At 50.3% G+C, this 280,702-nt stretch overlaps 11 protein-coding genes and 1 long non-coding RNA gene across 20 annotated transcripts; 3 read left to right on the top strand and 9 right to left on the bottom strand.

The window, feature by feature from the left end:
• Positions 1-9,619: 9,619 nt before the first annotated feature.
• On the bottom strand, positions 9,620-19,350 carry LOC102452530 (keratin, type I cytoskeletal 19). The gene is made up of 8 exons (XM_006114291.5): positions 18,645-19,350; positions 17,633-17,715; positions 15,796-15,952; positions 12,899-13,060; positions 11,751-11,876; positions 11,430-11,650; positions 10,910-10,935; positions 9,620-10,053 (listed from the first exon to the last, which is right to left on the bottom strand). The coding sequence occupies exons 1-8, from the start codon at positions 19,245-19,247 to the stop codon at positions 9,950-9,952; spliced, it is 1,482 nt and encodes a 493-aa protein (XP_006114353.2). The 5' UTR covers positions 19,248-19,350; the 3' UTR covers positions 9,620-9,949.
• Positions 19,351-26,186: 6,836 nt separating this feature from the next.
• On the top strand, positions 26,187-183,961 carry LOC112544311 (uncharacterized). Of its 2 annotated transcripts, none has more exons than XR_003087646.3 (5): positions 26,187-26,535; positions 160,525-160,650; positions 165,158-166,551; positions 177,149-177,270; positions 182,849-183,961. It is a non-coding gene; the product is annotated as an uncharacterized LOC112544311 (long non-coding RNA). The 2 variants fall into 2 exon arrangements; XR_016348061.1 differs by lacking the exon at positions 26,187-26,535 and adding an exon at positions 37,469-37,655.
• LOC102453115 (keratin, type I cytoskeletal 19) lies at positions 27,690-37,317 on the bottom strand. Of its 2 annotated transcripts, XM_014569102.4 has the most exons (8): positions 36,781-37,316; positions 32,780-32,862; positions 31,707-31,863; positions 31,298-31,459; positions 31,043-31,168; positions 30,673-30,893; positions 28,512-28,540; positions 27,690-28,001 (listed from the first exon to the last, which is right to left on the bottom strand). In XM_014569102.4, coding segments are annotated over exons 1-7 (1,188 nt in total). In that variant the 5' UTR covers positions 37,219-37,316; the 3' UTR covers positions 27,690-28,001; positions 28,512-28,539. The 2 variants fall into 2 exon arrangements, with proteins under 2 accessions (XP_014424588.1, XP_089630182.1); XM_089774056.1 differs by lacking the exons at positions 27,690-28,001; positions 28,512-28,540 and having other exon boundaries at positions 30,672-30,893; positions 36,781-37,317.
• On the bottom strand, positions 67,379-77,556 carry LOC102453370 (keratin, type I cytoskeletal 19). The gene is made up of 8 exons (XM_006114295.5): positions 76,830-77,556; positions 73,429-73,511; positions 72,579-72,735; positions 71,699-71,860; positions 70,582-70,707; positions 70,172-70,401; positions 69,124-69,359; positions 67,379-67,741 (listed from the first exon to the last, which is right to left on the bottom strand). The coding sequence occupies exons 1-8, from the start codon at positions 77,493-77,495 to the stop codon at positions 67,716-67,718; spliced, it is 1,686 nt and encodes a 561-aa protein (XP_006114357.3). The 5' UTR covers positions 77,496-77,556; the 3' UTR covers positions 67,379-67,715.
• Positions 107,161-113,593, bottom strand: LOC102453628 (keratin, type I cytoskeletal 19-like). The gene is made up of 8 exons (XM_006114296.5): positions 112,935-113,593; positions 112,025-112,107; positions 111,066-111,222; positions 109,397-109,558; positions 108,800-108,925; positions 108,342-108,568; positions 107,697-107,839; positions 107,161-107,545 (listed from the first exon to the last, which is right to left on the bottom strand). The coding sequence occupies exons 1-8, from the start codon at positions 113,505-113,507 to the stop codon at positions 107,520-107,522; spliced, it is 1,497 nt and encodes a 498-aa protein (XP_006114358.3). The 5' UTR covers positions 113,508-113,593; the 3' UTR covers positions 107,161-107,519.
• Positions 132,892-140,157, bottom strand: LOC102456176 (keratin, type I cytoskeletal 19-like). Its single transcript, XM_006114306.5, has 8 exons — positions 139,537-140,157; positions 138,545-138,627; positions 137,765-137,921; positions 136,136-136,297; positions 135,550-135,675; positions 135,092-135,318; positions 134,491-134,633; positions 132,892-133,241 (listed from the first exon to the last, which is right to left on the bottom strand). Exons 1-8 carry the CDS (start codon positions 140,155-140,157, stop codon positions 133,216-133,218), a joined length of 1,545 nt encoding a protein of 514 aa, XP_006114368.4. The 3' UTR covers positions 132,892-133,215.
• Positions 150,663-161,525, bottom strand: LOC102454269 (keratin, type I cytoskeletal 14-like). Its single transcript, XM_006114299.5, has 8 exons — positions 160,513-161,525; positions 154,474-154,556; positions 154,009-154,165; positions 153,404-153,565; positions 153,171-153,296; positions 152,851-153,071; positions 151,719-151,768; positions 150,663-150,987 (listed from the first exon to the last, which is right to left on the bottom strand). Exons 1-8 carry the CDS (start codon positions 161,017-161,019, stop codon positions 150,905-150,907), a joined length of 1,389 nt encoding a protein of 462 aa, XP_006114361.3. The 5' UTR covers positions 161,020-161,525; the 3' UTR covers positions 150,663-150,904.
• LOC102453866 (keratin, type I cytoskeletal 14-like) lies at positions 166,759-173,813 on the bottom strand. The gene is made up of 8 exons (XM_006114298.5): positions 173,083-173,813; positions 171,095-171,177; positions 170,056-170,212; positions 169,091-169,252; positions 168,873-168,998; positions 168,548-168,768; positions 167,873-167,904; positions 166,759-167,115 (listed from the first exon to the last, which is right to left on the bottom strand). The coding sequence occupies exons 1-8, from the start codon at positions 173,623-173,625 to the stop codon at positions 167,018-167,020; spliced, it is 1,422 nt and encodes a 473-aa protein (XP_006114360.2). The 5' UTR covers positions 173,626-173,813; the 3' UTR covers positions 166,759-167,017.
• A 30,328-nt stretch (positions 183,962-214,289) lies between the features above and the next one.
• Positions 214,290-221,800, bottom strand: LOC102456433 (keratin, type I cytoskeletal 19-like). 2 transcript variants are annotated; one of them, XM_075911414.2, is made up of 9 exons: positions 220,761-221,800; positions 220,052-220,180; positions 218,917-218,999; positions 217,854-218,010; positions 216,748-216,909; positions 216,376-216,501; positions 215,631-215,851; positions 215,056-215,093; positions 214,290-214,528 (listed from the first exon to the last, which is right to left on the bottom strand). In XM_075911414.2, the coding sequence occupies exons 1-9, from the start codon at positions 221,019-221,021 to the stop codon at positions 214,419-214,421; spliced, it is 1,287 nt and encodes a 428-aa protein (XP_075767529.2). In that variant the 5' UTR covers positions 221,022-221,800; the 3' UTR covers positions 214,290-214,418. The 2 variants fall into 2 exon arrangements, with proteins under 2 accessions (XP_075767529.2, XP_075767528.2); XM_075911413.2 differs by having other exon boundaries at positions 215,023-215,093; positions 220,761-221,794.
• Positions 221,801-233,681: 11,881 nt separating this feature from the next.
• EIF1 (eukaryotic translation initiation factor 1) lies at positions 233,682-235,481 on the top strand. The gene is made up of 4 exons (XM_075911281.2): positions 233,682-233,873; positions 234,301-234,464; positions 234,782-234,883; positions 235,254-235,481. The coding sequence occupies exons 1-4, from the start codon at positions 233,843-233,845 to the stop codon at positions 235,296-235,298; spliced, it is 342 nt and encodes a 113-aa protein (XP_075767396.1). The 5' UTR covers positions 233,682-233,842; the 3' UTR covers positions 235,299-235,481.
• A 10,114-nt stretch (positions 235,482-245,595) lies between these two features.
• Positions 245,596-249,050, top strand: GAST (gastrin). The gene is made up of 3 exons (XM_089773996.1): positions 245,596-245,955; positions 247,958-248,167; positions 248,558-249,050. Exons 2-3 carry the CDS (start codon positions 247,960-247,962, stop codon positions 248,680-248,682), a joined length of 333 nt encoding a protein of 110 aa, XP_089630122.1. The 5' UTR covers positions 245,596-245,955; positions 247,958-247,959; the 3' UTR covers positions 248,683-249,050.
• Positions 249,051-250,526: 1,476 nt separating this feature from the next.
• Positions 250,527-279,998, bottom strand: HAP1 (huntingtin associated protein 1). 6 transcript variants are annotated; one of them, XM_075911272.2, is made up of 20 exons: positions 279,848-279,991; positions 276,192-276,416; positions 275,730-275,863; positions 270,724-270,994; positions 269,192-269,386; positions 260,567-260,643; positions 260,153-260,269; positions 259,714-259,814; positions 259,162-259,270; positions 258,302-258,380; positions 257,972-258,102; positions 257,761-257,835; positions 257,442-257,579; positions 257,159-257,226; positions 255,922-256,128; positions 255,218-255,528; positions 253,947-254,165; positions 253,414-253,516; positions 253,251-253,305; positions 251,892-252,031 (listed from the first exon to the last, which is right to left on the bottom strand). In XM_075911272.2, the coding sequence occupies exons 4-19, from the start codon at positions 270,755-270,757 to the stop codon at positions 253,266-253,268; spliced, it is 2,004 nt and encodes a 667-aa protein (XP_075767387.2). In that variant the 5' UTR covers positions 270,758-270,994; positions 275,730-275,863; positions 276,192-276,416; positions 279,848-279,991; the 3' UTR covers positions 251,892-252,031; positions 253,251-253,265. The 6 variants fall into 6 exon arrangements, with proteins under 6 accessions (XP_075767383.2, XP_075767385.2, XP_075767386.2 ...); XM_075911268.2 differs by lacking the exon at positions 253,251-253,305 and having other exon boundaries at positions 250,527-252,031; positions 279,848-279,992; XM_075911270.2 differs by lacking the exons at positions 253,251-253,305; positions 276,192-276,416 and having other exon boundaries at positions 250,527-252,031; positions 279,848-279,990.
• Positions 279,999-280,702: the final 704 nt, after the last annotated feature.

Genomic DNA, 280,702 nt, shown 5'->3' on the forward strand with positions numbered 1-280,702 from the left:
TAGGATCTCTTCCAGCTCTATGATTCTATGATCCTTACAAAAGAGACAAATACAGAAACATTATATAATACATTCTAATCCAAATGTTTTTAATTGTGCAGGATTTAAATTTCCCTTTGTATAGGTTTCTCAGAACTAGCATAGAGTTTCAAATTTTCATTTTAAAATTCTTTCTAGGTCATATTCCCAGAGTATATTTTCCTTTTTTGAGCATATACATCTTTGCATATGTACATGCTGTCTTGGGAACATAATAGTTTAAATTGCTGGATGCAACTTATTCACTTTTATAAAGATCTTAACCATCCTCAGAAATACTTATCTAGTAACTACAAAAGTGAGTTTAACCCACAAAAACATATGCCCAAAGCTGTTAGTTTTTAAGGGCTTGTCTACACTAGAAAATTATTTCGAAATAACTAAATTTGACTTGATAACACCTGATTTTACAAAATCAACATAGCATATCCCCACTACAGGAAGCCTTGAAATTAGTCCAAGGTGGGCTCCATTAATGTGATTGCGCTACCTCGACTTAAAGCCCCAACAAGCACTGAGGAGTAATTACTTTAAATTACTCTGTGGAGTAGTTATTTCGAAATAGCAGCATTGGAGCATCCACACTAATGCTATTTCAAAATAACTATTTTGAAATCAGCGTTATTCCCCGAGGAAGGCAGGAGTACAGATTTTGAAATAAGTGGCCTGTTATTTCGAAATAACGGGCTTTGTAGTGTGGACGCTCCGCTTATAAACTCAACCTAAGGGGGGTTATTTTGAAATAAAGCCCTAGTGTAGACCAGGGCTAAGGACTTCTAATTGTTTTTACAAAAGGTTCAGAGAGGTAGCTGAGTTAATCTGTAACAGGAAAAACTTAAAACACAACAAATAATCTGGTAGCACTTTAAAGACTAACAAAACCTGTAGATGGTATCGTGTCACTTCTTCAGATGACTAGAGTACTGGATGTCCAACACTTTTTTTTTTTTACAAAAGTATTGTTAGCTTTCTGAAATAAACAGTTCAGACAGCAGATGGCACTAACAGCTAAGGTTTGTTCTCTGCTGCACAAAATCAGTGATTGGTAAAAGTGAGGTGTGTTTAGAATTGCTGGCCAGAAAATTAAGGCTATTTAGCTGAATCTAATCAAATGGGGATATGGCAAGGGAAAACATGATTTCTGGTATCTAGTATAACTTGTTACTCTTAACACCCATATCAAGTCTATGCAAATTTAAAGTCGAGATGTGACTTTGGTTACTTACAGTTTTGTGGGTTAAGCTGAGGGTCCATGGGTAAGACTTCAGAAACCCTATAGAGTTCTGGCCATTTTGTACTAGTGTTCCACATGGATCCAGGTTTCCCCACACTGACTTTCTCTTTCTTGAATTTAAATAATTACTCTTTATTGAATGGAAAGAAAGAAAGAAAGAAAGAAAGAAAGAAAGAAAGAAAGAAAGAAAGAAAGAAAGAAAGAAAGAAAGAAAGAAAGAAAGAAAGAAAGAAAAGTTTGTGTCTTTGAAGAGACAGGGAATATTGTAGAAGAACACTGAAAGCAGAAATATAAAGAAATAGTTAGAAGCTGAACATTTTCAAAAGAACAGATTCAGATAATCAGTTGTAAATCAAGATAACGGAAATCTGAATCTCTCGATTTCAGTAGAATTACACTGATTTACTGCGAGGCCTGGTGTACACTACGGCTACGGCTAGACTAGAATGATTTTCCGCAAATGCTTTTAACAGAAAAGACTTTCACCCCTTCTGATAACTGTGCCAAAATCACACAGGACATAGTGGGAAAAGGATATGACAGGGACACCCAGCAGTGCTGCATGAAAATAAAAGAGCTGAGGTAGCCATACCAGGAAAAAAAAGAGGCAAATGGACAGTTTGGGTCAGCACTTGCAAACATGTCGCTTCTATGAGGCGCCGCATGGAATTCTAGGGTGGGATTCGACTAGTGTTCCACAGGAGTCAATGGTTACCCTCCTAAGAGACTCTTCAGGCAACGTTGGGCAACAGCAGGGAGCTAGGGTTGCCAGGTGTCTGGTATTCAACCGGACAGTCTGGTTTTTGGGCCCTCTGTCCGGTAAAAAAATTTCAGAAAATACCAGACATGTGCAATGTCTTGTATTTTCTGGTTTTCTGGCTGGGTACCCGATGGAAGTCTGGAGAGGGCGGGGGAAGTGGCTGGGAAGCAAGGTGCGATCAGCACTGGGAGCCTCTGGTTGCATCTGACATAGGAGTGATGCCTTGGGGAGCAGGAGAAGCCTGGTCCATGCTCCTGAGCGCTGTTCAAGCGCGTTGTGGAGCCGTAGCCGGACTCGTTCGTGCTTCGCCGGGACCATGTGCGGGATGGGCAGCGCCCTAGGATCTACATGTGCCCAGGTCAGTCCTGCTCCCTGCCGGCCGATTCTTTCACCCCTGCTCCCCTCCCCCCCCCCCCCAGCCAGCCCCACTCCCCCCAACCCCTCCCGACCAGCCCTGCTTCCTGCTTCCTGCTGGCCGCCCTCTGATCTCCCTCAGCCAGCCCCGCTGCCCCCAACTCCCCCCGCCAGCCCTGCTTCCTGTCCCCTCCCCTCCTCCCAGCCAGCCTCGCCCCCCTCCCAGCTGATCCCTCGCCGTCCCCTCCCCCCCACGATCAAGTGTGTCCAGTATTTTTTCTGAAGCTACCTGGTAACGCTACAGGGAGGACATTGTTGCTGAGGAAGAGAAGGAGAAGGAGAATGTTCAGAAGGCGAGAGGAGCATCCGATCTCACCAACAGCCAGGTCCACTTTGTAACTTCGGAGCCAATCCCTTCCTCCCAAGACAGATCACTGTCGGATCCTGGTGGCAGGGAGGACACTTCTGAGGAGCTCACATTTTTAATTAAGGGTTAAGGCAGTTGGGTGTGACCTGTGGTGGCCACTCTGCCTGCACAACGAGGGCATCCCAGAACAGTTTAACATGTTTGGAGATGGAGCGGGAAACCTCCCTGCACATCTCTATAAAGCTGTCAGACATACTCTTTCATCCTTCTCATAAGATTTCTGGGGAGGCCTGCTTTATTCCGTCCTCCATGATAGGACACCTTCCCATGCCAAGTCAGCAGTAAGCGATCTGGCATCATTGAACACCAAGCATTTGCAGCTTAAGGTCCAGCCTTTGTCGACCTCTCCCTTATGCCTCGTGAAACGAGGTTTACACGAGCGGTCGACAAAGGCTTCCCTTGTTGACCGATCCGCGTCTTGACTCGCTCGCTGTGCCGACAATCAGCTGAGCCGGCACAACGCGGCAGCCATGTTTATTTTAATGAAACCGGGGATATTTAAATCCCAGCTTCTTTGACTATGTCGGATAGCCTAGTTTACATGCTTCTGTCGGCAGAGGCATGTAGTCTAGACATACCCTTAGGCTGTGTCCAGACTCAGGTTTTTTTTTAAAAACAGTAGCCTTTTTTCGAAAAAACTTCACCTGCGTCTAGACTGCAGCCACGTTCTTTCGAAATTAAATCGAAAGAACGTGGCTTTTCTTTCGACGGCGGTAAACCTCATTTCATAAGGAAGAACGCATTTTTTCGAAAGTGCTCTTTCGAAAAAAGGCGTTCTTGAATGCCAACAGGGCTTTTTAGAAAGAGAGCATCCAGACTCACTCGCTGCTTTCTTTCGAAAAAGCGGCTTGCTTTTTCGAAAGTACTGCTTGCAGTCTAGACGCTCTTTTTCGAAAGAGGCTTGCAGTCTAGACATAGCCTTAGAGACTAACAAAAATGTAGATTGCATGGTAAGCTTTTGTGGGCATAGACCACGTCTTCAACAGGAGAGAAGGTGACCACCTGAACCCCTGCCACCACAACTATCTTCCACCTCCAACACAACCCCTCTCAGTTGTGGCCCTCCTTTGCAAACTCAGAAACTTGACTCTTCATGGCAGCTGCAAATTGCAGAAGCTGTGTCACACATGCTTGCAAGGCAGAAGCAAAAGAGCAAGAGCCCCATCCTGTTCCTTGTGCTTGCCACCAAATAGAATTCAGCTGCTCCCTTGAAATCTGAGTGTCATATCTGCTGGCTACTAAGTCTTTAAAAACATAACTTTGGCCTTGCACATAACACATGCCTATTGTGTGGGACAAGATGTTCTTTCACAGTAACAGATTAGCTTCTGTGCTCTGTGAAGTATCTTCTCTAAAGTCTGCCCTTCCCATTTTCTGCATTCTTCCATGTATCTTTTCTAAAGTCACTTTTTTCATTACACTGGGTGCAACAATGAGTCTGTTGCCCACTCCCCCCAGCTCTAGCAGTTTGGCTAGCACAGATACAAAGGCAAAAGAGCTATAATCGGGATGACATATTCAATGTCAAACCACCCGCATCGACAGGGCACAATTAAATGTGTGGAGAAAAACAATGTTTCAGAAGATGCAAACATAACATGAGGAGAGCGTGCAGGGAACACGAAGCCAAGACCCAGGAGGAGGTCTTGAGATTCATGGGGCAGCAAACAGAGCTGCTGATGCCTCTGATAGAGGCACAGGAGAAGCATATGGAGAACAGAGACAGCGCCCCATGCTGAATCACCTGCCCTCCTCACCATCTTCCATAGTCTCCCCTCTCAAGCACCCTAGAATTTGGGGGTTGGAGGGTCAAGGGCAGCCTTCCACTCAACTCCCAGGGATGTTTCCCGGAATAGAAGTCTGTCATCCCCACAGCTGTGACTACTGAACATGGGGATTGTAACATACCACTTGCCCTTGCTCCCCCACAACCTCTTAGACCTCATGCCACAAATTCCTTTACTGTCTCTGCTCCCTGTGTTACCTAAATAAAAATACATGATTTTTAAACAGCAGTATCTTTATTGCTTGTGTTACGGGAGTGGGGGAAGGGTTACAGGTCAGCACACTTAATGCAAGGGGCAGGGGCAAATTACCATTTTGCGGGGCCCAGGGCAGCACAATTTCGTGGTGCCCCCCTTTGCCATGGTGCATGCACGGTGGCACCACGGCGCATACGCGGGGCTTCTTGAAGCGCGGGCCAGGGGCGGCTGCCCCGCTCGTCCTGCCCTATATCCGCCCCTGGCACAGGGGACCTTGTTAAGATCAAAATACACTGTCATATCACTGTCTGGTCATTCACAAAACTGGTTTTCAAAGCCTCTCTGATTTGCAGTGCCTCTTGATGTGCCCCCTTTTTGCCCTGCTGTCTTACTGCTCATAATCGGTGGCAAGGCACTCCCCATCTCAGCATAAAATTTCCCCCCTTACTTTTACAGATATTATGGCGCACAGAGCAGGCCGCCACAACAAGGGGAATGTTGCTTTTGCTGAGGTCTAACATAGTTAGTGAACTATTAACCTTCCCTTTAAATGCCTGAAAGCACATTCTACCACCATTCTACCCTAGTTCAGCCTGTAGTTGAACTGCTCCTTATTGCCGTCCAAGCTGCCCGTGTACAGCTTCATGAGCCACGGGAGCAAGGGAAAAGCTGGGTCACCAAGGATCACTATTGGCATTTCAACACTTCCAATTTTCTGGTCTGAGAAGAAAGTTCCAACATGCAGCTTTCTGAAGAGACCAGAGTACCTAAAGATGCGTGTGTCATGCGCCTTTCCTGACCATTCCACATTGATGTTGGTGAAACGGCCCTTGTGATCCATCAGTGCCTGCAGCACCATCAAGAAGTACCCCTTTGTGGTTTATGTACTCTTTGGCAAGGTGGTCAGGTGCAAGATAGGGATGTGCATTCCATCTAGTGCCCCAACACAGTTAGGGAACCCCATTGCAGTAAAGTCATCCACTATGGCCTGCACGTTTCCCAGCATCACTCTTCTTCATAGCAGAAGGGTATTGATTGCCTTGGCTATTTGAATCACAGCAGCCCCCACTATACATTTACCCACTTCAAATTGATTGCCTTCTAATTGATAGCTGTCTGGTGTTGCAAGCATCCACAGGGCTATTGCCACTTGCTTCTCAACTGTCAGAGTGGATCTCGTTCTGGTATTACTGCGCTGCAGGATGGGAGAAAGCAATTCACAAAGTTCGATGAAAGCGGCCTTACGCATGCAAAAGATTTGCAGCCACTGCTCCATGTCCTGTAGCTACATAACTATGTGGTCCCTCCAATCTGTGCTTGTCTCATGGCATCAGAAATGGCATTCCACCATATCAACAGAACTGCCACCAGCATCTGCCAGTTACTCCACTCAAGTATTTCATACGTGCCCTCCTCACATTCTTGCTCCTGCAACTCCTGGCCAGACTTTGGATATACCACAGCATAATGCTCAAAGTGTTTGCGATGCTTTCCACAGCACTTTGCAGCTGAGTGAAGTCCATGCTTGTCCTACTATAGTGTCTGCATGGATAATCAGGGAAAAAAGGATGCAAAAATATTTTTTTATGTTGCTTTCAAGTGGGGGGAGGGAGTAGGTAAATGCACCATGGGAGGCTGACTAACATGTACTCAGAACCATCTGCTGCACTGTTTTTGTCTCATCGGGCACTGGGAGCCTAACCCAGAATGGAAGGGGTAGCAGGAACGGTGGGTTAGCTATGCACAATGCATTGGTGTCAAAGTCTATGGTAGCCATCCAACTGGAGATGCACTATGTCAGTGGTTCCCAACCTTTTCAAGTATATGGATCCTTTTTCAATCTATTAAAATTTCATGGAGCCCCCTCCCAAGAAAAGAAAAGAAAAGAAAAGAAAAGAAAAGAAAAGAAAAGAAAAGAAAGTGGGCCCAATTCTTACTTTTCAGCTTTCCACAGACCCACTGCAGTACTGTCACAGACCACCAGGGGCCCGCAGCACACAAGTTGGGAACTACTGCACTATGGCAAACTCTTGCACACAGTGGAACATGCACCTTTGACTTTAAAGAGTTGGGTGCTAAAAAATCAACCCTAATAAATTCGACCTAATCAAGTAGTGTGGACATGGCCTCTGTCTCAAGTCCCCAGTCTTTACTGTTTTTAAGCACATGGATGGGGCTATAGATATAATTTCTTAGTCATTTTAGTCACTACGTTGATTCTTTATTTTGATGTCCTGACATGTCTGGTGCTGTCTGCTCTATAACCTAGTGTGGCATGGTGGTGCCTTGCTGGTAGCTGGGCTTGGGCAGTGAGTGACTTCCATTGGTGGCTATTTGTAGCACGGCCCAACAGGACAGCGGATGAGTCACTAGGCAAAGGTCTCACAACCTGTCCGACAGGTCGCCTCCCAGAGAGAGAGACAAAGGGAGGAAGGCGGAGACCAACCCCTGTCTGGGGGGCAGGGCTGGAAGAGAGTCAGTTTCTGTCTGGTATCATGGAGGAAGTAGCCTAAGCAAGGGGCTGGGATTTAGGGGCCCAGTCTCCCCCATCTCAAGCGGGGCTGAGGCATCCTAGGCCTGCCCTGTAACCAGATTACATCTGTGCTGTGCTGTATCCTGGAGAAGCAATAAACTCCCTCCATTCTACTGGCTGGTGGAGTATGTCCGTACCATTATGGGGTGCAGGAGTCGGGGGAACCCCAATGCGCTGTCACATCAGAGAAGAGCAACAAGAATGATAAAAGGTCTAGAGAACATGAGCTATGAGGGAAGACTGAAAGAATTAGGCTTGTTTGGAATGGAGACGACTGAGAGGGGACATGATAGCGGTTTTCAAGTATCTAAAAAGGTGTGACAAGGAGGAGGGAGAAAAACTGTTCTCCTTGGCCTCTGAGGATAGGAGAAGAAGCAATGGGCTTAAACTGCAGCAAGGGAGGTTTAGGTTGGACATTAGGGGGAAAATCCTAATGTTTAGGGAGGTTAAACACTGGAATAAATTGCCTAGGGAGGTTATGGAATGTCCATCTCTGGAGATATTTAAGAGCAGGTTAGATACACATCTATCAGGAATGGTCCGAGTTTCCTGGGTTGTTCTTGTTTCCCTTTTTTATAGATGGGCACTATATTTGCCCTTTTCCAGTCTTTTGGAATCTCTGCCAACTTCCATGATTTTGCAAAGATGATAGCTAAAGTCTCAGATATCTCCTTTATCAGCTCCTCGAGTATTCTAGGAAGCATTTCATCTGGCCTTGGTGACTTGCAGACATCTAACTTTTCTATTTCTAACTTGTTCTTTTTTTTTATTTTAACTTTTAAACCTACCCCATTTCCACTAGCATTCACTATGTTAGACACCCTGTCACCAACCATCTTCTCGACAAAAAGCAAAACAAAGAAGTCATAGACACTTCCTACTGTCTTTGGAGGAGGGAACCACTTCAGATGATTACCTCACATTATACTCGTGCATTGACCACATCAACTGCTTTCCTGCACAATGTACCCCTTATTGATATCTGTAGAGCAGCAATGTGGTATTCATATCATTCCTTCACATAACATTATGCTCTGCAACAAGGACCCATACCTACCACCCCTTAGCCAATGTGGTCCTTGCCTCTTCTCAAAACTGACTCCAAAAGCAGCAGATACTGATACTTAATCACCTGAGTGGAGCATCCACAGGGACACCACTCGAAGGAGAAGGAGAAGTTGCTCACCTTGTGCAGTAACAACAGTTCTTCAAGATATGTGTCCCCATGGGTGCTCCACTATCTTCCCTTCCTCCCTGCTACTTGACTGCGCATGTGCAACATGGGAAGGCACCGCTAGGCAAAAATCTCTGCTTGCCAGCATGAGGACTCACTGAGACCTGAGTGGAACACCCACAGGGACACACATCTTGAAGAACCATCATTACTGCACAAGGTGAGTAACTTCTTCTTTTGCTTCCATATCATATTATAAATTCATATCTAGTTTGCTCTCCTCTGTCACTCATCTCTTTCAGCATTACTGCTTTCTGGGTTTCTCCCTCATCTTCATTATCTATATGTTAGATTACTTTCCCCAGATGTAGCCTAATTTTTTTTATTTCAGCCAGGCTGTGTCTAGACTGCATCCCTTTTCCGAAAAAGGGAAGCAAATTAGACACATTGCAATTGCAAATGAAGAGGGGATTTACATCCCCCCCCCCCGCTCATTTGCATAAACATGGCTGCCGCTTTTTTCCGGCTCGGAGCTTTGCCGGAAAAAAGCGCCAGTCTAGACGGAGATCTTTCGGAAAATAAAGCCTTTTCCGAGAGATCCCTTATTTCTTTTTTTAAGAGGAATAAGGGATCTTTTGGAAAAGGCTTTATTTTCCAAAAGATCCCCGTCTAGACTGGCGCTTTTTTCCGGCAAAGCTCCGAGCCGGAAAAAAGCGGCAGCCATGTTTATGCAAATGAGCAGGGGGGATATAAATCCCCTCTTCATTTGCAATAGCGATGTGTCTAATTTGCATCCCTTTTACGGAAAAGGGATGCAGTCTAGACACAGCCCCAATGTATTAGTAGGAATAGTGTTGGGAATTTAATAGTGCATAAAGTTATTCATATCCCAGGGTATGTCTAAACTACATCCCTTTTTCGATAAAGGGATGTAAATTAGACATACCCCCAGTTACTCCAAAAGCTGTTTAGAATGAGAGACAATTGCAGGAAGATGTATGATGATGATAATAATTTGATTTGAGTTGTATTGGACACATGACATGTCTGTCACATCTAACACATAAAACCATGTTGCTGATTATGAAAAAATGTTAAACAAAAACTCGACCTGTATTTATTTCAAGCCAGAAGAAAAATTTATTATCCAGACTGATACAATATACTAGAGCTGCTGGTATGCAGTAAAAGAAGCCCTTCACCCTAGACTTTAAGAATACACAGTGTAAAAGACAGAGGAAATTGTCAGAAAGACACCAAGCTGTTGTGTTCTATTGGATTACACTGCTGTGACTACATAATTAACATTTCCATTAGCATTTTCTACTATGCATACTGAGTAGATTCATCGATACTATGTTGGCTGGTGTTTCATGATTCTCCTCTCAGATGCGTGCTGTCTTCAGAACTGGTACAATACAGGTGGTCTCAGGTGGGTGAGGGGATTCAGTATTTTCTTTCCTGGGTAGAAACTACTTTTCCATCTACTGAATCTTCCACACTGATGCGAACTCTACTGGAGCTGCTGCTGCTGCTGGTGGTAAGGGATGCTGTGATGGAGAAAGAGGGAGACAGTAATTACAACTGGGAAGATAAATATCCATTGATAGAAGACTGAAGAATCCGGGTTTTCTCTGGCTGGAAGCTTCCTTCAGTTATCATACACATAGCCCTGCATCTTCTCGCTACATTGTAGTGACACAGTAAAACTTATGTAATTTACATATGAAAATTACATATAAAAACTTGCTTTTGGTTAAAGTTGCCAGATGGTTTAACCAAAAATACTGAACAGCCCCCGTCCCTTCCCCCCCCCCCACTCCCCGCATAAAAAAGAAAACCACCGGGGGGGAAATAAATTCTGTTGAGGAAAAAGAGGGGAGACCAAAGTTGTTGAGTTAAAAAAAAAAAGTGTGGCCCTTTAAGAAACACTTTTGAGGCTTTTCGTCTCCCTGCTTCGGACAGCTCCCCCATGGAACCAGGTAAGCACCTGGTATTTTCGCCTCCTGGCTGGGAAAAAATCAGAAAATACCAGACATTTTAGGTGTCTGGTATTTTCTGAGTTTTTTACTGGACAGGAGGCAAAACTACCAGACTGTCCAGGTCAATACCAGACACCTGGCAACCCTACTGTTGGTATGACTCAGCAGAAGCTGATCAAGGGATCCCCAGGTCTCCATAATTATTTAGATTTGAGAGCTATATGTACCAGTGATCAAGTGCCTACCAGCTTGCTAGACCAGGCATAAAATAAGATTGTGCCTGAAAAGGTTGTGGGGGCTATGGAGAACAAAAATGGAGATACTGTCTGTAATCTCTGTAGTTAATAGGGACGGGCTTATTCAATTCTATTTCACCATACTAAATGTACTATGGTTCTATTTTTCATTTCAAAATCCTCCTTACCATCCTTGCTGCTCCATCCCGACATCCTGGGGAAGAGAAGAGATAAGAAATTAAACTAATGTGCTCCAGTACAATTGTGGACTGTACAGCAGATTCAGCAATTCTACTGATGTACTCTGACCACCAAATAACTACTTAATTGGACCATGCAAATATTGTGTGCAAAAGATCAATCAATGGCAAACTGCAGATGCAAAATAGAGGCCCTTTTGCAAATGTGGTCCTTGTATGACTATTCAGTTGTTACAGTGTCAGAATTCAAGTTTTCATTATCCACTCATTTGCCTTTGAAGATGGACTTGCATTCTGGTAGCCTTTGGGTTTTTCTGGACCCTTGCAGCCCACGATTGGCCTAGTATCCAGGCAATATACTTTAGAAAACTGCAGTAATTCTGGTTGTAATGAGGCTCAAATTCACCTACTTTCAGGGGAGGTTCTTTACTTTACTGTTATAACGTATGCCATGTTAATAAGATTATGTAACAGCTTTAGGGGTGTTATTTTGAACATGGTTACATACTGGGAATCTTGGCCTTCCAACAGCCTGCGGTAAGTGGCAATCTCCTGTTCTAATCTGGTTTTGATGTCCAGGAGCATCCTGTATTCTTGGTTCTGCCGCTCCATGTCGCATCTAAGCTCAGCCAATTGCTCCTCAATGCTGGTAATCATGCCCTGGAGTTGTGCTAGCTGTGCGCAGTATCTTCCTTCTGTTTCTGCCAAGTTGGCTTCCAACCCAGCTTTCTAATATGAAGCAAAATTAAAGTTGATTATTACACAGATTCTTCCCATAGTAGAATGAAGGGGGAGTGTGATTTATAGTATGCATGGAACAGCCACATACCATGCTGAGCTGGGATTGGAGCTCTATCTCTAGGCCTTGCAAGGTGCGTCTCAGTTCTGTGATCTCGCTCTTGCCGGTCTGTAGCTGTTCAGTATTGGTAGCTACTTCACGGTTCAGCTCTTCAGTCTGGAAGAAAAACAAACAAAAAATCATGCACATTGGCTTACCAGTGTTTTACGTCCAAAAAGAAAGGACCATCCTCATTGCTGTCGTGGTGCTGCTTGCTTTGGAGTGTTTCTCAAATGTAGCCACCAGTGGCTTTTCTTGCAGCCATAGGCTCCTGGAAGGTGATGGAGGTGGGGAGGAGAAAAGCATCCTCTCCTCTCCCTTCCTGTTGCTCTTGGATACGCTGCCTTGCTGTTATCTATTGGGGCTCTAAGCAGGGTTTGGCTGCTGCCCCCCTCATCCTCTGGAGACAGCTGGGGCAGTGAGCAGGGGTTGAGCCCTGACTCCTTCCTCCAGAGACAGCAAGGGCACAACACTGGAGGAACAGACTGCAGCTTGAATTCCCCACCTTCCCTGAGTTGGTGGGGTGGCAGGCTTTGGCTGCAGGGCTTTTAGCTCCCGCCTGAGGCTCCTATCACACGACTTCAGGCTTCTTCCCTGTCCCCTAACCCAGGGGATTTTGATTCTGGCTGCAGGGCTTCAGGATCTGGCTGTCTTCCCTGGTTCCTTCAACTTCATTCCCCTCTGGCTACCCTAACCCCCTATCCAGGGCTTAATTAGTCTCCGGGCTAGCCAGAGCTGAGTAAGTCTTCTGTGACAAGTGATACTTTTATGTTTGTTAATCCCAGTTTTTACAACAGACTTACTAGCTGGCAATAAATACATTGCAATGATTCAGACACATATATGAGCATATTTATTTGTTTTTCCTAAAGCTAATTGAGTATTTTAGGAAAAAGTGTGAGTGGCCAACAGCAAGATTTGGTGGCCACACTCTGAGGCTGCCCAAATATTTGTCCTGAGAACCCTCACTGGTCCAATGGTGAAAAGAGGATAAATATTTAAAATCTTGGTAGGTGTCTTAGGATACTTAGCTTCTTACCAAATGTAGAAACTGATTGGCAAAAGCAGGAGTGTTGTGCAGAAATTGGCATGGTGAGCTCATAGTGCACCAGTTTATTTGTTCATTGGAGTAGCCATACCTGTTTATAGAACCAGGCCTCAGCATCTCGACGGTTCTTGTCAGCCAGTGTTTCATATTGCTCTCTCATCTCAGCCAGGATACTGGAGAGATCAATGCCAGGAGCAGCATCCATCTCTACGCTGACTTTTCCACCCACTTGATTGCTGTATTCTTTCATTTCCTGTAGAGAAAGAAGGATGCAAAAGAGGTTAAGCTTTTTGCCCTTGTACACTTTCTGCATTCAGCAATCCATGTAGCTTAATTGGGAAATGTGTGTTTTGAGTTATGGTTATTATATACCACAGTGCCTGTTGCCCCTTAATTCCCTACTTCATTTTAAGTGGGATCCTACAGCATGTCTAAATCCTTTACACTTAACAATCCCCAGACCTGAAGATAAGCACTGAGAGGCTCGAAAACGTGTGCTTTTCACCAAAAGAATTCGGTCCAATAAATGAAAGTACCTGCTACGGTGATACAATTTGCAAAATCCTCTGTTATATTAGATTTTCTTTTCTTTCCTTAAATATATTTTTACTTTATTATGTATAATTTGTTGCATGTATTATAACTTTAATATCTTAACACATGAGAGATTTATCAGTTACTTTTCATAAAGAAGTTTATTCACACACTGAATTTGTATCCGCATATGTGGTTGGAGTTGAAATTTTTAAATGAAATATCTTGATTACTTTGGATTGATGTTTATTCTGTGTGGGTACGTCTACACTACAGCGCTAATTCGAACTAACTTAGTTTGAATTAGTTAATTCGAACTAAGCTAATTCGAACTAACGTGTCTAGAACTAAAAACTAGTTCGAATTAGCGTTTTGCTAATTCGAACTAGCAAGTCCACATTGAGTGGACTCTGAACAGGGCTTAAGGATGGCCGGAAGCAGTGCCGGCAGGGCATCAGAGGAGGACTTAGAGCGTGGAGATGCTGTCTCAGGCTAGCCGAGGGCTGCGCTTAAAGGGTCCCGACCCCCACCCTGGACAGACAGTTCTAAGGGGTGCCCCGCTTGCAAAGCAGTCCTGGCTTGGAGTGCCCGGAGTACCCACACTGGGCACATCACACCACTCGGCCATCAGCCCGGCTGCACTTGCCGCAGGCTGCCATCTGAGGAGAGGGGGCAATTGGGGGGCTGCAGGAGAGCTTCCACCCCCAGAAGCCCGCAAAGCCAGCCCAGTCCTCCCCATCGGGGGCTCGTACCCCATTCCTCCCTCACCTCCTTCCACGTACCCTTCCCTAGCCCCCCTTCTTATTGATGTACAAAATAAAGATAACGTTTCTTCCAACATTGACTCTGTCTTTATTGAACAAAACTGGGGGAGACTGGGAAAAGGAGGTGGGAGAGGGGAAGAGAAAGGCTGGGAGAGGGGAGGGCAACTAACATGATCAGGGGTTGGGAACAGGTCCCAGATGAAGAGAGGCTACAGAGACTGGGACTGTTCAGCTTAGAAAAGAGGAGACGGAGGGGGGACAGGATAGAGGTCTCTAAAAGCAGGGGTTGGGTGGAGAGGGTGCATTCAGAAAAGTTCTTCATGAGTTCCCATAAAGAAGGACTAGAGGACACCAAAGGAAAGGAATGGGTAGCAGGCTTCAAACTAGTAAGAGAAAGTTGTTGTTCTTCCCAAAGCAAAGAGTTAACCTGTGGAACTCCTTGCTGCAGGAGGCTGTGAAGGCTACAACTAAAACAGAGTTTAAAGGGAAGTGAGATCAAGTCATGGAGGTTGGGTCCATGGAGTAGTCTTAGCCAGGGGGTAGGAGTGGTGTCCCTGCCCAAAGTTTGTGGAAGGCTGGAGAGGGATGGCACGAGACAAATGGCTTGGTCACTGTCTTCGGTCCATCCCCTCCAGGGTCCCTAGGGTTGGCAGATGTCGGCAGACAGGCTACTGGGCTAGATGGACCTTTGGTCTGACCCAGGACGGCCATTGTAAGCTCAGGGCTCATGGTCGGTGGTCTCAGTGGACCCCCTTGATTTTCATGCACACCTGCTCCTCGGTGGCCAGGCTGGCAGCTCTCCTGCCCTAGACAGCCACTTTCCTGTGCCTAGTGCGGAGATCGTGGACGAGGTCCACAATGTCCGCACTAGTCCAGGAAGGTGCCCGCCTCTTGCGGTCCAGGGCAAGCTCCCGGAAGCCGCCAGCCTGGTCCCAGGAAGAGGGGGTGGGCTGGGGGACATCGGGTGGGTGGCTCTGTGCCGTGCCAGGTGCAGGGTCTGCTGGCTGGGTGCTGGCAGGCTTGCACCTGGCACGGGCACCGTAGCCAGCCTGTGCCCCTTTAAGGGATCCGGGGCCGGGAGAGGGGCATAGAGTTTCCCTGGTGTTGGCCAGAGTGGCCACCAGGGAAACCTGAGGAGGGCTAGCCTCCCACTAGTTGGAATTAAGGGGCTACACACCCCTTAATTCGAACTAGTAAGTTCGAACTAGGCTTAATCCTCGTAAAATGAGGTTTTCCTAGTTCGAACTAAGCGCTCCGCTAGTTCGATTCAAATTCGAACTAGCGGAGCGCTAGTGTAGCGGCTATGAATGTTAGTTCGAACTAACGTCCGTTAGTTCGAACTAACATTGTAGTGTAGACATACCCTGTACTTGATCTTTTTAAATAAAATGTCTTGAAAAATCATATTTTTGTTCTAAATGAATGAGAACCTCTCCATGTAACAAATGTTATTGACTTTGGAATAATTTAAAAATTTCTGATCTCATGCTGATGCTTTTCAAAGCAGATACACAACTCACATCTTTAACAGAGTTTGGAATTGGAAGGATGTTAGCCTGAGGAACCTTTTTTTTTTAATTTTTAAATAAATCATCTGGTTGTGAAGCTCTCGTTCTTTGGGGTATTTTTTAATCCAAAACTTAAATTCTAAATGTGATGGCTGTCCTCATTCTCTGTCTAGAGCACTCACCTCCTCGTGGTTCTTCTTGAGGTAAGCCAGCTCTTCTTTCAGGCTTTCAATCTGCATCTCCAGGTCGGCTCTGGCCAGGGTCAGCTCGTCCAGGACCCTACGCAGGCCATTGATGTCAGCCTCCACACTCTGGCGAAGGAACAACTCGTTCTCATATCTGTAGTGTTAAAAAAAAGAAACAGATATTTGAAAATGCATGACTTTGAATCCCATCTCATTATAACAACAAGGAATCTTGGGTGTATTGTGTCAGAGGAATAGGACAACAGAACTGAAAAGTCAGAAAAGGGACCCAAAAATAGAAGCTAGAATGTTTGTTCCAGTTTTAAAATATGATATTTGAAAATGTGTGTTAGTTGTCTGGGTCCTTTGTGGACATTTGATCACATTGTGTCATCAAATAAGTTGGTATTTTTGGCAGTCCCAAGATACTAGCACTTAGTTGCAATCAGTGCTTTTTTTGTTTAAAAAAAAAAGTGCTGGTACTCCAGGGGAAAAGTTGTTGAGCTCTGACTGGAAGTGCCAGTACTGCATCTAGAAGTGCCAGTACTGCGTACCAGGCAGTACCATCACAAAAAAACCACTGGTTGCAACAGTGATTAATACTATAAAACAGAGTGACAGACAAATCAGGATTGACATGCAATGCCAAAACTGAATGTGGGAACTAACAAAATTACCGACTACTGGGTGTTATCAGCCTGGTGTTCATAAACAGCAAGAAAATCACTACATTTAAAAAGGTTAACTTGAAATTAACAAATGTATTTGGACTTGAACTAGATTTCTGAAGCATAGATATGACTTTTATGGGTTTATCGAGAATGGATTATTAACATCTATGAAAAAAAGGTAACAGACAATCCATATTTAGAGATCTCTCAGTTATGAAGAATGGCATATGTTGTTATCTTTGCTCAGTGCACCAGAGGAGAAAATATCATTCTGGAGCTACTTTGTTGTAAGAGAAAGTAGCTGCACCAATGTTCTTAGCATCTTGACAGCAATACCCTGGAAACAAGCTGATTTCAACAGTGTCCTTGAATTTCAGTAGAACAATCACTCTTTGGCTTTCCTATATAGCTTTCCTGTTCCAATGTCTACATCCTACGAGAAAGAGTGAGTACTGGAAAAAGATTATCCCTCCATTTCATCATGCCACTTCTAAGGGTACATCTACACTTCAAGGCTATTTTGGGATACCTGAGGCATCCCAAAATAGCTACTCCTCATCCAAGGAACCACCCGTTATTTCAAAATATGTTTCGAAATAACGGACACGCTATTTCGCCATTCTTGTAAACCTCTTTGTACGAGGATTAAGAGATGACTTGAAATAGGGCTTCATTTCAAAATTTGGCGCTGTGTAGACATGCCAAATTTCAAATTAGCCTATTTGGAAAGAAAATCAAAATAAGATACGCAATTTGCATAGCGCAAATTGCATACCTTATTTCAAGTTTGGGGTGCAGTGCAGATGCACCCTAAGTGAAAGCTGTTTCATACCTTTTCTCATTTTAAAATCTTGAGTGGTATTTTTTCAATGAGAATGAACTCTTCAAAATGTTAATAACAATATAGAAAGTAAAGGCATGAGGTATAAAAAAACAGGAAAACATCTAGATTAGCTTGGTGGCATTGCTGATAAAGTTTCTTCTCCCATTTCTTCCTTTATCACATCAATTAATTTGCCTAGATTTTCCCTTATAAATGATAAGGGAGAAAATTCTATCCCTAAACTTGTGAGCAGTGGATGAGAATCAATCTATCTGCAAACATATGAAATGTTCAATTTCAGAAATATTTATTTGAGAGAGGGAGAGCAAAATTAACTTACTTCAGTCTGAAATCATCTGCAGCCAGCCTAGCATTGTCAATCTCCAAAATGACTCTGGAATTGTCAATAGTAGCTGCAAGGATCTGGCAATTGGGAGACATAAAAAATATTTCTGTGAACAATGGTGAAAAATCATTGTACTGAGTACACAGTAATTAGTTACTGACATGTAAAGAAGGGAGAAGGAACGGATATGGGGTTTAATCAAAGTATGATTTAGGGATTCCAAAACACATTTTATTATATCACCCTTTTCCCTACTTACAGCTTATATATGGGAAAAAACAAAAGAAACTAAACATTATATATGGATCTGAGAGCTGAGTACAGAATAGATTTTGAGCTTCATCCAGAGCAAGAGAGGGTCCATCAGAATGGAATTAGATAGCTTGATTTTTCTCTCGCCTTGCTATTCATGTCTCTGTTCATACAGTTAATGGAAACAAAGTCCAATCCTTTCATTCTCTGTGCTAATATTCTCAAAGTAAAAGATGAAATAAGAATTAAAACTGATGCTGCCTTATTATCCTTGTACCCTAACTTTTTATAAGAGTGTTTTTCTTGTTTTAAATTTATTCTGTGGTACTTTTGTACAAATGTTATAAACTTATAAATTAATGACAGTGGGAAGTTAAACAGTATGTTCACAGCTAGGATAAATGGAAAACCAACTTATACTATAAAATATTCCACTTTACTTTTTCTCTGAAGTCCATGGTTTGTACTTGATCAATTTTTTAATATTTGATTTTTTTGTTTTACATCTTCTGGATACACTTTAATATATTGTGTCACATTTTGTCACCTTTTTAAAGCTTTCAATACAATAAACAGCAATAAACAGCTTCCCTTCTTTTCTGCAGGAGCGGTTTTGTCTGCAATGCATTTGCCTTTTTTGGCAAGAAACTATGACTTTGTAATTATTACTAATTGTTTTTAAAAATTGGAATGTGCAACTCAGCAAATAATCACAAATTCTTAAAATAATCCCTTCTAAATATGAATGACATACCTTGTCTCGGAGTTCCTCAATTATCTTGTAATAAGGACTGTAGTCACGATCTGGACTAGTGGGACCTTGCTTCTGATACCAGTCTCGGATTTTGATCTCTAGATCGGTATTTGCTTGCTCCAGAGCTCGCACCTTGTCCAGATAGGAAGCCAGACGATCGTTCAGGTTCTGCATAGTTATCTTTTCGTTTCCGGATAGCAAGCCTCCATCACCACCACCGCCACCCAGGACACCACAGAAGTCAAAACCACCACCAAAGCCACCACCAGCACCTCCTCCAAAGCCGCCACCAGCACCTCCTCCAAAGCCACCACTACCATCTCCTCCATAGCCGGAATAAAAGCTACTGCCCCCACCCATGCCAGAACCATATCCAGCCCCATAGCTACTTCCCAAACCACCACCATATGCACTTCCTAACCCGGAGGAGACAAACTTGCTGGAAGAGATAGAAACACCCCTGCCACCAGATCCTCCGTGCATACTTGGGGTTCTATAGGATCCTCCCATTCGGACTGAAGAAACACGAGAGGAGCCACCACCCCCACTCCCGAAACCACCACCATAGCTAGAAGAGCCGCTCTGCATAAAGGAAGTAGCCATGGCAGCAGCACTGAAGGATCTGGAGTCAGCTACTCAGCTTGGCCTAGAGTAAGAGAGCAAGTCTCTGCGTGGCAATGATGCTCCATTTATACCAACCACAGTGGGTGTTATCTGACAAATCCATTCTCCAACCCTCCCCAAAAAGACTCTCCACCCTTAAGGGTGATGCCAAGTTATAATTTTGCTTATTAGTACAATTGGCTGTGTATTCTGAGGACCTGGACATTTTTTCTTCAGTTAAACAAAAGGTGTGATTCAGGATGAGTGTTTGTTTTCCCTGAGGCTACAGTTCTGATACTTGGATTATGCTTTACATTTTTCTACTTCAAGAAAAGAAAAACCAACCACACCCAATTTATGCATTAACTGAAAACGGTGGTAGAAAAAGTCTGACACAAAAATGAAGTTTGCTGTATATACACTTTCAGATTAATTTAAATTGTATCCTAAATTGTATCTTAAGCAGCTTATTCATTGCTGCTGCTTGTTCCTTTTTTAAAATTGTGGTTTGTTTGCATCGAGACTTTGGAATCATCTACTCTTTTATTTCTATTCTTCACTCAGAATCATCCTTCAGGGTTTAAAACCTCAATGTCTGAAACTTAAAATACATTTTCTTGCTTGTATGAGACAGTATTCCTGGTTATTAAAATAACTGGATAATTATTATGAGTTTGCAGTCCCGAAAACAACAGGAGATCAGGGATGATACGAGAGGATTGTAAAGGTAATTAAAAAGCCTCTGCAAAGAAGAGATAGCAGCACTTCCCACTAATAACTATTGGGAAGATTAAATTTACTGGATATAACATTTAATAGAAAAGTTTTAAAAAGATAGACACTAATATTTATACTTGGAAATTGAGCCAATTTCTGAAAATGAAGGTGCAATCAATATCACTTGATATGTTAAAAATCACAGCCTGAGGAGTGCCTCCAAGATCTGCTCTTAAAATATTAGTCCTGCATTAAAACAGGGGAGTGTGAACTATGTGTCTTTTTAACTCCTAACAATTCTCTAATGAAATTCAAGAACACAGATCTGATAGTGTAAATTGCAACATGAGCTGGATGCTGTTAAGAAACATCTTTTCATCCTTTGTGGACAGGATGCGATCAGACTTGTGAGATTTCTGATGCAAATTATATTTGTTCTATCCTGCTAGAGTGGTATGTGTGAGAGAGAAAGAGGATGGAAACAAAGTTTAACAAATTGTTCTTAAAACCTCTGTTCCCCCTGACCCTACAGCTCATTTGTGATGTCTGAATGGCTATTTCAAGGGAAGTGGGTTTTACCCATGAAAGCACTTGATTTTATATATATATTTTTGGTCTCTAAGGTGCCACAGGACTACTCATTGTTTTTAAAGTTTCCAAGGAATCTGTTCTTTAGATGAAAGCAGTGTTTTTTTACTAGTAGATGGGGTTAGTATGCACAGTAGCAGCAGTAGTAGTAGTAGCTACAAATCAGTGTTGTAGTGTTAGAGAACTGGCAATGCTGCAGGTCAGGTCAGACTGGCACTGGAAATGGTGTATAGGAAGCCAAGTCCTGGAAAAGGAGGTTGTATTCTCTTCATAAGTACCAAATGTATATTAAAACCACAAATTTAAAGAAGATAAACACAGGTTAAATAGTTGGTGGCAATCAAAAAAGAATTCTGGGTAGTGCAACGCTACGTAGCTGAAATTAGCTATAGATAAATAAATTGGAAACAGGGTGGGAGAATGCATGGGGTTTCAAATCAGTTTCAAGGGTTTTTGTGACATTGCATAGCTGGCACTTGAATATAGCACTGGGGATACACCCCATCTTTCTCTATATTGAGGTGGCATTGGGAACAAAGTACTTGATCAGCAGCCCCTCTTAACAATCTGCGTGTAATACTGTCCTCTCACAATCTGTTTTCTCATCTTTCCTACTCTAGAGAAAAAGCCAATCTTTCCAAATTTTGATAGCGTGTTTCAAACTGAGCTTGGAATTCAGCCATGGATCAGTCTTGCCAGGGACTTGATTTAACAGATCTAAGTAGCTTGCCAAATCTATATATCACCACGTCTTTAGTATCTTGAAGAGCAAGTTTCAACAAACTCTTAACGGTAAAGAATGTTCCATAAAACCCCTGTAATGTAAGCATTCTGAAACTTACATGCTACCAGACTCCGTTTAACTCCTACTGGTCCTCTAATAAGCAAGATCAAGTTCTGTTTCACTAAAATTCTGTGTTTTGGCAGAAGCCCTTGTGGAAAATGTCATAATTTTGAAGGAATATTGGTTTTTCATCATTTTTTTGCACATACTGTTCATAACTCTCTTGAATGTTTGAGGGTGAAATATGCTGTGCTGATTTCATTTTACTCTGGGCACAGAATTGTTATTGGACAATATCTCAGGAATGCTATGTAGCAGATGCAACCATGTGTATTCCCTTTTAAATAATTCTTATTTTAGGAAACATAAAAGCAATCTGGCAGCTGGACAGCTTATCTTATTCTCTTATAATAGAACTCAGAAAAACACCATGACAGAGGGTCTGATGTTTTTATTCTTCTTTCTGGAGTATCAAGCCTGAATTCATATATCTCATGTGATCAATATCCTGCTGTTGCAGAAGGGTACAGAAGTAGTGGATCTCAGCCCTTTCCATCTTCTTATTATTGATTTTGTCTTTTTTAAAACGACAAGCCCATCTTTGTTCCAATAGTTTATAATACCTTTTTCTCTATATTGTTTGGAACATTTTCTTTCCAAAGGTGCCAAACAGCTATGAATTTTGGAGAAGTTAATTTTAGGATCAATTCAGTGTGAACCAATTGTTATTTCTCACAGACATTTTCATAATACGGTGCATTTCAGTGAGCTCTAGTGTTGTTTCTTCTTATGAAAGAAAAACAATCAAATTGTCAACGCGTGCAGACAATCTGTGTGCATCTATATAGTTCACCACACACATTTTGTTGGTTACAGTACGTAAACCTCATAATGTGATTACTGGCTCTTGTTTGGATTACTACTCTAACTAGCCAATATATCATTTTACAGGTCAAATAGACCATGTGAAATTAGCTTTTGTCAAATAATTAGCTAAGATGTTGCTTTTAGGGGGTATTTGCTTTAGTAAAACTTGAGCGAGCAAAGTTCATTTTTTAATTTGAATAAATATTCACTGACTTTTTTCCAATATTAACTCAGCTCTAGAAGTAGGTGTGAATCCTGATATAAACAAATTTGGGTTTTATTTTTGGAGAGACTATTTCTGTATGTAACTTGTATTGTATGAACCATCTAAAAAAGCTTTTTCATTTCCCCAAACGTTGAATTCTCTCAGCTTCACCACCCTCCTTATGAAAAAGTTTCTTAAGTTTCTTTGAGGTCTGTGGAGCTATGCCCTTTTGGGTGTGTCTAGACTACATGGCTCCGTCGATGGAGCCATGTAAAGTAGTTTACTTGACATAGTCAATGAAGCGGGGATTTAAATAATCCCCGCTTCATTAACATAAAATGGCTGCCACGCTGTGCCGACAATCAGCTGATCCAGCACCGCTCTGCAGTCTAGACACAGCACAGTTGACAAGAGAAGCCTTTGAAACGAGGCTTACAGGAGCGGTTGACAAAGGCTTCCCTTGTTGACTGCGCCGCGTCTAGACTGCCGTGCTGTGCCGTATCAGCTGATTGTCGGCAAAGCGTGGTGGCCATTTTTATTTTAATGAAGTGGGGATTATTTAAATCCCTGCTTCTTTGTCTATGTCAAGTAAACTACTTTACATGGCTCCGTTGACTAAGCCATGTAGTCTAGACACACCCTTTGAGATTGGATTCACTGTCTTGTTCATCCAACACTTTTCTACAACTGGGTGTGAAGTGAAAATTACTCTGTTGACTCTACTGAGGGAGTTAAAGTAGAACTTCTCACCCCCCAGAGATGGTAGAAGCTGTAGTGAGCTTGCCAGTTGTGGCCTTTGCACACTTCACACTAACCTTTCCCTAAGTTTTTATGCTTCCTATCTTGACCTTTCCACTCAGTTTAGTCCTTATTGAAACCCTGTAAATGAAGAAGTCCAAAAAAAAAAAAATTAAGTGTCATGCCTTGGCAGAGCTTAGTTGGCAGACACCCTACAGCATGTCTGCACTCTCCAAACTCTGTTATTGTCATAGTTTTGATGGGCTGTCTAAAAAATAATACACAATAGCCTGTTAGCTTATGCAGACAAAGAGTTCCGTTCAGAAAGAGGCTTATTTGTCACCTTGACCTACCTGGCATTTGTGTGTGGTCCAACCATAACAAATTAATCACATACCATTGAAGAAGGGGAAGTGGCTATTTCTGAATATACAGAGAGAACCAGACCTCAGATATCTCAGTGATTTTATGTTCAAATCTTCCAGGGTGGTAGGAGTATGTGCCAACATTTTCAAACGTTGGCATTTAAAACTAGGCACTAAAATCTATATTTTGGTACCTAAATACAGGTGGTTTACTTTTCAGGACTGCTGAGCGCATGCAGATAGGGTTTCAATAGAATATGAGAATGTCCAGCTGCTCTAAAAATCAGGGCATCCCTTGATATGTTTAAATGTTCATTTAGGTACCTAACTTTATATACAGGCAAATATTACTTGCAAGCCATGTATGGCTCATTTAGGAGCCAAATATGACTCACAGCTTGAGCTCAGCCCCCCTCCCTCACTCCTTCCTCCTCCTGCAAGGGGGAGCCTGTGCTGGCAATCTAGCCTCATGCCCCTTGCAAGATTGGAGCCAGCACCAGCTTCCTGTGGGGAGTGGAGGAGGCTGGAGAAAGCCCCGAGGCTCGTTGTGCGATTGGGAAACAAGCTGGAGCCACAAACGACTCCATGCCCGCTCCCCTTCCCTCTCCCCTGGCTGGAGGAACAAAGCAGGGACAGACGTGCTGCCTGAAGACTTTCCTGCTGTTCTATTGGTCATAATCCAGCCAATGGAGCAGCGGGAAGACATGGCTGAGACAGGAAGCCTGAGAGCAGCATGGAGCGCAAAAACTGAGCTCTGCCCACATGGTTTCATTCTGAGTCCTTATTATCTGTGCTGGTGGCAGAGCGTTTTAAATAGAGAGCTCTCAACTCCTGAATTCAATTCCCACTTCGCTCTAACAAGGCACAAGTTTATCCAGTTTGAGGCTACATCTAATTCTGTTTGCTCAAGCTTTTGTCTCGAGTAAAATGGGATGTATTTTTATTTAGAGCTATATATAGAATCATAGAATCATAGAATATTAGGACTGGAAAGACCTCGAGAGGTCCCCTGCCCTCATGGCAGGACCAGTCTAGTACTGTCTTGACCATCCCTGACAGACCTTTATCTAACCTACTCTTAAATATCTACACAGATGGAGATTCCACAACCTCCCTGGGCAATTTATTCCAGTGTTTAACCACCCTAACAGTTAGGAACTTTTTCCTAATGTCCAACCTAAACCTCCCTTGCTGCAGTTTAAGCCCATTGCCTCTTGGCCAAGATGAACAAGTTTTCTCTCTCCTCCTTATGACACCCTTTTAGATACCTGAAAACTGCTATCACGTCCTCCCTCAATCTTCTCTTTTCTAAACTAAACAAACCCAATTCTTTCAGCCTTCCTTCATAGGTCATGTTCTCGAGACTTTTCATCATTCTTGTTGTTCTTCTCTGGACCCTCTCCAATTTCTCCATATCTTTCTTGAAATGTGGTGCCCAAAACTGGACACAATACTCCAACTGAGGCCTAACCAGCACAGAGTAGAGTGGAAGAATGACTTCTTGTGTCTTGCTTACAATACACCTGTTAATGCATCCCAGAATCATGTTTGCTTTTTTTGCAACAGCATCACACAGTTGACTCATATTTAGCTTGTGGTCCACTATAATCCCTAGATCCCTTTCTGCCATACTCCTTCCTAGACAGTCGCTTTCCATTATGTAAGGTTGAGTTATCAGGTTTTGATTGACACTGAGCATCTGATGATAATGTTTTTAATTACAGAAATGATTGTTGTTCTTGTTATTTATCTAACATTTACATTTCAGTAAAACCCAGGGATCTTATTTAGGATAGAGGTCTCATTATAACAGGTGCTGTACGATCACATAAGTGACTGTGTCTGCCTTTTCCACATGACTGAAAACAGGATAATTGGCACTTTTAAAATAAAAAAAATAGGCAAACAGGAAACTTAGAAAAAGCATTCTTCACATTCTTTCCAAAACTGTCGGATACTTTTGCTCTGTTCTGTAAGCCAGCTGACACATATCTGAAATTAATTATGTTATCTCTGTGTATAACATTTTAAGCAGTCTGTTAAGTTTGTAAACTGCTCTGGAAACCTTGTAGATGGAAGCCGTATATAATGTACATCACTATTACTTCCTAAGCCTAGTAGATTTATATCTTTATTTTACTTCCATTGCGATGAAAAATGCAACAGCCTCTTGGAGAGGCGACATGAAGAATGCCAAATTCTTTTCACAACCAAGTGAGACTCTTTATAGAGATTTGAGGCCAGGTCTCACTCTCCAGCTGTGGGAAAACTAGTTTGCTAACATTTTGTTTGTCTAATTGTAACTGTGTGCTTTTCCTAGCTGGCCTCAATCTGCTGTGGTATGGCTGGAAACAGTTTTCAGAGAAATGTACATAAGACTGTGTTTAATTCCTAGTGAGTTACCCCCTCGTCCTTCTCTGCTAAACTCTGCTTGAACTGTGACTCAAGCCCTGGGCAAGAGAGAAGGCTACTCTCCACTGTGAGCATGTGTGCAAAAAGAGAGTGGGAAGGGTGGGTGAGGAGTAGAGCCCTGAATTACTTGCTGGCCAATATATCTGTGCAGGTGCTCAGAGCAGAACACATTTTAAAAAATGGAGAAGTAATTTATTCCTTCCCCAGAAAACGTGGAGGCAGGGGAAGAATTGTTCTACTCTGCAACACAATTTACACCCTGGCTTGTTCCTGTGGGATACAGCTACGCATTGCCCCTTACTCAGCGTAGATTGTAAGGCAATCCTCAGTGACCAAACACATGATACTTGGAGACGGGGATGTTATGTTACAAGTTAGCTATTACTCTGAATATTTTACATGTTGGGCTGTCTTTTAACACAGCCCATAGGAGGTATGGGGGTGGTGCCTGTGGATGGGGTCAGCATTCAGAGCCACCTGACCATTTCCCCTCCCTCTTCCACCCCAGGAACTGCTGCTCGACATATTGGCTGCTTTTGGGAATGGTGCAAGACCAATGCAGGGGTGAGCCTGCCTTAGCGCCACTGTGCCACCATCTGGGAGACGCCTGAGGTAAGTGGTGCCCAGCTGGAGCCCACATCCTGAACCTCTGCCCCAGACCTGAGCCCCTCTTGCACCCTGAGCCCCCTCCCACAATCTGCACTCTGAACCCGCTCCTGTACTCAGCCCCCAGTTGCACCCAGGCTCAAACCAGAACCACTCTCATACTCCGAATCCCTTAGACCAGGGCTGGCCAACCCACAGCTCGTGAGCTGCATGCGGCCCTTCCCCCCTTCAAGTGCGGCTCGTGAAGCCTCCCCCATGGCTCACGAAGCCGCCCCTAAAAATGGCCCCTGTTTCCCTGTGCTCACCATCCAGTGCAGTAAAGCAAAATGGCTCCAGCAAGATGGCACTGGCCGACGGGAGACTGATGTGGCCAAAAAGCCACCCGGAGTTGTGTTTAAAGGCGCAGAGTCCTTTTTTTTTTTCTCCCCTGGGGCTTTTTTTTTTGCTCAACTCCTTCCCCTTCCTCCCCCCCGCCCCCCCCTCCCCCGGCTCTTTGTGCTATATCCCCAATTATTGTGGCTCTTTGCCTTTAATGGGTTGGCCACCCCTGCCTTAGACCAAGGCCACAGCCTGCCCTCCTCTGAATCCCAACTCTCTGCCACAGTCTGCTGAAAGTGGGTGAGAGGAGAGTGAGAGGAGGGAGAGGGGATGGAGTGAATAGTTCAGGGCCTTGGAGAAGTGGTGGGGCAGAGGCAGGGCCTCAGAGAAGGAGGTGGGGTCAGGGTATTTTGGTTTTAGGTAGATCCTGGATTGCACTTAAATTCAAAAAGTGACCTTGTGTTTGAAAAGGTTGGAGGCTGCTGTCGTAAATATTCAGATACTGAAGGTTCACTGCAATTGGATATGGATTTGTCACTCCGTGGGGTATGGTTTATCTTTTAGTTTGAGGATAAATGTATTAGAATATATAGTTGCATGGAAAAAAATCTTACGCAACTTTCCGTCTTGAGGGATCTTATATGTTTCTGTTGGTTCTCACTCCATTTTGGCATGCTTTATTCTCTCCCCTTTCCCCCCCCCCCCCCCCACAGGAACACTTGTTCCCGCTCACCATGTTTTTATCAAGAGTACTTTGTAGTTCATTCACAGTCCTCTTCATTTGGCTACTGCCGTTGCTATTCATAGTATCCATTCGGTATATCTCAATAACCAGACAGAAGTGAAGTTTGCATAAATCAGATGGTTTTATTAGACAGTAGAAACAGCAAAAATAATAGTAAAGGAGAACTGGAAATATATGAATAACTAGCCCAGGTCACAAATTAATGGCTCTATTCTACCTTGAACATTGTGTGGTCTAGAATTTCTTAGAAGTGAATATCTCAAAGCACTACTGTCTGTTTGTGATGGTATCCCTCTGTACCAATTCCTGCTTGTCTAGTGTTTTTATTCTTGTAGAGTAAGATAGTCTGTGTGTCTTCTGTAGTTATTTCCATCCACCACCATGCCTCCTTTGCTGCTGCTTTGAGAGCCTGCCGCAAATAAGGAGGTAAAGAACAATGATTAACCTAGCATGTTAAACGTGAAAAAACAGCTTCAGCAGGCAGAGAAAGAAATTTAGCTGTTTTCAGCTCTCTGTCCTCCCCCTTGCCACCTCCCCCAACTTTTCTCTGTAATAACATTGAATTTGAAGCATGTGCCACTTCTACAGTATTTTGCAAGATATTCTTAAAAGTGTGCACAATAGCTCTGAACTGGTCAGTCTTGAATTTCTTCATAGTCCTCTCACCCATAGGAATAACGATGGGTGCTTGACTTTTTATATAGTCAGTTAGTATCTTGCTGCAGCTATATAAAGATCCCGAGCAAATAGCTGTAATCTGTTAAAAAAAATTCAAAATGAACTGAAAGGCATTCATTGTTTGATTTCTATCAATGACAGGGACCAACACAATTGCACAGATAGCTCATCAATAGATTCTTTTTATAAAGTAAAAATTCTCCACCTTTTAAAACTTCCCATAAGGAGAAAGAATCCTTACCAGTAGTTCCATAAAGGGTCCCAAACATCCTGTGGCACAAAAAGAAAATAATTATAGCAAAGAATGATCACAAATACCATGTGTTGGATGTGAGGACGATAGAATGAAAATTCTCTCTATCAGGCACCCTTTGCAACCTCAGGAAAGGGGAATTTATCTTCTTGCTAGCTCCCCTACAGACTTTTCTGCTCCTTGGTTTAAGAAAGGGAAAACTACAGAAAATATGTCCGAAAAGGGAATTAAGGAATAAATTAAATATGAGAAATTTAAGAGTCTGTGAAAGCCTACATGATTTTTCATGTTTCAGACTATGAAAAATGTTTTCCCTTGGTGCCACATGAACTGAGAGATGGTTATGCCACCAAGTCTGGGCGATGTTATGTTGCTATTTGAAATTAGCTAGGTAAACAGGTCTACATTCACATCCTCCTTAAGATTTATTTCTACTGTGATGCCTGTGAGAAAGAACCAGCTGTAGCTATTTGTAGATAATCTGTTTTGTTTTGTAAACAATACGAACAACAGTGTATTATTAAGAAACTGTATAACTGGCAGCCATTTACCACTTGGATTACTTTACTTATGGCATACTGTTTTTTCTCTACTCTTGCCTCTTTGGTTGTTCAGATTTGAAACTCATTAGGACAGAGACTTTGCCTGCTTTTATTTTTAGAAGCATCTAGCATTGTGTTGGTATTCATAGAACCATAGAGCTGGAAGAGACCTTAGAAGGTCAAGTCCAGCCCCCTGCCCTAGGCAGGACCAATCCCAACTAAATCAACTCGGCCAGGGCTTTGTCAAGCCAAGACTTAAAAATATCTAGGGATGGAGACTCCACTACTTCCCAAGGTAACCCATTCCAGTGCTTCACCACTCTCCTAGTGAAATAGTTTTTCCTAATATCCAACCTGGACCTCTCCCGCCACAACTTGAGACCATTGCACCTTGTTCTGCCATCTGTCACTACTGAGAACAGCCTCTCTCCAGCCTCTTTGGAACCCCCCTTCAGGAAGTTGAAGGCTGCAATCAGATCTCCCCTCGCTCTTCTCTTCTGCAGACTAAACAGACCCAACTCCCTCGGTCTCTCCTTGCAGGTCATTTGCTCCAGCCCCCTAATCATTTTGGTTGCCCTCCGCTGGACCCTCTCCAATGCATCCACATCCTTTCTATAGTGGGGGGCCCAGAACGGGACACAATACTAGTAATACACAGTATTACTGGAAACAAATTATAAATTGACTAGTAATAATTAATATATATGAGGCAAAATAGTAATTCCTATCTGCACACCACTGGTGATCACTGCCATTTGAAGATTTGTCATGTATACTGCAAACATTCACTGGACGTTTTAGAGTCTCCCAAGTGTATTTTAAATTGAACACACTGTGGGGGCAGAGCTGCCACAGACATATAATAACATAAGAATGGCCATACTGAGTCAGACCAAAGGTCCATCTAGCCCAGTAGCCTGTCTGCCGACAGTGGCCAACACCAGGTGCCCGGGATGGACTGAAGACAATGATCAAGCAATTTGTCTCCTGCCATCCCTCTCCAGCCTCTGACAAACAGAAGTCAGGAACACCATTTCTATCCCCTGGCTAATAGCCTTTTATGGACCTAACTTCCATGGGTATGTCTACGCTACCCTCCTATTTCGAAATAGGAGGGTAATGTAGGCATACCGCAATTGCAAATGAAGCCCGGGATTTGAATTTCCCAGGCTTCATTTGCATAAGCCGGGTGCCGCCATTTTTAAATCCTGGCTGGTTCAAACCCCGTGCCGCGTGGCAACACGCAGCACGAACTAGGTAGTTTGAACTAGGCTTCCTAGTTCGAACTACCGTTAATCCTCGCGGCACGGGGTTCGAACCAGCTGGGATTTTAAAATGGTGGCACCCGGCTTATGCAAATGAAGCCCGGGAAATTCAAATCCCGGGCTTCATTTGCAATTGCGGTATGCCTACATTACCCCGCTAATTCGAACTAGTGGGGTAGTGTAGACATACCCCATGAAACTATCTTGCTTCTCTTTAAACTCTGTTATAGTTCTAGCCTTCACAGCCTCCTCTGGCAAGGAGTTCCACAGGTCATATATGTCAGTGTAACAACTCTGTAACCTTAAACTCAAATATCTTGTGTAGTGGGTAGAGTTACATACTAGGAGCCTTGGCCTTCCAGCAGTTGGCGGTAAGTGGCAATCTCCTGTTCCAGATGGGTCTTGATGTCCATGAGCATCCTGTATTCACTATTCTGCCGCTCCATGTCAGCTCGAAGGTCAGTGAGCTGTGCCTCAATGTTGCCAATACGCTGCTGTATCTGTGCTAGCTGGGCACCATAGCGGTTCTCTGTGTCTGCCAAGGTGCCTTCCAAGCCAGCTTTCTGAAAATAGCGAAGTTGGAAGAAAAATAATTCAAAGGCTCTCGCCAAATACAGGATTGTTCTTTAGAAGGGAAACACCCTGGATTAGGAGTCACTTGTCCCAGCATGCATCTATCAAGTCCAAAATTTGGGGAGAAATTGTCACATACCATGCTAAGCTGGGATTGAAGCTCTATCTCCAGGCCCTGCAGGGTGCGTCTCAGATCTGTGATTTCAGTCTTGCTGGTCTGCAGCTGTTCAGTGTTGACAGCCACTTCTCGGTTCAGTTCTTCAGTCTAAAGCAGGGGAAACATTTGAAAAATGGAATGGGATTTTCTGAAAAAATCACAAAAGGCTTCAGGAGCCCGTTTCTACCAGACATTTGAAATTCTTTTCTTCTGCCTTGTACCGTTTTATGGTTTTACCTTGTTGTTGAACCAAGTTTCAGCATCCTTCCTGTTCTTCTCGGCCATGACTTCATACTGGTCTCTCATGTCAGTCAGGATCTTGGACAGATCAATACCTGGTGCAGCATCAACCTCAACACTGACTTGGCCTCCTGTTTGCCCACCCAGGGCATTCATTTCCTATAGTAGCATTGCAGAAAAAGACACAAGCGTTAGTTAAAGACACTACAAATCTCTCTGGAATTCACCAGCTCTCCTCAACGGCTGACCTCTGCTTGACCATTCTTAAATATATGGAGCAGGAAGTCTTTATTTACTGAATCTACGAGGCTTTTTATATTCTACTAGAAAGTCCAACATAACACCGAGAAATCCCAGATTCCCTTCCACATATCTGTTATCGTTTAAACTGTGATTTTTTTTTTACCTCCTCATGATTCTTCTTTAGGAAAGACAGCTCCTCCTTCAAGTTTTCGATCTGCATCTCCAGGTCAGCTCTGGCCAGGGTCAGTTCATCCAGAACTCTACGGAGGCCATTGATGTCAGCCTCAACACTCATGCGCAGGGCCATCTCTGTCTCAAACCTTCAAAAAAGCAAAAAAACCACCCCCCAAATCACACCAAGAGTTATTAAAATCTGAAAACAAGAGGTGAATAATATTCATTACTATTGGCACTGGATTTTGCCTTTAATTTTCTTCATCATATAAAAAGCCCTATATTTGTAATTAGCAGATTTACCCAAAGTTACTTGGGTCTGTAATTTGGGAATTCCATCAAGTGTATTTTGTTTCTTCCACCCGAGAAATTCTTGTCATTCACTATGGGTGTGTCTAGACTACATGGCTCCGTCGACAGAGCCATGTAAAAGAGTTTACTTGACATAGTCAATGAAGAGGGGATTTTAATAATCACCGCTTCATTAAAATAAAAATGGCCACTGTGCTGTGCTGACAATCAGCTGATCCGGCACAGCACGGCAGTCTAGATGCGGCGCGGTCGACAAAGGAAAGCCTTTGTTGACCACTCCAGATCCCGTACCTCCTCCATTAATGTCACAGAAGAGTTCAGCCCTTGACCACTTACCAAATTCTTGGAGTGGCCCCCATCAAAAATTATTGCCCACCCCAGCGCTACACTCAATAAATTCACCTTGTAGGATGCTGTGTTACAATTTTTCTAATCCTTACACAGCTCCTTTTAATGGCTCTGCAGAGTCAGTCTCAGTATCCTCATTAATATTGTACCATTGTTAACATTGTTTAATTGTGGCATGATTTTTATAGACTGATGTCTGCTAACATATAGGAGGAAATCCACCCAACTCATGAAGGTTAGTTGATGAAGCTGTGAAACACACTCTACACATACTGTATATTGGCTATGTCCACTTTCAAACCATATTTTTATTGTCTAGTCTTAATGTATTTGCTTTTCCAAATGATGATGATATGACTATCTGCCTGTCATTCAGGATCTCCTTGCCTTAAATTGACTCACTTGGTTTTGAAGTCATCAGCAGCCAGTCTGGCATTATCAATCTGCAGGATAACCTTAGAGTTGTCAACTGTGGCAGCAAGAATCTGAACAAAAACAAGTGGCACAGATTTAACAGTCTGGGGTAGAAGACAACAAATTCTGAACAAATTCTAGTGAAATTATGGGTGTACTACAGTGTAGCTACACCTACACTGCAGGTTTCTTGCGCAAGAACTGTTTTGCGGAAGAGTTCTTGCACAAAAGGTCTTCCACAAGAGCACGTCCTCACTGCCATGTGCTTTTGTGCAAGCGATGTGCTTTTGCGCAAGAGCGTCCAATGCTGCACTAGCCCTGGCTGTGTTCCCCTAGCCTCTGGGGAGGGCCAGGACAAGGCCACACCAGCCCCAGCTCTCTCCCGCTGTCCTCCGGGGAGGGCCAGGATGAAAGTGCCAGCCCTGCCTCTGTACCCCCAGCCACCGAAGAAGGCCAAGGCCATGACGTGGCAGCCCCAGCTGTCTTCCCGGTCGCTGGGGTGAGACCACGACACAGCAGCCCTGGTTCCCCCCACCCTGAGTACCAGGGAGGAGGGAGGTGGCATGGCACCCATCCTCCCTCCCCCCAGAACACCAGGGAGATGAGGAGGAAGGAGGCCATGTGGATGAAGGTGGAGGCAGGTGGTGGGATAAGGGTGGAGGAAGGTGATGATCATCCCACAGGAAACATTTTTTATAGAAAGAGAGAGAGGAAAGGAGGCAGAGGTGCTGAGCAGAGAAAGTCTGCTGAGTCTACCATAACAGAAATTATGCTCAAGAGGCTTTTATCTTTGTTAGTTCTGATCAGAGATTTGGCAGCTCATATTATTTGTATATAAATAAAAACAAATTATGCCTTTGGATATAACTCTGTAATGGGATACAGTATAATAATATATGGTAATTCTATATCACATTTGTATAGAATTTGAATATTTTATCTATAATAATGAAGGGAGATTGCCTATCCTCTAGAGCTGTAAGGGACTTTGAAAGGTTATTGAGTCCAGTCCCCTGCCTTTATAGCAGGACCAAGTATCATCCCTGATAGATTTTTTTGCCCCGAATGGCCTCCTTTCCTTAAGAATTGAGCTCACAACACTGGATTTAGCAAGCCAATGCACAAACCACTGAGCTATCCCTCCTAGCCCAATCATATACCTGGGCTGTGTCTACACTGGACCCCTTTTCCGGAAAAGGGATGCAGATGAGACAAGTCGGAATTGCAAATGCAGTGGGGATTTAAATTTTCCCTGCTTCATTTGTATAAACATGGCTGCCGCTTTTTTCTGGCTCGGGGCTTTGCCGGAAAAAAGCGCCAGTCTAGACGGGGATCTTTCAGAAAATAAAGCCTTTTCCGAACGGTCCTTTACTCCTGATTTTAAGTAGGAATAAGGGATGTTTCGGAAAAGGCTTTATTTTCTGAAAGATCCCTGTCTAGACTGGTGCTTTTTTCTGGCAAAGCCCCGAGCCGGAAAAAAGCAGCAGCCATGTTTATACAAATGAAGCGGGGGATATTTAAATCCCGACTGCATTTGCATTTCCAGAAAAGGGGTCCAGTGTAGACACAGCCCTGGAGTTTCCATACTTCAGAATTCGGAGTGAGTCCTGTACTACACTATGGACAACCACACAATGAGATTGATTTACTTATTTTTTTTCCTATACCTCATCTGACAAATTTACTATAAAAAACACCTTATAAGGGGTTGGGAAGGAATTTCCCTCAGGTCAGACTGGCCTTGTTAGGGCCCCAGTAGCAGCTGGGAAGCCACCAACAAATTCCCCATGGCTAAAACTGTGGCATGAGGCCCATGTTAGCTGGTGGCCCCATTGGGGGCTGAGATGGGCTGGGGCATCCAACCAGGAGGAAGGGTGCAGGAGCTGGTGGTGACCTTTGGGAATCTCACCTTTCTCTGAAATATGCGGATGCGGGTCACTTGCAAGAATTATCTGGATATATCTCACTTTCTCATTTCCCTGCCATTGCAGGACATTAAGCATTGGTCCCTCCAGTTCTCCGCTTGTAAAACATAATAATCTAGTCTCCTGTTGGCTGTAATACTTAGCTCTAATTTTTATTTTTGTTTACTGTGTGCATTTTGGGTAGTGTTGTGGCACATGATTTACAGAATGTCCGAGTAGGTGATCTGGTAGTCTCATGTGGCCTGGGAAAGCAGGAGCTGCCTACTTTCATGAGCTGGAAATAAACAGCAAGAGCACAAGAGATTTCAGATTAGATAATTTAATCCCAGTGCTTCTTTTTAGGAGATTGGAATCAGTGCAGTGTGCGGTGAGATAAGCCCAGGGGAAAGGAAACTGCATGGATTGGGTCATGAACTCTATGCTAAAATTGGAAAAATAAACTTTAGGTTTTCCCCATGAGATAAAGTGTTTACACAGATCAATCAGCCATCATGTATATCTTCTAGGGCGTGAACTACTCTGAATCAGTTACTGTTCACTAAAGAGTTTGCTAAGGCATAATAAATCCTATAGTTATATGATTTGTAGGCACTTAATTTAGTTAATGTCTCCTGTTTCTTTTTTAAGTACATTTTTAAATACTTCTTCAAAGTTCAAGCTCAGGAGGCAAAATAAAAAGGGCCAGAAAAATCTGTGTTGTGTTAAAATTCTGAAGTGCTCCAGTTCACATGTGCAAACCCCTCTATTTGGTCCGTTCTTATTTTAACTGTAAAGAGATGAGTTCTCTTCTCCGATAACTGTTAAAGCAGTGCGCGCACTGGCTGTCCAGAAGCTTAAACAAAAGCGTATGATTGGTAGGTGACTGCAGAGATAAACAGTTATCCACGGTAGTTTTACAAAATTTAAACTAGTGGTCACCAACCAGTAGGTCGGGAGCTATTGTTCGATCTTGGAGCCTCTGACAGGTGATCCTGACTGGTTTGACCAACAGGCTATTAAGTGCCGGCACTTCACCTGCCCCTTCCTGCACTGCTGCACATCTCCTGCCCTTTGCCTTGGAGCTGACCCGCCACCCCCACCCCCACCCCAGGCCTCCTGCTTTATTTGCAGGGCACGGGAGGGAGGGAAAGGGTGCTGATGTCAAGGTACCTTCTCTCCCATTTGGTATCCTATCTCCACAGAGCAGAGAGGGGGCACAACAGGACTTGGGATGGAGTTTGCTGGCTGCATTTTGGGAGAGGTGCAGGGCTAGGACAGGGTGAGCCTGCCTTACCTGAGGTCAGCAGTGCCCAGCTGGAGCCCACATCCCAAACTCCTACCCCAGTCATGAACCCCCTCCTTCACCCTAACCCCTGCCCCAGCCCTGAGCACCCCTGCAGCCAGACATCCTCCCAGAGCCTGCATCTAGAACCCCCTTCTACTTCCCAACTGCTTGCCACAAACCCCTCTCACACACCAAATCCCTTAATCCTCTCACACACCAAATCCCTTAATCCAAGACCAGAGCCTGCACCCCAACCCTCTGCCCCAGCCTGATGAAAGTGAGAGGATGGGGGAAGGAGGGAGGACAGAGTGAGCAGGGGCGGGGCCTCGGAGAAGGGGCACAAAGGAGGCAGGGTAAGGGTATTTGGGTTTGAGGTAGATCTTGAATTGCACTTCAATTCAGAAAGTGATCTTGTGCTTAAAAAGGTTGGAGACCCCTGATTTAAACAGAAGTGTAACACAGCCATTTAGCTAACAATTTTAATAGGAGATACATTTCATACTGAACATTGCCATTGTCCATCTTTTTTGAATCACTTCCTACCCACATCACTTTTCTACTCTTCCATAATCCACCATTCCTTTTGGCTAAATATCTACTGGGGCTTTTCTTTTCATTTCTTATTACATTTCAGAAATGCAATGGAGGCCAAATATGTCTTTCATAGTTACACTATAAAACAGTTATTATCTGCAAATAATTTTCTTTCAGCTGTTAAAAGCAGTCACACTATATGTGTGTTGTTTTAACAAATATTTTGGACTACCCTTAGATGCTTCTTAACAAACTTTAACACCAACCTTGTCTCGAAGATCTTCAATAGTTTTGTAATATAAGCTGTAGTCATGGGCTGGCCCTGGTCCTTGTTTCTGGTACCAGTCTCGGATTTTAATTTCTAGGTCAGAATTTGCCTCCTCCAGAGCACGTACTTTGTCGAGGTAGGATGCCAGACGGTCATTCAGGTTCTGCATAGTTGTCTTTTCGTTTCCAGAAAGGAGGCCATCGCCACCACCAAAGCCACCACTAAAGCTACTGTATGACCCCCCATCATATCCAGCACCCAAGCCACCTCCGAACCCAGAAGAGACAAATCGAGCAGTAGAGACAGAGATATCCCTGCCACCAGATCCCCCATGGACACTCGGAGTCCCGAAGAAACCAACAGCTCGTCTGGCTGAGGGACCACTAAAATTACCTAAGCCCGAAGAGGTTATTTGCTTCAAGCTGTAAGTGGACATGCTGAGTAAATATCAAGAATCCTACTCTAAGCACAATTCACACAGTTTGTACTCTGGAGGTAGGAGTGAAAGACTCTCACTCCGACCCTGCGTCTTTTATGCTTGTGACAATGGGAGTTGTCCATAGAACATGATATGTAAGCACTGTGGAATTCATCAGCCCTAAGCTTTTTGCCAGCATTGAAATTCTTCTTATTGGTCAGTTGACATGAAGTGGGCTGTGTCTCTTATCCAAATACTTTCACACATACCAGATTTCTTTTTTTCCCTCCCCTCTCTTCCTCTTCAGACAAAAGGTGTGTGTCTTTCTGCTCAAAGAGACTTTTGTGACTCTACAGTGATAGTTTACTTCTACGGAAACAAAAGACCTTTAAGCACACACTCTTCAGCAAGGTACAATGCCTCCTTTGTGGCACCTTTGTGAAGACTCCCACAAGGTAACTGAAGGTGTACAATGAACAGTAATGCACTTAGTGGCTGTTAGGCTGCTCATAGAACCTTGTATAAAGGGAGCCCAGATGACAAACTGCACTGCAAGGAGTGAGCTTTGGAAAAATAGATTCCCACACTTACCCGCCTTTTTTGTTACTTCTCCTGTAAATTCCGTCTTTGGATAAAAAAAACGTTTGAAGCACAAGCTCTTTGCTCTCAGTTCCTTCTGGGAGGACAACTGGACAAAGGGTTTGATTGTGGAAATGGCTGACATGAAAATATCTGTTTCTTTTCTAAATATGGCAAGTCTCTTTCAGTGGCCACGGTTTGATTTATTTTCCTAGCCTTAATTCATAGAATTACAGGACTGGAAGGAGCCTCAAGAGGTTAGTAGTCTGTTCCCAGCACTCATGGCACAATTAAATATTACCCTAGCCTAGATCATCCCTGACAGCAGTTTGTCTAACCTGCTCTTTAAAATGAGGGGAGAGGGAGAGCTCAGTGGTTTATGCATTAGTCTGCTAAAGCAAGAGTTGTGCGTTCTAATCCTCAAGGGGCCCTTTAGGGACCTGGGGAAACCTGTCAGGGATGGTACTTGGTCTTCCTGTGAGGGCAGGGGGCTGGACTCAATGACCTCTCAAGGTTCCTTCCAGCTCTATGAGCAAAGTATATCTCCAATGATGGAGATTCCACATCCTTCCTTGGCAATTTATTCTAGGGCTTCGCCACCCTGACAGGGAGCTCTTCCTATTATTTTTCAGATAATCCATGGGTTCCCAAACTGGGGGGCATGTCCCCCCTGAGGGGACATGATGAAATTCCGGGGGGGGTGGGCATGAGGCAAACCAGCTCTCCCTCCCACAAAAAAAATGTTGCTGCTATTTTTGTTTTTCAGCCTGTCAGTTCTCTCTTTTTTTTTTGCTTAACCAGTTTTGCTGCTATGGGGGGGGGGGGGGGGGGCATGATGGTTTCTCAAAAATCAAAAAGGGGGCGTGATGTCAAAACGTTTGGGAACCACTGCTTTAAACCTTCACTGTCTGAGCATTTCTTGTGTGAGCCAATCAATTGATCATAAACTCATGTGTCACTTTGCAAAGGGCAAAACTGGCAGGAGAACAGCAGCAGGTGGAGCAGTATCCTTTGACATTAATGAAATCGGTATTTCTAAAATGTGCGAAAATCCTTTATTATCCAAGAGTTGGACAGAAAAGTCTTGCTGTTGGTGCTTCTAGTATATCTACAGGCCTCCCTATCAGCTGGGATTTTGCTTCTTTTTCTTCTGTTGCTTCCCCTCGGCCCCATCCAGAAAATGTTACTTAGAGAATGACAGGAGCAAGTGCACTAGCGTTTTGCATTGCTGTGGATCAAGGCCTCAACCGTGATCAGTCCCTACTGGGAACTACCTGGATCAGGGCCACAACCCTCTTCCCAGCCTTTCCTGCCCCAGCACTCAGCTCCTGCCCCTCCCTCCCAGCACTTTCTGCCTGCCTTGGATTGAGTGGCATGCAGGAGGCACTTGGGAGGAAGGGGAAAAGTGTGGGCAGGAAGAGGTGAAGGAGGTCTGAGAAGAGACAGGCAGGTGTGGAAGGGTGGAATTGTTCGGGTGAGGGTGGGGCCTGCAGTGGAGCAGGTGTTGAACACCCCAAGGCAACTTAGAAAGATGTCCCCTGTGCACTTTGGGTACAATCCGTACAATACAAAAATAAGAACACGAGAGAGAAACCAAACAAAATACCCACTCCAACTCAGTGCCTGTGGATGATTCTCACAGACATAGTGAAACGCAGCAGGTGTTTAAAAGTGTGCAGCAAAATTATACACTGCTTGTCCAGTTTAATAGTACCGGCAGTTCTGCACACTATTTCTTCGCCAAGTTTCATTGGGACTCAGATTCGAGAGGACAGAAATTTGAATGAACAGATCTATAGATTGTAGCTAAAGCTACAGTCTAATTCAACAAAGGCTTGTATGCTAGCTGGGCTTGTTTTCTTCCTTCTTGCTTGTTTTTATAAGTCTTTTTCAAACATGTCACAAGATCAATCACTGGCATTGTTGTTTTGAAGGCTTGTGATTTACGCTTATATTTAAAAAAAACGAAAAAACAAGGAGTCCTGTGGCACCTTAGAGACTAACAGATTTATTAGAGTATAAGCTTTCATAGGTAAATTTCACTTCATCAGATGAAATAAGGTAGAAGTTACAGAAGCAGGAGTATATATAAGGAAAAAGTTACTTGTGTTACCAAAGCTTATCAAGTCAGGGAGAAGTGGGTCATTCACAGCATTTGGTGTGGAGATGTGAATATCCAGATGGGGAAATTGCTTTTGTAATACCTTAACCAGTTTTACTATTTCTATTTAGTAACGGATCTAAGCCATTGTTAGGACTCCTTTTGTTCATAATATACATTAAAAACTTCGTATTGGTCCTGGGTCTATCAAACATGGATATTTCCTTAATGTCTTTAGCTTCACTCATCAATTTTCTATACTTCATACCTTCTAGTTTATATTGATTGCTATTTTCCCTTTTTCCATTTGCTATACAGTGGAAGCTTTGTTATCCAGCACTCTGTTAACCAGAAAACTTCGTTAACCGGCATTGCTCCCAGTCACAATACTGTCACATCTTCAGGCGCACAGGCATGGCTTGGTTTACCATGACTGGCTTAACAATTTTTTACGTAAGAAGTACTAATCATCTTTAACTCAAAATAGAAATGTGAGATCATCTGCCTCCCACTACAAAACTACCAATATTAAACACTTGAGTTTTACTATTATTGTCCATTGGTTTTTCCTAGGTTGATGGGACCCTCAGATAACCAGAATTTTTAGATAACCAGAATGCCCTAATCCCCGAGAGTGCCGGATAACACAGATTTTACTGTATATTGCTTTTTCATTTCTAATTGCTGCTTTCATTTTGCCAGTAAGCCAATAGTGATTTAATGATGATACATAAAGAGCAAATACCTGTACATTAGATGGCATAATTACATAGAGTTGATAGTGATATGGTCACTGAGCAGTATTTCCCAAAAGTGGGTCCCAGCCCAGCTGTGGGAAACCTGTAGATGTGTTACCATATCTAGGGCTTGATTAACCTTGGCCTGGGCAAATATACACTTCTTCCAGCATGGAGGAGAAACATGGTGGGATAGGGTAAGTTGTGGTGCAAATCCATCTGGCACTTCCCTCCCAGCAGCAGCTCCAGTTCTGCATGGCTGGGCCTGGTTTTCTGCTCCGTGTGTGCCTACCTGGCTCATGTTACAGCACCAAACTTGAGTGAGTCTGTGATCCTGTGCATCATGTCACCATGCTCGGACTGAGGAGCCGTGACCAGCCCCATGGGATAGAACAGTGTTTCCCAACCAGGGTTTTGCGGAACCCTGGGGTTCCACAGACCATCGTCAGGGGTTCCGTGAGAAACCGTGGAATAAATAAATACACTTTTTTTTCTTACAATGTAAGCTGACATATATATATAATGGCTCTTGACAAATACATTTTCTTGACAATAATTTAGTAGTAATTGAATTGAGCTCCCTGCTGTCAACTTTTTCTAGCCAAGCAAACGTTTTCATAGGAAGGGGTTCCTCGGGATATGAAAAATTATTTTAGGGGTTCCTCCATGAGAAAAAGGTTGGGAATCACTGGGATAGAAGGTACCTCAGAACCTCAACTCTCATGGCCTCCTCTCCACACTGGGCCAGGATTATAGTTGTGGTACCGGAGTAGAAAGTACATATATGTAATGGTGGGTTGTAACCAAAGACAATTAGCAGTTGATGTGCTGCCTTAGTTAAAGTTGTGAATCACACCTCTAGAAGCAGCACGGTTGGATTCCTTTCTCTCAATATGGGCTACTGTGTTGAAATAGCTCTCAAAAGATTGTGGTATAAATATAGAGCCTTTAGGAAGAAACACTGGTGACAGTTTTGCCTACAAAAGATCTGAGTCCTCCTCAGCCTAGGACAGGAAAAACCTGCCCAACAGGATCCAAGTGTGTCTGAATGAACAGCGAGGGAAATCCATTTGTGGCTACAGCAGTTTTATTGTGCTATATGGTGTTATGAGTGCTAAGGTGTACAGTATGTCTACACTGCAGATTGTTTTTGGCAAAACGGCCATTTTTCCGAAAAAACTTCACTTACGTCCACACTGCAATCACGTTCTTTTGGAAAAAAAAAATTAAAAGAACAGAGGGGTTTTTCCAACATTGGTAAACCTCTTTCTACAAGGAAGAAGCCTTTTTCCGAAAGAGCTCTTTTGGAAAAAGGAGTGTGAGGACGGGGAAGAGGGAGTTCTTTCGAAAGAAGAGGAAAGACGAAAAAGCACAGGTGCCCTGGTCGCCGCTCAGCCTATAGCAATCACAGCTTAAATGTGAGAAAGCGTCCATTCAGCGTGGTCCATGGGTGCTATGTTTTGAAAAAGCAGATTGCTTTTTTGATGCACGTGGGCATTGTGGACACTCTCTTTCAGAAGTTTTTTTGGAAGATCTCTTCCAGAAAAGATTCTTCTGAAAGAAGCCTGCAGTCTAGACTAGCGTGGTTCCCAAGCTTTTCGGCATCACGCCCCCTTTTTGATTTTCGAGAAATCCTCATGCCTCCCCCTCCCAAAAAAATAGCAGCAAAACTTGGCATGGGATTGATGAGGGTGTGTGTGCCTGGGTCATCTTACGCCCTCTCCCCCCCCCCAGAATTTCTTCATGCTCCCCCAGGGGGACACGCCCCCCAGTTTGGGAACCTATGGTTTAGACATAGCCTTAGAGAATAAAGTGGCATCAAAGAAAAGTTAGGTCTGTCATTGCCAAATAATAATGCTTCATAAGGCAGTTGCATCAGCTCTCTGCCGTTTCCACCTACATGTTCCTTGGAAAAACAGGGTCGCCATGTCACTCTGCATTCCCTATCATGCCAGACACTGCATCCTTAGGAGAAATCGGGCTGGTGACAAATAACACCTTCCATAATTTTAGGATTTAAATTATAAAATCTTTGAAATATGATGAGAATATCAAGGTGCTGTAACCAGAGAAACCATAGGATCTTGTAATTTCTGTCTCCTGTCTCTGTAGTCCATTAAGGCTAGATTATCTTACTTGTTAAATCCACTTTTGATTAATTACATACAAATATAAAAATGAAATGGTCATACTGGGTCAGACCAAGGGTCCATCTAGCCCAGTATCTTGTTTCTGATAGCAGCCAATGCCAGGTGCTTCACAGGGAATGAACGGATTAGGTAATCATCTAATAATTCCCAGCTTCTAGCAAACAGCGGCTAGGAACACGTCAGAGCAAGGTTTTGCATCACTGTCGATGTGGTGCAAAGTGAACCATATGCAATGTTTGGAACCAGGCTCACCTTTGCCATCTTTAGATTTTAAATGATTGGGAGTGGGCATTGTCTTTTACCTGATTGTACAGCAAAATACATATTTGTGGTGCAGTATAAAAATTATCATATCAACAACATCATCAAGGTCACATGCTCTGGCAGCCCTCCTGAATTCTTGATTCTCTGAAAGCTCATCAGATACAGACATTAATTGCCCAGATAAAACAACAGACAAATATTAATGGTGTACTGTGCTAAGGTTAGATATGGCTCAGGTTATACGCACTAACTATCGCATTATGGCTACATTACAGCTTATGCCACTGCAGCAAAATACCAACATTTTCCAGTAGAGATTGCATCCAATTCTAGGGCCCCCATTACAGAAAGGATGTGGACGCATTGGAGAAAGTCCAGTGGAGGGCAACAAAAATAATTAGGGAGCTGGAGCACATGACTTACGAGGAAAGGTTGAGGAATTTGGGCTGGTTTAGTCTACTAAAGAGAAGAGTGAGGAGGGATTTGACAGCAGCCTTTCACTAACTGAAGGGGAGTTCCAAAAAGGATGGAGAGAGGCTGTGGAAATGGCAGAATGAGGAGCAATGGTCTCAAATTGCAGTGGGGGAAGTCTAGGTTGGATATGAGGAAAAATTATTTCCCCAGGAGTGGGGTAAGACACTGGGATGGGTTCCCTAGGGAGGGGGCGGAATCTCCATCCCTAGAGGTTTTTAAGACCTGGCTTGACAAAGCGCTAGCTGAGAAACTGCCAGACTCAGTGACCTGCTGAGGTCTCTTCCAGCCTTAGGATTCTATGCACCTTTACTGTGATCATGCTTAACTCCTGGGTGCCTCAGGGAGAGTAGATTCTAGTTAGGCTATGAGATTTTATGTGTACGTGTCTCTTTTACTATGATGGCTGCATGAATTCACTCTTTCCAGCACTCCCTAAACCTGGCAGTGCTCACAGATGCAGCTGAGTTGCTTCAGTTGATATAATGGAAAAATGCTTCCTGTGCCTGAGCTTTTGCTACTTCCCCTCACAAAAATGAAAGAGGTCAGAAAGTAGGTGTGTAAAATGTTAACTCATTAATCAGTAAGCATTAGGCTTGCCAGTTACCTGACCATAGCCATTAACCTCTGGCTGGACCCCGGGCCTAGCCATGCTGGCTGGACTCTGGCTCTGGCCATGCCACACTGGTTGTGGCCTGGCCAGATCCAACCCACACCATGCTAGCTGGACCCTGGCCTCACCAGAGGAACCCCAGTCCTGGCCATGCTGCACTGGAGGGACCCAGAACCAGGAGGGCCAATAGACTTGTGAGGGGGGGGGAGATGGAGAGGGTGGTTCTGTGTTCCCAGAAAGGGCAAACCTTCAGCTCTGCCCAGAGCACCCTGTACAAACCCCTTCTGCAGGACTCCCTCAGAGCCACCCAGAGTGTGCCATGTGGAACTCCAGCAGGAAAAGCAAAGGGCCACTGGCAGCTGGTTACTTCTGGCAGCAGGCAGTGCCCCGCTCCTCCTCCCAACCCATCCACCATGGTTCTGGAGACCCATTATACTCCTCTGGATTCCAGAGATAAGGAATCATCACCTTAGGAGGAGGAGAAGCCTTGTAGCCCCAAGGCGAGGAGGTCTGCAGCCACCACTCCCAGGAGGAAATGCAGGGCATTAGTGGTTGGAGACTCTTTTCTCAAGGGGATGGAGGCACCCATCTGTCACCCTGACATATCGTCCCGGGAAGTAAGCTGCCTGCTAGGGGCCCGTATCCAAGTTGTTATAGAGGGACTGTTGAAGATCCCGTGGCCCTCTGACTACTACCCCATGCTACACGTCCACGTAGGCACTAATGATACTGCAAGGTGTGATCTTGAGCAGATGAAAAGTGACTCCCAGGCTCTGAGAGCACAGGTGAGGGAGTATGGGTCATAGGTGGTGTTCTGGTTAATCCTTCAGTGGCTGAGGCAGAATGGAGGTGAATGCCTGTCTGAGAAGATGGTGTTGCCAGGAGTGTTTTGGCTTCCTTGGCCATGGGATGCTGTTCCAGGAAGAAATACTGCTAGGCGGGGATGGGTTCCACCTATTGAGGAAGGGGAAGAGAGTATTTGGATACAGACTGGCTAATCCCATGAGGAGGGCTTTCAACTAAGTTCAGTGGAGGGAGGTGCCCAAAGCCCACAGGTAAGTGAAAAATATGGAGATCATGGAGGGGCATATGGGCTGTAAGAGCAGGCATAAAGGAGAGATAAGGCAGAACCGGGGGAGCAAAATCAAATCAGTATCTTAGCTTTCTGTATAGGAATGCAAGAAGAGCATTTCCAGCAGCTCTAGAGAAGTTATTGTTCCCCTTTATTTGGCATTGGTGAGGCCACATCTGGAGTATTGCCTCCAGTTCTGGGGGTCCCCCTACTATAGAAAGGATGTGGATGCATTGGAGAGGATCCAGCGGAGGGCAACCAAAATGATGAGGGGGCTGACGCACATGATCTACAAGGAGAGGCTGAGGGATTTGGGCTTATTTAGTCTGCAGAAAAGAATAGTGAGGGGGGATTTGAGAGCAGCCTTCAACTTCCTGAAGGGAGGTTCCAAAGAGGCAGGAGAGAGGCTGTTTTCAGTAGTGATGGATGGCAGAACAAGGAGCAACAGTCTCAAGTTATTGTGGAGAAGGTCTAGGTTGGATATTAGGAAAAGCTATTTCCCTAGGAGGGTGGTGAAGCACTGGGATGGGTTCCCTAGGGAGGTGGTGGAATCTTCATCCCTAGAGGTTTTTAAGTCTCGGCTTGACAAAGCCCTGGCTGGGATGATTTAGTTGGGGTTGGTCCAGCCTTGAGCAGGGGGCTGGACTCGATGATGTTCTGAGGTCTCTTCCAGCCCTAGGATTCTGTGATTCCATGATTCTAAGGGTGTGTCTAGACTACATGCCTCCTTCGACGGAGGCATGTAGATTAGCCAGATCGGAAGAGGGAAATGAAGCCGCGATTAAAATAATCGCGGCTTCATTTAAATTTAAATGGCTGCCCCGATCTGCCGATCAGCTGTTTGTCGGCAGATCGGGGGAGTCTGGACGCGATGCGCCGACAAAGAAGCCTTTCTTCATCGGCACAGGTAAGCCTCGTGAAACCAGGTTTACCTGTGCCGATGAAGAAAGGCTTCTTTGTCGGCGCATCGCGTCCAGACTCCCCCGATCTGCCGACAAACAGCTGATCGGCAGATCGGGGCAGCCATTTAAATTTAAATGAAGCCGCGATTATTTTAATCGCGGCTTCATTTCCCTCTTCCGATCTGGCTAATCTACATGCCTCCGTCGAAGGAGGCATGTAGTCTAGACACACCCTAAGTGTGGGGAATAAACAGGAAGAACTTGAAATACTAGCAATGAACATAACTATGGTATCATAGTCGGTATCACTTGGTGGGATAATACGTATGTTTGGTATATTGGTAAAGAAGGATACTGCTTCCTCAGGAAGGATAGGCAGGGAGAAAAGGGAGGAGGTGTTGCCTTATATATTAAAAATGTAAATACTTGGACTGAGGTTGAGATGCACATAGGAGGCAGACTTATTGAGAGTCTCTGGGTAAGGTTACAAGGTGTAAAAAACAAGGGTGATGTCCTGGTAAGGTGTCTACTAAAGACCACTTAACCAGGAAGAAGAGGTGGGTGAGGCTTTTTTTAAACAACTAACAAAATCTTCCAAAGTACAGGACTTGGTGGTCATGGTGGACTTCAGCTATTCAAGCGGCGAGGAGTCCTGTGGCACCTTATAGACTAACCCAAGTGTTGGAGCATAAGCTTTCGTGGGCAAAGACCCACTTTGTCAGATGCATGTCGTGGAAATTTCCAGAGGCAGGTACCTGCATCTGATGAAGTGGGTCTTTGCCCATGAAAGCTTATGCTCCAACACTTGGGTTAGTCTATAAGGTGCCACAGGACTCCTCGCCGCTTTTGCAGATTCAGACTAACACGGCTACCCCTCTAATACTTCAGCTATTCAGACATCCATTGGGAAAATAACACAGCAGGGCACTAATTATCAAACAAGTTCTTGGAATGTATTGGACACAATTTTTTTATTTTAAAAAGCAGGGAGGCAATTGAATTTGAAAATGGAAGGCAACGTGGGTGAAAACGATCATGAAATGATAGCGTTCATGATTCTAAGGAATGGTAGAAGGGACATCAGCAAAATACAGACAATGGATTTCAACAAGGCAGACTTTAATAAACTGAGGAAGCTAGTAGGCAAGGTCCCATGGAAACAAGACTAAGAAGAAAAACTACTGAAGAAGGTTGGCAGTTTTTCAAAGGGACATTATTAAGGGTTCAAAAGCACACTATGCCACTGCATATGGCAAAAGAAGTCCTACAAAATCTGGAAACTAGGTCAAAGTTCAAAGGATGAATATAAACAAATAACACAAATATATAGGGACTGCAAGAAGTACTGGTACCGACCAGAGCCGGCCACAGCATTCGATTTAGCAGATCTTAACTAGACTCACTAAATTGAATGTCAAAAGATCAATCTCCGGCACAACAAATTAAGATGTGGCCTAAGCCTCAGAGGTGAGGAATGGTAGACTGATTCTCTAGGTTTCAGACTCAAATTCTCCTTTGTTTTCTTCCCTTTCAATTTCTTGTTGGAAATAGCACACAGTAAAGGAGAAAGTCAGGGGCGCTTAATGAAGTGACTAGGCGTTTGGCCAATGTCTGTATAAAATGCAAACCTTAGGGCTTCTTGTCTGCATAGCGCAGCATAGCCCATCATTAATCATTCACCTTCAAATACTCAGTGTTTGCCTACTCCTTGTAGGTGCCAACAAATTCAAGGACAAGAATGTTTACGTGTCTCGAAGCATGTTCTAACACATACACACCCAACTGTTAATAAGCCGTGAAGAAACATTTTTCAAGATCACGATTTTTGAAGTGAAAAAAGATATTGTCTCATTATCTCTGCAGGATTTGAATGCATTACCTCTCACTGGAATGAAGGACGAAGCACATAAACCGTGTCCCATAGGGCAGAGGTGGGCAAAGGGATCTCCATGGAACATATCCAGCTTGCCGGTCCACTCTAAGAGTTGTGTGCCCCTTGCCGGGCAGGTACAGGGAGCAAGAGATTTCATCCACTCCTCCTGCTCCAGGCCCTGATTGATCTGGGGGTGGACGGAGCATGTAAAATCTTCTTCCACCGCCAGGGTTGTGGGTGCTTAGAGAGAACCACAGTTCTCTCTGGGTGGGGGAAGGGTGCAGGCAAAGACTTCACGTGCTTCCCCCAACCCCAGGCCAGTTAGGGTCTGTGGGTAAGGGGGCATGGAAGTGTCTTGGCCACGCCTCTTCCGGGGTGGTTTGAGGCCACTTCAAAAACTAGTGAAGTGGCTCCCTGTCTAAAATTATTGCTCACCCCCTTCTTACGCATGGGACCATCCTTTCTCTCCTGAATTAGAAGAATTGATCAAACAAGATGTGCCATGTGCCCTAATTGGCCTGAGGGAGGGCTTGCGGCAGGGCATCCGTGGGCCGGATCTATCCACTTGGTATGCTGGAACCATCCCACGGAGACCCTTCTGCCCACCCCTGCTTAGGACACTCAGCTAAGAATTACAAGAATGACTAGACTTTTCTGCTGCACCGCGCACTTCCTGTTTGACCTTAGAATCATAGAATACTAGGATGGAAGGGACCTCAAGAGGTCATCGAGTCCAGTCCCCTGCCCTCATGGCAGGACCAAATACTGTCTAGACCATCTCTGATAGACATTTATCTAACCTACTCTTAAATAGCTCAAGAGATGGGGATTCCACAACCTCCCTGGGTAATTTATTCCAGTGTTTGACTACCCTGACAGTTAGGAACTTTTTCCTAATGCCCAACCTAAACCTCCCTTGCTGCAGTTCAAGCCCATTGCTTCTTGTTCTATCTTCAGAGGCCAAGATGAACAAGTTTCTCCCTCCTCCTTATGACACCCTTTTAGATACGTGAAAAGGGCTATCATATCCCCCCTCGGTCTTCTCTTTTCTAAACTAAACAGACCCAATTCTTTCAGCCTTCCTTCATAGGTCATGTTCTCTAGACCTTTAATCATTCATGTTGCTCTTCTTTGGATCCTCTTTAATTTCTCCACATCTTTCTTGAAATGCGGTGCCCTGAACTGGACATAATACTCCAACTGAGGCCTAACCAGCGCAGAGTAGAGCAGAAGAATGACTTCTTGTGTCTTGCTCACAACACACCTGTTAATGCATCTCAGAATCATGTTTGCTTTTTTTGCAACAGCATCACACTGCTGACTCATATTCAGCTTGTGGTCCAATATAACCCCTAGATCCCTTTCTGCCGTACTCCTTCCTAGACAGTCGCTTCCCATTCTGTGTGTGTGAAAATGATTGTTCCTTCCTAAGTGGAGCACTTTGCATTTGTCTTTATTAAACTTCATCCCGTTTACCTCAGACCATTTCTCCAATTTGTCCAGATCATTTTGAATTATGACCCTATCCTCCAGAGCACTCGCAATCCCTCCCAGCTTGGAATCATCTGCAAACTTAATAAGCGTACTTTCAATGCCAATATCTAAATCGTTGATGAAGATATTGAACAGAGCCGGTCCCAAAACAGACCCCTGTGGAACCCCACTAGTTATACCTCTCTGAGTACGGTTATCCAGCCAGTTGTGCACCCACCTTATAGAATCCCCATCTAAGTTGTATTTGCCTAGTTTATTGATAAAAATATCATGCGAGACCGTATCAAACGCCTTACTAAAGTCTAAGTATACCACATCCACTGCTTCTCCCTTATCCACAAGACTCGTTATCCTATCAAAGGCGCATTGCACTTAGCCTATCTTTGCTATAATAGCACTTGCCTATTTTACCTATTTTAATGTGGTGTGAGAAGTACATTAAAGATTGTGACGCACTCAAAACCTGTGATAATGGTGATCTTGTAAGGATCTGGAATAGATATGTGATATCTCATTAACTGCCGTGGCAGAATGCAGTATAGTTTCATGCTGCGCTCTACAAGGCCAGAGCCAGAAATCGATCAGTGGTCAGTATGAACATGAATTGTGCCTAAAGATGTGGCTAGCAGAATTTTCATAGAATACTAGAGCTGGAAGGAACCTTGAGAGGTCATCAAGACTAGTCCTCTGCCCTCATGGCAGGACCAAGCACCATCTAGACCAGGGCTACTCAACTTTGGAAGCCCTGGGGGCCATTATGATACTCACAGCACATGCTGAGGGCCGTAACTTCAGTGTGGTTGCATATAAATGCAAATATACATGCAAATAGCTTCTTTCACACTGACAGGCATGAATATAAAGATGAAGGCAAGACTACACCACACACAGGCCCCATTTAAGTCAGTTCTGCTGATATTAATAAAATGCAATATTTACCTGGTTTTCACCGATATGACAGCACTTTTAATGAACAGTGACAGTCCAGGAATTTAACTACTAAAACACATCTCAAAGGAAGACCATTATATTGATTACTTTTTTGTTTCGGCTCCCCTTGCGGGCCGAGTGATGGGGCCATGGGCCTGCATGTTGAGTAGCCCAGGTCTGGACCATCCCTGATAGATGTCTATCTGACTTGCTCTTAAATATCTCCAGAGATGGAGATTCCATGACCTCCCTAGGCGATTTATTCCAGTGTTTAACCACCCTGACAGTTAGGAAGTTTTTTACTAATGTCAACCCTAAACCTCCCTTTGTGCATTTTAAGCCCATTGCTTCTCGTCCTATCCTCAGCGGCCAAGGAGGAGGATTCTTTTAACAGATTTTTTTGGACCTACTTCACCAGCTCCCTTATCTGCCCTACCTTCAGCTGATGCCAGCTCCCGCCAGTACAAGGTGGTGCTATCTGCTAGGTCACTCCCTAGGCAGGGCAGAGGACTCAAACCCACATCCCCACAGACTGATGCCTTATCAATTAGACCACTGGAGAATGCTCCAGTTTTTCAAAAGCATATAAAACAGATTAAGTCCCTAACTCCCACTGAAAGTTAATGAGTGCAGGGGCTGTCTACTTGGCAGAACAAAATCCATTAGGAGTGTGTGATTTGTAAAGAGTTCTGATTTGTTGCACTCTAATGGATCAATGTAAGTCCTCTTGGTGCACTCAGAAAAGTACCTCGTTTGCATTAATGGAGCTAATGTTGTTCTAAAATAATAACAGAGAAAACAGATTAATTAAAAATCATGTGGAGAGAAAGGATCAGGTGTTATAATCTGTGAAAAATAAAGTCTTGAATTTTTCTTATACATCTTGTATAACCTGTCATCTGCTGTATAAATATTAGCACGGATGTTCGGAAGCTGAAGACTATATTTAGGAGACAAACTTCTGAAACAAACATGTTGATTTGTCCCAGAAGTCAGGTTTCAGCAAGCATCAAGAAGTAAAACCTGTTTGGAGGGGGCTGCCAGAGCCAATTGGATTAAACCTTTCTAGGGCTGCAGGGAACTCAAATATGTTTTCATGGTTCCCATGTTAATTATGGCCCTATAGTAAACGTGTTTAGAGCAGAAGCCCAAAATAAAAACAATCTGAGTATGGGAAAAGGGGTCGGTGGGACAGTGGTTCTCTTCTACCCTCTCCTTTTTCATCATCCTCATTAGTTGCATTTCACAACTTTTTATGTCTCATTTCCGCCTGATTGCACATCCATCTGGTAAGGGACAGACCACACCCCCACTGGCTGTAGGCATTGTACCAAGGACAGGAATCTATAGTCATGTAGGAACAGAAGCACCTGTAAACTTTTCATGTCCAGAATGGTTTGGTGATGACTTTTCTGCATCTCTAAAATATTGTAGGTAGAGCTGGTAGCACTTCCTGTTATTGAAGTTGCCTGATACTTATAAAACCCATTTATAATTGCTTATTATTTTGCCAAGCCTAAGTAGTTCAACTGTTTCCAAAAATGAGGTTCAGGGACATCATGGTCTATATTATGGCAATCATTTCTCTGAAAAGTTCTAGAGTTCTAACACTTCCATGGTTTGGAGCAGGGACTTGAAATTTGGCATGGAGTGGTCTTTAACTCAATGAAGTAGAGGTCCTGTGCAAAAACATAGTATGTGGTTATGTAATGAAAGATTATATCATCATACTTACACACAAAAGAGCTGAATTATGGTGCACATGAAGCCTGAGCGTAGAAATTTCCAAATTTTTGAGAGCTTCATTTTGCAAACTTAATAACATTCTTTTAATATATTTTGTGTGAAATATACAATCATAGAATTATACTAATGTAGGGCTGGAAAAATACTCTAAGGCTAGGGTTTTCAAAATCACCTAAGGGTATGTCTACACTTGCCCCCTAATTCAAACTAAGGAAGCAAATGAAGCATACCGAAGTTGCTAATGAAGCGCGGGATTTAAATATCCCGTGCTTGATTAGCATATTCGTGGCCGGTCGCCATTTTAAAATGCTGGTAGCCCGAATTAAGTTGCTGTGTGTAGACGCGGTAGTCCAGTCCAGAACCCTTCCCTCGAATTAACTGGTACTCCTCATGTAATGAACTGGTACTCCTTGTGCAATTTGCCCCCCCACGAGAATGTCTGAAGTCTGAGGTCGGAGACAGGGAGTGCCAGGAAGGGGCTCTCGAAATTGCTTTGTCCCCAGGCACCCTGAATCCTCTGGGTGGTCCTGGTCTTTATGGTGCCACAGGACACCTAGGCTATGTCTAGATTGCAAGCCTCTTTCGAAAAAGAGCGTCTGGACTACAACCAGCACTTTCGAAAAAGCAAGCCACTTTTTTAAAAGAGAGCACCCACACAGTCTGGATGCTCTCTATCGAAAAAGCAGAGTTTGCATGACATAGTGCCTGTTTTTCGAAAGAGCACTTTTGAAAAAAGGCATTCTTCCTCATAAAACAAGGTTTTCGCGGTTGAAAAAACTGCCACATTCTTTCGATTTACTTTAGAAAGAACGTCTAGATGCAGGTCAAGATTTTTCAAAAAAAGGACACTTTTTTTGAAAATCCCTGTTGTCAAGACACTCCCTTAGTAGTTTTTACAAGATAAGGTGTCTTCCTGAGTTGTTAACTGTAGCTGAAGCTTGGATATATATGGGAGACTCTGGAGAGATTATCTACTCTACAGTTCCTTAATAGTTTTTAATAAATTTATGTTCTAATCTGGAACCCTAAAATCAGCCCTCTGTTTAGCAAATAACATCAGTTGTCTTTTGTGCTGCTTCCCCCAATTCCCGCTGTCTGGAAACCCTTAAAAAGTGTGGACAGAATGAGGACAGAACCATGCTATTATGGAATCAAATACAAATGCAGATTTTTGGTTCGGTGTCAGATTTCCTTCCCCCTGAAGGTAATTTTGGCTGTATTCGTTTTAGTTTTCGCTCTGTGTGAGATTATTATGAGCTTTAGGGACCCCCATCACGCTAGTAGATTTGTGTCTGGGGGAGTAAAAGGCAGAATAAAACTTCAATTTATGGGGTAGGCTTTCTGTCATTAGGCTGTGGGATAGGTTTGACCCGAGATCATAAATATAAGCAGGGCTCGCTGAACTGCGGCGAGCCCTGCTCGCCAGCCACGCTGTCCAGCGATCTGCGCATGCGCAGATCGTTCTGTGCACGTGCAGATTGCCCGAACCTGGCTCTTCTAGGTTGCAATCTACTCGCCACAGGCATTATTTGTCGAGCCCTGAATATAAGAACAAATAGATTTACATGATTTGAAGTGCCTCTAATGCATCCTTGTGTTAGTTTAGCCAGGGCAATTCACTCCACAAGTCAAAAGATATTCCCTGCAGTCAGATTCGCTTCTCTACATCTTTGTGTAGGTTAATAGATAATAGTCTCTTGGAGTTAATTACAGAGTGCATATACTTCTCTCTAGGCACTTTTAAACAAGTCAGTTGGCATATATAAATAAAGACTTCAAAGTTCTTCTGCCTGCCCCTTTTTAAAAAAGGAGTAATCTTCTAGATTGCAGAGAAATGTTAAAATGATTAGAAGTCGTCTTCTGCAGACCTGAAATTGCCTATTCAGTGCACCAGTCATAAAGAAGCGTTGTCTCTTAGGATTTGTTTGACGGACAAATTTCAAGACGTTTACAAGCTTGTTTGGATTTCTACTCAAAATGGTAAATGCTTATCTTGAAATGTAACCAACAATTTTCATCTAGATACAGGGATAAAATGGTGATAGAAGTGTAGCCGTGTTAGTCTGGTGTAGCTGAAACAAAAAACAGGATTATGTAGCACTTTAAAGACTAACAAGATGGTTTATTAGGTGATGAGCTTTCGTGGGCCAGATCTGAGGAAGTGGGTCTGGCCCACGAAAGCTCGTCACCTAATAAACCATCTTGTTAGACTTTAAAGTGCTACATAGTCCTGTTTTTTGTTTCAGGGATAAAATGGATTCTCATATAAGAATTCTTCTATTGCCTGAGTTTGACTATATTATTATGTTTATTATTTCAATTAGTCTATTACATATTTGAGAGCGTTTGTCTGTCTGTCTGTGTGTTTGTCTGTTCAAGAACTCCTCCTAAATGTATCATAGAATCATAGAACTGGAAGGGACCTCAAGAGGTCATCGAACCCAGTCCCCTGTCCTCATGGCAGGAAGAAGCACTGTCTAAATCATCCCTGACAGGTGTCTGTCTAACCCAGGGATGGGCAATAATTTTTGATGGGGGCCACTCCAAGATTTTGGAAAGTGGCCGAGGGCCACACTCTTCCATGATATTAATGGAGGAGATGCGGGGGGCTGGGATGGAGGTTGGTAGCAGAGGGGAGCTTGTGGTAAGGGATTGGGGTGCAGGAGGGAGACTGGAGTCTGGGAGGAAGTTTGGATAGAGGCAGTTGTGACCTAGGGCAGGGGACTGGAGAGCAAGGGCTTGGGGTGTGACCTACGGTAGGTGGGGATTGTGATCTGGGGCAGGATGTTGGAGTGCCTGATCTGGGAGGGAGTATGGGTGCACGAGGGGGACAGAGGGCTTAGGTATGCTGAATGGGGGAGCAGAGGGTTGGGGCAGGGAGGGACTGGAGTGCCTGAGGCAGCCTGTGGCCTGAAGACCTACCAGCCTGCCTGCCTCACAGAGCTTAAAACATTTCCCAGACAGCCAGCCTGCCTGCTTGCCTGGCCATGTGCTTCAGTGAATAACTGAGCGGAGAAGAGGGGGCGTGGTTCTTCTTGGCTGCCTGTTATTCAAACAAGCAGCTCCCATTGGCTGGTTTCTATCCCCAGATTGTGCTGGAGGTGAGGTGGCTCCTGGATCTTCCCCCCTTCCCTCCAGTTTTGAAACAGAAATGGAGCCTGGCAGTTGCATTTTTGCATGGTGCATGGGACTGTGAGACATGCAGGGGATTCTGACTGGGACTCACCACTGCCTCCACAGGCCAGATTCAGTGGCTTGGTGGGCCAGATCCATCCCACAGGACATATTTTGCCCAGGCCTGGTCTAACTTACTCTTAGATATCTCCAGTGATGGAGATTCTACAATACCCCTAGGCAATTTATTCCAGTGCTTAACCACCCTGACAGGTAGGAAGCTTTTCTTAATGTCCAACCTAAACCTCCCTTGCTGCAATTAAGCCCCTTGCTTCTTGTCCTATCCTCATGGGTCAAGGAGAACAATTTTTCTCCCTCCTCCTTTTCTCCCTCCTCCCTCTCCCTATCTAACTTTTAGATAGTTGAAAATCGCTATCATGTCCTCTCTTAAGATAGTTCTAGACTACAACATTTTTGCGGAAAAAGCTACGCAAAATGCACTCTGTATTTTGCATAGCTTTTTCCGCTTTTTTTTTTTTTTTGGAAGAGGCTTTTCCACCATTTGGCCCCATCTAGATGGGGTCAAATGGCAGAAAAGCCTCCTCTTTCAGTGGAGCCCTTGTGCCTGCTTTCATTGGATGCAGAGGGCTAGACATAGCCTCAGTCTTCTCTTTTCTAAACTAAACAATCCCAGTTCTTTCAGTTTTCCCTCATAGGTCATGTTTTAGACTCATAGACTCATGGGGTATATCTACACTAGCCCCCTAGTTCGAACTAGGGAGGCTAATGTAGGCATTCGAAGTTGCAAATGAAGCCCGGGATTTAAATATCCCGGGCTTCATTTGCATCTTCCTGGACGCCGCCATTTTTAAAAGTCCCTTAGCCCGAACTCCGTGCCCGTGGCTACACGTGGCAAGAAGTAGGTAGTTCAAATTAGGATCTCTAATTCAAACTACCAGTACACCTCATTGCATGAGGAGTAACGGTAGTTCGAATTAGAAATCATAATTTGAACTACCTACTCCGTGCTGCATGTAGCTGCGGGCACGGAGTTTGGACTAATGGACTTTTAAAAATGGCGGCGACCGGGAAGATGCAAATGAAGCCGGGGATATTTATATCCCGGGCTTCATTTGCAACTTCAAATGCCTACATTAGCCTCCCTAGTTTGAACTGGGGGGCTAATGTAGACATACCCATAGACTTTAAGGTCAGAAGGGACCATTATGATCATCTAGTCTGACCCCCTGCACAATGCAGGCCACAGAATCTCAACCACCACTCCTGGAATAATCCTCTCACCTATATCTCAGATATTGAAGTCCTCCAATGATGGTTTAAAGACCCCAAGATGCAGAGAATCCTACAGCAAGTGACCCATGCCCCATGCTACAGGGGAAGGCGAAAAACCTCCAGGGCCTCTGTTTTCTAGATCTTTAATCATTTTTGTTGCTCTTCTCTGGACCGTCTCCACATCTTTCTTGAAATGCGGTGCCCAGAACTGGACACAACACTCCAACTGAGGCCTAATCAGCGCAGAGTAGAGCAGAAGAATGTCTTGCTCACCACACGCCTGTTAAGGCATCCCAGAATCATGTTTGCTTTTTTTGCAACAGTGTCACACTATTGACTCATGTTTAATTTGTCATCCCTAAATCTCTTTCTACACTACGCCTTCCTGGACACTCGCTTCCCATTCTGTATGTGTGAAACTGATTTTTTGATTTTTAGATCATATAAGATCTCCCGGCTGATCCAAGGTGGTCTCCTGCCATACTTTCTATTTTTCCTATGTAGTGGAATAGCTTGCTTGTGGGCCTTTAATAATGTCCCTTTAAAGACTGGCCAACTCTCTTCAGTTGTTTTTCCTCTTAGTCTTGCTTCCCATGGGACCTTACCCACCAACTCTCTGAGTAAGATGTCAGAGCTAGGACCATCAAATTCGGAATGCAGCTTCTTCTTATCATAACTTAAATCAAAGTAAGCGTGTGGTTGTGCCAGGAAATTGGGATGGGCCTAGACTGGGATTGCTTCTCATAAAACAATACAGAAGAGACAGAATCACCAGGCAGGTGAAAGAGCTGGCAGGAGGCCCACCTCCTGTCTCCCATCTGGGACTGCCCCAGTCCAGAGCCTCTTACCACCTAGGCACCCTTTAGTGAAGGCAGGGAGGCTAAAACGACCCCCCATGATTCATACAGGAACATTGCAGGATGTTCCCCTTCATCAGGGAGCAAGGGGAAAGGGCAAACTTTACTGCATTTCTCACTCTGGCTGAGAAGCAGAGGGGCTGACAAATCTGAACCTGGCACATGTTCTGGCTGTGCCTGCTGGAGCTGCAGCAGCCATGGAGAGGTGCTTCTCACCTGGTCCTAAGGTGCTGCAGTGAGAGAGGGGTGGGGTAGTCTCTCCCTGGGGCCGTCTGCAAACTGAACCGCTCATCCCCAGCCCTACCCCAGAGCAATGATTTAAATGAAGCATGGACACTGTCATTTTATTTTCCAAAAGGCAAAAATTAATTAAGTTAAGGACCCTAGAAACACTGGGAAAGCTTCTAGTCTATCTAGATAGATCTTTTAGAGAGTGGCTGTCTCTCTGTGAGCCTGTCTGTCTTTGAGTCCATTTGTTCAAGAACTCCTAAACAGTAAAAGCTAGGGCCACCAAATTTAATACGCAGCTACCTCTTATCCTAACTTAAAGCAAAGTCAGGGTTTGGTTGTGCCAGGAAAATGAGAAGTGCTGGGAATGGAACTGTTTTCCATAACATGGAAAGGGAGGGAACAGAGAGGAGTGACGCAATACTCAGAGTGGCCACTGGGGGCAGTGAGCTCAGGGGAGAGCTATACTGCAGAGTGACCACTAGGGGCAGCCGCACCACCAAGAGAGTGGACAGATGGAGATGAAGCTTGCCATCTTACCTGCTACCAGACCAAGTGGCCCCCTACTCTAAATCCTTTCTTCCAACTGGATGGGACCCCCTGTTCTGAGCCCTTCCTCACTCTCCCTCTTGCACCCACACACACATCCCCAGTTCCCTGCCCTGAACCCCTTCTCCCCCAGCATCCTGCCATCCCCTGACTCCTGCACTCCCCACACACTGCCAGCCCCCTGCTTTAAGGACCCCAGCAACATTGGGTAAGTCTTCTAATGCAATACATATTTTAGTACTACATGAGCAGCTTTCTGTGCAATATTTTGTTTCTAGTGTTTCTTGTCAAAAGTCACAGACATCTTTTGTAAGTAACTAAGTTGTTTGGAAGGGGGAAGAGTTGCCTCAAAAAAGGCTTCTCTGGCATTGTGTGAAATTAGACCAGGATCCAATTTTATTCAGACCAACTCACAATTGTCTAGTCATATATTTGGAAATGCAAACAAATTCTGGAAAGGTCTGTTTGTCAGATCATAGAAAATTTCTCTCTCTTAAGCAAAAAGTAGAATTCGAGCTGTAGTTGGATAGTGGGAGTATGAGACATTAGGTGTAGGGATGTAAAATCCTGTGTAATTGGTTAACTATTTAAATGCTTAACCAGTTAACCAATTAAGGGGGTCACTGCAGCCCAGCAGACCGGGGATACTCTGGACACCCAGAGCAGCCCCCAGCCCACAGTGAGCAGAAAGCTGCTGTAGATCCTCCCGCCCCCTGTTCTTACCAATTAGCCAGTTAACCTTTCACATCCCTAATTATGAGCATTTAAGATTAGATTTTCCAAAGAGACTGCAATGAAGGATCTGAATCCACATCTCTAAATTACTGCACAGTCATCTGTACATGAAAGCATATCTCTTTTAATACAAATTTCTTATGCTGACCTGCGGAAAGGCAGTCTACAGCCATAGTTTTCCATTAACAATACATCTCCTGGACACTACTATATTTATGTTGGCAATTATGCCAAGTCAGGGGATTATTAAAAGCCTATATTAAATCCAGCTTCCTGGGATGGGGCTTGTTAAGAAATACAGGCCACTTTCATTTAGCTGTGACATCACTAGTCTATTGTTCTTTGTGAACTAAAATGGAACCCTGCATGTAAGATTTTCATGTCCATAGCTAGATTGCAAAGATGGCATGAAATTTTCTAAAAGTCATTTTCTCCCTAAAAAATACTTGGAAGAAAATTTTACATCAGCTGTGATCTTCCCTTTGTGATATAGCAGTATATTATAAGCATCGTTACTTTTGTCTCAGCCTTGAAGATTTTAAGGTATTTTAACATGCTCTTAATGCAAGCTGCAAGTCAGCTGTCAAAATCAGGTGTAAGCCATTACATTAATATAGTGACCCTGTTTGAAGTTTCACTGATTCCCTGAAAATTACTATTAAAATGTTAAGAGAAAGTTTGAATGTGTTTGTATCCATCTCTCATCTTCAGTTTCCTACAGATGGTCTGCTATACAGCCAGCATAAATGGCATAGCTTTGAGTCACTGCAGAAGTATATTTCGCAGTCTATAGCTATGTGCTTTTGCCCTCAAACCCTTCACACAAATTGCACTCTCTTGACTGTTTCCTCCAATACAATCTTTAGCAATTTTTAGTGCAATGTATAGGAGTCAATAGCCCAGGAACCAAACTGAGCATGTCTCCATCCACCAACTTGTCTTGGCCCCTTTAGTAAGGAAAAAAAATAGCCTCCCCAAATTTTGGTAAGTTTATCCTAATGTCTATTTGCTGTTAACTAGTTCTAGGGTTGCAATTTCCTTTCAGTCTTTGAGGGAGATCCTCAGGGGTGTCAATCAGACTCAGTGAAGCTATGCTAATTTATACCAACTGAGGATCTGTCCCTCTGTGTTTACCTTGATTCTCATGCTCTGGGATCAGCAAACTGTAGTGTCAGAAGGTGTATTATGCTGCATGAAGCAGCAATGCTGTCAAAGTCACAGAGCAGAAGTTGGCTGGGTAGAAGAAAATGACTGGCTGGGAAAGAGATAGGAATATAATCTGTACCAACTGCTGACAAAGTGACTCAGCCAAAGTTTGCCTGGACCTCAGCAAAACTAGACCCTTATGCCTAAAGCATCAGGTTCTTATCTTAGTTTCCTTGTTTCAGTCAGAACATTACCAATGGGATCATGTATTTTCACATTCCACAGACATGGTCTGATCTGCTTTCCTGCATGGTTTTGTTACACAAACATAGATGATTAATGCCCAGAGTTAAGAAAACCAAACACACCTGAAGACTGAAGTTGAGAAAAGGTTCTTGTCCCTTGGAGACAGTAACAACATAACACAAAGCAACCGTAACAAAAGCTGTCCTCTCTTGAGGGCTACAATATAAACAACACCTTAAACCTCATTCTTAATAGAAGTGGACTAATTTTTAAATTGGCAATGTCAGCCCCCCCCCCCCACTCCCTTTGTTTTATGTCTGTGCTCTTGTATCAGTATGTAGGTGAGTAAGCCACATGGACAGGATAACATGCATGCTAAATCAAGTGCTCACAGGCTTAGCGCTGGCAAACCCTGGCTTCAGTAAGATCTGCTGACTCCTTATGGAATTATTTGAAAAGATTCGGAGACGATCATGCCTAAATAACCAGAACTTCCTCTGCTTCTCTCCCTTGTTCTTTATGACCAGTGACATTTCCATTATCTTTTCTTTATGAGTGTCCATCTGCTCCTTCTGTTTATTCCCCCATTTGAAATCACAGCATGGAAGTGGTGAAAAATGTATCAATTTTATTAACATATTTTTGCACAAAAACCCGATGTTTTCATGCAATTTTCCCTTCCATTTCTGTACACATCAAACACGAGTCAAATTTCACCCTAGAAGAAATGGCAAGTGCATGTTTACACACTTGTTCAGGGTTAATTATTGTCAGAGATAACTTTCATCACATTTTCTAGTGAAGAATAAACGTATATTTCATGGGAAGTGACAGCTAACTCAAAGAGAAACCACAAGATGTTCTTGTTTTGAGAAACTAGTTAATTTTTTCCCTGGTTTATCTTCATGCAACGTTAGTCAGAATAATCTATTTGTGATGTCAGCAAAGCATTGTAATGCTTCAGCAGAGAATTTTGCCTTAATGTGGGGAAAAGAAGAAGCAGGAGCTGGGTTTTTTAAACACTTCAAAACTTACATGGTTCATATACTGGCCAGAATGTGAAGGTAATGGGCATGAGTCGGTTGGCATCAGAAATTAGAAGGCATGTTCTGTAGAAGGTGAAGGGTGTATATTCGTGGAAGGAAAAGCTCATGGATTGTGTCTCAAGGATATAGAATAAGGGCCAAGTAAAAACATCATAGTCTTTTGGTAGCTATTCCAAAGTTATAATGTGTGTTACTTTCATGAGGCTGTCTCTTTCAAAGCTTGAGACTATACTATCAGCTGCTTTTCCAGAAAAACTTGCCAGCTGTCTACACTGGCCACTTGAATTTCCGCAAAAGCACTGACTTCCTACTGTAAGAAATCAGTGTTTTTTGCGGAAATACTATGCTGCTCCCATTTGGGCAAAAGTCCCTTTTGCGCAAAAGGGCCAGAGTAGACAGCTGAGATTTGTTTTGTGCAAAAAAGCCCCAATTGTGAAAATGGCGATCGGGGCTTTTTTGCGCAAAAGCGCATCTAGATTGGCCACGGACGCTTTTCCGCAAAACGTGCTTTTGCGGAAAAGCGTCCGTGCCAATCTAGACGCTCTTTTCCGCAAATGCTTTTAATGGAAAACTTTTACGTTAAAAGCATTTCCGGAAAATCATGCCAGTCTAGACGTAGCCAAGAGTCAGTGTTGTAAGTGCTAGCACACTTTCTGTGCTTGCCACTAGAGGATGCTACATGAGCATTCTATGCGATTGGCTATGCTAAAGAAACAAGAAGTCCTGTGGCACTTAACTTATGTCCAAGTAAATCTGTTGTTTTTACTCACGAAAGCTTATGTCCAAATGAGTGTGTTAGTATTTAAGGTGCCACAGAGCTCTTTGTTGTTTTTGCAGATATAGACAAACACAGCAACCCCTCTTAGGCTACGTCTAGACTGCAAGCCTCTTTCGAAAGAGACTTTCTTGAAAGATACTTTTGAAAAAGCCTCTTTTGAAAAAGAGCCTCTAGACTACAACCAGTACTTTTGAAAAAGGAGCCACTTTTTCGAAAGAGAGCACCCAGGCACTCTTTCAGAAAAGCAGAGTTGGCATTACATAGCGCCTTTTTTCAAAAGGGCAATTTTGAAAAAAAGCCTTCTTCCTCATAAAATGAGGTTTTCCGCAGTCGAAAAAACTGCCGCGTTCTTTCAATTTACTTTTGAAAGAACGTGGCAGCAGTCTAGACGTGGGGACGTTTTTTTAAAAAAAGGCCACTTTTTTCAAAAAAAACCCTGTAGTCTAGACACACCCTTAGGCTGTGGCCATGTCTTCACTAAACAGAAAATAGACACAGCTGTGATCAAACTCCGAGGATGCCACCGCTGGCGGCCAGTACTCCCGCTTCTGCAAGGAGTAAGGGCCTCCTGTCGGCCTCCTGCTGTGGGGATGGTGGGAACCATGAAACAGGATACGTTGCTCCAGCTTTGTAATTAACCCACATGAAATTTTAGCAATTCCAGGACTATTCGATAGACTCTGGAAGTGGGGCCGGCAGCCAGTGCACCCCACAATCCCACTCCCAGGCAACCCTAGAGGCGGCCCGTGACTGTAGGCAGTCTCAGCCATTGCCTACGGTGCTGCCTTCAATGACACCCGGTGATGATGTCGCGGGGCACCCAGTGATGATGTCATCCCATTGATGGCCGTGCAGGCAGGGGCGCCGATTGTGCGTTCCGCCTGGAGTGCCAGCTGCCGCAGCCCGCCTCAGGCCACTCCTGGGCAGCCCTCTGCCACTTCGCACTTCTGCCTCTCGGTATGCTTTACGTGCAAGTCACTTGAGTAATACCGGTGGAGAAAAAAGCTACACAGACAGAAACCAGCAGAATCTGGCAACTCTGTGCATGAGCAACAGTCAACAAAATGTCTCAGAACCCTGACGAGCTGCTTGTGGTCTGTAGGTCTCAGTATGCCCACCACTGGTACAGTGCAAACTTCGTCTTTTCATCCCAGTCTCTGTTCTGATGGAGGGGAAGAGCTTTCCCTTAGTTTCTTTCTTTCTTGACATGCAGTAGCATAGTACACTCCAGTGTGGGTGGTTATAAGCTGGTATTTGCCTTTTTGAAAGGTTCTTCCAGATGCCCAGATGTGAGTGGAGACTGGAGCAGGAGGGGCCAGGAATAGCAGTCCTGCCCCAGCTCACCCTGCACAAGTAGAGGGAGGGAAGCCCTCTCTGCCCTGATTTTTGCATGCCCCCCTGCCCTGAACCTCTCATTCCCTGCCTTGGCTTCTGCAGTCCCTGCCCTCAGCCCCTCCCCACACACACACCTCCCACCCCCTTCCCTGAGTCCCCTGTCCTGCACCTCCCACCTCCTGCCCTGAGTCCCCTGTTCTGCGCCTCCCACCTCCTGCCCTGAGTCCCCTGCCCTGCACCTCCCACCTCTTACCCTGAGTCCTCCATCTCCCAGCCACTTGGGCTGAGCCCCAGACCTCTTGCCCAGAGTGCTGAACCTCCCATTCCCTACTCTGACCCCCCCACACACTTCCCAACCCCCTGCCCTGACTGCTGCATCCCCGTCATCCCATTATCCTGACCCCCCACAAGGACTCAGGCAACACTGTGTAAACCCTCTAGTTACAAATACTGGGCAAATCATTTTCACAAATGTGTATAAATAAGCTTTTCTGTCTGCTCTCACATGTGCAATAGCTAATACTGAATGGAAAGATCACCGCCACTGTTAACATCTCAGAAAGAAATGTCTACAGCTGCAAGAATGCGGTCTATAAAATAACAGGCTAGAATATTATCCTTTCCTGCGTACTCAGCCAATATTGACATTTCAGGGAAGAAACTGATAGCCAAAGACAATTCTCTCTGTGTTTTCTAAGGTTTCCATTTTCTTCTGAATTATCCTGCACTGGGTATGTCAGGCACAGCATACTGGACAAAATGGAGAGCTGCTTTCTTCCAGCACGAGAATTCTTTTTCCCTTAAGAGAAGGTTTCTTGGTTTCCACATTTTACAGAACTGTCCTCTTTTCTGAGAAAGGGATTCCCAGGTAGTCATCTCTTGGCAGGGTGGATTGATTTAAATCGGTGCTTTTCAAACTGGGTCATGGAGGCTACGGCTACACTGCTGGGTTTTTTGGCGGAAGAGGCTATGCAAATGATCTCATTTACATCTCTTCTTCCGATTCTTTTTTGCAGAAGAGGTTTTGCCGATAAAAAGCCCCGGGTGGGCGGGGCCATTAGTCAGAAAAAAAACCTTTTGCGCAAGATCCTTTTATCCTCAATTTTTAAGGAATAAGGGATCCTGCGCAAAAGGTTTTTTTCAGACAAATGGCCCATCTACATGGGGCTTTTTATCGGCAAAACCTCTTCCGCAAAAAGAATCAGAAGAACATATGCAAGTGAGAGTGCCATTTACATATCCTCTTCCACACAAAAAACCAGCAGTGTAGCTGTAGCCGGAGTGTCAGGCGCTGGGTGCCGTTGCTGCAGGATGATCAGGGGACCAGTGGCGGTCTTAAGGCAGCTACCTGCGTGTCCTGATTGCGCTGCACCCCAGAAACAGCCGGCAGCAGGCCCAGGTCCTAGGTTGGGGTGCAGGAATGCACAGGGCTCTGCGCACTGCCCCTGCCCCAAAGCACTAGCTCTGCACTCCCATTAGCTGGAAACCTGTTGCTGGCTGCTTCTGGGTTCAAGGAGGCACAGCTCACTGGGAGCTGTTCAGGGTAAGCCACTCCTGCTTCAGTCCTGACACCTCCCTGCCAAGCCAGATCCCTCTCCTATGCCCCAAAGCACTCATCCTCAGCCCCGCCCTGGAGCCCACACACTAGTCAAATGATGCTGGGTTGCGGATGAACAATTTTCTTCAACTGGGTCATGAGAAAAAAAGTTTGAAAACCCTTGATCTAGGCCATCCGTCATGCCGAAACAGGATCAAGTATATCTATAACATCCATAGTCAGTGGGTAGCGACAATTTTCTTCAACAGGGTAATGAGAAAAAAAGTTTGACCTACTCCCGCTGCAGCTCCGACTATGTGTACACTGCAGAGCAGCAGCAGAGGTAGGTCCCAGATCTGGCACAAGCTGGGATTGAGCCGGGCTTGCTCGGTCCCGGCTCACACCAGGTCCAGCATCCCCTGCCCAGAGCAAGACTGGACCTGCCATGAACAGAGGCTGCTTTGTGGCAGCCTCCTCTGCCCCCCTGTGTGCTGTCGCCTGTCTATATCTGAGGGAACAGGATGCATAATTTGGAATATTCCATAGTTATAGTAAAACTGGCTCCCCTTGACCTCTCCCATTCTGGTAAGCGTCACCCTCACCAACATGCTTACCAGGGTAAACAGTTAACTGGTGCCACGGCCAGGCCGGATCAGCCCCACCAAGCCCATTGCACCACACAGTGGGCGGAGGATGCCCCAGTCCGGCTGGCCGGCCCAAGCATCCTTACCCTGTGGACAGCAGCCCTGGGCAGGCTGGAGAAGACCCCTTGCCCGGGGAGTCCTAGTTAAACAGTTAGGCTACATCTAGACTGCAGGCTTCTTTCGGAAGAAGCTTTTCCGGAAGAGCTCTTCCGAAAAAACTTCTTCCGAAAGAGAGCGCCCACACTGCCCACGTGCATGGAAAAAGCGATCTGCTTTTTTGATAGAGAGCATCCACGCTGAATGGATGCTCTCTCGCATTTAAGCTGTGATTATAATGGATGGAGTGGCCACCCAGACACCTGTGCTTTTTCCTCTTCCCTCTTCTTGTGAAAGAGCTCCCTCTTCCCTGTCCACACATGCCTTTTTCTGACAGAGCTCTTTCGGAAAAAGGCTTCTTCCTCTTAGGTTTTGCCCAAAGCCAAATCCACCCAAAGCTGGCAGAAGCGGCGAGTGGTTTGCTGGTGGGCGGGGGAAGCAGCAGTGAGCGTCTAGCAGGGTAGCTGGAGGGAGCTACTGAGCGGTGGCCATGCGACAAGGTGGCAGCAGTGAGCAAGCAGCTGGTGAGTGACCAGTGGAGGGAATAAGATGCATCTTTGCCTTCCCCAACTCAGGATGGGAGGTGAACTCTGTAGATCACCGGAAAGGACGGGGCCTCAAGAGGAAGGGGCAGAGCCAGAATACTTCCCTACTTCCCCACTCACAGACCAATTAGGCCCTGGGGGTGGATGAGCACCTTTGCCCTCCCCCCAGGTTTCCTTTAGGTGCCCAGGCCCCTGGTGGTAACAGGACACTTCACACACTCCCCCCAGCCCCAGGCCAATCAGGGCTTGAGGGCGGGAGAGCATGCGAAACCTCCTCCCACCCTGCCAGGAGCACATGGTGCTTCTGAGCACCACGTTATCCTTGTGGGGTGGGGGCAGGGTGGCGGAAACTTTGTGCACCTTTCCTCTGCCCCCAGGCTCTAATTGGCCTGGGGGCAGGAGAGCAGCAGGGCCTCCATGAGCCAGATCAATCCTCTTGGCAGGCCAAACCTGGCCCACAGAGGCCCTTTTGCCCTGCTGTAGATGCACCTCAGAACTCTGGGTCTGCCTTAACCAAAGCAACAACTGGGAATGGGGTGCAGAGAAGGGTTTGGCACGTAAAGGGGCCATCCAGATTGCTGGACTTAAGAACTTGACAGGAAAAGGACATTGCCCAACCGACTTGGCATGGTACTTTTAATCATCGTTCATGTTTATGAACTCTGCCTGTGGTACTTTCCCAAATTTATGCCAAGTTACCCCCTCCCTTTGATTAAAAGTTTCTTTTCTACACTCCAACTTTGTGCTTGTACATGGGGAAGCGTTGCCTCCCAGAGGAGCCCGGGGTGCTGTGTGGATTTCCCAGGTTATTAGGTGGGGGCTCAGGCTAGTTCTGTGTTGGATGGATGGAGAGGAAACCCTAGATATTGAACCTAGCTCCACCTGGAAAATGGTTTGTTAGTATAACTCCATCAGCTACTGTAGGCTGTGCCCATGAAAGCTCATGATCCCATCTACATGTTTGGTTAGTCTATAAAGTGCTACCAGACCATTTGCTTGCTGTTTTAGACCCCTTCCTATGTGCTCTGGGTGAGGTTGGCCTCTGAACTGGATAGCAACAAAAAACATATTAAAGGAAAATACTTCGCAGACACAGGTTTCTGTTTGCATCAGAAAGAAATGAAGTTTTATTAGAGACACCTTGCACAAGTAGGCAGGCTACCGTCCTTGGTACAGACTGTCAGATATTGGTGACTGAACCACAGAACATTACAGAATGGAAAAAGCAGGTAGCAATATGCAGGAAAGTGGCCCATCTGAAAAGCTCCAATAGGCCCCCAGAAATAGATGGCACAAGCAGCGTTGATTAACTTTGAGAAGCATTTCTCCTTGCTCTTCGTGTAGGCATGCAAGAAATACGGTGAATTTATTCTAACTTTGTCTGCTTTTGCTTAAATGGATAGTGTTCGGCTGGAGGATCATCAGCATGTCTGGTTACTCAAAAGTTCTTCTTGTGTACACTGTAGAGAGACAGAGGCAACTATTACTTTATTTAGCGTGTGAGAGGGGGACCTCTTTGCATTACCATTTAATACACAGGAAACAGGCTGGGGACAGATGCTAGTATGCCTGTAAGTACAGTACTCCAAAGCTTTATAAAAAATATATATTTCATGGGGTTCTGCAAAAAGTAAATGAGATTAAGAAAACCAGCTGTGCTTGTAATTAAGGGTGTGTCTAGACTACAGGGTTTTGTCGACAAAACTATACCTGCGTCTACAGTTTTGTCGACGGCTGTAAGCCTCATTCTACGAGGAATAACGCCTTTTGTCAACAGAGTTCTGTCAATAGAAGGCATTATTGCATCTACATTGTCCTTTGCATTTACACTGTCATGCCGACAAAGTGGCTTGCTTTGTCGACAGAACTGGATGTAGTCTAGACGCTCTTTGTCGACAGAAGCTTTGTCGACAGTATCTGTCGACAAAACTTCTGTCGACAGAAGCCTGTAGTCTAGACATACCCTAAATGTTGTGTTTAGAGCAAAAGTCTGTTCTCGGAGGGACAATTACAGCTTCTATTGAAAATAACAGGAGCTGCGTACACATATCTGAAGGGAGAATTTGGTCTTTAGTGTTTATAGCATGGCAATAGAAATAACATTTTTTTAAAATAAATCAGTGAATCCATCAGTCATGGAAGCATCTTTCAAAAATGTTCTTTTATCTGCAATTATGATCTCCCCATGTGTGTTTTTCTGTTGTTTCTCACAGCCACATTCCATAAGCATCATCCTCTCTTTTGCACTCTGGCTGTGTCTAGTCTACATCCCTTTTCTCGAAAAAGGGCTGCAAATTAGACACTTTGAAATTGCAAATGAAGCTGTGATTTAAATTTCCCGCACTTCATTTGCATAATGGCAGCCGCAGGGGGGCGTTTCCCAAAAAGGGGCTTTCCGAAAGAAAAATGGCTGTTTAGCTAGGGATCTTTCGAAAATAAAACCCTTTTTCAAAAGATCCTGTAAACCTCATTTACACACACACTTGCACCCACATATATGTTAAAGGAGGCTCCTCCAAGTTCCAGTTTTCCTTTTCTCCTCTAACCCACGCTTTGTTTATATTACCTCCTTTATACTTCTCCTCTACTTGTCATTTGCATCTCTAGTAATTCTTACAATAGTGTTTTAATCTGTTTAATACTGAATTTGGTATACCACTCCAAGGACCTTCGGACACATACCCAATATATTAACAAAAGTTTTTCAAAACACATTGGCCTCATAGAGTGGGCTTGATATGTTCTCCTTTACCTCACTCTTTCAGCCAAATGAGCAATTAGTCTGCTAGTGGAATTAGAGAGTAAAGAAAAAGGAAACAATTATTCTGATAATAGTTCTTACCAAAGTTTTCACCAGCCTTAGATGGCCTTCTGTCCTCTCCTCTTGATCCTGTGCTACCTTCTCCTCTTACTACTGATCCTCCACCTGAGCCACCTCCTTCTAATCTGTGTGATTCTCCACCTACTCTGACACTTCCTCCTCTGTCACCTCCTCTTGGGACTGTAGAAACGCCACTACCTCTTCCTCCTTCACCTCTGAGGCCACCTCCACTTACGACACCTCCTTCTCCTGGAACACTATGAAAGGAAAAGAGAAAAAAATGAATGAAACAACAAATCAGTTCATCAAAGGAGACCCACACCCTGAAGATGCACTGAAGCCTGGCCAGCAGGTCTCCCTCCTGTCCATTACCCAACATTCTGCAGCCCTATGGCCAGTGCAGATCATTAAGAAAATGACACTCAAATGCATCTTCTCCACCAACTGTATCTACAAGTTGAATTTTCCCATGGCCCAGCTAAGAGATTTTTTCCCCCCAAATCTGTTCTTCTATCCCACCAGTCCTGAAAGCCTACTATGTCACTGGTATCTACATTTGAAATGCATATATCGAATTGATCTGTGCTTGTTTCATGGTATGGATTAAGCCCAGTCAGAATTATGGGTAGGCCAACTGCTTCAGGAATTTTTTTTAAAAAATCTGCATTTCCACCAGAGGTTCAAACTAAAATTATTTTCTATGTTCACTTCTACCACTAAGACTTCCTAGCTTTTTCTAGAATCAAAAATAGCAAAAGAATGGGGGGACCCTTTTTTCCTGGTATTTCCTGCCTAGCCCAAAATACTACAGCACTAGAACAATTTTTAAATCATGGTTTTACTCATAAGATTTCTATTGCAACTCTAATGTCCAAGAATTCCATGAGTTTTGGACTACCTTATAGTTTTTTAAACAGCTCTCCAAATATTGGAGGACCACTAAGTGGCATGAAATTAACTCCCTTTCCTTGCAGGTTTTGTGTCTGCCAAATCTGTCGAACCAGTTCTCCTCCCTGCATGATTCAATTTGTTCCTAATTGCTGTTCTGATATGTCAATAGTTTACATACCCAGGAAGGTCTTTACTTCCTGCGTCAAGCAGACTCCGATACTGAGCTATCTCCTGTTCCAGCTGCATCTTGATGCCCAGGAGCATCTTGTATTCTTGACTCTGATTTTCTATTTCACATCGAATATGTGCCAGTTCTTCCTCCACAGAGCTAATAACACTCTGCATCTGTTGCAGCTGTATGTTGTAGCGACATTCGGTGTCATCCAAAGAGGACTGCAAAGACTTCAGCTGAGAATTGAACAGAAAGAACAGGCTGTTAGGAACGTGGCAGGCTTAAAATATTTTGATGCAGTACCCCATCTCACCCTTTACATAATGGGGCAAGGCCCAAGGCTGGTCTCCTGTCATGCCTGTAATCCATGTGCCCCGTTTCATACGTGATATGCAGAAGCAAAAACTATTACATACCATGCTGAGCTGGGATTGCAGCTCAATTTCCACATTCTGGCATTCACGTCTCAGTTCTGTGATTTGTTTGCTGCTGGTCTCTATGTCTTGGCCACTCGTATTGACTTCTTGATTAACTTCTGCTATCTGAAAAGTGGAAATACAGAATTAAGCTGTTTTAGCTTTAATTATAGGGTGAATATGGTGAATTTGTCATCATGAAAGCATCTAAAAAGTTAAGTGAACTGGCTAGAGGCTGAGTGAGTTGGTTAGGTTCTGTGGTTAGGTTAGTTGGTCATGATGGTCCCTTCTCACTTTGAAGGCTATGACTCGGAATGTAAGACCAGAAGTAATTGGCTTAATTTGCAACAAGAGATTTAAGTTAGATGTTAGGAAAAACTTCAGACTCTTAGGGAAGTTAGGCTCTGGAACAGGCTTCCAAAGAAGTCGTAGAATACTCATAGTTTGTTTTTAAAAACAGGCTGGAGCAACACCTGTCAGGGCAAGGGGCAGGGTCTAACTTCTCAAAGTCCCTTTGAGCCCCACATTTCTATGATTCTATTAATTCTGACTCGCAGCTAAACCTTTTCAATCCAATTAAATCTTCTCATGCTAAATTGTCAGCATAATTTAGATGATTTATAGTAACTCACATGGGAACAATTGCTCTACGACTTTTATGCTTGGGTTTGCTAACAAAGTATGTCAAGTCTTTTTGGCCGTGTCCAGACTCAGGGTTTTTTTCGGGAAAAGTAGCCTTTTCCCGAAAAAACTTCCCCTGCGTCCAGACTCAAGCCGCGTTCTTTCGAAATTATTTCGAAAGAACGCGGCTTTTCTTTCGATGGCGGTAAACCTCAATTTACGAGGAAGAACGCCTTCTTTCGAAAGTTCCTCTTTCGAAAGAAGGCGTTCTTCAATGTAAAGAGGCCGTCTTCGAAAGAGAGCATCCAGACTCGCTGGGTGCTCTCTTTCGAAAAAGCGGATTTCTCTTTCGAAAGATCCGCCTGCAGTCTAGACGCGATCTTTCGAAAGAGGCTCTTTCGAAAGATGCTTTCGAAAGAGCCTCTTTCGAAAGAAGCCTGCAGTCTAGACATAGCCTTTGAGAGAGAGAGATTTAGTTACCAGTACTGCAGTTTACCTTGCATGCATACCACTGTTCCACCTCTTTGCGGTTTCTCTGTATGATAGCATCATACTCTCTTCTCAAGTCATCTAGTGTTTGCGTCAGATCGCAGCCTGGGGCAGCATTGACCTCCACATTGACATCACCAACGGTCTGCTGAATCAATCCTTTAATTTCCTGCAATGAAAACCAGACCCCCCCAAAAACAAACAAACATCTCATTCTGAGGCTTTGAGCTCTTATTCATAGCAAAGAAGGTTTGGAAGACAACTCTACCACTGCGGATACAGAAGGTCTGATTCTGACATTCACCCCTTATGTCTCTCTCACAAGACCCTCCTCTATCAGATCCCAAGAGAAGAGCAGGATTCACCCCTTTAACTTCCTAGTTGTAACACACAATGGCCAATGTTGTTGTACTCTGTGAAAGGGGACAGTTTTTTATACTTGGCCCTAACTCTGCCTCCTATGGGGTGTTTGATTTCCAGTGCATTGCGGACCTTGTATATTGGGAATTCATTAAGGTTATCAGATTATGAATCATACTTTTCCATGGAAAATAGTTTCCCAAGAAGCTTACATTTTTTACATACATGAAATCTATTGTTTTCTTCCACGGCGTCACCACATAAATTGAATTTGGGTAATACAGGCTGCTTATTTCCCTAATCTAGTTTGGTCGAACGTTCAAAGTAGTCTAGCTTGGTCAGACATTCAAACTAGCCATCCCTTTTCTAAACGAGAAGGGTACTAAGTCAGTGAGAGCGGTGGGCCATCAACAGTTCTGAAAATCAGGCCCAGGATGTCTCATGTAGGGCACCCAAAATCACAGAGCAAAAGTGGTGGCTCTTAAAATAACTAATGAAAAGCCAACATTTAAAGGGGGGGATTTTACCTCCTCATGGTTCTTTATGAGAGAAATTAGTTCCTCCTTCAGGGATTCATACTCCGCCTCTAGGTCAGACTTGCTTATGGTCAGCTGGTCCAACATGGGGCGTAAGCCATTAATATCAGCTTCCACATTCTGGCGGAGCGCCATTTCATGCTCTGCTCTAATCCACAGAAAAGAAAGTCGGTAATGCTTAGTGTCGTGTTCCTAGCACTGTCAAGTGTGTTTACGAATGGGTCCTCATCATCTAGATGCCTTTTTGGCCTTATTTTATCTCTTTGCTTATTCTTGATTCTCTTTGCATTTATACTGACTTTACGCGGTTTTAATCCCATTAGCTACAATGGAGCTACCCCGGATTTCCACTGGGGTAAGTGAGTTCAGGCTCATGCCCACAGCACTTCCTGATCATTTGCCTTGTTAGTTCAATGTCATGGACTGGTGTTTTAGTACAGTCAAGCGCTCACTGTGGGCACTGTACAGATATCACCTACCCATGTTTCCTATTTTAGGGGAGAATCATCAAACTGTATTCAGTTACTGTGTAAAACTGAGGGTCAAACCTTTAGTTGGTAAAAATCAGCAAAACTCCATTATTGTCAATAGTGCTACACTGGTTTACACCAGCTGAGGAGCTGAACCTAAATTTGTAATGCCTCAGAAACACAAAGTTTTGGGTGACATGAACTGAAGTCCTTGGAATGCCACTCTATTTCCTAGAGTACTTCTCTTTCCGATAACTGTTCTGTCACAGTGTTGGAAGTACAATACCGTAAACCCCTGTAGGAATTGCTTTGGATATGGAATCATGGTGGGAAGAGGTGGGAATGGGTCAGGCAAGAAGAGAGATACTCACTTGGTTCTAAAGTCATCAATAGTCATCTTAGTGTTATCAACATCCACAGCTACCTTGTTACATTCCACAGACGCAGCAACAATCTGAAAAAGAGGTGACAGGTGACATTTTGCCCTGCAGTCTCTTCTATCTGATGCATAGAAAAAAGGAGCAAACAAATGCAGTCTCGTACATAAACAGTTGGGGAGAAACCAAGATCTGAGAAACGTGTGTCAGTTACTACTTTTTTACCTACAGTGGTGCCCTTTCTATCAAATGGTATCAAAATCAGTATTGTCAGATGTATATATTAATGAGGTATTTACTACACTAATGTTTTACATGTCTTTTAAAATATGTAAAACCTTGTTTAACAAAATAATTAAACAAGCATCCCATATCCCACAAAATAACAGTGCAAAAACACTATTCCCACTGGATGTAACAACAGGATCATTCAAGTAAAGGATGCTTGAATGTTCATGCAGCTATGAGATCTAACTGGCTCCATCATCTCGGTTTCTGTGTAAAGATTAGAAACTAAGGCTCATCTTGTGGCCCTTCTTACACATCCACACAGAGCCAAAGTGTAGGTAGCAGGTTGTGTAGGTAGCAGGACAAGATGTGGGAGAGACATTTGCAGAGTCACCTCTATCAGTGATCACCCATACAAGTGAGTGAGATGCGGGCAGGCAGGGAAATGGGGAATGAGTGGATATCCAATGGTACATGACTACTTTCTAGACTAGAATTCTCTTCATTTAATTGAAAAGCTCCACAGCACTTTAATTCATCAAAGTGATATCAATGCATGTGAAGTTATTTTTTTTTTACCACCTAAAATGGCACTGGAGGAATAAAATAGCATTTACAGGTTTACATTTAGAAAACTGTAGCTTTTTGTGCTATAAACTGTGAAGATTATATATGAAAGATTAAGTATAAATTATACCAATATATTGCAATATGTAACTATACATCTGCAGAAGTGGGCTGTGCCCATGAAAGCTCATGATACCATCTTGTTCTGTTAGTATTTAAAGTGCTGCCAGACTATTTGTTGTTTTTTAAGCTTATGTATGTATGGAGAGAGAGAGAGAGATAGGACTGTTTTGTATGTTGTCAAATATGATTTAATGTTTGTGGCATGCGTTAATATTTACCTTTAAAATTTGTTATTCGGTACTGTTCCTTAGGTAAGTATCCCTTTTTTATATGTTTCTTCAGAATAATGCATTTTTTCCCCCAAATGCCTGGTTAGACTCAATTAGCAGAGGGGTAGCCGTGTTAGTCTGAATCTGCAAAAGCGGTGAGGAGTCCTCTGGCACCTTATAGACTAACCAAAGTGTTAATCTACTGTGAATGGCTAGCTAACTACAAAAGCAGCTTCTCCTCTCTTGCTATTCATACCTCCAGATCAGATACTAGAAGTGCGCCTCATCCTCCCTGATTGGATCCACCTCCTCATCTCTAGCCTGATTCTGGCCTGCATATTCATACCTGCCTCTGGAAATTTCCACTACATGCATCTGACGATGTGGGTCTTTGCCCACGAAAGCTTATACTCCAACACTTCGGTTAGTCTATAAGGTGTCACAGGACTCCTTGCCGCTTTTGCAGACTCAATTAGATCACTGAAATCCTTTTTATTTTAGGAAAAGGGCTTTTCGTACTTCAAAAGAAAGCTCGATACTTGTTACACACCAGACTAACTGCTTTGTCCTTAACTTATGATATTCAATAGTATTTTATTAAAACCTCCCAGTTCCAGTTTTACTTGGAAGGAATACTTTTCATTAACTCAAATTTGTACAATTTTCCCATAAGCCATGATTAAAACCTATTTGTCTTACTCTGTTAAGAGTTCATTATAAATGGATTACAAGAGTACTGAAGCCCTCACAAAGGAGGGCTTTTTTATATATAATTAATTGTCTTCACTTGTATCTGCAGAATCTATTGTGATGATGGCACAGGCAAGGAGTGATTCCTGAAGTTAAGGTTGCCTGATGCTTTCCAGTACAAGACACTGTTTTAGTTGTGTATAGCTTTATCAAACATTCGAAGAATTCCTCCATGCCTGTTGTCTGTTTCACGTTGCTTTGTTTTGTTTCTGATCTCCTGCCTGTGGCAAGTGCAGGAATTTAAATTGAATCGTTTTGGAGGAGCCCATTAAACACAAAATGAAAGGTTTGCATGAAACCACCTGCTAACCTGGGCAGTGAGGAAGCCGCACAGCAGCTGGCTTCTGGGTTCTCCCTTACCTCTAGGCTGTGTCTAGACTGGCAAGTTTTTCCGCAAAATCATCTGCTTTCGTGGAAAAACTTGCCAGCTGTCTACACTGGCCGCTTGAATTTCCGCAAAAGCACTGATGATCTCATGTAAAATCATCAGTGCTTTTCTGGAAAAACTATGCTGCTCCTGTTCGGGCAAAAGTCTTTTTCTGAAAGACTTTTGCGCAAAAGGGCCAGTGTAGACAGCATAGTACTGTCTACACTGCAAAAAAGCCCCGATCGTGAAAAAGGCGATCGGGGCTTTTTTTGCGGAAAACTGCATCTAGATTGGCCACGGACGCTTTTCCGCAAAAAGTTCTTTTCCGAAAATGCTTTTAACGGAAAACTTTTCCGTTAAAAGCATTTTCGGAAATTCATGCCAGTGTAAATGTAGCCCTACTGTTTCAGCCTGCCTGCTGCTTCTCCTTTCTTGCTCCTAGAGTCACAGTATGGGTGCCTGCTTTACAGACAGCTGGGGCAAATCAGGGGCTAGAGGCAACATGTAGGACTCCAACCGCAGGGAGGAAGCAGAACGCTGCAGGTGTAGGAATGAGGAGAGGAGTTCTCAGCTGTTAGCCAGACACTCTGCTGCTTCCTCCTTCTTCGGGCTGCAGGAACGTGTATGCACAGGAGATTTTGGGGTGTGGTGCCCCTATTTACTCTCTCCTTCTGCATGCCAGAGGTCCACCCCTTTTTAAATATGTTATGTTAGCAGAAGAAGTTCAGCTATTTAGCTAAACCAGGTTAGGTAAAATACAGTGATTTGCCTACTTAAAAAAAACAAACCCCCTCTTACTAACATTTTGCTAACATTTAGCACCTCCATGTTTCAGAACAGGGATGCAAAATTCGGCAGGAGGGAGTGCAGCGACATAAAGGACATGTCTTTGGCTGACTCCTTCAAATCAGCCCAACATTGGCAAAGTTATGAAGTTGTGAAAAAAAATGAGCTTGCACATGCTTAGTACACATGTGTTAGGCATCTCTAAAGATTGGATCTCCACAGGTTACCTTAATGCCGGCACTGCCTAATTGTTGGTTGCTTGTAAGTAATGAAATATTTTACCTACTGCCTGCCTAAGTATCTGTGCATAATCTCAGAGAGAAGCTTTATAATGACTAGAACTTGTCTGAAAAATAATAGCTTACCTCTTTGTCAATGTCATCAATCTCTTTAAGAAAGGGAGTGTAGTCCTTTAATGAAGCAGTTGGACCTTGATTCTGATACCATTCCTTGATGAGCTTCTCCAGATCAGCGTTGCTTGTTTCCAAACCGTGAACCTTTTCCAGGTAATTTGCCAAGCGATCATTAAGGTTCTGCATGGTGACCTTTTCATTGGTGTTGAGGAGGCCATCGTCGACACAGAAACCACCGCTTCCACCAAAACCACCGCTTCCACCAAAACCACCGCTTCCACCAAAACCACAGCTTCCACCAAAACCACTGCCCATGGCACCTCCACCAAAACCACCACCGCACACACCACCTGCACCCATGACACTTCCGCCAAAGCCACTGCCGCACACTCCACCTCCACCATAGCCACCGCCGCTAAAGCCACCACATGTTGATCCAAATCCCGCTCCATAACCACCACAGCTTACTAGTCTGCCACCATAACCGCCACCGCCTCCCCCTCCATAACTACACTTGGAACCTCCCCCATAGCTTTTACAAGAAAAGTTTCCAACACTGCTCTTCACAGTGGAGGTTCCCGTCCTAGAGCCGCCACTCCCTCCTCCACCAGAGACGCGTGTTCCACCCCCACCAACAGTTGAAGAAGAAGTAAGCGTAGTCTTAGTGCTATAACTCATAGTGAAAGTAGTTAAGTGTCCAGCCCAAAGCCCGAGTTTAGTTGCACAGCCTGATAAAGACTCAGACTGTAGATCTTTTATCCCCTCGAATTGCTATTTATACCTTAAACACTGGGTGTCACCACTAGGGTGTTTCCTCTTCCCAAGGCATTTGGCAACCATACTGTTTATGCCAAGAATAGTTTGCCAAAGGGTTTTTTGTTAATATCAAGACAATCAAGAACATTGCTGAGATTTTGCATTGTCTTTGTTTGAGACAATATAGCCAATGGAATTAATAGACTCCTTTGGATCTGTGTGTTAGTGCCTTGCTTTGCCTTACCCATTCCATTTGCGCCTCTTTCAACATGGCAAAATGGCTTCTGCATTATAACACCCTGCAAAAGGCAGCCACTGGGTAGTTTCTCTCTGATAGCAGAGCTGATCAATCAAGTTCTTTACCAAATTCTATTCCACTGTATGAAATAGAGAAAATGGATCCTAAATCCAGAGTTGTTACCCACACTCAGAACATGCAGTTGCATAGTACACCCAAAGATTTGGGGCACTGCTGGGGCTTAATGTGCACCCCCCCCCCCGCCTCTTTCTAGCCCTGTTCTGTGGCTCTATTTCCTCCAGAGAGGATCTACTTAACAGTGAAAAAGCCTGCTATTAGCAGAACCTGTATAAGAGTCATTCAAGTGGTAATAAAGCCATTGAACAGGCATTTACCAACCCCTGTCATTCATTTACTAGTTTATAAGACCTTAGGTTTTTTTTAAAAATTCATTGGTGTGTTGCTGAAGATTATAAAATCACACCTCTAAAAAACTGTTGCCCCTCCCCCCACCTGATTGTCATCAGGCATAGGGGTACTATTTAACAGTACTACAGAGGGCCCCATAACTCCTAGGAATGACCCTACCCAAATCCCTCATACTTAGATTGGGTATTTGTTTAGTCTTCCATTTTGTTTGCTCTAATTATTCTAATTAGCTGCTGTTATTGAATACTATCTTTCTTTTTTGTATTGTCATATTCTGTCTATTTCCATTTTCATTCTGCTTATATTTTTGTCTCAGTGGACAAAACGTTGCCACATATGTTTTGCTATTGAAGCTATTTAATTTGCCTGGAATGTGTGTTTTTCCTGCAACAGTCCCAGTACCAAAACAATTATTGTACACATCAGAAGTCTATTCCAAAATATCCATCAATATACATATTTTTAAATTATCAACTCTTCTTTATGAAGAAAACTATGCAACATTCCACAGAAAATGACAGATAAAGAATAATTACCATTCATTTGCAGGAAAGAGCACTTCAACATTTACCTCTTAAATTATTCGTGTCTGGGAGAGGAATATTAACTATGAAATCATAATTAAATCAATGATACAATAATTTTTCTATAAAATCAATCGTAGTGTTGTCAAAAACTATATTAAATTGATGAGCTTTCATAAACCATAGTGCTGAAAGGTCTAAGTGTGGTAGAAAGTATCAATCCTGTACAGCGTTAAATATTCTCATAGTAAAGAGATCTTAGAGTCTGAACAAGTATCCAGGGGAAGTATTAGAAGGCTTACAGCTTGACTCAATTAAAATTATACTGGACAAAACACTGGAGAAAATACTTTATGGAAGAACTAGAAGATTTGCTCAGTGTTGCTTGGATCCTTAACTCAAATAAATTTTGTTTTTCTCCATATAAATCGTCGTTCTAGGGTGGGGCTGAGGTTGAGGGGTTCCGTATGTGGGCTACCCCAGGGACAGAGGACAACCCCAGCCCTTTCTCACCGCAGGTTGGGGCCACTCAGAGACCACAGCCGGGGGTGAGTTGTATGTCCCTAGCTGTAAGCTAGTCAGACACACAAACAGACAAATTATCTGAAATATATAGTAGATAGCTGTGTCTTTTCCCACTTTTACCCCTGTTGGCCCAATGGGATTATAGCTGTCCTGGTCGCCATCTCTGGCCCCTTGCTGCCTCCTTGTGGTCATTCCACAATACAACTCCCTCCTACCAGACACCACCCTTTCCATTTTATGAGAAACAATCTAATTCCAGGCATATCCCATTGTCCTGGCAAAACTAAACCCTCACCTTACTTTAAGTCATGATAAGAGGAAGCTGTGTACCAATTTTGGTGGTCTTCATTCTTACTGTTTAGGAGGAGTTCTTGAGCAAAGGACTTACAGATGGACAGACGGATGCACATTTCTAAAATATACAGTAAAGATGTTGCTCTGATCCTAACGGGTATGGATAACATGGGCTGTGTCTAGACTGGCAAGTTTTTCCGCAAAATCATCTGCTTTTGCGGGAAAACTTGCCAGCTGTCTACACTGACCGCTTGAATTTCTGCAAAAGCACTGACGATCTCATGTAAGATTGTAAGTGCTTTTGCGGAAATACTATGCTGCTCCCGTTCGGGCAAAAGTCTTTTTCCGAAAAACGTTTGTGCAAAAGGGCCAGTGTAGACAGCAGAGATTTGTTTTCCACAAAAAAGCCCCGATTGCGAAAATGGCGATCGAGGCTTTTTTGTGGAAAAGTGCATCTAGATTGGCCATGGACGCTTTTCCGCAAAAAGTGCTTTTGCGGAAAAGCGTCCTGCCAATCTAGACATGCTTTTCTGAAAATGCTTTTAACGGAAAACGTTTCCGTTAAAAGCATTTCCGGAAAATCATGCCAGTGTAGACGTAGCCATGGCCTATCAAGTCTTTTCCACCTAAATTTCTAAATTCTGTGCTGAAGTAGGGAATCAAAAGGTGATGGTGGTAAGTTTGTTGTAGCAGTCTGTGGGGAGGCAGGAGAATACCCCAACAATCCTAGTCTGTCCATGGTGTGTTTGGACACTAGCAATGTTTCTGAGAAAGTTTAAAAGAGCATTTTAAGTAATATCACGGAAATGGCCAACCAACATTGATTATTACAGATTATTATTATTTGCTTCCTGAATCAGGCACCTCCAAAAACTATTTTTCTGATTATATGAATTGCTGTTAATTGATTACTTAACTTTTTCCTTTGCCAGCTCCAGAGCTTCAACCACACTCCAGTCCAGAAATCTGTTCTTCTGAGATTTGGAGCCATAATTGTATCCCTAAGTGGTTTCGTAAATTCAGGTCAACAACCAAACTATAGATTGTTTCTTTGAAATCAGCCTCTATATCTTGTGTGAATAAACCTCAACAGATCACAAATTAGTGTGGTTTGGCAGCTGTGATTTGAGGAAACGGGATCATTTTGGAAGCATCAGCCTTGTTGGATTTTACCAAATTATTTTTAACACTATCCTGCCCTGGTGATATTTTGTGATTGCTGGTTTAGTAAGTTGTGATGCTGTTGTGAGATTTCGCAGCTGGTAAGGACACAGTATTTTCACCTCATGTGCCATCTGCAGTGAGCACCATGGGACACACCTGGAACTGTCCTTGTATCTCTGAGGGCCTATTCAGCAAGCTCTGCATGGATTTGCAGAAATTACCCTGGCTGTGCAACCTGTTGGCTTTTCTGCAGTCATGTCTAACAACCTGCCATCTGTCCACAATGTGCAAGGTTCAGTTTCAAGATATCTTTTTGCATCTTCCTTTCTGGCTGTTTTTCCTTTCAAAAAAATCATTATTCAGCATTTTCTTTCCCAGCGAGGGATGCCATTTGGGGATATATGCTGTGCAGTAACACTGTGCTTTTGCGTTTGCTTCATTTCTGTTTATGCAATCTTGTTGCAGAAGCTCACTGGTTTTGATTTTATCTGGCCATTTGTCATGCATAAGAGCTTAAAGGTGATGAAATATTTTATTCTCTTTGATGGGCTGGTAACTTGTTCTTGTTTCATGGATAGAGATACGGTGGCAACCTATAGCAGCAGAAACACTGATTTTGTTTTTTGTGTGATACCTTACTAGTGCCTTACTGAAAGGTATCAGAGGGGTAGCCATGTTAATCTGTATCCATAAAAACAATAGTTCTTGTCTGTGGCATCTTAAAGACTAGGGGCGTGTCTACACTACATGGAAGATCGACGCTGCTGTGGTCAGTCTTCCTGCTAAATCAAATTCAGAGAGCAACCCCGTTGCCACTGTTACTCCTCTCTTCATGAGGAATAAGGGAAGCCAATCAGAGCATTTACTCCTGTCAGCCTCCTGCTGTGTGGACGGCACAGAAACACAATTTAAGATTCGCCAACTCCAGCTACACAATTTGCATAGTTGGAGTTGTGTATCTTACTTTGACCTTCCACTGCAGTGTAGACCAGGCCTAATGGATCTATTTGTGCAAAACCCCACTTTCTCACATGCATCTGGCGAAGTGCGGTTTTGCCCATGAAAGCTTATGCCCAAGTAGATCTGTCTTTAAGATGCACCCAGGACTTTCTTGTTTTGATTGAAAAACACAATTTGCCAAATGCAATATGTCTTTTCTAAGTCTTTTTTTTTTTTTTTTTTTTGTATTCAAGTAGCATATTTTTGTCACTGAGGGCTATCTTTGACAAAATTCCACAAGGTAACTAAAATCAATTATCACACTGAGTTTCCCACCGCTGATTCTAGAGCTGTGTCTTACATATGCTATCTCCGGTGAAGCATAGAATCACAGAACACTAGAACTGGAAAGGACCTCGAGAGGTCATCAGGTTTGGTCCCCTGCCCTCACGGCAGGACCAAGCACTATTCTAGATCATCCCTGAGAGATGCCTATCCAACCTGCTCTTAAATATCTCCAGAGATGGAGATTCCATAATCTCCCTGGGCAATTTATTCCAGTGTTTAACCACCCTGACAGGTAGGAAGTTTTTCCTAACATCCAACCTAAACCTCCTTTGCTGCACTTTAAGCCCATTGCTTCTTGTCCTATCCTCAGAGACCAAGAAGAACAATTTTTCTCCCTCGTCCTTGTGACATCTGTTAGATACTTGAAAACTGCTATCATGTCCCCTCTCAGCCTCCTCCTTTCCAAACTAAACAAGCCTGATTCTTTCAGTCTTCCCTCATAGGTCATGTTTTCTAGACCTTTCATCGTTTTTCTTGCTCTTCTCTGGACCTTCTCCAATTTCTCCACATCTTTCCTGAAATGTAGTGCCCAGAACTGGACACAGTACTCCAACTGAGGCCTAATCAGCGCAGAATAGAGAGGAAGAATGACTTCTCGTGTCTTGCACACAACACTTCTGTTAATGCAGCCCAGAATCATGTTTGCTTTTTTTTGCAACAGTGTCACGCTGTATTGATTGAAACATAAGACATTCATTTTATTTTATTTTAGTTTATTTTATTTTATCAAAACTATTTTATATACATTGGCTTGGTAATGAATGGGAGATCCTCTGGAACATAGGTGATTCATGGGGGGTGGCATGTGGGAACTTGTTCTCCACTAGATGTATCATGAACATACTCCCCTATATTTTCATTGCTGACGCTAGGGATCCTCACTCTGCCCCCTCTTCACTACAGGCAGGGGCTGCCACAGCTCTGGGGGGTGTGTGACAAGCGCAAAAATATTTGCATAAAGTTCTCTGATACGACCTGCTTGCTTATTTTTACAGAGGATTTCAGCCTGCTTAGATTTAAAAACCTGTGTCCTTACATATGCTATCTCTAGTGAAGCATAGAATCACAGAACTCTGGCTTAGATGATATTTTTCAGATTGAAAATTTCCCTGGGTAAGATCTGGCTATAAATGCCCGACACATTTTTGGGAGCTATAATAAATTATAAAGATTTTTTTAATATTTTAAATTATTTTTCCACAATATAAAAAGGATACATAATGCTAAAAAATCAAGAATTTCACAATAAAGTGTTTAACATAATTACAGGGAACTAAAATATAAGATTTCCAGAAATGAGATTTCCCAAAGTGCTTTCTCTTAAAAATCCCTTGTAACATTCTGTACAGCGTTGAGCACTTTCCTTAGTGTCAGAGAATATTTTAGTTTCTCTCTAATGCTTAGAAATTCGCATCAGTTATATTGAAAGATGGAACAAGAGTATGCATTTTTGCTTCATCAGGAACTTTTAAATGGGCTTTCCTTTCAATATTGCTATTATTTCGTTATCATTGCTTGAATCTTAATGCTTTCTTTTCATGAATCCAGTGGTGTTTATTTTGGTGTGCCATATCTCCTAGTTCTCATTTTTCAGCAAAGTGATTTTCTTCATATCATCGAAGATGTCATTTTCTTCCATATATAATGTGGTAATGATGTTCTCAGGAACTGTTGTTTCTATATTATGTCTCACTGGACTTTAACTTTAAAACATCTAGAGGATGTGTATGAAGTTTTAGAGTAGATAGAGCTGGACATCAGTTTATTTCATAAATATAGCTTCATAATTCTGACACTATCTATCTGTTTGTCTAGATATTCACAGTATTCTCTCACCATTGTATCAACATGTTAAACAATAAAATACAGAAGTGCCAACATGGTCATGCCAATTCTATTCCAGAACATGATCTGAGGAAGTGGGTCTGGCCTATGAAAGCTCATCACCTATTAAACCATCTTGTTAGTCTTTAAAATGCTACATAGTTTTTCCTTTTGTTTTAGCAAGATCAGACTAACATGGCTACCTCTCTATCGCTATTCAATTAGTGTAGTGTTGATGTGACCCCAGACTCCAGCACCACTACAAACAGCTGGCTTCAGCTGCAGCAGCCGCCTGCCACATGGTGATTGCCAGAGCTGAAGCCATCTGTTCACATCAGTTCTGAGGGCCGGAACTTTTGGCAGACCAATAAAATTTTATTTGCATATTTGCCTATTCATTACTTGTATAATGAATAGGCAAATATGAAAATAAACTGTCACTGTTCCGCCGAAAGTTTGTGAATGCATTTGCCGGGCCACAATATAAAAAAGGTTGGGAATCACTGATGTACACCATTGCTTATGTCAATGTACGTTACTTCACTCAGGAGTATGAAAAAGACACCCCTATGCGAAATAAGTTACATCGACCTAAGTGCCGGCCACACAGTTACTGTACCTCCCACCTACATCACTTCCACCTCTTGTGGAGGTGAATTATGCTGGCAGGAGAGCGCTTCCCCCTCAGCTAGGGGTGGGCAGTAATTCTCACCGGGGGGGCACTTAATGAATTTTGTTAGGTGGCTATGGGCCGGCTCCATCCCTTGGAAGGGGCGGAGCTTGGGATAGAAGGGGCAGGATCTGGGGCAGAAGGGACGGGGACGGGAATTAGTGTCCCCAGGGTTGGTTGGGGCCGGAGGCTTTGAATTAAAACACAGCAAAGGGCTCGCAGCTCCTGGCCCTGCCGCTGCCATGTGGCCTGGCAGCCGCATGGGGTTCCTGCGGCTATTTAAAGAGCTTATGGCTCTGGCCCCACCAGGGTAGCGCCATGACAGGGAGCCGAGAGACATTTCAATAGGATCCTGCTGCCTGAGCCACCTCCTGGAAATACTGTGGCACGGGCAGCAGCCTATAAATAGAAAGTGGCCAGATGCCGTCTGAGGGCTGGACCAAAGTGTTAGGTGGGCCGGATCCAGACCTGGGCTGCATCTTGCCCAGCTCTGCCATCAGCCTAGCACATCTTCACCAGATGCACATGAAGCAGCACCAATGGAATGCTGTCGTATAGACTTGCCCAAAGTCTGCAAAGGATTCAGATCATAGGGCATAGCTTTACCATTGCTTTATTGTCATCGCTGAATCAAACTGTTAAGTCAGGCCCACTGGGAGGAAGGAGGGTTGCCAGGTGTCCATTATTTTCACCTCCTGTCCAGTAAAAAAAATCAGAAAATACTGGACACCTAAAATATCGGGTACTTTCTGATGTTTTCCCAGCCAGGAGGCAAAAATCCTGGGCTGTCCGACTCAATACAGAGGCAGCCTGCCAACCCTAGTGCTTACTGGGTTCCACAGGGGAGCTGTCCGGCCCGGCGCAGGGAGGCAAGATGGCGGGTGGCTGCCAGCTGCTTGTGAGGGCCAAAAAGTGTCATCACGTGATTTTAAAGGGGCCACAGTGGGTTTTTTTTTTCAACAACTTTGGTCTCCCTCCTTAACAGAATTTTTTCCCATTTTGGGGGGGAGGGGAATTCAGTATTTTTTGTTGAACCATCTGGCAACCCTAGAAGAGAGGGCAAAGGGAGCAGTTGCCCTGGGACCTGGTGACTCAGCAGCAGCAGCGAAATCCCCGGGACCTTTAAATCACTGCTGGAGCCCCGTGCGGCATGCTCCACATGGCGGGGGGCGGGGAGGTGTTCCAGGTAGTGCTGAAAGCCGGCTGCCCTGGCCACACCGCTTCTGGGAGTACAGAGTTGGGCTCCCACCCTACTTATCTAGGGGCCTGGCAAGTCTTTCTGTTGAATCTACATGCGTATGATTTATTTAAAATGAGGTTGGTTTCCTTTGACTCTCTCTCATTCTTTGCCTCTGTCGCAGGCCCGAACGGGACCTATAAACAAGAGGGCTGGTGAGCATGGGTATGTCTTTCGAGAGAGGGATACAAATGAAAACATTCAAAATTGCAAATGAAGCCGGGATTTAAATATCCCGCGCTTCATTTGCATAATCGCGTTATGGCGCTATTTCGAAATACAAAACGAGATGTAGATGCGGTTATTTCAGGAGAACACCTTTCTTCCGAAATAACTGTTAAACCTCATTTTATGAGGAAAAAGGGTTATTTTGGGATAAGGGTGTTCTCCAGAAATAACCACATCTACACCGCGTTTTGAATTTCAAAATAGTGCCATAACGCGATTATGCAAATGAAGTGCGGGATATTTAAATACCGGCTTCCTTTGCGATTTTGAATGTCTTCATTTGCATCCCTCTCTCGAAAGAGGGTGCAAGCATAGACATACCCTCTCTGATCAAAGATGAAGTCCACAAATAGTTAATCCCATTGTGTACTTCCCTGAACCCGCAAGGCTCTTAATTCAAGCAGTTCATGAGGTTGTTGGCTATGAAATGGACTTGCAAAAAAATACTGATGCTTGATTGTCTCTCCCAAGAAGCTAAATATTTACCAGCACATCAAATCACTTCTGATACCTTGTGGCAAACTAATCCTTTCCGCTGATATATCTGACCGTCTCTTCCCCTGAGCTGTTACCAGAAACTGCTGCTTGAAAACAGGATTTGGGTATTGATTTCTACAGGAATCTGCCTCACTGTTCGCGTCTGGCTAATTTCATAGTACACTATTACATCTTCCTATAGGACTTTACATTGATATTCCAAATAGGAAGTTGCTTGGCAATAGATATTTGAGTAAATATATCCCTAAGCAACCAATATCCCCTGTTTATAAAAGGAATAGGGAAAGCATCAGGAAATATATTGTGCAGAGGGGTGGTTTCTAAGGAGCAAGTTTGCCAGTGTGCCATAAAACCAAAGCCTATTCCTCCTTTTCTTCAGGGATTTGTCCCCTTGTAGTCCAGTAATGAGGCAGTTTTTTCAGCAGGAAGTATTTCTGGACACTTATCACTGACAAATTAGATCATCCTAAAATATGCAGGATTAATTTAAATCTTCTCTAGGCAATTTGAAATGTGCTAAGAAAATTATATTTATTCTTTGAACTTCAGAATACAAATTATCCCAAGAGTTGTTAAAGTCTAAATTCTGGATTGTGTGTGCTAACTTATTTTTGCCTAGGGAAGTTCAGAAGACTTGCTCCAACATGTATTGCAGTAAGCTTCTTGAGTAACTTCATAGAAATAACAGATACGGTCTATACATTGCAAGACCTGATGCTCATAAAACTGGAGCCGATAATGCTGATTAATCATATTGAAGGCAGATACCGTGCAAGATTTTCCACACCACTCTGTTAATACAACCCAAACTTCACCTGCAACAATCCCTCCATTTCCAGCTATGGTATCCCACACAGCTCTGCCAATGCAATTAATTCCTGGCCTTCAGCACCTCTGCTTTTCTAGTCCTCTGTCTGTGTAACCCACACACAGTTTGGGCGTGGTGCCCTGTGTCTTCTAGTGGCACGGAGATCGCTTACCCAGAGAATGATGAGTCTACTCTACAGCCTTAGCTGAGAGCCAAGTGGCTTTTAGTTCTTGCAGTAGAGGCTCCTGCACTAAGCTCCAGAGATCCCAGGTTTGGTTCCATCTGTCGGCCTTACATCTGTGCACAGCTGTGCCTTAACTTTCCCCGCTATGCAGATCTGGATTTCCTATACAATTCTGCCAGGGCACCTCAACTATAATTCAAAGCACACCTGCCTATTCTGACATGAAAAAACAAAGAGAAAAAAATGCGAGTGTATGGCAAGGTCCATGGAGAGTAAAAGATTAAACCTGTATGGCTTGCTCTTACTTTGTTCATGCTTCAGTAGTTCTCGGATTCCCTGCTTTGGATAATATCAGTGATGTTATGACCAACTGGGTATTCATTTTTTTTGTTTTCCTTTCAGGGTATAAAATAAATGATTTAATGATGCACTCTAATTTTATAATGTGTCGTTACTGCAATTGCTTTACAAAAGCACAGCAATTACAATCATGTAATCCTACATGATGTGTGAGAATAGGAGAGGATTTAGATAAGGAGGAAAGTATTGCTGAAAGGGTACATCTAAACTACATGGCTCCGTCGACGGAGCCATGTAGATTTGTTTGTTTGGCAAAGTCAAATGAAGCCGCGATTTAAATGATTGCGGCTTCATTTACATTTACATGGCTGCTGCGCTGAGCCGACAAACAGCTGATAAGCTGTTTGTCCGCTCAGCGCGCTAGTCTGGACGCTCCCCTGCCAACATCAAAGCCCTTTGTCGGCAGCCACGGTAAACCTCATCCCACGAGGAATAACGGGGCTGCCGACAAAGGGCTTTGATGTCGGCAGGGGAGCGTCCAGACTAGCGCGCTGAGTGGACAAACAGCTGATCAGCTGTTTGTCGGCTCAGCGCAGCAGCCATGTAAATGTAAATGAAGCCGCGATCATTTAAATCGCGGCTTCATTTGCCTTTGCCTATGTGTCTAATCTACATGCCTCTGCCGACAGAGGCATGTAGTCTAGACACAGCCAAAGAGTTGCCATACAGGTTGCACCTCTAAATTCTGGGATCCTCTGGTCCAGCAACACCCATGGTATGGCATGACCATGGATGTTCCAGGATCAGAGAGTCCCAGTGCACTATAAGTAGGTGGGGCCCCAGGAGCTGGTACACGTCTTAATTGGGCTGCAAGGAGGAGCAGGGAGTCAGTGAGCAGCTCAGCTGGGCTGGGGAGGGGCAGGGAGCTGGCATATGGCTCATCTGGGCTGCGGAGGGAGCCAGGAAGCCTGCAGGGAGCAGGGGAGAGGGGATGTGACATCAGGGGGCCTGAAAGAACCTCCCCTGGTCCAGAAAAATCCCTCATCCAGAACCAGTCGAGTCCAGAGGGTGCCGGACCAGGAAAGTCCAACTAGTAGTACATTCACATAACATCTTCCATCTTGAAGATCAAACCTCCTTTGCAAAGTGTATGTTATTATAATCATACTCATTGCAGAAAATAGCTCCTAATAGGTCAGCATCATTATTTGACCAGGTTACTGACCTAGTGCAGTGTTTCCCAATTTTATTTAACCATGGAACTCTTTTAAACTCAAAAGAATTTTGCAGAACCCCTAATAACAGTCTAATAATATCTGAAAAAGTAGACCACAAATAAATAAGGATAATAATAAACAGATGCTAAACAAGTTCATGAGATCAACATTTAGTTTAATTGCACATATTTAAAAACAAAAATCACATAATACTAATTATTATTTTTTAATCATAAAATGTTGTTGTAATGGAATTTTCTCGCAGAACCCTTATTTTCACTTTGCAGAACCCCGTGGTTCTGCAGAACACCATTTGAGAAACACTGACCTAGTGGATGGGAGTAAACAATTAACATAGTATATCTTGATTTTAGTAAGATTTTTTACACTCCCATATGACATTCTCATAAGCAAATTAGGATAATGTCATCTAGATTAAATTACTGTAAAGTGCACAACTGCTTGAAAGACCATACTCCAGGAGTAGCTGTCAAATTTGGAGAGTGTCCCTCATGGGTTCCTGCTGGGGTAATTCCTGGTTCCAATGCTCGTCAATATTTTCATTAATGACTTGAATAATAGAGTGCAGAATATGCTTATAAAATTTGCCAGTGACACCAAGATAGAGGGGACTGCAAGCATTTTGGAGAACAGGATAAAAATTTTAAAACAATCTTGTCAAATTGGAGAATTGGTCTGAAATCAACCAGAGGAAATTCAATAAAAAAAAATGCAAAATACTTCACGTAGGAAGGAAAAATCAGATGCACAACTGCTAATGGGAAATAGTGGTCAGATGGTGGGAGATGATTGTCCCAATCTGCTTGGCTCTGGTGAGGCCTCAGACATTGTATCCACATTTTTGGTTTAGATACAATGGAGAGAGTCCAGAGAACTCTCAAAAAGGACAAACGGTTTTAGAAAACATACTTGACCAATGAGGAAAGGCTAAAAGAACTGGATATGTTTAGTCTTAAGAAAAGAAGATGGAGGGAGGACCTGATATAAGTCTTAAAGTATCTTAAGGGCTGTTATAGAGAGGACTGTGATTTGCTTGTCTCTATGTCAGTGATGGGCAACGTGGTTCTATATGTAGCCCAGAGGACATTGCGTTGACCATTGCTCATTCACGGGATTGCCAGATTTCGCTGGTTTCTGTCTGGGATACTTTTTTTGTACCAGTATTAGTAAAGTGACATGCACGTGAAGTGAGGTGTGTGCTGATTGCACACCACACTAACTGTAAGAGCCACGTGCTCCCTCTGGCTGTGTCCAGACTCAGGGGTTTTTTCGGGAAAAGTAGCCTTTTCCCGAAAAAACTTCCCCTGCGTCCAGACTCAAGCCGCGTTCTTTCGAAATTATTTCGAAAGAACGCGGCTTTTGTTTCGATGGCGGTAAACCTCGTTTCATGAGGAAGAACGCCTTCCTTCGAAAGTTCCTCTTTCGAAGGAAGGCGTTCTTCAATGTAAAGAGGCTGTCTTCGAAAGAGAGCATCCAGACTCGCTGGGTGCTCTCTTTCGAAAAAGCGGATTTCTCTTTCGAAAGATCCGCCTGCAGTGTAGACGCGATCTTTCGAAAGAGGCTCTTTCGAAAGATGCTTTCGAAAGAGCCTCTTTCGAAAGAAGCCTGCAGTCTAGACATAGCCTCTGTGTCCTATCAAAGTGCTGCTATGATTCAATTGGCCCCACCCGCAAATTCGAAGTAGGCAAGCGCAGTGAGCAAAATTAGCCTATCCTGGGGGACTGACTTGGTGACGACAGTCTTGCACTCACTGCGATGAAGGAGGTCCACTCACTAGCCTGGGTTGCCCATTGCTGCCTCTAAATCCATTGACATTAGGAAAGAAAACAATTAGCTTAATCTGCAGCCAGGGAGATGTCGGTTAGAAACTTTCGAATTATAAGGGTACGTAAGCTCTGGAATAGGCTTTCAAAGGAGTTTTGGCAGCCTCATCTGTGGAGGTTTTTAGGAATAAGGTGGTGAACACTTGTCAGGGATGGTCTAGATTTACTTGGCCTTGCCTCAATATAGGGGTCTGGGTTTGACAATTTCCCGAGGTCCCTTTTAACCCTATGTTTCTGTGATAATATAACACATTACAAAATACAGTCTGTTAATACTGATAAAATTCCAGTTAGCACATGCAATATTTAGCTGTCTGATCTCAGGTATTTCAGGGGGTAGCCGAGTTAGTTTGTACAGAAAAAACAACAAATGGTCTGGTAGCATTTTATAGACTAACAAAACATGTAGATGGGATCATGAGCTTTCATGGGACAGACCACTTCTTAGTGTTCAACTGTTTAATGAAATCTCCTCACAATATCTCCAAACTCTGCAGGTTGCATTCTGCCTGTTCTCACTTGCAGCTCAGGCTGGCTGGTCTTGTATGAGGAATTGGGCTTTCCTCAGCTGTGACTAATTAGCTGCCTCCCAGAGGAATCCATCAAATGAGGGATCGGGTGCTAACTTCATGATAGCAAGGCAGGCATGATGCTCAGTAGGATAAGGACACAACTGGTATATTTCACTTGTGTTAAGCAAAGTAAAAAGGAATCCCTGATGAAAAAGGACTAGAATTTGATGTCTTGAGATTGTTCCTCAGTTAGTCCTTCGGCTTATATCTCTTAGGCTACATCTAGACTACAAGCCTCTTTCAAACAAGGCGTTTTCAAAAGAATCTTTCAAAAGAGAGCATTTAGACTACAAGCAGATTTTTTGAAAAAGCGAGCCACTTTTTCAAAAGAGAGTCTAGATGCTCTCTTTTGAAAAACCACAGTTTGCATTCAGTAGCATCTTTTTTAGAAAGAGTACTTTTGAAAAAATGCGTTATTCCTCGTAAAACAAGGTTTATCACGATCGAAAAAACTGACGCGTTCTTTCGATTTACTTTCAAAAGAAAGTGGCTGCAATATAGATGCAGGTGAAGTTTTTTCAAAAAAAGGCTACTTTTTTCGAAAAACCACTGTAGTCTAGAGACACCCTTACATAAAAGGAAACATTTGGGAGCAGAGAGAAAGACAGAACAGTCAGAACCAAGATAATAAATAGGGTTTGAGGGAGAGCAATGACTGTGCAGAATACCTAAGAAGGGACTTAAAGACGAGGAGCATGATTTTTGTAGTAGATAGGGAGACAGTGAACTGCTGATGTAATTAATCATATTAGGGTGAGACTATTTTAATGTTTAGCATTTAGTAGCACTTTACAAACATTAACCAAATCCTGATAACTGCCCTATGAGGTAGGTAGGAATATGCTTTTCTCTTTGTTCAAGATGGGGAAACTGACCCACACAAACTGAGTGATTTACATAAAGCAACACAGTGAGTAACTAGCATGCTACTACTTTGGACATCATACATTTTAAAGGTTTTGCCCACCTGAAGTTATTCTGTCTTTTAGAATTATAACTAATTTTTCAACCTGTTCAGCCTGTTTTCCCTTTTAGAATGATCTGAAGTTTGACACACACTGGTTGAGAAACAGGACACTAATCAATACTCCCTGGGTATGCTATACTATTCTGGAACCCTGGAGTTTGTCTATGAGTATGAGAGTCTAAAGAGGAGGGAATTGGAGTAATCAAAGAAGGAACGGAGAATGCATAAATGAGCAATTCAGCTTAGACACCATGAAAGTAATAGATCCAAGTGTGTATTACAGTAGATGGAAATGCAGATTTTAACATTATGAGGTTCAAAGAAAAGTTATAGGGCAAGGTGCCTCTAAGAATATAGACAGTAGAGGCATAAGAGATGCCAGAATTGAGAAAGCTTGAGGGAAATTTGTCAATTGAAAAAAGCTGTGAAAGAGCCAGGTGTTGATTTTTGAGATAAGTGAAGATAAACTCAAGGGTGGGACTAGTGTAGGAGTTAGCAATGGGTGTCATCAGCATAATAGCAGCCTACGCTTACGTGATCCTTTTTAAATGCCACAATTCTAAAATGTCAGGGAGTGTGCTAAGCATGTATGGCAGAACCTTATTGATTTTGGTGAAAATTGGAAAACTTGAAAGGAGGAGGTGGAGAGACACAGGGAGCTCATAGCGTCTGGTTAGCCCACTGAGGAACATCAGCAAAGTATCAGACTTCACAGAGAAGGATCTTCACAAAAACACCTGTTTCTATCACAACAAGTTATTCATTGATGTTGGGCGGAGGCTGGGGTTGCTGTGGGTGGAATAGGGAGTGATGAGAGAAAAGGAAAATGGGCAAGTTTGATAAAAACCTGAGTTAAGAAAACTGAGTGAATCCACCTGCTTGTGACTTACAAGCAACGGCTGCAACCATCGGCCACCAAAAGCTTCTGCATGACCCTGCTTGGGAATTTTTAACTATCAACATACATGACTCTAGCTGGGATTTTTCTGAAAATGCATCCCAGGATCATCCTGCAGCTATTAGATTTGTATTTTCCAATTAGAGCAAATAGAAAAACAAAAAGCCTGGAAACCTTAAAATACAATGAACAATCTTTTGGCTACTCTCTCTGCCCCAAGGTGAATACAATTTGCAATAAACTATCTCAAGGGAAACTACGATCAGTTCAGATAAGTACTTGGACCTTCATTAATTAGATGTTTTGGATTAATAAGGACTCTTTTCACTCACTCTAAGCACAGGTACAAAAAACATTACATTAACCAGTCTCCGAGGAAAGCCATGTTCGTCTGTATCTTCCAGTGGCACCTTAAAGACTAACATTTAAGATGATGCCCAAATAAATCTTTTAGTCTTTGAGGTGCCACAGGATTTTTCAAGTAGACCAGCAGCTTCCGGAGTTTGAGAGGTTCTAGATTTCTGATGTGAAACCAGGCAGGTAATGATCAAAACTTAGTCTAGCTGGATTATATTAAGTGACATATGACATGAGTGGTTGGTCCCAGGCCATGGGTGTAGGGATGTGCCACAAAGCCACGGGGCCAGAGTACGGCTTTTCTCTGACTCACTTGATGTTGATGCATCAGCCTCTCTAGGTTTGGGGCCACACTGTACAGAGAATTGGAGAGTTGTATCTGGCTCTCTGATAGCCCTTCCCTCTGCTGCGCTGAGTGGACTTCAGCGATAGAAGAGACTCTGGCCCCTCCTAGCTGGCAGTCTCAGCAAAAAGATCAAGAACTAAATGAATTAGGGATTCTGAAACCCCTTTTGATATTGAGGGAGGCTCCGTTCACATTAAGAATGAGGGACATTTGTAGTAGGTGATGTCCATGGTGAAGCTTATTCGGTCACTGCTGTCATCTGTTCTGCAAATATAGCTCTTCTGTCTTTGGTGGTCTCCGTTTTTCACCTTCCACCAGCACTAGTTCCTTTAATTTTGTATAAAGGTTGCAGGAAAAATTATGCGTGCAAGACTCTGATCTTCAAATGGTACAGTTCCTGCCTACTGTGCTGGAAGTTAATCTTTTGAGCTGTGTCTAAACTACATCCCTTTTCTCAAAAAAGGGATGTAAATTAGACACTTTGAAATTGCAAATGAAGCTGGGATTTAAATTTTCTGCGCTTTGTTTGCATAATGGCGGCTGCGGGTTTTTTCAAAAGGGGGATTTTTGAAAGAAAAACGGCTGTTTAGACAAGGATTGATCGAAAATAAACCCTTTTTCGAAAGATCCTGTACTCCTCAAAAAATAAGGTTTACAGGATCTTTCGAAAAAGGGTTTTATTTTCGAAAAATCCCCGTCTAAAAGGCCGTTTTTCTTTCAAAAAGCCCCTTTTCAAGAAAACACGTGGCCACCATTATGCAAATGAAGTGCAGGAAATTTAAATCCTGGCTTCATTTGCCATTTTGAAGTGTCTAATTTGCATCCCTTTTTCGAGGAAAGGGATATAGTTTAGACAGCGCTGGAGTCAAATACTTTGGGGTTTTTCTTGGAGGCATGGCAGTGGGGATTGAACATTCTTACCTTCCATTTTTGGAAATAAAAGCTTCCTAATATATTTTAATAAATCCTTTCTGATCTATCTTCTGAGGAAATTGCTTCGGCACCAGCCAGTCACCTGCAGGAATCAGGAAGGGATTTCCTTCTTTTTCTCCACCTACTATTCTGGTGTTTGTGGGTTGGTTGTGTTTTTCCTTCCTCTGAAGCCTCAAGGATGATGATCGCTGAAGATGAGATGCTGGACAGCAGGGGTAGGGACTCTGAGACAGTACAGGTGACCCGTGGGGGTGCAAAGGCAGTTCCCTGCTTGTCCTGGCACCGCAGACCATGCTGTGCCCCAGAAACGGCCAGCAGCAGGCCTGGCTTCTAGGTTTGGGCAGGGTGGAAGAGAGGCATAAAGCTCCATGCACTGCCGCTACCCCAAGCACTAGCTCCACACTCCCATTGGCCTGGAACCTGCTGCTGGCCACTTCTGGGCCGCAGAATGCGCTGAGGTGCCAGGAGAGGCAGGAAGCCGCCTTTGCATCCCTGTTGCACCGCCGACTGGGAACCGCTCAAGGTAAGCCCCTCCTGCCCAGCCCCCCCCTAAAACCAGAGCCCTCCGTACACACCAAAGCTTCTTCTACTGGGTCATAAAAAAAAAGTTTGAAAACCACTGATCTAGGCCATTCGTCATGCCAAAACAGGATCAAGTATAGCTATAACATCCATAACCAGTGCTTATCTAGCATGTTCTTCAACGTTTCTAATGATATGGGTTCCATAACCTTCTTGGTATCTTATTCCAGTGCTTAGCTATTCTTAGAGTTGGAATGTTTTCCTTGAGTTAGAAAGGTGTATCACCACCATAAGTTTCTGCAGGTTCAAATCCTTAATAATAATAAAAAGACTAAAGCGTATGTTGAGGGTTGTCCAGGAGGCAAGTCACTTCAAACTGTCATTCTAGTAGTTGTCTTTATTGTAATTTTGGTTGTAATATTTCTGACATAATTAAATGTAAAAATGTGCATGGTTTAGCCACCATCAATAGATTGCCTTATGAAAATAAACTTCATGTTGAGCATTTCCTGCTTTAATAACCTAATTTAACTACATTTTTAGAGTGAATCTTAATTAATATAGCCTAATAAAAAGGAAGGGAAGGCAGAAGACCTGTCAATTGCCTCTTGTCAAATCATATGTTCAAGATAATGAGCTATTTTTATCTTGATAATAGGAGTACATCATCCAAATCACTTTTTTAAATTAGGTCTCGCTCCCATTTCACTGTGGCAGTTGATCTTCCGGTGTTTGATTTAGTAGTTCTAGTAAAGACCCACTAAATTAAATGCTGAGGGTCCCTCCATCAGCACTAGTACTCCTCATTGTTGTGAGGAGTAAGGGAAGCCAGCAGGAGTATTTCTCCCATCAATTTCCCGCTGTGGAAATGGTGCCAAAGTTCGGTTTAAGGTATGTCAACTCCAGCTAATGAGGCCTATTCAGTCAGGGTGGATGTGGCTCACTCCCAAGTAATTACCAAGAGAGGGATAATTGCCTTTGTGGTGAGAGAACCATTCTAAGTCCTTATTCAGACCTAATTTGACCGTGTTAAATTTGCAAATGAATTGCAGCTCTGCTGTTTCTCTTTGTGGTCTGGTTCTGAAGGCTTTTTTGTAAAAGGATAGCTACTTTTAAATTTGTTATTGAGCATCCACAGAGGTGTTCTTCTATTGGTTTTTACATATTACATTTCCTGATGTATGATTTGTGTGCATTTATCCTTTGGCCAATATACATGGCAAAGAGGCATTGCTGGCACGTAATGGCATATATCACATTAGTAAATATGAAGATGGATGAGCCTCTGATGATATGACTAATGTGGTCTAACCACAATTCAAATAAATCTGTGAAGGTACATCCACACTGCAACACTATTTCAAAATAACTAGCGCTAGTCTGAAATAACTTAGTCCGCATCTACACAGCAGGCAGTTATTTCGAAATAGTGTCAAAATATTGTCAAGCTGGAGGATTTCTTACCCGAACTCCTGTAACCCTCAATGTGCGAGGAGTAAGGGAAGTCAGAGGAAGAGTGCTCTATTTCAAAATAATTGCTGTGTAGATGCTCCCTAAAGCCCAGCAGTGTAGACGCACCCTTAGCCTTTAAGGTGCCACAAGACTCCTCATTGTTTTTGCAGATACAGACTAACATGGCTACCTTCTGAGCTGTTTCATTTAGTTGGTCAACAGATCCTCACCTTGAGTTACACTGACCTCTCATCTCCTGAAGAAAAGCCCCAACCCAAAACAAATAAACAAAATCTAATGGTGCATTCACTTCTTTGACAAAGTTCCAGAAAATGACTCTTAGCTGCTAATTAATTTTCGCCTGTCTGTTTCTTGCTTCTCTAAGGGTACATCTATACTACAGAGAAGATTGAAGCTGCCAATATTGATTTTCTAGGGTTCGAATTAGCAAGTCTAGTGAAGACACACTTATTCAAACTGAGAGGGACACACCAGTCAATTCCCGCAGTCCTGCTTCCATGAAGAGTAAGAGAAGTCGAAGGGAGAGTGTTCTCCTTTCAACTTCCGGAAGTATGGACAGCGCCAAAAGTTGAGTTAAGGTACTTCAACGTCAGCTACACAATTAACATAGCTGAAGTTGCATATCTTAATTCAACCTCATACTGTAATGTAGACGTATCCTAAAATGCTTTCTCCATCATACACCAATGCTTGGAGGCAGTTGAAGAAAGAAGGTGATTTCCTTTGTAGAGGGTTGATATTGATGAAGTCAATGTGATGAGGGCAGGAATGGTGGAAATTTGGAGCAGGCTGGAAGGATGATTAATGGAATTTTCATGCTGCACTTATTGGTCGTTAACTACCAAGAGCAGTAGACAGACCAGAGATCTCTGCCATCGCCACATCAACTGGATGTTTCACATTTTATTGCAATACAGTCATTTCCCTGAACTCAGTAATGCTACTTTTGCTCCCCTTTCTGCACTGATTTCAAAGGATTTTTTTGTGTGCATAGTAAAATACTATTCAACTTAAGTAAAGGTAAGGATCAGGCACTATGTGACTTGGCAAAATGTCATCAACCTGTTCCATTTCCAGTTTCAGGTGAAAAACCAGTCACTCCACCCAGACCGCTTTTGTGCACAAAACCCCCTGTGCCATTTGACAAATTTGAGTTTTGTGCAAGAATAGCAGGGGATGTTTGATTTATCGCCAGGAAAATTCAACTCGCCTCTGTTGCTACACAGAAAAGACCTGTGTCTCATCAGCTTGATGGGTGTGATTCATCACCATAATTACATGTTATAATCCAGCTCCTAATACTTAGTAAAACCACGTAATTTTATTAGTATCTCAATCACCAGTGAATTAAAAGCATTTCTCTATGATAAGGGTACAGTATTGTTCTCCAAGCACATAAGGAGCCAAAGATAAGACACTGTTCTTCCTCTGAAGACCTGTGATACCCCTTGTTCCACCAAGAGCAAACAGATAAGAGCTAGGCAGGAAAGATGGTTTGTCCATCCTGTGAAAAATCGAGATTTCAAAAAGTTTGCCATCCCCAATTGGGACAAAAAGTCAAAATCTTGAAAATTTTTGCAGTCTGAAAATCTCGGCAAAATGTTGGTTTGGGTCAATGGAAACATTTTGTTTTGATAACTTTGAATTTTTATATTTCAATGTAACCATTTTGCCTCTAATTGGTTCCAACAAAAAGTCATTTAGAACTGGAAAATCAGATTTTTATTTTCATCTGGAAGTGGTTAAAAGAGGATGTTTTGACATTCTGAAAACCTTTTTTATGTTCTGAATCAAGAAATTAATCAAATTGTTGGTTAACGAAAAACACTGTTTCAATGAGCCATCAGTTTTCCATGAAAATACGTTTTGTTCCGCTCTGGTTCTGACTATGAAATAAATTGAGAGTTCTGTCACGATCTGCAGAGGCAGCTGATTCAAAGCTCACATACTCTTACTTCCAAGAAAGGACTTCAACAGCAGGTGTTTTTAGCATTATTTAATAGCAAAATAATGTCTTATCATTCTTTCTCTCTCAGGCTACGTCTACACTGGCATGATTTTCCGAAAATGCTTTTAACGGAAAAGTTTTCCGTTAAAAGCATTTTCGGAAAAGCACATCTAGATTGGCAGGATGCTTTTCCGCAAAAGCACTTTTTGCGGAAAAGCGTCCATGGCCAATCTAGATGCGGTTTTCCGCAAAAAAGCCCCGATTGCCATTTTTGCGATCGGGGCTTTTTTGCAGAAAACAGTACTGTGCTGTCTACACTGGCGCTTTTGCGCAAAAGTCTTTCGGAAAAAGACTTTTGCCCGAACAGGAGCAGCATAGTATTTCCAGAAAAGCACTGACGGATCTTACATGAGATCGTCAGTGCTTTTCCGGAAATTCAAGCGGCCAGTGTAGACAGCTGGCAAGTTTTTCCGCAAAAGCAGATGATTTTGCAGAAAAACTTGCCAGTCTAGACACAGCCTCTGTGTTTTCATGTGTGTATTTAGAACAATATCAAATGAATTATTTAATAGATTAAAACAAGATATTTTAAGAGGCTAGCAAAACTCTGCTGTGTTTGTAAGATATAAGTGCTGATGTACCAATGTACATTCATCCTGCACACATCAGTGAAACATTGCTTTGTACTTCACCCTCATAAGCAGTCTGCTGCCCCCTTGTAGGTGCAGACACTAATACACTATCCTAACCAAATATTTACCCTTTAGAGAATAAACCTCTGTTCTGTGCATTATGCTTCATCTGTTCACTAATTTGTTAAATAATTTTGCATACACTAATATTCCCAAAATGCTAAAGAGCAACTTCTTGAAGTTGCATCAATCCAGCAGAGAAGCAATAGTGATGAGTGGGCAGATTAATTCAGTGGTAACATCTGCCAGAATCCAGCTCTACCACCAAACTTTGGGAAAGAGTTTTGCTCCCTGAAGCTTATCAGTTCTTTAGGGTAGTTGCCATTTCATTGTTCTTTGTTTCACTGCACCCAGCTCATTGGAGTCATAGTCCATGACGAGTGTTCCCAGTTGCTACAGTAACACAAATAATAAATATTAAATATAATCATTTGCTCAATAGAAGGGAGGAGCTTCACCTGTGCTAGGGCAAGTGATGGGGAAGTAAACAAATTGCTCAGTGCAGGTACAACCTACCTGGAATAGCCAGAAATACACTGTGCTTATTCCTAAACACATGCCACAATCTCTAGCAGGTAAAAGATGCCAATGTCATTCTGGCAATGCACTGATTCATATACCCATAAATCCAGCAGGCCTGTCCAATTTCACCTGGTCTCTGGCTGCTGGCAGCTGGTTATAATTGCTACCACAACCTCCATACAGCAGGCAATAATTCCATTAGAAACAAAGGCAAATATGTCAAGGAATCCCAGCGCGGGTGGAAAATAGAGCTATGCTATCTGACAAGAGAGTAACGTACGCAAAGTCAGGCTCATCTCAATGTTCTCATGGACCTGAGTGTTAAAGAGGGGTAACTGGGCCAGGGCAGCCGGCCGCCAGGGCAGGCAGTTGGACTCTTATTTTCTTAGTCAGTTTCCTCGTTTTCCATTTGCAGGATTTCCACCAGATTATGTTTTATCTCATCCCATAGATATGGCCTCATCTGTTTTACAGCCTATTTCTGCTAAACAGTCAGCAATTCTCAGTCCCCAGAATTAGCAGAACAAACACACTTGAAAGCTGAAGTTTAAAATACAGCTTATTGCCTATGTGCAGAAGCAACATACACAATGCATCATGAATAGAACCCTTTCAAAATTCACAGTCCATTTTGGTCAATGTCACCATCATAAGATTGAAAAAATAATAAATGTCATGATTTCAGCTATTTAAATATGAAATTTCAGGGAGTGGTTATTGTAGGGTCCTGACTCAAAAAGGACTTGTGAACGGAATGGTTCCGAGCACCCGCCCCCTAAAATAATCTCGTGACCCTCCTGCAACTCATTTTGGGTCAGCACCCCCTAATTTGGGAAATACTGGTCTCCCCAGTGAAATCTGTATAGTGCAGGTTAAAAAGCACACAAAGCGCCAGATTTCCATGGCTGGGAATTTGGTAGGGCCCTAATTATTAACAACACAGTGCCCTCTTGAGGACAAAATGAGAACAATGAAACAATACCTTCAATCTTATACTGTTATTTACACTTGTGTAAATTGAATCCAATGAGGTAAGATGCTTCCAGACCAGAATTTACCATCCAGCTGTGTCACAGGTATAAGCAATGACATAAAGGTGCCGGACCATGGAGAATTACATTTTGTGTTATCAGATGACAGGGATTGACTTTCTGTATGTGTTGGAATAGAGCGTAGTACAGTAAGGTTCTGGAAGCTATTGCAGTTTATATCATGTTCTATTTTATATTTATTAATAAACTACTGCTCCCTTTGGAACTATTAAAAAACTTGCAATACATCTCACTACTCTTAGTAAAATGTTCTCCAGTTTTTTATTGAGCATTCTCAGGCTCTCTTTAGGGTTGTGTATTGCTGTTGTGAGTTGCACACAAGGACAGGATAACAGTTGCTACTAAACCAAGGACATGTACGCACAGCACTAGCAGGCTGGGCGTTCATTCAGATTTCTGTTAAACTGCTTCTGATACCATAAAATCAGAAAAACATCAGAAACATTCCTTCCCAAAGGTATCTATCAAGCACTTCTGTTTCGTTTGTTATTTATCACTAGCGGCAGTCGTATGGAAACCTAATGGTGGTTTCTTGATTACAACTTGATCTTCATGTATATTTGCCAATGTGAAATCACATACTTTTAGTGATAAAAAAGTATTTCTGCAAGTTTTTATGCAGATTGAGTAACAGGCAATCTTTTTGCATTTCCTGCTGGGCTAAGCAAATGCAATCTAATGATACTCCTCTCTAGAATAAATTGCAAGTGTCAGGTTAGTTTGCTATTCTCACCTTTCAGCTGGCAGACATCCGCTTTGGCTTTTTGTGTAGAACAGTGAAAATAATTGATGTAAAACTACCACAAATTTTATTCCTGTGAAAAAGTGGCTCTGAATTTTCTCCAATTTTTCACCAGTGTAAATGTTTTCATTCTCCTTAGTCAGAATCCTCAGTTCGGGCCATCTGAACCATGAGTGAAGAAACAGACAGCAGGAGCCAGGACTTTACAATGCTCCCACATTTTTTGCATGCTTTGTAAATCACACTAGTGCCTGGTAGCATAATAGCTGCCTGGGAGAGTGCCTTTGCTTTCCCACTCCCTGCCCACGCTCCACTTTTAGGGACAGGAGCACACTGTGCATGACAGAGGGGTGGCAGGCTCCAGCTCACTCGGCCACTGTCCCCAATTGTTGAGCTTGGGCAGGGGCAGGGGAGGGGGAGCATTCTGCTACAGCAGCCAGGTCCACGCCCAATCAGGCAGCATGGCTGAAAAAGGCTCTGGCTCCACTCCTTCTGCCTGCCCTGGCCAGTTGCTGGAGGGGTGTTTGACCCTGCTGGAGATCCTCTTGACCCTTTGTAACCTCCCTTCCCCCATATATGCTGGATCTAGGGGTGCTAAGGGTGCTGCAGCCTCTCCAGGATTGAAGTGGTTTCCATTATATACAGGTTTTCAGTGTGGTTCACCATCCCCCCTGGAGAAACTGTTCCAGCACCTCTGCCCTCCCCACGAGTCGCCCGAATGCTGTAGAACGTTAGAAGAGGCAGCTGTCTCTTCCACAGTGTTTTCTGCCCCTTCCCTGCACTTCGCACTTTGGTTGGGAAGTTCTTTGGGAGGGGTGGCATTAGAACAGTGTTTCTTAAACTGTGTGGAGAACAACAGAATTCAAAATGGCCACCCTTAAAGGGGCAGGCAACCTTTTTTTTTTTTTTTTGGTCGGTAACTTTCCCCTGACCCTTTTTTTCTCAATAACTTTCTCCCCAACCCTTCTTCCCCCCCACCTTTTTTTTTTTTTTACTTAACAAAAAATCCTTGGTGTTCCTCATAAAACAAATTATTGTTTGGTGTTCCTCGGTCTTAAAAATTTTAAAAAACACTGCATTAGAAGGTGTTTTCTTTGTGTGATATTTTCCGTGCACTTGTGCTAACCACTAGAGGCCGCCAGCTGAGCACACTGTTTCTTCTGGCAAAAGCCGGGAAGGAAACACTCTTGTTTGGGCTTGGCAAGAGCTGAGATTCTTCGGTCTGTTTTGAAGAGTATGTTCACCACACGCCGAGAAGTTTGTATTCTCTGGATTCTTTTCACTGCCTGACCTCCCTTATCTCCCTGTATAGCAGGGGGGGTCTTGCTTCCTCTGTTGATCTGTTAGAGCCAAAATATTATCCTTCCCCAGGTTGTCAGTCAAACCTGTTGTTACGGGGCACAAACTGATCACCAGCTGGGGTTGGAAAGACAATCCCTCCCAATGAATAGTGTAATTAATACTATGAAAATTTTACACATTCCTCTGAATCTTCCAGCAGTGGTCACTTCCAGAGACTAGATACCGGACCAAAGAGATCAGTGCTGCCTTCCAAATATCATGTTTTCTGTGTTCCTCCAGGGAAAGTTTCTCTGTTTCTGCATTTATAAGTAATGCTCAATTTCGAAGCATGGTTCTGTGTGTCTATGGGACTGAGAGACTTGCTTTGTAACATGCTGTATCTGATAAAAACGAGCTCTCCTCAAACATCCTCTATTTCCTTCCTGTAGGTGGCTCTCTTGGGTTCGTTAACAGTAATTTCTGGTTCCATCACATAATTTGCATTTTGTATTAGCATAGGGACAGGATGCCTGACTCGAAAAGATTTGGGGGGGGATGATGTAGTGGGGCATCTTGCCAGTTGCTAGGCTTGGGCTGTCCCCTACTGGCCCTGTCTGTTAGCACAGCCCAGCAGGGGGTCCAGACACTGCCCTGACCGGTTCTGACGGGAGGAAAGGAGGTTGGAACAAAGGAAGTACGGGGGAGGGGGAGGGCGAGAGTTAGTCAGGGTCTGGAAACATGATGGAGACAGTCTGGAGGGGGCTTGGAGACTAGGGGCTCAGGCAACCCACCGTAAGAATTCTGGGGCATCCTATTGCCACATCACATCTATGCTGTGCTGTATTCTGGAAACTCAAGAAACCCCTCTCTACTCTGCTGGCTGGTGGAGACTGTTCTGGCTGCTGCGGGGGTGCCGGATCAGGGTAACCCCAACTGCGCTGTCACAGAAGGTGATTGTCAATGAGAGACAGCCCATCCCAACATACTGAGGTACTTGTGTATTCTCCACCGTATGCAGAGAGCTGAAAGGTAGAATGTTTCAGGAAATTTTCCAGGATGTGCTCAGCACGGCTGTGCACCACCTACAGTTTTTAAAGTTTGATTAGGCCTCAGCTGGAGTATTGTGTCCAGTTCTGTGCGCCACATTTCAAGAAAGATGTGGAGAAATTGGAGAAGGTTCAGAGAAGAGCAACAAGACTGCTTAAAGGTCTAGAAAACATGACTTGTGAAGGAAGACTGAAAGAATTGGGCTTGTTTAGTTTGGAAAAGAGAAGATTGAGAGGGGAATAATAGCAGTTTTCAGGTACAGCCGCTCCCCAAGTTGCGAACGGTCGAGTTACGACCATTCGCAGTTACGGCCAAAGCTCCCATAGAGCGGTCGTAAAGGCGGTCCCCGAGTTACGAATGCGACCCGCGCTTACAAACAGCACAGTCGCGTGTAACTAAATAGGATCCGAGTTACGAACAGTTCGAGTTACGGACCAAGTGTTGAGCGAGGAGAGCGGCCGTATCTAAAAGGGTGTCATAAGGAGGAGGGAGAAAAATTGTTCTTCCTGGCCTCTGAGGATAGAACAAGAAGCAATGGGCTTAAACTGCAGCAAGGGAGGTTGAGGTTGGACATTAGGAAAAAGTTACTATCAGGGGGTATGTCTACACTAGAAAGTTAGTTCGAACTAACGGACGTTAGTTCGAACTAACTTTCCTATGCGCTACACTAGCGCTCCGCTAGTTCGAATTTGAATCGAACTAGCGGAGCGCTTAGTTCGAACTAGGTAAACCTCATTTTACGAGGACTAACGCCTAGTTCGAACTAGCTAGTTCGAACTAAGGGCTGTGTAGCCCTTTAGTTCGAACTAGTGGGAGGCTAGCCCTCCCCAGGTTTCCCTGGTGGCCACTCTGGCCAACACCAGGGAAACTCTATGCCCCCCTCCCGGCCCCGGACCCCTTAAAGGGGCACGGGCTGGCTACGGTGCCCGTGCCAGGTGCAAGCCTGCCAGCACCCAGCTAGCAGACCCTGCACCTGGCACGGCACAGAGCCACCCACCCGATGCCCCCCAGCCCACCCCCTCTTGCCGGGACCAGGCTGGCGGCTCCCGGGAGCTTGCCCTGGACCGCAAGAGGCGGGCACCTTCCTGGGCTAGTGCGGACATCGTGGACCTCGTCCACGATCTCCGCACTAGGCACAGGAAAGTGGCCGTCTAGGGCAGGAGAGCTGCCAGCCTGGCCACCCAGGACCAGGTGTGCATGAAAATCAAGGGGGTCCACTGAGACCCCCGACACTGAGCCCTAAGCTTACAATGGCCGTCCTGGGTCAGACCAAAGGTCCATCTAGCCCAGTAGCCTGTCTGCCAACAGCGGCCAACCCTAGGGACCCTGGAGGGGATGGACTGAAGACAATGACCAAGCCATTTGTCTCGTGCCATCCCTCTCCAGCCTTCCACAAACTTTGGGCAGGGACACCACTCCTACCCTCTGGCTAATAGGACTCCATGGACCCAACCTCCATCACTTTATCTCACTTCCCTTTAAACTCTGTTCTAGTTGTAGCCTTCACAGCCTCCTGCAGCAAGGAGTTCCACAGGTTAACTATTTGCTTTGTCAAGAAGAACAACTTTCTCTTACTAGTTTCAAGCCTGCTACCCATTCCTTTCCTTTGGTGTCCTCTAGTCCTTCTTTATGGGAACTCAGGAAGAACTTTTCTGAATGCACCCTCTCCACCCAACCCCTGCTTTTAGAGACCTCTATCCTGTCCCCCCTCCATCTCCTCTTTTCTAAGCTGAACAGTCCCAGTCTCTGTAGCCTTTCTTCATCTGGGACCTGTTCCCAACCCCTGATCATGTTAGTTGCCCTCCCCTCTCCCAGCCTTTCTCTTCCCCTCTCCCACCTCCTTTTCCCAGTGTCCCCCAGTTTTGTTCAATAAAGACAGAGTCAATGTTGGAAGAAACGTTATCTTTATTTTGTACATCAATAAGAAGAGGGGCTAGGGAAGGGTAAGTGGAAGGAGGTGAGGGAGGAATGGGGTACGAGCCCCCGATGGGGAGGACTGGGCTGGCTCTGCAGGCTTCTGGGGGTGGAAGCTCTCCTGCAGCCCCCCAATTACTCCCTCTCCCCAGATGGCAGCCTGCGGCAAGTGCAGCCGGGCTGATGGCCGAGTGCTGTGATGTGCCCAGTGTGGGCACTCAGGGCACTCCAAGCCAGAACTTCTTTGGAAGCGGGGCACCCCTTAGAACTGTGTGTCCGGGGTGGGGGTCGGGACCCTTTAAGCGCAGCCCTCGGCTAGCCTGAGACAGCATCTCCATGCTCTAAGTCCTCCTTTTATGCCCTGCCGGCACTGCTTCCGGCCATCCTTAAGCCCTGTTCAGAGTCCACTCAATGTGGACTTACTAGTTCGAACTAGCAAAACGCTAGTTCGAACTAGTTTTTAGTTCTAGACGCGTTAGTTCGAACTAGCTTAGTTCGAATTAACTAATTCGAACTAAGTTAGTTCGAACTAGCGCTGTAGTGTAGACGTACCCAGGGTGGTTAAACACTGGAATAAATTGTCTAGGGAGGTTGTGGAATCTCCATCTCTGGAGATATTTAAGAGTAGATTAGATAAATGTCTATCAGGGATGGTCTAGACAGTACTGGGTCCTGCCATGAGGGCAGGAGACTGGACTCGATGGCTTCTCGAGGTCCCTTCCAGTCCTAGTATTCTATGATTCTATGAACCCTGTACAAGGAGACCTCACAATGAATATTAGCTCAGGAAGAATCTGATACATACATAGACATTAGCACAAGAAAAAACCTGCTAAATCACTGAGTGCATTCTCACAGCCTGAATGGACAAACCAAGATTGTTCTCCTTAGTTTATAATCCAGACCAGTTTTCAATTATTCAGTAGTGGGCCTTCCACCACTTCCCTGGGGGTACTACCATACAATGTGACAGACTAATCTGAGCACATGGCTTTGTGTTTAACCCAGTAACAGATACCATGGAAAAGTTGGATAGAGGAAATCATTTCCCAGACACAGGTTTCTTGATTGCATCAGGCAAAAGCAAAGTTTTATTACAGATACTTTTTCATCAGATGGTAAATTACCAACCACGGTACAGATAACTCAAGTAAGTAAGTATTGTAATTAGACACACAGAGAATTGCAAAAGAAAAGAAGCAAATAGCATAATAGGCAGGAAGGTGGACCAAAGATCAGATGGGCCCCTTAGAACAGAAGAGTTGATGTTAGAAACCTTGAGTAATTCTAAAGAGCACTTCTCCAACTCTGCCTAGGTCCACAGCGAATGCATTAGGTCAGTTCTCTCTTTGTCCGTGGGTGGTTCTTTGCTTGGTGGGTCTTGCACTGGAAGATGCTGGTTTCTCTGCTTAGTCACAGATCTTTCTGCCGTGTCCTACAGAGGGATAAAAAGAACCGTTACTTTCCTTAGAGAGGGTGTAAACCTTTCCTGGAAAGTGAGCGTTTGACAGTAGCTTCCCTATCATCCTGTTGCTGAGAACAGGACTAAAGAAACATTCCCCCTGATACCCGAAGTCAGTGCTCACCCTTCTCAGCAGGGTGGCAAGGCGGGACATGGGGGAGGCAGTGGGAAGAGGTAGAGTAGCTGTGGGATGATTTAATGACAACGCCTCCTCCTCCTGCGCATTTACCAGCTCCACTTCCGACACCGATCCCTCCTTCCGGAACACTGTGGCAAGGAAAGAATGTCTGGTGAGTGGAACAGCAGCCAACCCTGCAACAGCATTGTAGGTTCAATAAAGCCCTGCGACTACCTGTCCTCACCCACTACCAGTCCCGCAAGGAGCCAGGACCCAGCCCCTACACCTCCCTTGGCTTTCTGCCAGCGCCCTTGCTCACGACTTCCATGCAGCACAGCAACAGCACATCACTACAAGGCCAGCCGGTCTCCCTATTGGCTTTGCCCCCCAAAGGATGAATTAGCTGTAGGCTTCCATTGCCGGAGAGATTTTACACAGATTCTGCTCTGCACCTGGCTTCCAAACCAGGAAATCTTTGCCTCATTAATGAGCTGGCTGGTTTCAAAAGCAAATGGAGTTGGGGACATGCCAGGTGCTTTGGATAAAAGTAGGAGTGACTGAACTTTTCGCAAAAGCTCAGGCTACATCTTTATGCAGGGATGAGCATGTAGGTGTTTGCTTTATTCCCCACTGGGTCTGTAGCCTACATACATAATGTCACGCTGTCCTCCTTCCAGCAGGCAGCGGTAAGTGTGAATCTCCTGCTCCAGTCGGCATTTGACGTCCAGAAGGACCTTGTACTCGTGATTCTGGGACTCAATTTCTGCGCGCAAGTCAGACAGCTGCTGCTCCACACAGGTGATCTGTTGTTGTAACTGGCACAGGTGGGCGTTGTAGCGACTTTCGGTTTCAGCTAAAGAGGCTTCCAGGTTGTCCCGCTAAGAATTGAAGGAATAAAGCCACATGTACTTTAACCAGGCACCAAATTAAACCCATTTGGATGCAGAAAGCTGGATATTTCCAATGCAGAAATTAAAGCAAATTGTTGCTAACAGTCAGTTACATCATCACTGCTACGTAGAGGAAAGGCCTGGCTGGTCCCCTATTAGTCTAGAAATCCAGGTATCAGTGTGTCATAGTTGAGCTTTCATTGATGACAACATCCCTACCTGGCTAAGATGGGCTTGCAGATCAATCTCCAGGCACTGCAATTGACGTCGAAGTTCGGAGACCTGATTGTTGCACGACTCCACCTCCTGACCGCTTGTGATGACCTCACGATTCACCTCCTCAATCTGAGAAACAGACACACACAATAAAGAGCATCAGAGGGATTTTTAATTGTCCGGTGAGTCTAGTGAATGCACAAAGCAGTGGCTAACAATACATGTAAGACAGATGGGATGGGCAAGTTTTCTGCACACGGGAATGAATCCCATCTATTGATTGGAACTCCCCTTGTGATTCTAATGCTACGGCTCCTCACAGCCTCACCTGTGATTCTCCTTTGTCCTAAACTAGAGGTTCGCCCACTGTTCCGCCAACACACCTCAATAATGACATGTAGCAAGCCCTGTTATTCCAGGAGAAACATACACTGTGTGTACGCTGGGCCTCCTTCCCCTATGCAGAGGGCACTACACATCCAGGCAGATCATATTTAGAACATATGAAACAGGAATAAAATCTCCCCACAGTGTGCATATGTGATTCTGGAATAGCTCCTGCATTTTCACCTGAGGGAGTTATCATCATGAAGGACTTACCTTGCATTCATACCAATCCTCAACCTCTTTGCAGTTTTGAGCAATCATTGTTTCATACTGGCACCTCATCTCATCTAGGATTTTCTTCAGATCTGGTCCAGGACTGGAGTTGACTTCCACACTGACATCGCCAGTGGACTGGTTTCTCAAACAAATGATTTCCTGCAAAGATAGCCCAGATCGGCTTGGTTAAAAAGATTGAAAATATAAGTTGAGTTCTTTGGCGCGTGAGAGCAGCATGCCGCTGTCAGGGAGCCGCTAATCCTGATGCCCATTTCAGACACTCACAACACCTGTCTCTTCTCCACTGAGGACTTCCAAGCTAAATTCTACATTGAATGCTCCTGAGGTATAAAAACCAATGGGTATTTTCAGGGATGTGTGGTCGCTAATCACAGCCAATTAATATAATCTTGACTATTTTTACTTAGACAAAGGACATTTTTTATTCTTCATTTCCGCCTGGGACTTTGTATCCCTGGATCATGCATAAAGGCTGTTTTCCTATGATCATTTTTACATTACACTTTCCAATAGTTTATATTTTCACAACAGTTACCATTTGTGTGTGTCTTTTCTATACACCAAATCCAGTCAGCCCATTTTTACTGCCATGTTTGGTGCACACATCCCTTAGCAGAATTAAGTTTGATGAATGAAAGTCATTTCCCTGAGTAGGTTGCCACTAGTGTAACAGGCTCCCTTATCTTAGATCACCTTTTGACAAAGAAGTAAATTTTCAGGTAGATAAGTCACAATATATTGGCTCTTTCAATGTTTTTCCTTTTATATTTACATTTTCAGGGAATGGAGTGTGGTCCAGTGGTTAGAGCTCCTTGCCTTTTGTTTCATGGGTCTGCTACTGCATTTCCAAAAGATTTTGGACAAGATATTTCCCTTAACCATTTCTTGGATAGCCTGGCTTCACAACACAGCGAATAATACTAGCAACACAGGGATGTTCTAAATAGTGATTAGTTGCTTATGAAGGGTTTTGAGTTAAGTTCTGTGGATGAAGAATAGCAAAGAAGAGACAAGTGATATCATCAGCCATTGGCAAAGCTGCTGCATGGTTTATCCAACTCGCTGCTAGTGTCTGTGATAGCGCTCTCTCCTTCCCCTTTTACAGGGCCCAGGAGCTGCCAGAAGCTTCACATTCCTTCCCATGGTTCCTACATTGCTCCCAAACCTTAGGGGAAGGACTTAGCCTGCTTGCGACAAATACTCCAGCATAGGACCCACCATCCTTGTATGTTACATACGAATGAATATGATTAGGAAACGGGTTTGGAGAAAGGAGTAATACGGCTGCAATGCAGATCATATTCTATTGGCTGTAATGGCAGTATTCCATTCATAGTCTATTGGCTGTAATGGCAGTATTCCATTCATAGTCTATTGGCTGTAATGGCAGTATTCCATTCATAATCTATTGGCTGTAATGGCAGTATTCCATTCATAGTCTATTGGCTGTAATGGCAGTATTCCATTCATAGTCTATTGGCTGTAATGGCAGTATTCCATTCATAGTCTATTGACTGTAATGGCAGTATTCCATTCAGTCTATTGGCTGTAATGGCAGTAGTGTTGGGGGTTAGAATCAAATTCAGAGCCCCGCTGTAAGTAATATGCAACATACATTGTGTTAGCTCAGGAAATGGGACCCTACCTCCTCGTGGTTCTTCTTCAGACAGCACAGCTCTTCCTTCAGGCATTCGAGCTGCGCCTCCAGGTCAGACCTGCACAGGGTCAGCTCATCCAGAACACGGCGTAAGCCGTTAATATCAGCCTCCACACTCTGGCGAAGGGCCAGCTCAGTCTCATACCTACGCCATGGACAAGAAGCACAGAAAAGTCAGCCCCCGAGCCCACCGCTCAGGCCTCCTGGCAGGCTCTCTCGGATTATATTGAGTTTGCGTGTCCCTTCTGCCAATGTTACGTCTCTGTCTGGGCTTAAATAGAACACAGCCTGTCCGCTGTCCGGTCTCTCTGGGTGTTCAAAGGCAGGGTCTAGGATTTTGTGTTTGCTTCATAAAAGACCTTCTTTACTATACTGCTACAAGACCTCCGTTCTCTGCACTTGCCCTGGGGAATAATCTGAACTCTTCTTTTTTTTAAATATCGGTGGGCCGGACTCTCCACTGGTATAAATCTGTGTAGCTCCATTGCCTTCAAGGGATGCATGCAAACTTACATCACCTGTCCCTATATTTTAGCCCCCTCAAGCCTCACAACCAACTCTTTGCTTCAAACTCTCTGTCCTAGAAATGCCCCTCTTCTGGGCACTTCTAATATCAAAGACAGAAGGCACATGTCAAATTCGAGACCACAACCTGTGAGATCTCTTATTCTCCTACATTGGTCTTTATGTATCCATTGATGTCTTGTACTCTGCTGGGATTATTGGCTCTTTCAGTGGGATGTATAACGGTTTGACTTGTGTGTGTACAGTGCTCGCACAATGGGGTTCCGGGCCTTCACGGAACTTAATAGCTGCTGCTCTAATACAAATAATTTATAATAATAAAATCCCCCACCCCTTGGGAGATTTCTTACTTTGGGAATAGGATAAAAGGGGAAAGTGGCAAATGGTTGTTTTTTGGGTTTTTTGTAGAGAACGGTACTCACTTCAGTCTGAAGTCATCAGCTGCCATCCTGCTGTTATCAATGTTCAGAATGATCTTGTTGTTGTCAAGGGTTGCACAAACAATCTGGAAAAGAAGAGGGTCCAGGAGACTCTCAGCCCTTAAGTCTCTTCACACACTTACACTCAGTGTCACATTGCAAATTTCAGTCTCCGTACTCTCCCAGTATTCAATTTCCGATTGAGAGGAAGCACAGAAGATTTCAGATCTCAGGAGAAAAATTTGAGAAATATCCGAGTGTTTGCAATGAAATAGATAAAAGGAATAAAGTTGCAAAAATACAGTTAAAATACTAGCGACTTTGAAATTATACTTAGTGCTCTCTGGTACCTCCTATAACAAACCTCTCATTTTCAAAGTTGGTCTAGAGTTCATTCAAACCCATTGGTGACAACGTATTATATTTTTCTTATTTTTTAGGGGAATATTCCTCTTCTCCACCCCTACTTTCTATAGAAGCTCAAACTTGGTTGAAATATAATTAACATTTTAATTAAAATCTGGGAAAACTGATGATAAGATAAAAGGTAATAATGAGGATATTTCAGTAGATTAATGAATGAATTTATCTTTTCAGCTTTGTTTTGGTCATAAATATATTAAAACATATTTTCTCAGCTGTATTCCCCAAGGTAAGATCTTCACTTGAGCCTGTGTTCAGATCCTGTTGCGGTTCAGAGAGGCATTATTTCACTTTTGTAAAATGTTCTTTGCAGACATAAATTTAAGGCAACTGCTCTTATGAATATGAGTGAGGGTGTGAAAACTCCTGAGTCCGTTCACAATCAGCCTTTTCTGGGCCAGGCTTGTACAAAGAGGAAAAGGTTACATAGGCAGGGAACAATCTAGACCTGGTCAGTGCACGTGCAGCAAATGTGTAACGGGATATTTACCTGATTTTGAAGATCTTCTATTTCCTTGTGGTAGCAGCTGTAGTCCTTTGGTAAACCAGAGTGCCCATGCTGGGCATACCACTCCCTGATTTTACACTCGAGGGCAGCGTTTTCTTCCTCCAAGCATCGCACCTTGTCCAGGTACGAAGCCAGGCGGTCATTGAGGTTCTGCATGGTCAGCTTTTCATCACAGGTGACAAATGCACCATCTCCACAAACACCACCGCCAAGAAAGCCACCACCGACTGCAGCACCAAAGCCACCACCAAAACCACCTCCATAGCCACAATGGGAAGCACCACCGCTCAACCCAACACCAGGACAACCCCCACAGCTGTATCCTGGGAGACCTCCACCGAAGACACCTCCACAGCTACCTCCAGAAAAACTACCAGCACCACCACTAAAACTCCTGCACGAAAAGCCTCTACCACTGCCTAGCCCACAGGAGCCATATCTCCCAGAAGAAACGGAAGAGATCTTTCCTGCACCACCACCTCCAACCACGCAGCTACCACCACTACTCCTCCCTTTGGTAGTGAGAGTAACAGTCTGCTTGGTGCTGTAGCTCATAGTGACAGCAGTTAAGAATCCAACCCAAAGCCCAAAGCAAGAGGCACAGCTTGATACAAATTCAGACTGCACATTTTCTGTCCTCACGATCACTATTTATACCTTCCCCAGTGGGAGTCACCAATAGGGTGTTTCTTCTTCCCATGGGGATGGCTAGTCTTGCTGTTTATGCCAAGGATAATTCCCCAAAGGCAGTTCCCCTCCAGAAATCCCGGTACACAAGGACGTTAATTTACACTTTAGCAGCTAGTTCCAAATATACACTCACAATGATATTCCATGAATCATCAGCTTTTTTTTATGATGAATATTTTACAAGAAGAAGCCAGGAAAAACACTGCCCTAAATTATATACAAGGAAGAAATAATGCAACTTCTTACAACAGAGTGCGCTTTATCTGTTATTATTTAATTTCAATTGTTTTACTTTACTAGCCTGTTTTCCATATGAGGTGTTAGGGTGTAGACATAGAAGATCAAAATAAATGAATGAATAAATATGTAGTCATGCTTTAGTAAAGTGAAAACCATGATCAACCTCTTAATGGAAAGATCTGAGACACCGTGACACAGATATTCAGATCTTTTCTTGGTACATTGGTGGATCTGAAGTTCAGTACACTTCTAATACATAAAATTGTTAAATTGTGGCAGTTGAAGAAGTGGAGCAGGGGTTCCCAAATATAGTCCATGCATCCCAATGAGCCACAAAGAACACTTACATGTAGTCTGTGGAGAGCTGGCTTATTAATTGGTTCCTCCTTCACCTTGGGTTAAGCTGGAAACGGTCATTAAAATAAGTGAAAAATTTGTGAAATACTTTCCTAATATTACTTTCCCCGTATGAGCAATTGCTGTAGTTGCCACCAGGTTGTTTTGTGCCTCTGAGTTGAAGGGAAGATGTTCCATGCAGTGGTGAATGGGTGTGGGGTTGTGTATGGCCAATTTTTCTGTTAATATGTGTGTATGGAAAAATTCTGGAATTTATGATATAGAGAATGTAATGTAAAACTGTATTGCTGATAGTGCCAGGGGATGGACTAGATGTGACCAAATAGGTCTTTTCCAATACTAATGTCTACAAATCTATACTGAGCAAGAAATTAAAGTGGGAAGAGCTGTCCTCATTTCTGAACGTCATAGTAACTGGTGCCAATACATTCTGATTTGCTCCGAGAGCGCGGGCAGCAGTACCGCTGTGATACGCAGCTGAAAACTAGAAGAAGATCTAGAGAACTGACATACTACTCAAAAGGCCAGTAAGGATACGTCTACACTAGCTCGTTAGTTCGAGCTAGGTAAAGTAATGAAGGCAAGCGGAGTTGCAAATGAAGCCCGGGATTTAAATATCCCGGGCTTCCTTTGCATGTTCCCGGGGGCCACCATTTTTAAATCCCCCTTAGTCCGAACTCTGTGCCTGCGGCTACACGCGACACAGAGTAGGTAGTTCGAATTAAAGATCCTAATTCGAACTCCCGTTACTCCTCACTCTACGGCGCCCGGGAACATGCAAATGAAGCCTGGGATATTTAAATCCTGGGCTTCATTTGCAACTCCGCTTGCCCTCATTACCCTACCCAGCTCGAACTAACGAGCTACTGTAGACGTACCCTAACATCCTAATGCTAAAATCCTTTTCTTTTCAAGCGCACAAAGGTGCACGTTCCCTAATAGATGGACATTTATAAGCAGCTATTCATTGTAATTAGACTTTGTCTCACCTTCCCTTCCTCCCCAGTGAGCACTGTAAGGGAGAAGTTGAGATGAACCCTCATTTATATAGATTGTGCTGCTGTTAGAGAAGGTGTCAGCTGCCACTCCAGAAAAGAGGGGCTTCTTTGCAAAATTAGTAGGATTATTTACACCCAGCCAGAATCAGTCAGCTCCCAGAGGGACAGGAACTCAGGAAAGAAGCAGAACTCCCCACCCAGCTGCTAAGGGCCTGGGAAAGGCGGCCAGAGGGGCGGGAGGGAGAGGGGGAAGTTGCCATCAGGAATCCTTTTCCCGGCTGCAGAGTCCATCTCCAGGTTCAGGGAGCTCCTGTAGGGAAAGGACAAGTCCAGGCATTGGGGGACAAGAGATTCTCTAGCATGAGATATTATGCTAGGTTCTGCAAGCCCTAACATAGGCTATGTCTACACTGCAGAGTTTTTTTTGAAAAACAGTTGTTTTTCCAAAAAAAAAAATCCCTTCACTTATGTCCACACTGAACTTGTGTTCTTTCAAAAAAAGGTTGAAAGAACACAGGAGGTTTTCCGACATTGGTAAACTTCTTTCTACGAGGAAGAACCCTTTTTACAAAAGAGCTCTTTCAGGAAAAGGTGTGTGTGGATAGGGAAGAGGGAGTTCTTTCAAAAGCAGAGGAAAGAGGAAAAAGCACAAGTGCCCTAGTGGCCACTCCATCCACAGTAATCACAGCTTAAACACAAGATAGCGTCCATTCAGTGTGGACTTTAGTTTTCGAAAAAGCAGATCACTTTTTCGATGTGCTTTGGCAGTGTGGACTTTCTCTTTCAGAAGTTTTTTCAGAAGATCTCTTGTGGAAAAGCTTCTTCCGAAAGAAGCCTGCAATCTAGACATAGCCATATTTAGGAGCATTCAGAAACTCTCTGGGGGTATGTCTACACTAACCGGAGTTGCAAATAAAGCCCGGGACTTGAATTTCCCAGGCTTCATTTGCATGTTGCCGGGCGCCGCCATTTTTAAATGCCGGCTAGGTCGGACTAGGTAGTTCGGATTAGGCTTCCTATTCCGAACTACCTGTACACCTCGTTCCTACTTGAAAGTAGGAATAAGGGATCTTTCGGAAAACGGTTTATTTTCTGCAAGATCCCGTCTAGACTGGCGCTTTTCTCCGGCAAAACCCCGGGCCGGAAAAAAGCGGCAGCCATGTTCATGCAAATGCCGCGGGGGATATTTAAATCCCCCACGGCATTTGCAATTCCGAAGTGTCTCATTAGCATCCCTTTTGTGGAAAAGGGTGCCAATGTAGACACAGCCTCTGTGTAAGGAGAGGCTAAATTCATATATCATGTTGCCGTGCTGAAAAAGGGATTCCATAGAAATAAGGGTTCCTCCAAAACTTCTTGCCATTGTAAACACCTAATGCTCCAAGCCCTTCTCTTCTAGGATCTGAAGGACAGTCCCTCCACATTCACACCTCTCAACCATCTCCAGTTTGCCACTAGGAATAGCTGTCTATATTACGCATTTGTATGGCTCTCATCCCATAATATGCTTCCCAAATATTTATGGGCTAATCATCATCCCATTTGTATAAATAAGGAAACTATGACCCCCCTTGAAGTGGATTGATTTATTTAGATTTTAAATGACAAAAGGGACATCTATCACAAGCCTCTAGGTGCCCTGCCACATTCGTTAGTTATACCATACATGGGAACCCCCAATAATCAGTGTACAGGCAGATGAAGTGACTTCCTCAAGGTCACAGTATGAAGCTGTGTCAGAGCCAAGAATTACATGCACTCCTGAATCAGTCAACAGTGCCTTAAACACAAGCCCATCCTCACTTCAGAAATGTGCCCTATTCACTCCCCAAGCGCCAGTCAGCAAAGACACAGTTCCGAGGAAAGCTGTAAAGAGGAAAAACAGCTTTTCATCGTTTGTACTTTGGAGTATAATTGGAGTCAGGGTGAGGCTCTGAGGCCAAACAGAAATTAATGTAATACTTTTATTGCTTTGGTTATGCTGTGTGGGCTCCCTGAAGGAATTACCCAGGAGCTGTCTACCAGATACAGCTTATGTGGATGGAGTAACATTCAGTTCCCTCTTTCAGGAATATAATTTCAGCATTATAGAGTTCCACTTTCTTGTCAGCACAGCAAATCTTGCCTGAATTACTTGCAGCGCAAACAAGGAAACATTGTCAATACCACATTGAGGCCTGATTTACGTTAGGAGTTTAGGTCGAACTTAGCCGCATTAGGTTGATTTTCCAGACGAAGCCCGTTCTGTTGACTTTGAGGGCTGTTAAAGTCAATTTTGGTACTTCTGCTTTTCACAAGGGCTACATCTAGACTGGCATGATTTTCCGCAAATGCTTTTAACGGAAAAGTTTTCCATTAAAAGCATTTGCAGAAAAGAGCGTCTAGATAGGCACAGACGCTTTTCCGCAAAAGCACTTTTTGTGGAAAAGCGTCCATGCCAATCTAGACGTGCTTATCCACAAAAAAGCCCCGATCGCCATTTTCGTGATCAGGGCTTTTTTGCGCAAAACAAATCTGATCTGTCTATACTGGCAATTTTGCGCAAAAGCTTTGCCCAAAAGGAATTTTGCCCGAATGCGAACAGCATAGCATTTCCGCAAGAAGCACTGATTTCAGACAGTAGGAAGTCAGTGTTCTTGCAGAAATTCAAGCGGCCAGTGTAGACAGTTGGCAAGTTTTTCTGTAAAAGCAGCTGCTTTTGCAGAAAAACTTGCCAGTCTAGACGCAGCCAAGGAGTATCAGTAAATTCAGTTGTACATGGTCGACTTTAGGGTAATGCAGATGCAGCGCAGTGAGAATCAACAGTTCTGGCATCGGGGAGGTATCCCACAGTGCCCCCGTGTGACCACCCTGGTCAGCATTTTCAACTCTCCAGATGCACAGGAAGAGACCTGGGGAAATTTGAATGTAATTTCCTGATTGGCCAGCGTAGCGAGCGGACCTCAGAGCAGGCAGCACACCTGGCCAAGAGTTCCCAGGGTTGCAAACAAGCACCAGCATGGCATGGGCAGGAGATCCTGGACCTCAGTGCTGAGTGGAGAGAGGAATCAGCTCAGGCAGAACTAAAAAGCAACAAAAGAAACATAGATATGTATGCCAAGATCGGACAGCACATGGTGGAAAAGGGACCCAGGGCTCAGGAGTACCACGTGAAGATAAAGGAGCTCAGGCAGGCGTACCGGAAGACAGAGGAATCTGTGGATACCTCCCAAGTGACTCTTCAGTGACTCAACAGAGTGACTGAGGAGGAGGATGGTCACCAGGCAAGCAGAGCACCGGGTCTCACCGACAGCCAGGACCCTTTCTATAACTTTGGAGCCAGTCCCCTCCTCCCAGGACACCTCGTTGCCAGACCCTCCACTTCTGAGGAGTTCACATTTGGAATCGTGCTACAAATGGGTTAAGGCCATGGGGTGTGGTAGCCACTGTGCCCACACAGCAGGGGCTCCCCGACCAGCTTGTTCTGGAGATAGAGCAGTAATCCTCCCTTTGCACATCTCCATAAAACAGCCAGAGTGGCACTCCTTAAGCCTTCTCGCAAGGTTGCTGGGGACGCCGGCCTTCTACCGTCCTCCACAGCAGGACGCCTTCCTCGCCAAGCCCGCAAGGAAGAGGTCTGGCATCACTGCAGCGTAAGGTCTGGTTTCTGGCCACATTCCGTCAGCATCTGCTCCCTATCCCTCTGGGCACCCTCCCCCTTCCCATTGACAGTCTCTTTAATTGCACTTTCTGGAGGGAGGGGTGCCAAATACACGGACACTACATGAGCCCCTGCCCAGCCCCTCTGCTACAACACTTGGCCCCCCTTTGCAAATGCAGACACTTGCCTAGCTGTGGGAGCTGCTGTTTGCAAGCACAGTGTCACACATGTTTCAAAGAAGAAACAAAAGAGCGAGCCCCGACCTGTCCCTTACTGTGCCTGCCACCAAACCAAGTTCAGCTGCTCCCTTAACATCACTGGGGTATACCTGCTGCATAGTGGGTGCTTAAAAGCATAACTTTGGCCGTGTACATAACACATGCCTGTTATCTTAGACCTGTGGTTCTCGACTGGTGGTCCATGGTGACTTTTACAGTGGTCCACAGAAACATTGTCCAAAGTCACACGGTGTGGGCAGGCACCAAAAATCTGTTAGTAAGAAATAAATTTCAAACCAAAATGTTCGTTGTCTGCTCTTTTTTATCATGTCTCAAAAAGGAGGTGGTCCACGAACATTTTTTGATTGGCCTGGTGGTCCGTGGACTGAAACAAGTTGAGAACCACTGTCTTAGACAGATGTTCCTTTATGCTAAGAGATTAGGTTCAGCGTTTCACAAGGTATCTCCTATAAAGTCTGTCCTTCACGTTTCATTATAGCAGGTGCAACAGCTAGCCTGCTACCCACTTCCCGCAGGCTGCCTCCTTCAGCTGTGTGGCTAGCATAGATCCAAAGACAAAAATGTAATCCAGGCGACACGTTCAATGAGCACATGCAATCCACTCGCTTGGACAGGGCGCAGTTCCATGAGTGGAGAATGCTGTTGCAAGAAATGCAAACAGAGCATGAGGACGGGAGAGCATGCAGGAAACGCGACGTGAAGACACAGGAGAACGTCTTGAGAGTCATGGTGGAACGGATGACATGCCTGGTAGACTCATAGGAGAGCCAGATGCACATTCAGCCTGCAGGGATATGTCCCAGAACAAAAAGCTTTCATTTTCACACCTGTGTGCTTGCTGAACAGAGGAATTGTAATACATCGCTATCCCTTATCCCCACCCCAGCCCAATCCCCGCATGCCTGAAGTTTCCACCCTGAGCTCCTTTTCTGTCCTTGTGTTCCCTTTAATAAAAACGCCGGATTTCTCAGCAACAGTATCGTTATTGCTTGAGTTGCATGCGGAGGAGGGTTTATAGGCAAGCAGACCTTAAGAGCAACACGCATGACTGTCATACCACTGCCTGGCCGTTCACAAAGCTGTTTTTCAAAGCATCTCTGATTTTCAGTGCCCCTCAATATGCTCTCCTTATTGCCCTGGCGTCTGACTCATCATGATTAGTAGCTAGGAGTTGTGTGTGGCCCCCCACACACGTACCATGGCCTACAATTTTCTCCTTTACTTTTACAGATATTACGGAGCACACAGCAGGCTGCTACGACAATGGGGATGTTGCTTTCACTGAAGTCTAACCTAGTCCATCAATTGCAAAACCCTTCCTTTAAACTTCCAAAAGCACATCCTACCACCATTCTGCACTTGCTTCGTCTGTAGTTGAACTTCTCCATACTGCGGTCCAAGATGCCTGTGTACGGCTTCATGAGCCATGGGAGCAAGGGGTAGTCTGGATCTCCAACGATCGCTATTGGCATTTCAACACCTCTGATGTTCATTTTCCAGTCTGGAAAGAAAGTGCCATCTTGCAGCTTCCTGAAGAGACCAGAGTTTCTAAAGAGGCACCTTTCCTGACCAACCCACAGCAATGTCGGTGAAATGGCCTTTGTGATCCATCAGTGTCGACAGCACCATCAGGAATTACCCCTTGAGGTTTATGTACTCTTTGGCAGAGTGGTTGGGTGCCATGATAGGATGGCGTTTCGTGCCCCACCCCATTGTGACAAAGCCCTCCACTATGTCCTGCGTGTTTCCCAGAATCACTGCACTTTGTAGCAGAAGGGTATTGATTGCCTTAGCTACTTGGATCACAGCAGTCCCCACTGTAGATTTCTCCACTCTGAACTGATTTCCATCTGATTGGTAGCTGTCTGGCATTGCAAGTTTCTGCAGGGCTATTGCCACTCGCTTCTCAACCGTCAGTGCAAGTCTCATTCTGGAACTGTGCTTCATGGCGGGGGAAAACAATTTGCAAACTTCCACCAAAGTGGCCTTATTCATGTGAAAGTCTTGCAGCCACTGTGGATCATCCCACAGCTGCATAACTATGTGGTCCCACCAGTCTGTGCTTATCTCGCAGCACCAGAACCGGGATTCCACTGTGTCAAGGATCAACTGCCACCAGCATCTGCCAATTGCTCAACTCAAGTGCTTCACACAAGCGTCTGTTCATGGCTTCCTCAAATTCTTCCTCATTCCGGAGGACCCTGCATATGCTCTGGACATACTGCAGTATAAGGTGCGACATATTTGATACGATTACCATAGTACAGGAACGGGGAACCTTTTTTGGGTCAGGGGTGGTTGACCCCCAAGCTAGTAGTTTCTGTGTGATCCAGCCCCATGGTGGAACAGCAGTGTGGGGGTAGAGTGCCAGTGCATGCTCCTCAGTGCTGTAGGGGAGCCGTGAACATTGGGGGCAGGATTCAGGCAAGCTGGGGGCCATAGGTACCTCACCCCTGCCATAGCACTTTGCCGCTGAACGAAGTCCATGCATACCCTGCTATTGCATCTACATGGCTAGCCAGAGGGAAAAGGGCACAAAAATTGTTTGCGGTTGCTTTCAAACACAGGGGAAGAGATGAGATAAGTGCATCATGGGATGCTAACGACAAGAACCTAGAACCACCTCCTGCACTGTTTTGGTCCAATCAATCACTGGGAGCGTAACTTGGAATGCAAAAGGGCAGATACAACCAGGGGATAGCTATCCACAGTGCATTGCTGTCAATGGTAATGACCCTACTGGGGATGCACTTCATCAAATTATTGCACACAGTAGGGACATGTACCTTCGACTTTACAAAATTGGATGCTAAAAAGTCGACCTTAAAAAATTCGACTGTATCTCATATGTAGACATGGCCTCGGAATTGTGCTTTTGTAGTTGACTAAAGATTCTAGATCAGAGAGGGAAATCCATTTATGTCTGTTAGTCAGGTCAATAACTTGGTCTCTCTCCTGCTCTCTGTGATAGCAAACTACCCTTTTGCTTCCAAACTTGCACCGTCACGTGCTACTGTTTTGCCCACCAAAATGATTATTAATTTGCTGCTGCACCTAACGACTGATGGTGGTTTATAACAGCGGGCAGAGATACTTTTCAGGGCATCTCTCTCCCTTTCTCTGTCTGGTTCCTTTGTTCATCAAAACTCCGCTGCAGAATATTATCTCTACGCTCCAGGTGCTCCATAAGGAGGGTGTGTCCAAGACAGCAGAGCTTTGCTTTCATAAGCCGGGCTTCCGTGATGGTTCTGCAGCCTTGTTATACATGATTTTATCTTGTCGCTTGTCATAATTACCTTATAGAATTTGCATAATAGCTACCCGGCGTCGTCAATTACATTTTTGCAGTTCTTTGATGTGCAGACAGAGAATAAGTTGGAAATCAGTACTCTATGGTAAAAGTGACTTTAATTGTTGCGTGTGGGTGTGGGATACCATGCAAACTGCTCCTTTGGTGTTGCAACCTTTCCGATTCAGACCATGCTTTTTATCTGACTAATGATTCGCTGGTCAGTAAGGATCATGTCTGACAAAATTCCAGGAAGGTAAATTAAGTCCTTACCCTGCGGAATTGGACAACATCAATTACGGTCCTAGGTCTTAAATATGCCTTCGAAGGTGCAGGGTTTGTACATTTCTTCAGTTTCATTCACAGCGATAGTTCAGAGCTTTGAGCTGTCTCGGCACACTTCCTAGCGATGAAGTGAAGGTCTGGCAGAGCGTGTGCAGCAAGAGCAGAATCATCAACTCTAAGAAGCTCATCCTTAAACTCCTCGGTTCCTTTTCTAAAGGGTTTCACTTGCTTGCAGAGTCTGCTGATATTTCACGATGTAATTAAAATTCCTGGCATTTACATCACTGGGAGCATGATCGATCATCCTGGCAAAGAAGAGTCCAAAGAGACTTACATTAGGGAATACCAGGAAGAATGAAGTGGGATGAAAGGCCCAGCTGGTTCACCCTCCTTTTCTATTTTCCTGTTGGGAGCTGGGTGCAGTGATGGATTGTAACAGGAGACAATGTCAGAGCCTGCAGCTGAACAAGAGAATGTCCTGGCAGAGCACCGTGTGAATGAGGAAAGTGAGCAACAGAGCTGGATAGATGCCCAACTTGGTGTTTCTTCTGAAATGTCTTTTATTTGTATTTAATATTTTATTTAAAATAACGTACAATACACTTAGGTTGTTCATGAGACTGTCTCATAGCGTACAGCATTTAGAGCTGCTGATAATAATCAAGTGTTAGAGTAGATGAAGACACTAGATAGGAAGAGTTAGAAAATATAACGGTTATTTATTATGTCTATAACAGTACAGTATATAAATACAGACAAGAGATCTGCATAATAAAACAGACTTTTACATCATATCATAAAATACTCCAGTATTCAAAAACATCTTCGCGATCGGGGCTTTTTTGCGGAAAACAAATCTGAGCTGTCTACACTGGCCCTTTTGCGTTTAAAGCATTTCCGGAAAATCATGCCATTCTAGACGTAGCCCAGGAGTTAAGTAGAAACACTCAGGGAGAGAAAGCCTGTCTAGCCAGGGCCCACAGAGGGCCTGTCTTCTGTGACAAATTCAGCTGGCTAGCTCCCTTAGTCTTCCACCACTTTATCTGATCTGTCACCAGAAGTTTTTATTCTATGAGTCTTCTAAATCCCAAAATTCTCTTGGTTGCTATATGCCAGAGGGGGTCTTGCTTCCTCTGTTGTTGTGTTAGAGTCAAGATACCACCCTACCCTACTTCCTCAGTCCACACATTCTGATTGCCAGCTGGAGTCAGAAAGATAATCCCTCCCAATTTACAGTATAATTAGGCAATGGAATTACATTTATCATGAAAATTGTATACTTTCCTCAGAAACATCCAGCACTGGCCACTGTCATAGGCCAAGTCTACACTGGCGGAGAAAATTGATGCAAGATACACAACTCCCGCTATGTGAATTGCGTAGCTGGAGTCGAAGTAACTTGCACCCATTTTCTGGGGCAGCCCCACAGCATGAGGTCAGCGTTCCAGTAACCTCCTTTAATCCTCATGACAGTGAGGAATACCTGTGCCGACAGGGGTGCCCTCAGTGTTCAATTTAGTGGGTCTTTACTAGACCTGCTAAATTGAACCGCGGAGCATCAATCCTCCGGCAAGTGGAGACGTGGCCATACATAAGAACATAAGAACTGCCATACTGGGTCAGACCAACAGTCCATCCAGCTCAGTATCCTGTCTTGATGACAGCAGCCAAAACCAGATGCCCCAGAGGGAGGGATCACAACTGGTAACCCTCACGTGATCCCTCCCCTGTCACCCACCTCCAGAGAAACTGAAGCTAAGGACACCATTCCTACCCATCCTGGCTAATAGGACACCATAACACATCCATGAATGTATCTAGCTCTTTTCTGAACCCTGTTAAAGTCCTAGCCTTCACCACATCCTCCTGCAAGGAGTTCCAGAGGTTGACTGTGAGCTGAGTGAAGAAAAACTTTTTGTTTGTTTTAACCCTGCTGCCTATTCATTTCATTTAATGACCCCTAGTTCTTATATTGTGGGAATAAGTAAATAACTTTTCCTTATTCACTTTTTCCACACTAGTCATGATTGTATAGACCACTATCATATCCCCCCTTAGTGTCTTCTTTTCTAAGATGAAAAGTCCAACTCTTACACTGGATACCAGACTAAGAAGATAAATACTATCTTCCAAATAGTAATAGATAGGTAGCTGTGTTTGTCTGGTCTAGCTGAAACAAAAAACAGGACTATGTAGCACTTTAAAGACTAACAGATGGTTTATTAGGTGATGAGCTTTCAGAAGTGGGTCTGGCCCACAAAAGCTCATCACCTAATAAACCATCTTGTTAGTCTTTAAAGTGCTGCATAGTCCTGTTTTTTGTCTCCCAAATATGATCATTTCTTTGTTCCTCTGGGCAGAGTTTATTCTGTGTTAGAAGCAATGCTTAATTCCTGAGCAGAGGAAAGTGCCATGGACTCCTTTTTCTTTTCTAGGATGTGCACTTATTATAGTTTAGAAACCTTTTCTACTTTGCGGTGAACTTCTTTTCTTTTATTTCAGTTATGATGTAATAATTAATGATCTAATTCTGCAGCTTGTTACACCAGTTTTATGTTCATGAAAAATGATTTACATGCATTGAATTATCTTGTAAGACCAGTTTAACAAAGTAGAGATCAGGCTTGATGCCAAAATAGTTCATTTTGATTTCTAAACTCTGAAGACTGTCAAACGCTAATTTTAGTAGATGTAGTTGGAGTAATAAATCACTAGGGCTGTGTCTAGACTGGCAAGTTTAACTACAGGCTTTTGTCAACAGAGATTTTGTCGACAGATACTGTCAACAAAGCTTCTGTCGACAAAGAGCGTCTAGACAACATCCAGTTCTGTCGACAAAGCAAGCCGCTTTGTCGACATGAGAGTGTAGACACAAAGGACAGGGTCAATGCAATAGCACCTTCTGTTGACAAAACTCTGTCAGCAAAAGGCATTATTCCTCGTAGAATGAGGTTTACCACCGTTGACAAAACTGCTGAGTTCTGTTGAAGTTATGTCGACAGAACTCGGCGGTAGTGTAGACGCAGGTATAGTTTTGTCAACAAAAGTCCACTTTTGTCGACAAAACCCTGTAGTCTAGACCAATGTTTCTCAACCTTTTTTTGCTCATGCCCACCCCCCTTTTTTTGCTCTGAGCCTCGTTTACCTCTGTGGCCCCTCTCATAGCTGCTGTTAATTGGAAAAAAAGGTCCATAATTTACCTAATGTTCTGTTTTTTCCATGTGGCCCCCTAGAGGTAGGGCGTGGCCCCTGGAGAGCCGTATGGCCCACGGTTCAGAACCATTGGTCTAGACACACCCTTTGTGAGCAAAGATCATTTTCAGGTATGAACATGTTTTTAAAATTAGCTAAACATTGAGCAGGGGCATCAACACTGTCACCCTCTGACACACAAAAAATAGTCACTTTTTTGCCTAGAGAGGAGATGGATCTTGGTCCTGTAAATAACAGCTGGAAGGCAGGATGGTTCTGTATATCAAAGATCTCTGTTTGCTCTAATCTTCCCCTGCCTCTTTAAATTCTCCTCATTGCCATTTCTTCCTGGTCCCAGCAGCTGCCTTTCCGGCTCATTGTGCACTATTGCTCCTCCGAGAGCCGTTCCTGCATGTCAAGGCTGTTCCCCACTCTGGCATGATGAATGCAGAAGTTGGGGCCCACAAGAGCACTCCAAAACTTCGCCTCTACAGGCTCTGATCAGAAAAAAACTCCCCCCCCCCCCAAAAAAAATCCTAATACCTATATTTTGGGGAATCCGCTGCCACTATCAAGTGCTTTTGAATCCACAAAGAGGGGTGGACACTTGAAATCAACCCCAGAGGTACCCCAAGCCCTTTTTCCCTAAAAGAGTTTTAAAAAAGAAAGCGAGAAACAAGCTGCAGTCTGTGGTAGCTGATCCCTCAGTCAGGCATGCAGATACACACAGACAGACCTTCCAGGACACAAAAATCAACCAATTAGAAAAAAATTAGAAAAAAGAAAAAAACTTTCATCATCAAAACAAAACTACAGTTGCAAGCATAGCAAAGTGGCTAGATGGAGAGAGCCACCAATTGATATAGATCAGTGTGTCCCAATTTTATTTGGCTATAGAACCCTTTTAAACTCAAAAGAATTTTGCAGAACCCTGAATCACAGTCTCATATATGGAGATGAAAAAGTAGACCACAAATAAGTAAGGTAGTAAGAAACAAATGCTAACCAGAGTCAACATTTAGTTTAATTGCACATATTTAAAAACAAAAATCACATTTAATGTGTACAAAAAAAAGCTCAAAAACTAATATGCATTAAATATTAATTATTATTTTTAATCATAAAATGTTATGGCAATGGAATTTTCTCGCTAAACCTTATTTTCACTTCACGGGGGGGGTTCCGCAGAACACCATTTGGGAAACACTGATATAGACACTAAGGGAAACCCCCTGGGCTAAAACTTAGTTACAAAAGGGGAAAAAAAAAACACTTAAGCTCAGACATTATTTCCAAATCCCAAACAAGGAAAACAACAAATCCTGACGGATTATCTAAACTTTTCCCTGACACATTTTAAGAAGTCTGTTCTTGGAGAGAGAAGTGTCTCCCATCTCCCTCAGTCTTGGAAGAAACTGCTCTAAAACTCAGACAAAGAAGAAAAAATGTCTCTTTTCCAGTATGGAATTCCTACCTGTATTGTTACTGGCTGACCACCCAATACCTGGCTATACCTATATGGCAGCCCGTCCATATAGGTGAATGAGGCAGTCGCCATGGGTGCCAAGTTAAATGGGGCGCCAAATGGTGGCGTAATATCATTGAGGGGTTTGGAGGTGGGGGCACCGATTGCATGGTTCGCCTAGGACGCCAGTTGCTAGCAGCTAGTCTAGGGCTGGTGTCACGTTACCAAATTTGAGGGGAGCAGCCAGATCGCTGCTGCACCCATAGGTGGGGGTGTTGGCCCCAAAAATGGCATAGAAGGGGGCCATGTGAGGTATTGAATAGGAGCTTATTGTTTGCTGATCCTGTGTACGCTGTTTATGTGAGTGTATAATGTCTGTGTGTGTAGGTAGGAATCTGTAATCTGTGTGAAAGCTGAATATTTCTCTGAATGTGGTTGAGCATTGCTATGGACAGGCTGATTAGCCAGGCCCTGTGCGACAATGGCACTTGATGGGCCAAAGACACACCTAAAGCATGAGGGTGGAGACCTAAGAGCGGCCAGCAGAGAGAGGCCGCTGGCCAGGTGACCTGCTGATACAAGAAGAGGCCAGGAAGGAGTATAAAGAGGCCATGTGGTCGATGCCATTTTGTTCTCAGCTCAGCACTTCATCCCAGAGGCAGCATTGCAGGGATCGAAGAGACCTGTGAACCCATCCTGATGCTAGGATGCGCAACAAGAACTTTTAAACCGGCAGCTGTAACATCTCTGCTAGAGCCTGCATCGAGGACTGGGGGATTCGGTGCATGTAACGTACTGTACTTTAATAACCTTACTCTCATGCTTTTCTTTCTTGTGATAATGAACCTTTAGATATAGATTCTAAAGGATTGTCCCAGCGTGATTTGTGGGTAAGATCCAGAGGGTAAATTGACCAGGGATCTGTGGCTGGTTTCTTGGAACCGGACAGAACTGGTTCGGGGTAGGTGGGATTGGGTGCTAGGACCCCCCACCTGTGTATGAGGCCCGGGGCCATCTGGGGCACGGATATTGCTGGGGTGTTGGAGGGGTTTTGCTCGTGAGGCTTCAGGCAGGCAGCTGAAGCACTCTGTGGGACTGGTTTGTGGCTTGTTTGGAGAGGTCACCAGTCTGGGGGCTGTAAGGAGCCCCGGATTTGAGCAATTCGCCCTGAGCAGACGCCCTCAGTTGTGCCCAGACACGGCCTAGTCTGTCACAGTGGCGTAGTCGGCAGGATCCACAGATCTTGGTCAATTGAGCTTTGGGATCAGGACCCCACGCTGTCTAAATTTGATTTGTGGTACTGAGAGTGCGGTTGGTTAAAGGGCAGCTGAAATGAGTCAGCACCAGTATGAGAGCCTAAGTAGAGAAGCTCTGAAGGATTTGTGCTCGGGAAGAGGCATTGCCTTTAGGAAAAGGGCCTCTAAACTAGATCTGGTAGTGTTGTTACTAGCCAGAGATGTGGATGAAAGGGAGCAGAAGCGAGCCAAGGAAGCTGCTGAAAGAAGGCAGAAGGCAGATGAAGAAATTGCTAAGAGACAGAAGGAGATGGATTGGGAACTTGAGGAGAAAAAGGCAGAATATGCTGAGAAACAGCGGAGGGAAGAGGTAGAGCATGCAAAGAAGATGGCCCTAGCCAAGGAGGAAAATGCTAGACTTGACCTCCAGCTTAAGAGACTAAAAGAACAAGAGAGACTGTATTCTCCTGAAGGTTCAATGTATAACCCTGTGGGTATGCGATATGCTTATGATATGGCAGACGTATTTTACCCAGCTGATGTGAGAACCCAACCCCAAAGCATGTGTGAATGCAAACCTTTTGTGTTACCTGTAGCTAACAGGGAGGTTTGGGAAGGGGGTGCATGTGGGTATGGAAAGTTTCCTGGAGCTGGTCAGTCTCCCTGTAACCAAGGGGAAAGTATCTCTACATGTGAGCCTGTGGCAGATGGCTGTGTGTCTGTGCAGGGGGGCAGTGAGCCTGTGGGTGAGGGCCCGTCTGATGCCTCAGAGGTGAGGCTGGAATCAGAACCAGGGCAGGAAGAGCCCAGAAGTCAGGGAAATGTTTCTCTGGGGCAGCCTGGAGTGGCTGGCCAGAGTGAAGTTTTAGTTGAGAAGTTGGTGGCTGGTGAGGTTTGTGGAATTGAACCTGCACAAGCTGAAATTGAGTTGTGTGAAGCGCTCTGCGGGACTGGTTTGTGGCCTGTTTGGAGAGGTCACCAGTCTGGGAACTGTAAGGAGCCCCGAAGTTGAGCAATTCACCCTGAGCAGACGCCCTCAGTTGTGCCCAGACATGGCCCGGTCCGTCACAGCTGGACATTAGTTAACCCCTTAGTCTCTGGATGCTAGTCAGCACTCCTGATTATGACACAGCACAACACATATTTGCCAACTAGTGGTGGTTGTTGCCAAGGGACTAATATCCAGGATCTGAGTAGCTTTCCAGGTCTCAAGCACATGCACCCACCCCTCCCCCACACGCACACACACACTTCATTGGTCTCTGTAGCTATTAAGTCGGCATGTGTGTTATAACGCAAAATTCACTTCCACTTTGCATGATATTGTGTATTTAAATGTTATGCCATGTGTACAGTCACTGAAACTTCCATAAGGCCCTGCTTGAAAACAAAAACCAGCAAAATTCTTGCTGCTTTGGATGATATTTATGACTGTCCACTTGCGGGATACACAACTGTGGGATGCTGTGTTTAGAAAGTTAGTCGAGGAGCCCAAGAGTTGCTGTTGTTTGTAGAAGGGGTGTTTTTCTGTTTTTCATTGCTAATGGCTTTCTCTTTACCTCTGTGTTGGAGTAACCAATTCAGTTATAAGATCAAGAACACATATTCCTGCTCATCCAGAAATATAATTTATGTAATCATGTGCCGACAGTGTCCGTTTGCTATGTACATTGGACAAATGTCTCAGACGCTTCGCCAAAGAATCAATGCACACAAAACGGATATCAACAGTATCATAAAGAAAAAACAGTTTCTTGCCATTTCAACCAGAAAGGGCATTGTCTCAACGACTTGATTATCTGCATACTGCTTCAAAGGCATTTTAACACCAGACTTGAAAGAGAGCCCTCTGAACTGTCATTCATGCTTAAATTTGACACTTTACGCTTAGGTCTTAACAAAGACACTAATTATCTTACCCATTACAAAGATAGCTTCCCCAATTATCACCTCTAATATCATTAGCTCACAGACATTTACCTTCCCCCCCATCCCGCCTCTGTTCTGAAATTTGATTTGTCCTTTTCATATGTGTTCACTTTTTTTGATTGTATCCCTTTGGTATGTATGGTCATGCCTATTTTCTTCCACTGTTTGATCTGAGGAAGTGGGTCTGGCCCACGAAAGTTCATCATCTACTAAACCGTCTTGTTAGTCTTTAAAGTGCTACATAGTCCTGTTTTTTGTTTCAGCTAGACTAGACTAACACGGCTACATCTCTATTACTACCTATGACGGCGATATTTTAAATGGGAGTATCTTTGGAACTAGTAATATTGCTAAAATCAGAATTATTTTTTCCATCCATTCATCACTGTGACAGGGCGCCTGCCCTGCACTGGCCCTTTAAGACCAAGACTCAGGCCCTGAGCCGGGGCTGGGAACAGAGGTCAGCTGAGGCCGTTAGGGCTAGTGAGAGCCCAGCTGGCAGCTATATAGAGAAACACAGTTGGCTTGAAGAGGCCAGCTGAAGCGGTTAGGGCAGGTGAGGGCCCAGCTGGCAGCTATATAGAGAAGCACAGTTTGCTTAGAGTGAGGAGCCAGTGAAGGGCTGACTGCAGAGGAAGCAGGGGCTCGCAGGAGGGAGAACAGCTGGGGGTAGCCAGCTAGGGCTGGGAGACAGCCAGCCAAGACTCCCCCTGGCTAGGGGCCGGAGGCAAGGCCCAGGGTTCGGAGGCGGATTACAAGGCAGCCGAGGTAAGCGGGGCAGTAGAGATAACCCCGTGCCAATGATGAGCAACCCGTGCAGACTGTAACTTGCCCTGAGAGGGGCTAGCTGAGGACAATTGGGGCACTGAGGCACGGTGGGGTGCGCGCACCCGGACAATCACATGTACGGTATGTATTTAGTGCAGGGATGGGAACGGTTAAGCAGTTAACCGTAAGCATCACTTTTAAGAGGGGATACTTTTAGTTCCGGTTAAGCAATGGGGGCTGCAACAGCTGCCAGCCTGCCATGGGTAGAGGCTGCTCCAGCCCCACGGGGCTTGCTGTAGACAGGGGTGCTCCAGCTCCCTCTGCCTGCTCCCTGTTTCATCAGTCATGTTTAACCAGCTAACCATGTTACATCCCTCATTCAATGACATAAATACATTCTCTCTCTCAGCCTCTTTTCTCCCCGTTTCTCTTCTACCCATAAAAGGAACTTTTTCGAGGTGGCCATGCTCGCACTTTCACTTCTGGGTTGAAACTGTAATTTCAGAAAACCTTAGAGCTTCAGAAAATATGCCTGGGGCAAGTGAATCCCCGTGGGCCTTACACAGATGACCAGGCTTTAACAGAAACTGTCACAAACCCAGTGGCTACATCTATACTGCGCTCTCTTGTGCAAGAACATATGCAAATGAGGCGAAGCTGTGAATATTGCTGTACCTCATTTGCCTACTTAATAAGCCACCATTGTGCAGAAGGGGTTTTTGCGCAAAAAGGAGCCATCTACGCAACTCCATTTTGCACAAAACCCCCCTCTTGAGCAAGAGCCGTTCTTCCTGAAAAAAAGTGGCAGAACGGCTCTTGCACAAGAGGGGGTTTTTGCGCAAAAAGGAGCCGTGTAGATGGCTCCTTTTTGCGCAAAAGCCCCTTGCGCAAAAATGGCGGCTCATGAAGTATGCAAATGAGGCGCAGCAATATTCACCACGTTGCCTCATTTGCATATTTCCTTGTGCAGGAAAGTGCAATATAGACATAGCCAGGGTGTGACTCAGAGCAGGAATGGATTGGGGGGAGTGGTAAGGGTTTTATAAACTGTCACCTAGAGATTACTATGGTGAGTTCAGATTAGGCTGATAGTGAGGAAAGAAATGCCCCAGAGAGTATTTGGGGACCTCTGTGACGGGAATTGGTTACTTCAGTCCATATCTTAGGAGTCAGCCTAGAAGTGACCAGGCCTATCTTGTATTGTTATCCTGAGCCGTTCAGTGTCCACAGCTGTCGGTGAGATCCTTGCAGCTGTGCTCAATAATTTTTTTTAACTTAAAATTAACCATAATGTTATGAAAGAAACTCACAAACACACATACACCTGGTGGCCTGGGCTGAGCATATGGACTATGAACAGTAGCTTCTATGGTAACACAAAGTCTTTGGCCAAGAAGTTAGGGCTGGAAAAGAAGGCCTAACCCAGCTAGACCATTCCCTCAGCCCCGTTGGCCAAAGCGAGATTATTCTCCTTAGTCTGCTGCGCAGATGAGGCTTCTGCCACTTCCCTCTGTGGGCTATCGTGCAGTCTGCAAGACCTATCTGAGCATTTGGCTTTGTGTTTAATCTGGTACCAATTGATAAGAGGAACTCATTTCCCAGACACAGGTCTCTTGATTGCATCAAGCAGAAGCAGTTTTATTAGAGACACCTTTTCTGTAAAGGGTAAATTACCAGCCACGGTACAGATTATCTCCAGTAAGGAATTATTGTGATTGGACAGCATGAGAGAATGAAGAAGCAAATAGCATGGTAGGCAGGAAGCTGGACCAAAGGCCAGATGGGCCCCTTAGGACAGCAATGTTGGCGTTAGCAGCGTTGAGTAATTCTGAAGAGCGCTTCTCCAAGCTCTGCCTAGATCCACAATGAATGCGTTGGGTCAGCTCTCGCTTTGTCCGTGCCTGGGTCTTGCACTGGAAGATGCTGGTTTCTCTGCTTAGTCACAGATCTTTCTGCCATGCCCTGGGGAGAAATAAATAGAGCTATTACTTTGCTTAGAGAGGGCTGGGCAACCTGTGTCCACGAGCCTCCTAATTGTCCCTGTCTCCCACACGCCTCTTGCTCACTGGGGCCCTACACTTCCTATGCCTCCTCCTCCCACAAATCTGATTTGCGCCCGGTCCCTGCTCCTTCCCGTCCCTCCCGAAGCTTGAGCAGCTGCGAATCAGCTGTTCCGTGAACTCAAGCTCTAGGAGGGAGGGGAAGGAGCGTGGCCAGAGAACCAGTCAGCAGATTCGTGGCCATCTGAAAGTGCTGACGTGCGGGGCCCCCATGCGAGATGCGTGATGGGGAAAGAGGCAGGGAGAGATGCATGGGCCACAGGTGGAACCCCAGGGGCCATGGGCTGTAGGCAGCCCTCCACTGACAATCATGCAGCCCACTGAGACAAGGGAGAGCCCGTCATGTGGCCCAATCACTCCTGTGGGTTGCCCGTTGCTGACGTACACGCTCAGAGCGGAGCGGCACAGACACTCTTCTGATGCACTCCAGAGCTTCCCCCAAATCGTTTCCTGTTTAGACTACAAGAGAAGAACACGGACACTGCAGGATAGGCCAGCCGCTGTGCTGGGAAAGCAAAGGGCAGCTCCTTTGGCCCTCCTCCTATCCTTGTGCATTCGCCTACACACCCGGCTCACTCTGCCCCAAATGGGGGTTGGTTTTTTTAGAATGCAAATGTAAAGTATTGCACAACCCTCAGCAGGATGGACTTGCCCGAGATATTGTTTGTGGGCTAGGACCCATTTTTCCCATCCACCATCAACACATCGTTGATTCCATCGCTCTCTGTTTTAAGGACCTGTTCCCTCCTCCTTTGCCCTACAACACATCCAGCCTCCATTTCCAGCCTCTTTCTCCAAGTCCTTTAGACTCCGTCTCTGTCTCTGCTTTCATTTCACCTCTTTTTTTCCTCCTCTTTCCCCTCCCTCTCTTTTATCTCTCTTCTAACTGACTTTCACCCTTCATAATTCACAGTGAGAGAGGCCCAGATCCATTTGACACTTCTCTTGATGATGTTACCCGTAGCATGCCTTAGCCCTGGCACTATGTCCTTCCACACTCTCCAGGTGCCTAACAACACAGTCCTGAAAGGTGAGCTGTAGCACTTCAAAGCCACCTCACAGTGAGAGTTTAACAGAAGCTTCCCTCTCGTCCTGTTGCTGAGAACAGGACTAAAGAAACATTCCCCCTGATACCCGAAGTCAGTGCTCACCCTTCTCAGTAGAGTGGAAAGACGGGACATGGGAGAGGCCGTGGGAAGAGGTAGAGTAGCTGTGGGATGATGTAAGGACAACGCTTCCTCCTCCTGTGCATTTACCAGCTCCACTTCCGCCACCGCTCCCTCCTTCCTGAATACTGTGACAAGGAAAGAATGTCTGGTGAATGGAACAGCAGCCAACCCTGCGACTACTTGTCCTCACCCACTACCAGTCCCGCAAAGAGCCAGGACCCGACCCGTACACTGACAGCGTCCTTGCTCTCGTCTTCCATACAGCACAGCAACAGCACATCACTACAAGGCCAGCCGGTCTCCCCACTGACTTTGTCCCCCCAAAGGATGAATTAGCTGTAGGCTTCCATTGCCAGAGAGTTTTTACACAGATTCTGCTCTGCACCTGGCTTCCAAACCAGGAAATCTTTGCCTCATTAATGAGCCGGCTCATTTCAAAAGCAAATGGAGTTGGGGACATGCCAGGCGCTTTGGGTAAAAGCAGGAGTGACTGAACTTTTCGCAAAAGCTCAGGCTACATCTTTATGCAGGGATGAGCGCGTAGGTGTTTGCTTTATTCCCCACTGGTCTGTAGCCTACATACACAATATCATGCTGTCCTCCTTCCAGCAGGCAGCGGTAAGTGTGAATCTCCTGCTCCAGTCGGCATTTGACGTCCAGAAGGACCTTGTACTCGTGATTCTGGGACTCAATTTCTGCGCGCAAGTCACACAGCTGCTGCTCCACACAGATGATCTGTTGTTGTAACTGGCACAGGTGGGCATTGTAGCGACTTTCGATTTCAGCTAAAGAGGCTTCCAGGTTGTTCCGCTAAGAATTGAAGGAATAAAGCCACATGTACTTTAACCAGGCACCAAATTAAACCCATTTGGATGCAGAAAGCTGGATATTTCCAATGCAGAAATTAAAGCAAATTGTTGCTAACAGTCAGTGACATCATCACTGCTACGTAGAGGTCAGGCCTGCCTGGTCCCCCATCAGTCCAGAAATCCATGTATCAGTGTGTCATAGGTGAGCTTTCAGTGATGACAACATCCCTACCTGGCTGAGATGGGCTTGCAGATCAATCTCCAGGCCCTGCAACTGACGTCGAAGTTCGGAGACCTGACTGTTGCACGACTCCACCTCCTGACCGCTTGTGATGACCTCATGATTCACCTCATCGATCTGAGAAACAGACACACAGAATAAAGAGCATCGGGGGATTTTTAATTGTCCGGTGAGTCTAGTGAATGCACAAAGCAGTGGCTAACAATACATGTAAGACAGACGGGATGGGCAAGTTTTCTGCACACAGGAATGAATCCCATCTCTTGATTGGAACTCCCCTTGTGATTCTAATGCTACGGCTCCTCACAGCCTCACCTGTGATTCTCCTTTGTCCTAAACTAGAGGTTCGCCCACTGTTCCGCCAACACACCTCAATAATGACATGTAGCAAGCCCTGTTATTCCAGGAGAAACATACACTGTGTGTACGCCGGGCCTCCTTCCCCTATGCCGAGGGCACTACACATCCAGGCAGATCATATTTAGAACATATGAAAATCTCCCCACAGCGTGCATATGTGATTCTGGAATAGCTCCTGCATTTTCACCTGAGAGAGTTATAGTCATGAAGTACTTACCTTGCATTTATACCAATCCTCAACCTCTTTGCGATTTTGAGCAATCACTTTTTCATACTGGCACCTCATCTCATCTAGGATTTTCTTCAGATCTGGTCCAGGACAGGAGTTGACTTCCACATTGACGTCGCCAGTGGACTGGTTTCTCAGACATTTGATTTCCTGCAAAGATAACCCAGATCAGCTTAAAAGACAAGATATGTGCTGAGTTCTCTGGTGCATGAGAGCAGCATTCCGCTGTCAGGGGAGCCTTTAATCCCGAGGCCCATTTCGGACACTAACAGCACCAGACTCTGTTGCCACTTCTCCAGGACACACCCAGCTCTGCTGGGGAAACCGCTGATGATTCCCAAGCTAAATTCTATAGTCCTCTCCTGAGGTATAAAAACCAGCCTGTGTTTTCTGGGACATGGGATGGTTAATCTCAGCAAATTAATGAAATCCTCATTATTTCTGCATAGAAAAAGGACTGTTTTTTACTTTATTTTCTCCTGGGACTTTTGTGTCACTGGATCATACATAAGGGCCGTTTTCCTGTGATAGTTTATGTTTTCACAACAGATACAATTTGTGTGTGTGGCTCCTGTGTCAATCAACTCCAGTCAAACAGTTTCAGTGCCATTTTGGGAGCATACGTGCCTTGACAGCATTAAGTCTGATGACTGAAATTCACTCATTTTCCCGAATAGGTTGGTACTAGTGTTACAGGTTCGCTTTGTTCTAAATAAATTTATGACAAAGCAATCTGTTTTTCATTGAGACATGTCACCATATGTTGGCTCTTTTAATATTTTTTCCCCTTTTATATTTACATTTTCAAAGAAGGGAGCGTGGTCCAGTGGTTAGAGCTCCTGACCTGCCATTTCATGTATCTGCTACTGCATTTCTAAATGATTTTGGACAAGATAACCATTTCTTGTATATTCTGGCTTCACAAAAACTAGAATCATGGGGATGTTGTTAACACGGATTAATTGCTTATGCAATGTTTTAAGTTCTGTGGATGAAATATGCCAGTGAAGAGACAAGTGATATCCTCAGTCCTTGGCAAAGCTGCTGCATGGTTTATCCGACTTGTAACTAGTGACAGTGGTAGCGCTCTCTCCTTCCCCTTTTACAGAGCCCAGGAGCTGCCAGAAGCTTCACATTCCTTCCCATGGTTCCTACATTGCTCCCAAACCATAAGGGAGGGACCTGGCCTGCCTGTGACAAATACTCCGGCACAGGACCCACCATCCTTGTATGTTACATTCGAATGCATATGATTAGGTAACGGGTTTGGGGAAAGGAGTAATATGGCCGTAATGCAGATCACCATTCATAGTCTATTGGCTGTAATGGCAGTATTCCATTCATAATCTATTGGCTGTAATGGCAGTATTCCATTCATATTCTATTGGCTGTAATGGCAGTATTCCATTCATATTCTATTGGCTGTAATGGCAGTATTCCATTCATAGTCTATTGGCTGTAATGGCAGTATTCCATTCATAGTCTATTGGCTGTAATGGCAGTATTCCATTCATAGTCTATTGGCTGTAATGGCAGTAGTGTTGGGGGTTAGTATCAAATTCAGAGCCCTGCTGTAAGTGACATGCAACATACATTGTGTTAGCTCAGGAAACCTACCTCCTCATGGTTCTTCTTCAGACAGCACAGCTCTTCCTTCAGGCTCTCGAGCTGCCCCTCCAGGTCAGACCTGCACAGGGTCAGCTCATCCAGAACACGGCGTAAGCCGTTAGTATCAGCCTCCACAGTCTGGCGAAGGGCCAGCTCAGTCTCATACCTACACCATGGACAAGAAGCACAGAAAAGTCAGCCCCCGAGCCCACCGCTCAGGCATCCTGGCAGGCTCCCTCAGGTTATATGGGGTTTGCGTGTCCCTTCTGCCAATGTTACGTCTCTGTCTGGGCTAAAATAGAACACCGCCTGTCTGCTGCCCAGTCTCTCTGGATGTTCAAAGGCAGCGTCCAGGATCTGATGGTTCATAAAAGACCTTCTTCAGCTTTTTTTGTCCCTCTCTTCTCTACTGTCTTTGCTACAAGAGGTCACACACTCCTTTTTCTGCACTTCCACTGGGGAATAATCTCAATTCTTTTTTCAAAATCTGTGGGTCATGCTCTCCATGGATATAAATCTGCCTAGCTCCATTGCCTTCAGTGGACGCATGCCAGCTTACAGCACTTGTCCCTATATGTTAGCCCCCTAAACACATCAACCAGTTACTCTTTGTTGCTTCAAGCTCCCCGTTCTGGAAATGCCTCACTTCTAGGCACTTCTAATGTCGAAGATGGAAGACACATGTCAAATCTGAGACCACAGCCTGACCAATATTGTGTCATTGTTCCTTTGGTCTCCCCCATTGGTCTGTATCTATTTCATGTCTTTCATGTAGAGAGTGGTACTCACTTCAGTCTGAAGTCATCACCTGCCATCCTGCTGTTATCAATGTCCAGAATGATCTTGCCATTCTCAAGGGTTGCACAAAGAATCTGGAAAAGAAGAGGGTCCAGGAGACTCTTAGCCCTTAAGTCTCTTCACTCACACTCAGTGTCTCCCAGTATTCAATTTCCGATAGAGAGGAAGCACGGAAGATTTCAGATCCCAGGAGAAATGTCTGAGAAATACCAGAGTGTGTGCAATGAAATAAATGAAAGGAATCGGGATATACAAATACAGGTAAAATACCAGCAGCTTTGAAATCTACAAACTTCACATTTTCAAAGTTGCTCTAGAATTCGTAACTATGAGATTTACACTGCAGCTCAGCATTTGGCACGTTTCTCTCTCCTGTGACTCTGTCTGCTTTGTTCCTCCTAGCTGGCTAATCCTTCTTCAGAATACACATGGCAAAGGTTTTTTACAAACATTAAATTGCCCATTAAAACCTAGTGGTGACAAGTATTTATTTCTTATTGTGCTTTGGGGGAATATTCCCCTTCCATGCCCCGACTTCGTATAGCAGCTCAAACTTGCTTGAAATAGAAATGAGATTGCAATTAGCATCCAAGAAAACTGAAGACAGGATAAAATATAATAATGAGAATAACTCAGTAGACTAATGAATGCATTTTTCTTTTCGTCTTCCTTTTGGGTATAAATACATTGAAACATCCTGTTCCATATTTCATTTATGAGGAGTAATGACCAGACCCATAGTGTTCCCTGCCTATGTAACCTGTTTCTCTTTGTACAAATCTGGCCCAGAAAAGGCTGATTGTAAATGGACTCAGGCGTTTTGACACCCTCACTTATATTTCATACATGCAGTTGCCTTAAACGTATGTCTGCAAAAAACATTTTACAAAAGTGAAATAATGCCCCACACAACTGCAGTAGACTCTGAATATTGATTCAAAGCGAAGATCTTACAATGGGGAATTCAGCTGAAAAAATGTTACCTGCTTTTGAAGATCTTCTATTTGCTTGTAGTAGCAGCTGTAGTCCTTTGGTGAATCTGAGTGCCCATGGTGGGCATACCACTCCTTGATTTTGCACTCGAGGGCAGCGTTTTCTTCCTCCAAGCATCGCACCTTGTCCAGGTACGAAGCCAGGCGGTCATTGAGGTTCTGCATGGTCAGCTTTTCATCACAGGTAACAAATGCACCATCTCCACAAACACCACCGCCAAAAAAGCCACCACCGACTGCAGCACCAGCACCACCACCAAAACCACATCCAAAGCCACCACCAACTGCAACACCAGAGCCACCACCGAAACTACCTCCATAGCCACAATGGGAAGCACCACCGCTCAACCCAATGCCAGGACAACATCCATAGCTGTATCCTGGGAGACCTCCAGCGAAGACACCTCCACAGCTACCTCCAGAAAAACTACCAGCACCACCACTAAAACTCCTGCACGAAAAGCCTCCACCACTGCCTAGCCCACAGGAGCCATATCTCCCAGAAGACACGGAAGAGATCTTTCCTGCACCACTACCTCCAGCCACGCAGCTACCACCACTACTCTTTCCTTTGGTAGCGAGAGTAACAGTCTGCTTGGTGCTGTAGCTCATAGTGATGGCAGTTAAGAATCCAACCCAAAGCCCAAAGCAAGAGGCACAGCTTGATACGAATTCAGACTGCACGTTTTCTGTCCTCACTGATCACTATTTATACCTTCCCCAGTGGGAGTCACCAATAGGGTGTTTCTTCTTCCCATGGGGATGGCTAGTCTTGCTGTTTATGCCAAGGATAATTCCCCAAAGGCAGTTTCCCTCCAGAAATCCCAGTACACAAGAAATGTTAGTTGTATGTCAGCAGTTTTTTCAAAAATACATTGGCAATGATGTTTTATGAATCATCAGCATTTCCTTATGATGAAAATTTCAGAACAAGAAGCCAGGAAAAACAGCACTCTAAATTATATGCAGGGAATAAAACATAGAATATATAACAACAGCAAGCTCTTTATCTGTTATTATTTTATTTTAATTTTTGTTTTGCCTTTAATCAACATGTTTTCATATGTAATTTGGGATCATAGACATAAAAATGAAGGAATGAATAAACATTTGGTAAAGTGAAACTTGCTGTACAAGGATCTGAGACATCATGATATAAATATTCAGCCCCAAAATGATTAGGGGGCTGGAGCATATGACCTGTGAGGAGAGGCTGAGGGAGTTGGGTCTGTTTAGTCTGCAGAAGCGAAGAGTGAGGGGGGATTTGAGAGCAGCATTCAACTTCCTGAAGAGAGGTTCCAAAAAGGCTGGAGAAAGGCTGTTTTCAGTAGTGACACATGGCAGAACAAGGAGCAATGGGCTCAAGTTGTGGTGGGAGAGGTCCAGGTTGGATATTAGGAAACACTATTTCACTAGGAAGGTAGTGAAGCACTGGGATGGGTTACCTAGGGAAGTAGTGGAGTCTCCATCCCTACAGGTGTTTAAGTCTCAGCTTGACAAGGCCCTGGCCGGGTTGATTTAGTTGGGATTGGTCCTGCCTGGAGCAGGGGGCTGGACTTGATGACCCTCTAAGGTCTCTTCCAATTCTATGGTTCTATGAAAATGTGTAAAAATATGTTAAATACTTATTAATGTTACTCTCCCCGTGTGTGCAATTGCTGGATGTGTTGTGTCTGTGACTGGAAAGGGAGAACGTTCCTTGCAGCAGTGAATGGATCTGGGGTTGTTTATGGACAGTTTCTCTGTTCATGTGTGTTGTTGTGAATGAAAAACGCTGAGAACTCCTGAAATAGGGAATGTAATGTAAACCCGGTCTGGACAGTCAAGCGACAACTGCCTCCATGAGGGTGAGGTAGATGTGACCGAATAGGTCTTTTCCATTGCCAATGTCTCATCATATTAAAGTGAGCAGGGTAATTAAAGTGGGAAGAGCTGTCCTCATTTCTCAACTGCATAGTAATTGGTGTCAATACATTCTAATTTGCTCTGACAGCCTGGACACCCGTACTGCTGTCACGCAGAGATGAGAACGAGAGGAGTATTCAGAGCTAGCATACTACTCAAAAGGCCAGTAGCATTCACCCAAGAGGACATCTTAATGATGGGATGCTTTTCTTTTCAAGTGCACAAAGGCACACGTTCCCTAATAGATGGAAATTTACTACCAACTATTGGTAGTAATTGGACTTTGTCTCACATCCACCTAATTAGCCCTTTAAGGTAGATGTTATGACCAACACTCATTTATATAGAGCATGGTCCTTAAAGGGAAGAAAGAGAAGCTGTCAGCTGCATCTCAAGAGCAGAACGGCTTCTTTGCATCCAACCAGAACCAGGCAACTATGAATAGTCAAACTCGCCAGCGTGAGATATTATGCTGGATTTCTAGAAGCCCTAACACGTGAGTTTGGAGAGATCAGGAGCACACTGGACAAGGAGAGGTTACGTTGTGTTGCTTGAATGTGAGAAAGAAAAAGATTCCATATTGGAGAAAAAAGGGTAACTGAAAAACCACTCAGTTATGAGCACCTAATTCTCCAAGCCCTACTCCTCCTATTCACACCTCTCAAACCATCTCCTATTTCCGGCTGGGATTGGGCTCCTACATGGCTTCAGTCATTATGGCATTCTAAGTGCCTCCCAAATGTTGATGGATTTAACATCATCCCGTCTATGTGTGGTAAGGTACCGTGATCACCACTAAGTGTCTGATTGATTATAGTGCATGGAAATCCCAGCAGCATTAGAACAATCCTTCCAACAGGGTAGGAAGATACGTACATACTGATGACGTGGCTTGCACCAGCACCCCAAGAGAAGCCATGGCTGAGCCAAGAATTGAATCTGAAGCTGCTGAATTGGGCCGTGGTGTCTTAAATCAAGCCCATCCTTCCTTCAGATACAGGACTCGGTCCTTCCCCAGACACAACTCAACAAGGACGTGGTCCTGAGTAAGAAGGAAAATCTGATTTTCATCACTCATGCTGGGAAGTTGGAGTTACTCTGGGGATCTGTGGACAAAACGAAATTCATGTTGTTTTTGCTTGAAATTGGGATGTGGTGTGTATGAACGCTGACAAATGATCTAACCACAGACCACAGCCAGCTGGTTGAAGGTCCGTTCCTTCTCCTCCTTCAGGGGTTCTGAGTTAGCAGTGCAAAGTTCCACTTTCTTGCCAGCACATCCCATGACCTGAGTTGCATGCTGAAATAGGTTCAGTGTCAGTTCCATGTTAAATATTTCAGGGGGGAAAATGTATATTTATAGATAGCTAAACACTCCAGTGCTTTACGCACAAATCCTGCCCTTGATCAGAAAGGGAAATGCATTTCTATGTGCTAGTCAGGTCAATAAACTTTGACTCTCTGTGATAGCAAACTACCCTTTTGCTTCCAAACGTACACCATCACGTGCTACTGTTTTTCCCACCAAAGTGATTATTAATTTGCTGCTGCACCTTCCCACCGATGCTGTTTTATAACAGTGGGCAGAGATACTTTTCTGGACATCTCTCTCCCTTTCTTTGCCCGATTCCTTTGTTCATCAAAACTCCACTGCAGAATATTTTCTCTAAATTCCGAGTGCTCCATGAGGAGGGTGTGTCCAAGCCAGCAGAGCTTTGCTTTCATAAGCCGGGCTTCCGTGATGGTTCTGCATCCTTGTTATACATGATTTTATCTTGTCAATTTTCAAAATTACCTTATAGAATTTGCATAATTGCTATCAAGCGTCGTCAATTACACTTTTGCATTTCTTTGATGTGCAGACAGAGAATAAGTTGGAAATCAGTACTCTATGGTAAAAGTGACTTTAATTGTTGTGTGTGGGTGTGGGATACCATGCAAACTGCTCCTTTGGTGTTGCAACCTTTCCGATTCAGACCATGCTTTTTATCTGACTAATGATTTGTTGGTCAGTAAGGATCATGTCTGACAAAATTCCAGGAAGGTAAATTAAATCCTTACCATGCGGAATTGGGCAACATCGGTTACTGTCGTAGGTCTTAAATATGCCTTTGAAGGTGCAGGGTTTGTACATTTCTTCAGTTTCATTCGCACCGATAGTTCAGAGCTTTGAGCTGTCTCGGCACACTTGCTAGCGATGAAGTGGAGGTCTGGCAGAGCGTGTGCAGCAAGAGCAGAATCATCTACTCTAAGCTCATCCTTAAACTCCTCGGTTCCTTTTTGGAGAGTTTCACTTGCTTGCAGAATGCTGATATTTTACGATGCAATTAAAATTCCTGGCATTTACTTCGCTGGGAGCATGATCGATCATCCTGGCAAAGAAGAGTCCAAAGAGACTTACATTAGGGAATACCAGGAAGAATGAAGTGGGATGAAAGGCCCAGCTGGTTCACTCTCCTTTTCTATTTTCCTGCTGGGTTCTGGGTGCAGTGATGGATTGGGGTAGGAGACAATGTCAGAGTCAGCAGCCGAACATGGCAATGTACTGGCAGAGCACTGTGTGAATGAGGAAAGTGAGCAACAGAGCCAACACTTTAATGTGTGATTAAGGTGGTCGGTCCTAGATAGGTAGGTAGATAGACAGGGTGTTTGGAGATAGATAGATAGATAGATAGATAGATAGATAGATAGATAGATAGATAGATAGATAGATAGATAGATAGATAGATAGAATTTGATGTTTTTTTCTGAAATTATTATTTTATTTGTATTTAATTTTTTTTACAAATATGGCACAATCCATATATGATGTGTCATTAATGTGACTGCCTCCCAATATACAGCATTTAGAGCCATTGCCCCTAGCTAAGTATAAGACTAGGTGGAGACAATAGATGAGAAGAGGTGTGAAATAGTATTTATTATTATTTCTATTGCAGTAGCAGGCTGAAATCCCCCATGTAAAGGCCCTGTTGGACTAGCCACTGGAGAAACAAATAGCACAAGGACAGTCCTATACAGATGTAAATCATAAAGCAGACTTTTATGCAGAATTCAGAATATTTACATCATACCATAAAATATACTAGTATTCAGATAATCTAGAATCCATATCGTCTTGTGTAATTTTTGCCACAAACAGTACTGACTAGATGATGATTTCCAACATGTGACTAGTGGTTTCCTCTCAGTCTATATCTACACCAGTAGCTCCAGGGTGTGAAAAACCCTGCCCTTTGAGTGAGGTAAGTTACACCACTTTAAGTTGCAGTGTGGATAGATAGAGAGATAGAGAGATAGATACAGAGAGAGAGAGAGAGAGAGATGAGCTTCTCCCACTGACATAGCTAAAGTAGTTAAGTTGACAGGGGAGTTCTCTCCCCTTGTTAGAGCAAGTACATTAGTAGCCTACAGTGGCTCAGCTGCATTCGTCTGGCTCCACCAATGTAAATGATCTAATGTAGCCATTGCCTCAGTCTCCCCATTTGCACCTTGTTGCATCTGTTCCTTTGTCCTGCCAGAGATTTCTTTCTGATAACGCTGTCATCTGTATTCATTTCAATTGCCATGAGAGCGCAATTAATTTTAACTCCCGCTGTTGGCCTCGATGCTGACTGCTTCCCAAGATCCATGGTGCACTGAACCTTGAGACCAGTGCTCCCTGTAAGCTGTGTGTGTGTACGGCCACGCAAGAAAGAGTCTAATGCCGCCCAGCTGATTAGCAGAGTGCTTACAGCTAGATTTGTTTCTCCCAGTGGTGCACATTCACACCTGCTTTGGTGTGCATAAAATTTATTATGCACATGGATAGGAAAAAATCTGCACATAGATGGAAAAGACTAGAGGGAACAGTGCTTGAGATGCCTTCCTTGTGCGCTGCCCACACTCCTTCCTTGCTGTTCAGTCTCCTCCAACTTGCATCTTGGCGCCTTTGCTCACACCACCTTCTGCTCTTGGAGTAGCCTGCCGTTGCCAGTGCTCCAAATAGCTTCCCTTCCCCTTCAAATTCCTCTACAAAACTCACAACTTTCAGGGTGTGTCTAGACTACAGGGTTTTGTCGACAAAACTATACCTGCGTCCACGCTGCCTTTGAGTTATTCTACGAGGAATAATGCCTTTTGTTGACAGAGTTCTGTCGATCGAAGGCATTATTACATCTACACTGTCCTTTGCGTCCACACTGTTATGACGACAAAGCAGCTTGCTTTGTCAACAGAACTGGATGTAGTCTAGATGCTCTTTGTCGACAGAAGTTTTGTCGACAGTAACTGTCGACAAAACTTCTGTCAACAAAACCCTGTAGTCTAGACGTACCCTCAGTGTTAGCCAGAGTCTCACAGTCACCTGCTCATCCCCTCTTTCTCTACATTGCTCATGTAGGAAACGTGAGAAAAGAACAAAACTCAAAGCTCATAAACGTCTTCCCTACATTTGTTACCCTTCTTCGTACCTTCCCTCCTTTCATCTTTGCCTGTGGTCATCGTTTCCTGTGTCTAATTTAGATGATAAACATGTTGGGGGCAAATGTGAAGCCTTTTGCACACTTCGCTCAGGAGGCTGTATATGGCCAAAGCACTAACGAAATTCATGGGACCAATTACTGTTAGAGATGCACTAGATACTTGGCTTTCCAGAGGGAAGGTCAGTCAGTAATCAAGAGTCTTGCAAAGGGCTGGCTGGTGGTTGCTGAGGCTGTTGCGAGGGCTGAACACTGTCTCTTGTCAGAACAGAGACTCACAGAGCAGGCAGCTCCTGAACGTGCTGGGTGTAATTAACCCTTTTGAGTAATTTCTTGTGTGGCAGAGCAGGTGACTGAAAAAGTAGTTAGAGCCCAAACTAATGAATTAACCTGTGGTCTGTGCCGAGAGCCGTGGTCTCCATGAGGTCAGGTTATCTGACTTGGGGTGGAAGGGTGAGCGTACAAGGGAGGGGGACACAAGAACCCAGTGTCCTGTCAACGACTCAGCTGGATTCTGGCGACAGGGCTGCATCATAGTTTCATAGTGATGTCACATTCCCCTGTAGGATTTCCCTCCGGAACTGACCTCCACATTGCTACCCACAGCTGGCTAGTTTCTCAGATTTCATTTCCTGCAGAGAGAACCCCAGCAAAGCTTAGTGGTTCTCATGCAGTGAGTATGCTCCTGTAGCAAAAAGTAGCAAAAACCGAACAGCTTCTTCGTGAGACTCATCGGTGACATATCTCTAGCACTGGTCACATTTTCACCCAAGTCAGCAGAGTCACTCCTGCCAACTCTAGTTGTGAATTTGTCCCCAGAAGCAGAGTTATATTCCCTGGTCTTCAGTGAGATCTACAGTCACCATGCTTTTGGGGGTGATGGTTAACCAAAGCAGAGTAGGCAGTGCCTGACTTGCGCTAGGGAATAGAATTACTTTCCCATATGTAACCATATCTCCAGAGCTACTTGCAGGTTCTACACTCTGGGATATAGCTCCTACATGGGGACGTTACATCTTTCAACGGTGTATGTTGTCATAAACTGCAGCAAGGGAGGTTTAGGTTGGGCATTAGGAAAAACTTCCTAACTGTCAGGGTGGTTAAACACAGGAATAAATTGCCTAGGGAGGTTATGGAATCTCCATCAGTGGAGATATTAAGAGCAGGTTAGACAAGCGTCTATCGGGGATGATCTAGATGGTGCTTGGTCCATGAGGGCAGGGAACTGGACTTGATGACCTCTCGAGGTCCCTTCCAGTTCTAGTATTTTCTGATTCTATACATGTATGTCTTTTTCATCTTCAATATCTAAGGGCTGGTCTACACTACAGACGAAAGTTGACTTAAAGTACACAACTCCAGCTACATTAATTACATAGTTGGAGTCGATTTATCTTAAGTCACGTTTCCACGCTGTCCATACAGTGGGGGGGTTGATGGGAGCAAATGCTCCCGTTAGCTTCCCTTACTCCTTCTGAGGACAAGGAGTACCAGCGCTGATGAGGGCACCCTCTGAGTGTGATTTAGTGGGTCTTTATTAGACCCACTAAATCAAACCCTGGAAGATCAATCACAGCAGCATCGATCTTCCACGTAGTGTTGACATGGCCTAAGGGTCTACACTCTGCAGGAAAGTTGAAAATTGTGGAATGTTGTCCATAATCCTGTCTGACAAAGCCCAATGTTATCATTTATCACAAGACACACCAATGAATCCAATAATTCCAGCTTGCTCATGAATCTCTACCACCACAAGAATTATGCTACTCCAAAGAAAAGAGAACTTATCAAAGTATCTATTGTGTGAATTTTTGGCTGTATTATTCAACATCTCTCAATAATTCATGTAGGCCCACCTGACTTCCTGAAGACAATTTTTGCAAAACTCAATGTGCCCTAACTTTTGTTGCTTGGTAGCCTCCAAAGAAAGTACCTGCCGCCATATCTGGAAGCTGTAGCTTGGACTGTCTGCCTACTACTGCCTCTGATAAAAGTGCCTCTCTTTACATACTGGCTATTGCTGTCACTGAGGGAGTTGTAGCAATTGTAAATTACAAGAATTGCTCATCAGAATCTTGTTTGTATACAATTTGTAAAGCTAATGATCAGCTTCCATTTCATTCAAAACATGTCGCTTGTATTTTTCAACAAAAAACTTTCAATGTATTTTGTTTCCTTTTGAAAGTGGGTAGCATTTCAAAAAAATTGAACTGTTTTTGAGTGTTCCCCCTTATTGTCACTTTTTCAGTTTTTCACCCAACCTAAACAGACCCAGGTTTTTAACCTTTGCTCATAGATCAAGATGTTTAAAACGTTTATTAGTTTTGTTGCGCTCTCTTAAAAGTGATCGCAAGCGAATGTGAAGAGATCTGTGAAAATGTTCTGAGAATATCTATCTATGTATTTTAGAAATGTATATCTGTCTGTCTATGAGTCTGTTTGTTCAAGACCTCCTCCTAAATGGTAAGAGCTAAGACCACCGAATTTTGGTATGCAGCTTCCTCTTATCCTAACTTAAAGCAGTCAGGGTTTGGCTGTGCCAGGAAAATGGAAAGTGCCAGGAATGGGGTTGTTTTCCATAACATCGAAAGGGAGGGGACACAGAGAGTGGCCACTGGGGGCAGTGAGTGCTGGAGAGAGCTATACTGCAGAGTCACCACTGAGGGCAGCTGCACCACTAAGAAAGTGGTGAACAGGATTGGGGCTTTGCCACCTTGCCTGCCACCAGATCGAGTAAGTAGCCCCCTGCCCCAAACTCTTTCCCTCCCCTGGCCCTTGGCTGCAGCACCAGAGGGGTGGGGAGAGAAAAGGTCCCTGGTGATCGGGGGGCTGGGGGAAGATAGAAGGCCCCTGGCACCTGGGTGGGATGGTGGGGATCCCTGGAGGCCTCTGCGCTGATGGGGAGAGAAGGTCCCTGCCAGTCTGGGGTGCTGGGGGAGTGAGAAAAGGTCCCACCAGCTTGGAGGGGAGAGAAAGTCATGCCAGATGGGACTCTGAGCCCCTCCTCATCTCCTAACCCCCACTTTTGCACCTCCCACAGCTTCCTGCCCCACCCCCTCTCCCCAAGTCTCTGCCCTGGTTCCCCCCTCCTCCGCCCAAGCCTCCTGCCCTGAACTACCCAGACAACACCGAGTATGTCTTCTAGTTTTCTATATAATATGCCTCACAATGTGGTTATCATTTCAGTTAAGTAAGAAAGTAGGAACTGAGATGACATTTGTGCTTTGCAGCTTTATATTTCGTTTACTCTAATGTTACAGCATGCCTTGGAAATACAGTGGAATTCTGTACAGAGAGGGATTCGGAGGGATTCTGATAAATATCCAAATGATATCTCTATGCTCCTCTATTCTCCTCAGCTCAAACATTGCACAGAAGTGAAACCTCCATCTCTCAAGAACAGGTTCCTTTGTGCAGATCTTTTAATGCCTGGACTGGTCACTTAGGTTGCAGAAAGCCCAGTTCCACCATCCTGACTCGCTCTGAGTAATACTTCAGAAAGTACTGGCCCTGTTGAAGTCAATGACCCAGCTCTGTCGTTTTAGATGTGTCGCCATGTTAGTCTGTTTCAGCAAAAACAAGGAGTCCGGTGACACTTTAAAGACTAACAAATGTATTAGAGCATAAGCTTTTGTGAGCTACAACTCACTTCCTCGGATGCTTGAAGAGAAAAGAATGGAAGGGGTACAGAGATGGGGGTGTGACATCAGTGCTAATTAAATCTGAGTGGGCGTGGCTTATCTCCAACAGTGATGAGAAGGTGAATGCACCTGAAGGGGGAATTGCCTATTGTAACTGTAACTTTGTAGGTGCCTCTCAGCATAACTAAGGTTCACAGAACTGAGCCCAGTGCTGCTAGCTTGAATTAGCACTCCTTCAGACTTGTATGTTTTGTTCATACTTAAGCTTCTTGTCCCAGCTGTCACCTCCTCCCCCCAAAACTCCTATCAAGTTCTCCACTCAGCCATCCCCAGGTATGGCCTAGCAATGCGCTGAGTGAGAAACTATTCCCCGAGATCCTTTATGTCGCTTTTGGAAAACCTTCCTTCTTGCTTTCTCCCTTCCCTCAACCTCAGAACAGCTCCATCTTCTGCCGCCTTCCTCTGTAGCATGGGGCACGGATCACTTGCTGGAGGATTCTCTGCATCTTGGGGTCTTTAAACCATCATTTGAAGTCTTCAATATCTGAGATATAGAATCATAGAATAATAGCACTGGAAGGGACCTCAAGAGGTCATCGAGTCCAGCCCCCCTCCCTCAAGGCAGGACCAAGCTCCGTCTACACCATCCCTAACAGATGTCTATCTAACCTGTTCTTAAATATCTCCAGAGAGGGAGATTCCACCACCTCCCTTGGCAATTTATTCCAATATTTGACCACCCTGACAGTTAGGAATTTTTTCCTAATGTCCAATCTAAACCTCCCTTGCTGCACTTTAAGCCCATTACTCCTTGTCCTGTCCTCAGAAACCAAGAGGAACAAATTTTCTCTTTCCTCCTTGTGACACCCTTTTAGATATTTGAAAACCGCTATCATGTCCCCCCTTAATCTTCTTTTTTCCAAACTAAACAAGCCCAGTTCATGAAGCCTGGCTTCATAGGTCATGTTCTCTAGACCTTTAATCATTCTTGTCGCTCTTCTCTGTACCCTTTCCAATTTCTCCACATCTTTCTTGAAATGTCTGCCCAGAACTGGACACAGTACTCCAGCTGAGGCCTAACTAGTGCAACAGAGACAAGTTCCATATTGCATGAATCAGATGAAAAGCTTTATTAGACATTTGCAGACCAGTGTGGCACTTAAAGGCAGGTGACGGCCAATGCAAGACACTGAGAAGGGAAAGAACAAACAAACTGAGCTGAGTTTTCCCCATGGCTCAGTCAGGTACAGCAGCTGGAGCTTTCCGCGAATCTCTCTCTTTATTGTTTCTGAGCAGTTTAAGCCTTGGGAACTGGGCTCCATAGAGGTCTCTGTGCTGTTAGCAGGTGGAAAGCTAAACCTGCTCGCGGGATGAGACCACCTTTCTATCTTGGACCTCCTCAAGAACCGTGTGGACTTTAAGAGTGGGTATGATTACTGCAAAGAAAAGGAGAGAAAAAAATGATTTAGAGCATAGAAAAAATATTGGTCATGCTCCCTAAGCATCTTGAATACACAATTCTTCATTCGTTGAGGGACAAAAGAAAAAAATGGGACTGCAGCAGCCAACATGTATCTATCACCAGAACGGTTAATGAGAAAGCAAAAGTTCAATCTGGATTCATGGAGAGATTCACCGCTATGTGCAGACCAGTCAAGGGTAGACTAAACTATTTGCATACACTTTTGAGCTCATATTTGAGGATGGATTTTTGCACAGAATCCCAACTAAATAAAATCACTTGATGATTTAAGTATTATTTGATTTTTTTAGGTTTCTCCAAAAATAGAATTCAAAGTAGCCCAAAGAGGATTGAACCCACTTGAAGGTCATCTGCTGCTCCAGAGCCAACCTTCCTTTTCTCCATGACCCCAAAGTAATGGGTTTTGCACAGCTCTGACAACTCGGTTAAAAGGCCCCTTTACCCAGGGTATGTCTACACTACCCTCCTAGTTCGAACTAGCGGGGTAGTGTAGACATACCCCCTAGTCTTTTATGCTTGTAGGGGCAATGATCATTTGGGGATTTTCTATTCCTGTCCCCTCCACCCATTCTTCACAGACTCTACTTTGTTAATTATCAAATTGTACAAGTGTCAGCTGACTAGCTTGTAGTTTGCAAAGCTGCTCGTTAGAGAGGTGAACGAAACCTCACGTACGGTCCTTACATTCGTTAGTAGACAGCGAGGAGAGGACTGCAGGGTACTCGGCAGCAATGCTACAAAGGGAAAAGTAATGAGAGCAAATTAGAAATATGAACACATTTCCGGGATCCCAAGATCTGTATTCAGTGCTTTTCACTTTCTGCAACAGCCTAAGTTTCCCCAAAATTCTCCAGCATTTTAACTACATGAGAAAATCCTTCCAACAGATCAAAGCATCTCACAACTTGTTATTGATCTCTCACATAACCTCTCACCTTTCCTAGGATAGTAATAGAGATGTAGCCATGTTAGTCTGGTCTTGCTGAAACAAAAGACAGGACTATGCATCACTTTAAAGACTAACAAGATGGTTTATTAGGTGATGAGCTTTCGTGGGCCAAACCCACTTCCTCAGATCAAATTGTGGAAGAAAATTGACATGACCATATATACCAAAGGCCTTAACAAAGATGCTAACTACCTTCCCCATTACAAAGATAGCTTCCCCAATTATCACCCCTAATATCATTATCTCATAGACACTAATCTCCTTCCCCCCCACACACACCCTTCCTCTGTTCTAAAATCTGATTTGTCAATTTTATATGTGTTCACTTTTTTTTTAATTGTATCCTTTGGTATATATGGTCGTGCCAATTTTCTTCCACAATTTGATCTGAGGAAGTGGGTCTGGCCCACGAAAGCTCATCATCTAATAAACCATCTTGTTAGTCTTTAAAGTGCTGCATAGTCCTGTCTTTTGTTTCACCTTTCCTAGGAGACAGAGTAAAAATATTAGCGACACATTTTTACAGATGGGAACGCGAAGGGCTAGAGAAATCAATTGACCAATAAGCTTGTTCAGTGAGTTATCACCAGAGCCCAGAAAACAAACCTGTTCTTCTAGGTCCCAGTCCCCTGCTCTTACCACAGTACTGTGAAGGGAAGACTCCGTCCTTCTGAGAATGAACACCTCCCAAGACAACGAGGATGGGCACAGGAGATAAGCCACTGAGCTATCACTTATTCGTCTTCATAGCCACTAATCTTGACTATTTAGTTCAAAATGAGTCTCTAGGAACACAGGCAATTCAGCTGTATAGCTGTGTCACCATCAGCCAGTACTGCCCCTCTCCAATCAATGCCTGTTACATACTGGCCATCCTCGCCCTCCAGCAGGCGGCGGTATGTGGCGATCTCCTGCTCCAGGCGTGTCTTGACGTCCACGAGAATCTTGTATTCATGGTTCTGGTGCTCCATGTCGCATCGCAGCTCAGCAAGCTGTTCCTCCACGCTAGTGACCAGGGCCTGGAGCTGGGCCAACTGGGTGCCGTAGCGGGCTTCCGTCTCCGCCAAGGTGCCCTCCAGAGCGGCTTTCTGAGAATGGAGAACAGAGAGGAAAGAATTCAGTGAGAGGGTGGCTCATCTCAGCACCTGCCCTTGGGTGTGTCTCCCTGGGAATCCAGTGGCCCATACCATGCTGAGCTGGGACTGCAGCTCTATCTCCAGACCCTGGATCGTGCGTCTGAGTTCCGTGATCTCCGACTTGCCGCTCTGCAGCTGTTCCGTGTTCATGGCTACTTCCCGGTTCAGCTCTTCAGTCTGGAACGAGGGGAAACAACTTAGTTACGGCACGCACTGCGTGTGCACAGCCCTGCCGCCGGCATCAGTACGTGGCAAGTGCTTTTATTCATTCAGGCATTGCGCACCTGGCTGTAGAACCACTGCTCGGCCTCTTTCCGGTTCTTCTCTGCCAAGCTCTCATACCGCTCTCTCATGTCAGCCAGGATCTTGGTCAGGTCCACCCCAGGAGCCGCGTCCATCTCCACCGTGATCTCTCCACTCAGCTGGCTGCATAGTATATCCATTTCCTGTGACAAGAGAAACACACTATGCGCATCTGCAGCTTACCTGTACCTGCTCCCTACAGTGAATATAAGGAGGTTTTTACACTTGCACCCTGCTTAGAGATCTTAAAAAAAAATCTTATAGGGGTTTCAATTGTTCACGTTTGTCAGATAAAATACCGAGCATCACATGGCTTCACAACCCTCGCAGCCAAGCGTATGGTTCCGTGCCTATAGCCAATAACTCGGCTCCAGTAGGAGTTACCCGAATCGTAAGTGGTGGATGTAACTTACCAGATGCTACAGAATACACATTCAGAGTCAATTATTCTTTACCTGCCCATATCTCTTTAACAACCCCAGAATCTTGGAACTATTCATACTGATCAGCCTGTGTAGATTCCATTGTGGATTCGCTACTATGTATAGGTCTCTTGTTTGTGCCTTGTGCCTTGTTTTGTTCTCACCTCCTCATGGTTCTTCTTGAGATAAACCAGATCCTCCTTCAGGTTTTCAATCTGCATCTCCAGGTCATTTCTAGCCAGAGTCAGCTCGTCCAGGACCCTGCGCAGGCCATTGATGTCCGCCTCCACGCTCATGCACAGGGCCAGCTCCGTCACATACCTTCATGTGCAAAGAAGGTCAAAAGCTCAGGCACATCCAGCCAATAATGATTTTTCATTCCCTTTTCCTCCACAATTTTCATTCATTTTTAATGGCATTTTTGTGACTGGCCTTTCCCCCAATGGATCAAAAGCTTCTTCTGAATTCATGAAAGCCAAAATGAAAGTTCCCCGCTTCCCTTTTCCAATCACTACAAAATGTGGGAACATGGGAAGCATCTTGAAATGCAATCAGCAAGAGAGACCCTCTGGAAGAATGGCTTTTTTACACCTTTCCCTTCTCAGAGCTCTGTGGGGCCCTGGGCTTACTTGGTTTTGAAGTCATCAGCTGCCAGCCTGACATTATCAATCTGCAAGACAAGGTTGGCATTGGCGATAGTGGCAGCAAGGATCTGGGGAAGAGAAAAGGAGAAGAGGGCATTAAAAAGTTGTTTCAGTAACATGTAATATCTGCACTACAACTTTTTTCGGAAAAACGTCACTTATGTCCACACTGCAATCACATTCTTTCGAAAAAAATTGAAAAAACAGAGGCATTTTTCTGGCATTGGCAATCCTCATTCTGCAAGGAAGAAGCCTTTTTCTGAAAGAGCTCTTTCGGAAAAAGGTGTGTGTGGACGGGGAAGAGAGAGTTCTTTCGAAAGAGGAGGAAAGAGGACAAAGCACAGGTTCCCTGGTGGCCATTCCATCCATAGGAATCACAGCTTAAATGTGAGATAACATCCATTGAGTGTGGATGCTATCTTTCGAAAAAGCAGATCACTTTTTCATTGCACTTTGGCAGTGCGGATGCGCTGTTTCAGAAGAAGGTTTTTTTGGAAGATCTCTTCCGGAAAAGCTTCTCCCAAAAGAAGCCTGCAGTCTAGATGGAGCCTAGCTGATGGGTGTGAACAGACATTAATGGTTAGCAGAAGGCACAGCTTCTAGATAATTGAACTTGCATAACTGTACCACGGAGATGAGAGACAAACTGGTATGGACCAAATTCTCATTTGCACTAAGGGCCCTTTTCACTGCTCTCGTCATGTAACCAAGGCTCTAAAGGATATGTCTAAACTACATCCATTTTTCAATAAAGGGATGTAAATTAGACACATTGAAATTGCAAATGAAGCCGCAATTTGAATTTCCTGCTCTTCATTTGCATAATGGCAGCTGCAGCTTTTTTTCGAAAAGCCTCTTTTCGAAAAAAAAAAGTGGTCAAGATGGAGATCTTTCGACAGAAATGCCCCATTTCGAAAGATCCTGTAACCCTCAAAAAATGGGGTTTACAGGATCTTTCGAAACGGGGCATTTCTGTTGAAAGATCCCCATCTTGACCGCAGGGTTTTTTGTTTTTTTTTTTTCAAAAAGAGGCTTCTTGAAAAAAAGTCACGGTTGCCATTATGCAAATGAAGCATGGGAAATTCAAATCCTGACTTCATTTGTAATTTCGATGTGCAATTGCAATTTCGATATGTCTAATTTACATCCCTTTATCAAAAAAGGGATGTAGTTTAGACTTACCCAAAGAGTCTGTCAGTCATATTTGATCACTGAGGTGACAAAATGAAATTCAGCCCAGAAAATTCCCTTCCTACACTGACTTCTATAGCAGGAAGGAATGAACATCCAGCAAGAAACAGGAGGAGACATGGATGGGGGTGTTCTGGGAGTTGTAATTTCCTTCTACGGACAGTTATCTACTTGGGCATAACTAGGGCGACCAGATAGAAAGTGCAAAAAATCAGGATGAGGGTGGAGAGTAATAGGCCCCTATGTAAGAAAAAGTCCTAAATATTGGGACTGTCCCTAAAAAAACTGGACATCTGGTCACCCTGGTCATAACAGACAAGAGAACTACCAGTCCCAGAATGCCTCTCCCTTGCCTCCCTCCTGTGTCATCTCCTCCATGGCTTCCTGGTAAATGTGGTCCCTACCTCTCTCTCTGACTCTAGGGTGCAGCACAGAGCTCAGCATCCCCAAAAGTCCATCTCTCCGCACCTGGTTATTGAACCTGTTATTTTGAACTAGTTACTGGTTTGGGGGCTTTTGGTTCAGTTTGACTTCAATGCCACCCAGAGGTTTTTAGTTTTGAAGCTACATCTAGACTACAGGCTTCGTTCAGAAGGAGCTTTTCCAGAAGAGAAAAACTTCCTCCGAAAGAGAGTGTCCACACTGCCAAAGCACATGGAAAAAGCGATCTGCTTTTTCGAAAGATAGCATCCACATTGATTGGACGCTATCTTGCATTTAAGTTCTGATTGCTGTGGATGGAGTGGCCACCAGGGCACCTGTAGTTTTTCCTGGAGGCCTCTTCTTTCGAAGAAACCACTCTTCACCATCCACACATGCCTTTTTCCGAAAGAGCTCTTTCGGAGAAGGTGTTCTTCGTAGAAAGAGGCTTACCGCTGTCAGAAAAACCCCTTTGTTCTTTCAATTTTTTTTCGAAAGAATGCAATTGCAGTGTGGACGTAACTGAAGTTTTTTTTTCAGAAAAAACGGGTGTTTTTCCGAAAAAAACTCTGCAGCATAGACGCACCCTGCATCACTTAAACGAACAGTTTTTGGGTTTGACTTGGGATTGATTCCCTGGGGCTCAGGTTCCTAGACACAACAGTAATGCAAATAAATACATACATACATCATTAATAATAATAATAATCAATAGATTCTCTTGCGCCAGGACTTTCATTGCCATCAATTACACTCTCCTGCATGAGAAAGGGACAGAAGTTGGGTGGAATTCTCTAAGCAGAATCTCTCCCTGTGACTGTGCTCCCTTTAGTAACTTCTCCTGAAGCACCAGGGAGAGGAAAACCAAAGCTCGGGTTCTAAGGGCACATCTTCACTCACCCTGCTGGAGATCGATGTTCTGGCGTTCCATTGAGCGGGTCTGGTATAGACCCATAACTCGAACGCTGAGGGCTGCACTGGCCAGCACCTGTACTTCTCGCAGTCGCAAGGAGAACGGAAAGCCAAAAGGAGCATTTGCTCCCAACGGCCTCCCACTGGGGGGATGCCCCCGAACTCAGCTTAACGTACACCAACTCCAGCTATGTATTCTACGTAGCTAGAGTTGTGTACCTTAAGCCGACATTTCAGGTGTAGGTTAGACCTGGCCTGAGTAAAGCTAGCGAAGTGGAGTCAAAGAGAAGGAAAGAAACCCGCTTGGGAGGTTTATTAGACCGGAGTCTGAGTCACCTGCATCGCTAAGCATCTCAGTTTCTGGCATTATGCTGGCAGTCACTGCTGATGCTGCGTGAAGCAAAGACGGTGACTCTGAGACATATGCTCCTTCCTTGGGGACCGCTCCCCATGATGCCACTGACACGGCATTCAGTGAGAGTTCGGTTTGAGTAAGGGCGTAGCCATCCAGCCTCCGGAGAGAAATGTCGTAGAATTTGAAAGCAAATGAGCCAAGTAACCAGGGGAGAGGGAGGGACGTGAACATTGGTTCTGCAGCGAGGGCATCCCTGGTCCCTTTTCAGGAGAGCTGTCGGCGCAAACACTGAGACACACACCTGAATTAGAAGGAAGCAGATAGGACCGGTTCTGCTCACACTGGCTTGAGGGAAGCTACTCCTGACCTACCCTGGGGTAAGAGAGAACAGAACCTGGCCCAGCTTGTTCGGAATCCTCCTAGTCGTGAGCCTACGGAAAACGTTAGGCCTTGTGTCAGCCATTCCTGAATTGCCAAGGTCCCGCCTCCAGGGGCAGCGAGTTATTTGGCCTGGGGAGGCCAGGCTCCCCGGAATATTCCTGGCCCGTGGGCGCAGCTCCAGCAAAGCTCACGGCTGGGTCTCTCCCTGGCCCCACCTGCCACCCCCGCGCACTCCCCCCACGGTGTCCCCTCCCCCAGCTCCAGGTTAATTTAAAGGGCCCAGGGACCCCCACTGCCACCACAAGCAGCGCAGCGGGACTAAGCAACTTCCTGCATGTGCAGCTGCCAACATGTCCCTGCAGTCCCGAGATGGGGATGTCTCCATGCTCTGCCCCCATCACAAGCGCCCCTGCAGCCAATGGGAGCTCTGGGGGGCGGTGCTTGTGGGAAGCAGTGCGTGGAAACCCCCGGCTCGTCCACTTACCCCCAGGTAAGCGCTGCACCCCATCCCTCCCCCCCCCCGCACTCCCGCTCCTCTCAGTCTGCCTCACACACTCTGCCCCACCCATACTCCCGCCCTTCCCCCGCCCTGCCTCCCACCCCTAAACTCCCTCCCAGAGCTTGCACCCCCGCTCCTTACTCCAGCCCAGAGCCTGCACCCCGCACCCGTGTGCCCTGCAAGCTGAGCGCTTGGGTGGCCACCCAGGAAGAATTCCAATGCCGCCCACAGCCAGCAGCAGGTGTTCTTACTGGTGGTGCACCTCCGCACAGGCCTTGATGCACATAACAAAATGTATTCCACATATGGCTGGAAGAAATTAGAAGGAACGCTGCCCGGCACCCAGACGCCCTCCCAGAATCTACAACCTCCCCCCTCTTGCACCTCCGCCCCCTGACCCAGCCCAGAGCCAGCACTCCAACTCCATCCCACAGCCTGTACCCCAGACCTTCTCCCTGACCCATGCTCTCTCCCCAAGCCTGCACCCCCCCCCCCACCTCAAACTCCCAGAGCCTTAGGCAGGTAAGGGAGGGTGCAGATTCTGGGAACCACCCACATTTCTAAAAAAACCCGCCACCCTTTCCCATATCCTCATTATCATTTGCTTTGGTCTTCTTTGAACCTCCAGATTCAGCCTAATCACAGGCTAGACATGATTATTAAAATCATTATGATCCTCGTAGCGTCTGTGTGTTCACAAAGCCTTCCACAGTAGGTGAGCCATGCCAAACAGATACCGTGTCCCTGCCCGGAGCTAAACATTGGCAGAAGCACATACTTGGAGTGTAAGTAATATCCGGTACTTAGTCACTTGTGTATAATCCTACAAGCATTACGGCTGCTGCAGCCTTCTTTCTTCTCGTGTTGTTGAAGCACCCAAGATGTAACATCTAACAAACTTGGACCAGTAGGCGTCTGCTGCTACGTTCCTGTCCCAAAGTCTGTTTCCCTCATAGGAATCATTTATAGGAAATGCAGTTTTGCTCCTTCTGGAGGTCTATCATCAAATCACTGATGCGTGTAAATCATTAAAAATGTGTCTACACAGCAAAGTTATTTCAAAATAATTTCGAAATAACTGACGGCTTATTCCGACTTCTGTAAACCTCATTCTACAAAGAACAACACCTATTCCGAAATAGTTATTTCAGAATAGGGGCTGTGTAGGGGTGTGTCTAGACTACATGCCTCCTTCGACGGAGGCATGTAGATTAGCCAGATCGGAAGAGGGAAATGAAGCCGCGATTAAAATAATCGCGGCTTCATTTAAATTTAAATGGCTGCCCCGATCTGCCGATCAGCTGTTTGTCGGCAGATCGGGGCAGTCTGGACGCGATGCGCCGACAAAGAAGCCTTTCTTGATCGGCACAAGTATGCCTCGTGAAACCAGGTTTACCTGTGCCGATGAAGAAAGGCTTCTTTGTCGGCGCATCGCGTCCAGACTGCCCCGATCTGCCGACAAACAGCTGATCGGCAGATCGGGGCAGCCATTTAAATTTAAATGAAGCCACGATTATTTTAATCGCGGCTTCATTTCCCTCTTCCGATCTGGCTAATCTTCATGCCTCCGTCGAAGGAGGCATGTAGTCTAGACACACCCTAGATGCTCTACTTCTGCTATTTCGAAATAGCCCCTCACCAGGGCCATTCTACCTTATTCCTCCTGGGGCACTAAATTGAGATAGCGGGTCTACATCAGGGAAGCCTGCCTCGGACTCATTTTGAGGCTTCCTTGCAGTGTAGACGTGTTATTTTGAAATAAGCTATTTCAGAATAACTATTCCGGAATAGTTTATTCTGAAATAAATGTGCAGCGTAGACATAGCCTATGGGTGTGTCTACACTACACCGTAACGCAGAATAAGATACGCAATTTGAGCTGCGCAGATTGCGTCTCTTAGTTCGATGCTATTTTGAAAAAGCTTATTTTGCCATTTGGCCAGATTTTGAAATAAAGCGCTATTCCGAAATGTCCCTTACTCCTCATAGAAGGAGGTTTACAGGGATATCGGATTAGCGAACCCAAAGTAACAGGCTTGCAGGGAAGACCTGAGAGAGCTATTTCTGGATACTCTGGAAGTCTGAAATAGCATTTCGGTGTAGACGTAACCTAAATTGCCATCATTTGAGTCTGGGCACATATTTCTTTTATGCCTGTTACCTATACTCAGTTATGCCCTCTGTGTTCAGCTCTTGGCCATAGGGCAATCTGTAACAGAGAAAAGCAGACAAGAGACATTGGATTTTTTTAACAAGCGTGTCCTACCTTGCTCCTCAGATCTTCAATTGTCCTGTAATGGGGGCTGTGGTCACGGTCAGGACCAGGTCCCTGCTTCTTATACCACGCCTCGATCTTAATCTCCAGATCGGAATTGGCCTCCTCCAGGGCACGCACCTTGTCCAGGTAGGTAGCCAGGCGGTCGTTCAGGTTCTGCATCGTTTCCTTTTCACCCGCAGGGAGGATGCCATCACCACCACCAAAGCTACCACCAAATCCACACACAAAGCCAACTCCAAGCCCACCCCCATAGCCACCTCCAAAGCTACTACTGTAGCTCCCCCCATAGCTACCACCCATGCTGCTTCTTACCCCAGAGACATACCTAGAAGAGGAGACAGAAAAACTGCTAGATCCCCCTTTGATACTTGGGGCTCTGTACGGACCACCAAGATGCACGGAGGAAACCCGTGAGGAGCCACCTCCTAATCCACCTAAGCCCCCTACGCTCTTGAGGGATGTGGATGAGGAGTACTGCCTGACGCTGGTGGCCATGGTGAAAGGCAGTGGAGGATCAAAAGCCCAAAACAGTCACCCAGCTGAGCTACGAAAGGAGGAGAGTGCTGCTAACTTCCCCTGGCTCGGAGGCTCCTTTTATACCCGCAATGGGGGGGAGTTCCCACTGCAAGCTCCTTGTTTCTCTCATACATTCTCCAAGGTTTTCATAACCCGTAAAGTCTGTGCCAACTTCTAAAGTCAACATATTTTTTGCTTGCTTTTGTCACATTTCACTGGAAACACATTCTCTCCCCCTCCCCCCCCCAGTGCTTGTCTGTGTCTTCTGGTTTCCATCTGCAATCAGGTGTTATTCAAAGCGGGAGGCTGTATTTGTACATTGCCTTACACTGCTGAATGGGAGAGAGGGCTGTTCAGACGTTTCCAGTGTATTTCTCTGGAACTCATCACATGTGGCTGGCCGCGCTGAACCCAAGTCCTCTGTGTAGCTACAGGACAGACACAATGGGCAGCAATGGGGCAGGCTTCCTCCACAACATCCCATGTTCATATTCCTTCCCCTCGTCCTGGAACAGCTCCCACTGCAGCCCCGTGGCAATTCCATACACTCAAGACTTGACCTTGAGACGGCCCGTAAGGGGCTCCACTAGTGTTGGATGGGGTCCTTGATTTTGTGTTGTCAACCTCTGCTACCGAGAGCGAGACTATGATCCACCCCAGACTATTAGATGGAAGAACTCGAGAAATTGTGGTGCTCTCCAGAGGGTAAAGACCAAAGCAAACAGTATGAATGGCCGGTAGACCAGTCACTGGATTCAAGAACTGGGGATAAAGAATAATGCTCAGAACACAGATCTTTATCATTAGTCTAATGAACCAGTTCATCAGATGTTATCAGAGATTTCTCTGTGGCTCCCTGCCCAGAGAGCTCAGTTTGAGTGTTATACACACCCATTATAACTCCAGCTGCTCATGAGATGCTAGCTGCCTGTAAGGAATTCAAAGGGCTCCGAAAAAATTGCAGGGTTAGCTAAGGTGGAGCTCAGCTGGCTCAAGTCTCAAATTTTAAAATGTTATTGAAGCCAATGTTTCAAAGCATGTGCATAATCCTCCACCGAGAAAATGAGTCTCGGTACATCTAACCTCCCTACCAGACTGAAAACTCTCGGGCACAGACCGAAGGGGCACTGTGTGATAGTCTTCCCGGGGGTGGAGGAAAGCATCGTCTTCCACGTGTCGTAGCATGCCAGCCACTTTACTGTCTTCCTCGACAGGCCCTAACAATCCCCTTCCCCAAAGCTAGAAATGAGGTGCCTTAGATCAGCTGCCCACAAAAGAGGAAGGAGGCTATGGCCAGGGCCAGATTAAGAAAGGGCTTTAGGGGCTGGGCTAAGGGGGGCCTTGGGCTGCAGCCCCTATAGCCCCTGGCTGTGTCTAGACTGGCCAGTTTTTCCAGAAAATCAGCTGCTTTTCCGGAAAAACTTGCCAACTGTCTACACTGGCCGCTTGAATTTCCACAAGAACACTGACTTCCTACTGTCTGAAATCAGTGCTTCTTGCGGAAATACTATGCTGCTCCCGTTCGGGCAAAAGTCCTTTTGCACAAAAGGGCCAGTGTAGACAGCTCAGATTTGTTTTGCGCAAAAAAGCCCCGATGGCGAAAATGGCAATCGGGGCTTTTTTGCGGAAAAGCACGTCTAGATTGGCTACGGATGCTTTTCCGCAAAAAGTGCTTTTGCGGAAAAGCATCCGTGCCAATCTAGATGCTCTTTTCCTCAAATGCTTTTAACGGAAAACTTTTCCGTTAAAAGCATTTGCGGAAAATCATGCCAGTCTAGACGTAGCCTCTGTGTTTTGGGCTATCTCTTCATGGGGGGGAGGAGGGAGGCAGCCCCGTGTTCGGCTGTTCTTCTCCCCACGACAGCCCTGGGCTGGAGCTACCTTGCTGTGAGCACCAGGAAGCTCTGCCTCAGAGGCCCCACCCCTTAGCTCTTATTGGCCTAGAATCACAGCCAATAAAAGCTTTGGGGGTGGTGCCTGCAGGCAAACACGGGGCAGTGTGGAGCCACCTGTCCCCCCCACACACACCAAACAGAGGCAGCCTACCCTCTACCCAGCACTGAGCCCCCTCCCACACTAAGGGTGTGTCTAGACTACAGGGCTTTTTCCAAAAAAGTGGTCTTTTTTCGAAAAAACTTTCCCTGCATCTAGACTGCCGCCACGTTCTGTCAAAAGTAAATCAAAAGAACGCAGCAGTTCTTTTCACCGAGGAAAATCTCGTTTTACGAGGAATAACGCCTTTTTTCAAAAGTGCTCTTTCGAAAAAAGACACTATGTAAAAATGTGCTTTTTCGAAAGAGAACATCCAGCGTGCCGGGGTGCATCCAGAGCGCTCTCTTTCGAAAAAGCGGCTTACTTTTTCAGAGGTAGTCTAGACGCTCTTTTTCGAAAGAGGCTTGCAGTCTAGACATAGCCTAACTCCCTTCAGACCCCGTTCTCCCAGCCCTGCATTCTGACTCCTACCCAGACCCTGCCCTCCCAGCTCTGCCTCCTGCCCTGAGTCTGCTCCCAAACCCTAAACCTCTTGGCCCAGCCTGGAGTCCCCTCCTGTGCCCCAAATTCCTCATCCCCAGTCCCACCCCAGAGCCCCCACCTCCCCACAAAGCCTTCACCTCCTCCCACACCCACCCTCCTGCCTCAACCCACAGTTCCCTCCTGCACAATGAACCTCTTGTTTTGGCCCCGCCCTAGAGCCAAGGAGATCCCACAAAATGTAACAGCCCCAGGCCCCCAGAAGAGGCTCTGGCCAGGGCCGGATTAAGAAAGGGCTTTTAGGGCTGGGCTAAGGGAGGCTTCTGGGCTAATCTGACCCTAACCACGGTCCACAAGCAATAGATACATATTTCTGAACAGGCTTCGATTGCTCGGCTTCATCTCACCAGGCTGGAGCACTTTACAGGAAGGGAATGAAACTGATGGTGAAAATAGCCCTGGGCAGGGTCTTCGGAATATTTACGGCTATTACATTGCAGCTAATGCTAGAGAAATAATGGCACTGAAGCTCTCATGTGCTTATACTGTACTGAAGCAGCTTTGGACAAGCATCAGCTGAGACCGATCCCTTCTGGCCATAAAGTCTGTGACCTCTCAGGATGGTCGCATCCACAGGTACCATGTGAGCACAAAGCGGGTGTCAAATCCTACCATTGTAATGTGGTGGCAGCTTATACTCCCTTTGCCCGGGAGTAAGTAACAACACAAGAGGTGAGACGGGTGGAATTTTGAGATCCAGAGTCTCTCTCTCACTTGATGCCAGAAACATGGGGGGGAAAAACCCAGAAACTTCCTGCATCATCCCAGCTGAGAGCAGAGACCACCCAGAAAATGTGTAAGACCTAAAGGGCCATAGGCCTGCTTAACTGCATGACTGGCAGCTGCAGAGGGTAAGGATCACATAGAAAGCGATCCTATTAAACTTGTCACTGCCTGAATACACAGGAATTTTCCAGCCTGAACTTTCGCTGCGAACCACAAAGAACCTTCATAGAGGCAATGGGTGAATTGTGCGATTAAAGCAATGGGTGGTTTCTTACCTGTGTCTTTCATGTGCGGCTGCTCCTGGGGCAGGCACATCTACAGCTAGAACAGAGCCAGAGTGGCTGGAAGCTTTGCCAATCCCCCTGCAGCACAAGTGCAGGGGCTGTGTAAGGGCAGGCAGGGACCATGCTTCCCCATCTAGATCGCTCCGGCTCCCATGTGTTGCTTTTGGAATGCTGCTGCAGCTGTAGCCAGCCTGAGAAAGGAATCGAAAACCATCCACTGAGGGCCCAGTCGACACAGCAGCGAATCTGAATCTGAACTTCTCCAGGTATATTTGAATTCGTTCTTCTAGCACAGCAGTTCCCAAACTTTTCGGCATCATGCCCCCTTTTTGATTTTTGAGACACCCTCTTGCCTCCCCGCCCCCTATAGCAGCAAAACTTGTTGAGCCAAAAAAAAACCTGACCAGGTCTGAAAAACAAAAATAGCAGCAAAACTTGGGGGGAGGGGGAGTTGATGGGGGGGGCACTGGGTCGCCTCACTCCACCCCGGAATTTCTTCATGTCCCCCCAGGGGGGCACGCCCCCCAGTTTGGGAACCCATGAAAGTGCTTTAATTGTTTGGTCGTCTCTTTCAGGAAAATCCGCCTACCGCTGCAGGGGTGCCTGTGTTTACAAGAGAAAAATCAAAACCTTCCTGCCGTCCGTTGAAGCCTGGAGCAGAGAGGACTCCAAAGACACGTGCCTTAGCTGCAAACTTGTTAGGAGAGGAATCTCGTCCATTGATTTTCCACCTGTAAAATGCCAGCGCTGCTATATAAACGCACCAGTTCAGTCCGTAACTGTGTGATCGGAACCCTGTGCATGGCTCATTTTTATAACATAGAGGCTGAGTGGAATAGGGTCATGTAAGTTGTGATATTCTGAACCAGAGAGAGAACAGAAAGGCTCTTTTCCCCTGTTCCAGGGAGAGCCAGAGCTCCTTAGCTATATCAGAGCTCAGCCAGGTTTAATCAGGGCGAGGTCCCTGGAAATAGGAGGTTAAAGCAGGAAGCCCGGATTCCGCCAGCATCCCACATGTCCAATCATCTCTCACCCATGCTGATGCATGTGGAGCAAGGCACTAGCGGGAGGAAGGGGAGCAGAACCTCGCCAGGACTGAGGGTGGACGTTCTCTGCAATCAGGTTGCAGCACATGCAGCTATAGCGGACCTAGCTTTCACCTCACTAGCTCAGGCAGAGACATTCCCCTACTGTGGGCAGCTGCAGCTGGACGAGCTGGCTGAGGCTCTAGGCAATTACTAGCCCACGGCGCAGTCCATGCCACTGTGGTTTCCTAGCTGAAGACTGGAGCTAGCTCGGTGGAAATATCTCAGGCATATGCTGCAGTAACACCCCGGATTGCTGTGCAGACACACCCAGGGAGCTCAAATGCTCTGCCAGGAATGATGGGTCCTGCTGGTGGAGATGGAGTGTCTCAGTGCGCCACTGCATCTGGAATGGGCAGTGATGACAAGTGGACCCAGGGGATCAAACCCCGAACGCCATGTGGGCATATCCTGAGCAGGTCTCACACTCCCTGATGGCTGTCCAGGGGGCCTGCCTTTCTCTGACCCTGTGGAAACACCCGGCGAGTTGCCAGTAAAGTGGCACTGGATAACACTGGAATTGTATGTCCAATGAGACGGTCAGCCAGCGGTACCGTACACATCTGCAGCACCAGTTAATTTCACCACCAACCGGTGTTGCCTGTGTAACGCAGCCGGCACTAATACAGATGTGTGCGGGTGCCAGTTGGCGGGGATCTGGCAGGATGGTGTCTGTGATTCATTTTCTTTCACCTTGGCTCAGATCCAGTGAGAGGATGAAGCCCCATCTCTCACCTTCCTCTGTGTGGGAGCCACCTGGCTGTCGCACAGTCCTGCTCATCTCTGAGACAGCAGTCGGTCCCGGGTTTCACCTTTTGAAACCATTGCAGCTTAGGGCGGCACCTGACACCATTTATCCCGTTCACTTGTGGAACTCCAGCCAGGTTGGTGATGAGCAATAAAGCTGCTAGTTCTTTGCCTTACTATTTAGTCCTGGAGTGTTAATTCATGTCACTCGGGGTGTAGAGTGCAGTGCCTTGTAGGGCCCATCTGAACAATTCCTTCTTCTAGCTGCCCATCCTTGCTGACAGCACCCATCTCCCCCTATCAAGCCTCTGTCAGTCCCTAGAATGACCAGGCCGAGACTGTAGTTGCATGAATGAGAAGAAAAGCTTTATTTGACGTATGGGCAGAGCACAGGAAAGCACTCAGACAAGGGGGAGGGAGGCAGAGGCGGAATAAAAAAGGCAGGAACACACTCACGAAGCCCAGTCCTACACAACCTTGGCAACAGTGCTACACATCTACAGCTACAGCACATCAAGTGGACTCTTCTTTCCTTTCTGTGACAATCTTTATCTCAATGGGTCCGCAATGTTCAGGACTGGGCCTACGGCGCGGTGTGCAGCTTTAGCGGACGGTCTGATGGACCTGTTCGCGGGAAGAAATCACTTTTCCATCTTGGACTTCCTCAACGATCGTGCGGACTTGTCGGGTGGTCAGGGATGCTACAAGGGAGAGAAAGAGCAAGGAAACTATCACTTGGGGAGAAGCAGCAGTAAGTGTGTTCTTATTAGGCATCCTTCAGAATCTTAAGCAAGTGAGGACAGGCAGCAATGAATTTAGCAGTAATTTTAAAAGGAGTGAGTCCATGACTATAGCAATTAATTTCCCATTGAGCGAAACAGAACCGTCCAAGGCTGTATTGGACTGTGAAGGGGGGACGTGCTTCACACCAGATTTTGTAGGGAACAGGAATGAAAAGAAAGAGCTTATTGGGCAGAGCAGGTTGGAAAACGTTTTGTTTTTTTCACTGAAGACCTGAGAATTGAAAAGGTCTTGGCTGAAAATCAAAATAAGAAAGTTGCCTTGGAAAGCAGAATTTTTCTGTGAAAAATAAGAAGTTTGGTTTCTTTGTAAGGACTGGAATGGTGAGTGATTAGCCACGACTTTTTAGCCAAGACTTTTCCTACATTCAGGGCTAAGCTTCAAGTCACACAGTGGCTAACTGATCAGCTGTCCTAAGGATCTGATCTCCCTTGGGAGGTTTTATCTTAGCCAATTTAGCTGCAGAATTGAATGTCACAAAATCCATATCTGATTTTCCATTTTACACAAATATTTATCTTCATCTCATCCATATTTCAAAGGAATCATTCCAAGTCATTCCAATTTTGTGCCTAACAAATCAGAGCCTATGGAAAGAAGGTTGCCTAAAATGTGAGGCTGAAATGTGCTATCATGTCAGACAAGACAAATTCTTACCATCTCGTGCAGAGGCGTACTGGGATGCAATGCTGCAAAAGGAGAAAAAAGAGAGAAAATTAGAACTATATACACCGAAGGAGAAGGGGTGGTGCGATCAGAAAGGTACAGGCCACTAATGGGGAGAAATAATTATTCTGACATAAATCTGATGGATTTCATTATTATGTCAACTGGCATGTCCCCATTGTCCTCTCCTTGAAATTTTCCAGAGTTACGATTTAAGCAGAACATTTAATCTTGGAAGGGCTTTTAAGGTGGGAAGGGATTTAGAATCATGATCTTAGCCTCTCAACACTTCTGTGACATTTGTTGTTGTTATTAACTACTTTCCCAGGGTCCGGCAATCGCTGAAGGGGTCATGAGTAGACCCCAAAAGTCCTGAAAGCTAGAGGTTTAACATAGCTAATAGACGATGCTACCCCTCCAAGTGTACAGTGGAAATGTTGTGTTACACTCCATAATTCAGACAATAAATACCTCCCAAGACATTGTTCACACTGAGGGTGGTAACAGGGGATAAATCATTGAGCTGGTCTTCAAGGCTACCTAGGAATCTTGACTATTTAGATCAAAATGAGCCTCTAAGAACACAGGCAAATCAACTGTTTAGCTGTGTCACCATCAGCAAGCCCCGCCCCATGGCACCCTCTCTAATCAACGCCCATTGCTTACTGGGCATCCTCGCCCTCCAGCAGGCGGCGGTATGTGGCGATCTCTTGCTCCAGGCGTGTCTTGACGTCCACGAGAATCTTGTACTCGTGGTTCTGGCGCTCCATGTCGCATCGCAGCTCGGCCAGCTGTTCCTCCACGCTAGTGATCAGGGCCTGAAGCTGGGCCAACTGGGTGCCGTAGCGGGCTTCTGTCTCTGCCAACGTGCCTTCCAGAGCGGCTTTCTGAGAATGGAGAACAGAGAGGAAAGAATTCAGTGAGAGGGTGGCTCATCTCCGTGCCTGCCCTTGGGTGTGTCTCCCTGGGAAGCCGGTGCCATGGCCCGTACCATGCTGAGCTGGGACTGCAGCTCTATCTCCAGACCCTGGATCGTGCGTCTGAGTTCCGTGATCTCTGACTTGCCGCTCTGCAGCTGTTCCGTGTTCATGGCTACTTCCCGGTTCAGCTCTTCAGTCTGGAACGAGGGGAAACCACTTAGTTACTGCACTCACTGCGTTTGCAAAGCCCTGCCACCGGCATCAGTACGTGGCAAGTGCTTTTCTTCACCTTGGTGTAGAACCACTGCTCGGCCTCTTTCCGGTTCTTCTCTGCCAAGCTCTCATACTGCTCTCTCATATCAGCCAGGATCTTGGTCAGGTCCACCCCAGGAGCCGCGTCCATCTCCACCGTGATCTCTCCACCCAGCTGGCTGCGTAGTATATTCATTTCCTGTGACAAGAGAGACATGTTGTGTTCATCTGCATCTCACCTGTGCAGGCTCCCTACAGTGCATCTAAGGAGGTTTTCCCACATTATGGCTTTTCCGACAAGCACTTATCTCTTACTGTGTGTCTGTTCAGCACCTTGAGGCTGTGACCCTAGCTGACACCTCCCTTAGGGTTGCCAGATGCTTCACAAAAAATCCCGAACATGGCAGGGAAAAAAATTGGTTGAGCAGAAAAAAAAAGGGGGGGGGCACCAAACTTGTTAAGCAAAAATAAAAAAAGAGGTTGCTGCACCTTTAAATTCCCCTGCTCCACCCCCCACCACCCAAACACGGAAGGGGAAAAATGTCCCCACCAGCCTTCCGTCCAGTATTTTCTGTTTGTTTTTGTTTTTTTACTGGGCAGAAGACGTGATTACCAGACTATCCGGGAGAAAACCGGACACCTGGCAACCCTACCTCCTGCATGACAACAAGGAAAAATAATGAAAATAACATCGTAAGACATCTCCTTTGTGGATTCAGCTGCTCCTGTCCAGAGACTAACTCCCAGACAACAGGTGGCTTCACCACCCAAGAGGCAGGTTTCTGTTGCTGTGTGTTGACCTGGCCCCATGGAAGCTACTGAAATGATTAGTGGTATGTGAGTCTGACCTACACAGGCCATGCTCCGTCCAGAATGAATTATTCCCCACTTCTTTATCCCCGGATGCCCTACTATTTAGAAATAGCCTTGCTGATTGGCCTGACTGTCCTTGTACCTTAGCTACAGCTTCTAACCCCCCTCCTTTGTGCCTGGGGTCCTCACCTCCTCGTGGTTCTTCTTGAGGTAAGCCAGCTCCTCCTTCAGGTTTTCAATCTGCATCTCCAGGTCGGCTCTGGCCAGGGTCAGCTCGTCCAGGACCCTGCGCAGGCCATTGATGTCCGCCTCCACGCTCATGCGCAGGGCCAGCTCCGTCTCATACCTTGAAGCACAAAACGGGAGCTGCTGAGCTGCTGCCCTTTTCCCCTCCCCAGCCTTTCAGTGTCTGCCAAGGCTCTGTGCTATGTGGCACCCGGTGAGGGAGGTGCAGTGTCCAATGCCCCAGTCATGTCTCTGCTAAGACCAGTAACTTTACCAGGCAGCTTTGGCCCGTGTTCTGTATCCAGCTCCATGCTGAGGGCTCTCCTCCCATTAGATTACTCTAGCTCTTTTGCCCCAGGCCTGTGTGTTCCGAGTGATGTAAATTAGATCAAGGGTTAGATCCTCCTGGAAGCAAGACATTTCCCAAGCACTGTCAGGCGTTTGGTCTCTTATTGCTGGGCAGAAGGCACATTTGTATGAAATGCCTTGCTTGCTAATGGGCTTGCCTGCCTGTCTCGGTTGTCTCATTGGTAATGAAGAGGAAGCTCCCATTGTAATAGGCAGCAGGTTTAAAACAAACAAAAGGACGTTTTTCTGAACTCAGCGCACAGTCAACCTGTGGAACTCCTTGCCAGAAGACGTGGTGGAGGCTAGAACTTTAACAGGGTTCAAAAAAGAGCTAGATAGATTCATGGAGGTTAGGTCCATCAATGGCTATTAGCCAGGATGGGTAGGAATGGTGTCCCTAGCCTCTGTTTCTCTGAAAGTGGGAGACAGGGGAGGGATCACCTGTTGTGATCCCTCCCTCTGGGGCATCTGATATTGGCCATTGTTAGCGGACAGAATACTGGGCTAGATGGACCTTTGGTCTGACCCAGGATGGCCATTCTTATGTTCTTGGAGAGGAACTCGCCCTCTTTTCCAGTCGTGGTGCATGTGAGGAAGCTGGACACGCACAAAGAGATCCCCATACGGATCCCGTTCCCAGGGGAGCAGCACTTACTTGGTTCTGAAGTCATCGGCCGTCAGCCTAGCATTGTCAATCTGCAGGAGGATCCTGGCATTGTCGACAGTGGCAGCAAGGATCTGGGGAAAGAGCAACAGAGCAAGTGGGAAAGAAGCCTCAACAGCCTGTGGCTGATTGTGGGATCCAAGCAAGGGAAAATGCTTGGAGAAGGTCAGGCACAGCACTGAACTCCCTGTAGAGATGTTTCAGAGGGGTGGCCAGGTTAGTCTGTGAGAGTGCATCTACAGAGCAGGACTTAACTCGAAATAAGCGACGCAAATTGAGCTACGTCAATTGCATCGCTTATTTCAAAACTGAGAGCGACTACACAGCAGTGATTTCGAAATAGAGCACTCCCTCCGACTTCCCTTCCTCCTCGTACATTGAGGAAGTCCTCCAACATTGTTTCGAAATAACTGCCCCGGCAGTGTAGACACAAAATAAGTTATTTCGAAATAATGCTAGTTAATTTGAAATAATGTTGCAGTGTAAATGTACCCTTAGAGACCATCAAAACATGTCGATGGTATCATGAGCTTTTGTGGGTACAGCCCACTTCTTCAGATGAATGGAATTTAATGGGGCCAAGAACTTTCTGCTATTTATTTGGAACTTGGACCCCTTAAACTCCATTCATCTAAAAAAGTGGGTTGTGGCTTTCGCTCGTAGCACCATTGACATGTTTAGTTAGCCTCTAAGGTGCTGCAGGACTATTCGTTTGTTTAAGTTTTTCCTGTAGAAAGGGATTTACCTCGCTGTACATGGAGAAGGGCAGCTCTACTGAGTTAGACTAAGCAGTCTCCCTTTCCTGCTTATCCCTCAGGATGAATTGCAAAAGGCAGCAGGATAACATCTCAGTATGTGCAAGACCTGATAAGGTCACTGACTGTGTCATACCTCCAGGCATTTGCTGATCCCACAGAGTTCAAGAAAGATCTGACCCTCTTCCCCTCCCTGCCCCACCCCATGTACTGCTGTGTGCAATTGCCATACCAGGAATCCTGGGGGGAAGACGCACTAGTCATCCTCAGGAAACACCAGGTATCGGTGGCTGCCCCGAGCAATACTAGTAGTCGCACGTTGAGCTCGTGTATGGCAAAGCCTGTTCTGCAGTGAAGCTCATTCTCACTCGCTCCTAAGAGCAGGGTCCTTGCAGAAGATGAACAAAGTGTAGCGAGCAAGTGCTGATTATATGTGATTTTTGTGCTGCGTGCGCAGGCACAGAGAATCCACCCGATGGCTGCAGAGAGAGGAACTCCAAGCCAGGCACATCAGAGAGGTGCCAGTGAGAGGAAGGGGAAATAATGTGTCTGGTTTGCTCCTGCCCCTGCATTGCCGAGGCTGCTTCTGCTTCCCTCAGATTTCCCCTCTGTTTACTAATGACGGTTTGTAAACGAGCAGTAATGACAGAAGGGGAGGGAGAAAATCAACCTTGGGCTTTCCCCTGGAGAGGCAAAAGAAATTGCTCCAAATGCAACTGGTTTTGACATCATGGAACAAGTCAGGCCTCGCAGTGATCATTCCGGCAAGAAGGCTGGGGAATTAATTGATCTTTTCCTTTTTAACCCTCCACACTCAGCTTAGCACAAGGGAGCGAAAGGGGTATCCGTTGATTCTGTGACTACTGAGGATTTCCTGGCTTGCTACAGATGAGCTTGCTTAAGAGAGTATTCAAGCTACTGTCTTAGCAACACAGGCCACGGTCTGAGATTCCGCTGTGGCTACACTGCTCTTTATGTCTGGTTCATGAGAGAGTCAAATAGTAAGAAATCCAAGAGAGATGTGTTCTTTCTGGAGGACTGTAATTAAACAACTGAAGTTGATCAATTACTCCATCCTCATCTTTGACACCTGCACATGCGACATTCGGAATGCCTGTGCTTGCTAGCATGTACGGTGAAAACGTCTCATTCAGTGCCCCTGTGCCAGGGTAATGAAAAGTCTCAGGCTTGAGACATCAGACTCTTTTAACAAGCGTGTCCTACCTTGCTCTTCAGGTCTTCAATTGTCCTGTAGTAGGGGCTGTAGTCACGGTCAGGACCGGGTCCCTGCTTCTTATACCACTCCTTGATCTTAATCTCCAGATCGGAATTGGCATCCTCCAGGGCACGCACCTTGTCCAGGTAGGTAGCCAGGCGGTCGTTCAGGTTCTGCATCGTTTCCTTTTCACCCGCAGGGAGGATGCCATCACCACCACCAAAGCCGCACACAAAGCCACCTCCAAGGCCGCTGCCCATGCCACTGCCCAGGCCACCAGCAAGGCCACCCCCATAGCCACCCCCATAGCCACCTCCAAAGCCACTGCAGTAGCTCCCACCATAGCCACCACCCATGCTGCTTCCTACCCCAGAGACATACTTAGAAGAGGAGACAGAATAGCCACCAGATCCCCCGTGGAGACTTGGGGCTCTGTATGGACCACCAAGATGCACGGAGGAAACCCGTGAGGAGCCACCTCCTAAGCCCCCTAAGCCTCCTACGCTCTTGAGGGATGTGGATGAGGAGTACTGCCTGACGCTGGTGGCCATGGTGAAAGGCAGTGGAGGATCGAAAGCCCAAAACAGTCACCCAGCTCAGCTACGAAAGAAGAAGAGTGCTGCTAACTTCCCCTGACTCGGAGGCTCCTTTTATACCTGCAACGGGGGGCGTTGCCGCTGCAAGGTCCTTGTTTCTCTCATACATTCCCCAGGGTTTTCATCACCCTCGAGTCTGAGCCAACTTCCAGAGTCATCGTTTTTCTCCTTGATCTGTTCATGCTTTTGTCACATACTCACTCAAAATGGTTTAGCTCACCCAGGCGCCCTTTACGTCTGCTTTGTGTTCCCCGGGGAAGGGTGAGGTGCGATCAGCATAGCAGGCTCATGGCTCAAGGCCACACTTTAACATACCTTTGCAATGTTACAGTGTTACAGCAGACAGACCGACTCCACCCGGCAGTTTCGCAGAGAGCGAATCCAGCTTACATCAAGTGGAAATATTTACAAATCTGGTTGTGAAAGTTGCTGTGGGAACAAATCCTCGATTTGGATCAGACCACAAGCACAAGCCCCCTGAAGTGGTTATCCACCACACAGGTAGAGACCAGGCCACAGTGAAAACTTCTCTCAGGCTGGCAGGACAAAAATACTGAAGCTCCACAGTCTGTTCCCACTGAGAATTTCTACCAATGTTGACTCAGTCAGAGATGGGCTTGGAAAGACGTAGATGAACGTCAGTCTGGCTACGTCCACATTACAGGGTTTTTGCGCCAAAATGGCTGTTTTGATGCAAAATCCTGTGGCGCATCCACACCTCAAGCGCATTTTTGTGAAAGTAAATTCACAGTAAATCAAAAGAACAGAGGGGGTTTTGTAGTGTAGGTTTCCCTGTGGCTCAGGGGATATGGCATTTGCCTAGGATACAGAGGATGGCAGGGTCTATCTTTGTCCCAGGAGCAGCCGAACTACCACCACAGGATATAAGGGTGGTCCTGCAGGTAGTTTGGTGGGGTGGGTTCCTGTATGGCTTAGGGGATAGGGCATTTGTGGAGGGTGGTGGGTTCTAGCCCTGCTACCAGACTGCCAACACAGGATATAAGGGATGACCAAGAGGTGGGGTGGGTTTCCTTGTGGCTCAGGGGATAGGGTGCTCTTTCTATGAGGAATAACCCCTTTTTGCCCAAGAGTTCTTGCACCAAAAGGTGTGTGTGGACAGGCAACGGGGTTTTTGCGCAAAAAGAGCCAATTGAAAAAAAGCACAGGTGCTCTGCTGGCTGTTCTGCGAATAGTAATCGGAGCTTTCTTTCGAGAGAGACTGGATCTTCTCTTGCACAAAAGCGCATCGCTTGTCCAATGCACTTCTGCAGTGTGGACACGCTCTTGCGCAAGATGATTTTGCGGAAGATCTCTTCCACAAAAAGCTTCTTGCGCAAGAAGCCCACAGGGTAGACGTAGGCACTGGTGCCCTTCTAAGGCAGAATCTAGTCCTCTGGGAGTGAATGTGCAACTGTGTTTTAAACTGATACAACGTTAGATTCCAGCTCTCCGGCCACATTGCATGCTGCTCCTTGGGGAGGTGAATGGACAGTTTTCCTTTGTATTTCTGTACAAATTTGCATTTCAGCTCATTTGCAATCACAAGGGACTGCTTTCCAGGCAAATTTAGCAGGGGAACTGGAGGTTATTTTAGAGAGTGGGATCGGTCCAGGGCGGTGTTTGCACTGGTACAAAGCACCTGGATGCTAAGCAGTCAGCGGGAAGCAGACAGTTTTGACAAAGCAGGGCAGGGCTGAAAGCCCATTTACTCATGAAGCAACAAAGCCATCTGAAAAGAGAGGAGCCACTCCTGTAATCTGCTATGAAGGGATCCTGGGTTGTGAGTATAACAACCGTACCGGGCAGCTGGTGGTGTGAAGAAGCAGCAGGAAAACCAGGCGAGGGTCAGGGCGCTGTTTCCTTCTCTGCTCTGGTTTTACTTTGCCAGGAGGCTCTCTCCTGCCACTTGAGATAAAACAAATAACAGTGCAGGAGATGGTATCGGAGTGTTCCAACAAGAAGCACTTAGCAGATGTTATCTCCTCCCTCAGGTTAGATACAGAGGAGCAGCAAGAGAGCACATGACAGGGAACAGGGTTCTCTCCTGGGAAGGAAAATGAAATAATTACTTAGATGTTCTGGGACTCAGCAAGGAATCGCACAGTTCAGCGTAAGGGCCGGAGTGGTAGAAATGATGATGGACCAGGAACCTCTGCTTGAAATTGTTTAATTAGAAACAACTGGAGATGCCCTTTCCCTGGGGAGTGCGGTTCAGTGATACGCACAGCCTGGAGAAACAACTAGAAGACGCACCAGTTGCAAATCTCGAGCTAAAGGGCAGATCCTGAACAAAGTGGCTCAGTTACACGGAGGAAGTCTCAGGGAAAGGCAGGAATGGAAATGCCAGAGCTTTGCTCCACTTCTCAGTGCCAGGCCTCCGTGAAGAACTGCAGAGCTTGCCAGCCAGTAACATACCAAGGTGTGAGTACGGCATGTTGGTTTGGTGTCTGTCCAGGCTCCTATTTAGGGTCTGCTCATAGCAGCCCCTACACAACAGCTAAACTGTTCGCCTGATACAAACTGAGGCACACGTCTCAGCCGGCCCGTACTGTACAGCCCCGTCCCAGCTGGGCGGGCTCTGGCAGGAAATCTTCCCTCTTCTGAGAGCCACAGTTAAAAGGCACTGAAGGAAAACTTCCAAGTCGGGCAGTAAGCAAAACCATGACACGTGATTGGTAGGGGCGGCTCATTTTCATTCCCCCACACCCAATGCCGTTAGGATTGGAGTGGAGGGGGAGGGAAGTCACATGGAAATGGAGAAGGAGGCTGTGGAACCAAAGTAGTTCTGTCTCTGGACCAGGAAGGAAACCGCTATTTTAGGCCTGATGCTTTTCCCCATCCCAGATAGGCTGGGGTCTTGCAAATTGTAAGGTCAGCTCTGTTCTTATCCTTTAGGACCTAGAATACACATGTTGGCCTAAGTCTGAACATTAAGGCCAAACACCAGATACTTAAGCGTACTTAGAACCCTGTCAGCTTCATTTAGCATGGAAACTCTAAGGCTATGTGTACACTGCGAGCTTTTGTGGCAGCAAATATGCTAATGAGGGACTCATTAGCATAAGTCACGATCTCATTAGCATATTTTCTGCCCTTTCTTTTTGCGCAAGGGGGTTTTGCGCAAAAAGAAGCAGTGTAGCCACTTCCGTTTTGCACAAAAACACCCGTCTTGTGCAAGAGCCTTATGCCTCTCCGAATGTAGGGAGGTTGAGGGGGACTTCTCCAGTGGGGCAGTGGATAAGGCATAAGGCTCTTGCACAAAACAGGGTTTGTGCACAAAACCAGAAGCAGCTACACTGCTTCAACAGCAGAAAATATGCTAATGAGATCACGACTTATGCTAAGGAGTCCCTCATTAGCATATTTTCTGCCGCAAAAACTCGCAGTGTAGACGTAGCCTAACTGACTGTTTTTTAACCTTTCCTTTCCCTCCCCATCCCCTCCCTTTCTCTGCTATTTACTTGGAACTTGGACCCAGGGCCGGCTTTAGCAAGAGGGCCCCGTGCCCTAAATCCGGAAGTGTGCTGGCATGCCGGGCGTGCTGCGGGAGGGGGCCTCGGCCCCGGAGGAGCGTGGCGGCTTCTGTGCACCGCATGAGGGGTGAGTCAAGCGCAGGGATCTCCCTGCACTGCAGGAGCAGGAGTTGGCCCCTGGGTTTGGTGGGAAGGTGGGATTCTGCCCTGTAGCTGGAGATTTAAAGGGGCTGTGACTTTTTTGTGTGTGTGTGTGCTGGGTTTTTTTTTGGTCAACAAAATATCCTGGCTGCTGGGGCCGCGTCGAAATGGTTTGAATTGGGCCCCGCACTTCCTAAAGCCGGCCCTGCTTGGACCCCTTAAACTCCAGTCATCTGAAGAAGTGGGTTGTGCCCACGGAAGCTCATTTACATTTTTTGTTAGTCTCAAAGGTGTGGCAGGACTATTGGTTGTTTTTTAAGTGTTTTCTGTTAGGGTGTGTCTAGACTACATGGCTCCGTCGATGGAGCCATGTCGATGAGGCAGGACGACAAAGGGAAATGAAGCGATGATTTAAATTATCACCACTTCTTTTAAATCAAAACGGCCGCCGTGCTGTGCCGATCAGTTTTTTGTCGGTACAGAGCAGCAATCTAGACGGGGATCTGCTGACCCCAGAACCCTTTGTCGGCAGATCCTTTATGCCTCTTTTCACGACACACCCTTACAGACTCACTCGACTACCCCTCGGAAACGTCTTATCTTAATGCCACATCAGCCCTTTGGCTCTCAGCATGCTTCTTTTTTCTTCAAATGTTGAGGGGCTGTTTGCAGAACAGTAAGGGATAGCACCCTGAGGGTTCTTCCCCTATCAACATGCCCAGGACTTGACAAACCACAACGAAATCTACTCGCCAGCCCCGCACTGCGCGTGCGCAAGACCCTCATTGCGCATGTGCGTGCTGCCGGTGAACGAGGCAACCAGCTGAAATCTACTCGCCACGGGTGAGTAGATTCACTGATTTGTCGAGCCCTGAACATGCCCTTCAACCGTATCTGCACCCAGGATCAACATGCCATAAAGAGCCGATCTGTCCCCTGCCTACTCCTTCCCTTCCTCTCTGACAGAGAGGGGCAACTGCCTGGCTCTTGCATCTCCGTTGCCCGTTGCAACATGCGCTGAAGAATCCCTGTCACTGCAGTGGGTGCGTGTGAACGATTCTCGGTGATTCACAGCTGTGAGTTCAATGAGTTCAGTTCAATGAGTTACTCCTCCGGTTCAGTGGCCTCCTCCAAAGGGAGGGGAAATGCACAGATCGACAATTATTTTGTCTTTGCTTGGGAGATAGGTGACGTATCCGGCACCAACCAACCTCCAGATGAGAACTCCAGCTGTTCCCATTCATGTGCTGCAAATCTTTTGCCCTCGTAGTCATGGAACTGTCACTGTCAGTTACAGCGTAAGTTCTTCAGGGTGGGAAATGAGTCTTACTCTCTGCTTCTAAAGAGCAGCGCTCGTTTACCGCACTTACTTCAATAATACAAATGAAGTGGTGACCAACCTTGAGTATAGGCATCTCCTTCAGCCCTCCTATACCTGCTTGTGTGACACAGCCAGACCCACTATAGAGGAGCGCTGCAGGGAAACCAGTGCTGTGTCTCCACACTGTTCCCCTTGTGACTGCGGAGCATGTCTACATGAGCAGCTCTTGCAAGGCCACCGAGAGCAGTGCATTGTGGGAGCTGTCCCACTGTGCAACTGGCCGCAGGGTGCTTTGGGAAGGGTTTGCAATGCCGCATGGTGCAGGCGGCGTCACATGATGCAGGTTTCCCGATCCCATTGCTCCATGGTCATCCTGCTACCTCAGTGTTTCTTAAACTGAGTTCCGTGGTACATGGGTGTGCTGCAAGACAGTCAGAGACCAACAGAATTAAAAATGGCTGCAGGTACTACAAAGAGCTGGATGATATATTTGTAGGCAACCCCTACAAATCCACTCTGAAGACTTGGGTGGACAGCTCAGGAGTTCAGGGGCATCCGGCCGTGTACCAATCCAGGAGGAGGAAACTGTGGCTGAGTGTGCTAAAGAGGAGAGGGACTCAGAGCCAGAGGAGGACTTGGCATCCATAGAGGCTTGCAGCCAGGAGCTGTCTTGTACCCCCGAAGAGGCGAACCACTTGCAGCTCTCGGAGGCTGCGGCTGATGCACCTGGGAAGGGGGTTAGGAAGCAGCTTGCCAGGAGTGGGAGGGTTACAGAAAGGAGGCTGAGTTCGGTGTGATGCTGCTACCAGCAAAGGGTTAGTCAGACGGCAAACAAACGTTGATGCAATCTCTTACATCTCGGTAACCTGCCTCTCAGTCCTCACCCAAAGCTTCGTGCAGCTGCTGGGCCACCCTTCTCAGAGCAAACGTAGTATTTGACCCCTGCCGTCTGACATTCCCTCCTCACTGGGCCATCACCGGGGGAGGGGGGGGGACCATCGTTGCGCAAAGACAAGCCATGTATGGAACCTGCAGTCAAGTAAACGACCTGCCTTCACTTCCCTGCTCACCCTAAGCAGTGAAACATCTTCCAGGCTGAACACAGGCTGCAGTAATGTGTGGCCATTAGTAAAACTTTCATCCCGCCTTCCCCCCCCCCCCCCCCCCGTGCTCTCCCCAATTCACACCTGCCCAGATCACATAATGGCCAGGCGCACATGAAAACTCCTGCTCCCTGGCACCTTGCCTGGCTGCACCAAGGGATACCCCCACCCATGCCACAGCAAGGGCTGTCCCGGCCCTTTCCCCTACCCCTCTGCACATCACCAGCAGGCCTTCAAATGGCCAAAAGCTCACTCCACAGTCATTCTGCACCTGCTCAGCCCGTTACTGAATTGCTCCTTGCTGCAGTCAAGGCTCCCTGGCTGTGTCTAGACTGGCAAGTTTTTCCGCAAAATCATCTGCTTTTGCGGAAAAACTTGCCAGCTGTCTACACTGGCTGCTTGAATTTCCACAAGAACGCTGACAGTCTCATGTAAGATCATCAGTGTTCTTGCAGAAATACTGGCTAAAATGGCGATCGGGGCTTTTTTGTGCAAAAGCACGTCTAGATTGGCCACAGACACTTCTCTGCAAAAATGCTTTTAACAGAAAACGTTTCCGTTAAAAGCATTTCCGGAAAATCATGCCAGTGTAGACGTAGCCCCTGTGTATGGCTTCATGAGCCATGGCATTAAGGGGTAGGCAGGGTCACCAAGGATCACAATGGGCATTTCCACTTTCCCCCCATGATCTTCAGGTCTGGGAAGAAAGTCCCCACATGCACCTTTCCAGACCGTCTTGGGTTAATGTCAGTGAAACGCTCATGGCGATCCACACGTGCCTGCAGAACCATGGAGACATCCCTTGCAGTTAATGTATTCGGTGGTCTGGTGACAGAATTGGAGTGTGCGTGCCATCTATTGCCCCTCTGCAGTTTGGGAAGCCCGCCTGTGCAAAACCTCCACAATTTTCATACACGTTGCCCGGAGTCGTGGCCTTTTGGAGCAGGATGTGCCTGATGGCCCTGCACACTTCCACCAGCATGAGTCCAACGGTTAACTTTGCCACTCCGAAATGATTGGGGACCAAGTGAAAGCTCCCTGGAATCGCCACGTACTTCTCCACCTGCAGAGTGGCTCTCGCTTGCGTGTCCTTGCACTGCACATAGTCCCCGGAAACAGGATTTCTTAGAATCATAGAATACTAGGGCTGGAAGAGACCTCAGGAGTCATCGAGTCCAGCCCCCTGCCCAAGGCAGGACCAATCCCAACTCAATCATCCCAGCCAGGGCTTTGTCAAGCTGGGACTTAAAAACCTCTAGGGATGGAGATTTCACCCCCTCCCCAGGGACCCCATCCCAGCGCTTCCCCATTCTCCTAGGGAAAGAGTTTTTCCTAGTTCTTCATCTGAAAATTCTGCAGCCACCGCTCATCATCCCAGGCTCGCACAATGATGGGATCCGACCGCTTGGTGCCGTTCCACTGTGGGCAGCACCTCTGTGAACGCCACAAGAAATTGTGAGTCGTACAGACACTGCTCAGACTCCTCCTCGTCACTTTGCAGCTTCCATCCCTAGACGCTTTTAAGTCTCAGCTTGAAAAGCCCTGGCCGGGTTGATTGAGTTGGGATTGGTCCTGCCTAGAGCAGGGGGCTGGACTTGATGACCTTCTGAGGTCTGTTCCAGCTCTATGGTTCTATGATTCGGGAGTGACTCGACGGCCACACGTGATGGGTTCATGAGACTTACCAGCATTTTAGTCAACAGCTGGGGATCCGTCCCCACCCGGCGAGGAGGCAGAGTGCGCAGCACAGAAGCCATTGAAAGATGGCACCAAAGGCAGGTGGAAGCACAAGGGTTCCTTGTGCAAAGTGATGCACGACGGGGCATTGGGACAGGACCCAGCCTGCCCCCATACCACCCCCTCCCTAGGGAACCCATCCCAGTGCTTCCCCACCCGCCTAGGGAAATAGTTTTTCCTAGTTCTTCACCCGAAAGTTTACCACCAACCTGTGGCCGAAGAGGAAGAGGTGCTTTGGGACAGCTACCCAGACTGCACCTCTCCGAAAGGCGCTGCAAGTGGCACAAGTGTGGTCGCTGGCAGCGGACAGTGTGGCCACTCAACAGCGTTGTCGCGGCTGTACTCCATGAGCAACACCGTAACTGCCAGCACTTTCCATCTGCCAGGGTAGACACGGCCAAAGAATCAGAACGTAGCCTCAATGGGGCCAGCAGCCTGGAGTCCTGGTGTGTTTATTTGTGGCATTTGTCTAGCAGAATATAGTCTGGGGGATTTCCCACCTCATTTTTCAGCGTCAATTTTCCACACTTGCAGAGAGCCCTCGCCGCTGAAATTCACCCCCACTGCAAAACAACCGAGCCTAGGACGACCACCCGGCTTAGAGCGAGGTTGAAGGACCTGACACTCCACTCGCTACGGGGTTTGGAAACTCTCCGGATCTGATCAGCTGGCTGGGTTTGCCCATGCAATCTGACCCTGACCAAGGCTGTTTGGGGCTACAGGGCACTGCAGTGCATAAGCTCCTGCTCGGGGGAGAATCTTACTTGCTTCTGATCTAGACTGTAGAAAGTTCGCCCAGGAACCTCCAGGCAGCGTCAGGCAAGTCCAGCTCACGCAATCTGCGGTCTCTGACTGGAGCCAGCATCAGCTGCTCATGAGGCAGTGGGTTATTAGGGACTAACCTGCCCACTGGGGAAGTTTCATCCTAACACCTTTCAGGTCGAGGGTGCTCATGCCCTGAAACAGATGGGTTCAGATCCCTTTCAAAAATCAGTGTTTTCTAATGCTTGGCACTATAATGCTGGGTTTTCTCGTTAATGTCCAGTCCTTTTGGAATCCCGCTAATTTCTTGGCCTCGGGGATAGTGAGTGGCATTGACTTCCACGGGCTAGTTGTGCCTTGTGTGGTAAAACACTTATACTAGATGTCGGTGGTACATAAACACACTCCAAGGCACCTTGAGTTAGTGTCCCAGGGCTGGGAACGGACAGGAAAGAGCATTTACCCGCTGAACCCCAAGCTCCTTCCAACCTGGCGCAAGCCTTTATCAGCATCTCACCTTCTGTGCTACTGTCCCCTGTGCATCACTGAGGTGCCCCTGCCTTGCCCTGCCCACAGGAATTCCTGTAGCTAGACGTTATGAGCCCTCCCGTGTTACAACAATCATTTTGCCTCCTGTTAAGGTGCGTTTGGGAACCTGTTTTATGGTGCCAGTGTCACGATCCCAACAACATCAGCCCGACATGCTCCAGCGGTTCCCACTCGTCCTTCGAGCAACTCTCGTTGCAGTTCCTCTCCGCATTTTGGGAACGCTCATCCCCTCGCTCCACTGGCTGGCTGCCCTCTCTGCACTCCCCAGCGTGCCTTGCATAATGGCCACACACCGGGAATTCCTCCCCATGGGTGCAGAGACTCTCCCCTCCCTGCTCTCTGGGCCGTGCCCTGCAGGGCTTCTGGCTGCAGTTCCCAGCCTCACCTCAGCGCGCCACTGATTATTTGCAAGACTTCAAAAGGGGAAACGAGGCCACGCTGCCAGACAGGGGCCTGCGACGGTGCAATTAGCCTCTCGGAGCCTGACTCGCTCTCCGGGTTAGCTCAGCGCCTGGTTTCTGCTGCAGCACAGCCCATGGCTTCGGCCCCATCGCGGTCACTGTGGCTTGGCCTGTGGCCGCAGCATCTCTGGAATCAGCTCCGGCTTTCTCTCCACACCTGGGCTCACCGTTGCAGGAAACAGCCCGTGGCCGGGTGAGAGGAATTTCAGTGCTGCTATCCTGGGCCAGTGTGGCGCACACACGGGTCCGTCTGGCCCAGCAGCCCAGAAAAGTCCAGAGCTCCATGTAGTCCAGTGTCCTGCCCCAGACTAATGTTCTACCTCATCCAGGGGGCTGTCTCCGTCATACCCCAGATGTGGAAACCATTTTCATATTTAGCTAGAAGCCATCTGGTATAACAGAAACCATTTCAGCTTTCTGCTTCTGCACGTCTACCAGAGTGAACTTTCTGTTACCCCAGGACAGAGGCCTGCAAGACGAGCTATTGGACTGTGTTAATTGAGCTGATTAAGGGAGCCTTACTCCCTAGTACCTGCCCACCATCCTTGCTGATAAGGCTTCGCTTTTCTAAGTTTAATTGATGATTTCTGTAATTGGATATCCTGACTCAGATTTGTTTGGTTAAGGGTATAAAGATACTAGGTTTGATTGTATTAGCCAGCCTTACTGGGCCCGGCTCTGCTGGGGTCAGGTTTGGCTCACTTTGCCTTATTGATCAATAAAGCTGTTTGTTAGCTGCCAAAACAGAGGGAAGCCTTTGCTTCAACACAGAGAAAGCCATGATACCTCCCGCTCCCTGTGCATCTCAGGGTGTCATCTATACCAGTGTTTCTCAACCTTTTTTTTATAAAGTACCCCTTTAAAAAAATTATACGGACACGCAGTACCTACAGTTTTCAGACACACCATTTTTTTCTACCATTGCCACACATTTGTTTAAACAACTTAATCGTAGCCGGGCGGGCAATGAAACTTTGGGGTGTAAAAGGTACAAAAATAATAAAACGCTGTAAACCTTAAAACAAAAAGTCAGTTTTCTCCACATTTCAGTTGTTGACGTACCCCCCAGACTTCTCTCGAGTACCCCTAAGGGTGCTTGTACCACTGGTTAAGAAACACTGATCTATACCACAGAGGGGCTTTCTGACCAATGGGTTGGGGTCTCAGACTCAATTTACCTTAGAGCCAGTGCCAGTCCTCCAATCCCCCTAGCACGCCAGTGGGCACCCCGTCCTGGCAGGGCTCTGGGGAGGGGGATCTGTGCATTCCCTCCCTCCCCACACATCCCCTGGCCCTACCTGCTGCCCCCAGACCATTTTAAACCCAGCGGTGGCCTCTGATGCCACCACCATAGAGCACTGAGGCTAGAGCGGCAGCCGACTCCTCTCTCCACGCAGCTGCTGCCACGTCCCTGTGGCCCGGGGAAGGTGTGTGCAGAGCCTCCCGCAAATGTAAGCCATGACACTGTTCATTCATGTTGTGAAACTGCCCAGATATCAGTGATGCCAACTCTACCGCTTTGATCACAAGCCTCCTGATAATTGAGGCTTTTTTTTTCCCCTGGAAAGCCCCAGCCATGTTGCTGGAATTAAGCCAGATCTAGGAACTTCACTGCCTGATGCCTCATGCACCTCTGTCAACTGTGATTGCTCTGACTTAGTAGGTTATGCTTCGTTGCAGGTGTAGGGTATTAGAAGAGCATCTCAGCTGCCTCGTTCTTTTCTTTTTTTTTTTTTTAGGAAGACTTTAGGTCCCAAGGTTTATCGAGAAAAGGTAGAAAACGGGCCCTGAGTTCAGCCAAAGACCTCAAACCCCAGAGGCCAAATAAAAAGATCCCCAAGTGTATTGTATCTGAGTTCAGGAAGCCATGCTCTTTTGGGGGGTGAGGGAGCGCTTGAGTTTAGAGCTCTTGGGGCTAGCAATACAGGACATGCATGTTGATTGAGTCTCCCCCTGTGTCCAGGAGCCCGGACAGAGCCCAGGATCTTACAAAAGACCGGAAACCGAGTTGTCACCTTCACACCCCTAGGTCCTCACGCTGGGGAGCACCTCCTCCTCCTTTCCCCCGCAACCCCACACGTATAGCCGCACCTTTGCACTGGGATCCCGGCTGCCCCCGCCGGGGGTAACCAAAAGCAAAACCCCCCAGCCCCGCTCCACTGGCTGCAGAAGCCCCTCAGCTAGTGTGGTTCTCTGGCCTGTGCAGTTTACGTTGCAGTGGGAGGAGCCAGCACAGTCTCCCGGACCAAGCGGCACCCTCCGCAGCTGGGAGCGTGTGGCCAGTGGGGGCTTGGATGCTGCTGGAAGCCGTGAGCTTGGGTGAGTCCCCAAGCTGGTAGTCACGTGGGCCCAATTCAATAACTTTTTCAACATATTTCACCAGCTGGATGGGGCTGGAGATGGCCCGTGGGCCAGGACTTTGAGAGCCCTGCATAGGCGGTGGCCAGCCTACGTCCAAGGCTTGCACATTAAGGATCTTTGTGATTTGATCCTACTTCCTGCCAGCGCACATGGCCCTCTGAGTCCAACACACTAAGGGCCCTTGGGTGCAGCGTTGCAAAGACCCAACTCTTAGCCCCGAGTCAGGGGCGCGTTAGAGACCCACCGAAGTTGGGGGGCTCAGCTGGGAGCCACCTCAACTTGCCAGCCAGGGAAATGCCAGGGAGAGGGGCGTGGCCTGAGCACAACCTCTCAAAGGCCGCTAGGCATGGACCTCCGGGCCAGAGGGGGAGCCGGAGCTGGGAATTCTCACAGGGTGGACCCAGTCACAGCACTGACGGATCGAATTCCCGCTCCGCCAGATTCAAAGCTGCAACCTGGGCTCAGCTCCCCTGCTCTGGGCTCCAGGGAAGGCGCCTCCAGCTCTCCAGGGAAAGCTGCTCCATTGGGTGCAAAATGCTTGAATGCTCATGGGAGCCCCCGGCAGAGCGGCACAGAAGTGGTGTCTGGGCCCATAACCCCCAGGTCACAGTGTCAAAAGCATCCTCTGCGCTGCAGGGGTCTGGCCCTTTAAATTTTTTTTTAATTTTTTTTTTTTAAGGGGGATTATGGAATCTCCATCACTGGAGATACTGAAGAGCAGGTTGGACAGACACCTGTCAGGGATGGTCTAGGTGGTGCTCGGTCCTGCCGTGAGGGCAGGGGACTAGACTCGATGACCTCTTGAGGTCCCTTCCAGTTCTAGGGTGCTATGATTCTAGCCCATCGAGTCATTTTCCTGCTCACTCTGGCCCCAGGGATCGCTGAGTTTTACACCGAGTGGAAGCGTCCCACCAGGAGGCCAAGAGCCAGCTGTCCCGGGCTTGGAGCAGTCACTAAGTAGAGGGAAAACCTCCAGTCAGGTCCCTGCTCTGGACCAGGCAGAGGGGGGATTTGAACCTGGGGACGCTAACCGATGGGCCAGCAGCAATAAGGGGGGCAGCTCCACCATCCCCGCTTCAGCTGTGGGCAAAGAGGGGCCGGAGCTGGCAAGCACTAGGCCCCTGCAGGGAAATGCCTTGGTGGAGGACCCTGCCAGGTGCAAACCCTCAGCAGCATCAGGCCTGGGGCAGCTGTGCATGCAGCCCCACCCTGGAAACAGGTGCCTAGAGGGTTAGGTGGTTGTTGGGCAGGAGGCTGAGGATCAGACCTAGACACCTGCCCCCCTTGGAGTTCTAGCCTTACCTGTCAGTCCGGGCTTGGCTGACCCTTGAAAGGAGCTGGGCCCAGCCTCACCTGTGCCTGTTTTGCTGTCTCCCAGCTGAGGCTCAGGGATTATAAAAGCAAGACACTGCCCAGGTAGGGAAGCTGATGCAGGGGATAGGGGTGGGAGAAGAGCATGGCAGGGAACAGGCTGGCTCCTGTGGCGAGCCCGGGCGTGGGGGTCCCAGCTGCCTGCCCTGTGAGAGGGCTGGGAAAAGGCTGCTGAGAGCAGGGAGCCTCGGGGCGGGGAAGAGACGTGCGTGGCTTGGGGGCTGCCCCACAGACAGCCTGCCCAGCAGAACACTCGGGAATGGGAACGGGCCACGGCAGAAGCCCCGGCCTTAGGGAGAAGGGGACGGTTGACAGGGAGCTTGTGTTACCACGTCTCCCGGGGAAGGAATGAAACTGGCATCCGTCCCCCCCAGGGCGGCAGGGACAGGCCAGCCCACATGGGCTCGGAGCCTTACACGGGCTAGGTCCTGCAAAGCGTGGCTCTCCCTGGGAGGCTGGTGTTGCGCAGGTAGCAGCTCTGCTCTGGGACTAGCCCAGGGCAGGGGGGTGCACAAAGCTGAGTGGAGCCACAGAGGTCGGAGTCTACTGCCCTGTGGGAGCTGAGCCCCTCTGAAACCAGGCCACGTTCCTGCCTGGCTCTGAGTAGAGAGAGGGCAGGCAGCTTAGCTGCTGGGAGGGTGGGGAGATGCCCAGCGCCCTTTCTGGGCAAAGGAAGAGCAGCACCGAGAGAGTCTTTCCCCAGGGGCTCTGGCCCAGCTCAGGCGCCGCAGTGGGAGGAGGGCTGCCCACTGCCTGCAGCTCCCCCCAGAGACTTTTCCCGGCATGACAGAACGCCGCTTTCTAAAACTCCCTGGTTCCACTCTCCCAGGCGGCTTTCCACGGTCCCCGGGAGGTGGTGCCGATTCCCAGAGACTCCGGGCCCGACCCCGCAGGGCTGGCAGCCCTAGGTGGGAGACGGGCCCTAGCTGGAGTTCACCACCTGTTCCGTCTCGGCCAGCAGAGGGTCAGCTGATAAAATGAACGTGGAACTGTCTAGTGGCCAGAGAGGCACCAGCTGCCCCACCTGAGCCAGCTTGGGTAGGGACCGGTGAGCAGCCTTGATCGGTGCTGAGCTCTGTGGCAGCCCGTTGGAAAACGCGCCCCCAGGCACGGCGTGCGTCCTCCCCCGGGGTGGGAGTCCCCAAGGGCTGAGGTGCACCAGTGTCTTAAAGCCTCGTTTTTCCCTCTTCCCACCGGGAATCTCCTGGGACCTTCCACCAATGGGAGCCTGACGTTCCTGTTGGCACCTGAAAGCCCCCGGCCTCTCTGGGCAGGGCCTGGCTGCAGGTCGTGCCGAGCCCTCCCTGAAATGTGACTCGTGGAGCCCCACGTGGCCCCCTCGCTGCGGGTGGCCGAGCCCGACGTCCTCCCTGGCCCACAGGTGACACTGGGAGTAGCACGTTGGATGCCAGTCGTATGCGTCTCACAGGACTCAGCATGTGCCCGGCACCCTGCTGCCTAGTCAGCCTCTGTCCTCCCTCAGGGCTTTCTGGTCCTCTCAGCAGGACTCCCGTCCCCATGCATATCCAGTTCTCAAGCGCGACGCTCGTTCCCTCCCCACTATAACATCCAAGGGTCCGGGGAGGGCACTCAGGAGCCGCCCCACCAGCTGGGAACAGAGCCGTTCCTGGGAGACCGGGTAAGGGAGGGGTTTCTTTTCCTGGACCAGCTTCTGGTGGCGCACAGGCGAGGTTCAGAGATTAAAGAAGAGCTCGGTGCAGCTCAAATGCTGATTTCTTCCTCCAGCAGAAGTTGGTCCAAGAAAAGCTGTTCCCTCCCACGCCAAGTCTCTCTCCTGTCCCGGGAGGACACAGCTCCAGCGCTGCGGCTCAGGGCAGGCAAGCCGACTTCTGCAGAGATTCTTGTTGGGACCTGCTGCTGGAGACCAAGTGTCTAGGGAGGCAGGATTGTGCCTGAATTCTGTGGGAGTAAACATGGGCTAATTGGGCATCTGCTGGTCGTCTGCCAGCGCTCTCAAGGCCCACAGGTGAAGGCTGGCCTGGTAGGGCAGAGAACACTGCAGCTTGGCTATGGGCTGTTTGGGATGGGGACTCGGTAGCCATGCTGTGCCCTGGGGCAGTACTACGCTGGGTGCTGTGCTCTAGGAGAACGTATCAGTGATGGATGGGGGGCGCTGTCTCCTTGGAGACGGTGCTAAACCACTGTCCTTCTGGGGAGCAAGTTTTCTCATGGACCAACCTTGACATTAGAATTATAGAATCATAGAGCTGGAAGAGAGCTCGGAAGGTCATCAAGTCCAGCCCCCTGCTCTAAGCAGGACCAATCCCAACTAATCAACCCGGCCAGGGCTTTGTCAAGCCGAGACATTGCAGGATGGGAGTTCGGATTGGGGGCAGGAGGAAACACTAGCAGAGGAGGAGACAGAGAGTTGGAAATACCCCGGGTATCAGCTTCTGTAATTTCCTATAACTTCAAGAGCTGGGAATGGGGGTGGAGAGATTCGTTAGTGTGAATCTCTGGTGGCGAGAGCCGCTGGGCTGGCAGCCATGCTGAAGGAGTCCGTCTATATGTCCGTGCAGTGAGTAGCAAGGGATGGTCCCAGAGGGGTGATGGCCATGTGGGTGTGAGGGCCACATGGATCGATGGACAGGACAGGTCAGCTGGTCACATGGGTCCATGAGCCACAAGGGTCTCCTGAGCAACCCTTCAGGATGGTCACTTGGGGGGGTGGCCACGTCTGGCCCGGAGAAGCAATTGGCCAGTTTTGCCTGGTGCTCCCCGCTGCGGCGTGTCTTCCCGCTCGTTCTCCCACCTGCTTCTTCCCATCAGACTGGAAGAAAGGCTTCCATCCCCACCCCCGTTATTCCTTCTCATTTCTCTGCTTTGCCCTCCTGCCAACCAGCCGGGGCTCAGCCAATCAGTCAGGTCCCTTTGCTGGGGCTCCCTGGCTGAACGCGTCCCAGGCTCCCTGCGTTTTGCTTTACGTTTCACATTCCGGGCAGTCTGAACGCCCCGAGAGAGACTGCAGAGCTTTGTTTGTCTTCAGGTCGGTGCCCTGCAAAAGCTCCAGGCTCTTTCCGCTCAGGGCTCAGCTGCTGTTTGTCAAAGGTGAGAGGCTGAGAGGCGGGGACAGCAGGTCAGGTGATGTGTCAATGGTTTGGGGGCGAGAGGGGGAGCTCGGGGTCAGGCCCCAGAGCTGAGTAGCTCTGTCTGCAGTGCCGTGAGGGTCACGCCAGCCAGTGGCTTTGCGTGAGTGCCGGGGGAGGGGGGATCTCAGGGCTGAGAGCCCCGTAGCAGAGACTGGCTCTGAGGCAGAGGAGAGCACTGACAGCCAGCCAGGCTGCATTGGAGTGAGGCCTGGTCTACGCTTGACCCACCTGCCAGCAGGCCAGGGATGTGACAGAAATCCCTCCCCACACCAACAGGCCAGGCCAGCAGCGACCCTAATGTAGACGCAAAAAAAGTCCGTTTGCTGGTGTAGCTGATCCCAGTTGAGTGCTGCCAGGGAGGTTTGCGAGGACAGCCAGCCCTGTATCGCGCACACACAGACTTCCTGGACATAGGGATGTAACTGGGTAACTGGCGTGTGGCCCGGCCTGAGCAGTCCCTGTCCGTGGCGTGCCGTAAGCGGGGGCTGCTCTAACCCAGCTGGGCCCACCGCACCACGTCGCAGGGCCAGAAGCCAGCAGCTGAGCCCCACAGTTCACCGTTTAACTGAGGCATTGTCTACACTGCAGGATTTTTGGGCAAAAACGGCCATTTTTCCGCAAAGACTCGTGGAGCCTCCACACCTCAAGCACATTTTTATGCAAGAGAATTGAAAGAACAAAGGGGTTTTTGCGCAATTAGTATTCCTCTTTCCACGAGGAAGCAGCCTTTTTACCAAAGAGCTCTTTTGCAGAAAGGCGTGTGTGGATGGGGAAGAGAGGGGTTTGCGCAAAAAGAGGGAAGAGGAAAAAGCACAGGTGCCCCGGTGGCCATTCTGTGCATAGCAATCTGTGCTTACTTTCGAGAGAACGACCGTGCAGTTTGGACGCTCTCTTTCGCAAAAGCCCATCGCTTTTTCACTGCACTTTTGCCGTTTGGACGCCCTCTTGCGCAAGACGTTTTTGCGGAAGATCTCTTCCGATAAAGGCTTCTTGCGCAAGAAGCCTGCAGTCTAGACCATGGGTTCCCAAACTGGGGGCCATGAAGAAATTCCAGGGTGGGAGTTAGCTGACCCAGTCTCCCCTCCCTACCCCCCCATCAAGATTTGCTGTCCTGGTCAGTGTGTTGGTTTTTTTTTTTTTGGTCAACAAGTTTTGCTGCTATTTTGGGGGATGGGAGCGTGAGGGTTTTTCAAGAATCAAAAAGGGGGCATGATGCCGAAAAGTTTGGGAACCACTGGTCTAGATGGAGCCTGTGAGAATTTTGAATTTGTAACACAATTCGTATTTTTTTTACAACTTTTACTTCCCTACTGGGCAGGCTCTTTCCTCCTCAGTGAGAGCCGACCCTGTGCAGCCACTAACAGCACCACACAGACACGCCTGCCTCTAGGCCCCAAACTCCATCGCTCTGCACTACAGGCCGGGAGGCAGGGCCGGCTTATCCACTAGGCACAGTGCCTAGGGCCCACAATACTTTTAAGGGCCCATGAAAATGTTTTAATTTCTTTTAAAATCAGAAGAAAAAAAATGACCTTTTAGGACCCACGAAAATCTATTAAATTTTGCCCAAAACAGAAAAAAAAATAAAATGATGTATTTAAAGTTATATCAAAAATAATGTTTAATATTTTATTAATGGAGGAAGGGGCCCACGAAGGCGAAAGTGCCTAGGGCCCACGAAAGTCATAATGTGGCCCTGCCGGGGGGCAGGCCCCAGAGAGGTTCCAAAGGGGAAAATCCCCCACTCAGCTCGCAGGCAGAAGAGCAGAGGGGGCATAAACTCAAAAGTGAGAAGAGGCGCTTTGGCGTATTGCTCACACTTATTGCCAAGTATCGGCTGCGCCCTCGTGCTTGTACCCGCTGCTTTCCGGCCAGGGGCTGCCAAGTGCACACTGACCCGTGGCAGCACTTTGTGGGGTCAGGGAAAGACTTTTTGGCAGCCTTCCTGGCCCTCAAAGGCCTGGGGAGCTGGGCTGGAGCGAGAGGCTGGCTCCGTTACAAATGTTTAGCAAGAGCGCTCTCACCTGGTGACTCCGGGCATTGCTGGTCGGCAAAGGGCGGTTCCTTTGGTACTTGCTGCAGCAGCAACACTGTGAGCCTCCCTGTGCAGGGAAGTAACGGTGTCTCTTCCCACGCACAGGGACGGTCAGAGACTTTGTCCCCCACTCCGCCCTGGTGTCCTATTGTCCAAGCAAAAACCGGGGGCCTTGTAACCCAGAGGGGTGGTATCAGAAACTGGGAGTCACAGTTCCTTTGGCACCTTGCAGTGAGCTGGGATGCCCGTGGGCTTAGCCCCCTAGCGGGTGGCAGGGACGTAAGTCGCTCTGCAGCCGCGGCCGAAAAGCACCGTGTGTGATTGGCATGGCAGAGTGCCCGTTGTGAGAGGCGCTGAGCAAACTGAACGCAGGGGTAGCCCCTGGAGAGCTTACGCTCGAAGCATAAAGCAAGTGGCCCGGCGCTGGCAGGGGAGCGGCGGGAAGCAATGAGCCAAGACAGGCTCCCAAGGGGAAGGAAGGGCCGCAGTGAAACCTAGTTCAAAGGGCCGCAGTGCCCCTGGGAAGCCTAGTTCAAAGCAGCAGGGTTTTGTGCACGTGCTGCCTGTAGCGATGGTTGGCACCGTGGTATCCATATGGGGGCTTGCCATAGAGGGACGTGGGGCTAGGCACACGCATGCTGGACCACAGGCACAGGCTCCAACCTTCCCCTCGGGCTGGGCCCGGCTGCCCTGGGGTCTGTGGCAACTGTATGTGAGGACTGACGGGAGACTGAGGCAAAGCACCAGGGTGGGAGGGAGGCAGGAGTCCCTCAAGTTCTCTCCTAGTCCGTAGGGAAGGGTTCTGCTGCCCAGCCGGTCTTACAGCCCCCGGGATGGGCCCTTCTGGGCAGGCGAGGTGCCTTCCCGCATCGCCTGGGACCAGTGACGCCGGGCGTGAGCTGTGGGCTGCCCAGGCAGCGGGGTGGGGTGTCTCTGGCGAAAGGCTCGGAGAAGTAACTTCTGGCATGGCCCAGGGGCTGCCCAGTCCCTGCGTCCTTCTTCGCCAGCTTGTGGGCTGCTCTCGGCGCGCCGAGGGGCGGGAGTGCTGTACTGACTCGTGCCCGCAGGTGGCACCAAACCACTGCTTAACCGTCCCGCTCGGCGGTGCTGGGGTTGCCGGGGGCGGCAGCTGGTAGCACGGTGAAAGCACGGAGTGGGCCCGTAAACGCCCCAGCGTGACTCCTGCCTGACGCCCCTGCTGAGAGGGAAACCCGTTCCCAAGCCAGCGCCACGTACAGCTCACAAGCTGCCCACCCTCCTGGGGGCTGCAGGGTCGGAAGGGGAGAGATGGAGAGGGGGAGTTGGTATCAGTCACCCGCAAAGGGGGTTGCAGGCCAGGGGCGTGTCAGAGGAAGCAGGGGACGGCCCGTCTACAAGGAAGCGGAGAGGCCATGGCCATGGACTTGGGGAGTGTCCTGCCCTGGCTTCCTCAGAGGAGCTTTCACGTCCCACTAATCCTCTGCGGCATGGCCTGAGCACGGCAGAGTCGGGGTTAACGCAGGGGAGCCCCGCCCACTGGTACCCCCCAACCTCCTCAGGTACCGGTGTCATTACCGACTGTAACGCCGACAGGCGGCACCGAACCTGGGCCCTCTGGAGCTCCAGGCACGAGCTACCAGCCGGCGGGTGCGCTGCTAAGGCAGCGAAGCAAACCCTCTATAAGCGGTGTGAGTGCCGCTCCATGGGACAGCGAACCCCCCCCCCCGCCCCCCTTCGGCAGGTGTGTGGCTACAACCGCTTTGTGGTTGCCCCGGGAGGCTGGGGCCTCGCTGTGCGCGGTGCGAGGGTCCTACCCCAAAGCGCCCTCCAGGCTGCTCGTGCAGTGACGCTGTCTGGCTCGCCCCAGCAGGGCGAAGCAGCGAGGGCCTGGATGCGGCATGTGGCCTGGACAGGCCTCCTCACTAACACCACCACCACACGCCCCCTGAGACCTCCAGCTCCCACCCCCCTCACGCTCTGCAGCACTGGGAGCGCCTCCAAGTCTCTGTTGCACTGAGAGCCTGGGAGAGGAACGGTGCTCCCATGGGCCCTTGCCCCTTGTTGGGATGGGGGCAGCAGGCCCATGCAAGGCTCTGGTAGCCAGGCACTGGTGTCCAAGCCCTGGCTTGCAATGGTGGCCGTGCCTGCTGGGGCGAAGGGATAGGGTTGCCCAGTGTCCAGTATCGACCCGGACATTCCGTTATTTTCGCCTCCTGTCCAGTAAAAAAATGTCGGGTACTTTCTGATTTTTTTTTCCCGGCCAGGAGGCGAAAATCCCAGGCTGTCCGGCTCAATACGGAGGCATCCTGGCGACTCTAGTGAAAAAAGCAAGAGTAATTCATGGAGGTTAGGTCCATAAAAGGCTATTAGCCAGGGGGTAAAATGGTGTCCTTGGCCTCTGTTTGTCAGAGGCTGGAGAGGGATGGCAGGAGACAAATCGCTTGATCATTGTCTTCGGTCCACCCCTCTGGGGCACCTGGTGCTGGCCACTGTCGGCAGACGGGATACTGGGCTAGATGGACCTTTGGTCTGACCCAGTACGGCCGTTCTTATGTTCTTATGTTCTAGTGCTTACCAGAGAGCTGTCAGGCCCGGCCTGTTAGGGCCAAAAAGCCTCACCACGTGGTTTTTAAAGTTGCTTAACAACTCTCAGGGTCCTTTTTTTTTTTTGCTCTCAACAAACTTTTTCCTGGCGTGGGGTTTTTGTTTTTGTTCTTGTTCATTATTTTTTCTGAAACCATCTGGCAACCCTATGAAAGGACGGCAGGATCCCAGCCAGCCCCTGCAGACACGGCCCATGGGACTGGAGAAGAGGCGGAGAAGCAGTGAAGCTGATGGGGGACGAGGGCTGAGGGATGCGGAGGGGCAGGGCAGGACAGCAGGCAGGGCCGGTTCTGGAGAGGCAGCCAGCAGCCTCACGAGCTCTCAAGCCTGCACCTTTCACCCACGTTAACGTCTCTGGAGCAGGCCAGGCAGGCAACTCGGGCCTGAGCAGCCTGCTAGAGGCTCCCCCCGAGCTTGTCATGGATCAGTCACCACACAACCTGCTCCCACCCAGCATTTCCCTGGCTCCCCGCTCCCCTCGGCTTGGATTTTGCAGGCCTCAGAGCCTGCCCGGCAGAGGCAACTCTTGTAACCCCCCTGCCAGCCCAGACAGAGCCGGGCCTGGCTCTCTGTGACTCAGGCGCGTTCCAGAGACAGGCCCAGACCCGTGCGTTTGTTCCCAGGCTGGGTGGCCTCCCGTCTCCGTGCTGAGACCTGTGCGAAGGTGATTACAGGCGGGGTGAGGACTTCAAAGGGTTCACATTCCTTCCCATGGGGCCAGCCCTGGGAGAGAACTTTCTCCCGAGGGCGTGTGGCGTCGCTCACAGGCCCTGGGGCCAGCCTGGGCCCTGGGAGTCGCAGCCCTGTCGCTGCAGGTTTGAGGGTGATGGGCACAGGCTCCTTTTCACCTCTCCCCAGAGACTGGCTCGGCGACACCCCGTTCACCCCGTCTCCGGGACGTGGCCACGCTGGAGCCTCTTTCCAGACCCCGACGCCAATTCGCAAGGGCCTCTGGACCCCCCCTTGTTCCGGCCAGGCATGTCCGCGCTGCATAGCGCTGGCCAGCGTGAGGGCTCTCCACACGGTCTGGCCTGGCCTAGGCCGGCAATGCCTGGAGACCTGTCGTTCCCCAGTGCTGCGGGAACTCTCAGCCTCTGGACACGGCTCCCATGAAGGAAAACGGACCCATTTCCCCTGGCATGGAGTGGACTCCTGCCTCCCTCTCCCCCTGGGGCTGCACGGCACAGCGAGCCAGAGACTCAGGTGCAAAGATGAACGGCCAGAGCCGTACCCTGGCTTGTCCTTGGGGGCGTAACCTGCCCAGGGGCTGGTGGGGCCAGTGATGTCTCATTAGGAGACTTGCTCCTGCCCCCCTTCGGTTTGACCTCACAGCGACGTCCCAAGTGACAGCCCCGTGAGGTCACTGCCGTTCCGTTGGCCCCATTTCTGCCCCCGCCCGTGGGAAATCGGGCCACTCGTTTCAGGGCCTGAGGAAGGGTTTACGGGTGGGATTTTCAGGAGGGCCCGAGTGATTTCGGAGCAGTGCTGTTTTTGTTTAAAAAAAAAAAAAAAAGGTGCCGGTTCTCATTTCCCAGCTGGTCCAGGGAGCACGTGCGCCGCGCTGAAGCTCAGCTGAGCAGTGTGTCGGTTCCCTGAGCACCCCCAGCCCAGCTGAGCCGCCTGCTGCTTTTCTGCACCCCTCAGCCCAGCTGAGCCACCCCCTGCTTTTCTGCACCCCCAGCCCAGCTGAACTGCCTGCCGCTTTTCTGCACCCCTCAGCCCAGCAGAGCCATGCGCTGCTTTTCTGCCCCAACAGTGGAGCCGCATGCAGCTTTTCAGCCTCCCCTGCTTTTTCTGATGGCCAGCTAAGCCCTGGACTGCTTTTCTGCTCCCCTCCCGCCACCCCGAGCCCAGCTAAGCTGTTCACCGCTTTTCCGCCAAGGGAAAGCAGCGCGGCGCGAGTGCACCCAGAAAAAGGTGCCGGTACGCCGTAGCGGTACGTACCATCACACAACAAGCACTGCTCAGGACATCGTGTTTCAGGGGGACTTCAGTTGCTAGGTCACTGGGCTGTGTATGAAAATCCCACCCGAACAACCTGACAGTGGCCTGGGTTTTCAGCGCCTGCTATTGAAAATTGCGGTGCGGCAGCAGGCTCAGAAAGGGGCAGAAGGGAGCAGGGAAGGGCCGGGAAAGGGCCACAGGATGAAATCTGCTTCTGCGTGGAAATTCCTCGGTGAGCACCAAGGGGCTCCAGCCTCCGCCAGTGCGTGAAATTAATAACCAAGACCCCTCAAGTCAGGCCGTTTACCATCCGTCTGTCCCACCTGCCGCTCTGGGCCTGCTTGGGACGGTGGCTCCATGACTCACCTCCGCCCGAGTCTGTGAACTCGGCAGCCGCTCCCAGCAAATCCCTGTGGTGCATTGTTCCCACGGGCGTGGCGCACTGCGGGGAAACATGCAGGGACATGGGCGTGGGCCGCGCCTCTCGTGCAGACCCTGGCCCAGGCCAGGGGATATCCGCTCCCCCCAGACCTGTGCAGGACTCCACTGCTGGGGGGACGTGTGTCTAGGGCATTAGTCTGGCTTATTCACCGGTGTATTTAATCACATTTTGGAGTACTCTGGACGCTGGTGAATGGCTCTTTAGCATATGCCTGGCCTCTAGGCCTCTGCTTATCTCAGAGCAGGCTCAGCTCCGGCAGCCACCGGGCAAACTTCCCACTCACACTGCCCCACGCAGAGCGCCCCCTGCAGGGACAAGACAGCCAGTCAGTCCCAGAGCCCCACTTCTGAGAGGGCCAACAAAGGGCCCCCACTAGTGTCAAGAATGGGAGGTAGATCCATGCAGCAGGGACTGGCCCAAAAGCCCCCAAGTCATTTCACACCTTCCTGCATAGAGCATCCCCCTGTCCCAGCCCCGGATGGTGGGCTAGCAGGAATCCCAGCAGCTAATACCTAGCAGCCAGGTGCGTGGTGCTACCCTGTGTGGATGAAGAGGCCTCCCACAAGGAACATGGATTAGCAAGCAGCTTCTGTCACAGGTAAATAGCCCATCTGGAACCCGGCTGAGTCTTGGACACCCCGTGACCTCGGCTTCTCGCACCCGTGTCCCTGAGCAGCAAAGGCCTCGCGTTCTGCACCACCATGAGCTTCGCACTCGGATTGCGGCCACCCAAGTGACCAGCCTCGCAGCGATATAAGCGCAAAGCCGTGTGCCCTGTAGGCTGAGCACTTGGGCAGCCACCCAGGAGAGATCCAAATGCCACCCAGAGGATTGGCAGAGCACCCATAGCTGTCCACAGCTGGCAACGTGTTTCTATTGGTGGTGCACATCCACATGCACTTTGGTGCACATAATAAAATGTATTCCGCCCATGGATGGAAAAAAATAAAGGGAACATTGGAGCAGAGGTGCTGGAAGTGGGGGGAGGGGAGTGCTACCGCACCCCTTGGCTTGATGCGGTTTCCTGCATATCCATGGTTTGCAGTTTGGTACAGTGGCTCGCAGCCGAGAGCTTAGTGCTGCAGGGCATCTCTGGTGGGCGAGCTCACCTCAGCACCGCCTGCTGTACATTTCACCTCTTCAGAGAGCGACAGGCAGCCTAGTGAGAGAGCCCGTCCTCAGAGGCTCTGGAAAGCAGAGAGCCCTATTTTCCAGCCCCCAATGAGACACCCCATTCTGGACTCCTGTCCCACTAGGAACTTTTCTTCCGGATCCCAGCCGGGGTCTATCGCATGCCGGGGTGGGGGGTCCAACCTGCTCTGCAGCTGTAGCCACTAGGGTCTCTTCCGTGGCTACTGCTAGAGCGAACTCTCCACACTCAACTGGCCAAAGAGCCACATGTGGCTGGCGGTGAGCGTGTTGGACACCACGGCGCTAATACCTAGCAGCATGAGGACTGCGGTCCTAGGGTGTGTCTAGACTACAGGGTTTTGTCAACAAAAGTGGATTTTTGTCGACAAAACTCTACCTGCGTCTACACTACCGCTGCGTTCTGTTGACAGAACGCGGCAGTTTTGTCGATGGCGGTAAACCTCGTTTTATGAGGAATAACGCCTTTTTTCGACAGAGTTCTGTCGAAAAAAGGCGCTATTGCATCCACACTGTGCTTTTTCAAAAGAGAGCGTCTACACTTTCTTTCCAAAAAGCAGCTTGCTTTTTCGACAGAACTGGTTGTAGTCTAGACGCTCTTTTTTGACAGAGGCTTTGTCGAAAGTATCTGTCGACAAAGCCTCTGTCGAGAAAGGCGTGTAGTCTAGACATACCCCTAGCGTTACGGAGTGTGTTGTTCTTCATCTGGCCCTGGGGTGAAGATGGTTCAACTCTCTGGGGTCAGTTTATCACAGTACATTTCAGGGCTGGCCTTACCATGACGCGAACTGAGGCGGCCGCCTCAGGTGCCAGACTGTGGGGAGCACCACTAGGACCCAGACTGTTGAAAATTGTATCTGCTGCTGGTGTGTATGTAGGTAGCAGAGCAGCGCCAGGAGAGGAGGAGAACAGGAAGAAGGCAGAATTGAGACCTTGCAAAGTTTTGGCCCAAGCAAAGGGGCATGGGGGCATCATTTGAGCTCCCCACCTCAGGTGCCAAAATGTTGTGGGCCAGCCCTTGTGCATTTCCTTGTGGCCTTTTAAACCACGGTACCAAATTTCCCAGGCCGTTGTGCTCCCACTCAGTTTCATCTCCCGCCGACTTTTATCCTTTGAATAGAAGATTAGCCCAGCGCTGCTTGAGTCCTCCCCGCAAATAAGTTTTATTTTTATTCCTTGAAATCAGTGCTCTGGGGTGGAGCTGGGGAGGAGGGATGCAGTGTGCAGGCTGCCTTAGGGAAGGACGACAACCCCAGCCCTCTCTCACAGCAGCACCTGGGAGCCAGGTGAGAAGCGCCTCTCCATGGAAGCTGCAGCTGGCACAGATAGGGGAGGGGTGTATGTCCCCTGGCTGGGGAACAGACACGCAAAGAGACAAACTCTCTGAAATATGGACAGTCCCTACGGGAAAGAATCAATGGACACAGATCAGATATACGTAAAGGGAACTTACAGAAACCTGTTGGAGAACACGTCAATCTACCTAATCACTCTTTAAAAGATCTCCAGGTGGCTGTCTTGTCACAAACCAATTCTACTAGTCAAATAGTGTTGGAATTACATTTCATCCACAAATTCAATTCTCACTCTGATCATCATCTTCTCAGTCGGGATAATGGCTGGGACATTATCAACCTAACATTCAGTGAAGGTGCCAACAGCTCTTTGTCTGTGTTGATTCTTGCATTAGTACCCTTCCTATCTATTGCTATTCTCTTTACTCCTTATCTGCTTCTTTTTAACTATCCAGTCTTCAGGTGCTCATATGTTACCAGTTCTGCCTACTTGTTTTTCCCTTTGATATTTCCATGCCCTCTACGCCTTGTTTCCCGCCCCCTTCCTTTTTTTTCCTCCCCCGCCCCTTCCTTCTCTCCTATTTATTTTGGGTCTGCACATCCTAAAGAAAAATCTCCAGCCATCTGAAGAAGTGTTGTGCCCACCAAAGCTCATAATACCATCTACATGTTTTGTTCGTCTCTCAAGTGCTACCAGACCATTTGTTGTTTTGTAAGTTTACTCTGGAATATATAGTCGATAACTGTCCCTTCCTCCACCCCTGCCCCTTGCTGGCCCAATGGGGTCATAGCTATCGTAGTCCCCATCTCTGGCCCCTTGCTGCCCCCTGTGGTCATTCTACATTATAACCGTCCCTCCTACCAAACCCCTCCCTTTCTATTTTATGAGAAACAATCGAATTCCAGGCACATCCCATTGTCCTGGCACAACCAAACCCCAACCTTGCTTTAAGTTACGATAAAAGGAAACTGCCTCCCAAGTTGGATGGTCCTAGCTCTTACTGTTTAAGAGGACTTCTTGAACAAATGGACTCGCAGATGGACAGGCAGACAGATGCACCTTTCTAAAATATATAATCAGATTTGTATTGGCCTTTGCCAATGTCTGGTTCTCTGAAGAGCTCTGGGCAGTGTAGTAACAGCTCCTGAGACCCGATTTTACAGCGCAGTGGGTCACCAAGGCAGCTGTGGAAACTGAGGTGGGGGACGGAGCAGGAAGGTCTGACATGGAAATGAGGCAAAAGTCCAGGCAGACAGAATAACTGTCCTTGCTCTGTGCTGTCAGACGCACTGTGGCCTTCCTCGCCCTGCCCGACAGGGTACAACACATTCTAGTAAGGTAAATAGAAAGGAGTATAAACACTGCCAAATGAAGATGTAATAAGAAAAGCCAAAAAAAAGTTTGAAGAACAGCTAGCCAAAAACTCAAAAGGTAATAACAAAATGGTTTTTAAGTACATCAGAAGCAGGAAGCCTGCTAAACAACCAGTGGGGCCCCTGGATGATCGAGATACAAAAGGAGCAGTTATAGATAAAGTCATTGCAGAGAAACGAAATAAATTCTTTGCTTCAGTCTTCACGGCTGAGGATGTATGGGAGATTCACAAACCTGACCTGTCCTTTATAGGTGACAAATCTGAGGAAGTGCCACAGATTGAAGTGTCATTAGAGGAGGTTTTGGAATTAAATAATAAACTTAACAGTAACAAGTCACCGGGACTAGATGGCATTCACCCAAGAGTTCTGAAAGAACTCAAATGTGAAATTACGGAACTATTAAGTATGGTTTGTAACCTATCCTTTAAATCAGCTTCTGTACCCAAGGACTGGAAGATAATGTAATGCCAATATTTAAAAAGGGTTCTAGAGGTGATCCTGGCAATTACAGACCAGTAAGTCTAATGTCAGTATTGGGCAAATTAGTTGAAACAATAGTAAAGAATAAAATTGTCAGACACATAGAAGAACATCATTTGTTGGGCAAAAGTCAACATGGTTTCTGTAAAGGGAAATCATGTCTTACTAATGTATTATTCGTCCCTATTTATTTTGGTCCGGGACATCCAATACTCTGGTCACCGGACGAAGTAGGTTGTGCCCATGAAAGCTCATGATACCATCTACATGTTTTGTTAGTCTCTCAAGTGCTACCAGACTATTTTTTTTTAAGTTTATCCTACACAGACTAACTTGGCTACCCCCTGAAACTTCTAATCTATTCCGAGTTCCTGAAGGGGTCAACAAACATGTGGACAAGGGGGATCCAGTAGATATAGTGTACTTAGATTTCCAGAAAGCTTTTGACAAGATCCCCTCCTATGTAAATTAAGTTGTCATGGGATAAGAGGAAAGATCCTTTCATGGACTGAGACCTGGCTAAAAGACAGGAAACAAAGGGTAGGAATAAATGGTACATTTTCAGAACGGAGAGGGGTAACTAGTGGTGTTCCCCAAGGGTCAGTCCTAGGACCAAGCCTATTCAACTTATTCAAAAATGATCTGGAGAAAGGGGTAAACAGTGAAGTGTCAAAATTTGCAGATGATACTAAACTGCCCAAAGTAGTTAAGACCAAAGCAGATGATGAAGAACTTCAAAAAGATCTCACCAAACTGAGTGATTGGGCAACAAAATGGCAAATAAAATTTAATGTGGATAAATGTAAAGTAATACGCATTGGAAAAAATAATCCCAACTATACATAAAATATGATAGGGACTAATTTAGCTATAACTAATCAGGAAAGAGATCTTGGAGTCATTGTAGATAGTTCTCTGCAGACGTCCACGCAGTGTGCAGCAGCAGTCAAAAAAGCAAACAGGATGTTAGAAATCATTAAAAAAGGGATAGAGAATAAGACAGAATATCTTATTGCCCTCATATAAATCCATGGTACGCCCACATCTTGAATACTGCATACAGATATGGTCTCCTCATCTCAAAAAAGATATACTGGCATTATAAAAAGTTCAGAGAAGGGCAACTAAAATGAGTAGGGGTTTGGAACAGGTCCCATATGAGGAGAGATTAAAGAGATTAGGACTTTGCAGCTTGGAAAAGAAGAGACTAAGGGGGGATATGATAGAGGTCTATAAAATCATAAGTGGTGTGGAGAAAGTGAATAAGGAAAAGTTATTGCCTTGTTCCCATAATATAAGAACTAGGGGTCACCAAATTAAATTAATGGGCAGTAGGTTTAAAACAAATAAAAGGAAGTTCTTCTTCACACAGCGCACAGTCAACCTGTGGAACTCCTTGCCTGAGGAGGCTGTGAAGGCTAGGACTATAACAGGGTTTAAAAGAGAACTAGATAAATTCATGGAGATTAGTCCATTAATGGCTATTAGCCTGGATGGGTAAGGAATGGTGTCCCCAGCCTGTTTGTCCAAAGGTGGAGATGGATGGCAGGAGAGATGGCTTGATCATTCCCTGTTCTGTTCACTCCCTCTGGAGCACCTGGCATTGGCCACTGTCGGCAGACAGGACACTGGACTGGATGGACTTTTGGTCTGACCCGGTCTGGCCATTCTTATGTTCTTAAGTTTTATGCTGCTCTACACTGCCGGGGCATCTCTGAAGGGGAGGGGCAGTAGGGCCCGTACATGCACGAAGGCGGGGTGGGGGGGGAGAGCAAGTGAGCTCCAACCTCAAAGCCCTTGCTCCATTTGTTCCGTTTTCCCCATGTGTCTCCCTTAGCCTGCTTCAATCCTTCCCAAGGCCCACAGCACTCAGAGCAGAGGAGCCAGCCAGACAGCTGGGCCCGGTGGAGGCATTGCTAAGTGTGCAGCCCACAATCCGGTCAGGTTCCGCAGGGCTAGCATTAGGCTTTGGATCGCTTTGAGGGTCCCTGTCGTTCAGCCTGTGCCCTGTGCAGACCCCAGAGGGGCCCTCGCGGGCGGGAGGGCGGAGAGCTTGCTGCGTCGGGACATTCCAAGTTGAGACGCGTTCACAAGCAGCCAGGAGCAATTTGTTTCCTTCTAAGGTAAAAAAACCGGCTTCTCTCAGGGAGGGAGCTGGGAGCAGCCAGTCCAATCCTGCAGGTTGTGCAGACACACCCGGCTTGGCAAAGCCTGAGAGAGCAGCCTGGCCCTGGGCGTAAATAGTGCTGACAGCAGGGAGCTCTCCAGGGCGCTGGCCCCATCTCCTCCACCCCCCTGCTCAGTGACTCACACAAGGCGTGAGCAGGTGGGGAGCAGCCCAGACAAAGCAAATAGACACATCAGCTAAAAGAGGAGTCTCCCCGCATGTGGAATTTCCCACTCTCAGCCTCATCCCTTAGCCACTGGCCTTCCGGGGAGGGGGGGGGGGGCGAGAAATCCGTTTGACCCTAGCACCAGGGCTCACGTTCCAGGCTGGCAGGTCTGGCCCCTGCTGTGACAACTGCGAGCCCCTCGCACTCCGAAAAATCCCAGAACCAAGACGAGTCCCAAGTGCATTTTGCTTCTGCTCAGGAGTGAATCTGGGACAAAATCGGCAGGGGATTTGGCGAGTGACCGTGTCTAAAACAGACCAAAATTCATACAAAACCAGTCTCCTGGGAAAGGAAAAACAAGAAGCTTCAAGCAGCAGCTAAATCTGTCAGAAGAGTTCTCGTCCACTGAATGTGCAGCAGCAGTCAAAAAAGCAAACAAAATGTTAAGAATCTAGAGAATCAGGGAACATCTTACTGTCTCTATATAAATCCATGAATACTGTGTGCAGATGTCACCTGCAAGGTTGGCCTGAGCCATTCTTGTGCCCCGGGCAACTGCCCAGCTAGCCCCCCCTTAATCTGGCCCTGCTCACCTGATGGTAAAAAAGCTAGCATGGCACTGGAAAAAACTCAGAAAAGAGCAACCAAAATGAGGAGGGGTTTGGAACAGCTGCTACATGAGGAGATTAATAAGACTGGGACTTTTCAGCGTGGAAAAAAGACGACTGACTAAAGGGGGATATGACAGAGATCTATAAAATCATGACTAGATTGGAGAAAGTAAATAAGGACGTTATTTACTTGTTCCCATAACTCAAGAGCTAGGGGGGTCACCCAATGAAATTAATAGGTAGCAGGTTTAAAACAAATGAAAGGAAGTGTTTTCTTCATGCAACACACAGTCAACCTGTGGAACTCCTTGCCAGAGGATGGTGTGAAGATCAGGACTTTAACAGGGTTCCAAAAAGAACTAGGTACAGTCATGGAGGATAGGGCTATTAATGGCTATTTGCCAGGATGGGTAGGAATGGTGTCCCTAGCCTCTGTTTGTCAGGGGCTGGGGGTGAGTGACAGGGGAAGGATTACTTCATGATTCCCTGTTCTGTTCACTCCCTCTGGGGCACCTGGCATTGGCCACTGTTGGAAGACAGGACACTGGGCTAGATGGACCTTTGGTCTGACCCAGTCTGGCCGCTCTTCTGGAAGGCCAGCATGTTCTCCCCCCCCAGTGTGTCAGCTCAGCAGCACCCAGGTAGCTTGGGGACTCCACTGAGGAAATGCCCAAGGTCCAGTTCTTCTCTGACACTCCTGCAGCTGGGCCCCAGGCCGGAGAGCTCACCGGAGCAGCCTTTCTCCTGGGAGTGTGGTGCTTTGGCCTCCAGACGGCACTGGATGACTGGCAAGGACAAAGCACACTGCAGACCTTGCCAAGCTTCCCTGGACCTCTCCAAAGATGTGGGTGAAGATCTGGGCCAGTCCTAACCGCATCCAACCTTCCCAAATCCCCAACATTTCAGAAGCCCCCACTTCTCTGCTCCCCGAAGTCCCCCCCCCATCGAGGGCGGCCTGAGCCACAAGCCAGCCACAGGTATCACGTGTCGGGGTGCCCGTGGGGACCAGCTGCAGACAGACGACACTGCACCAGTGACGGGCAACCGGCAGGCTCACTGTTCCGTGTGCCAGTCACCAGGCCCGGTCTGCATCCCCTGCAGGGACCAAGGGCCCCAGAACACGCTCTTGTGTTCCCAGGCTGCCCCGTGCACCTGGCCCCCCGACATTCCCCCATAGCATCCCAGTGAGCCCCCGGTCACTCCGCACACCCCTGGCCATTGCTCCCCCCAGACGCTGTCCCAGCATGCATCTTGCTGCTGGCCTCACACGACTCTGCCCCCAGTGCCCTGGGGTGCTGTGTTTGGTGAATGTTAAACAGTATTTGGCACCTTGTTCATTGAACCCTCCATCGCAAGACCCCCATGGCTGTGCCCCTGGCTCCCCCTGGACCAAGCTGCAGCAGAGGTCCCTGGGCGGCATGGCCCCCGCAGCTCAGGGCATGCTGGGGTCCCCCACTGCCTCCAAGGCCAAGGGCCTAAGCGAGAAGGGGACGAAAAGGCTGAAATTCCCCCGTGCCAGGTGCCTTGGACGCGCCTGCCCGAGCACAACCCCCGAGCCTGGAAACAGAGCCCTTTCCGGTCCCAGGCTGCCCTGGGAGGCTGATGGCACAACAGGCTGGGGCCCCTAAGCAGCCGCCATTTCAAAGAAGGGAAGGTGCTTGGTTACCGAGGGCAGCTCGGGGATTGCACCTGAGCAAAGGCCAAATCTGTCCCCACAGAGGCACCTGGCTGAAGTCAGCGGGGGGGGGAGGGGCAGGAGTGACCCTGGCCCTGTGTGTCCCAACCAGTTAACCTCCCCCCCCCCCTCCGCCACCCACCTCCGAGTGGCTGGGTGAGGTGCTGGATGGAAATCTCCCTGCTGGCTGGGCGTTGTCCCCTTACGGGGCGGGCGGGGTGTTTGTGCAAGGAGGGAAGCTATGTTCCCACTGCCAGGCGGGAGCCGCTGGAGCCCAGCCAGTGTTTGGGCCTCGGGGAGAGGCGGGTGTGTGGGCAGGGAGCAGCTCAGTGCCTGGCTGTGGGGCTGGGAGAATGCAGGGGCTGGGCCGGCGCCAGCGGCACACTGCAGATTGAGACGCACTCGCCTCCCTTTGATTTTTTTGCCGAGCAAGGGAAACCTGAATGTGGAAAGGGAGGAAACCAGCCAAGAACTGAGGCCTAGAACCGCCAGGGCGGCAGAGCCAGGGTCCTCTCCAGCGCCCCCTCACCTGGGGGTGAACAGGACACAGGGCCTCTCCCCGACTCTCCTCTCGCAGCCCTGGTATTGCAACGGGCCTCGCGGTGGAGTGGTCCCCGAATTCTACCAGGGCCCGTGAGAGGAACTCGGGGGCTGGGTTTCCTCAGCGCTGTTCACACTAGTGTCTCCCAGCTGATTACGGCCCAGGGAGGCCCCGCAGAGACCGGGGAAGCCAGCGTGTGGGTTACTCGCTCTGCTGGCAAGTACAAGTGACCCCAGCTCCAAACAGCGGGGCTACCTAACCCCAGAGGTGCGGCTCCCTTTGGGGTAGGGGACCACCCCGGCCTGAGCACCACTCCCCACACCGGGAAGGGCCGGGCGGCACGTGTGGGATGGTGCAGAGGGAGCGCCAAGGAGCAGGAGCAAACCCCCACGGGCAGGGGCCAGGAAGCAGTCAGTGCTCGCTGGGCAGGAGCCGTCCACAGGGAGCCAGTCCCACAGTGCACGCCAAGCCTTAGAAATCCCCCGGCACAGAGACATTAGCTGAAATCCCTCGTGTGAGTCCCTGCAAGGGCTCATTCCCGGGGGGTTGGGTCAGGGCCGGCCCACAACATTTTGGCACCTGAGGCGGGGAGCTCAAATGACGCCCCCATGGCCCCTTGCTTGGGCCAAAACTTTGCAAGGTCTCGATTCTGCCTCCTTCCTGTTCTCCTCCTCTCCTGGCGCTGCTCTGCTACCTACACAGAGATTTCTACACCCTGGGTCCTAGTGGTGCCCCCCCATAGTCTGGCACGTGAGGCAGCCGCCTCAGTTCGCCTCATGGTTAGGCCAGCCCTGGGTTGGGTTCCCGCACAGGGTGCAAGCACCATGAAGACAGAGGCCCCTGGCATGGCAGCCTCAGCCGGGCAATGGGAGTTATTGTTCCTTCACGTCCCAGTCCAGCGATTCCCGGTGGCACCAACGCCCCAGGTCTGCACCTGGGAAGGTGACTCTCTGGAGTCAGAGCCAATAACATCTTGAAGGTCGGGCCTGAGGGACCAGCCCAGAGACAAAGGCCCCGGGGTTTGAAATCTCCCCAAGGGCAGGCATGGAAGCGCTACTCGAAGAGCATCTGACGAAGTGGGTCTTTGCCCACGAAAGCTTATGCTCCAATACATCTGTTAGTCTATAAGGTGCCACAGGACTTCTCGTTGTTCTTGTAGTTGGCTAGCCAGTCACAGTCTTTGTTCAATCCTAAACTGATAGTGTCAAATTTGCAGATGAATTGTAGCTCTGCAGTTTCTCTTTGGAGTCTGTTTTTGAAGTTTTTTTGTGGCAGGGTGGCTACTTTTAAATCAGCTACTGTGTGTCCAGGGAGATTGGTGGCTCTCTACCTTCTCCTGGTCGGCCCCATCACCGAACCGCCATGCCAGCTGGCAGACCAGACCCTTTCTGCCCAGGGGAGAGGGCCCAAGGCTGGCTACAGGAGCGGGGCTATGGGGCATGACCGAGGGGTATTGGCAGAGCTGTGTGTGGGCCCAGGCCCGGAGCAACAAAGGGAGGGTCAGTCCATGGAGGGAAGCTGGGGTAGCAAAGGAGGCTGGAGGTCCGGGACAAAGAGCATTGGCCGACCCATGTGTGGACCCAGGCCTGGGCGAGCAGAGGGAGTTGGAGGCCTGGATGTGGGCCTGGAGGTGGCTGGCAGCCCCAGTGTGGCCCCCAGATGCCATGTGGAGCTGTGTGACTCCCACTCTCCTCCCATCACTTGCATGAGACCCAGCTGCCCTCTGGGAGGCAGGAAAAGGAGACATTTCTGACGCCTACCAGCGACATGGCCCTACGCCGAGGTCAGGATGCACAAACCCAGGGGAGCCGATATTTTCAGCTCCGCTCGTGGACTCCTAGACACGGGTTGTTGTTTTTTTAACGCTTTGACCAGCCCTGCTTTGTCTCGCTTGTTTCGAGAGAAACGGGGGCTTGGACAGAGCCCTCCCTAGCTTGCAGCTCCCTTCCCTGGGCGGCTGAGCCTGGTGCCTTCCAGACCGATCCGACAGAGCTGGGGGCTTCGCGACTGGTTCCGGCAAAGCAGGACACGCCTGGCAACAATGGGGTCCCGGGCAAGCGGGAACAGAGAACGAGGGTGGAGCGGCAGGTGCCAGGTGAGTTCCTGGGCATGTAATTACCGGCTCCCTGGGCAGGGCTCGCTGCCAGAGCTAGGAGTCAAGAGCGCAGACCAGTTGTGTGGTCTTACCAAGGGTGGGGGGAGGTTTCTTTGATCCATGTGTCCAGCGGTCTCAGCACAGACCCAGTGCAAAACTGGGGGCTCCCCCCAAGTCCTGCTTCCTTCCCCCTGCCCACCTGCACCTCTGGGCTCCTCGGCAGCATGGAAAACGCACACGGATCCGCACCCCCCCCAGAAACAGCCCCCTCTGCTGCCACCAGTGCGCGCCGCTTCCTCGCTCGCCCGGCCGTGGTGGAGCCCAACCCCAGAGGAAGAATCGTGCCGGGAAACCCACCAAACGCAGCCTGTGGAGAGGCCCCGTCTCGCGGCCGGGACTGTGTGTGATTCCCACCGTGCTCTTTGCGTGGCTGCTCGGTTATAGGTAGCAAGGCAGGAGAGGCAGGTTGCCGGGCCGGGCAAGAGTTCTGCCTGGCCGATAAATCGGGCACGTCAGGCAGGCCCCAAATGCGGCCTGCCTAAAGATTTGGCCTGTGCCTGCAGAGCAAACGGCCATTCCCTGCGCTGCGACCTGTGCTTCCTGCCTCCTCGCAGAGCGAGGCCTCGCCGGGACGCTGAGACGCGAGGGGAGCAGAGAGCTGAGGGGGCCCTGGAAGTAGATGTCCTAAGGGGCCCCCCCACCCACTCACATGCCTCCTGGCTCCCCCTTTGGAGAATTGCAGGAGAGACCCACGCAGGGGCCTGTGCTCTCCCCTCTCCCATGAGGGAGCTGGCTCGCCCCAGTGAATGGCCCTGGAGCGGCACACGGGCAGGTCGCTGCACAGCACGAATCACAGAGGAAGCCCCCGCTGCCCGGCTCTCTCCGAAACCCCAGGCCTCCCCGAGCCTTCAGAGCTGTGGATAAGCCACAGCAAGTAGAGACCAGCCCAGGCTGCTCCACAAGACTCCTGCAGCTCCCTACACGCAGCAGTGGGCTGTCGCCAGCCCCTCTCCATGGCCCCATGCAACCAGCAGCTCCCGGCAGCGCAGAGTCCTTGGCCTCCATGGGGCAGGCTCTTCGGCAGCGCTGTGGACCAGCTGACCCCCGCCAGCCCCCTGTCCTTCAGGCCCCAGAGCTGGGGCACTCGGCCCAGCGGCCAGGAACAAGCAAACCACCCTGGAGAACCAGCCTGCCTCAAGTCAGGCCCAGCCTGCGCCCAGCCTCTCCCATTTGGAAACCGGTTCCCTCCCGTTTGTTGGTCAGTTCGGAGCCGCCTTGGCACGTGAGGGTGTTCGGGTACTGAGGCCCCCGGGCTCTGGGTCCGATCGGCTTCCGGCCCTCTGCTAATGGCCTGGTGAAAGGAGCTGGCAGTCCCCGTGCCCACCTGACGTCCCCTGGGCACGGATACGCGGGGAGGCAGCTGTTGTGTATCAGCTCCCACAATCTACCCTCATATCTCGCACCACCAGGGCGAGGGGACCCCAGGCAGGACGTGGGCTGCACCCTTGCATGTCCCTGCTCACGTGGATCCTAGCTTTGTGCTCAGCCCTGCACTGCCGAGGGCATTGGAAGAAGTACTGGAAGAGCCTCGTGTGTCCCAGCAGCACACGCCAGCCCATTGGGTGTCTCTGGGGCTGCTCCTGCATAGGCAGTTGGGATGGGGCAGAGCCCGACACCCTGGCTGCAGCAGCCCCCTCTGCAGTGACTCTGGGAGCCGCCCCGGGGGAGGTCGGGGGGCTGTTTGCTGGAAGAACCACCAGCAGCTTTATGCTGCACCTGAAACCCCAGGGGCATCCGTCGCCTCTCTGCCCTTGGACAGACTCTCGGGGTGGCAAGGGGGCACGTGGCAGGGCTCTGCTTCCGGGCCCCCATGTCCCTTGTCTCACCCCATCGCCTGCTGTCTTCACCAAGTTCTTGTGGCCAAACCAGATGACCCATCCGCCCCCCCTCCTCTCCCGCAACCTGTGGGCAGTGGGATGGTTCGGGAAGAGCCCACACCCTGACTCAGCCTTCGTCCCTCATGCCCTGGCCAGCTCTGGCACATCTGCAAGGTCTCCCCTGCAAGCTGCCTGGCAGCTTCCATTCTGGCCTCACTGCGCCAGGTGGCCCGTAGGGCCCAGACCCAGGGCAGAGGCCGATTCCACCGGATTCCCCTTCTGGGGGCCCCCTTTGGAGGCCTGGCTGATGCTCACACTTGGCCTGAGTACTGACTATGGCTAAGATGCTGGGTTTTCACCCGCCTGTGTCCACGGGCTCCCTGCATGGGCGGGAGCAGAAACTCCGGGTTTCCAGCCTCGTGGCCCTGGGGAAGGCTCTGCGGGAATGGCCGGAGGTCATGCTGGCCGGCGCTCCAGCCTCCCAGCCACACCCCAGCCCAGGCACAGGCGAGGCCCGTGGCACATGGAACCCAACACTCCCACTGGGTCTTCGGTGCCACCAACCAAGCCGAGCGCAGGGAGCCCAGCGCCACGGGCAAGGCAGAGTCTGCAGACGAGCAGTAAACGCCGGGGAGAAGGGAAAACGCCTTTGCTACAAGTCATACGACAGTGGCAACGACAGGGACAACTGAGGCCGGGTCCCGTTGCGCTGCACAGACGCAGCGAGAGCCAGGCTCTGCCCCAAAGAACTTACAGTCCCAAGGGTGGGCGGGCAGGGGATTTGTCCAAGGAATAGATGTGGGTCTCCCCACTAGGCAAGGCTGCCTTCCTACCCTCCTCAATGCCTGCCTCACCAGATGCTGTATTAAACTCAGCGTGCGCCACCTGCCGGGTCCTCATGGGACCTGACCCCAGCTTGATTAGAATTCTCCTGCTGCCATCCTGTGGACAAGCGAGGTTTGCGCACCCCAGAGCGGAGAAAGGGGGGACCAGACTTTGCAAGGCCCCACTGAAGGGAAGGGAAGGCAAGGCGAGGGCGGATTCTTTGGAAGGTCTCTGCGTTGCTGGCCAGACTCCAGGAGGTTCTTTGCTGGCAGAGCTGCCCATTACCCCTTTTTTCTCCACTCACGCTCATCGGAAGAAGTGGGCTTGGCCCCCGAAAGCTCCGGATACTCTAGACAGCGTTGTTAGTCTCTGAGATGCCGCAAGACGACTGGTTGGTTTCTTAGGCTACGTCTACACTGGCCCCTCTTCCGTAAGGGGCATGTAAATTTCAGCAGTCGTCGTAGGGAAATCCGCGGGGGATTTAAATATCCCCCGCGGCATTTAAATAAAAATGTCCGCCGCTTTTTTCCGGCTTTTAAAAAAGCCGGAAAAGAGCGTCTAGACTGGCCCCGATCCTCCGGAAAAAGCGCCCTTTTCCGGAGGGTCTTATTCTTACTTTGAAGTAAGAATAAGAGCCTCCGGAAAAGGGCACTTTTTCCGGAGGATCGGGGCCAGTCTAGACGCTCTTTTCCGGCTTTTTTAAAAGCCGGAAAAAAGCGGCGGACATTTTTATTTAAATGCCGCGGGGGATATTTAAATCCCCCGCGGATTTCCCTACGACGACTATTGAAATTTACATGCCCCTTCCGGAAGAGGGGCCAGTGTAGACGTAGCCTTAGGGTTTACGGGGCTCTAAGCCGCACTGTTTAAGCTGGTATCCCGGCCCGATGGCAATTTTAGCATCTTCAGCACCACATGAGTGAAATATTTGTAAAGCAAATTTTAGACGAAGGCCCTGTCGGCTCACCCAGTAAATCCAGGAACTGACTGTGTAGACCGGGGGTTGGCACATGCCTATTAAACAGCTGCATTCCCCCTCGACTGGCTTTCGCTAGTTCCAGGTTCTGCTAATCGCTCGGGCAGGTTTTGTCACTTGCAAGTTACCTAGATGCTCTCCGGAGGACGCCGAGCCACAGAACAGGGATAGGACGAGGCGGGTGGGTGGGCATTAAGACCCAGGGGTGCCCCGTATGTTTGGGTGCCCTACGCAGCTGCGTATTCTGCGTCTGGGTAAGGCCTAGGCAGCCTGTCTCCGAACCACAGGCTGGGGATGCTGGTTCAGCCAATGCCCTGTTCGGATCGTCCCACTGGAGACCGGTGCTGACACCTCTCTGGCTGCCCTGACAGGCGCCCGTTCCGGCTGCCGTGTCATTAACACCCCGGTAACCCTGCAGCCCCGCGTGAGAGATTCACGTGCCCTGAGGCCCTTTCCTCCCACAGGCCCCCCAGGGCGTCCCGACCGACACCGGGGCCTGATTCCCAGCCTCAGAAAGGCCTCGTGCAGCCTGCGGCCGTTCCCTGGAGCTCAGCTCCGCCACAGGCAGCGGGGGGCTCACATCCCGAATGGGCGGCTGTCATGACTCTGACCCAAAGTGACTGTGGGTGCTCTGCTCTCCCCATCGCGGCCAGAGGGAATGAGGCCGGCTGGGCTGTCCGCTCCGGCCTGGGGTGCGGGGCATTGTCCCCTCCAAGGCAGGGGCGCGAGGAGCTGGGACTAGGCCAGGTGGCCCTTGGGTGGCTGTGTGCATACTTGGTCTGTGCTGACACCCAGTGGCCATGCCGGGAAGGTAACGCCCAGGCGGCGTCCTGGCTTTTAGCCTGCGCATCACTGGGCTTCTCAGTAGAAGCAGGTGGCAGGGAAAAGTGAACCAACCCCCCCCCTTGCACCGCGGCTAGGATATGGGGGGGCACTGCTGGGCCAAAGGCATCATCGCCCTATCACCAGCCCTCAAACGGCTCAAGCTCCAAGGGGACCTGGAGGGGGTGGGGGGTGACTGAGCACTGGAGCCGTGGCAAATAGGGCTGGAAAAGCGCCGTTTGGCACCTCCCCACGCAGGGCTGGGCCCAGCGGCCTAGATTCCCGCAGTCAGATCTCTGCTCCCTGTGACGGTGCGGACCAGCAGCCGGTCCCCATACTCTGCCCCCCCCCTTGCCCTGGCTGATGGTTAACCCTGACCCGTCCTGCCCTGCCTGGGGCTTGCTCACCAGGAGCTGCCTGTGCCGAGCTGTGCCCCACGTGCTCCCTCTCCCAGTCTCCTCCACCTGCCTCGCAGACATTTGGGGGCCCTGGGAACTGTCCGGCTCCACCTCCCCCAGGGCCAGGGCAGGGCCCGCTCCCAAAGCTGCTGCCGAACCGGGGCCACAAATACCAGCCAGGAACCCAGCTGGGCTCAGAGCCCCCTGGTCCAGGGGGTGATGGGTGAGCCAGGTAGCTGCTGCCCCCTAGTGCTTGCAGGCAGGACTGCTGGGATCTCTCCCTGGGACCTTGCCATACCCAGAGGGACGGGATCTCTTCTAGGGGCAGTGGCACTGCAACAATTTTTAGCGGGAGGGGTGCTGAGCTGCAGCCCCTCTCTTGCCCCAGGCTGGGGTTGGCTTCAGAGCCGTGGCTGCCGGGCCAATGGTCAGGGGCCCAGGGCCTGTTGGGGGGAGTGGGGACCAGGGGCAGGCAGAGCCATGCATGGAGGAGAGGGGGCAGGTGGGGCTGTACAGGAGGGAGCGGGGGCAGGTGGGGCTGTGCACGGGGGAGTGGAGGTAGGCAGGGCTGTGCACAGGGGAGCAGGGGCACATGGGGCCATGCACAGGAGAGTGGGGGCAGGTGGGGTCGTGCACAGGGGAGCAGGGGCACGTGGGGCTGTGCACAGGGATTGGTGCACTCGCCCTGGGCTGAGACCCTGGCTTCACTCACATGCTGGGTCTCCCTCAGGCCTCCCCCCAGACAGCCCCACACAACAGCCCCACGCTGGGCCCACGCTGCACCACTGGCTTTATTGGAATCCACGGCCACAGAAGAACAAGCAGGGGATCACTGGGGCCGGGCTAGCTGGGGCCTGACTGGTGGGAGGGATCCGCCTTCCTTTGCCTTTCCCCACACTCCTCAGACGGGATGCTCCACCTCCTCGGTGCGGGAGGACACCATCCTGCCCTCCAGCAGCTGCTCGATCACTGTAGTCACCCTCCTGGAGGTGGTGGAGCTGTTAGCAGCCTCTGGGGAAAGAAATAGGAACGTGGGGCTGGGGAAGGAACCGTGCGGCGGAGGCGGGGCAGAGGGAAATGGGGCGGGGCAGAGGGAAATGGGGCGGGACAGGGAATTGGAGCATCCAGTGGCGTGCACGGTGCCAGGCACCCCGTGGGTGCCCAGGCGGTGCAGGGTGTGCCTGGCTGGGAGCCCTGCCCCCCTTGGCATAGGCCGCCTCCAAGTTTGCCGCCGGTGCCCGTCTGCCTCAGGGCAGCAGCGACTGAGCTCAGGCTGTTCCTAAGGGCTCAATCCTGCCCTCTGTGGCCAGCTCTCCCCAGCGCCAGCGCTGCCCCTGGCCTCGGCGGGCAGCCCCTGCAGAGGAGCTGAGCCTGACTGGGCCACAGATGCCAGCCCCCGTCCCCCGCCAGCACCAAACTGCAGAGTTAGCGGGAGACTAAAGAGACGGGAGGGGTGGGGTGGGGAGATCCCGGGTGGGGAGGGCCCGGGTGACCTTCGGACTCACCCGCTGCTGAGGCAGGTGCCGTTCTCCGCTCACCTGCGGGCGTCTGTCTCACAGGGGAGTTGGCGTCAGATCTGCAGGGGAAAAGGACAGGACCCAGTTAAGCCGGAGGCAGCTGCCAGAAGCCCCCCTGGGATCAACCTCCCTCTGCTTGGGACCCCAGGCCAGGAGTCTCACCGGGGGGCCGGAACAGCAGGGAGCCTCCTGCACAGAGGCTGTTCTCAGCATGGAGGCAGCACGGCCTAGTGGTCGGGGCCTGGCCCGTCTGTCTCTGGGCTCCCCTGGCCAATCCCCACCCTTCATGGGTTCTTCAGTTTCTGCCTGAAGTTCCAAGCTGCTGTTGTGTCCACCCGTGGCCACTAGGGGGTGCTCTACATGACAGGTCACCATGCTCTCTCTCACCTGGGAAGAGCAGTTGCAATAGCCCCATTTCAAAGCTAGGGAGACTGAGGCAGAGAGCGAGCGTGAGGGATTTGCCCAAAGTCACACACTGAGGCAGTGCCGGTGGCGGAACTCAAGCGTCCCGGCTCCCAGCTCCCTGGCTCCTGACCCAGGCCACGCTGGCAGGGTCCCACCTGACCAGGCCTGAGGCCCCGGCACTAAGACCTGACCTGACGTCGCCATCCTCCAGGAGGCGCTGGTAGGTCGCAATTTCCATCTCCAGCCTGGTCTTCACATCCAGGAGCTGCTGGTGCTCCTCCGCCTGGTGCTGGGCCTCAGTTCTCAGCTGCATCAGCTCGGCCTCTGTCCCGGCAACATGCCCCCGCAGCTGCGCCAGCTTGGCCCCATAGCCAGCCTCCGCCTCAGCCAGTGTGCCCTGCAGAGCCGCTTTCTGAAAGCAAGGGCGGGATGTGCCCAGCTGCAGATCTGCGTGCGGGGGAGCAACACCCCGGTGTGCTCCTTAGAGCGAGGCCAATAGCTGACATCTCGGTTCGGCCAAACAACCGACGGGAGGGAACCGTCTCAGGCTGGCCCAAAGCAAACAGCTGTAGCCGCTTTGGGCCAGGTCTACAGCCATTGGGAGTCCCGCCTCCCGGCCCCGAATGGCTGATGGCCCGAGGGCATGGGCAGCGGGTGAAGGCCCAGCTGGGGAAGGCAAGCCCTAGCCCCGCCCCTTCTGTTTGAGGCCACGCCCCTTCTGCCTGAGGCCCCACCCCTTCAGCAACTTTTCCCTCTAGAGCCATACTTTGCCGGTTCCCAGCCTGATCCTTCCTGGCCACCTGGTGGGCCAGGGCTGTCATGTGGCAGCCCCAGTCCTAGTCTTCCCCAGTGGCCAGGGCACATAGGCAGTCTTGGGATGGCAGTGCCTCCCCTTGCCTGCACTGCCCACCGCCCATGCCCGAGGGCAGTACCCACCGTGCTGTGCAGGGTCTGCAGTTCAATCTCCATGCCCTGCACCACCCGCCGGAGCTCCGTGATCTTCGTCCTGGCCGCCTGGACGGCTTCCGCGCTGGTGGCCACCTCCTGGGCCACTGACTCGCACTGCACCAAAGGGAGGAGGCTCAGGGGTCTGGGTGCAGCCATCTCGTGGCTCAGGGCACATTTTGCCTCCTCTCTCGTATGGGAGGGGGATAGGTAGAGCAGGGAGGGGTGAGACACTGGGGTCAATGCAGCCCCGCCCCCGCCCCTCCACCATGTACTGGGATGCGACCCCATCGCCAACGCACGGGAGCCAGCAAACCGCCCGCCACGAGGAGGGCACAGACCACCTTGCTGAGAGGCCCCTACCTGCGCCACGTGCCAGGCCTCCGCCTCTCTGCGGCTCCTCTCAATGACGCCCTCGTACTGGTCCCGGATCTCGGCCAGCGTCTTCACCAGGTCCACGCCCGGCGCAGCATCCACCTCCACGCTGACCGTGCCTCCCAGGCGAGCCTGGCAGGTAGCCACTTCCTGGGGATGCAAAGGGGACCAGCCGCTGGTAGACGGGGCAGGAGGCGAGACTGGGGTGCGGTGCAGCTGGGCAGAACAGCGGGTCCTGTCCCGGGTGCAGGAGCTCAGAGGGAGGAGGTTAGATTGTCCCCAGGGGGAGGTTTGTCCAGGTCATGGACACAACAGCCCAGGCAGGGATGTAAAATCCCGTTTCATTGGTTAGCCCGTTAAACATATTGTTTAATCGGCTAACCGAGTCAAGGGAGGGGGGATGGGAGCCATCGCTGGGCTGGAGCGCACCCCTTCCCCCCCACCATAGGCAGGCAGGGCTGGCCTTACCATGAGGCGAACCGAGGCAGCCGGCTCAGGGGGGGAGCCACTAGGACCCAGAGTGTAGAAAATTGTGTCTGCTGCTGGTGCGTATGTAGGTAGCAGAGCAGCGCCAGGAGAGGAGGACAGGAAAGTGGCAGAATCGAGACCTTGCAAAGTTTTGGCCCAAGCAAAGGGGCCTGGGGGCGTCATTTGAGCTCCCCGCCTCAGGTGCCAAAATGTTGTGGGCCGGCCCTGCAGGCAGGGGCTGATCCGGACGACCGGAGCAGCCTCTTTCCACGGCAGGTGGGGAGCTGGTCCAGCTGCCACCAGTTCATCACCCCCCTAATCCCAGGTGGCAGGACTGGCAGAGCAAGCTGCCTCCAGGAGAGGCCCCGGGCTGGAGCAGAAGGGGCATGGGGCAGGCGCTGAGGTGTGCTTACCCCACTGGGTGTCGTGGGAGCCGGGGCTGGACTAACATGGGCTGCGGGGCAGGATCTGAGGCGCGTTTGCCCCGCTGAGTCACACACAGCCTGTCGGCCTCCCCTTCAGGCCTCCCCTTCAGGACTTTAAAGCCCCCCAAAGAAGCCAGCCCCCCCCCCCGGTGACCCTGCCCAGCCCTGGCAGCCCCGCTGGGGGCTCTGAAGGGACCGCACCTCCTTGTGGTTCTCCTGGAGCTGAGCCAGCTCCTCCTGCAGGCTTTCCACCTGCCCCCGCCGGCTGGCTCTGCTCAGGGCCAGCTCGTCCAGCACCTTGCGCAAGCCGCCGAGGTCGCTCTCCTCGCCCAGCCGCATGGCCAGCTCTGACTCGAACCTGTGCGAGAGGCGCGGGAGGCTACGTCTCAGCGGGGACCCGGCCGGCTGAGCACGGAACCACCCGCGGGCCCCTGCTGTGGGATCCTCCCGCCAACCCCTGGGCCTAGAGCGCACGGGCATCTGCAGCCAGGCAGGCATTCGCCTCAGCTGGGTTTCCAAGCAGCTGCCGTGGCCGCGAGGGAGCCCGTGTGGACAGCCCCCCTGGCCCAGGCAGCCTCCAGGCACTAGCGCCAAACAAATCAAATGCTACTTTTCCAATGGCTGGTAACCAGACCCCCAGGACCCAACCCCCTCCCCAAGGCCCTGCCCCCACTCCGCTTCCTCCCTGGAGGTTCCACCCCCTTCTTGTGCCTCTCTTCCCCAGCCTCAGCACAGCAGGATCTGGCGTGGATTAATAACCCGGGTCCTCTGTCCTCTCCCTGCCCAGCAGTAACGAGGCTTCTGGTGCCATTGGGGGTCACCAATGTCCCCTTTTCAGCCAGACTTTCCGGTTGAAAGCTGAGATTCCGTCAGACCTCAGTGGTACCCGGACACAGAAACCAAATCCCAGACAGGCGGCCGGCAACTCTAACTAAATCACGTCTTCTTTGCATGAGCAAATGTCTGTTTTAGAACATGCTTACATAACCGCCACAGGGAAGATTTGAACCAGGGACCTCTGGGGCCACTACCACTTGAGTTATGAAGCCAGCTGGCTCTCAGCTTAGGCCCTAGAGCTCCCTTGTTTTTAGCTCTTGCGGTCTGTGGTCTAAGTGCCGCTCCATGGGACTATGAACCACACTAGGTGTGGGGGTTACACTTGCAAATTTCTCAGGGGCAGTTTCAGAAGCTGCTGTGAGAACTCGGTGCTTAAAGAAAAAGGCCGAGAAGGAGCGGGGGCCGGGTTTCCCGTGAGGCTCCCTACTTCACTCTGAAGTCATCCGCGGCCAGCGTGGCATTATCAATCTGCAGGACCAGCTGGGCGTTGCTCACTGAAGCGGCCTGGATCTGCAGGAGAGAATGGGCGGCTAGTGGGTGCTTTGCAGCTTTCAGGTGTGTAACCATCATCGGCCAGGTGACCAGCGCCAGCGGATCTCAGAACAGAGGCTCTTCAAATCCCGTTGCCGTGGAAGGGAAAATATTAGCAGGAGGGTGGTGACCAGCGGCCATCACAACCCCCCACTCCAGTTGTCGGGGAAGGGGTCAGGCCAGCAGAGGCTGCTGCCTTGAGGTGCATAAATTCGTCACACTAGTACAAGCCATTGGTCTGTATTTCAGCAGAGCAATAGTGGAAGCTGCTGACTGTTCAGCTGCCATTAGTAGGGACCAGAGTCAACGCCCCTCTGCGATGAGTGGGCACAATTCACATCACTCAGACTGATTGGCCAGTGCTGAACCGGCTCAGGCTGGTATCTCTGCCGCAGCCACACCAGCATCCCAAGGGGAAGATTAGCATCCTAATGCTAAGGGCTGTGTGTGCTTTATAGGAAGGCTCACCAAGCCTCCACAGAGCTGCCCTGGGTATTCAGTAACAACATGAGGCTATTCCCAGAGGCATATGCCCACCAAAGTGCCCTGTAAGCTGTGCACTTGGGCAGCCATCCGGGGGGGGCAACCTAAGGCCAGGTGGCTGGATGTGACCCCCGGCTTGCCTGGATCCGGCCCCCAAGGCTTGGAGTTTCCCCTCAGCATTGGGGAGTCCACCCTGGTGCTCTGGGCCCCCCCACCATTCCCCACGGGGCTGCAGCACACAGAATCTACTAGCCTGCTTCTCACTTGTGTGCGGCCCCCCGACCCACTTTTCTATGGATCAGTGGCCCCCAGCCCAAAAAAGATTCCCCCTCCCCGCAGGAGAGAGCCAGATGCTCCCCAGCTGATTAGCCGAGCGCCCACAGCCGGCAGCAGGTGTTTCTACTGGTGGCGCACAGCCGCACATGCCTCAGTGCACAGAACAAAATTTATTCTTCACGTGGATGGACAAATTAGCGAGAACCTTGCGGCAAGGAGGGAAATGGAGCCACAAGTCAGTGCTAGGGGAAGGATTCAGGGAGGTGCAGTACCTGGGATCTGAGCTCCGCAATGGTGCTGAAGTAGCTACTGAGGTCTGGGCGCCCAGCCAGCGCCCTCTTGGCATAGACATCCCGGATCTGCTGCTCCAGCTGCTCGTTGGCTCCCTCTAGAGACCGCACCTGGCGGGGGGTGAAGGCCCAAGAGGATGGTGGCATGAAAGGCTCCGCGCCTGTCAGGACTTGCTTTCCCTGCGCTGGGCTCTTGTCGGGGACGGGCACTGATCATCCACAACCGGGGGGCGTGGCCCTGGGGCAGCTGGGCTGCAAATGCTTCGCTTGCGGCAGGTTTGTTTGTACCCATGGGGGGGCTGGGTTTCAAAGCGGCCTCCGGCCAGCCTCTGAGAACGCTCTAGGAGCCCAGATACCATGGTGACGGGCAGCCCAGCAAGAGAGATTTCTGCACCCACTGGCTTTGGCCAACCAGGCTCATGCACACTCCAAAGCCAGCTCTGCACATGCAGCTGGCAGTTGTAGGACCTGCTGGTCCGTGTGGCTGCTGCCCTGCCCCCCACCCCTCCCCCAGGGCCCTGTCTCAGCCGGCCTCTCGTTACTAGGATTAACAGGAGGAATTCTCTGCAGATGGCCCCTTCCCTAGAGCTGTGCCTGCTGGATTTGACCTTCTCTCCGGCTGAGCTGGGTGGCGTCAGACCCCCTAGTGCTGCCGCCCCCCAGCCGCGCCCCGGCAGGTGCCCACACTCACCTGCTCCAGGTAGGCAGCCAGGCGATCATTCAGGTTCTGCATGGCATCCTTCCCATTCATGCCCAGGAGGCCCATGTCCAAGGCCCCTCCTCCCAGCCCAAGCCAGTCTGTATTGGCACGGACAGAAAACAGGCGGCTGCTGGGGCTCTCAGGCCCTCCGCGGGGACTGAGCCCTCCCAGGACACCCCCCTGCAGCCCCACCACGCTGGCCCACCTCAGTCTGGGCCTCTGAGCAGCCCCAGAACAGGGTCGACTGGCCATGGTCTGGCTCACCGGGTGGCCCGCACCTCGCAGCCCAGATCCCTCCCTCTGCCGAGCGGCCAGGAGTCAGGCTGCACCAAACCCCCTGGGCAGTTCCCTTATATAGGGCGTGGAGGGGCTGAGCCGGGGCATCTGACCTTTCCCCTCCCGCCCCGGCAGCCGCGTTCACACGGACACCCGAGGGCGAAAGACACTTCCCCTGACTTGTTTTCTTCCCTTGTTCCAGCCCAACTTGCTCTACAGGGAGAGGCTGGAGGCCGGCGCCCGGGGTTCTGATCTGTGGCAGCCCCCCCCCTAGCTCTGCCGCTGGCTGTCGGGGAACGAAACGTGTCCCTGGGCGTCTCCAAAGCCTGCTCCGGGGCCGGCGGCGTGCTAGGGGACGTGGGCATAAAACGCCTGGCCGCATCTGCCCAGCGTTGCGGGTGCCAGGGAAAGCCTCCCTGAGCCACGCCCCCGGCTGGGTTGGAGCCCCCCGCCCTGGACGCACGGCCTGGCTCGCACAAAGCCACCCTGCGCCCGCTGAGCTCACTCAGGAGGGGATGACAGAGGCTTTGCGCACACGCCGCGTGCCCTGGCCCACCTGAGCAGAGACCTCGCCCGCCGGCACGTCCCTCCGCCGCCAGCTCTTGGCCCCTGCTCCGGCCGGCACGCGGGCGGCAGAGCAGGATGGCGCCTGTGGCGTGGTGTGACAGGGCGCTTGCCCTGCACTGGCCCTTTAAGGGAAAAACCCGGCTAGGAGCAAAGCTCCAGCTGAGGTAGTTCTAGCTGATGAGGGCCCAGCCCGGAGCTATATAAGGGGAACGGACAGCTGCTCTAGGAGAGAGCGGTGAGGGCTGACTGCTAGGGAAATAGCTGGTGTGGCAATTTCCCAGGCTTTAGTTCCTAAGAAAGAGCTCAGGGAGCTCTGAGAAAGAGAGGACTTTGGGATGTGAGCAGAGGGAATAACAACCTATCCCGGAAGGGGCTTGGACACTGGTGTGGGGCGTAGCCTCCCCAGAAATTGAAATTGGGGGGTGTTTGAATTTACATGGGAGGGGTGTCAGGGCTGATGAGGGGTGAGACCATGAAGGTCAAAGTGGGCTGTATGGCACCATAGTTCACAAAACCGGAGGGGTGTTGGGGAAATCTGGGGGGGTATACACCCCATGGGGGAGTGTAGGGAAATCCCTGTCTGCCGGAGGGCAGTGTCTGGAAGAGGATGTGAGGAGAAATGTGGGGGTGATACCACCTGGAGAAAGGCATCCAGCAAGGCAAGAAGAGCTAAATCCCAGGACAGCCAGCTGGTGGCACCGTGACGATGAGTCAGGCACCGTGACGGTGAGTCGGCCCCCCTCACATGCGGCTGGTGCTGCGATCCCGCAGCTGCACCCGCCTTGCGAGCAATGTGCTCTCAGCGTGCACGTGCGAAGAGGGGGAGCCGTGGCCTGCACCCTATGCAAGACCCACTGGAATAGGTGCCCTATGGAGGCGATGCTACGGAGGGTCTGGCGCACTCCAGCAAATACCAGTGTCAGACTGGGAGGCTGCCTGGGCAAGGTACCTACAGCTCCAGGAGCTCATCTGCTTTGCCAGGAATTCTCTATCTCCCCACCTCCACCCCCCACCCTCAGCACCTGGTGGGAACCTCTAGTGCACGGGTTCCCAAACTGGGAAGGAAACTGGGGAGGCATGAAGAAATTCCAGGGGAGGTGTGAGGTGACCCAGTGCTCCCCCCTCCCCCCCCATAAGTTTTGCTGCTATCTTTTTTTACCCTGGTTCAGTTCCTTTTTTGTTTTTGTTCAACAAGTTTTGCTGCAATGCGGGGGTGGGGGCGTGAGGGCGTCTCAAAATTAAAAAAGGGGGTGTGATGCCAAAAAGTTTGGGAACCACTGCCAGCGCGTGGGTCTGGGAGAACCCCGCAGGCCACTCGGATGCAATTTCTGTTCTTGGCGGCACAGGTTCTCGCCCTGTTGAATCTGTGTGCCTCTTCCCAGCAGGCAACACAGGCGACTCCCCTGCTCTCGGATCCCCCTTACTGCTTCATTCGAATGGGGCCGTCCACGAAGCGCCCAGCCAGTGCTGTGCGTGGGGGAGAGAGGAGAAAAGCTGGCCGGTGAACGCTGCTCGTTAGTCCAGATTTACCCAAGCCAAGTTTGTCTCGCCCTTTCCATCGGGAGCAGTCCAAGCGTTTTACAGAGGGTGGGATCATTAACCCCATCTTACTGGTGGGGAAACTGAGGCACAGGTCAGGGTGTGACTTGCAGGGGCCAATCTGGGGCAAGCACCCAGGCTCCTGAGTCTCCGGCAGTGCTCTAGCCCCGTGCCGGGTGACCAGCTTTGTTTATGCAGAACAGCTCTGCCTCCCAGTCTGTCGTGTCTCAGCCTACAGCAGGGCGTGGGGCCCAGTCAGCAGAGAAGGGGTTAATCTAGCCCGCGTAGGGTTGCCTCCAGCCAGTGCCCCTCCTGCATTCCTGGGGCGGCAGATGTAGTTCTGACAAGGTGAACCAGTGGGGCTGGTGCCTGGGGGTTGTTTCTGTGCTCAGGGATGGAGCTGTGGCCGGCACTGTCTGGTTCTGGTCCCGGATGGGATACTGAGGATCACGCACGTTGCCTGCCCTCAGGACCTGCCTGCACCGGTCTGGTGTGTACAGACCGCAAGTGGCCTGTGGCTCTTGCAGCCACATCCATCCGGGGACACGTACGAGCCCCGGAGCCAGCCAAGCCAGTTGCTCCAGCGGCCGCCACTGGCCAACGGCAGCAGCTGAGGAGATGGGGGGTGGCTGGACATTCGCAGAAGGGGACAAACTGTTTCTACAAAAATGCTAGTGGCAAGGGAGGCTTTGGGGGTTCATCCATTCACTGCTTCTAAAGCCGGACGGGAACCCTGCCCGACCTGCGGAACCGCCACAGGGCTTCCCCGAATTCCTGCCTGTCCCAACTACAGAAAACAGCCAATCTCAATCTAAAAACGGACAGAGAAGGAGAATCAACCCCCGCCCCTTGGATACGGTTCCAGGATTACTCCGGCCTTCCCTCCTCTCCCTGTTCTTCCCTCCCCCCCCCTTCCCATCATTAAAAATCGACAATTTATTTCCTGGCCAAATTTATTTAGCTTCAGCTTCCAGCTCAGGTTAAACTTTGTCTGCCAGCCTGAAGCCCATTACCAAAGATTCATTCCCCGGGTAGGTACCTTATGGGCTCTCTATTCAACCCTCATCCTGCTCTTGGTTAAACTACCCGCCTTGAGCTCCTGGAGGCTCTACCAAGCAGGCTTTTCTGCCCTTTACTTATTCTCACGACTCTTCTCATAGCCCTCCCCCCTTTCTCAATATTCTTCAGTCTGCCTCCCCGAAGGACAAGTCCTCCCTGGGTTTAATCAGCAATAATTCCCTGGGCTTGCAAATGGCTTCCAACAAGCTCCACTAACGGCACAGGAACCCCCTCTCCCCTCTGACGTACACTGGAGAGTTTCAAGGGGTTTACAGTGAGAATTTCTTTGGCTTCTTTTGCCTCCATGGGGTGGCTGCAGGCCGGGGAGCTGGCTCGCTAGGTTGCTATTCTGTGTATTGCCATGATCCCTATATGCCTCAGTTGGGGACCAGGTCCCCCATGCTGCACACCTGCATGATAACAATGGGGTTCCTGTCTCCGAAGGGCTTGCAGTCGAAGGGCTTGTCTACAGCCCAAACACGACAGCGGCGCAGCTGCACCCATGCAGCACGGTCAATGTGTGGCTCTCTGGTGAATCCACCTCCCAGAGGCAGCAGCTAGGACAGGTGAACCTTCTGTTCCGTTAGCACAGTCTGCACAGGGACTTTGGCTGGCTTAAGTGACCCATCCGGGGTGGATTTTTTTCCCAGCCCTGAGTGACATAGTTATGCTGACCTATTCACTGTCTTTTTTTCTTCCCTTATTTAGTCTTGGATCTGGACTTTTAATACTCCAGACATCTGAAGAAGTGGGCTGTGCCCACGAAAGCTCATGATACCATCGACATGTTTTGTTAGTCTCTAAGGTGCTACTAGACTGTTCATTGTTTTTTAAGTTTTTCTAGCTGCAGACTAACTCGGCTCCCGCTCCGATACTTTTCCAGTGTCAGCCAAGCGTAAGTGTTTGTCGAGCCCTGCTCGTGACAATACAATCTACTCGCCACGGGCAAGCCCTGGTCATGAGGGTTCACAGGTAGATGCAACAGTCGGCGATGGAGCAAAGGGAATAGGATGGTGTCCCTAGCCTCTGCCAGAAACTGGGAATAGGTGATGGGGAGGGATCACTTGATGATTCCCTGTTCCGTTCATTCCCTCTGGGGCATCGGGCATCGGCAGACAGGACACTGGGTTAGATGGGCCTTTGGTCTGACCCAGTCTGGCCTGTTCCTAAGAGTAAGACTGTAATGAACAGTGGGATACGCAGTAGTCGCAGCTGTGCACCAACAGGCGGAATCAAACTTGGGATCTCTTAGTGCATGAGCCTCAACCACGTGAGCTAAAAGCCAGCTGGCTCTCAGCTGAGGCTGTAGAGCAGGCTCATCATCCTCTCCGTAAATGGTCTCCGTGCCACTAGGTAGGTCAGGTTGTTACGTAGACATCCCAGCATCGTGTTTATTTTAGGGTTCCAAGCAAGTGCTGCTGAACAGCGCCTGCTACTTTTGTGATTGTAGGGTTGTTCTCCAGTGCTGGGCTGTGCATGCTGGATTGTTGCTAGGGTTGCCAGGTGTCCGGTTTCGAACTGGACGGTCCAGTATTTGAGCTTTCTGTTCAGGAAACAAATTGAGAGAATAGAAATTTGTATTTTCTAATTAAGATGTAATGTACATTGGGATGTAATGTCAAGTGTGTCAGGGTTGCCAGATGGTTTCAACAAAAATACCAAACTGTTGCCAATGCTTCTTGACAAGAAGGTGGAAAGTTTCTCTTTGGAGAGCTGTCCTGCACCCATCGTGAGAGCCAGGCCTCTGTTCTTCCTAGCAGGAACTGTGCATACTCAGTCTTCCTACCCTACTGAGTAGTTTGTTTCCTTGCTAGTAGTTGGTGCCCTCTAGTGTTCATTGGCACATATATATATATATACAGAGAGAGAGAGTTTGTGCATCTGTCTGTCCATCCGTGAGTCCATTTTTTCAAGAGCTCCTCCTAAACAGTAAGAGCTGGGACCACCAAATTCAGCAGGCATTTCCTCCTCTCCTAGCTTAAAGCAAGGTCAGGGTTTGGCTGTGCCAGGAAAACAGGAAGTGCTTGAAATGGGATCGTTTTTCCCCCTTAAAATGGAAAGGGAGGGGGCTGAGGGCAGGGACAGTTATGCTCTGCAATGACCACTGAGGGCAGCAAGCACGGGAGACAGCTGTACTGCAGAGTCACCACAGGGGAGGGGGGGCAGCCACACCTGGAAGAGTGACCAGTGGGGTCAGGGCTCTCCATATTGCCGGCCAACAGCCACAGGTAAATGGTTCTGCTGTCCCAAACTCCTCGCCAGCAGCCAGGCCAGGCGGTGGAGCCCCATCCTCGCAGAAGCCATGGGTTGGGGCCAGGCGGGGCACCCCCCCCCACTCTCCCAGGGGGAGCCACTGGCTGGGGCCACCAGAACATCTCTGCCCACTCCCCTCTGTCCCCAAGGAGCTGGAGTTAGGCAGCACTGCCCTGGCCTCCTGGGAGTAGCCACTGGCTGGGCAGTGTGCCCCAGGGAGCCACTGTTGCCAGAGTAGCATCGCCCTTGCTATCATGGGTGGCCCAGATGAGCCCCCTCTCGTAGCCCCCAGCCCTGACTATTGCAGCCCCCCCACCTTCTGCCCTGAGCCCCCACAGAGACCCCAGCAACACTGTGTAAATCCTCTAGTGCAATGGTTCCCAAACTTTTGGGCATCATGCCCCCTTTTTGATTTTTGAGAAACCCTCATGCACCCCGCCCTTCACCCTTCCCCCCCAAAAAATAGCAGCAAAACTTGTTGAGCAAAAAAAAAAAAAAAAAGGAACTGACCAGGGGCCCAAAAGTCATGGCTCCTTTCATTCCCAAGACCAGTTGGGGGAGGGGGGGGGGGAAGGCGGCGCTGGTACTCCAGGGAAAAAGTTGTTGACCCCCCCCAAAAAAAAGTTGCCCTTTTAAGAGCACAGCAGGCATTGCCCTTTTAAGAGCACAGCAGGCATTTTGAAGTCTGCCCAGGATGCTCCATCCTCCCCCTGCCCCAGCCAGCCTGAACTGCACATGTGCTGGCAACAGCCAGAGCCAGGAAAAACAGAAAATACCGGACATTTCACATGGTATTTTCTGAATTTTTACTGGACAGACTGGGCTCCTCCTTGGGGCGGGGGGAGAATTGACGGGAGGGGGCTGGGTTGCCTCACGCTCCCCCTGGAATTACTTCACACAGCCCCAGGGGGCACGCCCCCCAGTTTGGGGACCTATGCGTGCATCTGATAACCGAAGCTGGGGTGGCAGAACTGCTCTCCCACGAGAGATCAACAAAGCCCCCTTGTGGAGGCTCCGGAACAAAGACTCCCTCTCTCCTCTCCACCCCTTCCCCTCCGAGAAATCGAACGGATTCCAGGCTACCTGGTTAAGGAGCCGCCAGGTTGCTGCGCAAAGCAAAGGGCTTGACAAAGATTGAGCCAAGGGCTCAGTCCAGACTGTCAGGCAGTGGCTGGAGACACAGGTGCCAGATTGCTCTGTTGGCGTGGTTGATATCTGGACATAGCTCTGTAGGGCGCTGTAGGGACAGGGTACAAGAAAACAATCCATTTGCCACAGGAAGTGATTGTGGTCATGCGTGTGAGTCACAAATGCAGTGCTCCTGGAGGTATTAGGAGAGGGTGTGAACCTTTGGCAGTGCTCAATTCTGGTCCTAATTTGATTCCGCGGCACCTTTCACAGAGTTGGAGTATTGGATGTTCTCCAGTGCTGGTAATTACCAGCCCTGCCAGACTAAATCCCCCTCGGTATGTCTACACTGCCACCCTAGTTCGAACTAGGGTGGCTAATGTAGGCATTCAAACTTACAAATGAAGCCCAGGATTTAAATATCCCAGGCTTTATTTGCATGTTCCTGGGTACCGCCATTTTTAAATGCCCCGTAGTTTGAACTACCTGCCCACGGCTACAGGCGGCATGGACTAGGTAGTTCGAATTAAAGCTCCTAATTCGAACTATAGTTATTCCTCATGCAAGGAGGTTTAACGGTAGTTCAAATTAGGAGTTTGCACACACACAGTGGGAGGTTGCCAGGAGCAAACGCTCCCTTCCCGTACTCCTCGTGAGGAAGCAGGAGCACCAGCGCTGACGGGGGTGCCTTCTCCATTCGAATTAGCAGGGCTTCACTAGACCCGCTAATTCGAATCCCAGAAGCTCATCTGTGGCAGAGCTGGTCATCCGCATAGTGTAGATAAGCCCATAGCGTCTGGACTGACCTTTCCCAGCCTCTCTGAGAATGGGGGTTTTGGCCACCACGGGACAACAGAAAAACTATCCATCCTCTGATACCTGTAGCTCATACCAGACTGTAGAGAACCAGCCATTTCACCTCTAAAGTAGAAGGCTCTAAACCAGATTAGATGCTTCTATTTTTGAATTGCATTCAGCCACAGCAAAGCCAGCCTCACAAGGTGGAGGGAACGGATTTGATCTGAGACACAACTAATTCCTGCTGACATGTGATCTGGGCTTAGTAGATTCATACAAGTCCGAGCTGAGAGATTCACCCCAATGTCCGTCGTTTCCAAGGGCCACGGGCAAGAAGGCGCTGGATGGGACAACTGATGGAAGGAAGCCTCTGCTGGTCCTAAAACCCTGCCCAAGGCATTGCTTTCGGCTCTGCCACTCTGCAGTTTGGAGGGCAGTAGTCAATTGACGTGAACTGTAATTACAGTTTATCAGGAGCTGCTTCCGCCGTGGTGGCTGCAGCGGACTGGATGCTGGGGGAGATATGTTGTCCAAGGTGTCGTTGGTCACTGGCAGGATGCTCAGCAGCCTACTGCTTTGTGATAGTTCAACTGAGCACCTATATACCAATCAATTCACCCACCTTCCCAGCCTGCTGATGCGGGGGGGGGGCAAAGGGGTCAGTTGTCCCAGGGCCCAGAGATTCTAAAGGATCCAGGGTTCCCAGTTTCCACTCTTGCGTCCTGGGCCCTTTAGAATCGCCCCCAGAGTACCATGTAGCGTGCTCCAAAGCCCCAAACTGTGTGCTCCAGCCAGCTCTGAGGGCCAGCGTGGAGGGAACACCCTTCTAAGACTCCACCTTCTCGAAGAGCACAGAGCCGGGCCTCCCAGGGACTTGGTGATCCAGTTAACTCCCCTGCCCAACACACCTCTCCCTCTGGAGTAGAGTGGGATAGCTGCTCTGGGCCAGCAACGCTACACAACAGTTTAGGACAGGAAGTGGAGTGATTTGCAGTAGAACCTCAAGAGTTACGAACCTCTCGGGGAATGGAGGTTGATCGTCTCTGAACGAAGTGCAATGGTTGTTCTTTCAAAAGTTTACAGCTGAATATTGACTTAATACAGCTTTGAAACTTTACAATGCAGAAAAGTGCTGTCTGACCACCTTAACTAAAATGAAACAAGCACAGAAACTTCCCTTGCATTGTCAAGTCTTGTCTGTCTGTCTTTACTGTAGCCTGATTGTGAACGTCCAGTTCCAGATGGGGTGTGTGGTTGTGAGGTCAGTTTGTAACTTGGGGGTTCTACTGTACACTGTTGAAATGCCAGAGGTGAATTTAAGTTGGTTAATACAATTGCCTCAAATGGAATTTAGGAAGAACAGGGCTAATGCCATGTGTTTAATGAGCATTTCCCATTTGGGGCTGGGTTAGTCGACAGGGTAGTGGTCAATCTGGGATCAAAAGGAATCAGTGGTACCACTTCCTGCAGCACCTTTGGGTGCCTTGAGCAGCTAAGGAGACCCAGCAGTTGCGATCTGACAAATTTCCAGCTGGAGTCGGCATTAATAACCAATGCAGAGGTTGATGGACCTCGGTAGGTGCGTTCAGCGTGATGAGATCAATTGTTACTGATTTTGCTGTTTGGTGTGATTTTAATACCAGTGTTATGCTTATGAGACACCTGGGATCTTTTTCCAGGGGGAAAGACAATTTGCCATGTTTACTGAAAGTACAACATGAAAAGCAGCATCTGGATCTACATGCAAACACACACACGCACACTGGTCCTGCGGATGGTGTAGTTACCAGTCTTTCATGGCTCAAATCAGTCTTACTGGCCAGGCAAAATTGACTGAGTGAGGAGTCGGGGTTCATCGATTGCAATTTAAGGCTCCTCTGAGGCTTTGCTTGCAGGCCCAAACCCAGAGTCTAATGGCAAAAGCCCCCCACTTTATACATGTAAGTTCCCATTGGAGTCTATGTACGTCTACGTTGAACTAGGGATGCAAACGTAGGCGACCGAAATTGCTAATGAAGTGGGGATTTAAATATCCTGTGCTTTATTAGCATGATCTCACCGGTGTGTTACTCTGCTCAACAGCTGTTCCAAAAGTGAAAGTGCGTGCCGGGATGTATTAGTTTGAACCAAACCCCTATGGGTATTGTGGTAGAAATGTAGCCGTGTTAGTCTGGTGCAGCTGAAACATGCTACAGTCACTACAATGGTGTTAATCTCGGGGTTTTCCACAGTTATCCTTTGACGGCTCTGTCTCTCACTCTTGGGGATGACTGCCTGTCTCCAGGGTACGTTAACTCTGCTAATTTAATTCAGCCTCAGACACAATGGATTATCTTCAAGATTCCCACTTCTTGACTGCCTGGGCATTTGTGAGGGCTCTCACACACATACATCCTCCACTCACACCACACCATTTTGCAGAGAGTTTCAGACAAGATTAGAGTTTAGAAGGGATTATGCAGCTACTAAAGGAACAAAAAGGAATCTTGCACAACTTAGTTTGTGATGCAGACAAGGGGTACAACTTAAATTGTAATGCTAAGAAGAAGCAAGGCCCTGCAGCAAACATTGTCTAATTGTGACAGGGTGAAATAGACGCATACAGAACTTAGTCATTATACATAATATTTATATTCTTATAACGTGGGCTCACCAAGCAGCGGCATGCCCTGCTCACCAGCTGCGCAGATCACGTGGCACTGGCTGTGCCGGCTTGTAATCTACTCGCTACGGGCGAGTAGATTACATGATTTGTCGAGTCCTGCTTATAACCAATACTAAACAGTACATTTTGGCTACACAAAGGCGGCTTTGGAAGAGAGTACAAGGAATCAGTGGGCACTCTTCTCTGAATCACTGTCTACCTCAGTGTTTCTCAAAGGTGTTCCGCGGAACCCTGGGGTTCAGTGAAGTGAAAATAAGGGTTCTGCACGAAAATTCCATTACAATAGTATTATTTTTAAATCATAAAATGTTATGTGATTTGTTTTTAAATATGTGCATTTAAACTAAATGTTGCTCTCATGCCTTTGTTTAGCATTTGTTTATTATTATCCTTACTTATTTGTGGTCTACTTTTTCAGCTGTTAGACTATCAGGGGTTCTGCAAAATTCTTTCAAGTTTAAAAGGGTTCCGTGGCCAAATAAAATTGGGAAACACTGGTCTAACTGCTCCGTTTCACACTACACCTATCATCATGGTGATATCCAAGAAACAACAGTAAACACTCAAGCCTCTGCTAAAATACAATCCTTAGGGGATGGAGCTGTAAGCAGTGAAGGCTATGCTGCATCCTGTACATCATCTGCTCTATTCCACGTCTGTATCCTTTCCAACAGGTTTAGGAAAAAAAGTCCTGCACTGCAGGAGGGGAGAACTAGAGCCTAGAACAGACACAGCTCATGGGGCTCCTAGTCAAAGCAGCATTTGGCCACTTTGAAGTTTTCAAGTTTTAATTGGGTGAGATTCTTGGAACAGGATCCAACAGTCCTCTGTGCTTCTATAGTGTTGATGATGTGATGTGGGGTCCCAGGATATTAAAGAAACAAGTGGAGGGGGGAGAGCATATCTTTTATTGGAACAACTTCTTTTGTGGATTGAAGAGAGATGCTTTGCAGCTTACATGGCTACTCCGGTCTCTGTAGCTCCAAAGTGGAGTCTCTCTCATCAACAGAAGCAGGCCCAATAAACACTATGATATCCCCCACTTTATCTCCTGTCTGCTTTTTGGGGACTCAGAATTACATGTGATAATTAATAAACTGTTCCCACACAATCTGGCTTTACCCATCCCTTTCAGCCCCCCTCCTAGCCCTTCACAAGTTGGGTCAGCATATTTCACTGGTGCTGCTCCTCAGTGGAGTTGGACATGTGGGCTGTGTCTACACTGGCATGAATTTCTGGAACTGCTTAAAACAGAATACTATTCTGTTTTCAGTTTTTCCGGAAAAGGAGCGTCTACATTGGCAGGCTGCTTTTCCGGAAAAGCCCTTTTTCCGGAAAAGCGTCTGTGGCCAATGTAGACGCGCTTTTCCGGAAAAGAGCCCCGATCGCCATTTTTGCGATCGGGGCTTTTTTCCGGAAAAGACTACTGAGCTGTCTACACTGGCCCTTTTCTGGAACAGTGTTCTGGAATAAGGACTTATGCCCGAGCGGGAGCAGAATAGTTTTTCTGGAATAGCGGCTGATTTTGTACAGTAGAGCGTCGTTGCTTTTCCGGAAATTCAAGGGCCAGCGTAGACAGCTCGCAGCTTATTCTGGAAAAGCGGCTGATTTTCCGGAATAAGTGGCCCAGTGTAGACACAGCCGTGGTGTATGGTGGGCACACTGGGTGGGGGACACCCGGCACTGAACACAACAAGGGCTGCTGTGTCCTGGGGGTGTAGCACTGGGGCACCAAGGCAGGGCCTGGAGCTTGGGGACAGAATGTGGCTCAGGGCAGGTGGTACATGGTGCTCTAACTGAGGTGGGCGGCACAGGGCACAGTCCCAGAGCTGCTCCAGGAGGAGCTAAGGAAGCTCAGAGGGTAACTGGGGGGTGATGCCCAGCCAGGAGAGGCTGAGAGGGGTGTTGGGGCAATGCTCTGGGTGGGGAGGGGCTGAGAGGGGGGTTGAGAGCGATGTGGAAATGTGGGGGAGGGGTTAATGTTGCGGGCAATGCTCAGGGGTAGGGGAGGGGCGGGGGGGGGTTGAGAGCAGTGTAGAAAGGTGGGGGGTAGTGTTGGGGCGATGGTCGGGTGGGGGGTTGAGAGCGATGCAGAAAGGTGGGGGAGGGGTTAATGTTGGGGCGATGCTCGGGTGGGGGAGGGGCTGAGAGGGGGGTTGAGGGCGATGCGGAAAGGTGGGGGAGGGGCTGAGAGGGACGTTGAGGACGATACAAAGGGATGGGGGAAGGGCTGAGAGGGGGGTTGGGCGGGAGGTCGCAGGGGTGGGGGAAGGGCCGCAGGTCGGTGCGGACTCGCGAAGCGGCACAAGGCCCCGAACCGGTGGCGGTGCCTGGCAACTAGACCCCCCCCGGCTCCCCTCCCCCACTCTGCGGCCCTCTCCCACCAAGGCCGCTCCCATCCCACTGCGCATGCCCCCACGCCACTCTCCCGCGGTGTCCCCCCCAATGCGCATGCGTCGAGCCCCTTCCTGGGCCCCAAGGTGGCCAGCGCGCGTGCGCCCGGCCCCACCCTCGCCCATCCGGGCGCGACTCCCGCTCCGTGCGAGGTGACGCGACCCGGCCGCAGCCAATCGCTGCCCTCGCTCTCCCGTGCGCGCTGGCGTCACAAGGGGCGGCTATATAAGCGGGCGGCGCCGGTCCCGCCCCTCTGACACGGTCTCGAGCAGCCACAGCGAAAGCATCCGCTTCCCCCGAGAGCCCTGCTCGAGCCGCCGCTGCCGTCTCCCTACCCGGCCGCCGCCGCCTGCTCCCGCCGCTGCCCCCCACCGAGGGAAGGGAAGCGTATCGTATGTCCGCTATCCAGAACCTCCACTCCTTCGGTGAGGGCGGGGCCCGGCGCGGGGGGGCGGTGAGGGCGGGGCCTGGTCCGTGTGTTGGGGGGGGTTGGTGCGGGAAGTGACGAGGGGGCTGGTTTGTGGGGCGGCCCCGGGGGGGGGGGGTTGGTCCGTGAGGCGGCTGGTGGGGGAGGGGCGGGGCTAGACCCTGCGGGGTGCGCGGTCCGTGCGCCTCGCGGGGCCGGAGGCGGGGCCACCCTGCGGCTCGCGAGCGGGCGGGAAAGGGGCGGCGCCTCCCAGTGGCGCAGCTACAATTCCCCGGCTGGCCGCGTCACTGGCGCGGTGGGCGGGCTCGGCCGGGAGCGACGCCGCCGCCGCCCAATGGCGCGCGCGCCCTTCTCGCTGGCGGCGGTTGGAAGGGGCGGGCCCTCCCAGGCGCCGCCCCGTGACGTCACGGCCTGTCTGCCCGCAGACCCCTTTGCGGATGCAAGTAAGGGTGATGACCTGCTGCCCAGCGGCACTGAGGACTACATCCATATAAGGATCCAGCAGCGCAACGGCCGCAAGACCCTCACCACCGTCCAGGGCATCGCGGATGACTACGATAAAAAGAAGCTGGTGAAAGCCTTCAAAAAGGTGGGGGGCTGTGCCTGGCTTCTGGGGCGGGGTTTACCCGGGGGGGGGGGGGGGGGGCTGCTGGTTGCAGTGAAACATGGGTGTGCCAAATTAACACAGGTTGCAAAAACGCCCATGGCGTGTCTGGTCTCAAACCTCTGAGGCAACAGCTGCAAAGCTCCGCTTCTTAGCCAGGGTTCCAGGAAAGGAATAAAATATGTCAAATCCTGCCTACGTTTCTGCGTGGCATGACGACCTGGCAGGGTGTGTGCCTGCTTTGTGGAACAGGCTGACAGCTGACCCGCACTGCATTTGACACGTGATTTCTCTGCTTGTAGAAATTTGCTTGCAATGGTACTGTGATTGAACACCCTGAATATGGAGAAGTGATTCAGCTGCAAGGTGACCAGCGCAAGAACATATGTCAGTTCCTCATTGAGGTATGACCTTCCCTTCTAGAATTTGTGCCCTAGAATCAGCCTTCCTGTGTAATTGCTCATTCTCAGAGATGACTCCCTTTGTTGTGGCTTAATGAGCTGTTAGTACTGGGTTTGGTACTTCCTGCTAACCAAAGGTAGAATAAGGATCACGAGGTGGGGTGGAGAGGGGGACATTCCCTGAATTTTTCCCAAGCTCTGCATGGCTTACAATGGTGCTGCTTTTCTAGGGATGGAGTCTAGTGGTAGCTTTGTCCTTTGGCTTCCATAGTTCTTGTCACCATCATCTCATATCTAGCTAGTATCTGTCTGAAGCCAACCTGGTTCATGTTCGGTAAGGCATGGTCATGTGTTTTTGTTTTTTTTTCCACAGATTGGTCTGGCTAAAGACGACCAGCTGAAGGTCCATGGGTTTTAAGTGCCTGTGGGTCACTAAGTAAGAGGACTGCCTTGCAATGAATAAAATCCCCTTCTGTCCCTTGTCATAAGTTTAAAACCAGCTGGATTGTGTAATGTAACCATCTCAAGTCCGCTGTTTCAGTCTGGACTGGTAGTGTAACTCAGCGATGTAATAAACTGGCAAGAGCCATGCTGTCCTGTCTTGCTGTCCCTCATTTAAACAAAGGTAAATCAGGCAGTGTCCAGCCTGAAGCTAAAAATCAGAAGTTTGTGTTAAGTCCAGGGACTCAACATCTTTGTCCAGAGGCCATCTGAATCTCTTCAGTCTCGATTCCTTTCCTTTTAAATGGACTTTAATACTTGAGATGCTTGCTGTGGTCCTAAATGGCATAAGGCACCAAACATGAGCTGTGACATTGAATGGGGAAATAGCGTCCTGTAGGCAGGGCTTGCTTCTGGAGGTCTGGCTGAAAACTGACACTGATCAAGAAGAGTAACTGAAGAAACCTATCTTAGGAGATTCTTGGAAGAACGCTTCTGCAAGGCTGACTCTCTTGACCTCAGGCCGCATCAGCTGTTGGTATTAAACCCAAAGATATGGGGGTAGAGTATTGAAAGGAAACATTACCTTGGGTTAAACTTTTGACAAGGGATCAATTTTTGGATAATTGTAGATAAAGCTGCACAGCTTACATGTTACTAATAATTGCTGCCCGATGCCCTGTGAAGCAACAGATTCTTGGTTTCCGTTTTAATGTATGTAATGTATTTAAACCCTTATTTAAATAAAATGGTTTTCAAAAATATCTGCCTGGAGAATTCAATTTCCTACTTCAGCAAGCAGCTCTCTAGTTGCTGTTCAAATTCTGGGCCTTGTGTGCCTTGTGCTAGGTCAAGCTAATTAAAGTCCAGGTGGTTTTCTTTGTTGCATCAGCTCCCATAGTACTTAACAGCCTTCCTGCCAGTTGTATGGGAGCTGATTCAACAAAGCAAACCACCAGGACTTTAGTTTGACTGGTGTAAGATACACATGGCCCGGCCCCAAATCTGAACAGGGAGCAACAGAGACTGATTCTGTGGGAGGGAGTGCTATGAGGTGGTATTGCCTGGCTTCTGGTCACCTTGTAGTAGTCCCAAGATGCTTTGTTGCAAAAACATTTAAGTGCAAAAGCTTTTCACCTGTAAAAGTTGGTTAGTCAGAAATTCTTGCCTGTTATGTCTTACTGGGCCTACCAAAACTGCAGCGAACAGTAAGGATCTTGCTCTATCAACCCTCAGGCAGGAAGTGGTGTTGCATGTGGTTTTGGAGGGAAAGACCTCCCCTGAAGCCCCCATTACAGGGAGCTGCAGTATATGAGCATTGCCTTCCTGTTGCTCTAGGAATGTTGATACACAAAAGTATTGATACAGCACAAAGCCATAGCTTCCTCTTTGTCACCAGTAAGCTGGTAACAGTTAAGACCACTTCCTTATCAGAATAGCAAATAACCCACTGCTAAAAAATGGGGCAAAGAGATCTCACCCTGCACAAAGTGTCCTATAGGCAGGCATGGGGACTTCATCCCATTCTTGCTTTAATGAGCATTTTCAGGAATATGGCTACATTAGTCCCCCTGGAACCTCTTTCTAGATATGGATCTACCCTGATACCATTTGCTGAAGGGGTTTTGTTTTCCTAGCCTTCGCCCTGCTGTAGACACGGCTTCAGCCTATGCAGCCCTGAGTCCCAGTTTCATTACCTCACAATACTATAGCTGAAAGTTGTCACCTTCCTAGGTAAAAATGGCAGCTGTTTGTAGTGTTGGATGGGTAGCAGGTAAACAATACCTTGCTTTGTCATAGCCAGTGCTTGGTGGCTTGTGGATGTCTAAATACAGACTTGCTCAGGAATGCAGCTTAAAGCTTGGCTGGAGCATAGTGAGCTTCTAGGGTAATGCCCTTTGTTCAAGGAGCGAAGGGTTCTGGGGTTGGACATACACCAGAGTGCAAAAGCTACAAAGGATTTACCATACTGGATCAGAGCAAGGCTTCTGGCAGTTGCCTTGCCCTGCTAAAGAGGGGTGTAACCATAAAGGGTGTGTGAAAGTTGGAAGCTGTTTGAGGTGCAGGGTGGCAGCATCTGCTTCAAATGCATGGAATAGATCCTATCTAAGACACAGCAGGAGGTTCGGGGTGGAACTGTCTTAGCTTTTTTGCTGACGTTCTTGTTTGTTAAATTACACCCAGACCTGTTTTCTAGTGGCGTGTTTTCCAGTTTACAAGCCTCCCATTTACTCTCTCGAGAGATGGGACTACAATTACACAAAGCAGCAGAGAATCTTTTACAAATGCCATGAGAGAGAACAATGACTTTCTGTTCCTAGGAATGAATGTAACCACTGTGTGCTTGGGCCAATATGGAAACCTGCACAGATGATAGGGCTCATCACTCATTTGGTTGAAGGCTTGGGAAAGTATTCACTCCTCCACTGTGCTTGTGCACAAAACCTGTGAGCTACCTTAGCCACCTCTGTGCCCAGTGCTTTAATTGATGGGACAGATGGAAAATCTCAGGCTAAAGTAAAGAGTCTGTAGGGGCTCTAGTGCTTACACCCCAAACTAGTATGCAAATCACCTTTCAGGGTGTAAATTACTTGTTTCTAGGGAAGTGGTCTCCAACCTTTTTGTGGCCAGTAGCACATTCATGTTTTCAGAAGTGTGTGGTGGGCGCCAACAATTTTTCAAGGCTTATTTTGTATTTGTAACACATTTAATATTACATAATATCTGAATCCATAAGATGAAAGTAATTTTACATGTAAAAGGTATTAATTAAATTATTCACCACCCCCCTCTTTGGGGGGAAAAAAATAGAAAAAAGTTGTTGAATGTGCAAATTGAAGGCTATTTTCATATTAAATGTGAATTGGGTAAATTTGATAGAAACTTAACTTAGTTGGATAATTTTTATTTCAACTATATTGTAATTAATTTTTAAACAACATTCTACATAATAAAAGAGGGAGCTGTCCAAATGTTGAGCCAAAAAAGCACTCTTCCCTCCCCCCCCCAAAAAAAATCAAGACCCCTTTAAATCTCTCACTCCCCATCCCCACCGTGTCCTTACTATCTGCTGCCATGTTTCTTTCCCTTGCTCCATCAGCTCCCCTGGTGCCTGCTGTCCCCCAACCTCTTAACCTCCTCTGCTGTACTGACTCCTGCCCTTCTCTCCCCCCTGTGACACTCCTCCAGTAGCCCCACGCTGATCATGGGAGCTACTTCCTCCTAACATGTCCCTCTACACACCTGCCCTGCCTCTCCTCTGGTGCTGGTCCCTCCCCTGCAGCTGTGTGCACCTTCCCTTACCCCTGCACCCTTCTGGTGCCTCGCCCCTGCCCCCTTTGCCCTCTTTTTCCCTGATGCCCACCCCCTCATGTTCCTGTGCCCTCACACATGATTTGTTCCATCCCCACCTTCCTCATGCCCACCCCTTCTTTCAAGCCTTCTCCCAGCACCTCCCCCTCTAGCCCCCAATGCCCTTACTCTCTCCTCTCCCAGCATTACCCTGTCCCCCCTCACACTGACACCTCCCCTCCTGCCCGTTTCCTCATTGACTCCACTTAGCCCCCTGGTATTTGTCTCTCCTCCACATTGTCCCTTGGTGCCTTCCCCTTTCTTGTCCTGACCTGCCCCCCCTCCCCTCAGCACAAGCCCCTTCCTCTCCCACCCCTTCCCCCTATTTTTCCTGCACCCCCACCCCCACCTTGTGCCTTCCAGTTTGAATCTGTGATCGGGCCCGGCCCCAGCTGCTTCCGTGACCCCAGACCATGTGCCAGGCCTGGAGCTGGGACATGCTGTTTTAAAATTTAAAGTCCCGGGCCATGATGTCACGACCCACAGGACGTCTCCCCTCTCAGCTGTTGCGTGGGCCTTTGAACACACCGTGCATGCGCTCCCTCAGATGTCTTGCGAACCTGGCACTTCCCCCCCTCAGCTGTTGGGCGGAGGGGGTGCACGAGACAATCGGAAGAAACGCATGCCGCCGCGCAACAGCTGAGAGGGGAGGCGCTGGTTCGCAAGACATCAGAGGGAGTGCATGTGTGGTGAACATGCCGCACATGCGCTCCCTTGGATGTCTTGCAAACCAGCGTTTCCCCCCTCAGCTGTTGCGTGGCGGCATGCGCTCCCGCCGATAGTCTCGTGCACCCCCCTTTGGAGACCACTGTTTTAAAACACTGGTGTGGGTGCACATAAATGCCCTGCCGGGCACCATCAGCAGGCACGGCGTTGGGGACCCCTGTTCTAGAGCATCCCTAAATATGTGATTGAGAGCAGCGGCTGATGACGCCTTGCTGCTTTACTTGGCCTGCCTCATGAGCGCTCTGCAAGACAGAGCACGTAGTAGGCACTGAAGCCCTAGCAACCTGCTTTGAGTCTGGAATAAAGACCCTTAGGCATGTGTAAGTAACATGTATGTATTGAAATAGGGCTGGTGCCATCACTAATGTTAAACAGCAGCTGGGAGTGTGGTGGGAAAATGAACCTAGCCCTGGTCCTCTGCCACTCTGAGCTCAGTCTGTCCCATGGAAGAGCTCAGTGTCAAGCTGGTTTGATAAATATGACCTTCCCCCATCTTGCTGCTCTCATCCTGGACTCATGTGGCTCCCACAGTGCCCAAGTTGTTCCTTAGCAATCCTGCCCCGGGCAGAAGGAGGATGAGAGACCGTCCCCGTGGGGCAGTATGGCACTATATGCACTGGGGCCCTGCTCAAATACAAACGGGGGGAGTGATTTTCCTGAGATTGGTAGTGAGATCCTGAGTGAGAAATCAGGTCTCTCAGGCTATGTCTACACTCGTGGCTTCTTGGCTAGAAATATGCAAATGAGGCTACGTGTGGAATATTGCCGAGCATCATGTGCATACCTAATGAGATGCCACTTTGTAGAAGAGGCTCTTGCACCAGAAGGAGCTGTCTACACTGTCCCTTCTTGCGCAAGAAAACCCCTCTTGCACAATGCCGTTACGCCAATTATTTTCAGGAATAATGGCCTTGCACAAGAGGGGTTTTCTTGCGCAAGAAGGGGCAGTGTAGACAGCTCCTTCTGGCACAAGAGCCTCTTCTGCAAAAATGGGAGCTCATTAGGTATGCAAATGAGGCTTGGCGATATTCCATGCTTAGCCTCATTTGCATAATTCTAGCGCAAGAAGACGTGAGTGTAGACATAGCCTCAGAGACGCCCCAGCCAGAATACAAGGTTTTCATTTGAGTGTAACATATGGCTGCCCTACATGATGACAGGTAAAGGAATTACTGAGTACCTCTTCAAAGGAAAATATCATTGGGTGAGACAGCCTTGTTAACACTGCTTCCTGAGCTGCAAAGCAAACATGGAAGGTCGTCCATAAGGTAGAGCGAAGTGATTTTGAGATGCACTGTGTAAAACTCAGGCTCAGATCCTGGTCTAGTGTAAGTCAGCTGGCATTTTGCTGACAAAATAAACAGAACACAAGCGAGAGCTCTTCCAGGCCTTCTGCGGGTCATAAATATACCAAATGGGCATTGGCTCAATCTTAATTATTTAAAAACAAACACCTCTGCAGCACTGGCTGTGCTGGCCAAAACTGACTTTTTTCTCCAGAAGTCTCTCAGTGTTCCTAGATGTAGCTGTGCTGCCCCAGCCCGGATACATTCTGGCAATGTTGGTGGAACCTGCTACCTGAGTTTGCATCTGCCGACAGTGGCCAGCACCAGGTACCCCAGAGAGGGTGGACCGAAGATAATGCTCAAGCAATTTGTCTCCTGCCATCCCTCTCCAGCCTCTGACAAACAGAGGCCAGGGACACCATTTCTATCCCCTGGCTAATAGCCTTTTATGGACCTAACCTCCATGAAACCTCCATGAAATTATCTAGCTTCTCTGGCAGACGGGCTACAGGGCTAGATGGACCTTTGGTCTGACCCAGTATGGACGTTTTTATGTTCTTATGGTAGCATCCTGTCACCAGAGCAAAGCATTGTGGGGAAGCATCTGACAGGGCAGTGTTGTGAGAAGGCAGAGCTGATCCCTGCGCTTTTTGGGATTATCTCGTAGCTCTGTGAACTCTCCATGGTGAGGAATGTCAAAGCCACCCAGCCGTCTCTCTAACCCTCCCCCTGCAGCAGCAGTTGGCCTGCCCCTGTGTTCCTAGCAGGGCAGAACAGGAGCATTCCAATGATTTGTTCTTTGTTCTCCAATCAAAGCAGCTCACTCACCTGACAGATACTTCCAAGAACTTTGAAAGGGGAGGGGCGCATGCCTGCAGGGCAGCAGAGATCACAAAACACTGAGCCCAGCCATCAGGGCAGGCATGGTGGGAAACTGGCAGAAGTCAATTCTCTCACAAAACAAACAGCAGAGTCCATACTGGCTCCTTGTGACAAACAAGGGAGGGGAAAAGACAAAAGTCTCTTGCAGGGGTTGGGGTTTTTTTGGTCACCAAAACTGGGTGTTTTTCCCGACAGAAGTCGCAATGCAGTGCAACCACTCTCACTGTTTTGTCACCAAAAGGCAGTTTTTGGCGACAAAACCTGCCAGTGTAGACAATAAGAGGAGCTTTTTTTTTAAGGGGGGTGAGTTTGAATCCCTGCCCAAGTGAGATTAACATTCTCAAGGCCTTCCTGGCCAGGCAGATCCTGTTTTCCGGGCTGCAGTACCACAGTTTGAACACAAGAGTGAGCCACTTGCATGAGAGAAGATTAACTGTGGGACTTGATTTTCATGTCCATTCTGACCCCAACCTCAGCCTGTGCTCTAGCAACCAGTCTGGGGGACCCAGCTGGCTGCTTCTGACACCCAGAGGCTCCGGGTACTCACCAAATGGGATTAGCGTAGATAGCAAATATTTACTTACCTCCTGACGAACCAAGGGGAAATACGCGGCAGACGAGCCACGGATGTATCCAGTTCCCCATGGACTTTCCAGCGACAATTGACAAAGTGGGTGACAGCAGCATTTGACACGGATCACCAGAAAGGCTTGTTTAGCCCCGACTGGTGGCATTAGGGGCCTGTAATTGCAGAACAATTTGTTTGTGTTGCCTGTAGGGAGTGCTCCTGCGAGGAAGCCATCGATCGGAGGGGGAGCGGTAGCATTTGAGAGCCTGTTTGTCTTGGTGGCCAAGCTGGAAGGAGTTTTGTGTAAAGAATGAGCTGTTCAGAGCCCAGCATGCAGCTAAGCAGTAGCCTTGTCCATTACCAGTGACCCCCGAGTTAGCTTAGCACATCGGAGGACCCGAGCTCTGGATCAGCTCGTGTCTTAAAGCCCAGACTTCGCTCATCGCCCCTGTAGCTTAGCCTGGCCGCTTTCCGCAGCACCTGGCTTTGGCTGGATCCAGCTCTGTTTCCAACCCAGCAGCCAGATCTGTCTCTAGGCTTTAGTTTAAATGAGTTCCAAAGGACGGCTGAAAAGGGTTCAGGGGATGCTAGCTAGCGTTTCATTTAATAAGTGTGTAACCGCACCAAATCGTAGCGGTTACACGATTATTCGCTGGTCCCCAGGGGCAGGGCCGGCAGGCAGTGCACTCCAGCCCCACTCCCAGGGAGCCCCCTGCCATCCTGTGCTGCTGCCTCTTTTAAGCCGGCTCCTCCCCCCAAGCACCTGCCCCTCAAAAGGCTCCACGCACTCTCCACCTTGCTGTATCACCGCCACCCACACACACAGCCCTCGCTGCTGCCTCTCTATCAGAGATAGCAGCGCAGAAGTGGAAGGGGGCAGGTGACTCCGCAGGATCGGGTGCTTGTGGGGAGCCTGCTTAACAGCTGGTTCTTCACAGGCGCTGGCTCCTGCCTCCCCACCCGCTTGCTGCCTCTGTTACAGCAAGGTGGGAAGTGTGTGTAGCCTTTTGGATTAACCGATAAACCCGGGCTTAGCCGTTAATTGTTTACATGACTGTACGCCAAGCCAGGGCGGCCCTAGACTAGCTGCCAGCAACTAGTGCCCTAGGCGAACCATGCAACCCACCTCCAAACCCCTCAATGATATTGCGCCACCATTTGGTTCCCCATTTAACTTGGCGCTCTAGGCGACCGCCTAGTTCGCCGAGACAGACGGGCCGCCCCTGAGTTGCCAACATCCCTAGTGAAAACCCTGCTGTTCCCTCCCGCACCAGCTTCAAAGAGGCATCTCCAGCCGTGGCCTCCCCGTCGCTGCTCTACCTTGGCGGGCTCCATGTCTCGTGCCACCCACCGTGCCCACTCCAAAGGAGCAGCAGGACCAGCTGATGGAGGGAATCTTTGCCTGGGCCTGGGCCTGGCCCAGGAAATCAGCGAGCATGTCATGCCAGGGTGGCCCCAAGGTCTGCACCATGGTGGATGTGGCCATGCCGGGAGCTAGCGATCAGCCGGCAAGAGGGGTTTTTCTTGCGCAAGAAGGGGCAGAGTAGATGCTCTGTCTTGCGCAAGAGCCTCTTCTGAAAAAAATGGCGGCTCATTAGTTATGCAAATGAGGCTCGCTGATATTCAACGCTTGGCCTCATTTGCATATTACTCGCGCAAGAAGACGCGTGTGTAGACATAGCCCTGGTGAGTGGCCAATGTGTAACATTGGGGACGCCATTCACCAGCCCCCGTGTTCCTGGCACCCTCGGCAGAGAGGCTGCGGCGTGATGCAGGCCTGGAGACAGTTCTCCCCACAGCAGTAGGGAGGCAGGGTGCTGGAGAAACTGTCAGCATCCTGTGCAGCTGCCTGCTGCCCAAACTCCCTGTATCCCCCCCCCAAAGCTGCTTCAGAGTGAGTAAGTGCAAGGGCGGCGGGGGACGCAGCGACCGGTGGGGGCTCTGTGCTTCGTGGGTTCCTAGCACCTACCTGAGAACAGCTCCACAGCTTTCCACATCGATTCTCTAAACCGTTTTACCTCATCGATTGCCAGAGTCAACAGGCGTCTGGTCCTGAAAAACTGCCTTTTGAAAAGGTCGCTTGGGAATTAAAAGCCCAGCTAGGGCCAAGCCCCCTTGCAGGAGAAGCAGCCCCCCCCTTCCCCAATCAATCCCCAAAGGATGCGCTGTTGCCCAGGGAGGTGCGACAGGGAGCCAAGCCCGGCTCGGCAGATCACCAGGGGCAGCTGGATTTGTCACGCTAGAACGCACTTTAGAATTGGCAAGGCCCTTTGCAGGTGGAGGCGGGGGGGGGGGGGAGGACGCCACATTCCCTAACCCGCATGGCCCCCCCCTACAGCACACGTGCTGTGCACGCCGGGGGGACCCATTGCTGGCACCCCCAGACAGCGAGCCTACAGGGGGGTGGCAGTAACGAGCCTGATTTGTGGCTTACGGGCAGCAAAGTGGCCAGGCCCAGGCGTGAGAATGCCAGGCATGGCGGGGGAGGGGGCAGTTGAGTCCAGCTGCCGCCCACTTTCCCGTGCTCGAGGGTCCCTTCCTTGCCAGCCCGAAAACGAGGCGACGAGCACGTGTTAATGCCCCCCCCATTGCCTAAAGTCCCCCCCTCCGTTTGTGAGCAGGGGGCCCTTAGCGCAGCCCCTGGCTGGGGGGTCTGGCAGGGAAAGTGCCCAGCCCCCACGGCCCGAAGTGCTCCTGATGCAGGGGCAAGCTTGCCCTCGCAAAGGTAACGCCCCACTGACACAGCATCCAGCCGCCGCTCGGCCTCCTGCGCCCAGCCCTGCGCCTCCGTGGGCCCGAGCCAGGCCGAGCAGCCCTGGCGCAGCCAAGAGGCGTTTGCCTTCAGGAACCCGCCCCGGTCCCCACCCGCTCAGGGCACGTTCTTCCAGCCTCGGCATTGCTCGCTGCAGGGCTGGGTCGGCTGGCCAGACAGGCCCGCTGGGGAGAGACGGGGGCTGCACAAGGGCTTGGTTGTGATGCCTCAGCCCCTCTCTGTGCAGGGCACCGACGCTCCCTTGGCGCCTTCCCCTCGGCTCCCCACAGGGCCAGGGGCATGGGTTGGAGGAGACCCATGTGGACAAGGATGGAGGGAGACACATGCAGGGAGGGCTCCAAGGAGCCGCTGTTTAGCCTTTAACCTGGGTCCGTGCTGCTGACACGCATGGGAGGGGGGGCTCACAGACACAGCCGTGGCACCCACTGACTGGTCTCCTGCCCAAGAGCCGCAGCCAGCAGCAGCAACCTGCATTATTTGGATGGGGGGGGGCGGAGAACCCACCACACCAGCTTGGGCGCAACCTTTTGCCTTCGCTGTCCGGGCTGCAATGTGGATCCGGCCACCGAGGGGCCCGTCTGGCTCCGTCCCTGGCGGCTCGGTGGCCTGTGACTGCTCCCTGTGCCGCTTTTCCCAGGCGGGGTCGGGCTGCTTTGCTTGCCGGTACTGTGGGGGGCGGGGGGGAGCAGGCGCCAGCACAATGGCCCCTCCCCCATCACACAGCGCACACGGGGGACACTTCCCCCCCCCCCGTCCTGGGCGACCCTTTTTACTACAACCATTCGCGCCCGTGGGAGCCTGGCCATGACGGCCACGTGGCGCTGAATGACTCCCCTGCCCGGCCTCACAGCACATGGCTGGCGGTGCACACAGCCAGCAGGGGCGGGGCTGGGAAGGGTGAGGGCGGGGCTTCTACCCTGGAGGGTGGAGCTTAGCCCCTGCACCACCTTTAAAAGGCAGGGTCTTGGCACCCGGCGAGACAGCTGACGATCTCCCCAGAGGTGACGCCTGATTGCTTCCCTGCACTGACACCACCGGACTCCAGCAGGTGAGACCAAGGGGGGGATGCTGGGGATGGGGGGAATCCCTGGGCGTCTTTGTGCTGTGCCCCAGCTCCAGGGTCTTCTTTAGCTACTGGCTCACAGGTGCGTCCCCTCCCCCTGCCTGCTAATTATGTCCCTGGCTCCACGTCCAGGGTCCCTGGGTCTTTGGCTGGTTCAAGGCAGGCTCAAACTCTTGCTGCTGGGGCAAAGGGGGGTGCTGAGCTCGCCCTCCCCCCCATGCCAGCCTGCCTGGGGCGGGCTGCGTACCTGGCAACGGGCCTGTGCCTTGCAAAGGGTGCCGACAGCACAGGCACGAGAGCCCAGGTGTGCCAGCTCGTTCCCTGGGCACCAGGGCAGGCGTGGCCCCTGCAGGACCCCTGTGGCCACTGTGATGTGTCGGGCTCCCAGCTCCTCCCCAGGGCTGGTCACAGCCTGCTGGCCCGGCCTCCAAGTGCCACCTGCTCAGTGGGAGCCGTTCAGCCTCGGGCACCAGCCTCCCCCACTGTGCACAGAGCCCCCAGCGCTGCCAACGGCGCCAGGCTCAGCTGGGCTTGGGCTGCCCTGCCTGCACTGCGGATGGGCTCAGGTGCGATCCAGCCCCCCACACCCCACTCCAATGGCTTTGTCCCAGCCCCTGGCCAGGATGCCTCCCTCCCCCTTGGGGGTCTGGCTCTGTGCATCACAGGCCCCTTGCTGGGTTGGGCGTGGGGAGGGCACAGGGCCCTGGGGCTGTACGTGTTCTGCCTGGCACTACGGCGTTTGTTCTTGCTCAGAAAGTTCCTGGTTGGGGAGGGGGGAGGGTTGCCCTGACCCTGCCCGGCAGTGAGCAGTGTGGGGGGGGGGCTTACACTCCAGACAAACCCTCCCCACTCTGCCTGTCCCCCTCCCGCACCCATCTGCAAGGCCTGCTGTTTGACCCATACGTTGCCTTAGGGTTGCCAGGTGTCCGGTATCCAACCGGCCCGTCCGGTTTTTGGGCCCTGTGTCCAGTAAAAACATTCAGAACATACCGGACATGTGCAATTCCGGTATTTGCTGGTTTTCCGGCTGGGCGCCCGAGGGAAGCCTGGCGGGGGCGGGGGAGTGGCTGGGAGGCGGCGCTGGGAGCCTCTGGTTGGGCGTGACGCCGTGGGGAGGGGAAGCCCTGTCCGTGCTCCTGAGCGCTGTTCCAGCGCCTTGTGGAGCCGCACCCGGACTCATTCGCGCTTCTCCGAGACCGTGCACGGGCCAGGCAGCGCCCTGGGATCTGCACGGGCCCGAGTCAGTCGTGCTCCCCGCCGGCCGATTCGCTCCCCCCAACCCCCTCCTGGCCAGCCAGTTCGCCCCCACTTCTCCTCCCGATCTCCCCCGGCCAGCCCCGCTGCCCCGCCAGCCCCACTTCCAGCAGCCAGTTCTCCCCTCTTCCTCCCGATCTCCCCCGGCCAGCCCCGCTGCCCCGCCAGCCCCACTTCCAGCAGCCAGTTCTCCCCTCTTCCTCCCGATCTCCCCCGGCCAGCCCCGCTGCACCCAACCCCCCTGCCTCCCGCCAGCCGGTTGCCCCACCCAATCTCCCCCGGCCAGCCCCACTGCACCCAACCCCCCTGCCTCCCGCCAGCCGGTTGCCCCACCCAATCTTCCCCAGCCAGCCCCACTGCCCCCCAGACCCGCCAGCCCTGCTTCCCACCAGCTGCCCCCCCCTTCCTTCCAGCCAGCCCCTCCCGCCTCCTGGCCCGTCCTCCGTCCGGTATTTTTTTTTTAACTCACCTGGTAACCCTAGTTGCCGTAGCTCTGAGGTGCAATGCACCGGCCCAGGGAGCCTTGTGCTGGGCCCAAAGCTTGGGCCACCTGCCCTGTGTCTTGAGACAAATGCTGAGCATCCCCGACCTGGCAGACTGCCCCCATCCCCCGGCTGGCTGCCTCAATCCAGACCCCCCCAGAGCCATTGGGCGTGGGGGGGAGCTGCTGCACAGCCACCCTGGGAGCAGGGTGCAGCGTCAGCCCCCAGTAACCCCCTCGCGTCCCTGGCAGCCATGCAGGGGGCTCTGTTTCTGTGCCTGCTGCTCGCCGTCCTGGCGCCCGCCTGCCACGCCAGGCCGAACGCCCGCCCGCCAGGCAGCCCCGCGGTGATGCCACAGAGAAGCAGCAGGACCCCTGGCCTGGTCCGCAGGGACTTGCTGGGGGCCCTGTCTCAGGACCAGAAGCATCTCATGGCCAAATTCCTGCCCCACATCTATGCAGGTAAGCACCTGGAACCCTGCCGCCCTCTCCCGCCCCCTGCTGGCTCGCACCTGCCATCCCCAATCGGGTGCAGCCAGCTCTGGGGTGGGACGCGGCTGCTGTTCACATGGGATAGCCATGGGGGGGGGTGTCACCCATGTGGCTTGGTGCTGGGGTTGTGGGGGAGGATGGGTGCTACACCCCAATGCAGCCGGGCTGCAGGTCAGCCCAGAGGGGTCTTGCCCACGCTTGGCCATGCCCTCAATTAGGGCAGGGGGCTAAGCAGGTGGCCTGTGAGGCTGTGCCCACCCCCTGGGACTGATTATTGAAAGTTGGGGGGAGGGGGTGTTGAAGCCAGGGAACCCGGGGGGCAGGGGATTTAACTGCTGTCTCTGCTCCCCCTCGTGGCAGAGCTGGCAAACCCGGAGGGCTACTGGCGTGAGGACGACGCCGTGCGCCCCCTGCACGACCGCGGTTACCCCGGCTGGATGGACTTCGGGCGCAGGAGCCTGGCAGACTCAGACGAGGCCTTGTAGAGCGGCTCTGTCCTGCCGGGGGGGGGGAGGCAGGAGCTGCAGGCTCCGCCCTCTGTGACCCATTTTTAAGCCTGTCACTCTTGACTTTGTCTTCAAAGCCCTTTGCTGTTGCACCCCAATAAAAACGTGCTCAGTGTCACCGCTGGGGTGTCCGGTGTCTCCATTCGCCGCGTCCCTGCACAGCGGGCAGGTCTGGCTCACCACAGGACACCTGGGTCCATGCCGCTGCCCCTCGTGGGGTCCCCCAGGTAACTGAATGGCTTTAGGCCAGAGCTGGCAGCTGCTCTTGCAACATTCTCCCAACGCGCAACCCCCACTGTAGGGTCCTGCCAGAGGCCCTCGGCCCTCAGGGAACGTGACTCCTGAGCCTTCAGCCCCCATGTGAGTACCACGGGGGTTTTGTGCTACCCCCCAGCCGAACACAGCTCACTGCGACCCGGGTGTCTGGAACTGACTCCCACGCCAGGACACCCAGTTTGCTCCCACGAGCGGGCAGAGGGGCTGGCGGTAGTGTTCCCTGGGAGCTGCGCACTTGGGCGGCCGCCCAGGGGCGATTCAAGTGCTGCCCCGCTGGTTCGCAATGCGCCCCCACCCTGTGATGCTACAGGTGGTGCACAGCCACCCATGCCTTGGTGTGCACAACAAAATTTATTCCACACACACAGAACAAATTAGGGGGAACACTGGCTGTGGGGGGAAGCTTTGCTGTGCCCACAGGATCAGAGTGAAGAGAGCAGATAATGTGGGGGCAAGCAGCAGGCATTTGCTGGAGGGTCAGACAGCAACAGACCTTAAAATCCCAGGCAGGTCTGCAGGGGTCCCAGGCCACCTCCCCTCCCTGTGGAGTCCAGCATCCCAATGCCACTGCCCTGACCATGAGGGCATACCCAGTAATATATGCTAATTTATTCATTTGAAGCCAGAGCTCCCCACCGCTCAGCACTTTATTTTTAAAGAAGCTAAACAGAGAATCTCTCCCCCACCCCCCAATTAAAATGCCAAGGCCTGTCTGGGGCTTCAGTCCCCTCCATGGCCACAGGGGGGCAGCAAGAGCCCTAGGCCATGCACTATGGGGCCTGCTGACCTGGGGGGGGCTTGGTGGAGGGGGGTGAGAATAGGAGGGTCTTGACAAGCTGGGACCAGCCGGATTGGGGGGGGAGGGGAGAAGAGAGAATTGCTCCTTGCAGGGTGACTCCTCCCCTGCCCCACATCACTCCTTGCCCACTGGCCTGGCGTGTTCAGGACCCACTGGCCAAGCCCAGGGCAGGACGAAGCCTCGAGCCGCGCGAGTGGTTATTCCTCGGCCAGTGGGGAGACGGGGTCATTACCTGAAGCCCCCACCCTGCAGGAGCCAGGGCTGAAGGCAAACACGTGCCAGACTCGTAAAAGAACAGACAGCGCCACCCCCCGCGACCCCCTTGCTGTGGCGGACGGAGGATGCCCCGAGTTCCGGGCTAGGCCAGGCCAGCTCAGAACAGGGGCCAGCTCAGGCCTGGGCCGTTGCAGAGCGGCGGGAAGGGGAAGGCTCATGCTCCCAGGGGCATTGCACCCAATCCCCCAGCAGGCAGGCTCAGCTTTCAGCGTCAGTGACCCAAGGTCCTTGCTCCAGCCCGGAGGGGCCCAGCGAGTGAGGGAGCAGCCAAGGGGCTTAGCCCGGCCGTCGCCCCCACACAGGACCAGCCCCCCTCAGCCACTGGCATCAGTGGGAGCCAGCCCCCACCCCGGGAGCGGGCGGAAGGGGAAGAGGGTTTTGTCATTGCCACGCCCGACCCGGCCGCCTCTCACCCGCGGAGTTGATCTGCCCCCACCAGCCCCTGCCCCACACGCACCAGCCTGGAGCCAGGTCTGAATCAGTCCTTTATTTCACCACAAAGACAGAGCTACGGTGCGTCACTGGCGGGGTGGGGGGTGTAACAAGCTAGTGCAGACTTACCACAGGCGCAGGACTGGGGGAAAGGTGCATGCAACAGCTGCACAGACACACAGGGGTGCTGCAGAGCCACACCCCCAGCAGCATGCAGGCCCCGCCCCTGCCACAAGGAGGCGGAGCCTCCACTCAGTGTAGTTTATTGATAGGGGACAAACACTTGCTTAAAAATCTCTCCGTGTTTTAAAAAGACAAGTCGGCCGCTGGCCTGGGCCGCGCCCCAGGGGGAGAAGGGAGAGTCAGACACAGGTTCAAGTACAGGCCGGGTCGGGCCAGCCCTGCCACCCTGGACTCCAGCAGAGCCCGGGCCAGCTTACCTCTGCCAAGCCAGTGCCCCTCAGTTCCCAAGCTTCCAGGCCTAGTTTTGGGGCCCTGCCCCCCTGCCCTGCGGCTCCCCCCACAACCCCAGAAGCCAAGGGGCTGCTGTCCAGCCTGGGGAGCAGGGAAAGAGACAGGAGCATGGCACAGATCTGCCTGCCACGCCCCAGGCCAGCAGGGAACCGGGGGCTCTAATGCTAGTGCTGGGCCACCCCCCAGCTTTGAGCACCTACTACCCAACCAAGAGCCAGCCTCTAAGAGCCCGAGTTCCCACTCAGCTGTGTGCCTGGCCTCACCCCTCAGCACGGGGGAGACCTGCTGCACCAGGGCGGGTTGCATCCCCCACTGGCCGAGACGTGGGTGCCTATTAAATTCTGCAGCAGCTAATGCAGCAGCTGGCCCTGCCCCTCAGTGGCTACACGCTCACCTGGGGACCGGCCGACAGTGGCTGGAAATAAAGACCAAGAGCAGAGCAGCCCGATGAGTCCAGCTCCGGCTGGTGGCCAAGACCCCAGGCGGGCGAGGGGTCAGCCCTGATGCTGGAAAGGAGGGGGCGGCTGGGGAAGCCGCATTGCTCTGGGCGCCGTGCCCAACCCAGGCGGCTCCCGGGCTCTGCTCGCCGGCAGCCTGTGCCCGACTGTCCCAAAACCACTTCATGGCTGTGCAGGGGGAGCTGGCCTCCTGGCAGGGGGTGGGTCCTCCCCTGCACCCCGGAACGGGGCCTCTCCTCTGGCCACCACCGTGTCCAACCCGAGTCTCTTCAGCTTTGCCACCAGGTTCAGACTGAAGATGCTGCTCGTGTCCCGGGATCCAGCGGCCCCGCCGTCCTGCAGCCCAGGGTCCCTCAGGAAGGGCCGGGCCGAGCCCCCCAGAGACCTGCCGCGCAGGCTGTCCCACTGCTCCCTCCAGGGGGGCAGCCAGGAGGGGGACTCTGGTGCTCGGAGGCTGCCCCCAGCCTGGCCCGAGGCAGAGATGCCGTGCTCCAGCAGCAGCGTGACGAGTCCGAGAGGCGCCCCGGGGCCTGCCTCCGGCGCCTGGCGAAGGGGGGGCGCGGCGCTCAGCCTCTCAAAGGGCCCACAAGAGGGCACGACTGTATTATAAAGACTGGGGGGAGAGGGAAAGGGGGATGCTGATCAGTACGAGGTGGCCTAGCCTGGCCTAGGAGAGAAGAGCTCTCACTTGGGGAGGGGGAGGGAGAGGGAGGGAGCTTCCACCAGTGCCCCCAGGGCAGGGAGCTCCTCTTTCCAGGCACCAGCCCCGTTTGCTTAACGAAGCTTTTCCCATTAGCCTGCAGCAGCCAGCCCCCTCCCCCATGGCCAAGTCACACCAAGTGCCCAGGGCCCCCAGCATGTCTGGGACACCCCCCCACTCCCGCCAGCTACCTTAGTCAAGCTGAGAGAACAGAGCAGGCTGTTAATGGCACATCCGTGTCCGAGGCAGCTACCTGGTTAGTGGGTTAGTGAGTGCTCCCCAGAAGCAGAGGCTGGACCCAGGCTGCTCCCCCCACAGGCAGGGGGGCACCCTACACACAGGGAGCCTGGCATGCTGGGAATCTCAGCCCAGGGGGGCCTGGCTCCTGATGGCCAGTTGCTCATTTCTGTCAGTCAGCACCAAGTCTCCAACTCCTAACGCAGCGTCCAGGCTGCAGAGAAACCCCTCAGACTAACGGGAGGGGCCAGCTGCCCAGTCTGGCTCCAGCGCTGGGCCCAGCCGAGCTGGGCCCCTGACTTGTTAGGGAGCAGGGGTTCTTAGCGACGAACCCACACGACGGGGATGCCCGGGTTGGCCAGTGCCTAGCTGTGCTTTGAAACAAGCCAGGCATGAATCCCCATGCAGCCATTGGGGGGCAGCCTGGCCCAGCCTCTGCAGTCCAGTCTAGCGGTAACCCCCTTCCCACCACACCGCCTGCAGGGGGGCAGACTTGGGGGGCAGCTTAGTCCTGACCCCCACAGTGGGGGCCAGCTGGCAACAGCCCCCTTTTGTCACCTTCCAGAGGCTGTGTCCCCTGCTCTGTAAGCCCGCTGCAATCCTGCCAGACAGGCAGCAGGGGGCGCTCCATAAGCCTGCTGCGATCCTGCCAGACAGGCAGCAGGGGGCGCTCCATAAGCCTGCTGCGATCCTGCCCTACAGGCAGCAGGGGGCGCTCCATAAGCCTGCTGCGATCCTGCCCTACAGGCAGCAGGGGGCGCTCCATAAGCCTGCTGCGATCCTGCCCTACAGGCAGCAGGGGGCGCTCCATAAGCCTGCTGGAGGGACCCTCCCTGCAGGCGTGTGGGTGGGGCTGCCACGCCGGGCTCTGCCAGCGCGATACACGGTCTCTTACATTGGCACCGAGCGCTCAGAGCATCAGGGGCTGCAGGGCCCTGGAGTGTCGCTGCCTAGAACCAGGAGCCAGCAGAGCAGCCCAAGGGGGGAGAAAAGGAGACAGGTTAGAGGGGCGGAGCGGCTGGCAGGGAGGCCGTGGGGATGGGCCCCGGGCGCCTTACCTGGGTGTCACCGTGGTGATCTCCTTGCTGGGGTGTGAGATGCGGCAGGTGGTGATGGTGAATGTGGATGGAGTCTGGGGGAGGTTGTTAATGGAGTGGAACACTGGAATGCACAGGAGACCGGGGTTAATGTGGGGGTGGGGGTGGACAGACACCTGGGCCCAAACGGGAGACAAGATGTGGGGGACCCAGGGCCCTGACCGCAGCTCAGCAGGGGCCCCCACGCCTGCTCCCGAGTCACCAAGGGGCTGGTGAATCGCTGGAGGGAACGGGGGGGGGGGGGGGGGGGGGGCAGACGCAGGGCGCACACATGACCGAGACAAGACGCATGTGCAGACAGATCCGGGAAGGGGAGGTAGCAGTGGGGGCGGGGGCAGGATGGAAACACCTAGGTGGACCGGCGCAAAGGACACCAGCCCGGTTGTTGCATCCCGGCAGGGCAGAGCATCACGCTAACCCGGCCTCCTGCCGGCTCCCGGTCCGGTCAGGGTGAGCTCCCCTCCCCCCGGGCCAGTCCATCAGCCCCCACTCACCACTGGAGCAGTCCTTGGCTTTGGAAGGCGTGGAGGTAACGAGGGCCCGGAAGGCGCCTGAGTCCACGTCGTCCTCCTCGAGGTCGTTGAGGTTGTAGACCTCCTCCAGGTCCACGTCCAGCTGCCGGAAGTCTTTGGTGAGCACACCGGGCCGGGGGACCAGGATCCCACCCAGGTTGGGCTTGGCCAGCTGCTGCCACTGGTGGAGAGTCACGGAGCCTGGGGACAGAGACGCCAGCCATGCAGAGCTCCGGCTCCGGCCCATGCTGCCGGGCACAGCGCACGGAGCTTCCACCGGAGACGGCACAACGGCAAGAGGCCTCCCTGCGCCGGGACCTCCCGGGTTTGCCACAGGAGACCCAGCACCTCCGAGGCGGCTCCTACCAACCTATGGAGCCAAGCAGTGACACGGGAGGAGGGGACCCGAATTGGGAGCTCTGGGAAAAGAGGGGCGAGATTCAGAAAGTGCTGCAGTAACGGAGGGTGCCGGGGACAGCTCCAGAGGCCGACGGCAGACAGCTCCAGGCTGCGGCCAGCTGTGCTTGGCAAGAGGAGCAGCTGGGGGAACCGGAAATGAAGGAGCCAAAAGCAGGGTGCTGGGTATTAGGCCCAACCAGTGGACAAGTGATGGGATGGGCCAGTCCACTCCCCATGTGCTTAAAGACTTCGGGGGGGGGGGGGGGGGGGAAGGAAAGACGGAGGGCTCAGAAGCCGGTTTCCCCAGCGGGCCCGGGAGTAGCAGCCCCGCCTCATTCTAATGCAGAGACCCAGACCAAATAGGCCAAACCACGTCACTGCCTCCACCACCCCCAACCGGCCGGGAGGACACGGGATTGGACTTCACAGCAGCCACAAGGGAGGTCCCAGCCAGTCTTGCGGACTCCCCCCCCCCCGCTCAGGGGCCGCCACCCGAGGGGCTTCCGGCTAGAGCCCCCAGCCGACAGGCACAGAAGCTGCTCCACCGCACCCCTGCCTGGCCTTTCCTGGGTTTGCCTGCCTGCCTGTCCGTCCCTTCGCCATGGGCTCCAGCGGCTGAGGTGTTTCCCAGCCCGACGCAGGCCGAGGCCTCCCGACGCCCACCCCAGGCCTTGTTCAAGGCTGGTTTACGCTGCCTGGCTTCCACTGCACCACCGTCCCCGCTCGTCCCACTGCGCGAACACAGCGCTGGCCTCTCCAGGCGGCTCCAGGCTTTCCCCTCAGCCTGGGCGCCCAAACCCGCTCTGCCCCGTCCCTCCCCACCCGCCCCAGGGCTCCTCAGGGCCCTCACTCACCTTCCAGGGGCTTGACGATCTGCAGCTTGTCAGGCAGGTAGAAGGAGCTGAGGGAGAAGCCGGAGCCTCCGGTGTGCTCCGAGCTGCCCGAGTAGTTGGTGCCCGTGGACAGGCTGCTCTCGTCGGGCGTGAGGAACCCGCTGGAGCTCTCCACGTCCCTGGCCAGCTGGCTGAGCTTCTGCTCGCGCTCGGTCTCGAAGAAGGAACGCTCCGAGGCGTGGCTCTCCTGGCGGGCGGACAGACGCTGCAGCGCCGCCTCCAGGTCGTGCCTGCCCGGGGTGCCCGGGGCGCCCCGCTGCTTCTCCTCGCCCCTGCCCCAAGGAAGCGGGAGAGAGTGAGGACCGGCCCCGGGCCCCCCAGCCCAGTGCCAGGGGCGTCGTGCCCCACAGAAGCTAGCACAGAGGACGAGTGCACTGTTGTCTATGGGACGGACCCTTCCTCTCTTCGCCCCTTGCTGGGTTGGGGCCTGGCACCCTGCAGGCCCACCCCAGTTCCCAGCCACGCTGCTCCCAGCACCCGTACTCCCAGGATCCCCAGCAGGGAGACCCTACGTAAACCTCTGCAAGAGCGCGTCTCTCCAGAGAGCCAGGCAGGGGCGGGGTGCGGGTCTGACCCCGGCAAGGGGAGGGCGGAAGCCCCGGCTGGCCCCATCCCGCCAGTGCCTGGCCCCCGCCCGCTGCAGAATGTGGGGGAGGGGCACTCACAGGGCACTCTCCAGGATCTCTGGCACCAGGCTGGCGTTGTCGGAGCCGTAGCAGCTGGTGCGGGGGGTGCTGACCCGGCTGCACCCCACCGAGGGGACGCCTGAGGGTGGCTTGGAGCTGGGCAGGTTCTGGGGCGACTCCGCACGCGACTTGGCTTTGGCCACCTGGTTCGCGGCCTTCACCGTCTCGAAGACCCGCATGTAGCTCCTGGAAAGGGGATAGTGCCAGTCAGTGGGCACCCCATCCCGGGGCCAGCCTGCCCGCCCCTCCCCCCGCCAGGCAGTGCAGGGCAGCGGGCACCCCATCCCGGGGCCAGCCTGCCCGCCCCTCCCCCCGCCAGGCAGTGCAGGGCAGCGGGCACCCCATCCCGGGGCCAGCCTGCCTGCCCCTCCCCCCGCCAGGCAGTGCAGGGCAGGCAAGCGGGCATCCCGTCCCGTCCCGGAGCCAGCCTGCCCGCCCCTCCCCCCCTCCCCCCCACCAGGCAGTGCAGGGCAGTGGGCACCCCATCCTGGGGCCAGCCTTCCCGCCCCTCCCCCCGCCAGGCAGTGCAGGGCAGCGGGCACCCCATCCCGGGGCCAGCCTGCCCGCCCCTCCCCCCGCCAGGCAGTGCAGGGCAGCGGGCACCCCATCCCGGGGCCAGCCTGCCCGCCCCTCCCCCCGCCAGGCAGTGCAGGGCAGTGGGCATCCCGTCCCGGGGCCAGCCTGCCCGCCCCTCCCCCCGCCAGGCAGTGCAGGGCAGCGGGCACCCCATCCCGGGGCCAGCCTATCCGCCCCTCCCCCCGCCAGGCAGTGCAGGGCAGCGGGCACCCCATCCCGGGGCCAGCCTGCCCGCCCCTCCCCCCGCCAGGCAGTGCAGGGCAGCGGGCACCCCATCCCGGAGCCAGCCTGCCCGCCCCTCCCCCCGCCAGGCAGTGCAGGGCAGCGGGCACCCCATCCCGGAGCCAGCCTGCCCGCCCCTCCCCCTGCCAGGCAGTGCAGGGCAAGCAAGCGGGCATCCCGTCCCGTCCCAGGACCAGCCTGCCCGCCCCTCCCCCCCCACCAGGCAGAGCCATCCAGTGGGTTCTCCCACGCGAGCTCCCATCCACACCCAGGGGCTACCCCCTTCACCCACACCTCAGCCACATGGGCTCCCGTCCTGGACACTGTAGGTTCCCACGAGTCACAGCGAAGCCTGCGCCCCAGCAGCCGGCCGGTTCCCCTGCCCCACGGCCCAGCCCCACGGCGAGGGCGCACTCACTTGCACTCCGAGGACGTGCCGTCGGCTCCTTTCCTCGTGATCCCTTTGAGCTCCGCAGCCAGCGAGTCCTGAAGGCAAAGAGCACCGGGAGCTCCAGCAGGGCTGGCCAGGGGCCAGGCAGCCCGGAGCCATCAGTGGGCATGAGCGCCCGGTGTGCCACGTGCTCCCACGCCAGGGCAGTGCAACGGGGCCGGGCACCCCACGTGCATGGCACAATGCCCGGCTCGCCCTGAGGCAGCACTGCCGGAGCCACGCACTGGGACAGGGCCTCGCGGGTACTCACCAGGGGAACCAGGCTGGCCAGGCTGTAGCGGCTGATGGTGCTGTTGGGGAGGCTGCGGTTGCGCAGGCTTTTGATTTCCTCCTGGGCCTCGCGCAGCATCCCGCCGCACTCGGCGTATTTCTCCTGCAGGTCCCGCAGCTGCACGGGCACAAGAGAAGGGTCAGGGCGGGACCTAGGGGGTGGCGCCTGGCACCTCCTCTGCACAACAGCCAGGGTGCAGAGCATGGCCTGGGCTTCGGGCACCGGTGGCTGGAGCAGCAGCACGGTGCGGTGCCCGGGGGGGCCGGCCCCACCTTCCCCCCCCAGCTCAGGGACTCACCTCAGTCCGTAGCTTGTGCTCAGTCTCCTTCGTGGCGGCCAGATGCTGCTGCAGCTCCTCCACCTCCGCACCTTGCTGGGGGAGACACGGCAGGTCAGGGCTGCGGTCGCTCCTTCCCACAGCACCCCCCTTCCCCGGCTGCTCCAGGCAGCCCCTCTCCAGTGAGGGCCCGGGCTGGCACCAGCAAGGCAGCCCCGGGCAGGGCACTTACCGTGCGGCACTTCTGCTGCAGGGCCACGATCTGGGCCAGGAGCTGGCTGATCTCCTCCTGCTGCCGGGCCGTGTCCTCCGCCTTGCGGGCCAGCTCCTCGGACAGACAGACCACCTGCCGGCTGGCTTCCGCTGGAGGAGGGGGGCAGGGGATTAGCGACCGTACAGGCAGCCAGGCCTGTGGGGGGCTCCCCATCCAGCCCAGCAGAGACCTGGGTTCCAGGACGGAGCCCAGTCTCCGGTGTCTGAGCTGGCGGCAGCATAGAAGGGAGCCCCCCACCCCACCCCCCCGGCAGGCGAGGGCTGTGGGCAGGGCCCCGAGCCAACATACAGAATTGCTCCACACAGTCCAGCATCAGCTGCTGCTCCTGGTCTTCGTACTGGCAGGTTTCCGTGGCGATGCTGGAGGCCTGGAGGGAGGGAGGAGGAACGTTAACCAGGCAGACACACGGACGGACGGCTCCCAGCTCCGCAGGGCTTCCCATTGGGAACAGCCCCCGGCTCGCCCACCGCACAGGGGCAGGAGCAAAGGGGGGCCCCGCGCCCAGCCTGGGGCAGGCAGGAGAGCCGCTGAGACCGACAGCTCCATCTGAGCCAAGCATCACCCCCACCCGGCCCCCTGATGCCAGTTTCCCCAACCCAGAGCCACCCCCCCAGTCCAACACAGAGCGCCCCACCCCTACCGCCCCCCTGATGCCAGTTTCCCCAACCCAGAGCCACCCCCCCAGCCCAACACAGAGCACCCCACCCCCACTGCCCCCCTGATGCCAGTTTCCCCAACCCAGAGCCACCCCCCCAGCCCAACACAGAGCACCCCACCCCCACCGCCCCCCTGATGCCAGTTTCCCCAACCCAGAGCCACCCCCCCAGCCCAACACAGAGCGCCCCACCCCCACCGCCCGCCTGATGCCAGTTTCCCCAACCCAGAGCCACCCCCCCAGCCCAACACAGAGCACCCCACCCCCACTGCCCCCCTGATGCCAGTTTCCCCAACCCAGAGCCACCCCCCCAGCCCAACACAGAGCGCCCCACCCCCACTGCCCCCCTGATGCCAGTTTCCCCAACCCAGAGCCACCCCCCCAGCCCAACACAGAGCGCCCCACCCCCACCGCCCGCCTGATGCCAGTTTCCCCAACCCAGAGCCACCCCCCCAGCCCAACACAGAGCGCCCCACCCCCACCTGGCCCCCACCTCCAAGCGCAGTTTCTGGTTCTCCTCCTCCAGCCCTTTGAGCTTCTGCTGCAGCGCGTCGTACTGGATGGATTGCTGCAGGGACAGCGAGGACTCGTTCCGCCGCAGCCTGGGGGCACAGGGGCCGTGAGCAGCTATAGCCAGGCACCCGGGGTCCCTCCGCCACCGGGCAGGGAGCAGACCCCAGCCCAGCCCCTCCCGCAGCCTCCCCTGGCTGTGCCCATAAGCCCAGCCCCCTGGGAGGGTGCGGCTTCCCCTGCGCATCTTCTAGAGCGGGGCCAAGGACCCCAGCACCAGCCAGGCCCCGTGCACCAGGCAGGTGGAAAAGGGAGGCACCAGCCTGCCATGGGGAAGGGGCAGAGCTGCCCCAGTGCAAGGAGCTGGCCCCTCAGAGCCCAGGGGCCCCACTGGGGGCAGCTCCCAGCACTTGGGAGCTCCAGGACGGAGGCCCGGGGAGACGGGCCGGGCGGCGCGAGCGACGCAGGAGCCTCCCGGCACAGGCGGGCCAGGCAGAGTCCACCCTCCCACGTTCCAGGCAGCGCGGTCACTCACGGTGTGGCCGTGGCCGTGGCCGGCTCGCTGTCCTCCACAGTGTTGGTGTAGAGATGCAGCAGGTCGTCCCGCATGGAGACTTCATGCCGCAGCTGAGCGATCTGAGGGAGGGGACAGGGGACACGACGGGGGGTGAGGCAGGGCAGGGTCCCTAGGGGGCTGCTGCTCACAGCAGGGTCACCAGCCTGGCCTGAGTCCAGGTGGTACCAATAAACGGGGGGGGGGGGGAGGGTTTAAGGGGCTACGGGCAGGCATTCCCCCATCACACACAGCTGTCCCCTCCCTGGGGCACTGCTGATGGGTCAGGCCCCAGGGCGGAGCCCCCCTCTTGCCCATAGCAGGGGCAGGGAGAATGGGAGGAGCTGGCTCAGCAGCCGATAGGGTCCTGAACCCCCTGGGTCGAGGGGTTTCCCACCCAAGCCCATGGGGGGGGCTTTACCTCCTCCTTGGCCAGCTCCAGCTGCTCCTCCAGGAGCTCGTTGTGCTCCGTCAGGCTCCGGTTCTGCTTCAGCAGGGTCTGCCCGATCCGTGCCGCCAGCTCCAGGTCCCGCTCCTTCTGCGGGGGGGACGACAGGCTGCTGTGAATGGAGGCAGCCCGGTAGGAACCCGCCCCACCCCCAGACTGGCCCCTCTCCACTTTACCCCCACCCTGCCCCATAGACTCCTCCCATCCCACCCAGACCAGCCTCCTCCCCCATCCCCTGATCAGCTCCCTCCCATATCCAGAGCCCTCTTATCCCAGGCCAGGAGCCTCTCCTGGCTGTTGACACTGCAGGGGCACCGGGTGGGTTTGCCACCACCTCTGGGGAGGAGTGGAGACCCCAGGCAGGCAGGGGGTGGCAGCTCCGCCTACCTCCTCCAGCAGGTTGGTCACCGCGTCAAGATCATGGTAGGTCTTGGTGACCCGGCCAACCCGCTCGGAGCACAGGACTGCGAAAGAGCAAGAAAGAAAGTTGGTTCCCCCCGTCGCATGAGCTCTGCCAGCCCTCTGCTTCCTCCTAGCCCCCCTGGAACGGGCTGAAAAATGCAGCCACCTTTGGGGAGAAGCCAACAGCTGCCCCATCACTACAAGCAACAGCTTTGGCACAGGTCTGGCAAGGGCAGGAGAGTCCCGGGGGTGCAATCTAGAACTGGGGCAGGGGAGCCAGAACACTAGAAGCAGGGGATGGTCAGTGGTGCTGACGGTGCAGCAAGGAGGAAGGATGGTGCAGTGGTCATCGCACTAACCGGGGGACCCAGAGTCAAGTCCCAGCTCTGCCACAGAACTTTGTGCGACCTTGGTCCAGACACTTAACATCTTCATGACTCGGCTCCCCATCTGTGCCCAGGGCCGTGCAATGAACTTTGTGCAGCGCTCACACCCTGCAGGGCCGGGGGCCAGCCAAGCACCTCACACAGAGCACATTTGTAACAGAAGGGAGGAAGCAGGACCTGGGGCTTGCCTGCGGGACCCACTGCGACAAGGCTGCGTGGAGGCCCAGAGTGGGCAGGGAACAGATGTTGGACAACGACGCTACAGAGGACAAGCCCGGCGGGGTTAGACACAGATCCCCCGCTCTGCTGACTGCCCAGGCCAGAGCAGCTGGGTCCCCGGTGAGCAGAGGAGTCCAGGCAGAAACCCCGCCAAGGTCTCCACGAAGCCCAAAGTTAAACAGAATCTCCTGGCCCCCTTGAATCTCCCCCAATCCTGATGCTACACTCAGCCAGGACTGGCCCTACCATGAGGCAAACTGAGGCAGCCACCTCAGGTGCCAGACTGTGGTGGCACCACTAGGACCCGGAGTGTAGAAAATTGTGTCTGCTGCTGGTGCATCTGTAGGTAGCAGAGCAGCGCCAGGAGAGAGCAGAACAGGAAGGAGGCAGAATCGAGATCTTGCAAAGTTTTGGCCCAAGCGAGGGGGCGTCATTTGAGCTCCCCACCTCAGGTGCCAAAATACTGTGGGCCGGTCCTGCACGCAGCCCCCTTCCCCACAGCCCCCCGTGCTGGCATGTCAGGCCTCTCTGTGGGACATGGGTCTGCAGGGAATGGAAAAATCCAGGCAGCTGAGACAGAATTGGAAGGGACATCCCGGCACGGGGCCAGGCCGGAAGCTGCTTGGCACCACTAGCCTCTATTTATCCCCCCGGCCAGGCTCCCCAACCGTGTCACTTCCAATCAGCGTCCTGCCCCCGCTTCCCAAGCAGTCACCTCGCTCCTCCCCAGAGCTGCAGGCGAGGGCAGCCAGGAGGTTGCACTGGAATCCGGCCGGCTCAGCTCTAGTGCAACGAGCTTTGCCAGGTCTCAGCCCAGCCCCTCTCTGCTTGCAAGACTCCCACTGCCTCGCCTTCCCCAGGCTCAGAGGGGGTAGAGCAGAGACCAGCGGGTAACTGAGGCAGGGGAACGGACCTGTTCCCCTGCAAGCGTCACTGCCCATCTGCTGCAGCCCCTGCCATTGCGGGGTCCCCGAGTCCCCGCACAGAATTTGGGCAGCTCCACTCCCGGGGTCAGGATTGCCCTGCTCTGTGAGTGGAGAAACTGAGGCATGGAGCAGGGAACTGGACGGACCCAAGGGAACACCGACAGCAGCCAAGACGTGAACCCAGGAGTCCTGGCTCCACGTCCCCACCGCCCCGTACCACAGAACGGCCCATTCTCCCCGCCACGAGCCAGCCACGGCCAATCTGCCCCATGTCCGTGGCGCCTGCTGAGCCCCCAGCTCCCCCCGAACCGCCACAGAGCAGGGAGCTGCCAGGCGAGCGCCAGCCCAGCGCAATGCCACGGCAGACGTGGGCAGGTTGCCTAAGCAACAGTCAGCTGCCAGCCATGCTGACGTTCAGCGGAGCTGGCATGTCCCCAGGCCCTTTCTCGGCAGCAGCCCCCACTTCCTCGTGAGAGCCGCGAGGTCGGGCCCAGCTGGGTGTAGGGAGAGCGACACCCCAGGGAGGCAGGGGAGCAGAAGCCCGCACTAGGGCAGGGGAGGCAGGGGCGCTGAGCAGGCAGCTCTTGCTCTGCCGGCTGCACCAGGAAAGTCTGCCAGGGCGCACGTTGGGAGGCCCTAGAGCAATAGGAGACGCTCCACCAAGCGCTGTGGGGTCTAGTGGTTACAGCCCAGACCTCCTGGGTTCTATACATACTTCTGCGAGGGGTCTAGGGGTTGGAGCAGGGGCGCCAGGAGCCAGGACTCCCGGGTTCCATTTGCAATGTTATCACCAACTTGCCCAGCAGGCCGTGGGGGACAAAGTCATGTGCCTCAGTTTCCCCACCTGTTCAGCAGGGACCCTCTGCGCAGGAAAAGTGAGGGGTCAGCAAGCTCTTCGCCCCCACCCCCACCCAGAGCACTAAGCCCGGCTGGCAGGACCCGAGACGCCCGTGAAGTGGGTTAGCAGGAGAAGCTCAGAGACCACAAATCCCATTACGGTGGCCCCGGCGGCGGTGACGTGGCAGCGGCGCGTTGCCATGGCGATGCCCCCACACACACCCCCATGCCCACCCCCGCTGGCCCTTGGAACAGTCTGTCCCGTTCCGCCCAGCTGCTGTCTTGTCAACAACCCGGCTAATCCCGCCACCCGTGGCCCCCGGCCCCGCCCGGCTCCCGACACCGGCCCTCGTGCGGGCTGGCACGTCCGCACGGCAGGCGGGGGCAGCATCCGAGAGGCCGGCCCCCTCCCCCAACAGAGCCTCAGTCTCCACAGGGGACACCTCCCCCCCGCCCCCCAATGCCTCGTCAGGCTGCGGAACCGTAATTGGAAATAATTAGAGCATGAGCTTCGTTAAGGCAGGAGTGAGCGGCGGGCCGCCGTGCCGCGGCTGGGGGGTGCAGCTTGTGCTGGGCGCGCAGAGATGGACCCCGGCCGGCCCCACCCACCCCCGTGGGTCAGGAATTGGCTAGGCACAGGGTGGGCGCCAGCCCCAACCCCGAGGGAGGGGGGTTGGCTTGGCCAATCGTTTGGCAACAGAAACCCGTCAGGTTGGGGATCCCTGCTGCTCCCCTAGCCCCAGCTCTGCCCCCACAGCGGTGTCAACATCAACTGCCCTTCCCACCCCCTGCTTCTCCCCCCGCCCCAGCAGGCACCAGCCCTGTGCTCTTGTGGGAAGGACGACCCTCCCCTTCAGGGTCACCAGGACACCAAGGGGCCCTACAGCCATGGCATGGTGGTGGGGGGGGGTCCTGCTACCTGAGCAGCCTCCATAGCCCCCCAGCCTGGGGTGTAGGGCACCACACAGAGCTCTGTATTCACCATGCCACCCTGACAGCGCATTGAGCCTGGCCCCTTCCAGGGAGCCCCTCGGTGCCTATGGGTCCTCCAGCCCCTGCCCTGCCAGCCCCCCAACCCTAACAGCCGCTCTGGGGCTGTGCCCCACACGATGCCACCCCCTCCACCTCGGAGTTGAGCGGGAACATAGGTGCCTCCCGCACTCCCCCTCTTCCCCCCAGCTCCATCTGAGCTGCCACTGCCCTGCAACACCTACCCCAGGATGAGGCCACCCAGCCCTGCCCCAGAGGAGCCCAGGAAAACCTGGCGCTCCTGGGGGGCCCCGGATGCTGCCACGCGCAGCTTCTCCCGCTGCCACGGCGCCCAACCCCACAGCCAGCAGCCCCAGACCACGTAGGGGCACCCACCGGGCACCGCAGGGAAGCAGCAGCCGGGCAGACTCGTCCGGTGCCCAGCCCTAGCAGGGGAAGCAACCCAGCGGGGGACAAGGCTGCGACCGAACCAGGGGAGGGCCGACACCCTGACGGGTCAGGGGCTCTTAGACCCACGCCACACCCGCAGCACCTGCTCTACCAGAGACTCCTCCAGCCCAGGAACCTGCCCCGCGAGGGAGCGCAGCCCTCGGGGGGGAGACCGGTGCAGGCAGAGCCCTGGGGTACTTCCCCCCAGGCAGGGGCCTCATTTCCCCGGGGACCGAAAGCCAACAGCAGCAGGGCCAGCCACTCCAAATATACCCTGGCCATGGGGCCAGGCACCCCAGGCCCCCGCAAATGCAGCACGAGCCACCGTTCGCCCCAGTGCCAACATACGGCCAGACCCAGCCAGGGCAGAGGAGCAAGCGACAGATGCCCCAGTCCCAGCACAGCCCCCAGCCTGGCAGCCAGAACTTGCCCCACACTTGCCCATAGCCAAGTGGGCATCCCACCCGGCAGGGCAGGGGCAGTGCAAAGCACCAGTGGGCTGCGACCCTGCAGGGTTAACGCCCCCCCATCCGCCCCGGCCCTCACCTTCCTCCAGCTCGCGCGTGATCAGATCCCGGGGGCCGTCCGGGGCGATGGTCCCGTTCACCTCGTCATAGGCTGCGGGGCTGCTCCAGAACTCCATGGCCGGGGGGCCACAGAGCCCGCCCCCCTCGCACAGCTCAGGGGGAAACATGCAGCCAACCCCCGGCACGGAGGGAAGATGCAGCTCTGGCAGCCTGCTACCGAGCAGCAGGTAGCATCTGTGCAAAGTGTGTGCGCTAGTGGGGGGGTCACAGCCAACCCAGCTCCCTCCCCTGCTCCGACTCTCTGGCAATAGGTGCCCACCACCAGCTACCCCTATTTATAGGGTCTCCCTTGCTTCTGCACCTGGCTGGGCACATCTCATTCCAGCACATGAGGGGGGGAGCACAGACTAGACCATCTCTTTGGAAAGCGAGGGTGTCCTGTTCAGAGAGGCACAGGCACTGCTGGGGATAAAGGGCTCGTGGGATGGGGGGGGGGGCAACACTGGGCTTACCCTGCATCTATGGGATTGACTATGGGGGGGTGTCAATGGGCGCTCCCCCCCCTCTTTCCCTGCAGAATGGATCGGCTCTAATAGAAGCCTGTGGCTCTGCAGCTGCATCCTTCTGCAGTGGCCCCTGGTGCAGAACAGCCCCTCTGCAGAGGGGGAGACAGGAGCTGCATCAGGGGACCCGGCGCCCCCCCCCCCCCCCCCCGCGGGCTGGGCAACGATCCCCTCTGGCAGCGCCAGCCCCCGGAGGCCAAGGCAGCAGCAGGTGCCCCCTGGGGGCTGGTCGGTGGGGAACGGGCTCCGTGCTGCGCTGCAAGCCCGGCTGGGGAGGCAAAGCCGGGGGCGAAAGGCTCCCTCCCCAGCTGGCTCTGCAGATTGAGGGATGAGCCCGGCGCTGTTTGAAAATCTGACCCTAACCTGGCCTACAGGAGGGACTGGGGGCTTGGTGGTGGGGGGGGGGGGATGTTCCTTTCTGGATCCTTCCTCCCCGCCCTGGGATGTCTAATCAATAGTATCTGCTGAGCCCTGCCCCCCCCCACTCCCTCCCCAGAAGCCTGTGGTGAGAAAGGGGCCAAGCCAGGGCCAGACCCCACGGGCAGAGCCCTGCACAGGTGCGGGGCCGGCACCACACGCTCCGAATTCCACGGCTGGTGTCTGAAAGGGACACGCGTGGCCATGTGGGATAGACAGTGCTGCTGCCCACCTTCCCCCCCTCCCCACTCCCCTGCTGCCTGGTGCTGCTCCGTGAACGCAGCTGATGAACAGGGGCCTTGGGGCTAGATTCACGGCCCCACCTACCGCGCCGGCTGCACGCGGGAAGCAGAGCATCCTGCCTGCTCAACCTGCAGCCTAGAGGGGGGACGGGGAAGCCTGTGAGGGTGGGAGGTCCTGGGGGGGTTTCTGGGGTCTATTGGATCCAGGGTGCACATGGAAAATGTGTCTCCTTGGGGAATGGGGTCTCCCCCACTCAGGGAGGTGGGGGGGTGCTCTCTAGGGCGTAGTGGGGGAAGCTGGGGCACATGGGGAGGGCACCTGGCCTCTGGTTCCAGCCGCGAGGCGATGGGCGGAGCTCAGATCTTTCCCCCAAATGCAGGGTGTGCATGCCCTGGGAATCAGGGGGGTCTGTGACCAGCTCAGACAATTCCCAGACTTCCCACCACTCAGGGTGGTATCAGCCGCAACGGTTTGGATCGAGGCCCCTTGTCACACGCCCCAGCCCCAGAGCGGCAATGCTACAAACGAGCCCTCGGCGCCCAGCCCTGGCTCAGGCAGATCCACGATTTTTGGGTGGGAATGTCCCTGGTTCTGAGCTGCCGTCCCCTGGGATGGGGAGCAAGTTGGGGCCGGGACCCCTGCACCACCTGGCCAGTCGCTGCCACGCTCATAGCTGGGGAGTTGTGGGCCTGCTAAGCAGGAGCCCATCTGCCCTCTGGCCCTGCCCACGGTGCCCTACCTCCCCCGGCTGCCTGGCAGCTGTAACCGGCCTGGCTCACTTGGCAGCCCGGCTGTAAACACAGTTGGACGCAGGCAGCCAGGAGCTCCAAGCCAGGGGAGACTTGAATAATTTATGCCGGTGCTTTAATAATGGACGAGCGTGTGCTGGTCCATGGGGGAACCTTTGTGGGCAGGGGCTGTTGGGCAGCGCCACGGGAGGGCCCCCACGGGGCAGATTTGACCGGCTGACGCAAGCCGGTCCCAGGGGGACAATGAACAATGGGCCGATCCCCAGCACAGAGCCAGTCATGCAGACACCCCTCCCACCCTGAATCCCTCGGCATTCACGTAACAACCCCCCAGCAACAATGCTGGGCTGACGGCCGCCCGTCACGTCCTTCGGCAGAGCCCTGCCACCTGCAGAATGGATGTTCTGAACCCAGGCACCTGCGCAAGGTAACTCTGGCTTCTAGCCCACCCCTGCTGGTGCAACCACTAGTCCTCACTTCCCACCCCCAGCCAGGGCTAGACCCCAGGCATCTTGGCTCATAGCCCCTTTGCTCTAACCACTAGACCATCACAGGACCCTCCCTGCTGGGCACAGACTAAGCAGCCAGACCCTACTGCCTGCCCCCGCAGAGCAGATCCAGAGCCAGCCGCCCAGCGGGTTTGCACGCATGGCCGGGGCAGCTGGGCGGAGGCTCCTTGGAGAAGGGCAGGAGACGCAGCCTTCGCCTAATCCCCCGCCCAGGGATTTGCTCCCCAGTTTAGGTCCCACAATCAGATTACATGGGGCTAGTTCCGAGGGCGGATTAAAGGGCCGGGACACGGGTTCAAGGAGAGGAGCCAGCACCCACCTCCCTGCCCCGGGGTGGGGGTGTGGATCAGAGACACGCGGGCAGCCATGCCCTTGGTCTTGGCCATCCCAGTGGGGGGAGGCTGCTGCTACGGGGGCTGGCCAGTGGGACTGGGCAAACTCGGCTAAGTTCCCAGGGGTCTACAACCTCCCTGTCGTCCACTTGTATCCCCCCCCCAGGGTCTATACACCCTCCCCGTCGTCCACTTGTATCCCCCCCCCCAGGGTCTATACACCCTCCCCGTCGTCCACTTGTATCCCCCCCCCAGGGTCTATACACCCTCCCCGTCATCCACTTGTATCTCCGCCTCTTCCCCAGCGACAATCCCCCCCCCAGGGGTCTATACACCCTCCCCGTCGTCCACTTGTATCTCTGCCCCTTCCCCAGTGACAATCCCCCCCCCCCCAGGGATCTATACACCCTCCCCATTGTCCACTTGTATCTCTGCCCCTTCCCCAGCGACAATCCCCCCCCCCCCCCCCGGGTCTATACACCCTCCCCATTGTCCAGTTGTATCTCTGCCCCTTCCCCAGTGACAATCCCTCCCCCCCCGTAATTCCTCTCTCCCCAGCACTAATCTGCCCCCTCCCCTTTTGCTCTCAAACATGTGGCCAGGAGTCACAAGCAACTCAGAGCTAATCCTGTCTGTGCCCCACACGGAGCCTTTGGCCTCAAAGCCGAGCCCCCTGGCCCCACGGCGCTTCTCTTCCTGCCCCCAGCTTCGCCAATCCCAATCACTGGACGTGTGAGCTCTGTGTTGCCTTTCCAGCTGCTCTGCGCACCGGCCGCTCCAGGGACCCCACGGGGAGGCTGCTGAGCTGTGGCTTGGGGACCCATTTGGGCGTCCCTTGAGGGCTCCAGGACAGGATGGCACAGAGCCCTTCAGACCAGGGGAAGTGACACCAGACTGAGCGGGAACCAGCCTCGAACCTTGGCCCCACGGACCCGCCCTGCACCCAGAATGGAACTGGAGCAGGTGCACCAGCTAGCAGTGAGCTGGGAGCCCATAGGGAGGGCCTGATCCTGGAGAAACAAGCCCCTATCCCCTACCCAACAGGGGGAGAGGTGGGAGGCTGAGAGAGGCAGGTGCCCCAGAGGTCCTCCAAACTGTCCTCGAGTCACCCTGCCCAGAAACCCCCTCACTGTAACCTCCCATCTAGGGCCCTTTCTCCTGGGGGGGGGGGGGGGCAGGCTCAGCAGTCCCCTGCTCCCAGCCCTCGGGGGAGGGTCCCCGGGAGACGATGGAGGTGGCAGCTCTAAGATATTCTGGGCCTGGAAACCCCCCCCCCCCCATGCTACCCGGGCAACTTAATCCGCTGCAATTAGCTCCTGCATTGCTCTGGGGTCCTGGGCCTGGGGGGCTGGGGCTAGAGGGGGCACCCGCCAGCCCCCCAGCTCCACTCCCTGCCCTGGCTCAGTGCCTCTCTGCCCCCCCGCAATCCAATGGGACCCCCAGAACCCAGCTCCCCACTCTGGCTGTGCCCCACGGCACTCACGGAAGTACTTGAGGGTCTCCTCGATCTGCTGGAACGTCAGGGGGGTGGGCGCCTCGGGGGGCACCAGGGGCGTGTGCAGCCAGTCGTCGTGCTCGTAGCCAAAGACCGTGTCGGCCCTCAGGGTGTAGCGGGGCAGCTGCTCCCCCAGCAGGCTGATGATCTCCACCTCGGGCACGCTGCCACAGCTGCACAGGTCTGGGGGGAGAGCAAGGGGTCAGCCGTGGGGCAGGGCTCACAGGGAGACAGCCGTGGGGGTGGATTGAGAGTCCCGGGAGCCCAGGGCTGGGCTGACAGGGGCTGCAGGTTGGGAGAGAGGGGCACTGGCAGAGCTGGGGGGGGGTCCAGGGCTGGGCTGGGCTGGCAGCGGCTGCAGGATGGAAGTGAGGGGGCCTGGCAGGGCGGGGGAGGGCAGGGTTGGTCTGACCAGGGGCTGCAAGTCAGGAGTGAGGGGGCCTGGCAGGGCGGGGGAGGCCCAAGGCTGGGCTGGCAGAGGCTGCGGGACGGGAGCGAGGGGCACTGGCAGGGCTGGGGGACACCCTGGGCCGGGCTGTCAGGGGCCGCGCGGAGAGCTGAGGTGACGTCCCCAAGTCCCAGAGGGAGTCATCGTCCCTGCAGGGAGCAGAGCCGGTCACTGGGATGAGCCCTTTGTACCCCAGCAGGAACCAGACGCCTCAGGCAGGCCGCCGGCGCGGGCTCGCCCCAGAGAGCAGAGGGGTCTGGGTTCGGGCTCCACAGGCCCCTTCGGCCACCTCTCCTCCCTCAGGTCCCCCCGCGAGGGCCGGTTCCCACCGCGCCAGCGTCACTGGGGGTTGACCGTTTCCTCTCGGCCGCCGGCTCGGTTCCCTGGGGCTGGGTTGGAGCCCGTCACCCCTCGAGGGGACAGGCCCCGGGGCCAACTCCTCGCCCCCCCCCTCAGCCAGCCAGTCCCCTGCCCCATTCCCTGACCCCTGCGCCAGCCAGCCCCCCATCCTCGGACCCGGTGCCCCCTCGACTGCCGCCCTGCTCCCGCCTTTCTTTGGCCGTGGGCCCTCAGGACGGGCGGCCCTGGAGGCAGGGCACAGAGCTTGCCCACTGCCGCAGGGCGAGGACTTGCCAATCCCCCCCCCCCCCCAGGACTGAGCCCCAGCCCCGGGGCTTCCGGCGCCCGCCCGAGTCACAGCCCAGCTGCACTCCCTGGTGGCCACGGTGGGGTCCTGCTGCCACCTGCTGGCCACAGGGCCTGCAGACGAGCAAATCCCCAAGGAAAGCTGGGGGGTGGCAGGCCACACTTCGGGGTCTCCTGCCCGTGGGGCCCATCTCCCTGAGCTGGGCCTGGGATGGCGGGGGGGGAGGGGGCTGGCAGGTGCCACTCAGGTCCATCCCATGGGGTACGCTGGCTGGGGTCCCCCACAGGCAGGCGTGCTAGGGCCCTGGAGGGTGGAACCCGAGCCCCCCATCCCCTGCTGGGTGAGCTCTGCTGCCCTTGGGCCTCCCGATGAGCCAGCGAGGAGACCCAGGCCTGTGGGGCTTCCTCAGGTCCCAGCTGTACCCACCGGTGATGGTGGCGGCATCGTGGAATCCGCCCATGTCCGATCCATTCGGGCCTTGGCCAGCCTGGGGCAGGGGGGCGGCAGGGGCGCCACGGGAGTGGGGGTGGCGGGCGGGCGGACTCTGGCCTAAGGGTGCCTCACGCACACCCGAGGCATCCAGCTTGACTGGTGTTAGGGGGGGCACCCAGCTGCCATGTGGGGAGCGTGGCCCCCACCCCCGGCTTCAGGAAGCAGCAATGGTGACTGGGTCCAAGGTCGAGTCTCCGCCCCACACCTAGGGAGAGAGAGCTGGACGTTAGGGCGATCCGGGGAGGGGGGGGGCGAAGTGGAACCCTGGGGTCCTGGCCACGGGTCTCTGTGGGGCTCCTGGCATCCCCCCGTGCCCAGGCGGGCAGTGTCAGGCCAACCGGCCAGAAACCCCAAGCCAGGGTCCTCAGGAATGCAGCCCCTGGCAACAGCCGCCTTTCCTGTCAGGGCACCCGGCCCGAGAGTCTCACTGGGACCCGGTAGAGGCCGAGGGTGGGGCTGGCTGGGGCCTGTCGGGGCAGCCACTGCCGCTTTCTGAGGGGAGATGGTGCTGAGAGCCATGTCCCTCTCCCCTCCCCCCCGCCCCGTGGCACAGTGGTGATGCGATGGGTTGGCACCAGAGGGTTCCAGGAGTTGCCGGCTCAGGGGCAGGAGCAGGGGGGTAGAACAGGTTGCTTTGAAGACGAGGAGAGACAAGCCCCTGCCTGGTTTGATACTTGGTGCTGCCTGCGAGTGGCCTTTAAGCACCAGTCTGCGCCCCCTGCCAGCCCAGCCCTGGGCTCCCTCCAGTCTGCCAGGATCCTTCGCTCCCAACTCGCTGCCAGCCCAGCCCTGGGCTCCCCACACCTCCCCCCACACAAGCTCAGCAGAAACCTCTCATTTCTGATCCCCGTGTGTGGACGTTCCCGTCCCTGTTCGTTACACTAACCTCCGACTTTTTCTACCCCATCACTTCTTGGGCGGAGGATGTCTCCAGAGTGGAGCCAAAGGGGGGGGCAACCAGTTTATGACCCAACCACTTTTGGGCCAAGCCACTCACATTCAGAGGGGCAGAGGTAGGGGTTCCTGAACCATGGGGGCCTCAGGCTGCTGGGGGGGGGACTTCAAGGGGAAAAGGGGGGTCGGGGCCAAATCTATGCCCCTGCTTACAACAATGCTCCATACCCCCTGCACCTGCGTAAACACAGCAGCATTTTAATGCAGCCACCTCTGGGTTGGTGCAGCCAGGCAGGAAAACACTGCCTGGGGAGCGGACAGACAGGCCAAGCCGCTGGGGGCAGAAGCCAAGTTGGGTCCAACATGCTGCGGGATCTTTTATGGCTTATATAGCACTGTCCCGCTACAAACTCAGCCCCTGGGGACAGACCCCTCTCCTTATCCCTGGGCACAGACAGGGAAACTGAGGCAGGGCCTGGGGCTTACACCACACCTAACATCTCTCTTACAAGCCTGTCTTCCTCCTCACTCCCCAGGATCTAAGGAGGCCATGTGCAGCTGCACCGCTGCCTGGGAGGCCCATGCGGGGTTAAATTAACTCCCAGTTATTCAAATCCTTAGACCCCCTCCTCAGCCAGATCCTAGCAACAGGGCCGGGAACGCAAGGCCCAGGGCTGGGCCGGACGTGCTTTGCCTGCTGCCCTGGGTTATTATCGAACTCTGGGAAGGGGAGGGGCGTAGTATCACGCTGCTGCCTAGAGCCAGCTGGGGCTGGCTTGCTAGGACTGAGAACATCTGACTCCGCACACAAACTTGGGGGCAGCCACCGGGGAGATGGGGGCGAATGTCAATTTGCATTAAAGCCTCATGAGCTCATCAGAAGCCGGGTAAAGCCCCGTCCGGGGTCCTGAGAGACGAGGCCTCAGCTCTGGACTGACCCCAGCGTCCAACTCGCCTGTGGGACAGACCCAGCGCCTAATATGGGGAGTTGGTAAAACACGCCTTGCAGCCAGCCCAGAGGGTGGCTGTTTCCTATGGCTGTGAGATCATGGCACTGTCCCATTAGCTCCCATGGTGCGGAAGGTCTCAGGTTCAAACCCGGATGCTTCCTGTGTGGGGCAGAAGGCTGTTGCTAACCCACGGTTCCCAGCCCAGGCTGCCTGCAATTTCCCAGCCCAGAATGGAAGTGTCTTCCTGCCTCATCAAAGCACCAGACCTGAGACATTGCCCATAGCCTGTGCACACCAGAGCCAGCCCCTCACAGGCATTAATGGGGCAGGAACCTCCTGGGTGCAACAGGGTGAGTGAGGAGCCCTGCTGGTCTCTGGGACCAAAGGGACAGTGGTGGGGGGGCTACCAGGCACCAAACCCCCTTCTTAGGATGCTGCATTTGTCTCACTGTAGGGGATTGGTTCTGCAGGGAGCAGAAGGAGCCTTTGGGATTTTCCTGTGTTTCTCAAGGGGTCCATTTGTCTGGGTCTAGTCTGCCCTACTCAGGCTCTCAAATGCCCTGCATGTTGCCCTCAGGTAACCCTCTCCCAGGAGAGCCTTGAGAGCTTTGATGTACCCAGAGGGAAACTGAGGCACAGAGTGGGGCCATGCCCATCTCAGAGTCCCCCAGCCAGTCGGTGGCAGAACTAGAACCCAGGAGTCCTGACTCCCAGATGGCCCTTGCTCTAACCACTAGCTCCCGCTGCCTACAGCCCTGGGCAGTTTGGCTGCGGCTGGTGCCTGTGAACAGCCAGGCCCTGCCCTGGTGGGAGCAAAGTCCAGCCAGCGAAACTTTTCCGGGTAGCTCAGCCTGGGCACCTGCCACGTCACACAGGGCCAAGCCAGGGCGGGTCCCATAAAGGTGCCATGGGATGAGCAATAAAACCTCTTAGCCTCAAGGCCACTCTGCAGGGTGCTGCTGCCCGCCTTGGCACGGGGCAGTGGGCTGAGCCTGCCGCTTGTGCTGCCCCGGGACACCCCCAAACCGCACCCCCGCTCCACTCATAGGGGCCAGGGCCCTTCCCAAGGCCCTATAGCAGCTTCACCCACTTCTGGCCACCCAGGGGCAGGCGGGAAGGACCCATTGCCATGGCAGCATCACCCCCCACTCCAGGGAATCAGGCCCTGTCCCACCAAGCCAGCCGCCTTCACAGCGCCTCCACCCTGAGCAGCGACTGACGGGGAATGAGGAGAGCGCAGGACCCCAAAGGGGGGGATGCTGATTTTGGGGATGGGACTATCCCCTCCCCCACCCCCACCGCCCTTTCCAAAATCCTGCCCAGGTTCCCACAGACCCAAGGGAAGGGGGAGTTGCCAACTGTGCTGACAGCACGTAGGGCTGCCAGGGGTCCAGTTTTCATCCTGTCCGTTATTTGGGTCCCCCGTCCAGTAAAAAAAAAAACCAGAAAATTCCCACACATGGCAGGGGTAGGGGAGTAAGAGGAGCGCAGGGCTATTTAAATCCCTTTTTTTTGCTCAACAACTTTGGTCTCTCTCCTTTTTTTTTGCTCAACAGAATTTTTTCCCATTTTTGGGGTGGCGGGGCGGGGGGTGTTCGGTATTTTTTGTTAAACCATCTGACAACCCTAACAGCCAGGGTTCCTGGGTTAGGAACTCCTGGGTTCCTTCCCGGCTCCACCATGGGCCACTGTACAAGGTGCTCCCTTTCTGGTGCCGTGGCCAGCCGGGAGTGGGGTCAGGAGAGCCCCCTGGGAAACTCCCAGCCACGCAGGAGGGCGGACGGGCCATGGAGCCAGTCCCCGTCTAGCACCGGGGCTTGAGTGGCTTCAGGACCCCAGAGGGCTGGGGGGACAGGCAGGAGCTCTTCCTAAAGCCGGCAGCCCTGCACCCTGAATGCCCGGGGCGAAGTCTTTGTGATCAGTCCACGCCCCGAGCACCGTGGTTTCCAGGCAGGTTCCAGTCGGGGCGTGTCCCCTCCTGCGGCACGTCCACCCAGCCCAGCTGCTCTTGTGTCAGCCAAGCCCACGTTCACGGCATAATAAACCGCCCGCTATTTCCCCATTGCCTTGTGACAGCCATGGAAACCGGGCGGCGCTTCCTGGCAGAGGCTGCCCTGACATTAGCTCATTACAGATTAATCGTTAATTCCTAAGGCTCTAGGGCAGCCCCGGAGGGTAGGCATCCCGGCTGCTCTCTGACCGGCAGCTCTGGGCCTGCGAGTGCCCAGGATCCGGACATGCACCCATGGCTCCTGGGGTGCCTGAAACCCCGGCTGAGTACCCACAAATCCAGCTCAGCCCCTGAGGCGGTGGCCCAAGGCGCTGTCTTGGGATGGCACCTGGCAGTGGATTCTGAGAGAGACACGGGGGGGGGGGGGGGCTCTCGGGACAGGCCAATTCCGCCGCCCTGACTTGGCTCCCTTCTTGGAGCCTGCAGATCCCAGACCACGTTTCCCCCTCGGGCCTGTTTCCAGGACCTGCCGGGCTCTGCTGGTGCGAGGAATCCAGCCCCAGAGGGGCGAGTGAGCAGTGGGACTGGGAAGCTGCGGAGGGGTGTGGGGGGGTCCCGGTTCCTGCCTGCTTCAGGCTGGGCTAGCTGGGTCCCCGAGGAAGAACTTCCCACCACGAGGGACAGCGAGGGAAGGGACAGGAGCCCAGCGTGGGAGCTGGAGCATCACCCTGCTCAGGGCCAGGGCGGGACTAGACAGGCTCTGGGGCATGTCTGTCTCCATCACCGTGGTGCTGAGACAAGTGCCCTGGAGGGAGGACCTGCCCTGTCTCTGGGCCTGGCAGCTGGACAAACTGCCTCTCCCGGGTGGGCTCCTCTTGGCCTCGCTGTCTCCGGGGCACCCCCTCCCCCCCATCGCAGCCTGGGACCCCAGCAGCTGGCAGGGATGATGCTCTGCACAAAGCGCCACCTGCAGCCAGGCAGGAGACTCCGCTGCGCCAGCACCAGGTGGGTGCAGGCTCAGACAGTGCTGGGCTAGCACTCCGGGCTCCGGGCTGCCGGGAAAAGGGATGCTACAGGGACAAAGCATCTCCCAGCCCTTCTCCCTCCCCCTCCCCCAGGACTGAGCCAGAACCTGCCCTCCCCACCTCTGCTTTCCTGTGGAGACAGACCGCGCGGTTCCGGGATCCTGCTGCCGGCACCGTCCCGGCTCCCCGGCCAGCCAGGTCCGGGGCTCGTGAGTCAGCACTCTGCGAGCTGTCCTCGTTCCTTGGCCCGGCTCCTGCAGACAGAGTCACGCAGCTGCGAAGGGGACCCGGCTCTGACACATCGAGAGCGGCTCACATTGAGCCCCAAGCCCCCCTAGCACAGCGGGCGCAACCCACGGAGGGGTGTCAGGTGCCAAACAGGGCCCCTCTGCATCTCCCCTCCAGAGAGCAGCGTCCTCCCCAAGCCCAGCCTGGCACAAGCAGGTCTGCAAGGGGCACATGTGAACCCACCAAAGATGCCCCCATGCTCCCCAGCCAACCCAGACCCTGCCCCCCAGACAACCCAGGCACAAGAGCCCGGCCTCGGGGATTGAACCTGGGTCTCCCATCCTGTCTCCGTACCACGTTCCACGGCCAGCTCTGCTCTCTGCTGCCAGGTGACTGCCTGGCCCCTGCACGATCCCAGCCTGCAAGCAGCCCTCACATGGACATTGTCTTTGCCTGCCCGTGTGACTCGCCGGCTCGGAGCCAACCACGCCCAGAACGAACACACTTCAGAGCGCCCGGGCAGGAGGGGGAACGCCGGCAGAGCAGAGGTGTAGCGGGGGGATCCCTTCACTGGGGTGCCTGCAGGGAGATGGTTTGGACAGAGATAATGGCAGTCGGCAGGGGACTCTGGAGTTCTACCCATGGGTGCGAGAGGGGAGTGGGATCTAACGGTTAGCGCGTGGGGGGGAGGAGGTGGGAACCCCGACTCTTGGGTTCTACTCCCAGCCAACACTGACTCACGGTAGGACCCTGGCCAATCCCAGCCCACTGACCCCCAAATGGAGCGACGGAGCAGCCCAGGACCCCACCGAAGCATCCAGCAGCTGGGGATGTCACAGGGAGGCCACAGCTCCTAGCTGCCATTTCAGAATGTGGCGGCCGAACTATTTATTCCCCGCAGCTGCTGCTCGTGCGTGAGCCTCGCCCTGGGAGTGGGTGTGGGGGCAGCCAGCTACATGGGCCAGGGCCAGGAGGGGTCTGGGCAGGGTTCACGGGGAGCCACCAGCTCTGGGAGGGAGGTGGGGAGAAGGTAGACTGGAAGGGGGCAGGCAGCGGGAGGCCCAGGGAGGCGGGCAGTGGGCACCGCTTGGAGCCAGGACGGGAGCAGGGCGTGGTGAGGAGACCGCAGGCCCCGGCTCGCCCGGCCCCCATGCTAGACGCTGTCTCACTCCTGGTGCCGGCCCCGGTGGCTGGAGCTGCAAAGGGCAGGTCCTGGCAGGCTGCAGCCGGCTCCACGCGCCCAGGAGAAACGTCTTCTCCCAGGGGCCCAGCACAGAGCTGATGGGGCCAGGCCGGCTGCAGCTCGGTGCCTCTCCCGGATCCCGGAGGCAGGGCTTAGAGAGCCACCCAGGTGCCAGGCGTTTGAAACCAGGGCACGGGAATGGGAGCTGCTAGAGAAGCCCATCCAGAGCCGTGGCACAGATGCCAGCGCGCCCAGCACCTGGGGCAACCTCAGGCCCAGAGCAAGCCACACGCTCAGCGCCCGGCATCTCCCCTGCCCCGTGGGGACCATCTGAGCGCAGAGGGGCCGAGGCCTCGATGGATTCACGCTGCGCCCTGCCCCAGGAGATCTGGCACCGGGGCAGAGAGGGGAGCAATAGACCCGAGGGTCCCTGATGGGCAGGCGGATATGGGCCATCTAAGAGACCCATGAGGGGAAGTGGCCCCTGCAGCCTGGGCCATGAACCTGCCCTTCCCACTGCTCCCATTCAAGCCCAGCCCGAGAGGCGTGGCAGAGGGGTGCCCGTCCATGCTGGTGCCACACGCCAGCACCTCCGGGATGCTGCACCATGTACAGAACCTCACACGGGCCCTGCGGTCACCTCCCATCCCCGGTTCAGCAGGGAGGCACCAGGCCAAAGGGGATGGGGACCCAGCTGGAGACATACTTCCTACAGTGGCTCATGGGGCGGTACAGCAGGCAAAGCCGAAGCAGCCGGAGCAGGGGCATTTGCCAGGCATAGCAGGGGTGTGCCAAGCCCGCAATGGGCAGGGAAGCCTCGGAGCTGCATCCCCGCTGCATGTCTGTGCAGCACCACAGCAAAACTAACAACAGTTACCAGTAACCACAGCAGGGCTGTGCTGGGGGGAAGGGAAGCCCAGACGTGGCCCCCAAGCTTTTCTCAGCACTAGTTTGTCGCTGTATCTCTAAGTCCCCCGATGGACATCACATCCCCTCCCTCCTGCTCCTCTGACCCACCTAGCTGAGGGTCAGGCCCACACTTCCTCTCTGCCCCCCATGCTGCCCCTCTCCGTGGCACTTGAAGCCAGATGCCTGTGCAGAGCTAAATAGAACACAACCCGACTCCATGCCTAGAGCACCAGGGGAAGCCAAGTGCGGGATAAATCAGGAATGTCTCTTGCAAAAAAACCAACTACTACTAATACCACTACTACTTCCTCTTCAAAATGTTTCAACTCAATTTTCTGGGCTTTGCCCCCCCAAAACACGTGGAAACAAAACAAAACTTTTCATCTCACATGGCACTTTTTAAGTTGGCTCCGATTTCAGATTCCTAGGGCAGGAGAAGAACTCCTTCCTCACCTATTTTGACCTCTTCCCAAGAGGAAAAAAAGAGAGAGAAAGGGGGAAACCCCCAACTATCTTGAAAATCAGGGACAGAACCTTTGAGAGACTTAATAAAAACTTCCTGTTTCATTTCTGATTTTGCCCCCAAATCGAACAGATTTTGCAAAAACATTTTGATTTGCAACAAAATTATTTTTCATCAAGAACAAAAAAGGGGTAGACCTAAATCTCTCCACCAGCTCTTCTAACGGCCTCGAGACAGGGGACTGTCAGCCTCTTTCTTCCTGGTTCCTCTTTGTCCTCTGCTCCGGAGTCTAACTGTATCCGGACGCAAGAGAGGCACGTAGGACACAGCAGGGACTGATCACAGCCATGTGTGCTAAGATGCAATTGACAAGGGGACGGAATTATCTCAGCCCACTCAACTGGGTGGGCATGTCAGGTTTTCATAGATCCATAGGCCTTAAGGCCAGGAGGGGCCATTAACTCATCTAATCTGACCCGCACATCACAGGCCTGCAAACTCCTCCCAGTTCCCTATGCACTGAAGTTGAACCCAGTAACTGGGGTCTGGTTGATGCCCCCCTTCCAGAAAGGCACCCCACTGGATCTCCAGACCCCAGAAGAGGGGGCGCCCACCACTGGCCCTGGGGATCTTGTTCCCCGAGGTCAGTCACCCGGCCTGTTCAGAACGTGAGCCTGTGGGCCCTGGCTCTCAGCCAGTCCAGCTGGCCTCTAAAAGCATGAGCCTGGGTTCAAATTTGTAGGACTTCACCGTCTAGGTGCCCGTTCTTGTTCCGCTTCCCCCTGGGTGTCTGATGTTTTCTCCCCAGGCAGGTAGCCCCACCGAGTCACCTGTCTGGTCGGTTCTGAGAAACTAAGCAGCCGGGTGCCTGGCATTTCCTTCAGTCCTTGGGACTCCTGGCTCCACCCGCTCCCCTTCATTGGCAACCCAGGCACTGAGCGAGGGTCCAAGAGCTCTCTCACGGCGCTGTCGTCCCCACTGCCCAGCTCACGCCAGCCCCTTTGGCTGCAGCTTCCCCCGTTGGGTCTCTTGTCCAGAGGGCAGAGGGGCTGCCCTTCCCCCCACACACCCCACTCTGCTCCCTCCATGCCGGGCCAGCCAGGAGCCCCCCATCAGCAGCCTCCAATCTCAGCCCCCCAGCGCTGGTCAGTTCCCTCCCGGCGCTAGTGAAGCAGGAAAACCCATCAAACGCGCCCCAGCTAATCCGGCCGGGAAGGGGCCGGACTTTCGCGAGCCGGGGACCCCCCCCAGGCAGACCTCCCCGGGTCCCGAGCCCACAGCCGGAGGGAGCAGATCCAAGAACCGGGCACTTTGGGGTCCAGCCGCCAGCACCGCAGTTCGCGTCTCGCAGCGCGCCCGGGCTGCAGCCGCCGCTCTGGGAACAGGGGCTCCCGGCGCGGGGCAGGCGGGGGGGCGCCCGGGAGGGGGGCGGGCAGGGGGCTGGGTCGCACTCACTGTGTCTCCCGCCGCTGGCCGGCCGGCAGATCCGAGCTGCCCTTAACTAGGAAGCAAATGAAACTTACACATTCCCCCCCCCCCCCCATTGATCTGTTCCCGAGCCGCTCCTCCAGCCGGCGGGGGGAGGGCCCCGCGGGCCCTGCTGGGAGCTGTAGTCCCGGGGCCCCCCCAAAGTGGCAGCTGCAGGAGCCACTTTGGCACGGGCGCGGGACTACATTTCCCAGGGAGCCGCTGCGCGCAGCCCCCGCGCCTCCGAATATGGCCTGGGAGGCTTTGCCGAAAAGCCACGAGGGCTGGGAGCTGGCAGGGCTGAGATGGGGCCCTCCCCCAGCCGCAGCCGGACTTGGATCCCCTTTGCACTGGGGCAAAACAGCCCCCTTGGTGCAGAGCTGCCCCGGCCCCCGCCTGTGGGTACATCTGGGCAAGGGGGCATCAAGGCCGGGTTCAGGGTAGCCTGCACTCCAGGCCCAGTTATCCAGGGACCTGCTGTTTAGGTGCCTACGGGCAGGTCGCACACGGCCGCCCCCAGCGGGACACCGCCACTTTTCCCCGCGCCCTGCTGAACGGGGCCCTGACGGGGCATCGAGAGCCCTTTGGAAAAACCCTGGACCATGCACCACCAGACATGAGAATGCCACACACACACCCGTCCAAGCCACGAGCACGCGGCCCTCCCCCGGCACCGCACCGGGGGCAGCCCGCCGGTGAGAGAGGCCTGGGCAGACGGAGATCAGACTCCATCCTCGGCAGCGCTCCGGCGGGTCCCGTCCCTGCGTGGCATTCTAAACCGCGGTGCTTTGCACTCCTAAGGTGTCCTGTCGAGGAACCATCATCAAATGTCCCCAGTGCTCT

This window comes from Pelodiscus sinensis, chromosome 29 (genome assembly GCF_052426305.1).
Source record: "Pelodiscus sinensis isolate ZL-2025 chromosome 29, ASM5242630v1, whole genome shotgun sequence".
Lineage (NCBI taxonomy): Eukaryota > Metazoa > Chordata > Testudines > Trionychidae > Pelodiscus > Pelodiscus sinensis.

Bases quoted from the DNA above. Each gene is read 5' to 3' on its own strand.
- LOC102452530 (XM_006114291.5), bottom strand. From the start codon at position 19,247: ATGGCTACTTCCTTTATGCAGAGCGGCTCTTCTAGCTATGGTGGTGGT. The intron at 17,716-18,644 runs GTATGTCATTCA...CCCAATTGCCAG, and splicing joins TTGAGGAACTCCGAGACAAG to ATCCTTGCAGCTACTATTGA. The intron at 10,936-11,429 runs GTATGTAACCAT...TCTCTTCCCCAG, and splicing joins TTGGAAGGCCAAGATTCCCA to GATGTCGGGATGGAGCAGCA.
- LOC102453115 (XM_014569102.4), bottom strand. From the start codon at position 37,218: ATGTCCACTTACAGCTTGAAGCAAATAACCTCTTCGGGCTTAGGTAAT. The intron at 32,863-36,780 runs GTTGGTGTTAAA...GTTTTTGTTCAG, and splicing joins TTGAAGATCTTCGAGACAAG to ATTCTTGCTGCCACAGTTGA. The intron at 31,864-32,779 runs GTGAGTCAATTT...GCTTTTTTGAAG, and splicing joins GCTGATGACTTCAAAACCAA to GTTTGAGACAGAGATGGCCC.
- LOC102453370 (XM_006114295.5), bottom strand. From the start codon at position 77,495: ATGAGTTATAGCACTAAGACTACGCTTACTTCTTCTTCAACTGTTGGT. The intron at 73,512-76,829 runs GTAAGCTATTAT...CCTCTTTTTCAG, and splicing joins TTGATGACATTGACAAAGAG to ATTGTTGCTGCGTCTGTGGA. The intron at 67,742-69,123 runs GTAAGAACTATT...GTCTCTCTACAG, and splicing joins TAAGGCTGGTGAAAACTTTG to TGTACACAAGAAGAACTTTT.
- LOC102453628 (XM_006114296.5), bottom strand. From the start codon at position 113,507: ATGAGCTACAGCACCAAGCAGACTGTTACTCTCACTACCAAAGGGAGG. The intron at 109,559-111,065 runs GTAGGGTCCCAT...CTATCTTTGCAG, and splicing joins TGAAGAAGAACCACGAGGAG to GAAATCATTTGTTTGAGAAA. The intron at 107,840-108,341 runs GTATGTAGGCTA...TCCTTGCCACAG, and splicing joins GGAGGACAGCGTGACATTAT to TGTTCCGGAAGGAGGGATCG.
- LOC102456176 (XM_006114306.5), bottom strand. From the start codon at position 140,157: ATGAGCTACAGCACCAAGCAGACTGTTACTCTCGCTACCAAAGGAAAG. The intron at 138,628-139,536 runs GTAACATTTTTT...CTTCTTTTCCAG, and splicing joins TAGAAGATCTTCAAAAGCAG to ATTCTTTGTGCAACCCTTGA. The intron at 135,676-136,135 runs GTAAGTACTTCA...TCTGTTTCTCAG, and splicing joins AGGATTGGTATAAATGCAAG to ATCGATGAGGTGAATCATGA.
- LOC102454269 (XM_006114299.5), bottom strand. From the start codon at position 161,019: ATGGCCACCAGCGTCAGGCAGTACTCCTCATCCACATCCCTCAAGAGC. The intron at 154,166-154,473 runs GTAAGCCCAGGG...TTGCACATGAAG, and splicing joins GCTGATGACTTCAAAACCAA to GTATGTGACGGAGCTGGCCC. The intron at 153,072-153,170 runs GTATGGGCCACT...CTCCATTCTCAG, and splicing joins TGCAGTCCCAGCTCAGCATG to AAAGCCGCTCTGGAGGGCAC.
- LOC102453866 (XM_006114298.5), bottom strand. From the start codon at position 173,625: ATGGCCACCAGCGTCAGGCAGTACTCCTCATCCACATCCCTCAAGAGC. The intron at 170,213-171,094 runs GTAAGTGCTGCT...TTGTGCTTCAAG, and splicing joins GCCGATGACTTCAGAACCAA to GTATGAGACGGAGCTGGCCC. The intron at 168,999-169,090 runs GTGAAGAAAAGC...CCCTCGTTCCAG, and splicing joins AGCAGTGGTTCTACACCAAG to ACTGAAGAGCTGAACCGGGA.
- LOC102456433 (XM_075911413.2), bottom strand. From the start codon at position 221,021: ATGGCCAGTCGACCCTGTTCTGGGGCTGCTCAGAGGCCCAGACTGAGG. The intron at 215,852-216,375 runs GTGGGTACTGCC...CCTTGCTTTCAG, and splicing joins TGCAGACCCTGCACAGCACG to AAAGCGGCTCTGCAGGGCAC. The intron at 214,529-215,022 runs GTGAGTCCGAAG...TTCTTTCCCCAG, and splicing joins GGCACCTGCCTCAGCAGCGG to AGGCTGCTAACAGCTCCACC.
- EIF1 (XM_075911281.2), top strand. From the start codon at position 233,843: ATGTCCGCTATCCAGAACCTCCACTCCTTCG. The intron at 234,465-234,781 runs GTGGGGGGCTGT...CTCTGCTTGTAG, and splicing joins TGGTGAAAGCCTTCAAAAAG to AAATTTGCTTGCAATGGTAC. The intron at 234,884-235,253 runs GTATGACCTTCC...TTTTTTCCACAG, and splicing joins TATGTCAGTTCCTCATTGAG to ATTGGTCTGGCTAAAGACGA.
- GAST (XM_089773996.1), top strand. From the start codon at position 247,960: ATGCAGGGGGCTCTGTTTCTGTGCCTGCTGCTCGCCGTCCTGGCGCCC. The intron at 248,168-248,557 runs GTAAGCACCTGG...CCCTCGTGGCAG, and splicing joins CCTGCCCCACATCTATGCAG to AGCTGGCAAACCCGGAGGGC.
- HAP1 (XM_075911271.2), bottom strand. From the start codon at position 270,757: ATGGGCGGATTCCACGATGCCGCCACCATCACCG. The intron at 256,129-257,158 runs GTGAGTGCGCCC...TCCCCTTTCCAG, and splicing joins GGCACGTCCTCGGAGTGCAA to GAGCTACATGCGGGTCTTCG. The intron at 253,517-253,946 runs GTGAGTGGGGGC...TGTGCATTCCAG, and splicing joins AGCCAAGGACTGCTCCAGTG to TGTTCCACTCCATTAACAAC.